Source organism: Lissotriton vulgaris, chromosome 9 (assembly GCF_964263255.1).
Source record: "Lissotriton vulgaris chromosome 9, aLisVul1.2, whole genome shotgun sequence".
Taxonomy (NCBI): domain Eukaryota; kingdom Metazoa; phylum Chordata; class Amphibia; order Caudata; family Salamandridae; genus Lissotriton; species Lissotriton vulgaris.
The window spans coordinates 950386988-950675345 of record NC_141697.1 but is presented as its reverse complement, the minus strand read 5'-3'; positions in this window follow the sequence as shown (position 1 = coordinate 950675345).

Genomic DNA, 288358 nt, shown 5'->3' with positions numbered 1-288358 from the left:
CAAGGGGCCCAAAAGGACTATAGGAAAGGAGAGCTGAAAGTCGGTATTAAAGATTAAAATAAGATGTTTATTTATAAGATCCCAGAAGGGCTGTAAGAGAGAACATGTAAAAAACATGTGTAAATAATCGCCAGTAGCCAGACCACAGCTCCAACAGAGATCATCATCCTTCAACTTTAATGAATGGAGACGCACCGGCGTCCAGTGAAGAAGATTAATAGAGAAAAATTTAGATTGGGCTAGAGAAGGAGCGATCTTATTTCGTAGAGAGAGTTTCCCAATCAACTGCCATGTTTCTGGCGAAATATGCTCAGTAAGATCTTTATCAAAATGATGTAACCACTTTTGTTGAGTAACAGTGGGTAAGGTAAACGAAGTAGAAGACAAAAATGTATAAATTTTGGAAGCCACATGACCAGATCTTAACCACAAGGAAAATAGCCTAATAGTGGGAGAATCGGGCTCCAGACGCACTTTAGAAAGAGCTACTTTAAGTTTTAGAAAAGTGTAGAAATCTAAAATGGAGACCGAGAACTGTTGGGCTAAGGAGGAGAAGGGTAAAGGGTCATTGTTGGAATCATATAAATGACGAACTAATGACACTCCTTTAGAAGTCCAGTAAGGGATCAACGCAGGATCAATCACAAATTTTATTCTAGGATTACACCACAAAGAAAACCACCTTGATTTATGAATGGGAGTTGTAACTTTTCTATCTACCGCCCTAACTGCTGCAATAGTATCCAAGAAAATCGAGCGGGAGAAAGGGATAGATAAAGTAGACGTTGATAAGAAGGAAGAAGTTGGTAGGGGAGATGAAAGATACTGCTCAATGAACACCCAGGAAGGCGTGTGATCCGGGATAGAGGAAAACCATAAAGCACCTTGAGAAGCCAAAAAAGCTACCTGGTATTTCTCCCAATCAGGAAAATTACAGCCACCCATCTCATAAGGGTTCCTCAAGGACTTATATGTAATTCAAGCCCTCTTGTCACTCCAGAGAAACGTAGAAGTAACAGAGTTAATCTCACAAAAAAAGGAAGGGGACAATTTCACCGGAAGCATAGAAGAAACAAAATTAATAATAGGAGTAATCATCATTTTTAAAGTTTGGATACGACCCCACCAAGAAATATATTTAGGGGACCAGGTATCTAGAAATTGACGAACTTTGGGCAGAGTTTGCACCTCATTATACGCAACCGTGTCATAGAGAGTACTACAAAACCATATCCCAAGATACTTGAGACGTTTAGATTGCCATTTAAAGCCAGCGGAGCCCATATGTGCTGGGAAACAATAAGCATTTAGGGGGAACATCTCGGTTTTATCTTTGTTAGGAGTATAACCAGAAACCTTAGAGAAACTAGCAATAATATTCTGAAGTGCGGGAATCGCTGAGACAATATCATCAGAAAAAATAAGAACATCATCCGCATAAGCAGCCGTTTTTATGCAGTGCTGACCAAACGCAAAACCTTTGATGTCCGGATATAGATTAATGAGTCTAAGAAGGGGATCAATAGCTAATAAAAATAAAAGTGGGGATAAGGGACATCCTTGGCGGGTACCTTGACTAAGATTGAAAAAATCAGAGGTAGCCCCATTAACACGGATGTTCGCTCTTGGCTGAGCATATAAGGACATAATCATATTAACAAAAGCATCACCAAAATTATGTGCACAAAGAACAGCATGGAGAAAAGGCCAAGAAACCTTGTCAAATGCCTTCTCGGCATCTAAGGCAAGCGCAGCAGCTGGAAGCGTAGAACGCTTAGCTGTACCTAGAATATGACAGAAAGTACGGATATTGTCCCTAGCAAGTCTACCCTTCACGAAACCCATTTGGGATGGATGAACCAAAGAAGGAATATGGGATTCTAGCCGTTTAGCAAAAATCTTGGCAAAGATTTTGGCCTCCATATTAAGAAGGGAAATAGGGCGAAAGTTTTTGGGATCTGAGGCATCTTTCCCTTCTTTTGGAATGACTACAATAGTAGCATCTGCCGCAGTGCCCGAAACCACGCCGTTGTGTATAAATACATCAAAAACAGCTTTAAGACGAGGAACCATAGACGAGAGAAAAGTTTTGTAAAACATAATGGGAAAATCATCCGGTCCAGGAGCTTTACCAGACCGAGTAGATTTGATAGCCTGGATGATTTCATCAGAAGTAATTGGACCTCCTAATTTCTCACCATCTGCATTAGATACAGTTTGAAGAGGAATAGTTTTTAGAAACTCTTGGCAAGCTTCAAAGGACGACTGGTTCGTGGGGGTATAAAGGGAACTATAAAAATCCCGAAACACATCAAGAATCTCCGCAGTCTGAATTTTTTTGATATCAGATCTATCAGTAATAGAAGAAATTTGAGAGGATTTAAAACTCGACTCCTGAAATTTGAAAGTCGTAGCTAGAATCTTACCAGCCCGATTCTTCAAGAGTAATCGTTTAGATTTCTGGGCTTGAACTCCAATATGCGCTGGTTTGGTGACAATAGTGTTGTAGGAATATTTCAAAGTTTTAATGGATTGCAACAAATGTTTATCATTCGTACTTCGGAAAGAAGACTCCTGGTGTTTAACACTTTCTGCTAACTCCGCAAGTTCCCTTTTGATAGCAGCATTCTTTTTGGCCATGACTTTAATAATGTGACCCCGGAGTGTAGCTTTAAAAGCATCCCACAAAACCACCGGAGAACTAACTGATCCCTCATTATCAGAAAAGAAATGTGCAATTTCATCATGTATATCCTGAACTTGAGCATCATCATGAAGAACTTCAGTATTTAATCTCCAAGAGGAAGGCTTTCTCTTGGGAGCTAAACTTAGGAGAGTAAAAGAAACAGCGCGTGATCCGAGATAAGGATAGGGTGAATGTACGGAGAGGAAGAATGTTGCACTAGAGATGAATGAACGAGGAGATAATCAATACGAGAGAAGCTAGAGTGAGGAGAGGAGAAGAAGGAAAAGTCACTGCCGGTAGGGTTATGGAGACGCCAAATATCTTGAAGATTAACTGAGGAACACATGTTTAGCAGTTGTTTATAAGCTCTAGGAGGGCGGAAAGAAGAAGCCGAACTTCTATCCAGCACTGGATCAAGTGGTAGGTTAAAATCCCCGCCAACAATTAAATTACCATTATGCGGAGTAAGAGTTAATTTTCTTATAATCTGTTTCCAGAAACAAGGATCATCAGCATTTGGAGCATAGATATTTAAGACATAAAGATCAGTAGAACCATTAGACAATCTAGACAGCAACCAACGTCCCTCAGAATCATGTTCAGCAGAAATGACTAACAAACCAGATTTTTTAGAAATGAGTGTTATGACCCCATTCTTTTTACCATGGGCATCCGAACACATCAAATCAAGAACCCATTCTTTCCGTAATGACAACGCTTCTTTATAGGAGATTTTCGTTTCCTATAAGAACACTAAGTCAGAGGACAGGGACTTACAATAATCAAGAACCTTAGCCCTCTTAACCGGGTGGTTTAATCCTTTAACATTAAGGGATACGACATTCAAACCAGACATATGCTATTATGGAAATAAAAATCGGACAAGAAACATGATAAGAGAAATAAACTTCCTAATAACATACTCACAAAGAACACCCACACATAAGACCAACCACTCTCTACGCAAAAAGAAAGCACAACTCGAGGATCCAAGAGGAAAGAGAAAAAGACAGGGAAGGAGGAGAAGAGGAAAAGAAAAACAGAAAGAGAAGCTACAGAAAAAAGTAGAAATAGTAGAGATAGAAAACCCACCAGGGGAGGTCTATAAAGGACCAAGCTCATACTCGAGAAGACATGGACGCGGGAAGCAAGAGAACTGTCGGGGAGTGAACAAAATTATAAATAACAAACCTATTGAAGACAAGAAGAAGTATATGATAGGCAGAAGAAACAATAGTAGAGGTAGAGTAATGTCAGTATAGAGCATAGTAAAGAGAGAAAAATAGAAAAAGGCCTCTAAGCGAAAGGAAGACGGGAACATGAAGGCGCAATAAATAACAAAATGAAGACATCGCGAATATATATGAACAAGCAATAATAATAGAAGTAATGGAAACTAAATAAAAACAAACAATTAATTGTGAAGAATAAGCGAATATACTATATATGGAGCATACTTAGTAAATATGAAAGGCAGAGTGCAGAAAGTACGATAAGAACAGCATCATAAATATCTAAGAGCTATAAGCTATAAACTAACAGGGTAATGCATGACAATAGAAGGAAAATAACGAACTATATACATAAGATATAAGCACTCAAAAATTAATTAAACATAGCAAATATGCAAACTTAGTAGGCATCCAATATTGCTATTACCGAAAACATCATGAAGAAATATACAATGAAACATGTGAATAAAATGCATAGTTAAGGCATACCGCAATGAAACACAAGAAATGGGTTTAAGGAAATTGAGTAAGCGTTGTAATATTAAAAAGCCAATATACTATACCTATAATTATACAATCAACATAACAATAAAGATAATATGGTGTATAAAATAGCCCTAAAATGATGAGACAGAAGAAAATAAAATGTGATGAAAATGCGTAGGCATACAAATAAACAAAAGATCACCGGTAAAAACGAAAAGAATGCAGATCTGGCATGGAACTACAATAACAAGAAAAAACAATACAAGAAGAGGCAAAAACCAACACGATAACACAAAGCGGGGTAAAACTACGCAGGGGGAAGGAGGAAACACTAAGTAAGTCTTGTCAAGACTATGAGAAGACAATTGTGCCAGGAAAATAATTAAAGTCACGAAAGAACAAGCCACGTAAACGGAGAGGTACAAAAAGCAGAATGAAGCGGAACGAAAAAGAGAACAAAGGAATTAATAGGGATCTTAAAAACTACATGGAACAAAAAAGATGGAAATACAAGAAACTAGGCCCTAATCAGGTGGAATGAGACACAAACAATCTATGACACCGAAAAACAGTGACCGATTACAGCAAAAAGAAGAAACACGTCCCAGAAAGACAAAAATCAAGAGAAGACACCATCTATTATGTTAGAGCTACAAAAAGCACAACAGCTGCACGACAACTGAAAGAGAGGGACAAGTCCCAAACAACATGAACACTGAAACAGTGACATCTTGTAGACAAGAACATGTAAGAAACCACAGAAGAAGAGAAACATAAAGGAATCATGTTCCAGAAGAACCAGGAGCTGAAGAAGAATCCATCTGTGATTCAGATTGGTTATCTAGAAAAGAAGAAAGCTCTGAGGGTTCATCAAAAACTCTAGAACGACCATGGAGTGTGATACGAACTTTGGAAGGACCAGCAAAAGAAAAGGGGATGTGCATGTCTATAAGACGTTTCCCTAGATTAAGAAACCCCTTTCTACGAATGACAGTGTCTCTGGCAAAATCTTGTGAGATAGAAATTCGATGACCCTCCCAAGTCACAAACTTGACCTTTCTCATGTGGGCCAAGATCTGCTCAGAATGCTGATGACGCAGTGGTTTGAGGATGACAGCCCTAGGAGTTGTTGAGGACTTAGACCTGAACGAAGGAACACGGTGAGCTCTCTCAATCTCAAAGTCTTACAAAAATGAAATTTGTAGAGTCGAAGGAAGCCATTGAGATAGAAAGTCAATCATGGATGAGGCAGACTTCTCTGTCTCCTCCGGCAAACCAAAAATTTGTAGGTTGCTTCTTCGATTGCGATCCTCCTGCTCCGTGAGGTCTCTCCTCAAAGCCGCCATTGAGCGTTCCAATTGTTGAAGATTCCTTGAATGTTGATATGTCAAATCTTCCACACTACTAATGCGGGACTCTGTGGCATCAACCCTGACAGATAACGCTTTAAAGTCATTTCTGATAGCTGCTACCTCAACCTGCAATAAATCAGTATTAGTCTTTGTAGATTGCGCGATATCATGTACTGCATTTAGACGCAATAAGATAGTATCCAGAGTGGCACTGGAGTCTTTCTGAGAAGATTCTGGACTGGGAGAAGTATGCTTAGATCTTTTTAGAGCTCCCTTTGAATCTTTAGTGGTGGAAGGAGGAACCATATTGTCGGCCATGAGACTAGCCCGCAACAAAGGACCAAAGAGTGGCAACACCCCAAGATCCGTTGACAGGAGAAAGCGTGAGGAGAGCATGCAGAGAATATGAGCACAGAATCACCGCAGTAAATGGCGAACAGGAGTAACTAGAAATGACAGAACAGTCTCCACCACAGGGTAAAAAAGCAGAGCCTTTAAGCTGACGGCAAACCTCTAAATCAGGTTGGGAAACACAGCATGTGAAAGTGGTCAGAAAAGTGCAAAAAGCCTCAGCTGAGGGGCAAAGAAAAAAAAACACCTCTGTTTACATAGTAAATCATGTAAATAGCTGCAAGCAAAGTAATATCACAGTGGGAGCACCATGGGCTAAATGGTAAGAGAAAGTCACCTCATTTTGGCAGTTGAAATGTCCACAAATCGCCACAACACTTGAGGGAAAAAGATACGAGCGAGGCCACCACTGAAAGAAAATGGCGGCCGCTCGCAAAATTAGAGTGACGGAGCTTCTCACTTGAAAATAGCAAGTTACTGCCCACTTCAGGAGAAGTAGTGCCCCTCAGAACAGTCACAGCATCTTCCGAAGCAAGATGTCAGGAGCGGAGGCTGCCGCGTCTTCAAAAGGGATCTTAAACTCGTCCCGACAGCGCTGGCGTCCCGGAGCTCAAGCGCGATCCGCCATCTCAGTGCGGCGCGCAAGCCACGCCCCCCAACTCTATTTAAAGTTTAAAGGTTTTATTACAACGCCAAAAATAACTGAACATACAAGCACCTCATTACGAGGTTGAAAAAATGCATAGGCACTAATACAAAGTTCATTCTCCTGATTAACCTAATTCGGTGCAAAGTAAAAAGAATAAGCAATTCTAAAAAGATCAAACAAGCGATAATTGATCCTTTATCAATAATGGTCTTCATCAGATTACAGAAGAGAAAATGATTTGGTTAATTCTGTCCCTACTCTAACACTAAGGTGACATCCCTACATAACATACTTCTAGCAAAATTTGAAAAAGGTTTCAGCTCGTGAAGACTTCCTAAGAAGTGTATTCACATTGGATCTGAGGCAACTTGTCTAAGTCTTAATTCCTAGAATCAATCCCTTCTCTTACCCCTCTAATGACTCTCATCAGACCACTCTGCCTCGTCTGCCTCTACTACCCTCATCTGCCTCTCTTCACTCGGGGCACTGTCCCTAATACAAAATGCACAACTCCTAAAACACGCCCAACACACCTCCTCTGGACGCAAATCTTCGGCAGGTGATTTTCCACAACTTGTGCTTTATCCAAGAACGGTTGAGTTGTACTTGGGTCTCAGGCGTCTCCAGCATGGAAGCTTCATTATCAGATTCCAATGCAACTATTTATCAGGTCTCCTCCATACCTAAAACAAAGAGCATCAGTCTAGCTAACGAGGAAAATGTCCTTGCACCTGCAACAGAAAGCATGTGAACAGAACAACATTGCACGTAAAATATTTGCTGACTATATTGAGAGCCTTCCCAAGGAAATATACATTTCAGGTCTTCTCGACTCTGCTAAGATAAAAAAAACACGAACAGGCCTTTCATAGTAAAACGTGAATCTTCACTTAATACAGGGCTTTACACATTCGAGCCTACATGATGTTAATAATATTACATTTCTAAGCATTACATTTCGCATATTTAAGGCACTATGGTCATTCCTACACGTGCAGACGTTTATTTTGCACTTTTAAATCTACTAACTACTTACACAAATTAATTCATGAAGCACTAACAATAAACAGTCACATTTTAAATGTCAATTACGTTTCCAATTAACACGAGCTAATTTTCCTAGCAATACGAGTACACAATTCATTATTACAGTTACATTTTCTAATGATTAAGTGTTAAATTCAATCCTGATTACATATGGGTGCGAACTAACGGTGATTATGATGCACCCCTCCAAATTTCAGAATAACATGATGCTCTATCAGACTTGCCAAATAGGGTTAGCGACTCGCTATTAGGAAGAGGCGTTCCAAGGGCGTCCCTTCCTAATAGCGACTTTAAAACCAATGTATGAATGTTTTGCGACCGCAATTGCAGTCGACATACACTCGCAGTTTACCACCCTTCTCAGAAGGGTCGTAAGGCACTCGCAAACAGGAAGGGGTCTCGAGAGGACCCCTTCCCCTTTGGGAATGCATGTACAATTATTTTTTAAGGGCATGATTCCTTTCATTTTTTATTTTTTTATTCCCATATCACAGTCACAAGCTTAGAATGAAGTGCTTTTGCATACAAATAAGAGTAATTCCCTATATCGCATGCTAGAAAGGGTTAAGCCTCGTCGAAACACTGACTCACCATTCTGGGTTTTGCATAGGCAGGTCGGGGATGCCTAGACATCAATGCCATAGACACAGCCCATGTAAAAATGTACCTTCTCTGCTCTCTTCTCACTTGTAACTGCAAAGTTTCCCGCTAAATCCGCTATGAATACACTCAGTGGAGACTTGTCTATGGGGGTGGAGCGGGTGCTACCTCTACAGGGATGGGAGCACCACTTGGTCTTTGTGTTCAAATATGCTGCATGGAAACGACATACTTTAAGTGCCTCCATTCCGGCATGTGGTTTACCTGACCCCACCGTGCTTCCATTCTGGCATGGGGTTTAGCTGACCACATTGTACTTCTCCCAAATGAAACATACTCACAGTCTGGCTGGATGTCACAAGATGAAATATATATTTGCAGCCAGATTGCGTCGGATGTAATATTTACGACCCATCCCTGATGCAGTAGGGCAACAGATAAAGCAAAACAACAAAGGTTCTCCAGAAAGCCAAGTAAAAGCATACACTCAGGTGCATTTACAAAATCATGCTGCTCCTCTCTCTTGCAGAATTAAGTGGTTTTCTCTCACTAATAAGATAATATCTCCCATCCTCTCCATCCTTTTCGGGGTCCCCTGAACTCTCCATGACTGGTGATACTCTTCACTGCATGTGTTCTGTTCTGTGCTGTGAATTGTGAGTCACAACTTTTCATGCAGACAGTTGTGGGGATGATTCTCCAAATATCTCTCCCGGCTGCATCTAAGCGATAGGATGTGCCACTGACACCTAGATGGGAAATGCACAGTTATGCAGTAGTGACTGTGGGCCAATGTTGGTTGGTAGAATCCTATAAGCAATGTCATTTCCACTGATGCTCACTAATCAAGGAGTTGGTAGCCCTTAGAGGTGACGTGTGTTTCCAGTAGGTTGCATGTACACACTGACTCCCCATTGTGTCCAGAGTCTTTCCAAGACAGTGCATACCTCTCCTACTTCAGCAGCTGCTTCCATCGTGAAAAGATGAGCTGCACAAAATGGTACATTTTTGGATACATTATGCTAAATATAGGAGCAGGAAACGTGGCACCGAGTGTTGAGCATGTAATGGAATGGTGGTGGGACCACTCAGGCAGTCTGTGGGGGCTGGTGCAGCTGTCTCTACCTAGCACCATGATTCTTAATTTGCTTAAGTAGGAGTACTTATGGGGCCTTATAAGAGCTTGAAGAAGGCATCTCCTGCTTTGCAATTTAACTTGGGTTCACTTCAAGTGGCATTGTGAGGTAGCATTAGGTGGCCCCTCCCAACGCTGTGTATCCACAATATAGAATGGGAGCACTCAGGGAGCTTGTGAGGGATGAAGCAGAAGACGCTCGCTAAATTAACAAGCTCAAGAATTTACCTGGACAGTAGTCTTCACTCGAAGGAAGAGGCTTAGGAGGGCTGAAAGAAGCAGTTCCTATAACACCTCCTGCGCCAAAACCTGCCTTAGGAGCCACTAAGTGGAAATTTGAGGATGGAAGACCGCAGTTCTATGATATGCTTCCTGCTCCTGCTTATATCGGCATAGAATCAGCTAATGGGGCATGTGAGGGTAATAGCAGATGGACCTCAAGAGCTCAACATTGAAGTCATTTCTGGCTCCAGGTGGTACTGTAGGGAGATACCTCAGGAGTGACCCTGCAAACACAATCCAGGTTAATAGACTGATAATTTCTAAAGTTGTTATACATGTGTGTATTTCTTTCCATCTGTAGTATGTGGCAGTCATACTGCCATGTGGAGGCCATCAATGAGATGATGCCTCCTTTGGCAAAATGCTAGTCTTGCTATAGCAGTGGTGATTCTTGTCATATGGGGGGATTCCATAGCATGACGCCCACCCCTTGTATAATACTGTCCCTGCCATAACAGTGGTTATTCTTGGTCTATTGTGGACATACGTAGCATGGCGATGCCTACTCCTGAAATGCTGTTGACCCTAGCGTCATATTTTATTTAAGGTTATTGCATTTTATTTTTAAATAAAGCAGGGCATAGAACCATGCTACAGCCTCATAGTGCTAAGCATTAAAATATTCGTAATTCAAGCCACATTGTGCACAGCCTTGAAAGGGTAAAACATCAATTACATTATGTTAAACAGAAATGTGAGAGGACCCCCCACCCCATCTTTACAATCCGAGGGTAGGGGGACAAGCAGCATTTATACGGCCATGGAACAAATGTGTAGGATGAGGCAGACAGATACAACTCCTGACATGTTCGTTGACTAGCATAAAATAGTTTACCTGGAAGCATAAGCGCCATGAAGCATGACTGTTTTCTCTTTACATAATATTCCACCATCCCCCCACAGCAGAAAGCGGCCTGTTGAAAAGAACTTGGGGACATGCTAAAAAAAAGTCTGTCTTCAACAATATTATCGATTTTTCCCTTTCCCTTTTGTGAGACTTGCATTTGAACTTGAATCCTTTTAAGAAGGATTTTCTCTTCTTCCTGCCGGAATCCCTGTCAGAACCATCCGCCCACTTATCTTCAACCAGGATGCCATGAAGGGGGTCAGTCTGTCTGCTGCCTTGATTAACAGCCAGCCCTTTTCCATGACATGCCCACGCAGCCAAATGGCAGACTAGACGGTGTGAGGTCAAGCCTCGGAGAGAGAGCACTGTTTTTCTTTCTTTTGCTTTGAATGACAGGGAAGTTAAATAACCAAACAGTTACTCCGAGGTGTGAGTGGGTAATTCGGATAGACGATGACTGTGCCACTTCATGTGAACTCTGTAAGGGGACCTGTGTTTGTTATTTCTTGTTATTTCTCTTTTTTTAAGTGTCATCACTGTGGTATTCTACAAAAAAATGAATCTTTTGTGCTGTGTAGTAGGTAGAGGTGGGCAAGCTAGATGATTCGTGGGAATAGCTGAGCCACAGCCGAGCCAGCGGTGTGGGTTGGTTTTAAGAACCAAAACACGTGCCCAGACAAAAATGATCTCGTTCTCTCCTTTTCTTCTCGTTATCTGCCTCGTTTTTCCCCTTTTCCGTCTCTCTCTCTCTCTCTCTCTCTCTGTTTCTCCCTCTGCCTATCTTTCTCCTTTTCTCTCACTCCGCCCTGTTCTTTTCTGGCTCCCGTTTCTCTCTCTCTTCACTCTCCTGCATATTCCTTCTCGTCTCTTCCTTTATCTCTCTTTCCTTTCTGCCTCTCTTACCTTTCCTCCCTACTCCCACTATGTCAGTCTCAACCTCTCCCTTTCCCTCGGGGCGTAGCTTCCATTGCTGCGGTGGGTGCACTGTCACCAGAACCCAGAGGCCTGGGGGGCCCTGATTATTGCTTTATTTTATAATTCAAACAGCAGCAGAGGGCCCATTTCCATCCTTGCACTAGGTCCCATGACACACTGGTTATTCTACTGCCTTTCCCTCCTCCTCACTTTGTTTCTCCTTCAGTCTTTCTTGCTCTCACTTTCTCCATCCTTTTCACAAAATTGACAATCAGCCTCTTGCACACAGTAACTGGATGTATGAATTGATTGTGCGGAGTCCATGAAGCACTTCTGTTGACTCTGTCCACACCAAAGTAGGCTCACACAATGCTCTTCCCTACTGTTCCCATCCAGATATGTGTCTGGTTTCTCTAAATGCCACCAGGATCTGTGTTCAATGTTCACACCAAAACAATCTTCAACCAACACCAGCCCAGCACTTCCAGAGCCTCTTTCGGCCTGTGCACTTTCTGGTCCAATGAACATGCCACGTCCAGAGTGTGCCACACATGCCAGTTGTATTCCCCCTACACTGCGCTTCCACTTAACTGGGAAATCCTCCATCAAGGGCCCTCTGCCAACACCGGTGCTTAAATCATCCTGCAAGCTCCCTGCTGTGCAGTAGAGGAGCGGCTGGCCAATGCCACTGCTTTTGCGCTTAGAATGTGAAAATGAAAGTAGCGGGCCTTGTTGGTCAATCCCTTCTTTGGTACACAGGGCTGGCTTTAGTGCTGGTGGCACCCATTGTGACAATGTTTGTTGGCACTCCCATGACCACCTCTGCCACGTATTCCCTCACTACCACCCTTTAATATTGCCCCTCAAGTCTCCATAACCACTCTCTCTCAGATGCATTTAATTAGTTTTATAGTGCCACTTGTATTAGAGTAGGATGTCAGGGATCTTTAAATCACACACAATTGCACAGAGACAATCAATCATAGGTGTGTAAATTGGTGTATAGGAAATGTTACATAAGACGGATGACTATAAGGTGTAGAAGTCACGTTATCCATACTGGTAGGCAGGATAGTTTAAGAGTGCTTGGTCTGGAGAAGCACAAAATAAGAATTTAAAATGTTACACCATGGTTGGGGGTTCTATTTTAATAGTGAGAATTGATTTCTACCAAAATGACCCTTTTTAGGTCTCGCGTCGCGTACTGCGAACATGCGCAGTCCAGCTCGCAAGATTTTATGTTTTAGAGTGTACTTCACAAGCGAAGGTTAAGCCCCGCCCCTCTTCTCCATTGGCTGGCCTCCTAAAATATGGCCAGCCATTGGAGAAGAGGTTCTAGTGACGTTCTTCTTTCTCTTTGAGCCCTGTCCTTTTCAGACTGGGCTCCTTGGCTTCTTTATGGGGCAACAGATGGCCCCATAAAGAAGATAAGAAAACTTTTACGCCAGCAGCAAGTCAACCTGAGGCCGTCCAAGTGGGACGGGGCTAAAATAGAAAATGACACGTCACGGCCAGCGCTTGTTGGGGAAGGTCGCGGGAATACCGAGGGCGGTAAGTTTACTACACAGATGCTGCCGAGAGAAAGTTGTGTGTCATTACCCGGTGCTTGCTTCGACCTGAGAGAGATGACGCCTCGCACCCGGTGGCAGGAGAGGCGGCGGAAGTACAGTCCACTTCCTCGCTACTCGGACTTGGTGATTCCTGCCCCCAAGAGGTTATGCATCCAATAAATTTCTCTCTCCTTTACCCTTCCTTCCCCGGTAGATCCAGTTCCCCAGATCCTGTACTGATCTATTTTTCGCTGCTATATCTCCCTTCCCCGGGTGGCTCTCCCTTCCCGGAGGAATCTTCGTCTCTCCGGTTAAAGACTCGCTCTCACACTGCTTGATATTTTAGCTGTGTCCTTTCTTGGAGGATCTCTTTAACGAAATCCCTTCTTCCCCGGTGGAGCCCACCTCCCAGTGGATGTCTCCCTCCCGGAGCGCAGATCTCGTCCTCCCTCGGTCCCGCGATGCTGCATCGCCAGAAGGAGGCAGCGACGGGCAGAGCCGCCGGACCCTGAGCCTACCCCATGCCCCGCCCACTGCTCCCCGGAGGCGGCTGCACTGCGGACGGCAGCGGTGCTGGATGAGGCCGGAGCCCGGTGCTGCAGCCGCAGCGGAGACCAACCCTGCCACCTCTCCTCGCGTCTGCCATGAAGCACAACCCGCCCTGCACCGATGGCCCCGTTCATGGAGATAAGGGCCCGGCTATAGCACTGCGCGCAGAGAGCACTCGGACGGGGCTCCCTGTTCCTGCTGTGTGAGTGGTGGGGGGCAGTAAAAAAGTGCCCCGGGGTGACTGGCACACCATTTCTAAGCCCAATATACTTTTATCTGTATTGAAAGTGGCCTTGTTTTTGCCATGTTCCCAGGGAATGTGCCCAGCCTGGGGTGTGGCGCGGCCATTCACCTGCGCACCAGTGGGGCAGACGTGGGCAAGGATAGTCAGTCAAGTCAAGTCAGGAGATTTATATAGCGCGCTACATACCCATAGGGTCTCAAGGCGCTTGAGGAAGGGTGGGGAATTACTTGTTGAATATCCAAGTTTTAAGTTGCTTTCTGAATGCTAGGTGGTTCTGAGTAAGGCGAAGGTGAGTGGGAAGTGAGTTCCAGGTTTTAGCTGCCAGGTAGGAGAAGGATCTACCTCCCATGGTGGTTTTGTTGATGCGAGGTACAGTGGCCAGGGCTTGGTTGGAGGATCGTAGCTGACGGGAGGGGGTGTAGAAGGACAATCGTGTGTTGAGGCATTCGGGTCCAAGTTCGTAAAGTGCTTTGTGTGCGTGGGTTAGGAGGCGGAAAGTAATCCTCTTATTTACGGGGAGCCAGTGGAGGTTTTTCAGGTGACCAGAGATGTGTTCTTTACGCGGGATGTCTAGTATGAGCCTGGCTGAAGCGTTCTGGATGCGTTGGAGTTTTTTCCGGAGTTTAGCGGTGGTACCGGCGTATAGGGTGTTTCCGTAGTCCAGGCGGCTCGTGACCAGTGCGTGGGTGACCGTTTTTCTAGTTTCGGTGGGGATCCAGCGAAATGTTTTTTTGAGCATGCGAAGAATGTTGAAGCAAGATGATGAAACGGCGTTGACTTGTCTGGTCATCGAGAGTGAGGAGTCCAGGATGACGCCCAGGTTCCGTGCGTGGTCCGTCGGGATGGGTGCTTTTCCAAGGGCCTCTGGCCACCAAGAGTCATCCCAGGCGGAGGGGGAGGTGCCTAAGATGAGGACTTCTGTTTTGTCTGAGTTCAGTTTCAGACGGCTGTGCATCATCCACTCTGCTACTTCTTTCATTCCTTCGTGTAAGTTGGTTTTGGCGGTGTTAGGGTCTTTGGTGAGTGAGAGGATCAGTTGAGTGTCGTCAGCGTAGGAGATGATGTTGAGATTGTGTTGGCGAGCGATGGCCGCAAGGGGGCTCATGTATACGTTGAAGAGGGTGGGGCTGAGTGACGATCCTTGTGGCACGCCGCAGATGACTTCAGAGGCCTCTGACTTGAATGGTGGGAGGCGGACTCTCTGGGTTCTTCCGGTGAGGAACGAGGTGATCCATTCCAGTGCTTTTCCTTGGATTCCGACGTTTCTGAGGCGCTGTAGAATGGTGCTATGACAGACTGTGTCGAAGGCAGCGGAGAGGTCAAGGAGGATGAGGGCGACTGTGTCTCCATTGTCCAGTAGAGTTCGAATGTCGTCTGTTGCTGCGATGAGTGCGGTCTCGGTGCTGTGTTTGGCTCGGAAGCCGGACTGTGAGGAGTCGAGGGATGTGTTGGCTTCGAGGAAGGTGGCGAGCTGGTTGTTGACAGTTTTCTCGATGACTTTGGCCGGGAATGGAAGAAGCGAGATGGGGCGGTAGTTTTTGAGTTCGGTGGGGTCAGCTGTGGGTTTTTTCAGAAGGGCGCTGAGTTCTGCGTGTTTCCAGCTTTCCGGGAAGGTGGCGGAGTTGAGGGAGCAGTTGATGACATCTCGGAGGTGTGGTGCTATGATGGAGTCTGCTTTGTTGAAGATGTGGTGAGGGCATGGGTCAGTTGGGGATCCTGAGTGGATGGAGTTCATCAGGCGGATGGTGTCCTCAGTGGAGATTGGGTTCCAGTCGTTAAGGATGTTCAAGGGGGGTGAAGGTCCTGCAGAAGGTTGGGTGGGTTGGTCTCCGGGTCGGTTGTCGAAGCTGTTGTGGATGTCTGCGATTTTGTTGTGGAAGAAGGAAGCTAGGGAGTCGCAGAGGGCTTGGGAGGGGGTGATGTCGTTGGAGTTGGCTGATGGGTTGGTAAATTCTTTGACGATGTTGAATAATTCCTTGCTGTTGTGGGCGTTGTTATCTAGTCGGTCTTTGAATGCGGCGTTCTTGGCAGACCGGATTAGTTGGTGGTGTATGCGGGTGGCGTTTTTGAAGGCGTCCCTGGTGCTGGTGTTTGGATCTTTTTTCCAGGCCTTCTCAAGGGAGCGACAGAGTTTCTTGGATTTCTTAAGATCGTCGTTGAACCAGGAGGCGTTTTTGCTGCCTAGTTTGATTTGACGTTTTTTCAACGGTGCTAGGATGTCGGCGCTGTTGGATAGCCATTGGGTGAGGTTAATGGCTGCTTGGTCGGGGTTTGAGGAGTGGGCAGGGGGGTTTTGAAGAAGCGATGAGGAGATCTGATCGATGGTGATTTTGTTCCAGTTTCTTCGCATAGTAGGTTGAGGATGGTTGTGGGTTGTGGTCTTCTTGTAGATAAAGTGAACGCAGCTGTGGTCCGTCCAATGGAGAGCTGTGGTGTGACAGAAGGAGACATGTTTGCTGGAGGTGAAGATAGGGTCGAGTGTGTGACCTGCATTGTGGGTGGGGGTGGTGACAAGTTGTTTGAGTCCGAGGTTGGCGAGATTGTCCAGAAGGGTGGTGGTGCTGCTGTCATTGCTCTTTTCCAGGTGAAAATTGAGGTCTCCCAATAGAATGTAGTCCTCGGAGGGGAGGGCGTGTGGGGTGATAAAGTCAGTGATGTCTTCCCTGAATTGTGCACGGGGTCCTGGAGGCCGGTAGAGGAGGGTGCCTCTGAGTGTGGTCTTGGGGTCGGTGTGGATCTGGAAGTGGAGGTGTTCGGCGCTGGCAAGGTTGGCGTCAGAGCTGGTTGAGATGCGGATGGAATTCTTATGGACGATAGCGATGCCTCCTCCTGTCTGCTTGATTCGGTCCTTACGGATGATCTTGTATCCTTCCGGGATGGCAATGGTGATGTCTGGGGCTGAAGAGGCATTCATCCATGTTTCTGTTAGGAAGGCGACGTCCGGTGAGATGGTGTCTAGTAGATTCCAGAGGTCGATGGCGTGTCTGTGGACCGAGCGGGTGTTGAGCAGGATGCAATTTAGGTGGTTGGTGTCAGGTCTCTGTATGGTGTTGGTGGATGAGGGGAGACATATTCAGACATCAGCAGACATATTCGTCAAAGGTTCGCCTTATTACATCCTGACTAAAAATAATATGACTCACGCCTATGACGTCACTGCCAGGTGCAGTAATGAGCGGGTTCCGCGATTGGATAATGTCCCCGTTTGTTTAATTTTAAATCGTCACACCACCCTATTAATGGCCCTTCTCCGTGGCTAAAATAACGCAATTTTTAGGCTTTAGAAATCGGAAGTCTTAAGCCTCACTCAGGTAATGTATAAATGTTGGCCTTTGATGAAGTCCCTAACTGCATTTGACCTTCGTGAGGTGCAAGGCTTGAGGTCCCTCGATGCTGTGAAAGCAAAGAATTGGGACAACAAAACAGAGGCTGGTGGGTGGCCGTGATCTGAAGTGTCGTGTCCCAGCAAAGGATGCGGGGAATAGAAATCAAAAGAAAAACAGCATGACAGACAAAGGTGGCCTGCGGCAGTGACAACTCCCGGAGAGACCTCTAGCCAGATCAGAAGCAAGGTAAGGGCATGGGGTTTTGGGGTACAGGGCACCCCCTCTCACACTCTGAGGCCACCGGAACAAAAGAGCAGCTTTTCTTCTCCCTCGCAGCGGTCGGCCATCACTATGGCAGTAACAGAGCCTTTACTACCCACCTGCTTTAACAACAGAACTTCACTTTCCAAAACCAATCCACCAGTCATCGATCCTCCCTTACCTCAGCTTGCTAAGACCACCCCACCAACTAAGCATCACTGCTTCACCTGTACCCAGGAAACAAGCAATCACCCCCTATCTGCCTGAAGCATTGCTCGTCCACTTATTCCAGCAACAGGTTATTCCAGCTTTCTGGTGCTTCCAAGTAGCAAAGCATCATTCACTCCCACCTATTCCAGCAACAGGTTACCATCATTTCTTGCAAACTCGGCGATGGATTTACCCCTCGCGCCCATAGCAGAGTGCCAGCAATCCAACCACATGACATCAGTCCTCCACGTGTGCCAGCTGCAAGCAGCATTCCTCACGCTCTGTGTGTGTGGCTGTGTGTGTGTAGCTCTGTGTGTGTGTGTGTGGCTCTGTGTGTGTGTGTGTGGCTCGGTGCGTGTGTAGCTCGGTGTGTGTGTGTGGCTCTGAGTGTGTGTGTGGCTCTGTGTGTGCGAGGCTCTGTGTGTGTGTGTGTGGCTGTGTGTGTGGCTCTCTGTCTCTGTGTGTGTGTGGCTCTGTGTGGCTCTGTGTGGCTCTCTGTGTGTGGCTCTGTGTGTGGGGCTCTCTGTGTGTGGGGGGCTCTTGGTGTGTGTGGGGCTTTTTGTGTGTGTGGGGCTCTGTGTCTGGGGGGGTCTGTGTGTGTGTGGGACTCTGTGTGTGTGGCTCTGTGTGTATGTATGTAAAAAGGTAGGAAGCAACCAATGAACAAAGATCCTCAAGTATTGCCCGGCGGTGTCGCCTCTTTAACCCACAAAATATTAATCAATGAAGAGGCAGGCGCTGGAGACTGGAAGGCAGGAAACAAGGGTTTATTCTCTCCGGAGGAGAACACATCAGTTCGGACAGCAAGTATCGTCACGAGGTGCTCTAACCGCATCTCTGAGGCCTGGCCTCTTATATACGAGTTTATTACTTTATTGCATAAAACACATCTCTGTCAACCCTTTGATGTACGGAAAGACATCCTCGGAATCCCCGCTTCAGGCCCGTTCCCACACACATTTACAGTTGAAGTCCCCACCCTGGTCACAACAGGTGATGATTATCGCACAGCTGGACATTCCGCCGATTCACGGAATGTGTGAGGTTGATCGGAACTCATGGGGTGGGGGCTTTGATCAACTTGTGGATCCTTTGATGAGGGAAGCTTCCTACTGTACAGGGGGGGGGATAACAGTATCCGCAGGGTCAGGTGGCAGCCTGGGAACGAGTAAGACAAACGGGCACAAAGGGAAGGGGGTTTTTTATCAAAGGATCCGGGACCATGAAAGGAATGAAGGGAGGTGTCGCGCTGGGAACAGGATGGGGTTCCGAGGCAGAGCTGCGCGGCAGAGGGGTGTGATTCTCATGGGAGAGCAGCGCAGATGGAGAGGTTTTATGGTCTATGCATGAGAGAGCGGGGGTGACCAGTGCGTGGGGGGTGCTTGTGAGGGCGAGGAGCCATGCTGAAGGTCAGCGGCGTGCAGAGGGTGGTTCTGACCAAGGCACCTAAAATGGCAGATGTGCACGACAAAAAGTGTGGCATCGGGGGAAAAGGCAAGATGGCGCAGATAATGTTTACCAAACCGTATTAATTTTCCACAGTCCTCCCTTTAACATTCCCAAGACATCTTGCTGGCCTATTTCCTATCCATGTCTACTGTGGCAATCATAAGTAAAGAAGTAGGAACCCAGTCGAAGGAGCTGTGCATAAACATTACATTTAAAATCTTTCATCTTAGGAAGCGGACCCATCGTTAAGCTCGTTGCAGGAAAGTCATAGTAAAGCAATGTCGGACAAAAATGATTCTGTAGCGAGAGCGTTGGGTACATTTCATAGATGCTTATAGTCATTCGGAATATGAACTGATAGGTTATTACATATGTAAGTTCATTTCGTTCTCGGTTGGAGCATAATCAATACAATGGTGGCTGGGAGAGAAATGAGACGTAGTAAAAACGATAATCAGGGGTGTCACTGTTCGAAGAGGAGGGGTGTTGCCTTTTCCAGTGTCTAATTGTCGTGGACCATTATTAGTGAGTTCTCAACATTCTTTGTTGTTTTCTGTTGGCACTGTTGAGCACCGGCGGTGGAGCTATGCGTTCAGCTCTATTCCAGGTCCTGCGTTGCAGGGCATGACCTTTTCCTCGTTTTTCTGGTCAAAAAGGTCCTTTTTCGCCCTTTGTTCAAACTATTCTTTCGTGGGTACCTTAGACAGGGCACCCAAGTTTCAGTTTAATTTGCAACGAAACCCTATTCAATCTGACTGCAGTTTTTCTTTTTCGAGTCAATTGTCAAAGAGTTCAGGTGGAAGAAGGGGTGTGTGAGTAGTCCTTATGGTAGGTCGGGGGAAGAGGGGATGGAGCAGGGCCAGATCGGGAACAGACCAGGGGGACGGAAAATTTCAGGTAGGTGGGCCCATGACCGGGCTCAGATGGCGGGGACCTTTCGGCACATGTTGATCATCGAGCAGGGGCATCAGGTCAGCCCTTTCCTTTCATTTTGTCGGAAACAGTGCCTCGTCCTGCGACTCCTTACTGTTGCGGTCCCGCCTTGGTCAATGTCGCAGATGTTCCACGATCTGCAGTCAGGCCGCGTGCTCCCACATCCGGTCTCTCTCTCCTCCGACAGTGGTACCCTTAAATGAGTTTGAAAAGACAGTCTTTAGAGAACTGGCAGAGGAAGATAATCACATAAGTCTATTTCTCTCCCAACTCCAAGCAACTGGGGAAACAACCGTTACATTGGGGTTCACAACCAACGTATAAATAATTGATGATAGGTTTGCTGGATTCCCTACAACTTTCCATCGTAACTATTTCTTTGGCGTTTGTTGGTATTACATTCATTGTCGTGGTACAAGGTCTGATACCTATTCATTGCATTTGTTTATTACAGTCACGTCAGTTCTTCTGGCAGAGACCCACTTTTCTAGTACGAGTCTTACAAAGCTATACCGTTCTTCAGGGCTTTGTATTTTACGAAAAAGTGCAACGTGCTATCATCATGGCCCAATAGGTATCTTTCTGAGGAATGAACATAGGCTAAACAATTTTCCATTATATCAATGCATCCTATCTTTCAGCTAAACATTTTACTTTCAACAGGGTTTACTGCAACAATTTCTTCATTCTGATCTAATCTTAACTTCGCAAACATCATTCTAACTTCTACATAGTCTCTTACAACCTAGCTACTTCATTAAAAACGGGGGGGGGGGGGTGCTTGCGATAACTATAGAACTCATCCTCGGGGTGACCGGGGTCTTATGGAAAACAACTAGGAACATAGCAGACTGGGGTGAGGGACTATCGTCTTGCTTTGTATCATAAGGGCGTTATCTAACGGAGGGCTACAGTTCAGTTGGTATGCGTTCAGGGACATTTCTCGAATTTCTAAACTTTGTAGCTTGTTCATCAACAAATCATTTCTAGGAACAATGGCTGGTCCGTGTCAGTTGTAGGTTGACCCATCTCTTACAACCGGGGGTGAGCCACATTTTTCAAACTCTCGTCCGGGACAGCTGATACAAAACTGGGGGCGTTCTGGGAAGACGGGGAGGCTTCGATCACTTTTACTGTTTGGGCATTGAGACAATTCGGGACGGGGAAGGTCGCGTTACCTGAGGCATTCTTATCATAGAAGCCACTGACATGTAGTTCCCTTATTACGGGTCAGATTAGGGAACCTCAGTCGTCTTACCTGTCCTTTCCTTTTTGGCCAATCTAGGTTTCATCAATATTTAGCAGAAAGGAGAGGTAGTAACATGGCATCAATGTGATTTTATTTAAGACAAATTTGTGCAAATACTTGCGGTATTTGGAGCCAATTGGGTGGTGCACCAGGGATGGTTGTTCGCCAATTAGGTGCAAGTCGTTAGGAAGAGTGAGAGTGTGGAGGAGAGAGAGTGAGAGAGAGAGAGAGAGAGAGAGAGAGAGAGAGAGATGTGCAACAATAGGCTAAACAGTACACGTGAGACATGGAGAGTGGCTGTGTACTAGGATAGGCTATTCAGTGCATTACACAACATGAGACATCTGTGTTAGAATTTAGAAAGCATGCAGTTTGGGACGGACGAGCATTAGGCCGGGTACAAAGGGACATGCATAGAGTAAAAGGCGCCATTGTGTCGCACTTCTCGCACTCTCGGTCCTTTGCCTAGTTAAGTCAATGCATCAGTCGCATAGAAAGCATTTTCTCATAGTTTCAGACATACGTGACATGTGCTCATTCACGCAACACGGGTTAGGGGTGATCGCGTCCCATCATATCATACAACTATTGGCTCTTTCGTTACAAGAGTAGTTCGTGGGTGTCCTTAAGTGCCACCTTGCAGCGTTAGTCCGCTTCATGTATCAGACATGGCGTGGCTTCAGATCTTCACTATACCCCAGTCGTGATTCCAATGTAACCTGTAGGGGGAGAAAAAGAGGGGAAGGGGGGGACAGCATTCGAGCATATCGAATGTACGGGCACGAAAGTCCTTTACTTACCACATACTTGTCTTATCTCCTTGGGATGTAATCCCTGGGGTCTTGGTTTCTGAAGCCAGGGGGGCGGGCAGTATGGTAAGGATGGCGAGCGATAGGTTGTTCATGAGGGAGACGGTCCGAGTGTGGCATTATAGGCCGTGTGTAGGGAAACGTTTAGAGATTAGAGGCGCTTAGTGCGAGGTATCTAGTTTGGAAATGTATCTAGCTATCGGGATCCTTAAATCATTTCCAATGCTGTGATGTCCCAAGGCATACCAGCTCTTCGGCCAACCCTGTTCCCTAGTACCTTTGAGTACCATACCCTTATAACATTTTATCATTCATACCGCTTCACTTTACCCGTTCTCAGAAGTCGAGGTCCTACTTCATGCGTTTGTTCCTGAGCCAGCCGCACATTTGGAGGCAGCATATCGTGCCTTAGATTCGATCATCAATCCGGGGCTGAGCAACCATTTTCTAATAATCTTAAAAAAAGAGAGAGAGAGAGAACAAAACAGAGCGCACAGAAAAACCCTCCCGCTGATCCCACATTTACAAAAGTATGCGGCACCTGTTCATAGTTTGGAAAACCTTTATTTGCACAATTGTTCAGCACGTAAATATGAGAGTGCAATCGTATTTGGCCGGACACGGCGTTGGCTAAAGTGCGTACAGTAGGGGGCGGGGGGCTATTTTGCAGTATTAAAAACATTTAAAAAAAGGGTTTATTTAATTATGTGCAGGAAACTAAAAACGTCTATCAATAGTTGAGGGATCAGGGGGCATTCATTTCATAATTGGAAGTATAGTCAGACTAGTTGCAATCGAATTTCCTAGATGTATACCGTGGGCGTGTGTCATAGACGACGTTATGTATCAGTTACAATAATATCATAATAAATCGTACATTGAAACCAACATTTTAACGGGATCCTTTTACGTGTTCGCCAAGCGAGCCCTCCCCCTTTTTCGTCAAGTGTACAAAGGATCATATACATATCTCAGAACATCAAGTCTTATTAGCTAAAAAACACCACGAGGTGTTCGTGAGTTCCTATTGATACCGGCGCCATTTTGGGCGAGGCCGGGTTAGTCCGGAAGTAGCATCAGGGAAAAAATGTTTCCAACAACCGGCGGTTGGACCAGAGTCCCTTTCGGCAGTTCAAAAAGACTTGTGCTAACAGAAGGGGCAGGCAATGTGGGTTGTCAATCAAAAGGGGAGGGAGGCAAAATCTCCCCTACCGGGTCACGTTGAGGTTCAGCCGGAACTTGTTCGAGTTCGTTAGCCCACAAGGTTTCTGGATGGTTCAGACTGTAGCTGGCGCTGACACGAGAGCACCACCATTTTGTGGCTACGTCATGGTCATTTCGTTAGTGATCAAGGCAGTTGTTCCCTACCGGAAGTCTGTAGAGGCCGAGGGCTCCTGGGACTTTTGTAGAATCTTCAAGGTCGTGGGGATGCTGTCGGAGGTGGGAACTCGTGCCCAGGTGGGCAAGCGTCCTAGTTACGTTACTGGTCAAAGTTACTCCAGCGGTCTAGATCCGGCTTCCAGGGGGCCCAGACGCCATTTTGAGATCCTGCAGCAGCCGCCCTTCGTCGTGTCTGCAAGAGTGGATGAGACTTCTTGGGGCGAAAAATGGAACACCGTGCCGTAGGAGCAGGACATTCGGTTCAGGGCGCTAGGGTGCAGCTGTGGAGCCTCCACCTGGGGAGATGAGGGAGGCTCGTTCGCGCCGCCTCCCTCTCCCAGTGCACCCCACGCCGTCCCTTTGCACGGGTATACGTGATGGCCACCCCATATCCCGTGCTCCATAAGTACTCTTGAGGGCCATCATATGTCTCGTGCTGCGCAAGTATGGTGGCTGGCCATTCCATGTCCTGTGCTGCGCAAGTATGTGCGTCGCCGTTGTATGTCCTGTGCTGCGCAAGTATGTGCATCGCCCGGCTGGAGGATTTCGGCGCCGGGCCGGGGCTGGGAAACCTCCACCTGGGGAGGCGAGGGAGGCTCGTTCGCGCCTCCTCCCTCTCCCAGCCCCCCTGCACCATTTCTTCAGCGGAGGTATTTGTGATGGCCGGACCAGGAGATACGAGGGAGGAGGTCATCTGCATCCGCCCCCTCCCTACTCGTGGTCCGTGGGTCGCTGCCCCAGGAAGAAGAGGATGGGACATGCCGGGCCCGTGGTGCCTCCTGGACTTCCCACCGGCAACCTCTTCGATCGACGGCTGTCAGCAGGACCCCGCCCCACACGTGCTGCGTGTTCCACCTTCCGGATGGGCGTGACCGGTGACCTGCTGCATTTCGGGAACTTCCGGAGTGGGGGGTAGGTATTTTATTATTTTTTTTTGTTCATGTTTTCTTTTTGTCTATTGGGCGTGGTAGGAGGCGGGACAGGCATGCCTGGGTAATGGGGGGTGGGGTGTCCACAAGAACAGTTTTCCTGAACGGGAGTGTTGTCTATGCAGGCCTGTAATTGCTTTTGTCCACAGAGTGGGGGGGGGCAACAGAGAGTAATCAGTCCCATTGCACTCGAAGTTTGAGTTCATTAATGGAATGTATACTAATCTGTCCAAAACTACTCTGTGTGTTGTTCCTGTATGTCATCCGAAAGGGTGGCTTTTGTGTTCGGGGACAGTAGCGGTAGTACGGGGTTCGTCACCGGGTAACCTAGAGCTTGACTGGGTTTCCCGTCTTAGCGTTGTTCAACCTATGAGAACTCAAACATATCGTTGAAATCTGTCTGGCGAAATCTGTGCCATCGGGCGTAATCAAATGAGGTGGTTCTATCCGGCCTGTCCGTGTCAGTCTGATTCGTCTTTATCTCGCGCCTTTTCCCTTTCTGCCGGCCTGTTATTTCTGTCGGCCCTCTGCTCTTACCCGTGTTCAGTAGAGTCGGGCATTGGGCTTTCCAGTGCCCGGAATATTTACAAAAAGCACATTGGTTTTTCCCTAAGTCTGTTCGTCCTTTGCGTAGTGTCGGGGGATTACTTTCGGGTCATTGTGTCTTGGGGTTGTCCTGTCGGTATATCCCTTTACACTGTTCCCTTCCTGTGTTCACTCCTTGGAACCGTGTCGCCGCTATCCCTTCCTTTGGCCTACCAGATGCTTGGAAGGTTGTCTGTCGCGTTTCTTTACCTACTCTGACTTCGTCTCTTTTCTTTTGTTGCATTGCTTCTTTGCGCCACATACCGAGACTGTCGAGCATAATAGGCGTTGTCTTACTATTACAAAGGGCTATTTCCAACGTTTCTATTTTATCAAGGTCGAAGGATCCTATCAGTGGCCACTGTTTCTCTTGGTTTTCTTTGGTATACTTATGCCACAGCTTACTATAGGCTATGGTAACTAATCCATACTTTGTGAACATGTCTTTATTAGGGGTGCCTTCCTGCGGAGCTAGATGGTCCACCTCCAATAAACGGTCCGGGTTGAACCAGCTACCAATCAGTGAGGAGAAGATAGGCATGACAGTGTTACCTATCCTTCACTACCTGCAAAGACTAGACAGAATATTGATTTTCTACGTTGTTTGCAAATAGTGAATATCTAAAAAGCAAAATCTATTCTGACAATAAAACAGGGAGCTACCCTTACAATCAATCAACCAGTCGATCAGTCAATCAATCAGTGGGGAGAATAAGTAGGCCCGCAAAGGTCTGCGTCACCTACCCTTTCACCATCTGCAAAGAGGAAATCTGTTCTTTCCTGTTTGTAGACAGAGAATCTCCAGAAAATAATCCGCGAACGGTAGTTCGGGTTCAATCAATTAATCAGTGGGGGAGAAGGAAATCTCCAGAGAACAATCCACGAACCGTAGTTCGGGTTCAATCAATCAATCAGTGGGGGAGAAAGATAGGCACGATGGATTACAATGGGGACGAAAGTCTGCGTTACCTATCCTTCACTGCTTGCAAAGGGAGAGCTTGTTGTTTCTCCGTTTACAGACAGCGAATCTCCAAACGAATCAACAAAGAGTAATACTAGTATTTTCCAAACAATCAACAATCATTTCGCAATTCGTCGTGTTTACACGACCTTACCCGGACCACATGGGCTGTTTCTCGTCTTCCGTGTCCAGAGCCCGATCGTCCTCCAATCTCCGATATTGCCACGGCACTCCTGATGGTTCCCAGTCAGGACCGTAGATCACTCGAGAGAGGTCGATTCAGAACCAGTGAAGTTCGGATGATCGGCTGCCAGACGAGGGTCTATTGGGCAGGAGCTTTCCCGATCGTTGCAGTCGTTCACTCTGTCGTCAGGACCTCTCCCACTGGATCCACGTGTCGCTGATGGGCCCCACGTTTGGGACGCCAATTGTAAAAAGGTAGGAAGCAACCAATGAACAAAGATCCTCAAGTATTGCCCGGCGGTGTCGCCTCTTTAACCCACAAAATATTAATCAATGAAGAGGCAGGCGCTGGAGACTGGAAGGCGGGAAACAAGGGTTTATTCTCTCCGGAGGAGAACACATCAGTTCGGACAGCAAGTATCGTCACGAGGTGCTCTAACCGCATCTCTGAGGCCTGGCCTCTTATATACGAGTTTATTACTTTATTGCATAAAACACATCTCTGTCAACCCTTTGATGTACGGAAAGACATCCTCGGAATCCCCGCTTCAGGCCCGTTCCCACACACATTTACAGTTGAAGTCCCCACCCTGGTCACAACAGGTGATGATTATCGCACAGCTGGACATTCCGCCGATTCACGGAATGTGTGAGGTTGATCGGAACTCATGGGGTGGGGGCTTTGATCAACTCGTGGATCCTTTGATGAGGGAAGCTTCCTACTGTACAGGGGGGGGGGATAACAGTATCCGCAGGGTCAGGTGGCGGCCTGGGAACGAGTAAGACAAACGGGCACAAAGGGAAGGGGGTTTTTTATCAAAGGATCCGGGACCATGAAAGGAATGGAGGGAGGTGTTGCGCTGGGAACAGGATGGGGTTCCGAGGCAGAGCTGCGCGGCAGAGGGGTGTGATTCTCATGGGAGAGCAGCGCAGATGGAGAGGTTTTATGGTCTATGCATGAGAGAGCGGGGGTGACCAGTGCGTGGGGGGTGCTTGTGAGGGCGAGGAGCCATGCTGAGGGTCAGCGGCGTGCAGAGGGTGGTTCTGACCAAGGCACCTAAAATGGCGGATGTGCACGACAAAAAGTGTGGCATCGGGGGAAAAGGCAAGATGGCGCAGATAATGTTTACCAAACCGTATTAATTTTCCACATGTAGAGCTCTCTGTGTCTGTGTGTGCGGGTCTGTGTGTGTGGGGCTCTGTGTGTGTGTGTGGGTCTGTGTGTTTGTGTGTGGCATTTGCGAGAGATTAAGCTATTGGCATTGTAAATGACAATGCCATTTATTTATCTGTGTTCAAAATCAACACGTAAATAAAAATGTTGTCATTTACAAAGCCAATAGCTCTAACTTTTGCAAAGGCGAGAGCGTTGCATTGTAAATGCTTGTTCCAACATTAGGATAAGGAAAGATTGGGGAAAAAAATCATAGCAGTCTAATCTATACTTTGCAGTTTGCATGCAGCTCTTTGATGACAGTTAATAGCTCACTGTTAGTTGTTAGGATTATGATTTATAAACTGAAAGTAACAATAGGATCTCTCAAACAAAAGCAGTAACCCACTGACCTATTTATAGTATATGCACTTTGTGATCTGCATGGGACACGTTCTTTGCAGCAGGCATACTAACCATCTGGGTTACCTTATAATGTGTAAAAACTTCCACTAGACAAACCTCCGATCTCTCTAGGAAGAACATTAATCATTGGAGCTATCTTGGCATTTTTATTTTTGCCTGAAATTGCGGAAGGTAAGGAAGGAGGCAGCAGGTGCTTTTAAAACCATAAAATACTCTAACCCGAAGTCAGCACCTGTTGCGGTAGCCTGCCATTGGTACACCCAGATATGCTTAGAGCATGACTTCGAAAATTAACTTTATACATGACTTTGGGCCAACCTTCAGTGACTTGATTTTGCATTGAGAGAGATGTACAGTTCTGAAGTATTACTTTGAATTCTAGGGCTGCATATTCTCTGTGGTTGGGATGAGCTGATTCCAAAAGCCGAGGAGCCTCGGTCATGTTGGATGGAGCTCTCTTGCTTCCTTGGGGTGGCCATATGCTGGGACTGCTTCATACCCAATCTGGAAAGCCAGACAGACATTCACTGCGAGAACTGGCAAGGCCACAGAACAAGGGGATTTAAGTTGATTGACAACACTTTCAGGACACCTTCTCTTTGAAACTAACATAACCTATTTCAATCCCTGCAAGGAGAGAAACCACTTAGAGACACCAACTCCTGTGGATTGGGTGCGGTGCTGTGCCAGAGGCAGGAAAAACACATTTGCCATTCCCAGGACTGTCCCCATTTTCACATCAACTTCTATGTCACCCAATTACTGGAAACATGGGCCACCAATCACAGAAGCCTTTATTTACGAATTTTCCTCAACATCCACCTCCACTCATCGAAAAATCCATCCTGCACCTTCAAGAACACTAATTCACTGTGGTGCAGAACCCTGGAGAAGACAACCTTGACATTTCTCCCTCTCTTCTTCATTGCCTTGCCACACCCACGAAGCAGGTGGAAGTGGACTACACTCAGGCACACATACAGACCATTACCACTGCTACAGCAAAGATGAGAGCACTTGTGCCGTAATTCCGATACACACCAATGGAAGGTAAAAGAATATTAAAGTAATCATACTACAGAGGACTTGTTAGGCACTAACAGTGTTATCTCGATGATTTTGGGGGCACCGGGCAAGAAATTTTTGGGGGCCCCTGTTCGAACAACTCTGAATAATATTACCAATCTTCTGCTAATTCAAGCTGTTGATGCCTGCTAAAAGAATTTTCAGAAACTGGGTCAGACAAATACAGTTGAAGAATGTATTTTTGGGGGTGGTGGGGGGGGGGGGGGCAACCATTCTAACAATAACACTGGCCAAAGAGATGCAGAATCAGAGAAATAGACTGAGGATAGAGAGACAATTCACTTTCCCAGCGGCCCCGGGAAGAAGGAGGCCCTGGGCAAGTGCCCACTTTGTCCATGCCTTAAAACATCTCTGGTTAGTTGCTATCAGAAATATCTGCATGGCCTAGCTGTAGTTGATGAATGTCTCGCATTGGGATGGTCATGCTTGCAGACAGTACAGGTCCCTGCTATGGACGACCTGGTGGAGTGAAAGGTGACAGATAATCTCTTATGACAAGCATCTCGGCATGCAAAGGGATGTCTACCTGTACTGGCAGAAAAGATGTACACAGTCATTTGAGGAACTTTAGTTTTGAATACTGCCGGACTCCATATGGCCTAAAAGCCTGCCTCATCATGGACCAGTGCACTGGTCCATGCAAGTTGCGACCAGCAGTTCTAGAAGTCTAACTGCTGGTCACAACCTCTCCAGAGATGTGACACCCAGATAGAGACCACTCAGACAATGCCTGAAACCCAAAGGAGATCAAGACAGACATCTGTCCCTCGTTTTATGAAGGAGATTATTCGATGCACCTCAACTGTAGTGCTATGTTGCCTGGCAGAATGACTCCACCGTGGCTCGTAGACAATGCTGAAGTGGAAATGTTCCTTCGCGCACTCAAGAAAGCAAAGCGGATTGAAGCAGAGTAAGATGCTGACCTTAACTGACACTTCACCAGTTCATTTGTGAGCACCTTTCCAATTCGCACTCATTGATCAAGGGTGCTGCAGCAGCCGCCATTGTGATGCACGAGTAACTGCCACTGTCCTCAATTATCCCATGTGGGCTCCAACCTCCCTCGAGGAATATAAGCAAATTTAGGCCACTAGGAAGTGGAGCAATGAGAGTATTCAAGAAGGAGACAGATGGCTAGCTAGACACCATCATTTAGATCCCCCTTTAACATTAACAGAAGCAAAAGAGGAAGTGAGACCTGCCATTCACAGAGTCACAATTAGCACGACACTGGTTCAAGAGGGAAGGTGCTGGGGGGCATATTATCAAGATAGGCAATTATCGCCGCTTTAGCGGCAGAAAACTGCAGCTAAAACGGCGATAATGGGCTTGATAATATGCTCTATGGAATTCCAATTGAAGCCCATGTTAGATGTCCTTCACATCTTACATGGGCTTCAATTGGAATGCCATAGAGCATATTATCAAGGCCATTATCGCCGTTTTAGCGGCAGTTTTCTGTGACTAAAGCGGCGATAATTTTATCGCCTGTCTTGATAATATGCCCCAGCATCACTTAACACATACCTGCACTAGTGCGTGCTGAATGTGGGTTGAACGTGGAGTTTGGGTATTAAAGACGCCCGATGCTGGGAGTGCAACACGCTTTACATATTACTAGGCCTGCGTAGAATTTCAATTACGCCGGAGTATTGCATTATTCTTTGATGCGGAATTACTGATGTAATGTGATTACACCTGCTCGTGTAATTAAGAGTCATTTGGGGGGAAATCGTACTACTAGAGCACATTTTGAGAGCTTGAGCGGCTGCTTGCTACACTGTTTATGAAGTGTTGCGTTTAGTTCTATTTTCTTAGTGCGACATGCATCCTTGCATCCATTTTGAAAGCAAGGGTGTATTTTGCGCTAAGAAGCTAACGCTACATACAGGGAGTACGTCTGGGGGAAATCCTACCCCAAGTGCACATTTAGCCAACACAAGCACTCCCTATCTATGTTCTATTGCATACAATACTATTTCATAACACAAAATGCATTCTCAAGACCATTATGGGCGCAAGGGCGCATTTTTGAACTAAGATAATAGCTTTAAATGCAGAATTACTTTTCTCGCATGATTCAGTGTAATCTCACAAATATTTAGGTTATTCCACATGATTATACATACAAATTACTCAAGTTCTGCCCACCCTAACATATTAATAGAGGTGGAAAAGCCACTGAAGGCTGAAGCCCAGCCTGATCCAGATATCCCGCTCTGGCTCGCACTCCTCTGGAACTGTGGTCCCGTAAGCAAGCCAAGCCCTCAAACTGTAACTCTACCTCCCATGCACCTTTCTCATGCACTATCACATCCATCACACGCTCTATTGTTTCAGTTTCCTATGAGCCATGTACAAATCATCTTTCTTAGGGAGAAGTTGACCACCTCAGAGTGCAACTATGAGAATTTTTGACAGTGCAGCATGGTCATGGGTCATGGAGGTAGGATGTTGTACTGATGAGGGGCTATCACATTGTCAATGAGAACTTCTTTCACTTGTACTTTATCTAGGGATGACCAAAATTCACATAAATTGCTTATGTGAAATGATGCGAAATACAAAACTAAATTACATCTATATTTTAGTGTGAATTGCGTCTTTGCATCCATTTTAAACCTAAGGACATATTTTGTGCTCAGAAAGTACTGCAAACACTCAAGTACTGCGAACAACAGCTGCTCGTGTTCTAGTTGTTTGTATTTTTCCAGTGCCTCCAAGTTACAATGGTGCCACAGACGTGGCATAATAATGCCATGAGGCATAATGGTGTAATTTCGGGAACTTTTCATAACAAGCACAATGCAAAATTTGCAACATTATGACATGTAATGCAAAATTTGTGGGATCTAATTTTAACATGACACATCTTCTGACCCTTTGTTTTCCTCTCCTTCACATCTCACACAACATGGTATTCATCAGAACAATTTCTATCCTCTCACCAGGTTCTCTACATCTTTGGCCCAGTTGTTCTGTGACAACTTATCCAATGGCCACCTATTTCCAAAACACATTACAAATGGTTTACAATGAGTCTTCTTAAGAAAAGGATTAGCACTACCCAGACTAACACAGCTGTGGCAGGAATAACATTAACTTTGCCATCAACTGATATCTTTTAATTTCCAGAAGCCCCTACTCCTCATTTTGAGATGCCTTTCAGAGACTAATCTCAAATAGTGTGTGTCCAGTTATTTCATGGCAATTCTCACCCAATGCTACTGAAGGATATCATGGTCACACTCTGACATGTTTACACCTTTCATAGGCCCAGCCCTCAACTGCTTTCTGTAACAGTGCAAAAAAGTACCTAAACTTCTATACCATGTGCTGGTGATGGTTCTACTAAAAAACAGAGTCTGGACCCAAAGGATTTGATATCTAAGCAGTGCTATAGCAGATGATCGCTGAATTCACATCAGTTTGAATTTTCCTGTTTCCTGTCTCATTTTAATGTTTCACCTTGTTTCAATTTACTACTTCCATACAAGGTGATGGTCTACAGCAGTTTGCAACAATACCTACTCAAGGAGTCTGCGGTTGTTTAATAAATAAAATATTAATAGAGCAAAAAAGTATATGTACAGAGAAAAAGCTAAATTTGAAATTGAAAGTTTAAAAATTATCTGCAAATGTGAAGGAATTTGAAATTGAATTCAAAAAATAAAGTTGCTTTCTTTATCTTGATTTGTGGTAGCAAGGTAAGTTCAGAAAACATGAATCTAATGTAGATGATTCTTGGCCTCAACGGAGGCAGCACTGGAAAGCACCAACAGAAAGAGGGCACGCATTGAAGCAACAAGCATTTACAATGCAATCGGTCTCGCCTTTGGGACTTTATATGTATTTAGCTATGCAGCACATTAGCCTGGGAGCTGAAACATCTACTGTTCTTTAACATGCAGGTAAAGTAAGCATCAAACTGCGGCACACCCCAGGTATGGGAACACATGGAGAGAAATACTGTCTATCAGCGAGAAATTGTATTGTCCAAAGCTCTGTTTTTAACCCCTTCCATGCGGCCACGATTCCCCTGGTGTGCTGTAAACAGCACGAACAGGGGCGGGCCGTGACGAACCCCAGCCGTCATCAGCACACGAGCACCGTAGTGCATGACGGCTGGGGTTCGTCATCAGCATGGAAGGGGTTAATATAAAATCAGCCCATTCTGTGGTCATATCATTGAAAGTACAAGATTTAAAACAAATATTATTGTATACGGGTGTTCTGTGAATACAAGTTTCTATGGCCTGGAATCTAGGGAATGCTAAAGTGATTCATGTATTTTACTGACCTCTGCTGGTCGTTTTCTATCAAGAAAGTTAAATAGAGGCAGTTGCCAGAATAATTTTTTTAAGTCCCTAAGCAAAAAGCAATTCTGGTATTTACTGACCCCTGCATGTCGTTTTCTATCAAGACAGTTAGAGGCAGATGAACAAGCTGAAAGCAATTCTGGTATTTTACTGACCTCTTCTGGTCGTTTTCTATCAAGACAGTTAAATAGAGGCAGTTGAACAGAAAAAAAAGTCCCTAAGCAAAGGCGAAAGCAGACAAGTCCTAGGGCTGATCTCCAGATCCCACAAAGTACATACAACAGAATTTCCAGACAGCGTAAGCACTGTCTAGGCTCGACCTAAAAAACAAAGCAATATGCTATACTCTAGCCTATTTGAAGGGGAAACATGGCGGCAGTCGGCTGACTGCAGCGGTGCTCCGCTCCGCTCCTACCTCTGATTTTGTAACTCGATCGGCTCGCTAAGTAAAACATTGGATTTGTTGCGAGCAGTTTAAGGATGGCAGTTTAGAAAGAAGTATTTCTTGGCCACATCAGCGTTTTCCCGCAGTTATTTCGCTAACGGATAGCACACGCCCCGATGTGCTTCAGCGAAGGCGGAGAAGGCGTGCACCGTGGGTCCGGTGAGAGGAGCTCCGAGACCGGCGTTCTCAGCTATGGCAGCGGCCAACACCCTTTGGCTCCGGCCGAAGAGCAGCACTCACCTGGGCTACTTCGTTGGAGGCAGGCCGCCCTGGAGCTGCCTAGGAACAGGCGGGTGCGGAGCCTTCGAGGCAGCTCATTAACAAGCCTTGCGAAACAAAGCCGTAAAGACGCCCCAGCCTCCAATACTCCACAGTGTTTCTCCACGGTTGATACCTGCACCTGGTCCCACGCAAGTATTACACATGAGGAGGAGAAAGCAGGGGTTGTAGTTTGTGAAGAAAACAAACGTGAGATAAAAGGGGGGTGTGAACTGAATGAGGCAAGTTTACCTTCCGAATGTATGTGTGATACAGTAGCTGATAAGACTATTAAGGTTAACAAGAATCCCCAAAGTAATAGCATAGCGAGGGGCTCGGAGAGGGCTGGCGCCTCTCGTAAAAGAAAGGACAAAGGGGGGCTACTGAAATCAGAAGGGGGGCTGGTTAGGGAGCTGACAGAGGAACCTGATAACGTTCTAAGCACTGCTAAATTTTCCAATCTGAAAACTTTAAGAACGTCTTCATACCTCTCGACAGAAGTCAAAGCAAAGAGAGGAAGAAAGCGAAATAAGATTAAGCCCCTCGCAGACCCAATCACCAAAATCACCCTTTCTCTGTGATCCTATTTCAAGGTCATTCCACAAGTTTTGGAAATAGGACAAGATCATCTACAGAGGGACAGCACCCCTAAGGACAACAACTCGGGCTCTAGGGCTATGGCGTCATGTGAGCAGGACCTTGCCTCAGCCTCAGCCTCAGTCTCAGTCTTAGCTCCTATTAACCCTACTAATCCTATAGATGCCATTGCATTACAGGAAGAACTACAGGAAGAACTTGATTCTTACTTCGCATTGCAAACAGCAGTACACCACTGCTTGGGAGAGAGCGAAGATGCACACAGCGATCAGTCTGGGCCAGGAGATTCTATTGGGGTTCCTTTTCAGCGCAGCCGGCTTGATTACAGCATTTAACACCCTAAAGGAGTCGCGCCAGAAATCCAAAAAAGGCCCGTTAGTCGGGGTAAGAGCGTTACACCACAATTTACTGATTTCAGCCTCCGTCACATCCTCCCCTTCTAACATTGCCGAATACCAAAACGATATTTGGCTTTTCCACTTACCCCTTCTAGCTACCGCATCAAATTTAGTGTTAGGGGGGTTATTATCATTGGGTATCCCAGATCTCGTTGTCCACCAGCCTGACAATTGGTAGTATTTAAACCGCGTCAGGGCCCCCCTAGTTAGATTGGACAATGTGTCCCAGCTTAAGAGTTGGCCATCTCCCTGCAGATCTCCCCACCTCTCCAGCCCTGCCTGCTTCAAAGGTAGTGACAGTTGATCATTAAGGCAGGCTGGGAGGCCTGGTGAGTCCCATATTGGGGTTCCCTCATCTCTGGCGAGTAGACGGGAAGACCCTCCTAACAACTTAACCTCAGAAGCCTTTGAAGCTAGAGAAATTTCTCAGCCTCTTTCCGCTTCAGATCCACCCCCCAATCTTTTGGATGGCAATCTTCTACCCTGTCAGAGAGAAGAGGGAGTCCTAGTCTCTACTTTAGTACCTATTTCAATTGCCTCGTTGCAACAGATGTTTGCGCCACTATCTGCCGAGATTAAGGAAGGCTTTGCAGAGTCAGCATCAAACCAAAGGGACATAAGGAATTTTTGTGAAACACTTGACGAAAAGATTGGTAACTTGTCGGTAAGAACACAAGCCCTGGAAGAAACTGTGGGTCAAATATCCATGCGGGCTGAAGGCACTCAGGAAGACATACTAAAGTTAAAGAGGGAAGATCTGGCCATCTCAGAAAGAATGGAGATTTTGGAAAATAATGCCAGGCGCAGCAACTTACGTATTTTGAATGTTCCTGAAGGTAGCGAAGGAACAGATATCAAGAGCTACATAATTTCGTTATTAAAAGATTCTCGAAGCCTCCCCCAGACTCCCGAGGAATTAGCTTTGGATATTCAACGAATCCATAGGGATCCTTTTAGGCGTAATCCACAAAGGGCCAAGCCGAGAAAAATCCTTGTTAACTTTCATACTTATTCTGTTAAGGAGCACATTCTGAACCTAGCCCTAAAACAAAAATCGCTAGCAGGCAAAGGTTTTAACTTTCAAATACGCTCTGACTTGTCAAGATACACGCTAGATTAACAGTGGGAGCTAGGAAGAAGAATGGATGCCTTTCGTAAATTGGGTGCAACAGTGCAGATGGGCTTCCCTGCATCTCTCAAGATTATGATGGATAATAAAATGCACAATATTCGCTCGGTACAGGCAGCTGACGAACTTCTAATGTCTTTAGGTAGCAGGAAGGAGTAATAAAGGGTGCTAGCAGTGGGTCAACGGGAAAAAAAAATATATACAAATTAAAAAAAAAAAAAAAAACGCTACTCATTAATTGATAAAACACTCCCTCTACCAGAAGTCGTTTTCAGATAAAATGATGGAAGAAAAAAAAAAAAAGGTATGAAGATGAAGGGATATGATGGAAAAAAAGGAAGAAAAAGGAAAATAAAGATTAGTACCACTTAATCTACGCTCGTAACATATATAAGGCGAGCTATCACATCATATTAAATAGAGAGACACATGAGGTGGGGACGGGGAAGAGCTAGGAGCACTTACTTCCGGAATTTTCCGGGTAGTGAGTTCAGGGGTTTCCCATGGGAGGGGGAGTCACGGGGGGGTGAGGGGTGGTAGCAAAAATGGGAAAACATCCACTATCGATAAAGCTCCAATCATCACACTTTGTAGTTATTTTCTTCCAATTGTTCTCTTTTATTGTTGGCAGTTAAAAATAAGCATGAGAATCTATAGGCAGGTATGCTTGATATATAGTTCTTACTCCAAGAAACATGAGTAGGCCTAGGATTTTGTCCTGGAATGTTAATGGTCTCCGCACCAGACCTCGGGCTAATAAAATCATGCAGTACCTTCGAGACGTGGATGCCGAGATCATTATACTCCAGGAGACGCACTTAACTGAAAGCGAGATACTTGGGTTAGTGAAGAGAAATAGGTGGATACATTCCTCTATCTCCACATCTCAATCACTAAACACGCGGGGGTCACAATTTTATTTAAAAAATCTTCGAACTTAAATCTGAAAATTTTTCAACAAAAAGTAGATCCTGAAGGGAGATGGGCTATCACAGCTGTAGAGATGGGTGGGGCATCTATAACATTGGCTGGTTATTATGGGCCAAAATGCGATGATCCTTCTGCATTAGAATCCTTATTCCAACACCTCTTGAGTTATCCTGAGCCGGTGATTATAACTGGCGATTTTAATATCACTATCAACCCTTCACTGGACAAATCTACAAATAGCAGGCAACAAGTTCCCTCCAAATCTAGAAATTGCCTACTGGGTTTAATGAAACAATATGGATATGTCGATATTTGGAGGCTGAGAGAAGGCCAAAGACAGAGTTTCTCCTTCAGAAATCTCAAATATAGACATAGCTCAAGAATAGACTTCATCCTAATTAGTAGATCTTTGGTTGATTCTATTATCTCAGTAGACTATATTCCATCTCATTTATCTGACCACTCAGCGATGAAGCTGGAAATGGAGTGGGGCACTAAGTCTTCTTCCTCTAAACTTTGGTCCTTTGACAGGTCATTTCTTACATCAACAGAGGATATAGAATTCCTCCAGTCTGAGACTCACAATTTTTTTATTTTTAATACGGATACAGCCCCTGCTAGTATAGTATGGGATGCCTTTAAGTGTACACTAAGAGGAACAGTCAAGAATAGGGTAGTTCACAGAAGAAGGCAGTACAGGGAAGAAATATATTCTATTGAGAATAGTATGTCTGTCATTCAGTCCTGTATAGACACTGACAGAGCCTTAGATAGTCACAACTTATCCCTGAAACTTGCAGAGCTAAATGAGCTTAAAAATAACCTATCCTCGATAATAGAGAAGCGAGTCTTGCAGAAATGGGAGGCAAGCAAACTCTCTCATTTCCAGTACGGGGAGGGTGCAGGTAGGCTGCTGGCCTGGAAAATTAAATCAGACCGGGTTCGTAATAATATCGCCTCAATTACATCGTATAAGGGTACCCTCACCAGTGACGCAGAAATTAGAGAGACCTTTAAAACATTCTTCCAGTCAATTTATCAGGAAGATCTCAATATCAATACTAATGATGTTGGTAACTGGTTAGAGGGCATCTCCCTTCCTTCTCTGTCACCCGAGCAGAGCAAGCTTTTGGAAGAGGAAATAAGCGTTGCCGAAGTATAGCAGGGGATCCAAAGGGGGTAAGGCGGCAGGAACCGACGGTCTTCCGAGTGAGGTATATAAACATTTGATTTCAGAGATATCTCCAATCTTAACGGTTCTGTTTAATCAAATATTGAGGGAAGGAGTAGTACCGCCTGCCTCATGGGATAACGCCTCAATAACGCTTATCTTAAAACCAGGGAAGCCCCCTTCTGATTGTGGCTCATATCGGCCTATTTCAATCTTGAATGCTGATTATAAAATTTTTGCTACCATATTAGCCAAACGGCTTGGCCAGGTAGCCCCTGATATACTTCACTCCAATCAAAAAGGATTCATAAGAGGGAGACAATTATATGAGCTCACTTACGAACTAATAGGATCTATTGATGTGGCCATAAAAGAGGTTCTCCCCTTATCTATTCTGACGTTGGATGCTACCAAGGCCTTCAACAGGGTAAATTGGCTGTACCTGTCGGAGGCCTTGAAAAAGTTTAACGTTGGAGATAGATTTCGCAGGGCAATAGATTTGTTATATCGCAGCCCTTCAGCTTCAATTCTGATTAATGGGGGCCTTACAGCGTCGTTTAGTGTAACCAGAGGAACCCGACAGGGTTGCCCCTTGTCTCCCCTCCTCTTCGATTTGTATATAGAACCCTTTGCACAAACATTAAGAGATAGCGCACTTATTAAACCCTTTATTTTTGGTGATTGGGAAAAAAATGTGGCACTTTATGCGGACGATATAATGATTTTCACGTCAGATATCAATGCAGCATATCCAGAGGTGATAGACCTAGCTCTTAAATTTGGCGAAGTTTCCGGATATGAAGTTAACGCTTCCAAAACAGAGTCAATGACTTGGAACACCGACTTAACTACCTTTAATGAGACATCAAGACCTCAATTACGATACTTGGGGGTAAATATAGTTAAAGACATTGACCTGATCGCTTCCTTAAATTTTTCTATAATAGCAACACAGTGTCGTAAAAATATGAGGGATTGGTCACATCTTCCACTCACTATCCTAGGTAAGGTTAATTTGGTAAAAATGTGTCTTCTGCCTAAGATTTCCTTTTTATTTAATTCAATCCCACTTTTTTTTGATCCCAAATTAATTTCTAAACTACAAAGCGCGATTTCAACTTTCATTTGGAATAGTAAAAGTCCAAGAATTTCTTGGAAGAAAATAAGACGCCGCAGAGACAAGGGAGGGTTAGCGGGACCAGATCTTCAGATTTATGCGTGGGCTTTTCAGCTTTCGCACGCACGCATGTTGCTAAAAATACCAGCAGCAACAGGGGTAGGCCATATGTTCTCCATGTTATTGAACTGGGAGGGAGTCGGACAGGGCAGCTTCTTGTTTAAATTCGGAGACCCAAAATTAAAAAAAATAAATAAAACTAAAGACTTTAAAGGGGATAGCTTCCACATGGTACAGAATGAGGCACGCAATTAAACTGGGGTATTATTTAGAGAGAGCTCCAGTATGGGACCTACCCTCTCCCCCAGTTTGGGCAGAAGACACATTAACCCAACCATTAAGAGCGGCCGGCATTAATACCTGGGGTGACCTGTTTATGGACGGAACACTACTTCCTTGGGACTACTTAACAAATAAGGTCGGGCCAAGTTTGTCCAGATTCAAATTTATACAAATCTCAAGTTGGTCCCAGGCATATAATACACAGACATCCCGGAGTAGCAATCTACCTATAGGCGCCACTAGCTAATTAGTTACGTGTCTGTTAGATAGTCCCCCTGCAAAGAAGGAAATATCTCTTTGGTATAAGAAGATCATGAAGGAAATAGATGGCAAATTTTGCCTCCCTGCAACATTATGGGCCAACGTATTGCCAGAATAGATCTGGAGGAGCTTTGGTCAGCTTCCTGTGTGGCACTGTGGGACTTGGTTAAGCCAGCTTGGCTACGTCGGAACCATCTCTTCACAATTCACAGGGCTTACTACTCCCCGCTGAGACTGTCAAAATTCTCTTCGACAGGTCCGGTCTCGTGCCCAAGATGCCGACTTGTTGCCGCATCTGACATCCATATGTTTTATGAATGTCCAGAATTAACAACATACTGGGATTCTATAGGAAACGATCTATCTTTGGCATTGGGCTCTCACATTTCCATTGATCTTGCCCTCGTTATTTTCGGCCTGAAGAACAAAGTTCGTAATGCAGCTTCTAACCTCATATTCTACTCCATTTTGCCAGCTCGCAGAGAGATCTGTAGACACTGGAAGGACGCCCAGCCTCCTTCTATTCACGAATGGCGGACCTCTGTCCTCCAGATTTCCAAACTTGATCTAGATAGAGGTGGAAGTCCAAGTAGGAGAGCTTTTTGGACACAGTTGGCACAGTCACATTGAGCCTGGGGTTTTTTTTTTGTTTTTTTTTTCCCCAGGGTCCTATGATTAATGCGAGCATTGCCAACCATTGTTTTTAATGGCGTAGAGTCATGGAACAAATGGGGCGACGGTGTCACGGGCACTATCTTCCAATGAACAGCCCTAAGCAAGAACTTTCAGGCTTGTGTGAATGTGCTGCTGGGATTTGGCTTCTTCCCCCTCCAATTAAGATCTCCCTCCCAGCTAACGCTGAGACGGTACAGAAGCACAGCCGGTTTTCTTAGCTCTGTGGCATATTCCTGGTTTGATAGATTGGAGCCATGCACGCAAATGAGGATAAAAAAAAAACCAAAAAAAAAACATGCAGGTAAAGTAAGCATCAAACTGCGGCACACCCCAGGTATGGGAACACATGGAGAGAAATACTGTCTATCAGCGAGAAATTGTATTGTCCAAAGCTCTGTTTTTAACCCCTTCCATGCGGCCACGATTCCCCTGGTGTGCTGTAAACAGCACAAACAGGGGCGGGCCGTGACGAACCCCAGCCGTCATCAGCACACGAGCACCGTAGTGCATGACGGCTGGGGTTCGTCATCAGCATGGAAGGGGTTAATATAAAATCAGCCCATTCTGTGGTCATATCATTGAAAGTACAAGATTTAAAACAAATATTATTGTATACGGGTGTTCTGTGAATACAAGTTTCTATGGCCTGGAATCTAGGGAATGCTAAAGTGATTCATGTATTTTACTGACCTCTGCTGGTCGTTTTCTATCAAGAAAGTTAAATAGAGGCAGTTGCCAGAATAATTTTTTTAAGTCCCTAAGCAAAAAGCAATTCTGGTATTTACTGACCCCTACATGTTGTTTTCTATCAAGACAGTTTGAGGCAGATGAACAAGCTGAAAGCAATTCTGGTATTTTACTGACCTCTTCTGGTCGTTTTCTATCAAGACAGTTAAATAGAGGCAGTTGAACAGAAAAAAAAGTCCCTAAGCAAAGGTGAAAGCAGACAAGTCCTAGGGCTGATCTCCAGATCCCACAAAGTACATACAACAGAATTTCCAGACAGCGTAAGCACTGTCTAGGCTCGACCTAAAAAACAAAGCAATATGCTATACTCTAGCCTATTAGTTTGTGTTTTAGAAATAGATCTAAATTTTGTAAAGCTCAAACTTTCCCATTAAAATGTCAATTTTTTGCATATTTGTTTTGTTTGTGAAGAAAATAAAATATTTCAAAATGTGCATATTTGATGAATAATTTTCTGTATTTTTGTATACTGTTTTGAGGATCAATTCATAGAAATTGCTTAGGCAGGAGTACTCTGCTTTCAGTACTGATTCACTTGCGAGGCCACAGAAGTAAAATATTTAAGAATCACTAGTCTATAATGACAGGATTAATAAACATTGATATTTTCAACCAGCAGTTACTGTATTTGTAACTTAATGGGCATAAGTAAGTTCTTGCATTTTTTATTTTCCGGATTTACAGAGTGCTATTTGAAGTTCTAGATTTGATAATAAGGGGCGCATTTACTTAAAATTCAGCTGTCAAGTGCTACTCAAAGACAGATAATTCTTACTTGAATGACAGCGCTGGGATGCCTCCGGGTAGTCATGCGCTTTATAAAGCTAAACCATAATTGATAGCAGCAAGTCATGTTCAGTCATCTCCAAGGTAAATCCAGAGAAATATATTGCCAAATATTCATATTCAGTTTCTATAGTGGCATATTCCACGGATGTAATTAATAAAATGCAGACAGTTATTGATGTACTAATGTTCCTACAGCTTGATGGCATACTGCTTCTATACTGAGAGAAGGTTACAGACGTCTGGTGGAAATTTCATAATTCTCTGGTCTCCTTTGGGGCCTCCACCAAGGAACAGCCTGATTAGAGCTAAACTTTGTTTCTGACACAGAGGCCTCTAGTAACTACCTAAGGTACTGCAGCCTGGTACAGACAAGGATTTGTTTCTGACACGAGCAAGATTGATGGCCATTAGTGTGCATGCATCTTGACACATAAATCTGCATATGATTGGCAAAAGAATTTGCAAAGTCTAGACCGACTTAGCTTAACCATAACTTTGCCCTCTGCTATTAACTTGCCCTTTGTTTAATCCAGTTCGGAAGGTTTATTCTTTTAACTGTACTCCTAACCATTTTGAGTGTATTCAGTGCACTTTCAATATAACTAATCAATGCATAATACAAACCGTCTTATAATCTTTTTGGCATAATGATCCCACTCTTATATCTATCATTTGAAACTGCAGTTTTGGGTGTCAGATATATCCAGTTCACCACTGTCATGGTTATTTCACCTTTTGATCACAATAATATTGCTACACTTGAGGTCATATGTACAAAGGCATTTTTGCATTAGTAAGGGTCAGAATCACAAAATCTGACTGTTTGTGACCATAAAATGACCTTTTGGTATGTATTAAACTGAAATTGCGATTTAATAACATGCTATTGAATCACAATTACATTTTTCGACTACATCTGAATAGTATTTGGAAGAGGCATGTTTAAGACCTCTCTTCCAGCCCTTCAGGGCTATTGCTATGTTTTCCCCCAAAGGAATTTTCTGGTGACTTGGGAGGAGCAGTGTTTCTTCCGGGTTGCTGTCTGGAGTCATTACGCTTGTGCGGGGCTTTGGGGGTTAGCTCGCATGCGCATTCGAGAGCCTGACAAGATTCTTCTGCCTAGCTTTATGGCCAAGCTCTATGCCATTACTGATATGAAGCATGTCTTGCCTGATTCCATCCCCATTGACTCTTTTGTTGTCTGTTTGGTGGATCGTACTTCACTGACAATGGATTCTACTATTCGTTGACAGGCAGATAAAAAGATTGATTCCGCCCTGAAGAAGCTGTATTCAGGGGCCCATTTGGCTTTTAGGGCTAGCATTTATGGTACTTATATGCCACAATCCTTGATTTCTAAACTCAAGCAGCTCTTTAAAGCAGTGGAGGAGGGGACATAATTTTCCACTTTGCTAGAGGGTATCGAGCGGCAGATCAAGTATATGTTGAACATTTATTTTGATGTAGTTTGTGTTACTGCCCTGTCTGGTGGGGCTTCAAAAGTGGCTTGTTGCAACTTAGTTCTCAAGGACTGACGAACAGATTTGACCCAGAAATACTCTGCACTCCGCCTGCCATTTGAGGGTACTCACTAGTTTGGAGTAGAGCTGAAAGACAAGCTGCATAAGTTATTTAAGGAGAAATAGCACAACTCTTCTCTTACGCATTCATCTTTTCCTACACCTGCCAAAGATTTTTAGGTGTTCGGCAGCCTGCTCGTCACCAACATCAAGGTCAGCACAGGAAGTTTCAACCTCTGAGTGAGCCGGAGAAGAACATCTAAGTCCCCCAAGAAGCAGCAGTCCTGACTATCAAGGGGTTGGCCAGCCCTGCCTGGACTAAGGCAGGCTGAGTGCTTTTTTCTGTGAGCCTGGCTCAAATCCACTTCTGATTCTCGGATTCTTCAGGTGATTCAATAAGGATACAAGATAGAGTTTGTGTCTCTGCCTGCAGATTCATCAGTGAGGTCGACATTATGGCCATATCACAAGGACCGAGTCCATGTTGTGGGTAGAAGAATCTAACCAACAGAATGTGCTAGACTACGTGCGACGAATGCAGCGCCAACCTGATCAAAATACAAGCATAATTATAATCTATCCGTGAACCCCCGAGTGCACTGGGATTACACAGCTACTCATATCACAAGGACAAAAGGCTTGAAATCCAGCAGGGATAGTCTCTTTTGCAGAAGTAGGCAATCTTGGAGGTCCCAATGGATTCCAGGTGTCAAGGCTGCTACTCCATAATTTTTCTGGTTCAGGAGGTCACAGGAGGTTTTCAAATGGTTCCCAACCTCGAATATCTGAACAAGTTTGTTCACACCATACCATTCAAAATGGTATGGTCAATTGTTGTTTTTGCATTTGTCACCCTGAGTGGGACGGGTATGCTCAGGCGTGAGTCCCGTGCTCTCCATGCCACTGGAATCAAGCTATCCTGGCTGATGACGGCTGATAGCCAGAAACCGGTCCTAGGATGCTTGATTCTGGTCCAGGGAAGACATGACTTGGCAGTTCGGGCTGGACTGTTCCCATGAGACACAGGGTCTAGACTGATTTGCATATGGCCATGTCTGAACTGGGGTGGTGTGGTGAGCAAAATAATGATGGATTAAATCCAGATCTGTGACTGGAGGTGAATTTTTTGCCATTGTGCAACATTCCGTCCATCAATTGTTGTTTTTGCAAAGAATATTTTATGCCACCACACTACATATTTTGGCGACTATTGTGACTTTTGTTTTTAATCCTCCTCCTGCCTTACTGTGATCTATTTGCTGTCGGACTTCCTGAAATTTGGATCGCTGGAAATACGGATTTGCTATTTGCTACACTTGTGAGTCATTTTCAAGATTTATTCGGATTGTACGGATGTCGGGCGGTGTATTGGGGTCTTGTTTATCTTCAACAACTCCCCACATTCCATCTTACCTGCCAACAGACTCTGCACTATTTTCATATGAACTGTATCTTCATTCCGTGGCTCCAGCATCATTCGTTCTCCGTTCTCTACTGCTGATGCTGTTTCGAGTTGCCGTGTCATCTCGCCAAACGTTTGATATTCAAGTTTCAAAAAAGTCATTACATGGAGCACGTTTCGGCGGCCATCTTTAAGCTTTGGGATATCCCGTATTACATACTATTGCTTCTTCATCGCATTGTCGCATCGGATATTACATTTCTCTGCTTGTTTCCGTGACAGGCACACATTGTTTACTTCATTACTGATCAAGCATGCCACCACACTACACTGGTACACCCTCTCATTGGGATTCAGGGTGGCACTATTATAGAAGTCTTTCCACCTCTTGGGCTGAGGCAAGGGAGGGTTCCATTGCTGAGATATGCTGTGCGTTACATGTTCAGGTCTGAGTACATTTGTATAGCATTATCAATGTCAGAATGTTTTATTTGCGCATAAGAATTTTTGGCGTGGTGTTTTGGATTCAGCTTTGCCCTAGATTTAAGTTACTTCATTTTCATTAAAACCTTTGTGGATGTTGGCAGCATTTCGGGTTTGTGTTTCCTTTATAGTTATGATCTAAAGGTCTTTCATGGGCCGCTCTGGTATTCCTCATTAGTAATGAATGGGACAGGGACATAGAGGTAATGCTCAATTCCCTACCAGTAATCTTCATTATTCCTAGTCGTGTTTGTCCCCTTCCCATTCATTACGGACCTTCCTTCCTACCGGAATGCAAAACCTTCAGTAGTTTTGGAGGGTGGTTGGTATACCAGGAGGAATGCTGGGTAACGTGTACCCTTTTAGGATATTTCCTATCAGGGAGGGTCACTTTTACAAGCATTTCCTGTTCTTTTTTCTGTCTCATGAGGTGGATTCACCTCATTTGTAATGAATGGGACAGGAACAAACAGAACTAGGTGTAATGAAAATTAACTGTATGTTACTTACACATTAATATATTACTGACTACACAACAGTAGTGGTAACCCATTAGCAAATGGTAAGGGATCTCTAAGTGAACCTTTTTCATTATGAATGTTGACAAAAACATTTTTGAAGAGTAAGCTGTGCTCCCATGGTTTACTGCCCACTCTTAAAAAATTCGAAACTTGTATTCTTTTTCTTTAAAATACATCCTATTTTCCTCTAAGGAAAATGGACTACATTAAAAAAAAGATTACTTTATTTAAAAACACGCACAGATATGGTGGTCTGCTGACTCCATTAGGCCCCCATCCCTATGATGGCTGTGAAAAGTAGTGGGTTGCAATTTACTACCTACCTCATTATTATTCATGAGGTAGGTCAAATTGCTACCCACTATGATTCAATATTTTGCCCGCTGATCTATTAGTACACAGATTAGTTCACAAATTAGCACACTAATCGCAAAATTACTGGTTGCAAATTGAGACCAGTATTTTGCAACCAGTGTTTAGTACATCTGGCCCAGCGTTCTTTGCTGTCCTCCACCGGTTCACTGAGTACTCCTTGCTAAAGTAATGAATTAAAATCATGTCTGTGGATAGTTATATTGTACCAGCAATATAATCTTAAGGATTTTAGAGACCTTGGGCACCAGTTCAGAACAATTTTCAATATTATTTCCAATTTCCCGATAATTTAAGCCCCCATGATGTCGATTAGTACGGGTGAGTCAAAAGCAGTTGAAAGAAACCTTGCCCAGGGACCCAAAACATCCTTATACTGGGTAAATAGATTGATTGAGTGTCAGAGGTAAAGGTAGGAAGAGAGAGGGAGACAAGTTTAGATAGACAGATAAAGGTCAATTAGAACAGATAAAGATTAAAGTTCACTTTTATTAGAGTTTCATATAGCACAAACTAGACCCGAGACATCGGGTATCAGAGCACTTTACATGAGCACCAGTTTCGTTACAGATGAATACATTCATTTTTGTTAGGCACAGGTTGATTAAGTGATTTGCGCAGAATCACAGGATGTTGAGCGTCGTTGCCGTGGCTCAAACCCAATTCCCCAGGTCCGAGGTCGACTGCTCTAGCCGTAAGGCTACATCCTCTCCTCCACTTTCTCAGGGTGCTGTGGAATGCGGGGGTCCTGGGAAAATGCCACACCTTATAATATCTATGGGTCCCATCCAGGGGTCATATTATGGAAACTTTGCACAAGTTTGCACTGGTTTGCACTTGAGTAATACAAACTAGAGCTAACAAATTCAGAACCATTTCATTTTAAAGAAATTAATTTGCTCTAGGCCAACATTTGAGAAAATGCATTGTGTGATAATTGTTTTCTATGTAGGCTCTAAATCATTGTATGTGTGCAAAACGGTATTAACAAAGATATTCTTGCCTAGAGGTATCTCTTTAAAGCAGAGGGAGAGAAATTATTTCAGCAAATGTGCGATTTATCCAAATATATACTAAGCTGCAAAATGCTGGTCCTAGAATATATTGATCCCTCTTACAGTCTTTGGGCCAGGTTCTCTGTACTGGTGCTCAAGCAAGGGTCCAAGCACCTCCAGTTCTGTGTGGACAGCCTGGGTCTCAACACCATTACCAGACTGACACCAATTCTATCCCCCCATGCTGATGAATTGGCCGAAACGTTCAGCATAGCCATGTACCTTAGTACATTTGATATGACCAGTAGCTACTGGCAGATTGCCTTGACCACTGGAGCCAAGAAGATGACCACATTCTTCACCCCAAAGAGCTCTATCAATTTAATGGTGTACACTTTGGCCAGTTTCCAGATGTTGGACAATCATATGTTGCCCAACCAGGTTAAAGTCCATGTGGTCTACCTGGATGAAATTGCTGTGTTTAGCAACATCTCTTTTCCACCTCCTTGATTAAGCTTTGGCTGCTTGAACTTTCTACCTTACGGGTGCCAAGTGCTAAGGTAGATTGTTTGGTCATCCAGTTGCAGTGCATTGGTATTGTGGCCTCGGGGCACCAGTGATCAACAACCTCATTTGTTAAAACTGTTATCATCTGTCCCGGAACCCTCAGGAAAATACTTCACAGTTACCGATAGTGTAAGTCAGAGGTCTTCAATCTGTGGGGTGCGACCCCCAGGGGGGTCGTGGAGTCCTTGGAAGGGGGTCACAGATTCTGTCAGAGTGCAGTTTCTGGCTTGGGCTGATCACGGTGGAGGCCTAATTCACACCGAGGTGTGAACAACATCAGTGCCTCATTAACAAGTAAAAGGTCTTTTAAAGTCCTGTCAAATACTCGAGTGTGGCTGTGTGTGTGTGTGTGTACCTGAAGCCGTTTCGAGCTGGGGGAGGAGGGGGGGGCAGAGGGGGGCTGGGGGAGCAGGCTGTAGTGTAGCCCTTTGAGGTCAATGGATATTGCGCGCCTGGAGCTGTGGGTCCCGTGACACGTCTCCCGCCCCCATCAGGGAGGCACAGATATGCCTTCCCATGATCGGAAAAGAAGGAAGAAGACGCAGAGAGATACTGACCCCCCCCCCCAACCCCCCCATGAGAGAGGCACAGAAAAGGTGGGTGGATGAATGATGGGTGGATGGATGGTGTAAGGATGAAGGATGGGTGGATGTGTGAAAAGGTGGGCGGATGAATGATGAATGGATGGATGAAAGGGTGGATGGATGGATGAAAGGATGGATGGATGGATGAAAGGGTGGATGGATGGAAGGATGAAAGGGTAGATGGATGAAGGATGTATGGATGGATAAAAGGTTGCATGGATGAATGATGGATGGATGTGTGAAAAGATGGGTGGATGAATGATGGGTGAATGGATGGATGAAAGGGTGGATGGATGAAGGATGGATGTATGGATGGAAGGATGAAAGGGTGGATGGGTGAAGGATGGATGTATGGATGTAAGGATGAAAGGGTGGATGGGTGAAGGATAGATGGATGAAGGATAGATGTATGGATGTAAGGATGAAAGGGTGGACAATTGAAGGATGGATGGATGAAAGGGTGGATGGATGGAAGGATGAAAGGGTGGACGGATGAAGGATGTATGGATGGATAAAAGGTTGCATGTATGAATGATGCATGGATGGATGTGTGAAAAGGTGGGGGGATGAATGATGGGTGGATGGATGGATGGATGAAAGGGTGGGTGGATGGATGTATGGATGAAAGGGTGGATGGATGAAGGATGGATGTATGGATGGGAGGATGAAAGGGTGGATGGAGTTATGGATGGATAAAAGGTTGCATGGATGAATGATGGATGGATGTGTGAAAAGGTGGGTGGATGAATGATGGGTGGATGGGTAAAGGATGGATGTATGGATGAAAAGATGAAAGAGTGGATGATGAAGGATGGATGGAAGGATGATAGGATGGATGGATGTGTGAAAGTGTGGGTGGATGAATGATGGATGGATGTGATGAGGCCTAACCCCTAAAAAGGTTTTCCAAGGGGGTCTCAGTATCAAAAAGTTTGAAGACCTCTGGTGTAAGTGCTTGGCTGAACGAGTTACTTACCTTTCGTAACACTCTTTTTGGTGGATACTGTATGTAAGTGCAGATTCCTCCAATTTAGAATATTTCACAGGTGTCAGACTGGATCTCGAAATTTTCATGCCCATGCTCCCATGTGACGCTAGGTGGCTTTGTGCGGCTCTGTGTTGGCCTTGGTCTGCTTCAGCAGTTATGGAGTGGAGCCACATAAAAGCGTTACCCCTGCGCGCCAACATAATTTTTCTGCTTGATTCATTCTGCACTTTAGGACATCGAGCACTAAAAAACAATCAGAGATGCCAGTGAGCAGATCTCTAATTTGAGACCTTTTTAGATGCAAAAGGAAAACACTCATAGAACAGATAGGTGGGGGAAAGTGAGGAATCTCTGGTTAGCAAGAGTATCCACCAGAAAGAGCATTATTGAAAGTAAGAAATTGTTCTTCTGATTGACACTCCTAATACTGATTCTTCACCTTTGGAATAGCTACCAAAGTGGTACCTCCCAGAGGTAGAAGGTCTGTGGTGTGGACTCATACCAAAAACTCCTGCAGGATCGAATAGGCAAAACGTTTCACAAGCCAGACTTGGCTTTCAAGGCAGTAGTGCCTCATGAATGTGTGAACTCATGCCCATGTTGCAGTCTGACAAATGTGCTAGACAGGCACTCTGCATGGCAGTGAAATGGTAGCAGCCTTGGCTCCAGTGATATGCGAGTTCAAACCAGAAAACATCTAACTATCAAAGTTCAATCTCCATGCATGGTGGTTTAGGTTGCGTGGTGCCAGATGAATAACTCTGCCTTATGCTGCAACAGAAGATCCCCCCAAGGGCAGCCAAATCAGAGGACAGGTGCTCAAGGCCAAACGTTTTGCGTATCACACTCTCCTGGCCAAATCTTGGGCCACTAGGAAGACTTAGGCCCAGGTGTTCCTGATCTTTGTCAGAACTTTGAGCAGGAGAGGTGGAGGTTGGAAACTGTCCAGGAGTCTAAGCTCTATTCCAGAATAAAGGTTTCTCCAAGAAAAAACTGCCTGGGAGACTCCAATGTGCAAACAACTTGGACACTGAACATCCTCAGTGGTGGCAAAAAGATTGAGACAGAGTTCTCTCCACTGTTGGAAGTAGTCTTGCGCCACCTCTGAGTAGAATCGCCATTCATAATCCTCGAGGCAATGCCAAATGAGTTTGTCCACCCTGATGTTCAAAGATTCAGCCAGATGGTGCGACTCAGACAGCTCCTGAGGTATAGTGCCACCTGGCATAGGACCCAAAATATCATGCCACCCTGCTTGTTGCAATTCCACATAGTAGTAATGTTGTTTGTGAGTCCTGGATTCGTTCCCCCTTGATAGGCGGAAGGAAGACTTTTGGTGCCAAGCAAATCCCTGTAACTCCAACAACAGGATGTGGAGCTATGTCTCTTCCAGAAACCAGGGTCCTTTGATCTCCACCTCTCCCAGGTGGACTCCCCAACCCAGCAACGTTACAGCTGTCATGACCGTCAGCTCTGGTTGAGGTGGGGAGAGGGATCTGCCACTGTTCCATTTGCAATCTAGCAACCACCATTGAAGATCTTTTGCAGTCTCCTCAGACATCTGAATGGAATCTGATACATTTCCTTGGTGCTGAGCCATTTAGGACTTGAGATCCCACTGAAGAGCTTGTTGCTGCCACTTGGCAAGGACCACCAGCAGGATGCAGTAAGCAAAGAAGCCAAGAAGTCTCAGAGTTGCTCTCACTTAAACCCAGGTCAAAGGCTAGGATATCAGGATCAAAGTTAAAATGTCCTGGACTCGTAGAGGTGTAGGGAAGGCTCAAAACTGCACAATATCCAGAATGGCTTTGATGAAGGGGAATCTTTGAGAATGATTCAGGTATGACTTTGGCATGGTAATTAAAACCCCCAAAGATGTAATGAGGTTAGACGTCATCTGGAGGTGGTCCACGACTTACTGAGGCAAGCTCACCTTGATCACCAGTTGTAGAGGAATGGGAAGACTGATATTTCCAACTTCCAAAGATGTGCTGCAAGTACAACCATCATATTCTTGAACACCCAAGGGGCACTGGTGAGGCCGACTGGGAGCACAGAGAACTGAAAATGCACTTGGACCACTTTAAACCGCAGGTAGTTTTGTGGGATTGCAGGGAGATGTAGAAATAGGTATCCTGCTAATCCAACGGTACCATCCAGTCTCCTGGATCTATGCAGACAGACCTTGAGCCAGTGTGAGTATCTTGAACTTATCCTTTTTGAGGGAGAAGTTCAGACAGCAAAGGTTTAGAATAGGAAAAATTGCAGGAAGTCCTACCTTTGTTCTGATGCTGGCACCTGCTTGATGGCTCTCTTGTCCAAGAGAGGCTGATCTTCTCTTTTGAAGATGGACAAGTGGTCCTCTGAGAGTCGCTGTGGTGTAGGTGACATGTGCGGAGGAGCTGAGAGGAAGGATAGGGTGCAACCTTCCCGAACAATTTGCAGCACGGATCTGACTGATGTAATGCTTTGCCAACATTGGAAGTAGTAACTTATCCTGCCTTCCGACAGGGTGACAGTGTGTTGTAGAGGGCAAACTAAGGAATTTTTAAGTGGCTGCAGGGAGGCTGGGGACTGGGAAGTGGGTTGACTCTGTGAGCATGGAAACTGTTGGCTAGATTCATGCCTTCTATCTTAAAAGGTCTCAGAGGTCTGCTGCTGCAAGCCTCAGTGTTTCCTCTGCTGGATGCCCCTTCTGAAGCCTTGAAAGGGGTGGTAATATTAGGGACCCTGCTGCACAGTGTGTGAGAGGCCAAGGGAGAACAGTGTGGCTCTGTTTTTCTTGAAGAACTCCAGGGCGAGTGTACCTTGTCCCCAAACAGACAGGTGCTGTCGATAGGCATGTCCATCAGTGACACTTGTATGCCACTAGAGAAGCCTGTGGATGTTAAAGCCCCACACTGGTACCAACTACCTACCCAGAGTATTGTATCTGTGATGTCCAGCTCTAACCTGATGATGTGCTGTACCGTGTCTTGACTAATTTATGCCAATTTGGCATGAAGGTCATCTGGGATCCCTGGCAAAATTTCGCTCATCATGTCCCATAACATATATGAGAAGCATCCCAAAAGGCAACTATAGTTGATTGACCGGAGGGCTAAACTAGTTGATCAGAACAACCATTTTCTAAAAGACTTCCTGCCCTTTAGGCATCTGTCCAGAGACGTGGTGGGGAAAGACTTAAAGTTCAACCTGCTGGGAAAAAGCCACATTTTGCTCACGTGCTCAGTAAGGTATCCTGAGGGCTTCATTGAATGGTAACAGAGACTCTGAAGAAGTCTGTCCCAGCAGCAAAATTTCTCTTAGTACATTTGTTTTCAACTCCACTGAGGACAGATGGAGGTTGATGAATTCCGCAGTCCTCCTAATAACCATGGCAAATTATGCCAACTCTTCTGTGAATAAACGAGGCAGAGAGTTCAAGCTGGTGTCAGAGGACATACTGAGGCCACAAGTGTTAAGATCCAAAAATAAATTCTCCTCTACATAAAATTGAGACTGATCATCCCCATCATCATCATCATCATCATCATGGTGTTCAGGGTTAGAGAACCACTGTGGAACTATCTCTTCTGAGTTTGAATGAGGCTGGAAGGGTTGTGTTTGAGACTGAGGTGGGTGGTTCTTCAGGGGGTCAGTGGCATTGAAGTATGGGGATCCGGCAAGAATCTCTGGGAGGGGCGACTAGTCAGAACAGGTTTCGACCCCAGATTCGGGGCAGACCCAGGAACAGGATCAAGAGGTATCCGTGATGGATGCACTGGTGGTAGCCCAACAGGAGCCCTCTTCAGATTCTTGGGGCCCAAAGGCATAGCCTTTTTGAAGGACTCGACTGTTGCGCAGTCACTGATGGATCCAAGAATTCGGGCTGAATCGGCATGAGTTGAGTAACATTTTCCAATGTGGGGGACTGAGCTCGGAAAAACACCCCGATCTCTCTTCGACTTTCCTTGATGAGAGTGGTGGGAAAAAGGGGAATCACGTTTTGACTTCTTTTGCTTCTTTGACTGACTTACCTGACAACTTGGAGTAGGAAGACTACATCTCTCAGAAGCAACCTCGATAATGCCTTCACGACTTTGAGAGAGACAGGCCTTGTCTCTCTTTCTGGTGGTTTTGGCGATGTAAAGCTAGCCCCCACAGTCCTGGGTGGCCTTCAGGTTCATCCGTGCACAGCTGTCGCACAACTTTGAGCCATGTGATGAGCCTAGACACCAGAGACAGACCTTGTTTAGGTCTGCCACCGATATCTACACATGGCAGTCTTTATAGAGATTTAAGACTGTCAGTTTTGGGGAGGCTTGTCCGTACCACACTGTGAAAATATTTTGGAAAATAACCTTCTGCCTAACAGAAAAAGGTGACAGAGAGCTCCAGATCAGTGTGGGAAGGCATGGAAGGAAAGGAACTGATGTTAGTGTGGAGGATTTGTGGCTATATGTGACTCAGGTGTCTTTGTCGCTGCAGGACAGACTCGACATGGAGCTGCACAATGCCACCTACCAACGTGTGAGGGAATTGCTATGAAAAATCTCTGGATCCAGTCTGGAACCAGATGGCACCTGGTGGTATTCACAAGGTAAGGAATCTGCAATTAGAAACAAATCCTCAGAATAAGCACTGTGCATCAGTTTCTATAGAAATATGAATGTCAAATTTGGAGTGTGTGTATGTTTGTGAGGGGCAGTGTATCTGGCTCAGGGTGTTTGATTGTGTGGCTCTATACAAGTGTCAGAGGCTGGATAGGAATCTCTGACAGTGTTTGTAGCTGTTGGTCGGTTTGCATCTCGGTGCTTTCTGTTCATAGCACAGATGTGATGTGATGTGGTGTACTTACTTGGGAATGTTACCCAGGACACCAAAAGCTCTAGGGCAGACTGTCTAACATCTAAATGTGTCCAGCGGTGCTTGGATATTGATTTACCAAAATGCAAACAGTAGCAAAAGCAACATTACACATTTCAAATCAAGATGACATCAAAATTGTAGACCCTCATCAGCCTCCTATTCACCACAGAGAGGCGTAAGGAACAGCAAGAAAAGATTTTCAGAGTCTGTTTCCTTTCCCTTCTGTAACTCCTGTCTCACATCTCCATCAACCCTGCGACCAGGGGTAGCAGATGCATTGCCATGGGTACCAAAGGGCCAATTCAGGAGTAGCAGCAGCAACCTCTTGCTGCTTCTGATTAGCATGCAAGCTTCATTGTGGAATACAAATTACATGTTTAGGACCCTGGAACCATCAAGAGCAAGATGATTTTCATAGTGTAAGGCATGATTACATTTTGCTTTTGTGGGCTCCCATTCCCCAAGCAATAGGGCCATTTTAGCGACCACCTGCAACCCGGCAGCCCCTTCTAGTGGTACTCAAAGGCATCTACATAGCCTCACCTAATTGTGGTACCAGTCCTGCTTTCAGAAATGGAATTCTTTTACTTCTCCTTCTTTTGTCACTGCAACTAGGGAGGATACATTTCATTGAGGGACAAGAAGTTGTGAAATTAAAATTACATGTACTTGATCTTTGTTTATATAAAACGAGACTGTACAACGAATCTTAACTATATTGGTACTATGCTTCATAAAATAAAATGAGGAGGAAAAATAGTTCCATGTCATATCAACAAGAGGTGTCACCAGCTCTATCTTGTGCTAGCTCAGAAATGTGCTCGTCCTCTTTCCTTTCCTCTTAATTTTGGTCTCATCGTGCAAATCATACAATGCTGACACTTGTTCATGGGGTCTGTGGTCTGCCAAGCCCTGAAAGAGAACAGTGAGACAACAAAGGATGATGGTGACTTATACCTCCTAGCAAGCTAAACTCTGGGAAGATAGGGATATGGACAGCAACAAGCCACAGTACGGTAGAAAAGAATAGCAAGCAGTAACAGGGCACACTATGGGAGAAAGGAATGGCAAAAAAGGAAATGGAGAAATGCATAACATCGAGGAGAAGGGGAAACTATAGGATAAATAAAAAAAACACATCTAGAGACAGAAGTTATGATACATCCACGATGGAGTCTTGGCAGAATGATATGAAAGAAAGGAAGAGGTGAACATTATAAATCCTGGCAAAAAGTAGAGTGGAATTTAGGTACTCTTGGTAAGAGGAAACAAGCATGGTAAATACTTGGCGAGATAGCAAACATAAACGGCACAAAGAAGAGAAAGAAAAACAACTGAGAGCGGAACAAGAGTGAAAGAGGAACATGATACATCTTGATACAGTAAAGATGTGGAAAACCAAGCAAAAATGTGGAAGAGAAAGGAGTTCTAGGTGCCATGCCCAAAATACGGAGAAAAAAGATGAATGACATTAGATGGGAAGTGAGGTAAGAGTATAGCAAACTAACAGGGCACACTATTTGTACAGAGACACAGGGCGATATAATATGTGTGCACCAAGACAAGACTAGGGACATAACACAAAACTGTGCAAAAGCGAGATGATTTGTCAATGACATGTACAATAACCACAAGTGCAAAAGCAAAGCAAATAAGTTGAAAGATGGGCAGGTATAAAGGAGCATACTTAACTCTGGTAGAATCATATTATGCTCAAAGCCAGTGTAACCCCTGCCATGTTCTTTGGTCTATCACATTTTATTTAGCATTAGTTCCTTCCGGTTAAACACTAGAATCACACCGTATGCTTAGAGTCCACACAAAAAAGGTTGTTCATACCATTATGAATACCATGAACACACTACATACAAACCAACACCAGGCAAACAAGCAAGACAAGACTTTTCTCAGGCAGCTTTACATGTTTAATCTGTAAGGAGTAGTTGGGGCATTTGTTTTGTAATTGTATTTGCATTTATGCTTGGAACCCAAGATAAGTGGTGAAGCAGGTTATTGTTGGTTATTGGGATTAGTCTTGTGTGCTCATACAAACCATTCCATGCATTCAGTCCAGTATATTTGTAGTAGATTAAAGTAATAGGAATTAGGTGCGATCTTTAGAGGGGGAACTGGGGATACAGGAGTTCCTGCAGATGTTTGGTGGGATTACTGGATGATAAACTAGAGGAGATTAGGTGTTGTTAGGTGTAAAGAAGGAGGAATCTGGTAATCGTGTCTAATAACGAGTTTATTAGAAGGCAAGCAGGTACGTCCTTCCCAGTCGGGTACTGAGCACCAACAGATGTTTCCCTTACATTCTGGAGTGTGGATGTGGTGCATCATCTGATACTATGACAACCAGAGAATGCACCACGAGCACAACACCACATCTTCCCCCTTTGCATTGATAGAAAAACACAAGAACATAAACTTAATAATAAATAACTATACAAATTAACATTGCAATAGGCAACCTAATTGCAAACGAATTGCAATATAACATTGCAGAATAACCATGCAAAATGACATAGCAAAATAACATAGCGATGGATCATGCAAAATAACATAGCAATGAAGTGAGAATAACCAACATAACCCACACCCCCCCTTCCTCCAAAATAAAATCAGAAGGAAGATCAAACACTACAAGGCTAAAAATGAGTTATATCACGTAGCTCCTAAAACGAGCAGGAACCTTAATTTGCCTACCAGTACGTGTGGTATTCTGGATGCTAGCAGATGAAGAATGCATCAGTGTGGGCAAATTAGGAGAAGGCAACTGAGAAGGGGACGAACCAGACAACTACGGAGACGACTCCGAAATACCATTAGTAGAAGCTCTAACCACATCCTTCTCCGCAATACCACCCTGCATAACTTCATCCCACATCCATTCAAAAGAGGGGTCAGGATCGGTGTTAGCCTTGGGACAAGAGAAGTTCCCTTTACATTTAGCCAACCTATTATGATGCCAAACTTGGTTATCACTCAACTTAGCAGACTTAGAGTATAACTCCATACCCTGCAAAGGATTAGAAAATTTACTTTGACCTTTCTTAACTTTGGTGTCAAGTTTAATTCTGACCCAATCCCCAACTTTGAGCTCAGCCTCTTTAGTGGCATTCTTCCTTCCAAAATCACTAATGTGTGAATCTTGAATCTTCCTTAATCTAGAACGGACTAAAGCGGGAGACCATTTCCCACACATTTTCTTTGAATCCCAAGCAACATTATCCTTAGTAAATGGTTCCCTACCTCTAAGGATCCTGAAAGTGCTGTAATTGGTACTACTGGGGGTGATTCTATAAGCCCAAATGGTCTCTAGTAACTCCTTTTCCCAATCCTTATCAGCAAGAATAGAGGCTTGGATGCTCCCCATGATTACCCTGTTGAATCTCTCAACAATGCCGTTGCCGGCAGGATGGTAGACAGGTATTTTTTTTAGGGTTAATACCGTTCCTATCCAAGAACTTTAAAAAAAAAACTCAGATCTGAATTGTGGACCATTATCAGTTAAAATGTTCCTAGGAACACCTTCTTGAAGAAACAACTTACGAAGAAAATTAACAACAACTTTAACATCAAACTTCTCAGTTATCTCAATCTCTAACTTCTCAGTTGTCTCAACCTCAGGCCACCTGGAATAATTGTCGATCACAACTAGGATATGTTTAATACTGCCTTCACAATTCTCAACTGGACCCAACCAATCCATACTTAAGTCTTCCCACGGATAAATAGGAATATGTCTGAATCCAAGAGTAGGTTTAAAAACACGCAAGGACTTATCAGCATTGGCACAAGTATCACACTCTTGGATAAATCTTTCAACCTCCTTATCCAATCCAGGCCACCAATATGATAATTTTACTCTTGATTTCAATTTCATGACACCCAGGTGACCTTCATGATTGATGGATAGAATGTTACCTCTCAAAGAACCAGGAACAACAACTCTCTCACCTCTACATAGGTGGTCGGCATCATCTATACAAAGCTCATCCCTGATTTCCCAAAATGGTTTCAGCTCCTCCTTCAAATTTGATTTATGTGGCCATCCACTAATGACAAAGTCACGGACAGAGTTTAAGACCTCATCATTATTACAGCACACTTCCCAGTCTTTCTTAGAAATAGCTACTAGTCTCTGATCATTGTCCTCATGGATAACAGCCACCTCATTAGACTCAAAAGAATCATAAGAATCATCACAACCAGGTAAAGGAGAATGACTTAAATAATCTGCAACTACGTTCTTTCTGCCAGGAAGATATTCGACATCATATGTATAGCCCATTAACTTAAGACTCATTCGTGCAAGTCTCGGAGTAGCCTTCAACATACCTTCTGAGGTAAGAATTTTTAGTAGGGGCTTGTGATCTGTCTGCAAGGTGAATCTAGTACCCCAGACAAACTGTCTAAATTTCCCAATGCCCCATACAACAGCCAGCATCTCTCTCTCAATAACTGAGAACTTCTCCTCAAGAATGGTTAATGACCTGGATGCAAAAGCAATTGTGGCTTTGAATTCATCCCTGCCAGACTGTGAAAAAACAGCACAGCTTCTGTAGATAACGTCATAACACTCGCAGAGGAAGAACGGAGCACATCACAGCAGGAACATGTCTCACGCTCCAGAACGTTCCGTCAATTCAAAGAATGCGCACAGGTACACCGTTACTCTAATGATGAAGTGCCGTTGTTTTTGATAAAAACAAAGTATCAATTTGACTTAGAGAATTTAAAATATAAATATTCCCATTAAAGTAGTTGAAGGTACCATCCATTCAACTTGTGCGCTTGCGAAATTTTGACTCAAATAAAGCAATCAGCGTAATTTCTTCAAGACAAGTTTAAATGTCATTCAGCATAGAGGAGTCATAACAAAGGTACTCACGGTACGCAAATGTTCATAGAAGACAAAGTTCCTCTTTTTTTCCGGTATTTCGGTGTTTAAATTCAGGGAAGGAGTAAAAGATGATATTTTAAAATTTCTGCGTAGGTTCTTGATCTTCCTGCTTGCTAATAGAAAGTGAATCCCATCTTCAGTCGCCAATTTGTAAAGAAGGAGGAATCTGGTAATCGTGTCTAATAACGAGTTTATTAGAAGGCAAGCAGGTACGTCCTTCCCAGTCAGGTACCGAGCACCAACAGATGTTTCCCTTACATTCTGGAGTGTGGATGTGGTGCATCATCTGATACTATGACAACCAGAGAATTCACCACGAGCACAACACCACATTAGGTTGCAGGGGCATTACTTACCAAACAAGCATTTGCAATGCAATAGGTCTCGCAATTATTAGAGTTTGAGCCATTGGCATTGTAAATGGCACTGCCTTTTATGTATTTTTTGGTTTTTAAAAGTAAATAAAAGGCATTGTCAATTACAATGCCAATAGGCTAAACTCTCGCAAATGCGAGACATTGCAAATAACAACGCCTTTTATTTATGTTTTCATTTTTAAAACATAAATAAAAGGCATTGTCATTTACAATGCCAATAGCTTAAACTTGCGTAAATGCGAGACCTATTGCATAGCAAATGCTTGTTTGTTGTTCTTTTTAAGTTATGTATGCTTGCAATAAAAATAAACGATTACAAAAAAAATCACACGAGTTTCCAGGGCTAGACCGATTGGCGTTGCCAATGCTTGATTTAAAATGTAATTGGTCTTTAAATCACCTTGAATTTTAAGAAGATTGTTTGAAATGTAAAAGGAGAAAAGAATATTTAACTAAATAATGGAAACATAATACATAACATGAAGATATTAAGCGCTAACAGAATCAACTGCCTGATCTCCTAAGGAAAAAATAACTTTTGCGAAGATTATGTTCAGTGTATTTTATTGTGACAAAAATCCAAGAACAGAAGTGAAATATTAACAACTTTTTGTGACATTTGTAATAAAGCTTGAAACATTGAGAGAACATATTTGAACCAGTTGTTGAATGGTTGCACAGATTGATGCTGTGGTGGCACTGAGTGATGTGGTGGCGACGAGTGATGCTGTGGCGTTCAGTGATGCTGTGGTAACGCATAGTGATGTTGTGGTGCCCCTTAGTGATGCTGTGGTGGTGCTGAGTGATGCAGTGGTGATGCGATAGATAGAGTGAGTGCGATAGATAGATAGATAGATAGAGGGAGGGCGATAGATAGAGGGAGGACGATAGATAGAGGGAGGGCGATAGATAGAGTGAGGGCGATAGATAGATAGATAGATAGATAGATAGATAGATAGATAGATAGATAGATAGATAGATAGATAGATAGATAGATAGATAGATAGATAGATAGATAGATAGATAGATAGATAGATAGATAGAGTGAGGGCGATAGATAGAGTGAGGGCGATAGATAGATAGAGTGAGGGGGACAGATAGATAGAGTGAGGGCGACAAATAGATAGATAGATAGATAGAATGAGGGCGATAGATAGAGTTAGGGGCGATAGATAGATAGAGTGAGGGCGATAGATAGATAGATAGATAGATAGATAGATAGATAGATAGATAGATAGATAGATAGATAGATAGATAGATAGATAGATAGGTAGATAGATAGAGTGAGGGTGACAGATAGAGTGATGGTGACAGATAGATTGAGGGTGACAGATAGATTGAGGGTGACAGATAGAGTGAGGGCAACAGATAGATAATGAGGGTGATAGATAGATAGAGTGAGGTGGCCTCATGTGGACGTGGTGGTGGACGTGGTGGTGGTGGACGTGGTGGTGGTGGATGTGGTGGTGGTGGATGTGGTGGTGGTGGAGGTAGGTGTGGTGGTGGACGTGGTGGTGGTGGAGGATGTGGTGGTGGTGGACATGGTGGTGGTGGACGTAGTGGTAGTGGATGTGGTGGACGTGGTGGTGGAGGTGGTGGTGGTGGAGGTGGTGGTGGAGGTGGTGATGGGTGTGGTGGTGGATGTGGTGGTGGTGGTGGAGGTGATGGTGGACGTGGACATGGTGGTGGTGGAGCTGGTGGTGGACGTGGTGGTGGTGGAGGACGTGGTGGTGGTGGACATGGTGGTGGTGGATGTGGTGGACGTGGTGGTGGAGGTGGTGGTTATGGATGTGGTGGTGGAGGTGGTGATGGGTGTGGTGGTGGATGTGGTGGTGGTGGACGTGGTGGATGTGGTGGTGGTGATGGACGTGGTGGTAGTGGACGTGGTGGTGGTGGACGTGGTGGTAGTGGACGTGGTGGTGGTGGACGTGATGGTGGTGGTGAACGTGGTGGTAGTGGACGTGGTGGTGGTGGACTTGGTGGTGGACTTGGTGGTGGTAATGGATGTGGTGGTGGTGGTGGACGTGGTAGTGGCCTCGTGGTGGATGTGGTGGTGGCCGTGGTGGTGGTGGTGGATGTGGTGGACCTGGTGGTGGTGGATGTGGTGGATGTGGTGGACGTGGTGGTGGATGTGATGGACATGGTGGTGGTGGTGGTAGTATTGGTGGTGTTGGAAGTGGTGGATGTGGTGGTGGTGGAAGTGGTGGTGGTGGTGGGTGTGGTGGTGGTGGACGTGGTGGTGGAAGAGGTGGGTGTGGTGGTGGTGGTGGTGGTGGACATGGTGGTGGTGGACGTAGTGGTGGTGAACATGGTGGTGGTGGTGGATGTGGTGGTGGTAGTAGATGTGTTGGTGGTGGTAGTGGACATGAGGGTGGTGATGGTGGACGTGGTGGTGGTGGTGGTGGTGGTGGAGGTGGGTGTGGTGGTGGACATGGTGGTGGTGGATGTAGTGGTGGGGGATGTAGTGGAGGTGGATGTGGTGGATGTTGTGGTGTTGGAGGTGGTGATTGTGGACGTGGTGGTGTTGGACGTGGTGGTGTTGGACGTGGTGGTGTTGGACGTGGTGGTGTTAGACACAGTGGTGTGAAACATTGGAAATAGCTAGAGGCATAGAGAGATCTGTTCTAGCATCCAAGGAGTTTGGTAAATCCAAAGTGTATTTAGCAGAAAGTGTGAATGCAATCTCATAAAACCAAACCTTCTTCAAATACTAAGGTAGAGTTTAAAAAATAGGACAAAAATTTTACATGTTTCCAATGAGGATCTAAATCTCACGTTGCCAGTTCCAATAATTGTCCGGCAGTTGGTAAGGCCTGCGTAAGTGCAGAAGAGTTGGCAAGTTTGCATGTGTGTGTCAAAACTTACAGAAAGTTATGTTGGCAGATACACAGGATAATTTTGATTCAGGCTACAGTCGAGATGAAGCTGATTTTAGAAAAAGATTAGTACTGTCTATTAACATGTTATCAGCTTGTACTCAATCCTTATCTGGAGGGACGGAAGAAAAAGGTGGCGATCCTGTTTGAAATGTTTGAAAAGTTAAAAAATTGGAGAAGTTTAAACCAGGATCCCTGGAGAATCAGTGTCCACTATCACAATCATATTTTTATTTTATTTATTTATTTGAGATTTGTAAAGCGCCTGGTGACCCGAAGGCATCCCCGCGCTATAATACTGTAAAATCCAGGACAGGCGAAAACCAGGAACTATTTGGGGAAGAGGAGGGTTTTGAGTTTTTTGCGGAAAAGTGTGTGGCTGGGTTCCAGACGCAGCAGACGAGGAAGTGCGTTCCATGTGGACATATCAGACACACTATTTAAAAAAGCTGCTGAACTTGCTGACTTTAAGTAGGACTCCATGAAATTTAAAATCACAGAGGTGTAATTCAGGCAATTTTGTGAATTTCACATTATGTCTGAAATTACACTGTGCTTAATTCCGCATCATTCATGGTAAAAATTTGCTGCAAATGCGCCCTTCGTGGTAAATGTTTATTGTGGTAGCCAAGGATCAACAGAATGCGATCAGCTGTTGCTCGGGTGTTTTTTTGCACTTCATCCTAAAATATAAAAATGTACTCAAGTACGCATTTTGTGCTACAACTTGGTATACAATTATAGATTTGCTTAATTACTCTTATTTTTGCAATCATTTGCTGCAATTTCACTTAATTGCGCAAAAGCAAATTACACAAATTTCGCTTACACGTAATTTTAAACATTCTATATGTGTGCAACCCGAGTTCGTAGAGGACAAAATGTCTTGAGTTAAAAGCTGACGGAATCTCTGGGGACATGCAGTTCTCAAGTCTGAATCTTGCCGAGGCCAACTCAGCCTTCCGCGCTTTCAAGGTTGATAAAGTGAGTACCAGTAAGTTAGGTAGCACTAAGCCTAATATTTATAGCAATTACAAATGACTGCAGTTTAGAAAAAAATCATAACTGTGGTTTTAAAGTACAAAGCAACAGACTGATCATCAGACACATAAACCGTAATTCACCCCAGCCTAGGGAAACTGCAGTTGTCCCGAAAGCTTATAAATTGTTCTAAAGAGACGAATGAACTTAGGAGTTGTTTTTGCCAGGGCACAACATTGAACCTTCCTATAATTCGACAGTGAAATAATTTCTGACCTGACCTGTAAAAGCTTCAAATAATGATGTGATTTGTTAACTTCCGACACAGGGCAGCATTTGAGAGAGGAAAAGTGGTTAAGGGATCTCCTAACTGTCAGAGGTGAGGAAGTTCTCTTTAGCCTGAGGCCTGGGAGGAGGTAGGGGAGCGATGGCATCCCCATTTCATTTGATTGAAGCAATTAAGACCCCTTCCTCGCTGCTCCTCGGTGCTCTCACATGCAAATTGACCCTAGCTTGCAGGGGTGCTGTGCTTTGTAACTCTCCTGCCTGCCGAATCCATGCCTTAGAATGGCACAGGAGTGCGGTGTCTTCTGAAATCAAATTGTCTGCACAGAAACCTGCTCGCAATTAACTTTGGATTGGCCTGTTGAAGCCTTAAAGAGAGGCAAAAAATGTTCTGATGTGGTGCAGAGAATGCTGGATTAGGACCCAAATGAAGTAAAACGAGCATTGGCCGCACGACGCAGGAAGCTTGGAGCAGAGATGAAGAAAGGGGGGTAAGGAAGATAGAGGGAAGAGAGAGAGAATTTCTCGATGAATCTACGTCTTGAAAAAACACAAATAAAAAATGTAACAAACTCATTACAACAGTTAGTTTCTGTGTTTTTCCCGCTAAGTCATCTTTACTAACCACAAAGTGCTTTCCTAGCGTCCTGTTGTGGCGTGAACAGAGAAGAATGACATTTTATGCGAACTCCTTAATTTCGATGTCTGTGTTCTGGTCTTTTTAACTTGACTCAAAAGTAAAGAAATAGAAAATACAACTATTTATGTTATTTTGCTATGATCGCGGCACACGCCTTTACGGCGCCGCTAAAGTGAAAAGAAACGTGGCACAAAGTAAAGAAATAGAAAATAAATAAATAAAGGCTTATTAGGGGTGTTTGTAGTGAAAAACAATGACACGACTGAACGAGAGGAGCGAGTAAGCATACCGTTGCGCGCCCTTGGGTTTCACTGGAGATGAGGAGTGTTTAAAATCGCTCGTTCATAGGTGCGACTTCACGGAGCTCAAAACAATAATGAAAATAACAGGCGGGGGGAGGAGAGGAAGTAGAAATAGATGGAAATAGTGGCGGTAGAGAAAAAACAAGAGGAATGAAAGAATCAAATGGATAGAGCAAAGAAGGACAGCAAGAGAAAGACAAGGGAGGCCGCGAGAAGGAGACGAGAGAGGGGAGAAGTGAATAGGGAGGAAACGAAAGAGCGAGAGAACCATGAGGAAGAGATATAAAAAGCGACAGAGGAAATTATGAAGATAACAAGTGATCACGATCACCAAAGAAGCAATGTCCTGAGCAAATGGTGGGGGCCTGAAGCAGTGGAGTGGGAGAGGTGAGGGGGGAGTCACGGGGAGATTACGGCGACAGGGGCACGGCCTGGCGGCCGTGAAGTGCAGGCGGGGGCGGGGAGCAGAACCTTTGAAGAGCCAGAGTCACGGCCTGCGGCCGTGAATAAGTGAAGTGAATAATTAGGGGTGGAGAACTGGCAGGCTGATAGGCAGAAGGCTCAGGCAAGCTCGTGCACGAGGCGTGCACTTCCCAAAATCCGCTTTTGGGGAGAGCCCTTGGCTGGGGAGAGCCCTTGGCCTTAAGTAGTGGTTTAGCTGCATTAGGGCTCTTTTTCCTATTCCTGCAGAACAGGAAAGGGGCGAGTCCTAAAAAGGAGAGGTTGTGATCTTTGAAATTAGTTTTGGGCAATTTGCAGAAATACAATAATAGAGGTTAAAGCAAACATTAATCTGATTTAGGGAAGGTTGTTCTCAGAAGGAACTGGCTTGCATAAAATGGAAAGGAAGGAGAGAGCCATTTAAATACAATAAGGAAAGAATTGCATTGAGCTAAGCAACTTAACATAACTTCTGTATTCTTAACTACCCGTAGACACCGCATGACTTCTTGATTGTCTGGAATCTTAATGGTGATTATACTACGCATAAGCACAGAAATGATGATGAATGTAGGATAAACACATCCTTAAAATACCAAGATTTTGTTTAAGAATACTTATCACAGTTTGTGATCATCAGGTAGCTTGAGCTTACAATGCTCGAGTGGCTGCATGAACTGCTGCTGATGTTACCACTCATGGCACGGATGCAGTGGCAATGTCTCTAGCACCACCAACAGTCGAAATGCCAAAATGCAACCCCTCGGCGCTGCCAAGTGGCCTTCAGGAAAGCAGCACCACATTTTCCGCTCAGGATCCACCAGAGGTTTTGCCAAAGAAGAATCAGCAAAGAGGATGGCCATCATGGAACAGCAGCCAAGAATAAGACTGTGGGCTACAGGAACGAAAACAGCCACAACTTGCTGCCACATGTCGTAGAAGAAACATGGAGGCAGGATGCTGAGGAAAGGAAGGGACCTCTCAAGGTTAAGAGCACAGCATGAATAGATATGCATATAACCAGTGTAACTAACTCAAGCAGACATCTAACAGTTTTTGGCTACAACTGACTACTGTAATTGGTGTGAGCCAGGATTTTTAGTATAAGTATTGTTCAGTTACAAGTTAGATAGTAGAGTTGGTGTTCTACTGTATAATGTGTTTAGTAGACTAGTATCTTCTTGAAACAGAATTTTCCTTATGGGGAAAACTACATAATTATAGCAATTGTAGCCCTACGCCGAGATCGGAGGCGGCGGACTTGAGATGAGTGCGCGAGCTGCCCGGAGGGGGTGAGGCGTACAGACCCGTGGTGGAATGCAGTCGGAGCTGCGGTTCTGGGGACGAGGTTAACAGGCGAGATATCCTGAACATTGCGGCGCTGTGTTGCACCAAGAAAATGGCATATGTGGGCCGCGGTGACGAGCCCTGAGAGCAGCGGAGGTGCGTGGCAGACCAGGGAGGTGTGGTGAATGGACACCAGACGATCGGGAACCTAGTATGTGTGGACCATGTGAGGAGCGCTAGAGCGTGCGCTCTGCAGCCTGAATTACAGTGCTGAGATGTGAGAAAGCACTGGGCCAACCCCACAGCGTAGGGAGAATTGAGCAGCAACTCTGCGGGGTGAAAAGTGGCTGCCAGACTGGGAGTGCCTGTTGAATTACACTGAGGTCTGGATAGGAGGACCACGGCAGATGAGGAGCACGGCGCAGACACATGGCTGTACTGGGGAACCCTGTCACTGGCTAGTAGGGACATATCATTACACCCCTGAGCCCCACTGCTGCAGGAAATCGCGGGTGGGAACACAGAGATATTTCATTAAGCAGAGGGCTGGTCCAGAGAGCGTGGAAAAGTGGAGGCAATCCCGCTGCCTGTGCCGCGGCCCTGAATCCTCCCCTGGGTGTGTATAGCAAGCACAGGGAAGCTGAGGAGACGACAGGCGGAGCGAATATCAACCCTAGAGTAAGTCTTAGTTCCCCAGTAACTCCAGGATGGGTGCTGCCAATTGATCTGTGACGATGCCCCCGGACTAAAACCATGAACATTATGCATAGCATGAAGCCGGATCCCATGGCCCATGCCCGGTGGAACTTTGATGGAACTTTCGATGGACCTTTAACGATGCCCCCTGGGCGGATACAAAAACTGTTTGCTGTTTGTACTTACCTCGGTGCACGAGCAACCTTGGCCGATTCCCGGTGGAGCTGTCATTTGCAGCTGTAGAGGAGTCTAGCCCTGGTTTCACCCCCTCTGCCATCACCTACCCAGCCGGTCATCTGACATTGTTTTCCTCATTTCCCCTTTGTGTTTCCCTCCCTCCCCCTCCCTCCGTGATTCTTTGATTTAATTGATGCAACTATGTAACCTGTAACTATGGGCGAATACCAACACTGTTTGTACTGACCTCGATGCACGAACAAACTTGGGCGATGCCCGGTGGAGCTGTCTTATGCAGCTATAGAGGAGTCTGTCCTTGGTCTCACCCCCTCGGCCGTCACCTACCCAGCCGGTCATCTGACACTGTTTTCCTCGTTTCCCCTTGGTGTTTCCCTCCCTCCCTCCCCCTCCCTCCATGATTCTTTGATTTAATTGATGCAACTATGTAACCTGAAACTCTGGGCGGATACCAAGACTATTTGTACTTACCTCAGTGCACGAGCAACCTTGGCCGATGCCCGGTGGAGCTGTTGTATGCAGCTATAGAGGAGTCTGTCCTTGGTCTCACCCCCTCGGCCGTCACCTACCCAGCCGGTCATCTGACACTGTTTTCCTCATTTCCCCGTTGTGTTTCCTTCCCTCCCCCTCCCCTCCCTTTGTGATTTTTTGATTTAATTGATGTTACTATGTAACCTGTAACTCGCTGATCCTCATGTAAAGCGCTCTGATACCTCCGGGTCTAGCCAGCGCTATATAAAACTTTTCAAATACAAATAAAAATAATGTAAAATGAACAAGTTACTTACCTTCAGTAACACTCTTTCTGGTGGATACTTTATCTAACTGCAGCTTCCTCACCTTGTGTATACACTCGGGTGCCAGGCTGGATCCAGAGATGTTTCAGCAATTCCCTCCTGCCAAGGTAAGTGGTATTATGCGGATTTATGTATACTCCTTCCGGTGCCGGAAGTGAATCTGAATCCACATACACTCACCACCCCTGCACAATGAAATCAGTTTCTTTCGGAACTCTGTCCACGCCGTAAGACGCAGAGCCACTGGATAATTCGATTTGACAGCATGCACATTCCTAAGTTGGTACCTTGTTAAGATGTTAGAAAGAGTCTATTGTTCTGTGGAAGGGTCAGTGAGGAATCTGCAGTTAGATAGAGTGTCCACCAGAAAAAAACACATTATCAAAGGTAAATAACATGTTCTTCTGTTGAATATTTCTAACTGCAGATTTCTCACCTTGTGATTAGATACCAAAGTAATATCCATGGAAAAACTCAGACTAGAAAATCTGGGAGGATCGAAGAGGAAAGGTGTTTCTCTGACAAACCTGAATATCAAGGCAGAAGTGTTTTTGAGAATGTGTAAAATTGTGCCTACTTTGCAGCATGATAGATTTCTAAAATGGGCATGCTACATTCCAATGTGTGGTGGTGGTGGCTTTGGTCCTGGTAGAATGCCTTCTGGAGACCTCTGGGAGCAGTCTCTAGGTGAATGTATACCAGATCTTGATGCAGACAACTATCCACCTTGCAATTGTTATCTTCTACAATGTCTTACCCTTCTATGAGCCTATTAACCACAATGCAAAAGTTCAAAGCTCTTTTGTGGTTGAAACAATGGAGCCTTTCTTCCTCTTTCAAGGGATAGGGTGGCCCAAAGATGGAACCAGAAAGGCTCAAATTGCTGTAATCACACTAAACAAGCATTGGCATAGCCAATAGGTCTCGCTTTTGGGACCTTATAAGTATTTAGTTATGCAGCACAATATCCTTGGTGCAACAACATCAGCTGTTGCATGGCTAACCCTTGTACCTTATAAGTGTTTAGCCATGCAACAGTTGATGTTGTTGCACCAAGGATATTGTGCTGCACAACTAAATACTTATAAGGTCCCAAAAGCGAGACCTATTGGCAATGCCAATGCTTGTTTAACCTGTGATATGTTATCTTTTCCATACCACACATTTGCATGCCATCTGTTAGCGTTGAATCAGACAGTAACATCGAAAAGGTTAAAACTGGAATATAGTTCAATGTCTTTGCTACGTTAAAACAATACTCTCTGTGGGTCTTTGGAATATGTTGCTGTGTGGCTGATTTATGCTGCTGTTTCTTTAAAGAAAGAAAAAAAGCTTGCCAGAAGCTGAGCTTGCACAAACAGGTTGTCCCCTTTCACCTTTGCTTTTCAACTTATATATTGAACCGCTAGCGAACAAGTTAAGAAACAGCAAAGAAATTACTCCATTCAAACACCATACATGGGAGAAGAAAATCGCACTATATGCAGACGACTTAATGATCTTCACGGACGACTACCTAAGAGCCAAGGATACAATCGAAGAAACTATAGGAGCATTTTGGAAAGTTTCAGGGTACCTGGTAAATCAAACGAAAACAGAGATCATGACGTGGAATACTTGCTTTCAAAGTCACAATATAAAAAATGAAATCAGATACCTAGGAATCCTAGTGAATCACGACATAGGAAAGATTCCACAACGCAACCTGACCAAGGTAGCCGGAGAAGTAAGGAAACTGTTCAAGGCGTGGGCCTCCTTACCACTCAGTTTGATTGGGAGATCAAACATAGTCAAAATGACAATCATACCAAAGTTCACTTTCCTATTTAACGCAATACCATTGGAGTTTGGAAAAACGGTGCTAACACAGGTACAGAGAGATATCACAAGTTTCATATGGACAGCAAAAAGCACGAGGATTGCCTGGAAAAAAATAAGGAGGGGGAAGAAAGACGGAGGACTAGCTAGCCCGGACCTGGTGGAATACTACAGAGCTTTCCAACTTAAGAACATTAGAGTGCTGCTAAAAAGTCACGAAAATTACCCAAACTACTTACAAGCAATCACAAAATCTGATGACCATGTATTGTTTAAGTTTGGACATCCCAAATACTTCAAAAAAATAAAACTTAAGATACTAAGGGACGCAGCAAGGATGTGGGCACAAATCAGAGGAATCCTGAAAATATCATATTACAGCAAATGGGCTCCCATTTGGGACTAGCCAGGAACCCCAGAATGTTTCAAAGACATACTTGCTCTCCCGTTAAAAAGAGCTAATGTAAAGTATTGGGGGCAAATACTAAACGGATCGAACCTGAAAGCATGGTCAGAGCTTCAAGAGTTGACAAACAATACATTATCTAAATTTAAATACTACCAAATCCTAAACTGGTCTAAGACTTTACCCAGTACAAACAACGGAAACGAAAAAGTGGAAAAAGAAATGGTTAAAACAACACCAATCCCAAAGAAGTAGCTAAATGGTATTGGGCCCTGATAAAGGCCAACGACACGAACCTCAAAATAGAAACACAAATTTGGGGAAAAGACATACTAACAGCGGACCTAGACCTAATTTGGGAAAAATCCGTGGGGAAATGCTGGTCTACTCTGAAATCTGCGGCCCTGAAAAGGAACCATCTGTACACCATTCACCGTGCATATTGGACACCAAGAAAGCTCTCCAAATTTAAAAACGCAGGAATAAAGAAATGCCCAAAATGTGGAGAAGAAAGAGCAGACGACATCCATATGTTCAAAAACTGCCCCAGTTGAAAGAATTTTGGGACGAAGTTGGTAAGACCCTGAGCATTATCCTGACCAAGCAACTAACTGTAAGTACAACCCTTACCCTTTTTGGGATCGAAAACTCAGGAAACGAAGGGGGGCTCACTAAAGGGCAAAAAAAATTCCTTTTTGTATTGATAGTCCTTGCAAGAAGAGAAATTTGTATTAAATGGATAGGGTCTTCTAGCCCAACCCATGCAGACTGGTTGAACTCGGCCATAAGAATTAACAAACTTGACAGGAAAGGAAATGCAAGTAAGAGATATAAGTTCTGGGAAAGTTTAGAAAGTTTCTTAAACCCCAAATAAGATCTAAATACAAGTCCTATGATTAACGCGATATATCTTCTGGTGGACAAGTATGGTACTTGTTGAGTAGTCAAGTTGACTAGCTCCCCTCGCTCCGATATCAGAGGTAATGGTATGTAACGGGCAAAGGACACTCCTCTAAAATCATCAAGAGGATGATAAAATCTCCCCAGACAAGAGAGATCGAGGGGCAGTGTCGGAAAGAAACTAGAGGCAGATACCTGATACTCCGTAATCATACAGATATCGCAATATGAGGACAAAAAAAAAAAAAAATTGTGCCTACTTTGCAGCATGATAGATTTCTAAAATGGGCATGCTACATTCCAATGTGTGGTGGTGGTGGCTTTGGTCCTGGTAGAAGGCCTTCTGGAGACCTCTGGGAGCAGTCTCTAGGTGAATGTATACCAGATCTTGATGCGGACAACTATCCACCTTGCAATTGTTGTCTTCTACAATGTCTTACCCTTCTATGAGCCTATTAACCACAATGCAAAAGTTCAAAGCTCTTTTGTGGTTGAAACAATGGAGCCTTTCTTCCTCTTTCAAGGGATAGGGTGGCCCAAAGATGGAACCAGAAAGGCTCAAATTGCTGTAATCACACTAAACAAGCATTGGCATAGCCAATAGGTCTCGCTTTTGGGACCTTATAAATATTTAGTTATGCAGCACAATATCCTTGGTGCAACAACATCAGCTGTTGCATGGCTAACCCTTGTACCTTATAAGTGTTTAGCCATGCAACAGTTGATGTTGTTGCACCAAGGATATTGTGCTGCATAACTAAATACTTATAAGGTCCCAAAAGCGAGACCTATTGGCAATGCCAATGCTTGTTTAATCTGTGATATGTTATCTTTTCCATACCACACATTTGCATGCCATCTGTTAGCGTTGAATCAGACAGTAACATCGAAAAGGTTAAAACTGGAATATAGTTCAATGTCTTTGCTACGTTAAAACAATACTCTCTGTGGGTCATTGGAATATGTTGCTGTGTGGCTGATTTATGCTGCTGTTTCTTTAAAGAAAGAAAAAAAGCTTGCCAGAAGCTGAGCTTGCACAAACAGCTGACGTGGTTGTTCCTTTGCCAGCTAGTAAGATATCCGAGAGAAGGAAGGGTCACAAATGATAGGGCTGTTCTGTTTTAAGATTTAATAGTGTACTGAAAGAGAGTAGCATGACCTGCATGTAGAGAAAAATAGACAATGCATTTTCAACAAGGTAAAAGCACAGCTGGTCGTTGCAGAATACACAGTGTTATGTTAACAATGTATGTGAATGCTGCCTCTGTTTTTTTGTGAGAAATACAGAATTGGTGATGCTTATATTAGCATGGTGTAAGTTGCTGGTGGTGTCGCAGGGATTGCGTGCTCAGACAGAACTGTGCATAGAGGCTTGGAACCTCAGTGAATAAGGGTGTACCAAAACTCACCTCAGTAACCAAAAATCCCCTACCAGACTAGCAATCAGTGTCTCATTAGTCATCATAAACTCCCAATGCTTAGACAAACCAGAACATGGACTTAGTACACATCAGGTAACGTGGAACACATGAACACTCTTTCGTTATACAATCATTTCAATCCAGAACAAGGAGTAAAAGAGGACACGTGCATATTTGAAATGTTTATTCACTAATGCAGTGTTCTCAAACGCAGTATCTTAGCTAATACAAGCAAACATATCATAAGAAACAAAGTAATCAGCATAGACACTAGTCCAATGAACACAAACGGTGAAAGCATAGTATTATGCTAAAATGAATAGGGTTTAACAAAACTTAATTCTCACCCTCCCTAGCTAGTATATTATATTATATCTAAGAAGGTCTCTTTTGGGTTTTAGCAGAGCGGCCCCATACCTCAAGATCCTAGTGGTAAGGAATCACATCATCAGCAACCAGCTCTTCTGCATGCGAAGCACCATCAAGTGTGTTTGTATGCTCTTGTGCAAAGCAATATAAAACGCGCCTAAAGCCAGAACTTGGCAGCAGCTGCATGTATGTTATGTCTAGGAACGTGCGAAGATCAGTGCTCACAACAACCACTGTGTTGAGATATCCTTGAAGGTTTCAGCATTCACTGTACAGACACAGCTCGCCAAGCAAGGCTGATATCAGTGTAACAACATATTATTCTTATATGAATCAAAATCATTCCACTAGGCTCAAAGCTAAAGCAACAACTATGTGTCGTGTGCAAAAGCAGCAGAAAGGGAAAATGGCGTTTAAACTCCTAAAAAGCTCATGCTAACTTAACACAGCATACAGGCTATTTATATCTATACTAGCAGCCCGTCCCGACGTTGTCCGGGTATGAATTGCTGCCGGCCAGTAGTATATTGTTTTGTAGGATTTCGTTTTGATAGCATTTCTTATCTGTGACAGGCCTTTGAAACGCTCCGATTCACAGTGCACTGCTGATGCACTTAAGAGTGCGCGTTCAGTAGTGTGTGAACTCGAGTTTCTTTACTTTAATTTTCCTTGCAATATTATATAGCGCGAACTCGACAACATGGCATGAGCACAATTTACATTACAGAAGAACACATTCATTTGTGGTAGGAACAGGGAGACAAAGCGATTGGCTGGAATCACAGGATGTTGAGCTGATGCCCAGATTCGAACGTAGCTCCCCAGCTCTAAAGTTCGCAATTCTAGAACTTATGGCGGGAGGTGTGTCTAAAAGTGTATGTCGGTGCTGGCCATCAATGAGAGAGACCTGTGCATTTTTCAAATCGGTGGTGAAAAAATATGAGTATGTTGCTGGAAATGTGGGCCGCCGTGACACCAATGTACTTACCGGGGGAGGGTAAACACCCATTATTCCGCAACTTTCTTTCCGCATACCATCACTCCGCATACTTTCATTACGAAAGTACCATGACTCCGCATTGCCATTACAACGCATGGCATTACATTTTATATGCTTTTACCACGCATACATTTACAACGAAATTCGTTGTAAATGCATGAATGGTAAAGGCATGTTTTTTTATGTTTGGATAAGGTAAGTATGGGTATAGGGGTATATGTTTTGGGGTAGTGAGGTATATGTTTTGGGGTGTTTGGGTATTTTAAGGGTTCAGATATAGTTTTGGGTTATGGGGTACAGGGGTAGTTTTAGGGTTTAGGGATAGGTATGGGTTTTGGGGTTCAGGGGTATTTTTAGGGTTCAGGGCTAGGTTTGAGTTTTGGGGTATAGGGGTATTTTTAGGGTTCAGGGGTAGGTTTGGGGTTTGGGGTACAGGGGTATTTTAGGGTTCATGGGTAGGTTTGGGCTTTGGGGTACAGGGTTATTTTTATGGTTCAGGGCTAGGTTTGGGTTTTGGGGTACAGGGTTATTTTTAGGGTTCAGGGGTAGGTTTGGGTTTTGGGGTACAGGGGAATTTTAAGGGTTCAGGGCTAGGTTTGGGTTTTGGGGTACAGGGGTATTTTAGGGTTCAGGGGTAGGTTTGGGTTTTGGGGTACAGGGGTATTTTTAGGGTTCAGGGCTAGGTTTGGGTTTTGGGGTACAGGGGTATTTTTAGGGTTCAGGGGTAGGTTTGGGTTTTGAGGTACAGGGGTATTTATAGGATTCAGGGCTAGGTTTGGGTTTTGGGGTACAGGGGTATTTTTAGGGTTTAGGGATAGGTTTGGGTTTTGAGGTACAGGGTATATTTATAGGGTTAAGATGGGTTAGTGTTTAAGGGTGTTGGGGTATTTTAAGGAGTAAGGGTGGGTTATGATTATGGGGTGCAGGGGTATCTAAAGGGAGCAGGGTGGACACCCGGAGCTGGAATGTACAGAACCTGGAAAGAAAAAACAATGAAATATTGGGCACAACGCTCACTTTTCCCGTAATCCCGCGCCCGCACACGCCCACGCCCCCAGCACACGCCCACAGCACATGATATGAGACATGGCATAAAGGGCGGAACGTACCACATGCCCCCAGCGTTTGTCACGCCCCCCAGCACACGCCCACAGCACAACGCAGACACGCCCACAAGGGACTACTTTGCTGGCACGGTTCTTTTACCTTTTAAATGTATATGGTGGGCGTCTGCATAGCCTATGTCCTTCTGCTGCAACTGCCCTTTCCAACGCTGTATTGGGTGTTGTGATTGGTGCTGTGGTTCCTGAGATTACCCGCCTCAAAGGTTTGGGCTCTCTCTTTATTATATTAGTATAGATATCACCCTCCCTTGATCCGAGCACGTATCAGATAAGATAAGATAAGATAAGAAAAGGGACTCAATTGTTGAAAGCAGAGTTCAATAAAACGTTCAGTTCAAAATCGAGTAGGTGAGGAAAAAAATAATTTAGTCCGCCCAAAAATCCAAAATCTCACCAGCATGACATCGTAATCTCCACTGTTAGTAAAGCCAATAGGTCTGATCAAAAAATAATATCCATCATAATTCGAAAAAAACATTTTTTGGAGAGAAAGGAAAAATCACGACATCAAAGGCCTCAATAGGAGTCAGCCTAAAACTGAGTATGCGAAATAAGCAGCAACAGCTTCCAAAAGGAAATCACTGTTATGATCCGAAAATAACTCAGCCATCCAATTTAATAGTGAGAAAGAACATACATGCTCATCAATTACCGGAGCCTCTAGTACCATCAGAGGACAACTCGGTGGGTTCTCAATGAAGCTGTGTGCCAAGAAATCTTGCGCCGCTGTGAATATATTCCAACGACCCAGAACTCCATGCATCGCTGCAAAGGCCATAATCCCTCCGTCAAAACAAAGCAATTCATGAGTAACTAAGGGACTCATGAGATGATCATAATCCACTTCAGGAGACACCAAATTGCAGAGACACAAATCCAGGGTCCAATCGAAATCACAGCTCAGGCAATGAAACACAGGCTGGACACAGGTGAAATAGGAAAATTGAAACGATAATCCATATGATGCACTTAAGGTGGCAAGTGGCAGCACACCATAGTATTCAAGCATCCTGCTGCGAAACAGCGCTAACTGCTCCCGCTCGTTTGCGAACACAGGACGGGCATCCATTTTGAATTAAACAAAATAGCAACAAAAAGCCAGCAGCCAGCACCAGTAAAACCGGAAATCCACCAAATAGGCTGGAAAAGATCGAATGGAAGAAAGCAGGAATGATTCCAAATATCTTTTGGAAAGAAGTCACTAGACCACTGCTCACTACTTTAAAAAAATGAGCCAGCCCCGAAGTGGAGGACGCGTTAAAGGTTGTATGAATCAGCTCACCAAAATGTAAAGGAAGGTCAGTATTTAATAAGGCATGCACTTCTGTGCGGGTGTTAGCTACGTGAAGGACAAATGTTTCACGAGCAGATGTCAGGGCAACTTCTTTTTGTGAGAATAAGGCTCTTATTCTGCTCATCTTATTGAACTCTAACTTCAAGGTCGGAATTCTCAGCCAGATGGAAACATCCAGGTTCCCATGTGGGGATGGATACAGCACATTTTACAGCAAACCACACGCTCACTGACTGTTACAAAATAAGCTATGCCTTTCAATAACCAAACAACAATCCTCATTATTTAAAAGTAAATAACTCCAGTTTGCTAATAAAGTAAAAGTCGGGACAATAGCAGGCACCGGTGTACCTTTCAAAACACACGCCAAATTAGCAGGCACCGGTGTACCTTTCAAAACACACACTAAATTTAGGGCGGTCCTGGTTACAGGAGCCATGCAATTGGATGTGTCTACACATCAATGAGTGATCTGGTGTTTCTGTACACTCTTCCCCTTTCGGATAAACCTCTTTCCCGTCCCTAAGGCATCTGTAAGTGAAAAGGAGAGACCAGGCTTCATGTAAATAGGAGGTACCAAGCGGCTCGTACCTACCATTGACAAAATATTTCATGCAATTTGTAAACTGGAAAAGCGCAAAAGGTAAAGTTATTAACCATTGGATAAGCCACGTTGCAGCTGTGGCCTCTGCCACTGAAAAGGGTAAAGACTCTAAGCATTCAATGTGTAACATGGAAAAAGAAGCATCTCTCATTGAAAGCAAACATTGTTTTTCAGTTAAATTAAAAGGAGCAAACAGAGATGTAACATTAATGTAATTCCAAGCCACTTTCCGTTTTTCAGTGTCTGCAGGGTCCATGCAAACTGCATAATAGAATGCAATTGATTTTGACCATGGTACAAAACAGATACTTCATTCTGTACAATTTCAACAACAGATGACACAATATTATCCAATGTGTAAATTCGGGAGGAAAGGGTGTTAATGCTGTTATCTACAACTGCAAGTACTTTTTCAAAATTAGCTTGATCAATAGCCCTAAGGCGAGTAGCCGCTTCAATCTGTGATGTCTTCCAGAGTTCATTATAAACGGCATAGATCCATCTTTTAGATCTACCCTTAGCCGGGCCCTTTATGAAATCATTTAAGTCAACCTCATCAGTCAGTTTAGACAAATGCAATTTTACTGACGCTAATGTAGAGTGTTTGAGCCAATTCTGACACAATTTGCCTACTGAATAAGTGGTTACAGAATGGTCACTCTCAAAACGGGGATCTACTCTGACCTGTGTAAAACCCTCAGCCAGGCCCAAAAAACAATGCTGGCACGAATCTGCACTTCTGTGCCACATCAACCAACCCTTAGGATCCAAACTGGATATGTTAAAGGATGCATTTAGCAAAAGGGTCTGCAACTTTCTAATTGAAAATTTAGTAGAATTTTCCTAACCCAAATATTCTTCCAAATCTGGGAAGGAAGGAGAATTTAATTTTTTAGAAGTAGCCACTCCAAAGCATGTTGTCTGTGAGATAGTAGAATTCAAAAACAACATATGATTTGGGATGAGACATGCACGGTGCAAAGCCTCAGTGCCTTGTACCTGCCAACTTTTAGAACCCCAAATTGATTTAAGGTCAATACTTTCCTTCCACAACTCGTAGCCACCAACAGCCAGCTGGTCTAGAAAGGACTTCGAATACAATAACTTAGTATTGGTAAGTCTAACTTTGGACATGGATTTATGTCATTTTAAAATGTTCCCACTGGGTATAATTCACATTACCTCTCCTAAAATTAGTTTTATGAAGGAAGTGATTGCCAAAATGTTGAAAGCAAAACAAATCACCATAATTAGCAGATTCTAAATTTAAATCTTCAGCATCAAAGGCAGCATAATACTTTAAATCAGCAAACAAAGCCTCTACGGCCTGAACATCCCAATCATCAGAACGTATGTTTTGTTGAACCACATCCCCCATGTTAACTCTAAGCACATTAGGAACATTAATAACTTCAGTCGGGCCATGGATTTGAAATTTAACTGCATCCCATACTATTCCATCCAGGACAGGCCACAAGGTGATGTTAACAAAGGCCAAGTCTCTTTTCAATCTGTGGGCCGAATGTGACGAGGAGTGGGGAGCCAATGTTCCATTCAGATGTCTAATGCATGTTCTCTCCTCGACATAATGTCCATTTATAAATCGAAAAAATAAAACACAAAACCAATTGACATAAAAAGATAGAGAGCAAAAAGCCCCAGCCAAATGTAAGTCCAAGGGGGAATCAAAAAATGTTTTTTAAACAATGTCGTGAAGGCTCTCAGCCTTGTGGGCTTCCCCGACGTGTGTGAAACAGTGTCAAATGAAAATCTGGATTCTGTGGCTAAACGAGTTTACAAATCAGGCATCGATAAGTCAGTTGGGTAGGTGTAGTCTGTATCATCAATGCAAGTACCAGGCAAAGCTCAAAATAAAGGACTTGAAACTGCAGGCATCTCGAGGGCCACCTCCGGTGCACGTTCCGAAGCAGTGGCCAAAACAGAATTTCTCACTATCGAAGGACATGAGACTGCCGGTGTCATGCAAAGAAGAATCAGCCACTCTGTGTATTTTGACATTGTCAATGGAGATATACCTGTTCTCTTTACGACCTGGAAGTGGTGGTAAAATTACTGTTCTTGTGCCCTTCACTCCAAGCACGGGAACTGGAGCACGGTATGAGGGACCAAATTCCTTTTTGTTATCGATCTTCTCCCAAACCAGTTCTCCAACTTGGGGTAGCTAGCCAACTACCGGGATCTGCAACGCATCATCCGAGGTGGAGGGCAAATGTTCCTTTTTCAAGACTGTCTCTGGTCTCTTGTAGAGTCTGTAAAACATTGCAATGTTCATCTACGTCAAAGGAGGCAGCCAAACCGACCGTGTCTAGACGGTCAAGGTCCGGGACATACATCTTGATACCAAAGAGCATTTCGTATGGGGTCCGTCCACCCAGAGACCTTCTAGGGAGATTATTAAGAGCACGCTGCACGCCATTAAGATGGGCCAGCCAGTTTCTGCCAGTGCCTATAACTCGAGCTGTCAGTGATTGCTTTAACCCCTTCCATGCTCATGACGAGCTCAGCTCATCATGAGGTAGCCTGGAGCTGTGCTCATGACGAGCTGAGCTCGTCATGAATAAAGCCACATTGCAATTTCCAGCACAGGAAGGGAATTGCCTTAGCAGCCATAGTGTTAAGTCACGGTTCATTCGTTCCACAACACTATTACCCTCAGGTCAGTTTGGAGACGAAAACTTGACTTGGCCCCCCATCGAAGTCATGTCATCCCTATACGCCTTGGAGGTGAAAGCAGGACCCTGATCCGAATGGAAGGTACCACAGGCAAAAATCCCTACAAAGGCACGCAAATCCCTGATGACAGTCCGTGAATCAGCGCTTCGATGAGGCCAGAACCATACAAAGCGTGTGCATGAATCAACTGCTACTAAGATGTACTTATACGCAGTATCAGAAGAAAAAGGACCGCAGTGATCTAAATAAACACAACCAAATGATTTATTAGAAATGAACAACTGTGTTTGGGGCGGACGCGTAGCAGGTGAAGGCTTAATCTGCTGGCAAATGTCACATTGAAGGACATAGTCACGCGTCTGTTTGTACAGTCCCCGCCACCAAAAACGAGACACAGTAACTGAAATGCCCGCATGCGCAGACGCAACTCCTTCATGGGCCGCTGTGATCAGTGAATGTCTGCGATCTGAGTTGGGAATCAACCTCTCCCCAACTTCAGGTATTTTCACATAAGGAACCTTATCGGGACTTAAGTGGTATGTGTACTTCGAAGGGAACCCCGTATGATATTTATCTCCCTTCTCAGTGGCAGCAACAGCCGCCAAGATATCATTATCAATCTTACTTTTGGACCGTGTGACTGCTGCAACTAAATATGTCGATACCACTGATTTCGCTGCTTCATCAGCAAGCGAGTTGCCGACAGCGTGGACTCCAACGCGCTGGTGACCGAGAGTATGAATTACAAACACGAGTGGCAACTGCTTTTTAAGCTCAGCCACTCGGACCCAGATCATTTTATGTTTTATTGTGCTACCCTTGGAATCACGAAAATCATTCTGAATCCAAAAGAACAAGTTCTCATTGTAAGACTGGACACAGTAGTAAGAATCACTTACGATAAGTGTTGTCACACTAGGATCAGCGTACTCCAATGCAAGCATCAGAGCACAAAGCTCTGCCAATTGTGCGGTGCAGTCCCCTAGAGTCTGCGTGTGCACGACCCTGGACTTGAACTCATCGTTCACCATGGCACCTACCACAATGGCGCAAGCGGAAACGTAGGCGTGTTTAGAGCCATGCGTCATGCTTATCTCACTACACATACATGGGGTAAACATACACATGGAAAATATGTCCCACATGGATAAAGAAAAGGACATAGTAAAAGGGATCTGACAGACACTTTAAACAGGGGAGGCCATCAATCAACTTGCCCAGTGCTGGAAATAAGCCAAGAGGCCTACCCTGCAGATAACTCTTTCACTGCTACCACTGTAAGTCCAAGTGAGCTGACGATAGACACACTCAGAAAAATGGGGCTGCATGTGGTGTGCCCACCCAGGCTGCAGAGCCCAGCTGTGGGTTGCACAGTATGGGCCTCATTACAATGTCGGGCGGAAGGCCTCCTCCTGACAGTCGGATTCCCATAGACCATGTCAGAATCCTTTCAACCTATTCGGTTGGGTTACATTTCCCCCAACCGATTAAGATGTTGGTGGTCAGATTATAACCCGCAATACCAATACGGATGCTATACTCCTCAATGAATGGATAGGAAAGATGGTTTCCTCCATTGCTCCAGCCTCTCGGGCTCTATCAAAAAGAGACTCCCCTTCAGCTCCCTGGTTCTCGCAGGAACTTAGGGATGAGAAAGCGGCCTGTAAAAAATTGGAGAGACTCTGGAGAGTAAACTACGGTTTAGAAGAAAAAACTAGATATAAGGAAGCCTCCAAAAAATTCCGGAAAGCCATTAGAAAAAATAAAAAGCGTTTCTACGCGGACTCGATTCTCCAGGCAGAACAGTCTAGCAAACAAGTCTTCAAAGTGGTACAGTCATTCTTCAAACCAAAATGCATTGAAAGAGAGGTTGTACCCACAGCTACGCTATGCGAGCAAATTTCAGAGTACTTTGATTACAAAATTAAAAAGTGTACGACTCTTTTGGTCCAGTAATAAAAACAGTGAAGCAGGACATAGCGAACAATGGCGAGCTAGGAGAGACCCTCACCCAGTTCATGCATATCCCCCTGAATGAGGTAAGGCATGAACTCAGCCGCTGCAAATCCGGCTCCCCTGACGACCCCTGTCCAGCTAAACTATGGAGTGCCATAGCGGACTCAGTAGCTCCCACACTTCAATGTATTTGGAACTCTTCCATCACGTCGGGCACTTTCCCAGACGTCTGGAAGCACGCTACTCTCCTTCCCCTAAAGAAAAAACCTAATGGGGACCCAGATGACCTCACGAATCTCCGCCCAATATCCCTCCTAGCTGCCCCGGGAAAAATGCTGGAAAAAGCTATACAACGCCAACTGAGTAAATTTGTGGAAACCAACAACATTCTACATGAAACTCAATCTGGCTTTCGGCCCGGCTTTAGCACAGAAACAGCGCTCATAGAGGTAGCCGAGTCAGTGAGGTGGTCGATGGATGCAGGAAATTCAGCAATGCTGGTACTCCTGGATCTGTCGGCCGCCTTCGATACGGTGGACCACGCCAGACTACTCAGCCGGCTGGCAGAGATAGGCATTCAAGACAGAGCGCTGGGGTGGATAAACTCCTACCTATCTCGGAGAACGCAGAAGGTGGCACTTGGGACGATTTCTTCCACACCCAAAACCCTCAGCTGTGGAGTCCCGCAGGGATCGGCCCTCAGCCCCCTCTTGTTCAACATCTACCTGGCTCCTCTCTTTACGCTAATTGCCAACTGGGGTGTCAAGGCAATCTCATATGCCGACGACACCCAGTTGGTATTTCCATACTCCGAGATGACGCAGGATTCTTTCTCAAATTTCAAAGGCTGTCTCCAGGACATTGCACACTGGATGAACACTAATAAATTAAAACTAAATGCCAATAAAACCGAAGTCATTTTCTTCGGCAAGGGTCCCACCCCCGCCCCAGATCTCTGGTGGCCTTCGGAGATGGGCCCCCCCCCTTCACCCAGTCACTCGGCAAAAAACCTCGGAGTGAGATGGGATGATAACATGTCCTTTACATCCCATATCCAACAAGTGGCCGGATGCTGCCTGAGCAAGCTAAGAAACCTCCGAAAAATCCTTAGACTTCTACCGGAGAGCTGCAGGAAAACGGTCGTCCATGCAACTGTCACCTCACGGCTGGACTATGCCAATGGTTTATACCTTGGCCTCCCAAAATACCTGACTCACAAACTTCAGGTAGTTCAAAATGCGGCTGCGAGACTGCTACTGCGAATCCCTTTCAAGCAGTCAGTCTCTCCGCATCTTCGAACCCTGCATTGGCTGCCAGTTGCCAACCGAATAAAATTCAAAGCTCTGACGCTTGCGTTCAGATCTTTGCATGGCTCCTGCCCACATTACCTAAAAAAACGCCTTCCAAGATACTCCCAAAGCCGCGCACTACGGTCCAATGACCGTGTTTATCTGGTCGTCCCGCGCGCAAAAAAGGCTCGACTTGGCGGTCGAACCTTTTCAGCAAACGTCTCCGCTCTGTGGAACTCCCTGCCACAAGCAATCCAACAGGCCCCCTCCGAGCCCTGCTTTAAGAAGATGCTAAAGACCTGGCTCTTCACCCAGCCACGCTAGATTCCCTATCTTTGGCCCAGGTTATCTGTGTTCTACTAGCGCCGGGACACCTCCTCGTGAGGTAGCTGTTCGCGCTGTATAAAATCCAGAATTATTATTAAAAATCCAGTATTATGATCTTTCCGAATCAGTTCCGACCTGCTCTCGAAGAATTTGTGTCGGTCGGAACCGCATCTTACAGCTCTATGGACTGCATTTCCGATCGAGTGATTACGATGCCGGTTACCTACAGCCTTTCCGAGTCAGCCTGTCGAAAAGGCTGTCGTAAAATGACTTTTGGGGCCCCTGGCAGAGCCCCCTTCATCCTGCGGCCTCCGGTTAGGGGCTCAGGAGGTACCTGAGGGACCCCACTATAAATCCCTGAACTGTGTGGCAGGCACAATGGGGTGCCTGCGACAGGGTGCAGGGTTTTTCACACGCACCCCAGTTCCCCATAGGAGCATGTTTTGTTGAGCCAAACACGGGCTCCCATAGAAATCAATGGGAATCCGACCAAACTGTGTTCGCTCGCATCGTAATCGGTCAGGCAGGACTGCAGACCACAAGTTGGTCGGTTCTGATTCTCATACGGAGTCGGGCGGAAAGTTTCTGCCAACATCGTAATGAGGGCCTTAGTTGCAGTGGCACTAAGATCTTACACGGATGATTCTCAAATTGTCCTGTCTATCTGTAAAAATACCTTGCTGCCAGTTAAAAGTTTTAGGGATTGTATGATAGCACCCTCTCTCTCATTTCTCCATTTCGGTTGAGCAAAAATACACCATGTGCAGACTCCATAGAGGTACCAATCAAGTGACTTGTACTACAGTATAAGAGAGGCAAACAGAGACGCCTAGCAGAGGAGCTTACGATTGGAGTGTTTTCTCCCCTGTAACCATTCATTAACTGATTGTCCTTATGCCTACTGTCAAAATGGTCACCCCAGCCCCTTTTTTGAGCTTCAATGTCAATGTCCGGGAGTGTAAAATCTTCCCCTTGCAGTGACTTTTCACATAGATTTGCCTTCTCCACCATAGGAGCGCCAAGGCAAGCATCCGATTCGCCGACCCCACCTGATCCCTTATGGAGCTTTGCTTGGGATAGAGAAACAACCAGTATAATCTCGATCATGCTGTCATTCCTTGACTGCTTTGTCCTGTTTGATAAAATGACTGACTGACTCTGCTGGCTAGTAATTAGCTGATTCTGCTGACTAGCAAGAAGGTCAGAGTCCGAAAGAGCACTGGGGGTACGACAAACGGTTGCTCACTGGAGCCATCCTCCACTCTCTCGGTAATCTGGTCCAGAGGCCAGGGCCTTCCGCTAGACTGCAACTGACACCACACATAGCTCCCTTGGAGTTCTAGCGAGTCCGCGAGAGGCAATGAAGAGGAGGTTGAAGAAGTTGAAGGCTTTACAGAATGAAAATTAAAAGTCTGTCCTTCTTGGACTACAGCTGCACGTCAGGGTGAATCTGGGGCAATTTACGGAAGAAGTCAGTTATAACAGGGTAGGATTTATAGCAGAGATGCTGTAGTTGTCTAGTGTTGCTAAACGATCTTTTTAGTTTGTGACTTGGTGAGGATGTGAGCACACGCCCTGAGCGCAACTTCCTAGAAGCCATCATGCTCTGTGTTTCAAGTTTGCCTGGTTTATTACTGCCACCACACAGTTAAACAGTTGAACAGTTGAGCACTTGATAACTTAATCAGGGAGGAAGGAAGGAAGAGTACACATTTCTGGCAACAGTGCCTATAGATCGCTTGTCTTCAGTATATCAGTGTTCTAGGCTCACCACCCACCAGCCTTTTCCCTCGCTGCCTCGCTGTTTCACCACTCCGGGCCCGCTCTTGACCCAAAATTCCACTCAACAGCTTTTTGGCAGTGTATCAATCAATCAATCAATCAATCAGGACACTTGTAAAGCGCACTACTTACCCGTGAGGGTCTCAAGGCGCTGAAGGGGGGGGGGGGTGCTGCTACTGCTCGAAGAGCCAGGTCTTGAGGAGTTTTCTGAAGGTGAGCAGGTCTTGGGTCTGTTGTAGCTGAGTCGGGACATTCCCGACCCAGAGGGTTGAACAAAGTTCAAACCGTGGGGCAGTTACGGTGGTTGGCCAGTAGATGACCAGGTCCTTGCAATCGGTTCTCCGAGTGACCAGAAGGGAGACAAGCGGGAGCTGAACTGGGGGCCACGACCAAACTGAATGGGTAGCCCCGCTCTCACTTCCACTCCCCCCTTGCCTCGCCTCAACTCCGTCACCATTGATGATTCAAGTTCTTGCACCGTGACTCAGGCTTGCGACTCAGGTCCTGCAGTCCTGCTGCTGAAGCCTCTGTAAAGGGGGGAGGGCGGGTTGTAGGACAAGAGCAGGTCTCGCCTGACCTCTGCGTCTTGTCCCTAGTCCAATGCGTCCTCTGCAACCCTCCGTGCTGCTCAAAACTGTAAGCTGGCGAGGTCTAACCGATGTTCTTGAGCAGGCAAGTACCTCTGCTCATTTGCTCACTGAAAAACACGTGGGCCCTATACAGGGGAAAGAGCAAGAGGGACCTCTCTCACCGCCGCCCACTAAAGGGCGCCTACCGCACTGGTCTCCCTCGACCTTGGGGCGGTGGTCGGGCTGGCAGGCGATGAATGAAGCAGATGAAAAACTGATAAATGCCGCAGCTGAGAGCCGCTAAGTGCCTCCGCCGCACTAATGAGGCATGAGACACTAACGAGACGGGGCAGGTGGGGCTGCGGACTCCTAATCAAGCTTAGGATCAGACTCGCCTCTCGCCGCCGCTCACACTGCTGCTCATGCTCACCAGCGCCACAGGTCTGTACTCATTTCAGGCTCACAATGGGTGGTTCCCGCTTGTAATGGTTTTTGAAGAGACTGATCATATTTTACGTGATGTTTGTTGTATGATTTACATAGTAAACATCAGGACTCGGCTCGTTGACAGGCTCTAAGAGCCAAGCCATTCCCGTGGCTCGGTTCTGGTTTAACTCTCCATGTTAATTTGTTGGCTCGCCAACCCCTATTTGGCACTATTGAAATTCCTTGTACATCTGGCCTTAGATGAGGAGTTAATTATAGTAAATCTATATTGTCCTCTGTATACTTACCTTGATGGTATTTTTCTAGCGAAAATCATGGATACAATATTTTAGCAGGTTAATATTAAAATCAGAATATTGTGACAAACCACTGAGGATTACATCATGTAATTTCTTTGTAGCCATATTTTTTGTATTGGCCCCACCCCACTCTCTGACAGATGGCCACTACGGTCTTAAAGAGTTTGGTGGGAGTTTCAACTCAACCCAGGGATTGTCTGGGGCGTTTGCATGTTTAGCTGCTCTCTGGCCTCCTTGGTTCTACTCGTTGGTGCCAACTGGCATGAGGAAGCGTAGCCAACTAGACATACATCCAATGTGGGTTTACAACCCACACACCGGGTGAGGAAAGGTTTCCTGATGCTAATAACTTGCAGGCAGACTATTTGATATTTTCGCTGGAAGAGAAAGACTCCAGCTCTGAGACAAACATTAAGCAATTTATTATTGCACCGTTTCCCAGACAGACTGTTTTTAACCCTCCTCCTCCTTCCTTTCTCCTTCCTCTTTTCAATCCCAAGGGACACGCACTTTAAGAAGTGGCAAGTCCCAGCCTCGTCTCGTCTGCCGTGAGAGAGGAGGATTCTCCTCAGAGAGGAGAGGACTCTGAAAGGCAACGCTCCTCCTGGCACGCCACGAGCCGGCAGCCCGGGAAACGCTGACAGCCGAAATTACAGGTAAACGCTGTACAATTACCAGCAATCAGCGCGAGTGGGAATTCAAAAGGGGAGCCATTTCACTCAGCAAATTATGATAAACCCCCTTCTCAGTCTTGTGTATCGCTTTATGGGCCTTGGCGTAATGTACAGTCGAGACATCGCGCGCTAACCGCGCAGACCTCGTGACCACGCCTGTCACTCACGATTTAACCGCGTGACGTACCATCTTACAGTTCAACAGCTTGGCTCGTTGGCGCACGTGAGATTGTGAAAAATTGTAACGTCGGCCAATGAAAATAAATCACGATATTGCAGATCTTCCAAGAGTAATTTGGCCGTGTGGCAGAGCAATGAGAAATACCTTTACGCTTTCCAAAAACCTGAACCTCTACAATTATTTTCTATGGGTTGATGTGACCCAGTTTTTTTATTGACTTTGAGCCTTATTTAAAGGTGTGGATGGTGAGTACCCTTCTACCCAGCTCCTGGTTCACGGGTCGCATTTCAAGGTGTTTCAAAGGTGGAGCACCGGCCAGCTTTGCTGTCAGCTATAACCTTACCAGCATCATTGGCTTCCAGGGCATGGAAGTCCTGCGATTGTTAGGGAACTATTTCGACTCACCCACCTCATCTATAGGTGGAGTAAGCACTGTGTTTATGATGGTGTGGCCACAGCCAGCTTTGCCTTCAGGGATACTGTGTGGATGGAGGAGATTGGTGACATGGCTGCATTGTCCATGAATGAACGAATTATGTGATGTGGGAGGAGTAGGTGAATGGATTAAAACAAGAATAGATGACAATGAATAAAGACTTTCAGCTTTAAGGAGAAAACATTCTCAATGCGCTGCTCAAGGGTGTGTAAAATCACCCTCCCCAAACACTACGACCATCAATCCTTGTGAAACATGCATAGCCCGGGAGTTTGTAACACTGTGCACTGATTTAGTGCCACAAATAGTTAAACACGAAGCATTAAGTTTTGATCTAAAATGGAAGAGAAAAAGAGAGAACCATGAAGCAGGTTAATTGCACAATGTGGAACCAGGAAACCAATGCCTTGACTTTGGCTTCCGCTTGAACATAATATGTGATCTTAGCCAACTATTTTTTATTCACAGTGCCAGCTTTTCATTTATTGCCAGATGAGAGCGCCCTCAAATCCACCATTCGGGGCACGCACTGCATAACAACTAAAGAGTATAATGTTTCTCAGTTGAGAGTAACACACTATGCCATGTTTAAGGGGCAAAAGAAAACGGACCTTCAGTTTTGCTGTCAGAGCAGTAGTGGTGGGGCATGAATGTTCTTAAGTTCATCATTAGAAACAATTATAACAACGCTATTTAATGATCTGGTATAATTTAAATCTACTAAACTGAAATGTGTTGGGACAGTCGCATTATAAAGAAATACTCTGTTTAGAGTTTTGAATAGTCTTTATCATATTTGTACTGGTCTCCCTGCGCCAAGCAACAGCCTACGCCTCGCCACTTTGCCCTTAAATCGCGAAGGTCAGTATTGTTCGTGGATGTCACTGCAGGAGGCAGCAACCCATCACATGTAAAAATAAATGGTTTTGAAACAAGTGTGGCCTGACTGGGTATACTTTAATACCGTTTGTTTTGCATTATTTGTTTATAAAGCATCTAAGCACTGCAGGCAGGAAACTTGAACAGTCCGGCCGCAACTCCCTTTTTAGGTCTAAGTCTACCAGACAGCACAGCTGTCTGGTTTGCTGCAGACATCTTGGGGACATTCAGAGAGCTTCCCTGGAAATGCACTCCAAACGGTCCCCCTTAAGTTGTCAGGGAACCCTGATGAAGAGACAGCAAGCTTAAATAGCTGGGTTGTCAATGCCCTTAACAAAGTTGCCCCCCCTAGATTAGTCACCTCCTCCAGGAAGAGACCATCAGACTCCTGATTTTCCTCAGAGCACTGAGCTGAGAAAAGTCTATGTAAAAAATTGTAGTGCACCTGGAGACAATCATACGACCCTGCAGCCAAGCTCTCCTACCGAAAGGCCCTAAAAAACCTTCGCAAATTTAAGCATATTACTATGCAGGACTAGTTCATACACAGGATTAAATTAGCTGAAAACTCAGCAAAAGCATTATTCATAATTGTTCAATGCTTTACCAAATCGGCAGCTCTTGATAGTACCGTCATTCCCTCCCCCTCCCTCTGTGCTGGATTGTCGAACTTTTTCCAGGACAAAATTCAATTTATCCACGTCATTTTCCCGTCCAACTTGTCTCTGCTCGCGCATTATGCTATTCCGTACAGTATTGAGTCATGGACCTGTCGTGTAGTTCCTATATATCCTACACAGGTTCTGAACATTCGTATAACATAAACTGTGGGTTTGTGGCAGACAGGTTCCGATCACCACCACCGGATATGTTAGCCTGTTTTGCCTAAGCTAGTACACAGTGCCACTGGAGTCTCCTCTTATCGGGAAGAGAATAGTTTCTGGCAACCTCAGAACATGACAACCCTGATCCCTCAGGATCGTGGAAACAATATACTACTTTTCGCTCAGTCACTTGTGCTTACTTAGTTTGTCTCAGAGATACACAGACTAAACAGTCTGGGCGTTTCAATAAGAATTTATTGAACAGTTGTTATTCTTACGTAGAATAGATTTGCTGTAACAACCATTAGACAGTAGCAGAGATATATGATGATCAGCAGTACTACGAAAGTAAATGGATGATACGGTTCTACCATCTTGCAGTAATCATGAATATATACAAGTACATAATCATGAATATATACAAGTACATAAAAAACTATTAGACAGTGGCAGAGATATATGATCAGCAGTACTACGAAAATAAAGGGATGATACAGTTCTACCATCTTGCAGTAATCATGAATATATACAAGTACATAAAATACATGATAAGAAAGTGCGTACTCCTACGATGTCTCCCTACCTAGATATACCTAAATGTATCTAGCATCGGTGTAGGTGTTATGCATTATGCCAAGAATCCCTCTAAGGTCTAGTCAGCCGCATTACCGGAGAAAGGAAAGAATATGGTACCCCGTCCTGTTCTCGAGTTGGACATCCCGCAAGGGATGTTAGACCACTGCTAGCTGGAGCATCTGCATGCAGGAACCTCAGTGTCTCACGTCAGTGTGTCAGCGGGAAGTCACGGTCTCCTCTGTCTGTCTATGAAAGACATGATGTATATATACCCACAGGTCTCCCTAGAGGTCCAACCTGGCTGTGTTTCTGTGTCGGCCTAAAGGATGACGTCGGGCTTGAACTTTAACATAGATATTATACAGGAGATGTTCATCCTGCTGTGGGTACTACTATGCTGACAAGATGCCTCATGCATAATATATTGAACCAGGGAAAAACCTGTGTTCTGAATGTAGTGTCGTATCTAGGTAAAAGGTCAGACCCTATGAACCATTACGTATGAAATGTAGGGAAGGATATAGGTGAAAGGTTGCAGTGTTACCTGCCCCTATATAAGGTACCTATATGGAATATAACAGACCAAATTCTGTCCACTTTCTCTTGATGCTTTCTTAAAAAAACTATTGGAAGGTAATCTGGCTCGCTGGGGGATCCCTGCCCAGTCCAGTTCTTTAAACTTCCGGTCCCCTGTTTTAATGCCCCCCGAACCAGATCTGGAACTCTTCTTTGAGTTTAGGCATTTTTCCAGCAGCATGGAAACAGGCATTCCTACTGCCAATCCTTAACCCGTTCGATGCTGATGACGGCTGGGAGCACAGCCCTGTCTTGGATCTGGTCCTTTCTTGAGAACCGGTCACAACAAGTTTTTCTACCCCCCTTCGCCTCTTCCCAGAAGCCCCTTGTTTGTGGGTTTCCCAAGGATCAGCATTGAGTCCTCTTCTTTTCAATGTATACCTTTCTCTTCTTGCAGCCTTGTTCGAATCCTTCGGGGTGAAGGTGAGGAGGCTGCTTTTGTCAACTTCAGAAGGTGTCTAAGTAACACCTCGGCTTGGATGACCCAAAATTGCCTAAAGCTGAACTCAGAAAAAACCAAGGTGCTCTTCTTCAACCAACGGACCTCTACACCCTCTAAGCTCTGGTGGCCACAAGAACTGAATCCCCCACCTGAGCCAGTCGACTCGGTGAGAAATTTGACGTTTAGATTTGATAATGACCTTTCTTGTAAGTCCCAGATTCGGCAGGTCTCCTCCTCTTGCTTCTGGAAACTGCGAAACCTGAGGAAGTTCCTCCACTTCCTCCAGTTGGACTGCAGGAGGATGGTAGTTCATGCCTTAATTACATCTCATCTGGACTACGCCAATGGTCTCTACTTAGGACTTCCTGCATATCTGATCCGCAGACTGCAAATGATTCAGAATGCTGCAGCCAGACTGATCTGTAAGGTGCCTTACCTTCACTCCATCACTACCCACCTGAGAAGCCTTTACTGGCTGCCCGTCATCAGGAGAAAATAATTTTAGACGCTCATCCTGGCTTACAGAGCCACAAGGGTCCGAGGCCCGGCATACCTGAGAGTCAGACTCCAACACTACCAACATGACCGGGCCTTGAGATCGAACCACTTGAAGTTCCTCACCATTCCCTGCTTTCGTAAGTCGAGGTGAGGCGGCAGAGCATTTGCGGTAAGGACCGCAAAACTCTGGAATGCCATGCCGCTCCCTCTCCGATTGACGGAACGAGAATCAGCCTTCAGGCTAGCTCTAAAACCCTGGCTCTTCAAGCGTTCCTAATCCTTGTGTGTGCCCTGTGTGGTTCGACTGCCTTAGCACCGGGACACCTCCGTGGGAGGTATGGGAGGTAGCTGTGCACTCTATAAGTTTCTAAATAAATGATACAAATAATAATGCATTCTTCCCACTGCTTACCACTGGCTTTGTGGTTTGTAACTCCCATTTTCTGGCTTTCTGTTTGCTGGCTTTATATTTTTTAGGCTCTCCAGTGTGTGTTTGTCCCTCCCATTGTGTAAAGCCTCCTCACACTACCTTGCCTTGTATTCTTCCAGGAGTGCTCCTTTCTGTTAACAGGTCTGTAAATCTTATTCTTATCTTGTCACAATTTGCTGTGAATTCAAAGGAGGCCAAATGTCAGACTCTGTCTTAGGAGAGATGTGGGTGTTTACTTTTCTTTCTCTGACTTCAAAGTGAAAGATTTTTTTAATATAAATCTTTTTATTACATTTTAGGAGGCAATTAAATACAAATAAGCAGTCCAGCATACTCATGGGGCACGAAGGTATTGGATATCATTTAAGTCGTATATGAGGCAAATGTAAATTGGAAGTCAACAATGCAATGGTTTATGCAGAAATAACACGTTGAAAAACACATTGGATGTGGGCTGCCCTGTGTTCACACAGGGGCTACTCTCCCATCCCTCGAAATGAACATTATGGGGACCACATTTTTTCCAATTTGCGTGGGCAACCTCTGCCCAGGTATGTCGATTTTTCTGCCAACATGCACCAGTCCATGTCATTAAAGTGAAAGGATTTAAGTGACAATCTTGGTGGATACTGGGGGCAGGAGAGAGTTTTTTTCTAGCACACAACATCTAAATGAACTGCACAAGTATTTCTTAAAATATCAGAATTTGAAATGCACAAATGAAGCAAATATTTTGTTAATTCTGGAGTGTTTTCCAAACAAAACTTAATATGATAAAAAAACAAATCAGTACGCTAGGTGATGCCATTTCCACACATTATTGTTTGTGCGCTACAGAGTTTTATTATTAAAACTGTATGCATGTGCAAATGTAATGGTCATTTCAACTGAAAATGTGTTGACTGTAATGGCAATGTGCCACTACACCAAGCATACGCCACTCTATGTCACTCCACTCTACTCTCCACCACTCCACTCCACGCCACTGCACTCTACTCTGCACCACTCAACGCCAATGCACTCTGTGCCACTGCACTGCACTCCACTCTGCACCACTCCACTCTACACCACTTCACTCTACGCCACATCACTCTATTCGTCTCTACTCTACGCTGCACAACTGCACTCCATGCCAATGCACTCTACGCCACTCTACTCTACACCAGTGCAGTCTTTGCCACTGCACTCTACACCACTCCAGTCTAGGCCACTCAACTCTATGCTACACAATTCCACTCTCCAACACTGCACTCTATGCCACTGCACGTTACACCACTTCACATTACCCCACTGCACTCTATGCCCATGCACTCTACTCTGCACCACTCAACTCTATGCCCCTGCACTCTACGGCAATCCACTGTACATCACTCTAATCTACTCTGTACCACTGTACTCCATGCCACTGTACTCTACACCATTACACTCTATGCCACTCTATTCTATGCCACTGCACTCTACCCTGCACCACTCCTCTTCACTGAACTCTGAAACAATGTACTGTATACCACTGCACTCTATTCAACTCTGCACCGCTCCACTCTTTGCCACTCTACTCTATGCCAATGCACTGTACTTTGCTCACCTCTTTCTATGCCACTTTATGCCAATGCATTCTACACCAATGCACTTTACGCCATTCTACACCACTGCACTGTATGACACTCTACTCTGCAACACTGTACTCTCCACCACAAAACTCTCTGTCACTCTAGTCTGCATTACTGTACTCTAAGCTAATACACTCTATGTCACTCTGCTCTGCATCTCTGCAGTACTCTACACCACTGCAGTCTATGCCACTCGACTCTAGGCCACTATACTCTACTCTGCACACTGTACTCTATGCCACTGTACCCTAAGCCACTGCACTCTACGACACTCTACTCTGTTCCACTCCACGCTGAACCACTGCACTCCACGCCACTGCTCTTTACTATTCATCACTACATGTACAACACTGCATTCTACGATGCTGCATTGTATGCTGCTGAGTTCTATGCTGCTGCACTCTATGCCACCATAGTCAGCAACACTCCATGCCAATGCACTGTACACCATTCCACTCTACTCTACGCCACTCCATGCCACTTTACTCCACTACACTCTACTCTGCTCTACACCACTGCACTCTACGCCACTACACTGTATGCCACTGCACTCTGGGCCACTGCACTATACTCTGCACCAATGTACTAAATGCCACTGCACTCTAAGCAACTCTACTCTGCAACACTGTACCCTACGCTACTGAACTCTATGCCGCTCTACTCTGCAGTTATGCATTCTATGACAATACACTCTACGTCTCTGCAATCTATGCCTCTCTGCTCTACATCACTTCATGCCACTGCGCTCTGCAGCATTCCACTGTATGCCACAGCACTCTAAAGAATTATACACTAGGCCACTGCACTCTACAGAATTATACATACACTCTACTCTGCACCACTATATTGCCACTGCACTCTTGCCACTCCACTCTGCACCACTGCACTCTACGCCACTTTACTGTACTTTGCACCCATGAACTCTTACATGCAACACTTAATGCCAATGTACTATACACTAGTCCACTCTACTCTATGCCACTCCACTCTGTACCACTCCAATACACAACACTCTATGCCACTCCACTCTATGACACTCTACTCCACTCTTTGCCATTCCACTCTAAGACACCACCGGCTCTCCTCTATCCCACTAACGTTTAGCCAAGTTGAACAGCATCCACTCTAGTGTGCAATATGGCAAAAACACTATGGCCCAAGCCAATAGCTCTTGCATAGGCAAAACCTATTGGCTTTGCCAATGCTTTTTTTCTCATGGTGGTTGCCTTTCTCATGCCATTGGCAGGCCCCAGCCAGCTCCTTCACCACCCTCCTGTGCTCAGTGCTGCCTACTCTTTCCTCCAGGCCCCAGACAGACAGGTTCATAGTTCCATACATAAGGTATCTTCATGTGATATGTTGCCACTATTGCACTGTAACCCTACCTTTTAACAACTCATCACAGGGTGGGGTGGGATTTACTGATGTTTGCTGATCCCTTGCCACCCTTAGATGACTTGAGAAAAGGTGGGGTAGTGAGGCTGGGATCAGATAAATGACATGCAGCCTCATGGAGTACAAGGCTGATGACCTACGTACCTGGGGCTGCATTAAAAAAATGATGCTGCTGCATGGCATATGGAGGTAGTCCTGCAAAACCATCGAGAAAAGAAGGCTAGAGCTAGCGTAAAGTAAGCCCTTAAGCCCTATTCAAGTTATAAACTTTGGCAGGCCCATGCGCACTGACGCATGTGCCTGGGAAAGTGCCAGTGTACTTGATTCTCACATAATCAAGGGTCAGATAGTCAGAAAAAATGTTGTGACTGTCTGGAAATACAAGTATGATGTTCTGCCAGTGTCTGGCTGTCACAGACCGGCCCTAGGAATAGTATGTACTTCCTTGTATTGCCATTACAGCATAGGATATGTTGAAACCCTTGTACAGGTTACAATTGCGAGCAATTAAATCATTTTATTGCGTTTTAATAAGTGCATGCACAAATGTCTTCACAGCTGTTGGATGATTTACTAACATTGTGATAGATAGATAGATAAATAGATAGATAGATAGATAGATAGATAGATAGATAGATAGATAGATAGATAGATAGATAGATAGATAGATAGATAGATAGATAGATAGATAGATAGATAGATAGTGTTAGAAACGGGATCCCTGGCTGGCCAGGGCTTTCGCCAAAGTCAGTCAGAGACCACCACTCCTAAGTCAGGGCAAGGGAGTTACACGCCAAGATAACCCCTACTCGCCCTCTAGGTAACGTGGCGCGAGCAGCAAGGCTAAACTTGAGGCGATATGAGTTAAGTATTTGCGCACGCACCCCAGCAACAACACCCAAGGCCCACCACAAAGGAAACTCCACACAAGGTTATATATAAAAATAGCCTTTGTATTACACCAAAACACATTAGATAAAACACACACTTTACATTGTGCCAGGGGCACGGGCAGAATTTACAGGGGATATGTACAAGACAGAGCCACCTGGACCACTGTCAGGAATCAGCACTTTTAGAACTTAGAATACAATACTTGTAGGCCTAGAACTTAAACATAGAGCCTAACGGACAGTATCTCCCGACCTGGTTGCAGGGATAATGTGAGTGACCTCCTTAGTAAACTTGAGCGGGCGGCCCAGCGAAGCGGCACGACTCAGGGGAGAGTGGTGCGGCTCGAGGCTTGAGCGGGCCACCGGCAAGGTACAAGCGTTTCTCTGGGGCGACCAATGTGTGCGGCTCAGAAGAGGAGGGGAAGGCAGGATGCAGGCGGCCCAGCGAAGCGGCGCGGCTCAGGGGAGAGCGGTGCTGCTCGAGGCTTGGACGGGCTGCCGAGGGGAATGAGCGAGGCACATTTTAGCGAGGCCCCAGGGGCCCAAGAGAGATCAGACAAGTCCCAGCAATTTGTCAGGGCAGGCACAATAGAGTCCACTGGTCCTGGGACTCTGGTCAGGGGGCAAGCTCAGTATCAAGCCCTTGAAATATCACTTAGCACATAACAGAAAATCACTGTAGCATAACACAAGTAACTACTGGTAATCAGGTAAGTACTCCCTACGCAATCCTAACCACCTTAGGAACAGGTCACGCAGGGAACCAGGACCTCACTAGCACCACCTGTACTAGCAAGAACAACCAACTAAATATCACCATACATTTAGGGGTATAGACCTGGGGACAAAACACATGATGCATAACATACATTCAGCGGTGTAAGGAGGGAAAACACATGATGCATCAACAATACATTCAGAGGTGCAGGGAACACATGACGCATCAACACACGTTCAGCGGTGTAAGGAGCAAGGCACATGATGCATCAACAACACATTCAGCGGTGCAGGACAACACAATAGCGCAAAAATCACATTAGCCACCACCTGTGGCAGTCCCTAGGCCAACTGGCCTCTCTAGGGCTAGGACGCCCTGTGTCCAAAGTCAGGGTCCTAAACGAAGCAGTTGCCCACAAAGTGCTGGGCAACCGGTGCAAGCAAGGATGGGCCAACGTAGGAACCTCGCAGGCTCTGAATAAACAAATGGCCCCTGAGCCTCTCAGGGCTCAAAACGAAGCAATGCAGCCCCTCTGGGCTCTGAATACAACTGTGGGCAGGGGAGCCTCGCAGGGCTCAAAGAAGTGCCCCCTAGAGCCTCGCTAGGCTCTGAACACAAAAATGCGATCGTCTCTGGAGCCTCTCCGGGCTCTGAAACAAATGTGGGGCAATCGGCGGAGTCCCCCTCCTGGGGACTCAAAATGATTATGGCCCACGGAGCCCTCTCAGGGCTTCACCAACCCTTCCCCTCACTCGGGGAGAGCACTGAGGGGGGGGGGGCGGGCACCGGCAATGTGCCCCGACGCCTCCCCCTTCACCAGAACAATACTGCGGGCCGTCACTCACCCGGTCCGGCGGCGGGGATCGTCCCTGGTGCTCCGGCTGCTGCTCAGGTGCCGCGGGCGGGACTCCCCTCCTCCGGGCCTCGCTGGTGGCCGCGCCTCTGCTCTTTTGCCCCGGGGCTCTCCCTCTCACTCGGGAGCCTCGGCAGGCAGGACATGCAGGCTCCTTCCTGCTTCTCTTGCCTGGCCCCGTCACACCACAATCCGCCTGACTTCCTCTGGGGCCGCCAATGGCAGCGCGGCCCTGGGGGTATGGAGGCGGGACTTCTGGGTCGCACTTGGCAGCGGCCCGACAACGTTTTCAAAACACCCTGGGCTGCGGCAGTGATTTCCACACGGGGTGAGCTCCCGATAATTTAAATAAGGCGAGGTGGGCTCTCGCTATGGCCACAAAAATAGCGGCACGGTCCCTGGCGAGGTGGGCACTCGCCAGGGGCTTCAAAATCGGCAATTACAGCGGGCAAATGCCGGGTGGGCACCGGCTTTAAAATAACAATAAAGCGAGGTGGGCACTCGTAAAATAAATACCGAGTGCAGCAGAACTCCACAAATGCCAGGTGGGCACCGGCTTGGCAAACAAAGCGCTCTCAGCGCGCTGTGGCAGAAAGGAAACGCTCCCAAGCGCTTAGTAGACAATCCAGCGCTCCCAGGCGCTATAAGGGCAAGACACAGCGCTCCACAGCGCTAGGGCAAAGAACAAGCGCTCCCAGGCGCTTTAGGACATTCCACAGTCCAGCAAAAGTCCAGGGGCTGGGCAGGGCCCAGGGAGGCAAGCCTTCCCCCGGGCCCCAGCAGCAGCATGCCCCTGGTCAGATTCAAGTTGGGAACAAGAACATTTTCATGGGGTCACAGCCCCTCTTTTATACACCTTTTCCTTTGTCTGTAGGTGCAGGGTGGGGGCAGAACCAGTCGCAGCTGGTCTGTGAGCACTGTTGATGGCTCAACCACCCCTTTCATTCATCAGGTAGGCTAGGGTCATCAGTCACACCACAGGGGGGCGGAGCCAGCATTGTGTGGGGAAAACCCAGCCCATCCAGGACACAGGTACACTCCTCCCACACATCACTCATGCTAATCTCTCCATTCACCACCGGGGCAGACCCACACAGACTTCCTGGAGCCTGGCATCCCAGCCATCTCCAGCCAATCACACGCCAGCACCTTCACAGCACACACACAGCCATGTCTAGAAGTGGCGCTTCCGCACAAGACACATACACGCCGCACATACCATTGCGCAGCATTCACTCTCACGAGTTCGCACATACCAAATTTGACCATGCACGCCTCACGCATCAGGAACTACCAGGGACACAGACATTCCCCATGCATTCCTATGGGAGAGCAGGCCAATCTCACACACGCACTCAGGGAGAGCACGCACTTTACACTGCGCCACAGTGTCAAAGTGCGCAAAGACCAGAAATCACTAGGCAAAAAGTTCAGGGTGAACCTGCCAGAAGGGCCAAGTCCAACACAACCCCCTTCCAGCCAAAACGCAGGGGAGAACAATCACCACCGTGATGGACTTCCCTGCTTGGGGCGATAGAACACGGACGCGGGCCCGCACTGCAGGGACACCCTCCGGTTCTACGCCACGTTGATCCATAAGACAAGCACACACTTTAAAAAAAAAACAGGCCCAACTAGGCTACCCCACTGGTACTCCTTAGTTGTCCACGGCTAGGACCAGGCCCTAGGCCACCCAGATACCACTGGTCCCTACCAATCCACAGAGTGGGGGGTGGTAACCCCTGGCCTACATAGTCATTCTCCACTCCCTTTCTCAGTGTAGTTCCAAACTACCACTGGTCCTTCAACCTACGGTCCGCACCCTCAGGCTGACCAGAGGTCACGGGCCAGAATGCCCCACCCTACCTCTACTTCTGAAGCACCCTCCAGAACACAACTCTCCCACCAGTTCGGGACCTTACTTCCTCAGCAGCAGTGACCACGGTCAGACCAGCACAAGATCGGTGTAGTGAGGCGTTGCACTTTGCGGGATGCCAGGTGCGGCGCAGGCGGCGGCTCGCGGACCGCGTCGAGACGGGGACAGCGAGCGGCATAGGCTGCGCGGCCGAAGGCAGACGCGGCTCAGTGCGGTGCCTACAGGACACCAGGCTGGTCATGACAAAGTCACAGCTCCCCTAACTGGTCTACCACCTGGGATTCAAATTCACTCCTCCTTCAGCAGCAAGGCAACCACTGCAGGTCAATCCCCCATACAGCTTACCCGGTTCCTTCTCTTCAGGCAGGAGTTCCTTCTTGTAACTTCAGGACACTACGTACAGCTGCCCTTACGTCCAGATCCGGACACACCGGCTACTGGCTCCCCAACCGAGGGACGTACCCCTTTGGTCAGATGCCTGGCGCACCAGGACTTCCTTGAGGGTGACACAGAACTAATGTGTTGTGTACAAGTCTGCCTGACACTCAGGACAGAAGTGGCATCACCCTGGTCACTCCTTGGCGACACAACCCTTCTGGTTGGCCCCTGACCCACTGGTTACTCCACTGGGGAACCTATCCCCCTCGCACCCCTCCATCTGGACTTCTGCACCCTCCCAACTGGAGCGGTACTGCCAGATAACAGAACTACTAGAGCCCTGCTTACAGGCGCTCCACGTTCTCTCCACACTGGGAGATCTCCCTAGAAGGACGCTCCATACGGACATGCTAGGCTCCCTCACCTGGTGTTCCTAAGAAAAAACCACTCAGACTACGAAGACCAGGCTTGTGCTCCTCTGAGCCACTTCCACCACACTGGGCTGGAAGACCAGAACCTTCCTTAGGGTCACTCCCCAACAATTAACACAATAGCACAGGGACAGGGGAAACTCCCATGAGCTTCAGGCCCACCCATGAAATCATGTTCACTGTTGTTCTACATTCTTCAAATACTATGGGAGATCTTCCTCAAATGACCTATTGGTACAGCCTAGGCCCCCGACCTGACGTTCCCTGCAGAAACATTCCAGGCCCTGACACTGGGTTTCGGGCACCTGGAGACATGCAGTCCCACCCACTCCTTCTCCTCTTGAGACAGGACGTGAGCCCCTACACCGAGACCTAGCTGGGCTACACTTAACCTCTTCCACCACACTGGGCTGGAAGACACCTCAGCCACTCCTTTTGGAATCACTCCATCCCCTATGCCTCTCTCCGCCCAGAACATTACCAACTCCAACATCTGTCTCTAAATAGACCACAGAAATCAAAAGCAGGCTCCACTGTCTGCAGACGTTCTTGGGAAAAGTTTAACACACGGAACTTTAGGTATCTGAGCAAAACAAGAGTACACAAGCATTCAGCAAGCTCCCCATCCAGAGAACTCACACACATGTCCAGTGCCACACACCATTCATCCACACACACCCCTCCCCAGACTGGTAAGGCAGTTTCTACCACCCCTGATTTCTCAACCTGACCACACGTGACACAGGTACCATAACTCCAGGGCAGGGACGGGGGACACATGCACTGAACACACTTATGCTGCCACCACTGGATCCCACCCTTCTGGTGAATCCAGAAAACACACTGCACTTAGGGGGATGATCTACCCTCCCGAGCTAGGGACACCTAACTCAAAGTGCACAAGAAACACATTTCCACAGAAATTACATTTTTAGCAAACTCCATACAATAATCCCCAAAATGTGATTTATCTAAAATGCAGAATTTTGTAGTGTGGCCTGTCGCCACTGTGGTACAGCGCAAACACAAATCCTTATCCTCACCGCTGCGTCCAATGTTAGAAACGGGATCCCTGGCTGGCCAGGGCTTTCGCCAAAGTCAGTCAGAGACCACCACTCCTAAGTCAGGGCAAGGGAGTTACACGCCAAGATAACCCCTACTCGCCCTCTAGGTAACGTGGCGCGAGCAGCAAGGCTAAACTTGGAGGCGATATGAGTTAAGTATTTGGGCACGCACCCCAGCAACAACACCCAAGGCCCACCACAAAGGAAACTCCACACAAGGTTATATATAAAAATAGCCTTTGTATTACACCAAAACACATTAGATAAAACACACACTTTACATTGTGCCAGGGGCACGGGCAGAATTTACAGGGGATATGTACAAGACAGGGCCACCTGGACCACTGTCAGGAATCAGCACTTTTAGAACTTAGAATACAATACTTGTAGGCCTAGAACTTAAACATAGAGCCTAACGGACAGTATCTCCCGACCTGGTTGCAGGGATAATGCGAGTGACCTCCTTAGTAAACTTGAGCGGGCGGCCCAGCGAAGCGGCACGACTCAGGGGAGAGTGGTGCGGCTCGAGGCTTGAGCGGGCCACCGGCAAGGTACAAGCGTTTCTCTGGGGCGACGAATGTGTGCGGCTCAGAAGAGGAGGGGAAGGCAGGATGCAGGCGGCCCAGCGAAGCGGCACGGCTCAGGGGAGAGCGGTGCTGCTCGAGGCTTGGACGGGCTGCCGAGGGGAATGAGCGAGGCACATTTTAGAGAGGCCCCAGGGGCCCAAGAGAGATCAGACAAGTCCCAGCAATTTGTCAGGGCAGGCACAATAGAGTCCACTGGTCCTGGGACTCTGGTCAGGGGGCAAGCTCAGTATCAAGCCCTTGAAATATCACTTAGCACATAACAGAAAATCACTGTAGCATAACACAAGTAACTACTGGTAATCAGGTAAGTACTCCCTACGCAATCCTAACCACCTTAGGAACAGGTCACGCAGGGAACCAGGACCTCACTAGCACCACCTGTACTAGCAAGAACAACCAACTAAATATCACCATACATTTAGGGGTATAGACCTGGGGACAAAACACATGATGCATAACATACATTCAGCGGTGTAAGGAGGGAAAACACATGATGCATCAACAATACATTCAGAGGTGCAGGGAACACATGACGCATCAACACACGTTCAGCGGTGTAAGGAGCAAGGCACATGATGCATCAACAACACATTCAGCGGTGCAGGACAACACAATAGCGCAAAAATCACATTAGCCACCACCTGTGGCAGTCCCTAGGCCAACTGGCCTCTCTAGGGCTAGGACGCCCTGTGTCCAAAGTCAGGGTCCTAAACGAAGCAGTTGCCCACAAAGTGCTGGGCAACCGGTGCAAGCAAGGATGGGCCAACGTGGGAGCCTCGCAGGCTCTGAATAAACAAATGGCCCCTGAGCCTCTCAGGGCTCAAAACGAAGCAATGCAGCCCCTCTGGGCTCTGAATACAACTGTGGGCAGGGGAGCCTCACGGGGCTCAAAGAAGTGCCCCCTAGAGCCTCGCTAGGCTCTGAACACAAAAATGCGATCGTCTCTGGAGCCTCTCCGGGCTCTGAAACAAATGTGGGGCAATCGGTGGAGTCCCCCACCTGGGGACTCAAAATGATTATGGCCCACGGAGCCCTCTCAGGGCTTCACCAACCCTTCCCCTCACTCGGGGAGAGCACTGAGGCGGGGGGGGCGGGCACCGGCAAATGTGCCCCGACGCCTCCCCCTTCACCAGAACAACACTGCGGGCCGTCACTCACCCGGTCCGGCGGCGGGGATCGTCCCTGGTGCTCCGGCTGCTGCTCAGGTGCCGCGGGTGGGGCTCCCCTCCTCCGGGCCTCGCTGGTGGCCGCGCCTCTGCTCTTTTGCCCCGGGGCTCTCCCTCTCACTCGGGAGCCTCGGCAGGCAGGACGTGCAGGCTGCTTCCTGCTTCTCTTGCCTGGCCCCGTCACACCACAATCCGCCTGACTTCCTCTGGGGCCGCCAATGGCAGCGCGGCCCTGGGGGTATGGAGGCAGGACTTCCGGGTCGCACTTGGCAGCGGCCCGGCAACGTTTTCAAAACACCCTGGGCTGCGGCGGTGATTTCCACACGGGGTGAGCTCCCGATAATTTAAATAAGGCGAGGTGGGCTCTCGCTATGGCCACAAAAATAGCGGCACGGTCCCTGGCGAGGTGGGCACTCGCCAGGGGCTTCAAAATCGGCAATTACAGCGGGCAAATGCCGGGTGGGCACCGGCTTTAAAATAACAATAAAGCGAGGTGGGCACTCGTAAAATAAATACCGAGCGCAGCAGAACTCCACAAATGCCGGGTGGGCACCGGCTTGGCAAACAAAGCGCTCTCAGCGCGCTGTGGCAGAAAGGAAGCGCTCCCAAGCGCTTAGTAGACAATCCAGCGCTCCCAGGCGCTATAAGGGCAAGACACAGCGCTCCACAGCGCTAGGGCAAAGAACAAGCGCTCCCAGGCGCTTTAGGGCATTCCACAGTCCAGCAAAAGTCCAGGGGCTGGGCAGGGCCCAGGGAGGCAAGCCTTCCCCCGGGCCCCAGCAGCAGCATGCCCCTGGTCAGATTCAAGTTGGGAACAAGAACATTTTCATGGGGTCACAGCCCCTCTTTTATACACCTTTTCCTTTGTCTGTAGGTGCAGGGTGGGGGCAGAACCAGTCGCAGCTGGTCTGTGAGCACTGTTGATGGCTCAACCACCCCTTTCATTCATCAGGTAGGCTAGGGTCATCAGTCACACCACAGGGGGGGGCGGAGCCAGCATTGTGTGGGGAAAACCCAGCCCATCCAGGACACAGGTACACTCCTCCCACACATCACTCATGCTAATCTCTCCATTCACCACCGGGGCAGACCCACACAGACTTCCTGGAGCCTGGCATCCCAGCCAGCTCCAGCCAATCACACGCCAGCACCTTCACAGCACATACACAGCCATGTCTAGAAGTGGCGCTTCCGCACAAGACACATACACGCCGCACATACCATTGCGCAGCATTCACTCTCACGAGTTCGCACATACCAAATTTGACCATGCACGCCTCACGCATCAGGAACTACCAGGGACACAGTCATTCGCCATGCATTCCTATGGGAGAGCAGGCCAATCTCACACACGCACTCAGGGAGAGCACGCACTTTACACTGCGCCACAGTGTCAAAGTGCGCAAAGACCAGAAATCACTAGGCAAAAAGTTCAGGGGTGAACCTGCCAGAAGGGCCAAGTCCAACAGATAGATAGATAGATAGATAGATAGATAGATAGATAGATAGTTAGATAGATAGATAGATAGATAGATAGATAGATAGATAGATAGATAGATAGATAGATAGATAGATAGATAGATAGATAGATAGATAGATAGATAGATAGATAGATAGATAGATAGATAGATGGATAGATAGTCATACCCTTTGTACAAAGTGCTTGATTACTAAACATCTGCAGTTACGTATAGCATTGGCACAGTGACACCCTGCCAACAGTGTTTTCTGTATCATTCATTTGTATATTATTGAAGTGAAGTGCAGTGACTGGTGTATATTGGAATATCATTAGCAAAACTATTTTTTAGAAGATGCATCACATACCAAATATTGCTTACAATTATTCAATCCCTTTCGATTTAGATTTTCTTTCATTAACTCAACTTAACGAGCCACGTTGTTATAAATTATATTTAGTGCACATTATTTTTGTCAGACCATATGTTAGGTAAGATATTGTGGTACCCTACCATTATAAATCTTAAATATGGGAGAACCTTGGTAGGGGCCCCAGATCCTTGAATCTCCAATAATAGCTAGTTGCTAGCAGTATCCAATTTATTGGGCTGGTGCATTATTGCATTCAGGTAACCTTGGATAGGACACCCTATCCCAGACAATTGTGCATAAGAATAAAAAGAATGCGAACACCACAGGTTAACTCACAGATTCAATACCCACTGTAGAAGAATAGATAGGTGGCCCTGTCTTGGATCTGGTCCTTCCATGAATCAGGCTGTTCATAATCTCATTTAATTATCTTTTTTTGGTTAATTTATTTAGTTTTTAGTGTTCTTTACACGCTTGCATGTCGTATTTCTAGGTGAAATTAAGAAGAGAACAACCAACATATGTTTCGTCCCTTCCTTTACTTACAGGTCTAGAGCTTTTTCAGAACTTGGTAGTTCCATTGCGAGAATTAGTCAACAAAGGGTCATAGCAGTAGGTGTGTGTAGCCCGTTCACGAACAGAAGGGAACCACGGTATCCGGAGATGACGTTTCAGATCAGGGAGCCTGCAACACAGTCAGTCTATTATCAGCCAAGGAGACCTGTCTTCTATGTGGTCCTTAATCTACTCTGTGGTATTCTTTATATTCTTATGCAATCTAAGATGTGAATGATGTAACACTGTCCTAACATTTTCCATTTATGACGAGATATGTCTTGTTTGTGGTATGCTGATAAATATTTAGTGGTTGTACATGAGGAACTTTCTTTCATTATGTGTGATGTCTGGTTTAATTCTAGTTGTTCATATCAGTACATGAGGGAAGAACTTCTAAGCCCTCCATGTGTGATCTAGACTGAGTGTGATGTTGAATGCTATGTATGAATGTGTTGGACTTCTTGAAGTCTGGTCCAGTGGCCCGTTACCTCCTTTTCCACGGTGGAGGAATTTGGTAGGTTGCCAACTTCCCTTGACATTGTCAAACTCACAATTTGTATTATTGTATCCTGCTGTTCATTTATGGCTCACCTCCTTCATTAGGGGTTAATTTTGTTCTTGTGTTATTCGAACCTGCAAAACAGGCCCCGGTGCCAGTGCTTTTTCCCTAAAATACGCTAGAATGTACTAATTGTAAACCAAATGGTACACACTTTGGCACCCCTGTAAGTCTCTAGTATGTGGTACCCCTGGTACCTAGGGCATGGGTACGAAAGAGGGTCCCTAAGGGCTGCAGAATGTATTATCCCGCCCTAAGGTATCCCACATACAAATGGGATGCAGCCTGCCATTGCAGACTGCGTGACATGGTGCAAACCATGAGTGAAAACATGACATGGCAATCTCACTGTGTACCATGCCAAAGTCACTGCATGTAATATATGTAATTCACCCCTACAGCAGGGCTTTTAGCCCTAAGGCAGGGTGCATTATATTACATGTGAGGGCATATCTGCACGAGCAGACATGCCTCTGTGCTGTCTAGATCAATTGCTAGATAGTACAAGTGAACAGTGCATGTACTAGGCACAGGTCATTACGAGTTCCCCAGCTACATGATGGCTTCATTAAAACCTATTGTGTTTGGTATCAAACACCTTGTCTTAATATATCGGTACTGATTCCAGTACAAAATTTATTATGACATGCACCCCAAGGGCATCTTGGAGGTGCCCCTTAAAACCTACTAGTCCTCCAGTGTGCTGGCTGACTAGTATCGGGCAGCCTGCCACCACAGGCAAGTGTCTGATGCCTTAGAGGTGAGAGCCCAAGCTCTATGAGGCCAGAAACAATGCCTGCTCTGGAGGACGGTGTTTAAACCTCCTCCAGCAGGATGGCTAGTAAATCTGCCCACCAAAGCCAGGGACTTCAAAGCCCCTACTGTCTTTGATATGCGACCCCGGCTTCCCCAGACCTGGGAGATGCCACCCCTTGCCCTGAGGCTCATTTGGCAACAGGACATGTGGAAAATTAGCTATGCAAGTAGACGTGTTGCACTACCAGGCTAGTCACACCCCTAAGGTGGGCTGCCTGAATTTCTCCACGGAGGAAGGGTTCCACCATTTTGTTTTTGGTAGAATTAAGAAGTCTGGGACAGGGTTATGCCCACTCTCCACTGGAAGTGGTCATATATGTGATGTAGTAACCCCACGAGTAAGTAGCCCAGTGGCTACTACCCTTCAATACCCTGAACACCCCTACATTCAGTATTTAGGTGGCCCCCTGACACCATGAACTCAGATTCACCTGACCCAAGAAGGAGAAGGACAAAGAAGAGCCGAAGAACTCAAGAACTGAAGACTAGCTGTGGACTTGACGCCAAAGCCTGCCTGTTTGTTCCTGTCTCGACAATAGCAAGGACTCAACTCGTCCTGCAGCTGTGCAGCCTCCAAAAGCCTCTGAGCGCTGCCAGCACTTCACCAACCCATCAGCCTCTCTCTTGAAGTGGAGAAGCCACTTCCCTGCAGCCTGCTGGCATGACCACAGCATCCACCAATCTGCTGACCACCAGGTCCACCAACACATCAGTCACCCAGGAGGAGTATCGCCCCCCCTGCCAGCAGTTTAAAAAAATGTAAAAAGAAAATGAGTTTAAAAGCCGCTTTTATATCGTTTTATTTTTCTTGTGCCAGGGCTTGCGGTGGACCAGTGTTATGATAGGTTAGAGGGGCAGTGGTGGGCTCTACCTACACTGCACATGTGGTTTTTGGCTGGCTTTCTCAAGCCGGCCAAAAATCACATGCATAGTGACCCCTCACTAACCCAAGCTGCATTGCTGGGGCTGGAGAGAGAAGACACAGACTCCCAATCTGTCCTAAGGTGCACATTTACAGCCCTCCGGCCAATCCTGAAGCTGCTCTCATGTGAGAGCAGCTTCAGGATTGGGCGCAGAGCAGGCTGGTAGCCTCTGCCTGCCTGCAGCGGCGGAAACGAGTGGAAGAGCACAATGAGATGTGCCAGAGGGGAAGTTTAATTTTGTATTTTGTTTTATTTACTTTGTCCCCCCTTTCCCCCACCTCCCAGCCTTTTTTGTAAATGCTTAACAAAATCTGTGTTGTTCTCCGTCTGTAACCCTCCCCAGGCCCTTTCCCGCCCGCCTGTTTTACCAAATACAAGTCGCTCCTGCCCAGGAGGAGGTCACTGTGCTTCAGGAGGTAAGATCCATCTCCTCAACCTGGAGTACCAGACCCCTTGCAGCAACCAAAGCTTGTTTCGTGTCCATTCCGGACACCAACACCACCAAGACCAACCTACCAACATGGGACTTCAGCACCAAAGAGGCCATCCCTGAGAGAGGCCCTGCTGTCCTGTTTTGTCCCCTGCTCCAGGTCGACCCCAAAAGTGAGAGCCTTCAACTTCATACTCCAGAGTAAATCAACAAAGCTACAGAAAGATTTGAAAATATTTTCCCATGAGCGTTCATATCCATACACTAAATAAGGGTACAATAAGAAAGATGAGTCAGATATTGACCAATCGGAGAGAAGCAATAGCAGATCAACTCACTCAGATACGGATGACTGGTCCAGCGATAATTCAGCCTCTAACAGAGGAAAAAGAGGCCGCAGACGATTCCAGAGGGGTAAGTTTGTGAACCCACAGTTCCAGAACCATCAGATAATGTCCTGTGAAGGAGGCTACATCCCCCCACCATATCAGGGACCTCCAATACCACAGAATATACCACTGAATATGCCGTATTACCAGCCAAACCTCCTGAACCAGCATTTTTTAGGGTTTGGTGGATGACGGGGAAGAAGAGGACGGAGGTCGCAAAGAGTACAATGGCAAGACGAGCCACCGAATGGAACCAATACAAGAAGTAGGACCAGAGATCAGGGACAAGCGGGTCCGAGCCACCAGTAGACCTGGTGGTCAACTTATCGAAAGAACAACTAACCAAAGGCAAACTTGATGTCCTCAACAAGGGTTTGGGTTTTGTCCCTACTACAGCTATGGACAAATTCTTTTTGAGATGCGAACTGGCTGAGTTTTTAGAAAAATTAGTATAAAAATCTTCTTTATAAATCAAGAAGAACATCCTAAGGAAGAAGGCTATACCAGCCTAAAGAAGATATCTACTTTCAACCCACCCCTATCTGCTATACCAACGGAAATTGTAGCATTTGAAGAAGCAGTCATAAAATACATCGAGAACTTTCAACCAAAACAGAATGGGTTCAACAACTTAACAAGACAAGAATCATCTGCCCTGAGAACACTTGCCATGAAAGAAAACATAGTGGTGAAACCTGCCGATAAGGGGGGCGCCATCGTTAGCCAGGATAAAGAGGATTACAGAGCAGCAGATCCAACGGGCAAGATCCAGAGAAGATCGGCCCTTTAATAGACACAGCAATGGAAAGAGGGTGGATAAATAAAAAAGCGAAGGAGTTTCTGACAGCCAAAGATCCAAGAGTCCGGCGGTTTTACACCATACATAAAAACAGTGGCGGCTCGCCCATTGGGGCATGGGGGCATCGCCCCACTGCTTTCTCACCGTGCGAGAAGCAGAAACATAAATAGTAATAACTATCATTTATGTTTATGCCTTCTCGCAAGGCGAGAAAGCAGAATTGCCTGGTTGGGGGTGGGCGGTCCTGCTCGAGGGCAGGGGGAGTGGCTTGCTCACTGTTGTGCCTACTGACTGTTTGGTCGGCCCTGGGGCCGACCAACCAGTCAGTATGCACAACAGTGGGCAAGCCACTCCCCCTGCCCTCGAGCAGGACCACCCACTCTCCCTTTTTCTCTGTGTAGGCTCGGCTGCATGTAGCCTACATAGAGAAAATGGCCTGGGTGGGACCCGCTCTGCTGCGCCTCACTAATCACAACGCTGCCATTGTAGCATTGTGATTGGCGGAGGGGAGGGAGGCCTTTCCTTGATGACGAGAGCTGCAGTATTGGAATAATGGAGGACGGCGGGAGCGGGAGTCGGGACCCATACAGAAGCTGAGGTGGCTGACGGTAAGTTTTATTTTATAGACTACTGCATTAGGTTTTCTGGAACTCTTTAACCTTTCACAAATGTTCGCCACTAGCGCGTGACACCTTAATATATTTACTTCTTCAAGCAAACATGGTGGTGCAACATTATTTAACACTCGGAGTCCAGGGCCATCTCACATAAACATAACAAGTTTATTTATGGCAAAGAAGCATGCATTATGAGCCCAATACAAATACTGGTGGTGCCCGGAAAAATGTCAACCGCAGACAAGGGTCAAAACCAGAGCGCTAAGGATTGCATAGGATGCCTTGGGGTCGCAGTGCTGGCAGTAACAGAGCACAATTATTCAGCAGCAAAAGCATTCACACCTCCTAGGTATCCTTTTGAGGCTACTTCACCCAAAACTGCTTTGTGACGTATGTAGCGCGCACTGTGACAGTTTGACATGTGAGAGTATTGCTGTGGTATACTAATAACAAAAGCTGAGTTATGCTGATTTTATTTTATAACCTGTTATTGTTGACATAGCTTTCCAACATGTGACATAAAAGTTTGTGCTATATTTACTTCTACTAGGGTGCATTCAGCATTAAAAAAGAAGCAGCAATATTAATGTAGGCAGTTTTGGTCTTGTTTACACCTGCTTAAACTTAGCCATTGAGCGTCTTCGATAATCCAGCCCAGGCTGCTGCTTTACACCTCATTAGGAAAGCAAAAGCTCTGTTTGTGGTGCTGTTGCGTGACCACAGACATTATGAAAACAGTGTGGTTCTGTTCTGCACTCACTGATCTTAGTATCTGCGCAGGGAGGCAATGCGCATTGAGGGGATCCTGAATGAGCCTAGAAGCTAGGATGCTGACAGGAAGTACACTCATTTTTAGGAGACTTTTGAGTCCTCCCCCCATATGGGCCGGGATGCCCGCCACCCCCTCCCAACACCAATTCCCCATGGGAGGAGACAGACACAAGTTTGAGCTTTTGGAAGGCGGGGGGGAGTTACCACCCCGGCCGTATTTATAAAAATATGAAACAAAATGTAAAACTTTAAATAAACGTTTCATGAATTATGTACAATTTTATTTCCATTACATTTTGATGAAGACAAGTTCTTTGGCTAACCTTAACAGATCTCTAATACAAAGGTTTCCTAGCCGAGTCTAACATCCTGAAAATGCATAACAATCTAAAATAAAATTGTACATCCTAGCATTAAGGGCCAACGGCAAGGTCTTAACCGGTGTCAGATCCCTACTACCAAATTCCCGCCCTCACAGTGTGAGTGGCGCATGCGCAGAGGACTTTACCCTCGTTGCCAACTGTAACTTCCCTTGTCGTGGGGGCCCCCTTTCACTCGACGCCATCTTAAGGTCGTCCGAGTTCTCGTGCGAGGTATCCGTAAGAAGGACAGCGTGGACTCCCCCCCTTCCCCACACTCTCTTCCGCCGGAGCGGATATCCGGCCCCGGGAAATTCGTAGGAGGGGCATATAGCCATTTCCCCCCCGGGAGGGGCCTATGGCCGTCTCCCCCTAGGCGACCCATTCGTAGTGGGTGCCGCCTCCCCGTGGGAGGGGCCAATGGCCGTCTCCCCCTAGGCGACCCATTCGTAGTGGGTGCCACCTCCCCCTGGGCGCTCCCATCCATCCTGGGTGGCGCCCCCCTAGGGACCTTGAAATCACTGCTCACCGATCATGACCTTACCGCCACAGGCCGGATAGTTGACCGACTATCCGGCCCCCCCACACCTCCTAAAGGTCATGTCTCCTTAATCCCACTAGCCATGCTATGAAGTCTCCTATGAGTAAATCATTCCCAGCCCTGGACAGGTGAACCCCAGCATTCAAGTAACAGTGATCGCCCTGAATACACCCATGGAGAATGCTTTGCAAATGCGCGGAGCGAAACAATTTCCCAATTTTGTTGTTGACCCTCTTTACCGAGTGGTTCAACGCCGTTACAGAGAAACCCCCCCGCCAGACTCTCCTGGGGATCATGTGGGACCAGGCGATCGTGCACCCCGGGAGCCTCCTAGCCAACCAGCTGACTGCCGACAATATGTGTTCAACTAACACCCGTCTTCCCAGTCTTACCAAGTCATTGCCCCCCAGGTGCACTATGATTACAGATGGCGGTGACCTTTGCCGCCCTAAGAGTCCCTCCACAAACGTTTGAAATTGGTCAAAACAGAGGCCTCCCTTCCCATGGAAGGTTACTCTGAACCCGTATTCCCCAGATGCGTGAGTCGCGTCACCTGCCATGAATACGTCCCCGGCGTGCCTCACGTATGAGTGGCCCACGACCCATACCACTCGATCTCTAATCGGTGATCCTTGACCGTTGGTCCTCTGGTGTTGGGTCGATCCCCAATTCCGCCCCGCGTCACAGGCTTGCGAAACTGTAATCCAAACAAAAGACAACAAGCGTGAGTGCATTTCAACAGTTTTTTACAACATGTGCAGTCGCACATACCTCTTGAAACAGTTCGAGGACCAACGGCCTAGCTGTTTCACTTCTTCCGCACCCAGACCCCAAGCCGTAGCCTCAGTAGCGGCCCCTATTCTGAATGAGTGGGTCCCAAAATCGCACGGGTTCAAGCCCGCCGCAGCAATCGTGAGTGCCAGCACCCTCTGAAACTGAAATTTCGTCAACGGGATGCCATCCTCGTGTCTAAGCAGGCCCCCCCCCCCCCAAGTCGCCGGCCTCTGTGCCAGGTAGTCCTCTAAATACCTTATGGGACAACTGGGGCTCCCTCGGGCGCGCAGCAAAACCACACTACTCCCCAAGCCTTCCTGGTCTGTCTTGGACCTGGCTATCGAGATTAACACAGAATCACCCCGTATTTGGACATGATCCCTGCACAGACCTCCCTCCACATCCTTCTTGTTTCTTGCTACGAGTTCACTTACCCGCATGGCCCCATGGAATGCCAATGCGAAAGCCGCTCGGAACAGAACTACCTCGGAAGGGGATGAGCATGTCTCATCAAGTTTTGCTAGTAGCAAAGACAATCTTTCTAAACCAATCGGGTGCCTTGTATCTTGTCTGCGACCTTCCATGCGCTGCCAACCGCGGAGAGCCTTTCTGACTAGGAAGGAACCCGTCGGGTCCCGCATGCCGTGGAGCTGTGCCATGAATGATATGGCCGCCCTATGTCTGTTGGCAGTTGCGGCTGATCGGCCTTCCTTATGAAGCGCCACCAAGAACCCCAGGAAGGATTCCTCCTGCCCCCAGCTATCTCTCCCTACCGGCCCTAAAAAGGCACAGTAAGAACGAAACGCTCCCTCATAGGCTTTCCTCGTCCTGGGCGCTAAGCTGGCTGCCACGAGGTCCTGTAATCCGTGGCACCGATCTGCCATAGTGCTTCGGGGAACGGTGCCGCCGCTAGATCCGCTGTGGGTAGATAACCCCTGAAAGCCTGCATGTGTGAACGAGAGAGTGCATCAGCTGCATTATTCAGTACACCCGGCACATGTTTTGCCCTGAATTGTACATTCAATCTCATGCATCGCAATACAATTTCTTTCAACAGCCTCAAGATCCACTTGCAGCGTGCTGCCTGGTGATTAATGCACTCGACCACCGTCATGTTGTCTGACCAAAATACTACTGAGCGGTCCCTAAAGTCTTCCGGCCATGCCAACAGAGCCACCCAAATGGGAAATAGCTCCAAGAACCCAATGTTACCTGTTAGGCCGCTGGAGTGCCACCACGTTGGCCATACTTGCGCCGACCATTGATTACCAAAGATCGCGCCAAACCCCACACTCCCAGCTGAGTCGGTCCACAAACCCAGTTCGTCAGACGATGCTGGGGGTTTGTTCCACGCCACCCGACCGTTGAAGTCTGACAGGAATGCCAACCAAATGCGCATGTCCTGGCGAACCTCTGCCGACAGTCTCGTGCGGTGGTGTCCCTCCTTGAGGCCCACCATAGCTTGTGCAATGGAACGTGAGAAGGGGCGAGCCATCGGTATCACTTTTAAGGCAAAGTTAAGCTGGCCCACTGTTTGTTGTAACTGGTGCAGGGTCACCTTCTCCTTACCAAGGCATAGTATTAAGGAGGCCCTGAACTTGGCCACCTTCTCCATTGGCAGACGGAAGCATCCCTCCACGGAATCGAGCTCAATTCCCAGAAACTCTGAGCTGAACATTTCAAAATATGCGCATGAAATTGAGCAACCCATGGGCATGCATTTATCCATGTAATACTTTCCTTGGAACGTGAATCCCAGCAAGCGCTGGTCCCGAGGGTGTACCGGGAGCAACCTGAATGCTGATTCAATGTCTGATTTCGCCATCAAAGCACCGGGACCCAGGCGATTCAGTAGCTCGACGGCATCGTCGAACGATGCGTATCGAACTGAACATACCTCCGGGTCAATAGCTTCATTCACCTCGGGCGACAGATTGTGGATGAGTCTATACTCCCCTGGGTCCTTCTTCGGAACCACTCCTAGAGGTGAACACACAAAATCCGCTACTGGCGGGCAGGCAAAAGGCCCTGCTACCCGCCCCAAGCTGACCTCTTTGGTAAATTTTCTTAGCGGCCACCGCCGGGTTGTGTTGAACAGATAGTTGAGTCTTACAGAAGGGGCTCCCCCTAAAATTCCCCGCCGGGATGTTGAAGCCATACAGAAAGCCATTCCTCAAAATCCCGGCGGATACATGATCAGGGTATTTGTTCAGCCAGGGAGTCAAAGCCAAGATGTCGATGGGTGAAGACGATTGCTTCCCAGGCACCACGTCAATCCTGCTTGGATCCCCCCTTTCCTCCCGAACTACCGGACTTGGATCTACAGCTACTTTCTGGGTGTGAGGAGTTCCCACAGCCCGAACAAGCATGCCGGAACCTACATGTTCCCTGAGGCCTGTTACAGTTCCCTTTGTTGAAACCCCAACAAACCCCACGCTTGCCCCCATTCCCGCCTGTCTTGGGATGTGACTCCCCCCTGGCGCTCGCCCGAAAGGGCTGTGCCGGTCTCAGCTGGAATGTCCCAGACCCGCTCGTGCTTGGCGCCGACGTACCCGCCGCTCCAGGCAAGAGCTGTTTATGCCATGACACAGTGTCAAGACAATCCCACGTTAAAGCCTCGTCAAACTCTTTAGATTTTCGAAAATTAACGTCATAACCCCTCCATTCATTCCCCCCATACATTGTATAAAAATCCATGATCCTGTTCTGGTAACATGATAATTCGGGCAATACTTCGGGTTTACGTTCCCCCATTACTGCTGTAAATATAGAAAAGGCCTTGACCCAGTTCGCCATGGTCTCATCGACCCTAAATTCCGCCATCTTGGCCCGCCATACGCTGGGATGCCATAAATCTTTCTGGGTCTTTGCGTATTCTATCTCACGATGGTCGGTCAACAGTGAAAACATGTTAATATATTTGTCCCCCCATATCATTTCCTTCGTGGCCACCGGGATGTGCTGAGACAACCTTTCCCGCCTTGAAGGCACTGAACTCTCCCCAACCAATGGCAATGGGTTCTTACCGGGTTCAACCGCTGTGTCCGCTGTCTTCGCTCGGCCATCCGTTGTAACCCCCGTTGCTACCTGTGGGGGAACAGAAGGAACATTCGCCGTCCCGGCTGCCCTTGACTGCCGTAACTGCTCAATTATAATTCTGGCTTCCTCGGCCGGATCCCCCGCAGCCACTGCCCCCCCCTGCTTTCTTCTTTAGCCAGGGTAACACTGCCGCTAACTGAAGGGCCAATTCTGGGGGCATCTGATCATCCTCGACTGGCGTTATCACTACGGGGATTGGTAAACCCACGTCCGGACCTGGTACCGGGCTATCCACCAATGCGACTGGGTCAATTGCCCCCGGGCTCGCTGGGGGCACCTCTGGGGCTGGGCCCTCCCTGGAACCCGCCCTCCTCTTATTCCTTTTCCCCTTACCCTCTGGGGCGACGCCCGGCAAGGCCGGCCCTATAACTTTCTTAGGCCGCCCCGAGAGGCTGTTCTGCGCTGCTATCTGCTTCTTAACATCTGCTAAGCCCCGACCGATCGCATCCACTTTACCCATTTTCCGGTCCATCACCGCTACTTGGTTCACGAGGGTGCGTAGCATCTTCTCCATCTCGGAGCTCTTTCCCGCTTTCTTGCCAGACATATCTTCGTTACTCCGCCCAACTCGATCCGTAAGGTACTAGAGCTTCAACACGCCTGGCACTGAAAAAGAAACAACAAAGATTACAAGTTCTCAAAATTGCCGCTTGTTCCTTCGAGGGCTCACGTGCGACGAGTGGTGCAGCCTTCAGAGCACTGGAACAAGAGGAAGCCTTGTTGGATTCCCGCTCTATTTATCCTTCTGCGGGAGGGCGGGGGCCCGCCTCAGGTACGCCCATCCGTGCGCGGACTTCTGGGCAGGTGTCTAGGACAACCCCATCTGGGCGGGAAGGGCGTGCTCCGGCTACGCCGCTTTGGGCATACCAGCCGAAAACACGCCCCCCGCCCACAACGGTTTCCCGGGGGGATCGGGGCACCCATCCATACGTTCGGGGGGACCGAGTGGTCTTCCCTTTCCAAACTGCTGTTTTCTTGCTGCAAAATTTAGTCCACCCTGCCTGCCTAATTTGTTCATTCTCTGCCGCATAATTACAGTAGCCCTGCTTATAGCTGAAGGATGGGCAGCTGTGAAGGCACACAAGTGTGTTTTTATGAAAACTGTATTGGTTAAAGTTCGTGCTGACATTTGCACTGCTTGACATGTGCCAAAACGCCCTTCATACCAATTGATAAGTGGAAAACCTACAATGTGTTTAACAATACGTAATCAATACGGTTATTGTCTCTTCCATCGACAGTTACCATAATCTGTTATGCCTCTCCATGATGGATGTATGGCCTAGTAAGATATGCTGCTCCAATATTGGCCCTAAGATGTCCACAAAAGAGGTGTTACCATCTAATTGTAAGAGGATTGTCAAATGGCCAAAAACTGTTGTTAATGAACAAAAAATGCAAGCCCTTAGGGAAATTCTGAGCGTTCAGACCATTAAACTGTCCGGAGCATGCATGGAAAAGGATGGGCTCCCTACTGTTGGGAACATTTATGTTGACACTGTCGACCAGATAGGCTCCCTCTTCCTAAAATCTTTCGCCCCTAACAAGCGACCCACTGCTCGCAAATTACCGGAACTATGGTATAACAGGGAGTGCAGACAGAAAAAGACCTCCTTGATATCTGCTATCAAAAGTCACAATACTATTGAGGTTTGATTGGCCAGAAAGGATTATAGACGGGCCATAGTCGAGGCTAAGAGGGCTGGGGAGGAATCCCATTGGATATATTTGAAGGCCGCTAGCCTGTCTAAAAATGGTGACCTGTTCTGGAATCTGGTTAGGAAATCCAATGGACGGGATCCCGACCAGATTCCAAACCATATTACTAATCAGGAGTGGCATGACCATTTTGAAAAAATGTATGCGGGAGAAGAGGATCCCGATTCAAGAGGGCTCTCTTGCTGCCTCCTGATTTCTTTATCCTTCGAACCCTATGACCCCATTGAGGAATATGAGGTAGAGGCCGCTATAAATAAGATTGTCCCGGCGAAGGCCCCTGGTCAAGATGGTCTACTGGGCGATCTATTTCGTGCGGATCCCAAAAAATAGACTACGTACTTTTCCCTTTTGACCAATGCTCTTCTTGAAGGGGCCCCCGTCCCTGTTTCATGGAAGGGGGCGGAAGTAATTCCAATCTATAAGAGGGGCTCCAGGGGGGACCCTGCCAACTATCGTCCCATCAGCCTCATAGATGCTGGTCAGAAGGTGGTTGGCAGGGTCCTACTGGAGAGAATCCTCTCTTGGGCTGGGGAGAATAACACCTTGAATGAAAAAGGGAAAAAGAACGGTTGCACTCCGTGGTAAATCCTGGGGTAATTATGTGTATCTAGGGTATGTTGGTGCTATTTGGGAGCTCGCTTCTGAGCAGAGGAAGTAGAAATAGATCGTTGTTGCGTTATTCCGAATGGGAATACCGTCCCCAAATGCACACAGAAAAAGTTTCCTTAGACGATTGTTGTTTTTACAATAAAGTTTTATTGAAAGTTTCTTTCCGTGATTATTGGTATTCTTTAGATGTTGTTATCACATCTGTTTTATACATCGTTATTCTACTACTTTTGGCATAGCCCAATGCATTTCGGGCAGTTTGCCCTTCATCTGGGGCATTTTCTCACTGTTGAGGAAAATATACACAACTTTAAAGCATTCTGACCGTTGTCTTATATCACACAAGCAATTGGATACAGAAAGCCTTATATCCCTGTGAAAACGTACAAGTTTGTCCCAGTGGTGGGCAGGTCTGAAGCGCCCCACTGCTATATCTCTCTTAGCCACCATGATGCCTAATGTGCCCCACAGTTGACCATATCTGGATAAGTCATTTGGGTCCCATAAGTTCAGAATGCATTTACGTGGCTCTGGTACTAGCGAGACTTCAAGCGTTTGTGAAATAGTACGCATCACCTGCCTCCAGTATTCAGTTACCAGAGAGCACTCCCAGGGTGTATGCATTAGTGTTTCCTCCTCTCCGCAGCCACGAAGACAGTAGAGGTGTGGTGCTCTTCGTAGCTTGTGTAGCATGATTCGAGTATAGTATATCCCATGTAGGATCTTGAGTTGAACCAGTCTGAACTTTGCCGAAATACCCACTTCTTTTGGGGACGCTAGCGCCTCATTCCACTCGTTATCGTCCATGTCGCCCACCTCCTCTATCCATTTCTCTCCTAATTTTAGTGTAGGGTTTGGTAGGTTATTAATTAATTTATGGTAGGTGAGGGAAGTCGCCCTATGCTGCATAAAGTCAGTAAGTAGTCTGTCTTCCAGTGGAGAGGACTCCGGGATTTCAGTGTCTGGTGGTATGGCCTGTAGCAATGCGTGTCTGATCTGCACATATCGGTAAGTTTCGTTCGGTCCTAAGGCATACTGTTGCTGGAGTAGGGAGAACGGGATCACAGTCCCCCTGTCCCACAGATCCCCTATCGTGGATATACCAATGCTGTCCCATTGCGCGAACCCCTTGCTTCGCCTCAATCGTCCCAACGCCTTGGTATCCCAGAGCGGGGTAAGCTTAGTGATCGTGTCCTTCCAACCCAGTTTCGCCTGGGCGATATGCCATAGGGTGGCTGTGTGTTTCGTGGGTCCCGTCAATTTTGCCACCTTGCTTCTGTCATAGAGGGCTGCGAGCATGCTATCTGTGCCTAATTGTGCCCTGTCAGCCCTGTAGGCTGGGTCGTCCTGGGGCGCGTGAAGCCACTGGTTAATAATTTTAAGATGCGCTGCCCAGTAATACGTTTGCAGGTTGGGCAGTGCAATCCCACCCTCGTACCAGCTTTTGTTGAGCTTGACGTGCGCAATGCGTGCTGGGCGGTTGTCCCATAATAGGTTGGAGACTAACGCCGTTACTTGTTGAAAGTACCTTTGCGATACCGGGTAGGGAGTGTTTTCTAATGCGTATAAAAAGCGTGGAAGCGCCATCATTTTGTAGAGCGCTGCTCTTCCGAGGAGCGTTAGTGGCAGTCATGCCCAATGTTTCACGTCTCTGCACAGACGCTCCAGGGGCGGTTTCAGATTTTTGTCAAAAAGGCTCTAACTTTTTGACACAAACAATCAACAAACATTGGCACATTCTTACGTCAAATACACTGGATTTTGAGAAACCTATGTTCTCTTTTAAAACAAATCAGAGAATGTGGGACAGAGTGGTTCATAGTGACACAAGGAATAAAATCACTACAGGACAGAACACACTGCGGAACCTCCCCCCGGTTCTGGGGCATTTCCCATGTAGTAAATGTTCCGTGTGCCCATTTACTTCCCAAACAAATACGCTGGACCTTGGAACGAGAACTCCATGGGAGCAGCGAGCTCACACAAACTGCTACAGTGCCAATGTTGTTTATGTAATTATATGCCCCTGCAGGCTTAAATACATTGGAATGACAACCCGCAAGGTTAAGATCCACATAAATGAACACAGGAGTACCATAAGATGCAGCACACTTCCTTGAAAAGAAACATACAGACACAGACCTACAATGGAGCATCATTGAGAAAGTTATTCCTACAAGTAGCACTCACAAAACACTGCTATTATCGCTACACCGCCTCTAGACCCATGTCCGGGGCCTGAATGATGACATACTGTGGAACCAATTGATTGCCCTTAGTAAATAAAAATGCACGAGAGAGGCCTCCTGTACGGGGACAATCAGCCGGCCCGGTCCACATGAACATTACAGAATTCGGAGCCACTGTATGAGTCAGGCATAATGATAATATACTCATGAAAAAAAACTATATATATATTTGTTTTTAGAAACAGAGTGGGCACTCACATAAGAAATTTCAACAACACATCGGCTGTATACCAATGTAGACAATAAGAGGTCTTCCTCGATGACTGGACACTTTCTCTCTTAAAAAACCACGCTTTATATATGGGGGAAACCCCATATTTCCAAATAACACCTTGAACCTGGCCCACTGGGCAGGTCCTTCTGAGCCAGAAGCAATAACTAATAACAAGTACATGTGTGTATATAGAAATTATCTATAGACGACTTGAAGGTTTTACAAGAATCTAGCCATAAAAATTATTGGTAGTGCGTAAGACTGTAACTGTGCACTGTTTGCAATCCTTCACCTTTTGTTTGTGTTTTTTTTAATCTTATACTGTACGAGGGTAATGTGGTGGGCCGCTGTAGGGCCTCGCACGTAATCTCCCGGACACCAGAAGAAGGGACACAGACACAGCAAGTATGGGTTAGCCGGAAAGACGCCGAGCAGTCTTCCGCCTTGTTTATTTATACCCGGCGCGAGCCTGCCCCGGGGTGTGCATGGATGCATGTAAAAGTGGCGACATTGTTTAGGAGAGCTCGACTGGCTCTCTACATCCCTCCTTCAATATAGTCTGTTCTTTCAAGTCTGCCTCCTCCTTAAGGTGATGTCCATGCAAAGTCTCTCAACCTCTGGCTGGGCCCTGGGTTAGGACGCAGACTGTACCTCTGGCTTCGTGCAGAGGTGTGCTTCCACACTCTCACTACTGGAGATCAGGCCCGGGCTGCTGGAATCGACCCTGGTATTTTGACTCACCCACCGGGGTGAGTTTTCTCCATCCTGCCTGGCCAGAGGTGATCTGGAGAATGATGCCCCAAGGTCCGGACCAAACTCCTCGACAGCCTCCTGGTCCTCAGCCGTCCTTCGGTCCGCCGCTGGTCCTTTCGCCTTTTTGAAACATGACAATTTGCGGGTAACCACCTGTCCGTCTCGCCGGGTGGTGACCATGGTCCCTTGAACTTTGTCTACAATCCACAATTCGGGTTTGAACGGAGTTCAGAACTTCCACCCCGGGTGTCGATCCCGAACCACCACGGTGTCACCTACTTGCAGCGTAGGCTCTTTAGCGTGTCTTGCCTCACTCGCTTTTCGATTTGTGTCTCGCCTCCGAGCTTGAATGGCTTTGTCGTTCCTATCTTCTGGCATCCACGTGTGGTCAGTCGGGATGCTGTCTCGGGGCGCTCTCTTGAATAGTATGTGTGCTGGGGCACATTTCGTGGTGCTATGTGGCGTCTGCCGATATGCCCCTAGGAACTGATCGAGTGCAGCTTCAGGATCCTCCCCACTGTCTACGGCAATCCTCAGGGCTCGATTGAGGGTCCTCATCAGTCTTTCTACCTCCCCATTTGCCTGGGGCCATAAAGGGGGTATATTCCGGTGTGCGATCTGGAGGTTCTGGAGGTAGTTCTGAAATTCTCTGCCTTGGAAGGGTGGTCCATTGTCTGACTTGATTTCCTCAGGGAGCCCCATGGTGGCGAATATGCGATTCAGGGCCTTTTTGACCTGAGGAAAATCTATGGAGGATATTACTTCCACTACCGGGAACTTGGAGAACGAGTCGACCAGGACAAGCGTGTGCCGGCCGTCTGGGAAACTCCCGAAGTCAATGCTGAGGTGGGTCCACGGCATCTGGGGGGCCTCTTCTGTTATCACCGGCGCTGGTGCTGGTTCACTGCCGGTGATGGTGCAGGCATGGCAGGAACGCACCATCTCGTCCACCATGCTGTCCATGGCTGGGAACCAGACTTTACTTCTCAGGCGTGCTTTTGTTTTGGCCATCCCCTGATGACCTACGTGTGCTAGCGCTAGTATCCAAGGCTAGAGGTTTTCGGGTATTACGATTAGGTGTCCCCTTAGGATGACCCCCTCGTCACCCACACTCAGCTCACACCTGACCTGCCACAATTGCTGGCGCGTGTGGCTGACTTCAGATCGAAGGCTTTGTGCTCCGTCCAGGAAGTGGGCCCATCGGTTTCCTTCAAGAGCGTGGCGGACTCTGGACAACGTTTCGTCCTTCGCAGTTGCTTCTCCTATCTCTTTCAGCGTCATTGTTTCTGGGCAAGCTGCTTGCGAGATCATATGGACGAACGCTTTGGCTCCCGTTCCATCTTCCAGTGGGTGGATCGGAAGGATGTTGTCCGGATGTCGGGACAGGTAATCAGCCGGGTTGTGTGCCCGGGGCCTGAAGACGATCTTGAAGTTGTACCCTTGCAGCTGGACAGCCCAGCGTTCTATCCGTGGGGGTGCAAGCCTGGAAGATCCTGCAAACAAAGGTAACAGGGGCTTGTGGTCCGTCACCAAGCTGAATTCTTGACCACACAGGTACAGGTGGAAGTGGTGGCACGCTCACTTTATTGCAAGTGCTTCACATTCGATTTTGGCGTATCTGGTTTCCGTGTCGGTCAGGGCTTTGCTGGCGTACGCCACTGGCTTCCACACCACCGGTCCATGCTCTTGCAGGAGCACCGCTCCTAGTCCCACCGGGCTGGCGTCGACTATTAGCTCTGTTTTACGACGGGGTTGGAAGTACGCCATTACTGTCGTGTCCAGGAGATTTGCTTTTATGTCCTGAAAAGCTTTGTTGGCCGCTACCGTCCACTCCCATTTGTGGTCTTGCCGCGTGACTGCTCTTAGTGGTTCATGCAAAAACAACAAGTGATGGACCGAATGTGGATCAATGTCACAAATTTGCTCTTAGTGGTTCAGCCAGAGCTGCCAGGTTGGGGATGAAGCGGCCGCAGTAGGTGACCATGCCCAGGAAGCTCCGCACTGGTGCTGGCGGCCTTGATCGCTTCTGCTTTCTTGGGGTCTACTTTCAGACCCTCTCATGTGAAGGTGTATCCGAAGAAATCGATGGACTCTTGGTAGAAAGAGCATTTCGACCTGTGTAGGGTCAGTCCACTATCCACCAGTCTCTGTAGCGTTGCTCTCAGGTGTGCCTGGTGTTCTTCGAGGGTCGCAGAGTACACCAAGATATCATCGCTTAGGTTGATTACTCCACTCAGCCCTGACAGCACTTTGCGTATTGCATTTTGGAATACCTCAGCGGCTGAGGACACGCCAGAGCTTAGCCGCCGGTACCGACGTAGTCCTACGTGGGTTGAGACGGTGGTTATGTACCGGCTCGCTGGTTCCAGTTCAAGTTGATGGTATCCCGAGTTGAGGTCCAGCTTCGAGAACCATTTGGCCCCGTTTAGGTCGGCCACTATGTCGTCCATGGTCGGGGTGATGTGTTGCTCCCTTTTGACAGCCACGTTGAGCAACCTCATGTCTACACATAGTCTGATTGCCCCTGGCTGTTTTGGCTTGGGCGCTACTACTAGTGGGGACACCCAGGGGGTCGGACCCGACACCTTCTCTATCACCCTGAGGTCTTCCAGCTTCTGGAGTTCAGCCTCAGGGGTCTCAGATTGAACGGCACCCGCCTATGTCTCAGGGCGACGGGCCGTACCGATGTGTCGATATGGAGCTTGAACTTCTTCCCTTTCAGTTTCCCCAGGCCGTGGAATAGTTCGGGGAACTCCCTCAGCAGAGTGTCTGCATGGGCCTGATGCACCTGGTACGCAAAGAATACGAGACCTAGGTCTTCGGCGGTGTAACAGCTCAACAGGGTGCCCTTCTTCCCTTCTGTGATGTGAAAACGTGCCTCCGTGGAGTACTCTCCATTCACGATGGTTGTCTCAATGACGCCTCTCAATGGTAGCGGGTCCGTTCCACCGTAAGTATATATCCTGGCGTTGAAAGATGCGAGAGGGGGCTTGGGTGACATCTTGTCATACTGATCTGAGTCCATCATGTTCACTGACGCTCCTGTGTCAATGAGAGCGCTTACTTCGGTGCCTTCTATAGAGACGGAGCACATGGGTGGTGGTCTTTTCTTTGTTGACATTCTACTGACATATGAGACGACGTATACCTCGTCATCGTCGTCATCTTCGTACTGCGGTCGTCTCTCTTGGGCCTGGTTATCGGGGGGAAATGGCTCTTGGTCTATCAACAACTGCCGAACGCGCTGCGTTATATTTGTTTGCCTCAGGCCTGCTGGCCGGTATTGTCCCCCTCGGCATACGGCTGCGAAGTGGTTCAGCCGGCCACACTTCAAGCACGTTTTACCTTTTGCCCCACAGGTCGGGGTCGCCGGGTGGTCTTCACCGCAGTAACCGCACTGATTTCCTCGGGAGTTCGCGGTACGTTGGCGTTTTACCGGGGTCTCCTCTGGATCGCCTCGATCTTTTCCTCTTTGATCGGCGCTGTTCTGGTTGGGGCGGGCACCGCCACCGGCGTTCGCAGGGCGACCTCCATTTCCTCTGCTCTTGCGTCAGGGAGTTCATGTGAGCGGGCTAAAACCAGTATTTCATCCAACGAGATACTGGGTTGACGGAGTATGAGTTTTCTCAGTAGTTTGGATCGACATCCCACTATGATCTGGTCTCTGATCTCTTCCCTCGGGTTGGTGAAAGGGCAGGAGCGGGCCAGCCGGCACAGCCGCGCGTAGAACATGTCCACCGATTCCGATTCTGTCTGCCACGCCCTTTTGAATTTGAACTTTTCAAAATCGTGGTTGAGTTGGGGGTCGAAGTGGGTGTCAAGCGCAGCGACCGCTGCGTCGTAGTCGTCCTCCCGCCCGATGTTAGGGAGTGTTTTGAAAAGATCATAGATTTCAGGCCCTCCATAGAGGATGAGGAGTGACATTTTGACCGTCCCATCAGTCTCTCGTGTGCCCTTGAAGTGGAGGTTAAGCCTTCCTACCCAGGCCTTCCACATCAACGCTGCCGTTGCTGGATCCGCTGCCTCTCTGAATGGGGGAACTGGCGCCGCACCCATGTGCGGGTGGCTGGGTGGCGGTGGTGCAACCGCCGCGGCTTGATTCTGTGCTGGTGGCGGTGGCGTGGCGGCCACGGCTTTATTCTGGCTGCCTCCAGCTGGGCCAGGTCCCGGCGCGGGAACAGACATGTTTGCCGCTCTCTTCCCGGGTGAGCCTCTCGGGGCTGCCTGAGCGATTGCTGGGTTGCGTTTGGCCTGCCCCTCTCCACGTGGCTCTGAGCAACACTCTGCTCGACTATGCCGTGAGCTATGCAAGCCAGTACCCAACGGTGTGTGGCTACCTGCCCCTTGTTTGTGACTTGGAGGTATGGGGGTCATAAAGGCAGTCTGCAGTGACCCCTCGCCTTGCGGGACAGTGATGGAACCGGGCCGTGTGTCTGCCCGAAAGTGTCCGTGCTACCTCCTGGGTTTGCCAGTGCTTGTTGTTTTGCAGCTCTTTGTTCGGGAGGGTGAGCAGAGTAGACTTCCCCGCCTGCTGGGTCACGCTGGAGCACGTGTGGTTGTGGGATGATACGGACCGTTTCTGCCGGCTGAGGGCTCCGACGCACCACGCTCCACTTCACCCCTCCCACTGGGGCCTCGAGCGTGCCGCCGGCTCTTGTTGTTGGCGTGCACGGGTCTTCGCGCCACTGTGAGGCGCACGCCTGGTCAGGGAGGGCGCGGAGTGCGGCGCGGGCAGGGGGCAGAGACGACAACTCACCCACCGATGGACTGCGCCCGGCGAGTCCCGCCAGCCGAAGGCGCTCCCGACGGGGAGGCACGTGGGCGGGCCTCGAGCCTGGGCGCGGGCAGGAACACAATCTCCGCTGACTGCAGGAGCCATGCAGGCGGGCTCCCAGGGTCCAGCGACGCGCTGCTGCACGGCAGGCATCGGTGGTGATCAGGCACACGTGTGTACAGACCGGCCTCATCGCCAATGTGGTGGGCCGCGGTAGGGCCTCGCACGTGGTCTCCCGGACACCAGAAGAAGGGACACAGACACAGCAAGTATGGGTTAGCCGGAAAGACCCCGAGCGGTCTTCTGCCTTGTTTATTTATACCCCGGCGCGAGCCCGCCCCGGGGTGTGCATGGATGCATGTAAAAGTGGTAACATTGTTTAGGAGAGCCCGAGTGGCTCTCTACAGGTAATTTACCTACAGCAAAATCGGTATTACAGCACTGGGTGAGCGATCCAGATAGCAAGTATATTATTCTACAGGCATGGTAACCCGGAAAACATCGGGTTACGTAGCATATACGTGAGTACCTCTCTCATGTTTACGGAGTGGCGCAGACATTAACTTGAAAACGGACAACTCGGAACAGATCGCTGAGCAGTAACCAGGGTAAAAAAGAGTCCGTAGCAACCACCAATCAGATTAGAGTATCAGACAGAGTAGGCATGGCACTATGGACAACGTAGAATTCCCATGCACGCACGTGAGGATTATTTGCAGGAGTCACAGTCCTGTTGCTACGACACGAGCAGAGTCCGTAGCGACAGCCAATCGGCAGTAAGTCCTGCACTAAGCAGGCGTGACCTGTTGAGCAACGAGTGGCTACGAAGGCGCGAAAACAAGAGTATTTAACAATCAGCTTAGCAGAGAACAAACTTCACAAACCGGGGAGCATGAGCAAACGTAGGTTCCAGCAGGGAAGGACCTTTGATGAAGAAAGTGTTGATAATTTATCTAAACGAGCTGCAAGATAATGACCTAGAGGTTGCAATGCACTTTGGCTATATATATCTTTCTAACTATTATCACCACCATTACTTTGTCACCCACAGTGTGTGACTACAAGGCCTTCCTCCTGCGCTCCCTGGAGAATTAATAACCCCGAGTTGTTGAGGTGAGTTTTTTTGAAAATTGTAAAGATGGGAATGAATGTGGTGAGACACACTACAGGGATGTATGGAAGTATATTGTGGATGAAATAATGCATGCATGCACTACCCATAGCACTTGTGATAGCCACTGAAATGTACATGGTGTGGTGGGAATTCCAAACATTTTGTGTGATGTAACCACATTAATATGATGTTGATATGGACTGTAAAAACATGGGTGGCACCCGACACCATCACATCTTTTTGGGTACAGGGGGTACCGTGTGCAAATGATGACCCAATGGTAATCGCATTGAATATAATAATGAGTACAAAGTTTGTTTTCTCTCAATTCTGCATAGTTAATTCCTCATCCAGACCGGTGGCAATTGTTAGGCTTGTTCAATTTTTAATTTATAGTGCACGTGGCAAATGGTACATTCCCAGCAGTGCTATAAATGGAAAAAGAGAAGTGCCGGTACTCACCAAATTTAATGGGAGGGGCGTGTCTGGGGGCGTGGCTTCTAGGCAGCCTTGTAACTATCATTATTTTCTTCTTCAATGTAAAGTGAACCAGTGTTCTTGGTTATGTTCTGCTCATAGCTGCATGGTGTAATTGGTGTTTGTTGTAATTACATAAGCGTGAACTTAGCCCGAGGGCATTAACGAAGCAGAAGTTTTAGGCGAAAGCAGACTTTTTTTATGGCACAAGAAGATTTAAGTAATTTGCCCATGATCACACGATGTTGAGCCCACGCTGGGATTTCACCTCTGCCATTAAAACAAAAAGTATGCGTTCATGTGGAACGTGTGCTTCTCATGTAAAGCACTGTTATGCCCTCCTGCCAAAAATTAACCAATGTGCCCTGCACACACGAGCCGAACTTGGCTGAAGGGTGTTAGGAACTCTGACAGACAATGGCAAGTGTATTCCAATTTCCAGTGCTGCAACCTTTCCCTATAACTGACAACTAGACAGTTCTAAAGTCGAGAGCTCTAGCTGTCATATCTTCCTGTCCTGTTGCGCTGTCAGGGTGAGAGCAAGGCCGGCCTGTAACGTGGGCGGGCTGGGCACAGGCCCAGGCCGCCAGTATTCCGAGGGGCACAGGGAGCTGTGCACATTAAGGCAATTCCAGCAGCAGAACCCCTATCAGCTTGCAAACGCCTTGTTCATGTTCCTGCCTTTGTCTGACTTGCCAGATTAGAGTAGTGTTAATCCTTTTTTAATCAGGCTTTTGGGCAATGCTTTAACACCTCATTGCCACTTTCTTCTCGCTCCTTTCACCGTCCCACCCCTGCTGACACACACACCAACAGACCCATCACCGTGAGGCAGCTAAGCTATCGGTGATTTAGGTGAGCTGGGGGAGGTCCCGAGGCGTTTGGGTTCAGGGGGCAGTCCCTGCTCATCCAGTGACTGGCCATTCAACTCAACAAAAAGGACCCCCTGACCCTGCTGCCTCATTTCAGTCTCTAGCATCAGCAAGGGCGTCAAATTTCTCTCCGCCCAAGGCGCTAGCTTAACAAATGCCGGCTCTGAGTGCAGGGCTGCAACCTCAACCTAGCGCCGGAATACACTCGGCATTAACTGTCACGCGCCCCCATAACCCAGAGACTGGGAGTACCGGTACTCTCTTAACACAACGGAGAAGTCCCGGTACTCAATGGGGGAGCACGGAGAAGTGCTGGTACTCAGTACCGGGGAGTACCGGCCCATTTAAAGCACTGATTCCCACTCACATCTTTGGGGGAAGTAACCTCATTTCGTCCCACCCTGGCGAAAGCCCAGGACTTATTTAGGCCGGTTCCGAAGGGCTAAAACATGTTGGTGCTTATTTTAGGGTCATAGGACCATCACATCCTTTATACCCCTTTATTTGTATTTTAATCTTCCCTCCCACTCCGTTATTAAAGATTTCTTGAAGAGTAGGTGAGGAATTTTATCTTTAATGGTAGACCCTCTTACAAAATATCTCCAAGTGCTCCCTGAAAAATGGTTGAGCCTAGCCCGACCTGTAGGAGTTGGGATGGCCCTATGATGAAGCGTGTCACTATTAGAGTGAATGAGGGTAATTAAAAGAAAAAGGGTTTTTTTTCCCTTCCCACCCGCAGAGGATGGTTGGCTTTACATATATATAGATATATATATATATATATATTATTTTTGATTCTCTCAGTAACTCTCTACTAGAGAGAGTCACCATTCTACACATAGGAATCGCACAACCGTTTTGTCTGTTCCCTTTTTTGGAGGTCCCCCCATTTCTGGTAGGGCATATTAAAGGAACTACTGGAAGGACACTCTGTTTGGTTAAAGTACACTAAGAAGGGATACCTGGACTCTCTGCACAGTGCACCTCATTTCAATATACTATATAGAGAGCCAGCTTCCTACAATCATTGGGAGGCTTTAAGAGAGAAAGAAAGAGGGTGTGGGAGGAGGAAGATAGAGGGAAAGAGGGACCAGCAACTAGAAGGTGAGAAGGAGAAAGAGAGAATGGTTGTATGGAGAGAGATAGCACGAGAACAGAGGGGACAGGGCTGGCATGATCCTTTTTGCCTCAGCTTCTTTTGGTTCCAGTCCAGCCCTGGCATCCTTCCTCAGGATAGGGTGTACTATACCTTTGGCCACCACTGTCCCTTCTTCCCTCCGACACAGGTTGAGCGCCGCCTAATGGATCAGTCACACCCAATGAGTGAGATAACTGGAATTTTGTACCACTTTTCGGCAAGTGATAAAACATCTAGGGCCAGATATAGGAAGCCTATTACCGGTCGGGAACGATCGAAATTAACGAATTTCGGCCGGTACCGACTGGTAATAGACTTTTCATATGTAAGGGCCTAAATTAAGGATTCAGTAAATTACTGAATTCTTAAATACCGATTCTGTAAATTACCGAATTCTGAATGTAGGGAGCACTTAAATGAGTGCTTATCCCATGTTAGGATTTGTTATTTACCACCAACTACAAGTTGGTGGTAAATAACGAAACCCCCCAAAAAAGCAATTACATGCAAATTATTTCAGTACCATGTTGCATACACACATGCCCTTACACAATTGAGGGGTGCAACAGGGTGTCAAAGTGACACCCTGCCACCCTTCAATGTTTTCCCCCTTTTACCGAATCGGTATTTACCGATTCGATAATTGACATTCATTCAGGAATGAATGCCAATTACCGAATCTGTAATTACCGATTTGGTAAATACCGAATCTTAACGATTCAGTAATTTTTACCGATTATTTTGCTACATAGCATTTATCGATTCGAAAATACCGAATCGGTAAAATTCGGTATTTTTGATTCGGTAAATACTATTTACCTACATCTGGCCCTTAATCTTTCTTCTCTTTCTTTCTCCTTTTCTGTATTTTGCGGGCGTCGAGTGCGGCACTGGCGAGGAAGTGGTGACTCGGTATATCCCTCTAGCAGGTTAGCACAATAACTGGTGTCACTATATGCAGGTGAAGGTAAAAACGGTGGGGCCGGAAGGGGGAGATTCTGACAGACGACAATGAGGTAAAATGAATTATTTATTTAATTTGCCCTCGTGGTCGTCTGTTGAATCCCCCCCCACACACAACCTGGCTTCACCACCCCACTACTCTTACCTGCACGGGCCTCGACTGACCTTATCAATGCATACCATCTGGGACATGCAGCTGGAAACCATGGAACATCTGTACAAGGAAGAACGGGGCTTTGGTATAATCAGCCAGTTGTGAGGCTGAATCATAAGCAATGCTTTATTTTAATGTATTCACTTCTAAGTTTATACTTTCCATCCTGATTAGTGCTCCCCCTATTTATTATTCTAGAACTCCTGCTCTGTGGACCACCAGTGGTTCTAATGAGCTTCCCCTGAGGGCCAGATTTCTCTCTCCATTAGCAGTGAGTTTTGTAGAGTTTAGCACGACCATGGCAACAGCAGGTACCGCTGTCAAAGCACGGGTTGATTAAATACAGAGCAACGCGTGCTATTGACTCTAATGAAATACCAGGATATTGCCCTTTTTCCAGCGAATGTACTAAAAGTCTACGCAGTCACAGCAGTAAAGTGGGCGCTTGAATTTCGTCTGTAAGACCCTGCACCGCTCTACTGATTACACTAAGGAAAGTTTTGTTAGTATATATGCTTAATGGGAATGCAATGTTTCAAACCCCACTTTGCTACAATGTCAACAATTATTAACCCGCTGCTTAGCAATATATCATAGTACATACAGAAATGATTATGTTTCCATTGCATCACTTTCCAGGGGGCTTTGTCCCCCGACGGAGGTGCTGGAACAGGGCAGATCACCTGGAACAGACAATGACAATGAATACAATTACAGATTGGGGTGGAGAAGCAAATCTTCATCTGTGTGTGTTTGCTTCTGAGTGTTTTTCTCACACTATATCTTTATATTTAGGAGCATGTGGTACGTGTGTCCGCGTGTGTAAGGTGTGTCTCTTTGTGTGTGAGAGCAAATCTTTATTAATCCTGGGATTTTTTATGCAAGTGTAATCTTCCATATTCCCAATTATTGGGTTTTGGTTATTTTGTTTAATATTTGGTATTTCCTATTTTTGTTTTTCGCCTAATTTTTGACTACAGGAGACAGGTTCGAGCAGAAAATGCTACAGGTGTACCTATCTGCATGTCCTGCTCTGGCAGCTTTCAATGTGCGCCTTTACAAACTGTGATGAAAATACATTGAGCACGCGCCTTGCGTAACTTCAGCTGGTCTTCCATGTGAAGCTGGAGCTTGTCAACATTGAAGAAAATGCTGGTTGAATGAAATTTAGGATGGGCTGAACATCCATAAATGGATGATGTCTAGATAGTAACTTTGGAATGCATGCCCTTGGATGGAAACGTGTTGAGGTACAGTTATACGCCATTTATCTACTGACATAGTACAATTTTTTTCTCGGTGACGAATACATCCAGGGTTCCATATAAACATTGAATCGTCATGTCATTCACTGGTCTACAGGGGAATGTGTTGGGCATGTCACCACATTTTACAGCACACAGGGAAAATCGGGGGCACATCCTGACATTGATTGTTATTTGGTGATAGCTGGGGCAAATCATGACATTGACTGACAATAGAGCATTAGTCATAGAGCATTCACCAGTAAGTTGGGAGAACCTGGGAGCACAGTATGACATCATATGTGGAATACCTGACAGACATGAAATCTATTAGCTGGCATATGGAGTATACCAGGTGCAACTCATTGCATTGACTGGGTACCTGGGTACAAGGTGGCACTGACTACCATGTGATGAGGATTCCCTGCACAAGATAGAGATTCCAAAGCAACAACCTGATGTCCTCTCCGGTTCCTGTATCGCTAGGCGTCCCTCAAGGATCCTCCCTCTCCCCAACACTGTTCAACCTAGTTATGGAACCTCTCACTACTTTGCTAAAAGCATCCAATGTTCACTTTCACATGTATGCCGACGACACCCAACTTTACCTCAAAACCCAATCTCCCAAGGACATCATGCTTCTGAACACCACGATCAGAAACACCCAATCCTGGCTTGCCGAGAATCACCTCAAACTCAATACGCTGAAGACTGAGTTCCTCCTGATCTCACCTCCCGCAAAAATCTCTACCGCTCAAACATGACTTAAGCACCTAACGGCTCTAAATGTACAACCTACCATCGTAGACTCAGCAAAATCTTTAGGCATAACACTTGACGCCAATCTCAACATGCAGCAGCACATCAGCAAGGCAACGAAAGGAGCGAACTTCCAAATCAATACCTTGAGAAAACTTAAACCCTTCCTTCCAGCCAAAGACTTCCATACTGCAGTACAATCTATAGTCATCCCGCACATAGAATACGGTAGCACCGCCCTCTGCGGGCTTCCCCTAACTACAACGGCACCCCTAAGAGCGTCCCTTAACGCTGCAGCGAGACTCATCACTGGCTCAAAAAAACACTCGCATATCTCCCCTGACTTTAAATCCCTGAACTGGCTACCTTTTGAAGCCAGAATACATCTGAAAATCGCCTGCATGACACACAAGGCTGTACACATGAACTCACCCGCCTACCTCACTCAAAAGCTGACAATTTCTGGTGGCTCTAGAACTACTAGAAGCACAAACAATCTTCTGCTGAAGCCTCGAAGGTTTCGGAAGGAAAAAACCTATAAACGTTCCTTCTCAGGAATGGCGCCCAGGATCTGGAACTCACTCCCTCCTGAAACCAGGCTCATCTCCTCCAACAAACTTTTTAAGAAAGAAGTAAAAGCGATCCTCATGGCTAAATACACATAATCTATTATTCTGTATTTCTCAAGAATCCGCTCTGTACTACCTGCCTGACCCCTTGGACTATTTGTATTACTTGTATTATCGACTTATTTGATTGTATACGTTCCCTCTTTGTATATTTTTATATTGTTGACGCACCTGTTTGACTTTGCATACTGTACCCTACACCACCTCAACTATTCCTAATCTTGTACTACTGATGCACCTGTGTGACTATGCACCCTGTACTCACCTACCTCAACTATGCCTACCTTTATGCTATCTCCAAAAGCATTTTAAGCACGCTCAAACAAGTATATGCTCCTTCTTCTTGTATCTTTATACTATTGGCGCATCTGTTTGACTATGCACCTTGTACCTACACTACCTCAACTTTGACCTACCTCTTGTATTTTGACCTACCTATGTAACTATGCACCTTGTACCTAACTACCTCAACTATTACATACTATTATCCTATCACCCCCTTGTCCTTGTAAAGCGCTCTGATATCTGCAAAGATCTTGTTCGCGCTATATAAAACTTTCAAAATAAATAAGATACCGCTGACTTGCATTTGGGAAAAACCTGTGAACAGCATGTAATTGAGTGAAATATTGTGGGAGATATTGATCCTATAGCAATATTTTACAGGGTTGTGATTGGTGTTCCCTGCCATAAGGTGGTAATTACACTCATTTGATGGAAACATTGGAGAACATTACTGCAAAGGTAAAACTCTGGATTCACATTGGCCTTGAGGAGAAACAACTCTGAGACCTTAGCATTGCACCTCTTTGGGACTGGCTTAACATAGTCACAGCAGGTTGGAATAGACTCTTGATTTCTATTCTCGATATGGTGGCATTTTATAAAATGGTCCTGCTTTTCAAGATCCTCCATGTCTTCCAAAATTACATCTATCTATCTATCTATCTATCTATCTATCTATCTATCTATCTATCTATCTATCTATCTATCTATCTATCTATCTATCTATCTATCTATCTATCTATCTATCTATCTATCTATCTATCTATCTATCTATCTATCTACCTACCTACCTACCTACCTACCTATCTATCTATCTATCTATCTATCTATCTATCTATCTATCTATCTATCTAGCTAAAATTTCCTTTTAAAATGCATATTTTGATTTGCCTGTTGCTTATGGCCCAGTGGATAAACCTGAGCAATATTTAGCAGATTGATATGTATGGGCTGATTGGATGGGTGGATGGGGGTTTGGCAGTGAGGACAACACAGTAATTTACTGCATCGCCTTGAAAGCACCTTCGCCTGCCGAATTATGAAATGACTGCCAACCTGGCGGTCATTTCTTATTGTCATGACACACTGTCACTGCGATTCCTGTCAATGCTTTTTTTGCAGTTTGAAGCACGGCTCTGTCAAGCATGATGGAGTAGTATGCCAAACAGTTTTATTTTCTCGTGGATTTTCTCTTTGAGAATAAAAAAGACAGTGCCCCCCTAATCATGGGGGCCCTCTCCCATGGTGAGGAAAGCTTTGTGCAGTTTTCATTGCCTCTTGCCGCCAGAGTTCATGGTGGTAAGGGGCAGTGAAATGTGACTTCTTTTAATTCTGTCCATCTAAATTAGTTGGACAAAACTAGAGGTCAACCACTGAGGGCCTTACTCTGCTGGTCCGTCAGAGGGATTTATTCACAACGGAGACGATATAGTCTCTGCTGTGATTAAACCAAAGGTCCACCCACATTTAAATTGGACTGAGGGCCCACAGTCTTGGCGGTATAGATACTCCGTTGCGACAGAGTATCCATTCTGCCAAGATCTATATCAGGCCCTTAGTCAGTTGACATGTTAGGATTTTAAAAATGTGCTGAGCGGGCTGTAAAAGGATAACACTGTCTTAACTCAAGAGTCATGACTCGTGATTTCTGTCAGTCACATTTTAAATAATTTAAGAAATTTCGTTGGCTGAGTAATGGGTTAGAATTGGTTTTTTTTGCCCATCTTCAAAATCTCGAGTTGGCAGTGACTCAAGAGTTTAAAAAGCTGTGAGAGGCCATGCTGGTAGGTGGCAGACACCAGGAGAGTGCTAACAGTTACCCAGAGGCATGGGAAACTCAGGTCCCATAGCAGGAAAATACACCAATATTGGTAAGTGACCCTCTATTCACAAAAGATTCAAGGGTCACGCGGGCAGCCATTTTAGGTGCCAGAATTAACAGCCATTTTGGGGTTCAGTCTCGAATCACTTCTAATTCGAGGGTTTTATGCAGTTAAAAAAAACTTGAAGGCAAAAGCTAATATTTTAGCAAGTGTCTTACCATAAGCAACTAGCTAGACCTTGTTTTAAACTCCTCCTGCAAACGCCTGAAGGCTGTGCACTGTGGGAGTAGACACTAGGCTGGGAGGACAGTGCAGGGCCTGGCCACAGGCAAACCCTGCACCCAACGTCCACCATACAGGACCACAGCCATGGACACAGGGGTTAACTGATGGCAAGAGGAAAACCACAGGGCCTGTGGCCAATCCTAGAGCCAAACCTCCATTACCTGCAAAGGCTGTGTGCAGCAGGGGCTGGCTGATGCCAGAGAGTTGGATGGAGGGTCTGGTTGCAGGTCAAACGTGCTGCAGGGTCAGGCTGATAGCAGTGGGTAGGGTGCAGAGACTATTTGCAGACCACATCCTATGCCAATTCCCCACTGCGCGCAGACTTTATGTGCAGCAAAGGATAACTGATGGCAGGGGGCAGTGCATAGGGCCTGGATGCATGCCAGACCCTGCACCAGACCTCTACTGCACACGCCTAAAAGCTGTGCACAGCAGGGGTTGTATGATGGTTGGACGTCGAGAAGAGGGTAAGGCTCATCTCTATCACCTATGCTGTTCAATGTCTACAAATCTAAGATTTGAATCAGACTTCAGTAGATTCAGAAAACTGCTAAAAACACATCTCTTCAATCAACTGGTTAAGCTCCTCTGTTGCCTTCTGCTGCTCCTGTCTCAGACTGGTTAAACACCTAAAACGAGTCCTTTCATCTTATTGGGTCAACCACTGACTTTCTTCTTTAAGGTTTTACGATCCGCTTACCATTATGAGATCGTCACACCCACAAGACAATGAAATATTGTACGGACAGCACTATTCCATGGTAAGTGTACTGTGGCGTCAATAGACACATGTAACACGCCACACAAGTGCATTCATGCGCACATCCAGACACACACACACACACACACAGAGAAACCATACCCACACAAAGGTAAAAACCACAGATGTAGGGGCTGAACACATTTAACAGGAGAGGGTCTCTAGGCATCCTTCCCTTCAGAAGTAATGGAACACAAGATGTTCACAGAAGCATTTACTGACTGACACTATCTGCCAGTCTCCACAAAAGCTAGTGTCAGTGAGAAACAGCCATCCTTGACAAGGGGCGGGGTCAGTGGTACAACCCTTAGGAGCACCCTTTAACCAGAAGAAGCTTGTGCTCCGTGTTATTTGGCTGGGGCATTGCCCGCCGCCTTTCGATGTGTGTGAATTGACAGCATTGTGTACTGCTGCAGAGCCCTAATATCCAGTCACTTGCAAAAAGAGACATTGTTGGGAAGATGGTTTGTAAGTAATATCCAGGTTCAAGTGGTATTACAGATCCATCAGTGAATCTAAGGTACCAGACGTTTGAGTGTTCCCTGTGTGACAATAATAGTCTGGGTGTCCCTTGGAGTCATAGATGAGTGAGGGAGGTCTATGTCCTTCCATGTAATATCAGTAATCTACTTTCACTGTGGGGCGTCTTATTAAAGCCAAATAAAAAATACAGGATTGCTGACCCTGCATTCAGAACCCTGCAATCTATACTGCAATCTATAATACACTTTACATGGAGTTGCTAAGGGTCTCACTGGAGTTGTTATGGCCCTCATTCAACAAATCCTTGAAAGCATTTTGTTTTCTAGACATGCAATCTCTTATTTCGATGCATTTGCAGAATGGCTGACAGACTGGAAAGCAGAGATGTTAAAAAGCGTTGACCTTTTACCTTCAAACAGAGATATTGTTGTGCCTGCAGAGCCGAATTGTTCTCTGCCTGGCACCTTTCCAAGACGTTTCCCTCTGCCTGTCTTCCCTCAGGCGAGGGTTGTTTTAGTGACGCAGCTTTAGTAAGGGGTGATGAGAGATATCCAGGCAGCAGCAGTTACTGCTTCATAGCTGGAAACTGCTGGGCCGCATCCCGCGTGCTTGTGTTCAGAGAGGGAGAGGTTCGCGCTGAGCGCCTTGCAAGTCACAGAACATAAACTGCTCAAAACCGCGTAAGGGGGGTACGCGTAAGCGTAAGCAGTTATTTAGTTAAGCTTTCCAAATACGTCACTGCTGCATTTCCCCTGGGGTGTGATATACTAAAATACTGGTCACACAATGTAGTCCCAAATTGGACACTCACGTTTGCGACCACACTTTGGTTTTGCAATGTGACCCATGCACTGTTAGGTCGAGTTGCCAAATTTCCAGTCACATGAGTTTGCAGAACGACCTGTCTAGTGAATATCATTTAGGCAAGTCACCGTTTGCAGCTCCCAGTGATTGGCTGCAAACACAGGGGCCTTGGTCTGCAGGGATCAGCACACCACCAACCCCCTGGACGCATTTCCAAGTGGGATTTTTATTCTACAAAAGCGGCTTATGTGCTTTTTAAAGTACGGGTGCTGTTTTAACAAAATATATCCCATTTGGGAGCACACTGTGGGGAGAAAGCAATCTTACTGGGCACCCAATACAATCCCCAAAGCACAATTCAGCAGTACAATTGATGCCTGCTGAGAATTTCAAGCCATTGAGGGGTCTCTGATAGTCAATGGTAGCAAATGCTTCAGAGGGGTCCAGATGTATTAAGGGACAAGATATGCCTTAGTCTAGCAAATTGAGGAGTTGTTCACTGATTTTTAGTAGTGTTGAATCTGTGACCCTCCAAGGTCTGGAGTTGATTGAATGTCACTGAGGAAGCCATGCGCTTCCAGATGACAGAATGGATGGTGCATGACGATTGTTTTGGGGTCCTTGGCAATAAAGGGTAGATCAGAGATCCCTTTGTAGTTGGAGAGATTATCAGAGCTCTGTCGGATCATGATCGGTGTGCCACAGGGCAATCAGTGGCCACTATGCCCCAACCATGGTGTCTAAGGTCATTTGTCACTGCTGTCCTAGGTTTTGTCATTCTACTGCTCTGAAAACTGGCCTAAGTACGCCCTTTCTGCACTTGACTTTCAAAGTACAAGGGCGAGCAGTCAAAGGCTTCTCACGGAGGCAGTGTGAAGGGCACGAATTCAATCTCCCAGAAAAATGAAATACTTAACATTTAAGTAAAATTCTCAGTTACAGGCTTAGATTCTCACTTATGAGATCCATTGCGGAGCTACAGCCCTTTTGTTCCCTATCCCCGCTGTCACAATTTTTCTCATGTCTACAGTCCCCAGGGAATACCATGGATTTAACTACTGAATATCGAGGTTATGAATATCGTGGTACAAGAATATCGTGGACAATATATCAAAGACCAAAATATAGAAAGGTAAATGCATAGATTTACTGTTCCTAACTCAACATCTACGTACCTTGAAGATATGTATATGTCATCAAGGTACATATATGCTGTGCTAGGAATAGAAAATCTATATTTACTTACCTTTCACAAATTTTGATCAGACATGTTTTCCTCAATATTTGCATCCCTTGATATTCTGGCTATAATATTCAAGGTGCACAGCTATAGCATGGGCATAAGGATTGATTAGGCAGAGGTCCAGTTCATCAAAAAGCACAATACTGGCTAGATGTTCAATTCAGTTTAAATAGTTTTCACCAAATTGACTTCACTACAACAAAAGTCTTCATTTCGTAAGGCAGAGCTTTTCCGTGCTTCCAGCCTTACATTTCACTCATAGTGAGTCGTCACTTTAATCTGTCCTCTAAAGAGGCAGTTCTGGTAGTGCAAGTTAAGTATGGGCGGAAAATCCGTTCCGCTCGCGGATTTTGCGGATTTTCGGTAAATTCGCAATCCGCGAGATTTGCGAATTTCCCGCAAAATCCGCAATTCCGCGCGCAGCGGATTTTATGGCTTGCTCGCACTGTTCACGTGAGTTCGCGGCTTCCCAGTTCAACTTCGCGCCCCGCGAATAAGCGCTAAATTGCAGAAATACGATCTTAGCAAAACTGAAACAACTTACCAGGTTCAAAAGTTCAAGCTCATCATTAGTAGCCATTTCCTGTAGTGCTTCCTGAGGGGCCCCTCCAGAGTTCAGTTGCCTACTTGCAACTATTATGTGACCCTGCTCTGACCCTCAGAATAGTTACACATATGCCACAAAGGCCCTGAATTACAGCTAAGGGAGGCAAGCAGGAGCCAGGCTGGAAGTTCAAATCCAGTGACACATTAATCAGCCCATAATTCATTATTGTCAGTTGGGGCAGGGCAGGTGTTGTAACTAATTTTGCAACAATGAAAGCACTTAGCAAGTGCAAAAGATCACTAATCAGGAAGCACTAAGGAAGCAGGTGCCAGCTAAAAAAATATTCTGTGACACATTAATCAGCCCCGAATTAATTCAGGTCACTTGAGGCAGGGAAGGTGTGCTTTGCTTTGCCACAATAATGTACACTGGACAACCAGAGGGTGCTGTGATGAAACAGAGGGTGGCATGGGTGGGCCAGAGGGTGGCATGAGTAGTCAGAGAGTGGCAGTGGTGACAGAGGGTGGCAGTGATGAAGAAGAGTGTCCCAAACAGGCTGGACACGTAGAAACAACCAGTTCGCAAAACTTGCGACCCGACAGGTAAGTTCGCGTTTGCGAAATTGTACAAAACCCTTGCGAACTGGCAGAAACCCGCGCGAACACAAAAAAAACAAATTCCGCAAATTCGCGAGAATTCGCGGATTTTGCGGATTGCGAGTTCGCAAATCCGCAAAATCCGCGAACGCGAAATTCTCAAAATTCGCCCATGCTTAGTGCAAGTGGGCATTGACAGAGCTGTTGCTCCCTTAACGGTGGCTCTGTAACTTCGGGGGCATGGCAGCAACCTCACTCATTACGAGCTGCTGGTCAGAATCAGCATGGCAGACTCACTGGGCACCACTCTTTTTCCGCAGTATTGGCCTTCCAGGCAGGGCGGAGATGTACATTAGAATATATCCTGTGCCGCCTTAAGGGCATTCATCAGCTGTTGTGCAGCTGTGCCCTTGGGCCGATCTAGGCTTCGTATCAGCAGCAATGAGGATCTTCGGCTGAGACATTGGTAGCGGCTGTATCAGTCTCTTAGGCACATAGCAGGATGCCAGACAAGATGATGATGCTTGGAGTTTAGAGAGCTTGGCACAGTTCAAATCAGGAACTGCTCTGTGAAACTGTGAGACTCCTTCAGAACATAGGTCACTTATGACTTTACTCTATTTTGGCAGTCAGGTATCTCAAGGTGTTTCTCCAGCTCAGTATGCTTCTTTTCCTGGATAGTCTCTATAACTATACAACCAGGCAATCTCTCTCCCTCTCTCATTATGCAGGCAGCAGGCTCCTGGACTCTGGGACGCTCCAGCATAAAGTGAAGACTTCAGGTGATATTTCCTCACGTCTGTGGAGCACTCCCTTCCTTGGTTAAGAAGAACTTGGAACTGGTATAAAATGGGTGGACTGGGACCCATGTTTCCACCCACTTCCAGACCGGGATTGTGGATCCAGTGTCTAAAGTTCCAGAAACGGTTTGAGTTGGTTCTCTGTAGAATGTCATTTTCAGGCAGTTTCTCAGACACAGCCTTTGTGCAAGGTGATGTCTCTGTCAGTAGGTAATAATGATGCTGACTCTAAGCAGAAGTATACAAAACAAGGGCACATTCAAGCGTGAGATATCTGTACGCGACTGTCAAAAGCGTTCCTGAAGCAGTAGTCAGGAACAGACAGAAAGACAGGCCCTGATTAGAGTTTTCCTCACAGAAACTTTTAATGCACCCCTCAACTCTACCCTCTACCAAAATGCATTGCCCAAGAAGAACTTATCATCTACCTTCTGCTAACAAGGAACTCATTGAATTTCTATGGGTAGTCATACATCATATCTTTATTTGGGTCTCCACCCTCAAGTTACAAGAACAGGCAATACACTTCTACCGCATGGGAAAGCTCTATACACATATTGAGTGCCAGGCGAAATCAGGGACCATCCAAAAAGAGATACCCATGGTCTAGGCCTGGTAAAATGTAAATGACGCCAGTGTAATCTGCATACCTTTGGGAATTTTTTTTATATCCCAAAATTATGCCATTACGCCTTTACACTGTGTTGCATAATTACATCAACTTCCAAGGCAAAATTACAGCACTGGAGCACAGGAACAACACATACAATCAGAGTGCAAGTAGGTGCTGTTTGTGGGAATTCTGTCTCACTAATTTTTAGCACAAAATGCGGCATTGTGTAAAACATTGATGAGCGGTTCCATTTTCTACTACAAAATATTGCTAAATTACAGATTTCCATTTCACATAATTATGCCTAATTTCACCTAATTCTCCTGAAATTTAGTTTAATTACATTAAAAGTATATTTCTTGTATTTCACGGATCCATACACTGGTCCCAGTACTCAGAGGCTCACTACATAAAGAGTCCTAGTACCAAACACTTGCTACACACCTAACACACATGCAAGCACACAGAATGTCAGAGCAAGGGTCTCCCATGAAAGAGGAACTTTACACACAAGGGGTTCACAGACTGTGCTCTTTCTTTACATAGCAAAAAAGGTCTGGTCAGACTAAAAAGTCCCAAAAGCCTGGTGAGGTTTCCACTACCACTTCATGCGACTACCCCAAGACATGGTTTGTAGGCTTATATAAGCTATAAGGACAAGCTTGATGCACCTCACCTGCTCACCGAACAGGTTCTGGACATAATGTTACCAGGGAGAGGCCCAGGTCTCAATGTACACATTCGATTAGCATGTTTACATGGCCAAATTAAAAGTCAGAATATCAGTTTCACAAGCAGTCAGGCACTCTGGCCAAGGGTACGTGCCTGTTTACTATGCAGGATACAAATTCGGTTACTTCAGGGGGTGTATGTCCATGGCATGCTTTAGTTTTTGAGGAATGCGACCCTTAGAGAAGGAAGACATCTTTGGTATTGAAGGTGTTCCTAGGCAAGGAAGATTTCTTGAAGACTTTAGGGGTTTTACGATTTCATCCAAGGTAATAAAGATATGCTCAGAAAAAGAGAAAAAGTGGTAGCGGTTCTGGGAGGTCCAGAGAGAAGGTACCTCCCTGCAGGTAGAGGAAAAGTACCCCCGAAGAGTATGCATTTGGTCGATGGAAAATGATAGAAGGTTAATGCACAGTCCTTGTAAGTGTTTGGATCCACAGTCCCTGCTCACCCTGCTCACCTGGAGTTCTGGGGCAAGTCTCGAGTGTAATCCCCTGATCTTTGGGACATGGGTTTATGTTTAGCCATTTGTAAAACACAACTGCCAAGCAACAACAGTGGATATTGTGTTGCTAACGCGCCAACAGTAAACAACAAAAAACTCTAAACTAAGACAGACTGAAGTGGCTCATGGTCGAGGAAAGAGCTTGGTCTTCAGATTCTTCATGAATATTAAAAGGATTGATTCCTCACTAATTTTCAGCAGGAGTCGCTTCTAACTTTGTGCTGCAGCTATCAAAAATGCTTGAGCCCTATGGAAAGAGCGAAAGAAGTGTGGTACCTGCAAAAGAGCATAGTCCTAAGATCTCAATAAGTGAGGAGAATGCTACCAATTAAATTGGTCTGATTGGAAGAAACTACCATGCTAGTACATTACATTGTGCAGCAAACACAGTGAGTTAAAACCAAGCCATTCCTTCAAGGTTAGTCAGTGAGGAAAGTCAGTGTATGGGAAACATCATTGCTGGCTTTCAGACCCAATCCAATCTAGTCGTGAACTTCTGGACACGTTGGAGCTTATTTAATGTACTTTTGGGTAATTCCAGGCAAATGGTGCTACAATAATCTAACCTGGCTGATATCAATGCATTTCAAATCATCAATTTGGGTGGAAATGAAAAAAGATTAAGAATTAATGTCAGTGTATGGAGCTGGAACCAGCTTGCGTTTGTTATTGAATTTAACTGGTCCTTACCTCCATACCACCTTCGCCGTTATGGACCACCTTGACTCCCAGGTCCCCACTGTAGGGGCTCTACTTGTCGCTACTAAAGCGTTTGGCTCTCGGGAATGGGAATATCTCTTTCCTCTCTTGATGCGGCTATCCCTTACCTCATGTTTAATTAAACAGATATACCTCCTGTATGTGCTTCCCACTGCCTGAGTGCACCTTAATGGACTCATAGCTGACTCCTTCACTGTAACACAGGGCACAAGCCAGGGATGCCAGCTATCCCTGTTACTCTTCGCTGTTGCGATGGAACCTCTGGCAGCGAATGACGGACAATGTCATTCAAATAGGGGTACTGACCTACTAGAGATCTGTGGTCTCAATGTTTGCGGATGACATCACTTTATATGCTTCCAACCCTTGTAACAACCTAGCCCTGCTGACACGCGAAGTGGTGAAGTTTGAAGGCTATTCCGGTATACAAGTGAACTGGGCCAAATCCATACTCTTTCCCCTTATGGGTGCCATACATCCATTTCCTACGAGTACCCTCTGAAGTGGGCAGATGAACCGGTGTGATACCTGGGTATATGATTGTACCGCAACCCTGAAGAACTATGGCAAGTCTATTATGGCTGCGCTACGGCCTGGCTGGAGGACAGAATTCCCACGTGGTCCAAACTCCTGCTCTCTCTCGCTGGCAGTATTGTGATTGCATAGATGATTATCTTTCCTCAGTTCCTCTACCTCTTCCTTAATCGCCCACTCCCCCTTATGGCACAGTTCATCAAGTGCATACAATCCAACTTGGTGACTTTGACGTGGGTGGGTAGGCAACCGCTGGTTACCTGGGAACTCCTCACTTTACCGCTATGACAGGACAGTTTGGGGGCACTGGACATGTCCCTTTATGTTCTATGTGCCCAAGCTCAGTTACTCCATTACTGGCCTTATCCCACCCCGTTCCTGCTACACACGGCAGTGGAGACAGACAGTGCAGCTCCATGGCCACTATTGACTGTGCTATACCTACTATACATAAACCCGAAGGCTGAAATGAATACTGCTGAATGTGTACGCTGGGCTTGGGAGGGTTTGAAGAAGAGACGAAGGCTGACGATTCTATACGCTCCCTCCATTCCGCTCGCAAATAATCCTGTGATACCACCGCTCTCAGACAAGGGAGCCATTGATTGCACACAGAAACACAACATCAGACTGTTCTTCAACCTCTACCCTGATGATCAGTTCCTCCCACTGTTTGATGCTGCGGCATCTCCGCCCCAACTCTTCTTGACATACTGCTATATTATCAACTACGCAGCACCTGCGGCACACTACATGACACCTTCCCTTCCCCGCACCATCCCTCCTAGTCCTAACTTCACCATCTCCCCACTGACTGATTACTCGTCTTTATAACACTATGCAGTGTTCCTCTCCAGCTGTATCTCTGAGGGTACGTGGGGCTTGAGTTGAGGACATCTCTAGGACCCTTTCGGATGCACAGTGGGTCTTCTCTCCCCAACTATAAACTTCACCTCATCCACTTTAAATGTTCACCCCGCCTATATCGCACCTCAAAGCAGCTCTTCAAAATGGGACTGGCCCCAGACCCTTGCTGCCTGCACTGACATTTTTACCTCTGCTTCCTTTCCTCACCTTGTTTGGGTGTGCCCAAAAGGCGGCATCCATCTGGACGGATCTCAGACGTTCCGGGCATGTGCCCATATTGATGCCTGTATTGGACACTTTGTGTAGCTTCTTGTGTATTTCTTAATAATTAGATTTGTGTAACTGTGGTATGCCCCTGATTGTTTTCCCTGACGTTCCCCCCATCCTGATTTATTTCCTCTCCCTCCTGACTTTTTACCCTCTTCTTCAATGCTGTCGTTGTATTTCTGTTTTGACAAATACTAATAGTAACATTTAAAAAATAAAAAAAAACTGGTCCTTTAGGGTTAAGGCTGGTTCTTTTATCACTCCTAAGTTTCAAACATGAGTGCCAGTGTATGCACAAACGAGGAAAGGAAGGTTCTAGAAAAGAGAATTACTTTGAGAACCCAATATCTCTGTTTTGCTACCATTTAACTTCAAATGGTAACTTTTCATCCATAATTCAACCTGCGACAAACAGGAGAAAAACTAGGATGAAGGGTTATCCAGATTCTCTGAGATCTTTATTAGGATGTAGTTATCATCAGCATACAGAACAAGGTTTAAATATTGTTGTTTTATAAGTACTCCTGATGGGGTCATAAAGATTAAACAAAAGAGGGGACAGTATTCAACCCTGCGGGACCCCACAGCTGACCGCACCAGCGGATTAAGCGAAAGAATCTATTTTCACCTGGAAGCATCGTTCCAACAGAAAATAGCGAACCCACTCCAAAATACTGCCCTCAATACCAAGATTTCTTAAAGGATTAAAGAAAATAAGGTGGTTTGCTGTATCAATGCCGCTGAGAGATTCAGTAGTATCATAGCCGTTGGTAGGTTAGAGTCTGTTCACTTCCTAAGGCCATTTGAAACAATAACCACCACCACTTCAGTACAGCATCCAGGGTGGAAGCCTATTTGAAAATAATGCAGTAAGTTGTGGGACTCCACAAAAGGCAAAGGGGTATATTTACAAGGACTTATCTCTGATTTATCTCCACCTTAACGCATCAAAAGTGGAGATAGATGTAACACCTCATTCACAAGCTGGTGCAAACTGCAGACAACGCCAGTATTCCTGCGATAACTGCCCCAAAATGTATCTCCACTGTGGACACCACCATCTAACCCTAATGAGATGCAGAGTAGGCGTTCCCGTGCAAAAACACACGAAAAAACCAGAACACCACTTTCACAACGAACTGCCAGATCTGCAAAGCGAACGAAAAACAGCTGATAAGCCGCTGTGGCACCAGGGATTTAACATGTGCTTTTTGCTGGTGCTAAGCAGGACGACTACCCACAGCATGAAAGGGAGCCCAGCCGAGAGCAACACCTGAAGACCCACAGATGCCATGGAGTCAATGATCATGCAGCTCTGTAAAAACATAGCTTGTTCCAGTATTTTGGCTGATAGGATAAGTGCAATATTGGGCAACATCTAGGAAAATCATCAGGGGCCAGTGAATGTTTTTCTATAAAAGCTGAGTTACAGACGCAAATTAAAATTTTGAAGATCAGTTCCTGAGATGAGAGAGACATTACCTAAAGCCATTAGTGCAGTAATATTCTGCAGGGGAGGAACATGTAAATGGATAAGATAAGAGGGGACATTTGCTGCACAAGTTAAAGAAAATCTTCACTGGTTAGGTGGGCAAACGTTTGCAAATGACAGCTATCTTTGCTTGGGGGTTTGTTCTGGGCTGTACTAAAACAGAACATATTGAGGCATGCTAACCGAGATGTTGCTAATCTTGTGTATAAAATAAGACACAATTTTCTTACACTTAGCATAAGACATTTTAGACATAATACTCGCAGGGGTGTCTCAAATGTCTGCATTGGTTTTAAAAAAAGCTGCTGCCATATTGGGACTGAAAAAAATGTGCGTTCGTGTTTTTTAACTGTATGCTTATATATGTAATTCTCTTTTTTCCAAATCACTTTAGATCGTAATTTAAACATCACTGGTTTTGTATTTTTCATACTTTTTGATGAAAATCTCTTCATTCTTTAACATACCTGTTTGATTGTCTATGAGAAAGGTCTCCTCTACATGCTGAAAGCCTGAGGACGGAGTCCAAAATTGAACCCAACTGCTCAGGCTTTTTAATCAGATGCACCTCAGGATCTTCACTGGAGGCCACAGGTATTTCATCCAAATGAGGGGCAATAGTTTGACACCAATTTCCAATTCTAGGCTGTAATCGCCAGAGACTGGTAATTCTGACCTCTTTTTTTAAAGCTCATATGAAAAAGGGATTAGAAAGTAATCAGAGCAACGCATTGGGCAAGGAAAAAGGTTAAAAGGGGGAGTTGGAGCCAAAAACATCAGGAGTATGCCCTTTCTCATGTAATGGGTATGGAGTACTCAAGAGTAACTTAAACAATAAAAAATTTCTAGAAAGCTAGAGACCAGAGGATGGTTTGCTTTATCAAAGTGTGTCTAAAAATCGTCAAGAACGTCAGTCTACTCAATCAGAACTGACCTCTAATTCGAGGAAAGCATAATCTAGATGTTCTATGTTTTTTTGCCAGAAAAGAGGTAGACCAGAGGCGCTTGTAGGTCCATCATACATATCACTAAACAGATAAGAAGTTTATCAAAACTAATATGCAGTTCCTTTAGAGTAATATGAAGGGAGAGAAAGAAATGAGTCTGAAAGGTCGGCCAATGTCCAAATGGATGGACACAGGATCCATTCCTTTTGGAACTGAAGCCCTCACATACCCAAATGGGTGGCATGCTTCATCATAGGGCACTGCTCCTCTTTGGGCCGCACTGCATTGCCTGATGGGCACCCGTAAAGGGGCTCTTTATCGGAGATCTTTTTGTCCCATTGCCGTATATGAAGTGAGGCGTAGGGTCAGTAAGTGTAGATTGATGAAGTGCTTGAGTGTAGAGGTGAGTCGCTGAGTGGTGAAAATTATCTCACAATGCAGAGAAAACCTTTGGACTGTTGAAAGTAAACCGGCAATCTTTGCAACTTTCAGAAGTGCGAAAAGCAAGAACTAACGTGGAATTCATAAAAAGAGCATTGATAAAGAATAATTCCAAGGAGAACATACTAGATGCAATGGTGCAGAGCTGACCACTCCTAACTCCACAGGAGAGGAGTCTTAGCATCCTGTATTGGACACTGTGCTAGAGACAGGAAACCTAATAAAGCTGCTGGAGTTTTTAGGTACTGGAGATCTTGATAAGTAGGAACTTTGTTGGACACAAGCAGAAGTGTGCCTCAAAAGAGGATTACACAAGATGTTGGAAATCTAGGACAATCGTGGAGCCTCTAGGCACCTGATGGTCGCATGAAACGTTATACTGATAAATAGAAAGCCTTTTGAATCTGAACTTGGTGTCAGCTTCAAACTGATTGTTCTCTAGATCCACACATACTTCAGACCAAAATTGACTCATGAGACACCCTTGGTAGGACACCTCACGGTTAATAAAAGATGGGACCAAATTTAACCACTGCTATAGTGGTCTGTGACATCACAAGGGTGCTTTGGGCCCACTCGCAAGGAGTGAAAATTGACCCCCCCAGCCCACTGCTTGGGTATTAATCTACAACCATAATTGGGGTTAAGTGGGCCAACATGGGCCTTGGAGCCACTGCACCTTCTACACTACTTCTAGCTATGTCCCTGTTACTGGTGTAGAAGTAGATGGGGCGAAGTTTTGCTAGGTCTGCCACTGAGGGTTAACTAAGGAGAGCAGGCAAGGGTTGCACCTGCACCATTCAATTAATCAAAAGCATTTGTAAAGCACTTGGCTGCTTCAACAGAAGTGTCCGGGCGTGCAAAAGCAGAGACTGAAAGCACAGCCAGGGCAAAACATCGAGTTTTGAACAAAGAGACATGTTTTTAATTTTTTCCTGAATCCTTGCTTGGACGTAGCCAAGTGAAGATTGATTGCAAGGGAATTTTAAAGTTTTGCTGTTGGTACTGAAAATGACCTACCTCCGCGAAGGCATGCATAAATCGGAGATGGTTGGATCTCAAGGATCTCTCTTGCTGGTATCTGATAAGTTTGTTTTTCAGGTAGGAACTTTGACCTCCATGGCTGTAAAAGTCAAGATGAGGACCTGAAATTCAATAGTTTATTCCACTGGGAGCCAATGAAGCTGCTTTAGATGTGGCGAAATGCATTGACAGGGAGGGACCCGCCGGATTAGCCTAGCAGCTGTATTCTGTATGATCTGTAGTCTATGGATCAAGTATGCAGGGTGAGCCAGATAGAAGATGTGGGCATAATCCAGGTGGGATGTCACCGGAGCATGAATCACCATTTTGCGGGTCTCTTCCGGAAGCAGGTGTAATAGTTTCCTGATTGATTTAAGCTTCAGAAAGCAGACTGAAGAGATTTGCTTAATCTGGGATGTGACGGAAAGGTCAGAATCGAACAGAATGCTTAGGTTCCTTGTGGTAAGTGCCAGCACTGGAGGAGAATTCCGTTTATCCGTCCACCATAGATTGGGTGAAAGGGACTTCTAGCTAAGAAAGAGGACTATAGTTTTCTCCATATTTATTTTCCAAAAGTTATCTTCCATCCAGTTGGTAATGCCTTTAAGGCATTCTTTCCACATAAGAGACTACCTTCACTTCCCAGGTTTCAATAAGCGTGGCCAATAGGGCCAGATAGAGGCTAAAAAGAAACTGACTGAGTGCCGAGCCCTGAGGTACCCTGCACACTAGTGGTTTATGGTTGGAAGAGAAAGGATGGAGGAGGACCCGCTGTGAGCGCCCTTCCAAGAAAGATCTTATCCAGGTTAAAACTGTTCCTTGGAACGCAAAGAGACTTAATCTGCTCAAAAAATATTGTGAGTCACCATTTTGAACGCTGCTGACAAGTCTAGCAACCAGGCCCGGACTGGCCGTTGCAGGCACCGGGCAATCCCCCGGTGGGCCGCAGGGGTGGGGGCCGGTTTGGGGCCCCTGGGGGCCGTTTTTGTTACAGGGCCGTTTTTGCAGCATAGCTGAAAAACGGCCCTGTAACAAAATCGGCCGAAAACCGGCCCTGGCAGAGAGCGCGGCCGCCCCCCCCTTCCCCCAGGAAGTGGGGAGGGGGGGCCGGCCGAGCACTTTGCCAGGGCCGGTTTTTGCTCCTAGTCCGGCCCTGCTAGCAACGCAACCATAGCAGAGGCCCCACCATCCAGAGATTCTCTTATGGACTCTGACACTTCCAATAAGCCCATTTCCATACTGTAACTGGCCCAAAAGTCAGATTGGGGGTCATTTATTATTTATTTGTTTATTTATTTGAGAGTTTTATATAGCGCTAGTTAGACCCAAAGGTATCAGAGTGCTTTACAATAGCAAATGTTCACAACATACGTAACAAGTACATACAGAGCAGCTAAATCACATCAGATCAAATCAATTAATCTAGGACATTACATATACAAACAGAAGGATGGAGCAAGCCATTTGCCTCCACGAACGATGAAGTTGACCCTTTACTAACTTCTGCAAGATTTTAGCTGGAGCAGGCAGAAGTGAAATCGCCCTAAAATTGCTGAGCACACTGGGGTCTGTGTAGGGTTTCTTCAAGAGTGGAAGTAAGAAAGTCTGTTTATAGATAGTGGGAAAAAAACTGGATTTCAGGAAAGTATTCCAAATCTTGTTAAACAATGAATTTACCGGCCACCATCCCTGGGATTCTGATCATGCAGACTGAGTCGCAATTTGTGATATACCTAATGCATTTTTAAGTATATAGATAAAACTGCAAGTCAATCCAAATCCTTATTTTGCAAGCCAATGGTTAATACCTAGATCAGTTAGCAAAATATGTTTCTGGTCTCTAATTGCGACCATTTTATGTTTGGTATGGTGCTGATGATGACTAACCATTTTTTAGCTTTTGTGATGCAATAAATGTTTTAAGGTTGAAAAAATAAAAACCAATGAATTTACAGGCTGCACAACTAGTCTAAGAATATTGGGTGGACAGGGTCAGCCGGAGAGCCTGATTTACATTTCAGAAGTTCCTCAAGCGAGCTATACTCTGATAAACGACAGAACTCAGAAGGACCAGGTAGGAGACTGTCCAGGGGCTTGATAGGGTCTCCTATACTGACATCTTCTGGGAAGGTGCAGTGGAGGTTTTGAATTTTCTTGTCGAAGAAAGCGGGGAGTTTGGTACAGAGATCTGGTGAGGGAACTGAGATGCTTTTTGCTGAATCAGTTGAGATGGAGGACTTAACGATATTAAAAACTTCTCTCAAGGAATTGGTGGCCATCTCGATTCGCCTCGAGAAGTGCTCTCTAACGGTATTGCGTTTGAATTTTTAAAAATGTATGAGAGCTGCCTTATATGACTGTTTTGAGTTGGGTAACTCTTAATTGTGTTACGTCTGGCACTCTGTTTAATCTGTTCGCCAATATTTCACCATTCATTTGTGTGCTACTCCCTCCTTATAGTGCTTTGTCTAAGGGCACTGTTTCTTCAATGTATAACAATGGAGTAAATGGGAGTCCCATTCGCAAATGGAGGTGTGCACAAAGTTAACAAGACCTCTGTGGTCTATTGCTGATCCTTTCACCATTTAAATCATAAAGACTCTTGATTACTTCCAATTTTGATTATCATTATTTGTTTATTTTCTTCAGTTTCAAAAAATCCGTTTGAATTAATTCATTCATTTACAACAGTTCGCTGCTCAAACATTTAACTCCTACCCAATGCATTTCGGGTCAAGGATGACCCTTCTTCGGGGGTCTTTTGCCGATCCCAAGGCTGGGATCCCCGGATAACCGAGTCCTTAGGGCACCGCGAGTCCAGGCTTCTAATCACGCACTTACAGCAGATTGCGCCTCTGGGAGACTTCAATGTGAAATGAGCAGGCAGCAGTCAATAAAATAACCTGATGCACTGAAAACTGGAACTGTCTTGCAGAGTGCACTAACAAGATGGCTCAGAGACTTAACACTGGCCGCTGACATCTGCTGTGATTTACAGATTTGCATGAGTCTCACCAGCTCCTCCTTCCAGCGTCTGTAGTAGATAACAAGTAAACTAAATGTGGGGTGTCCAGCGTCAGGCCATGATGTCTGGATCCATGCAAGATGTTCAGGATATCCATCCAAGATGTATTTGTTTACATTGAAGGAACATATTTACATAGTCGGTGGTTATCCTGAAAATCTGACATAGATCTGGTCGCCCTGACCTATCTCGAAAAGAGCTGAATAAAGGTAAGTTCAAGTCTATTATTTATAGCACTTAGAAAAAGGCGCAAGGGTAGTATAGTTACTATGTAAAAAAAAAAATCTATGTCTGCACTACACCGAGGCTCTGTCTAATGTATTAAACATTTAGGCTCAGTTCACGACAATTCCTAATCTCTTTTGGATTCAAACGTCTGTGTACATCGAAAACGGGATTACAAGTAATTGTAATCACATTTATATAGTGCTTACTACCCCTGACGAGGCATCAAAGCACTTTTTGGGGGAGTAGCACACTACTCCGGAACCCGAAAAAGGATTATTGGTGAATTAGTATAGAGAGATATGAAATTAATTTGAGCAGTGGACATGTGAGTTTCTTATTTGGATTGAAAACGGATAGTGGAAGGATAGATGAGGGAACGGTTTACATTTATATAGCGCTTGCTACCCCTGATAAAGTGTTGAAGCGCTTTTCGGCGGGTAGCACGCTACTCCGCAACCCAAACAGGATTAGGTGCAGTGCAAGATGTAGGTGCTTTCTTTGGCGATATGCAAGCAAGCAGTTCACAAGAGCTATATTCACACCTTGAAATGGACAAAATGCGTCATTTTATTCTACATTCCAAGGTATCAATCTTGGAATCGTGGCCAATTTGCCCATCCCCTTATTTGTGGACCATGGGAAAACAAAATCAGCGAGCGCCCGCATTGCCCCTGACTTTTGCGGGTCCGCTCCTACCCATTTACGTCTTGATTGCCCAAAAAAGCGAGCACTGGCTAACCATGCCACATATCACACAGAGCCACTTGGCAGCATAGTTTTAAAAAAATACATATTTCATTAAGTTTGTACAGTACCACTGGGCTAACTGCCCAATATATTCCAATTCGTGGCAAGATATTGATAAATTACCAAACATGGTAATAACATCTGGTACGGTTTGTATATATAAAAAAAGTAAGCCAGAACTTTGCGCAGACTTCCCCACCCGCATTGGCAAGCACATTTGGATACAGATGCCCATTCAAAAGTAGAACACAATATATCATACATTATGACCCATGAAAGCCCAAGGATATTCAGCCTTATTCATGAAGGGGCCGTTTTGCGAGCCCCTAATAGCGAATCATAGCGATTCGCTATTAAGGACTCGCAAAACGGTAATCATGTAGGAATCGCATAATAAAATGCGATTCCTACTGATTCCTTATTTGCGATTAGCAAATTGCTAATCGCAAATAAGGAATAACTCGCCATTCATTCCTATGGGCCAAAAGGCCCATAGGAATGAATGGGGAGTATTCCTTATTTGCGATTAGCAATTAGCTAATCGCAAATAAGATTGCGATTTGAAGGGTGCCAGGGGTGTCCACAGGACACCCTGTAGCACCCCTCAAATGACATTTCACACAGGTGTTGCACACACACATGTCCAAAGGACATGTGTGTGTGTAACATGCAACTCAGAAAAATGCATTTAAATGCATTTTTCTGAGTTTTCGCAATTTACCGCGAGGTCTGACCTCGCGGTAAATTGCGGCAAGAAATTGCGAATTCGCAAATTTAAATTGGATGTTGAATTGCATTTAAGGAATCTCTAATAGAGATTCCTTAAATGTAATTCCTCGCACATTTGCGACATCGCAATTAGCGATTTTTGCATTTGGGATGCTGAATCCCAAATGCAAAAATCGCACTCGCAAAGGGCCGGATTCTCAGAATCCGGCCCTTTGCGAGCCGATTTAGCCTTCATGAATAAGGCTGTATGGCCCACATGCATCAATGTAGGATTTTGCATTTCTTAAATAGCGAAAATTAAGGAATCGCTATTTAGGAAATGCAAAATGCTATGCATCATTTTTTTCGGTATTTCTTTGTGATTCGGTAAAAATCGCATTTTTTACCGAATCCCAAAGAAATACCGAATTCTTAAGTTAATTTTCGCAATTTCCATTGATTCCTATGGGCCAAAAGGCCCATAGGAGTCAATGCAAATTGCGAGTGGCACTTAGAAAATTTCATGGGTGCAGGGGGGGGTCCAAAGGACCCCCCCATGCACCCCTGAAATGTATTTTTCGCATCATGTTGCACACACACATGTCCTAAGGACATGTGTGTCCGTAACATGAATGTTGAAAAAATAACATTTTAAGCATTTTTAACACTTTTTCCAAATTTACCGAGTGGTTCAACCACTCGGTAAATTTGGAACCCTAAGTGCGAATTTTCACTTGTCTAAAGTGATGATGCATTGCTTTTAAGAAGTCGCACATCTGCGACTTCTTAAAAGCACCCGCAATTTTAGAACTCGCAACAATGTTGCAAATTCTAAAATTGCTTCATGCATCCCAAAAAGCACTTTTGCATTCGCAAACGGCCGATTTTAAGGAATCGCACCGTTTGCGAATGAAAGAGTGCTTGATGCATGTGGGCCAAAGTCCCTCATGGGCATTGCGAGGGAAGAGGGGGAAGGTCTTCCATGCCCCTGTATGCAGCCCAGTGGCACCATATTTTCCTGTCTATTTGGGGGCAACCCCGCGCTAGAAACACTGCAATGGCAGCATGGTTTTGAGTCGTTTTTTTTTTACTGATGCATGGTAAGTAGGGTAGAAGAAGAACGCGTCGTCCATAGCACTGTGCGCGGACATGCCCCAGTCCCCAGACCTCCTCACAGAAACCCTCGGATTTTGGTGGTGTTTGTGAATTAAGGAGAGCTGAACAGGCGAATATACGACACGTTCGGGCACCCGGGGCCGCCAGCACCTGTTTTTCAGGGGAGTCTAGCAAAGCAAATCATTTTTATAAGCATTTCCTCTCCATATGGTTAATTTGAACGTGCTAATGGCAGAGGCGTATGTGAAATTCTTGGAAGGAAAAGCATTAATATATTAGAAGAACCAGGGGAAGGGGGAGTGCGGGGAACGAGAAAGAGAGACGGTGCATAGCAAAAAATAAATAAATAAATAAACCCAGAGAGATGTAGGGAGGAAGAAGAGAAGAATTATTTTCTTAGGCTGCTGTGTGGTCCAACGCCCAACAAGCGCTTAGAGGTCTTACATAAGACAGCTTTGCAGCGCCTCAGACAGAAATAGTGAAAATATTAAAGAGCGGACGGAAGATATGAAAGGACAGGATATACCCTCTCTCTTCTACTGACCCGCGATTCTACCAACATGAAGGGGCGCGGGGAAGGGCTGTGAGAAGAGAAAGCAGGGAGTGAGACTGTAAGAGGGTCTCGGAAAGGGTGGATAGAAGGGTAAGTTATGCAGGGTCGGACTGGGAAAGAATAGGCCTGGGTAGCAAAATAAATAAAAGTGACTAGAAAGCCAAAAAAGGGGTGTGTTGTTGCAAATCGAGGAAGTTATGATTTTTGTGTTTTGCGAGGTAAGATTGCAAGGATATGAACGTGCTAAAGGCAATGGTTGTTTTAATATCAGGGACATTAGCAGTAAACACGGGCCCAACAGACCCACAAACAACGCCACAAACACTGACCTATCAGAGTAGCCTTTCAAGCCCTGCCTGGTCGCCCTAACGGCCACTCCGACCCTGAAAGTAAATCCATTTTTTTTAGGTCGGCAGTTCCTGGAATTTACCCGTTTTTATTATAGAAGTGGCCATGAACACAACATAGAGACTGCGTGAGTAGTTGTTGGGATTTCTGGCACTACATATAATAATCTGGCCACTGTATCTCGTATTCACCGGTTAGACGGTAAAGGCGAGTTTAAAATCAGACGTGAGGGTGAGACAGCGTTAAATAAGGATCTGAGAGGAGGTAAAGGAAATATGGAGGCGGAAGGAGGGTGAAATACAAACGCCGAGGGAGAGATGGTGAATGTACGGAGCGGGCAAAGAGAGGGAGATAGAAAAACAGCAAGAGCGGGCGCGCGCGTGCGCGCGCTAGAGAGAAGCAATTAACGAGCCTCCCAAAAGTCAGAGGAAACACCTGCTCCCGCCTCCAATTCAGCTGAGAGCAGTCGTAAAAAATATTATTATTGTTTTATGGGAAAGTAAGCCGGCGGAGGAACAGTTCCTATCATTTTTATGATTTTTGTAATAACGCTTTGGTTCCATATTAGCTTGGAAATTAATATTTCATGTGCCAGTAGAGGTGTTTATATAGGTTCCGAGTGTATATGACTGAGCGGGGTTTACAAGGGGGTCATCCACCTGCTTTAACTGGCTTTGCTGGGAGCCAGGTGGCCGGCCGGCCTCCCTGCTGACGCGACTCCAGCATCATGTGGAAATATAGAGTGTAGCTGCACATAGGCCTGACCCCAAGACCTGTAGGAACTCAATTTGTGGAGAGTGCTCACGCCCTAGATTGCTATTTATTGTGTTTTCCACATAAAACCATAAGCAACTTGTGAACTCTTCATGACGGAGGACTTAGGCCCCAATGATGACTTTTTTGGCGTAGGGGTGGCGTGGCAGTGCAAACCGCGGTGCCAACGCTCTGCAGAAGGTCGCCGCCACCCAGCCGCCAGATTATGACTTTTAAGCCGTCTGGCAGGCGGGCGACGTGGCAGTCCCATCACAATGCCTCCTTTAAAGGCCGCGGTGCCTTTGAAAGAGGCACTGCAAGAGGACTGTACTGCAAGGGGACTGCACGGCATGAACTTGAAAGTCCATGCCGTGCAGGAACCTTTGTGCATGCACGCAGGGGGGCACATGTTATGCCCAGGCCCGGACTGGCCGTTGAGGGCACCGGGCAATTCCCCGGTGGGCCGCATGGTTGGGGGCCGGTTTTGGGCCCCTGGGGCTGTTTTTGTTACAGGGCCGTTATGCTGCAAAAACGGCCCTGTAACAAAAACGGCCGAAAACCGGCCCTGTCACAGAGCGCGGTCGCACCTCTCCCCCCTCCCCTCTCCTCCCGGAGGTGGGGAGGGGGGCCGGCCGAGCACTTTGCCAGGGCCGGTTCTGGGCATCCACTTACGGTTGAGGCACAAGGGGCCCTGAATACCTTGAAGGAGAGGAAACTTGCAATATGCTTGGCGGGACCATGGCGGTGGAGCGCGGGGTGAAAGAGGGAGACTCCCGCGCTCCCCGCCCTTTTAAACCCTCGCTGGCCAGGCCGGTTCTAACCGGCCTGGCCTTTGCTCCCTAGTGACCCGGAAGTGATTGAATCACTTCCCGGCCACCGACGAGCCCAGGGTCCAATCCACGATGAGGCGCGCCAGCCACGTCATTGTGACGAGGCGGGCGCGCCCAACCACAGAGAGCGGGTGGGGGCTGGGGCACCCGCCAAACTTGCGGCGGGGCCGATGCCGGCCCGCCTTTCTCTAATTGTAAGAATACAGGGGAATAACACTACAAGAAGGGGAGGGGGATAAATGTAGGAACACAAAAACATGAGGTTGACATTGCTTGAGTGAGTTAAGTCATCCCATAAGTAAAGATGACATTCCTTCATGTAGATCTGTGATACAGAATTCTGCAAAGGTGGTAAGTACAATGTGCCACAGCTGCAACTTTGTGGTCTAGATTGTTATAGCGCTTTGCACAGTGCAAATCTCTGGTGCAAACTCAATTACAGGCTTTACTCAAGTGGATGGACCTTTAGTTCCAGACTGATGCTTGACACAACAAATCAATACATTCAATAAACGGAAAGCATATTTGGCCCCACAAAAATGGCGGAGAGTGTTAGATTTGCAAACCATGATGGTTTATTATCAGATTAGCAAAGTTGCAAATTCAAATCATTCTAATTAGTCTTATGCAGTAGTCAATATAGTAATGCATTAGTCAATATGATTCAAAACAATTAAAAATAATAAAGGCAAAGATAAAGAATTTAGTTATGATAAAGAAAAACAAAGCAGGCTCAACTTCCCATGAAGGCACCTCCTCTATTTATTTAACATGGGAAATCTAGTAGGTTGAGTAGAAGTCACGCAGAAGGTGTCAGCATCCAAAAGCCTCTAAAGGCAGATTCAAATAAATCAAATATAGATTTAGCCAGGCAGCCTTACCCATGTGCGTGAGCTCCACAGCAGGCGACTCGACCACGGCAACTCTGCATACGCTGCTCCTCTCCATTGCTCCGACGCTCCTCTTCCCGCGCTCCGCCGGCAAAAAACCCTGACGCTCTTCTGATGACCGAGAAACAGGTACTGTTCACACATTACAACTCATCCGCCTGCCATCGTTTAACAGCTCCCTGCCGATGATCGTCTCCTGAGGGGACAGTCCCGTCCTCCCGGCCACAAAACCTGCAGGGAAACAAAACAGAAAAAGAGTTACAGCCTCCTAGAGGCTGGAGGGGGCAGGCCATGGAGCGCGGGGTCAAAGAGGGAGACTCCCGCGCTTACCGGCCTTTTAAACGCTCGCTGGCCAGGCCGGTTCTAACCGGCCTGGCCTTTGCTCCCTAGTGTCACTGTGAAAGAATTGTTCCAACAATGGCCATAATCTTCAAATATTGGTATACATCCTATTAATTTAAACTTGGCGACAGAGATATTCTAGACATGTTTTATTTTATCACTTATTTTATTTTCATTTTATATAATTCCTTATTGTTAAATTTATAAAAAACATTTCATCACAAATACACTTTTTATGAATATTTTTTCAAAATACATGATTCTTAACAAATACAGACAAATATCACAAAATAATTATGAATATGTACAAAATAATATAACACAATAATATAACATAAATTGGATCTTGAGACCCAAGAATTGGCGCTTAGATCTTGCCAACTTAGACTCAGTTCTTCCTTTTTCCCTTGATGGTGTGGTTTGAATGAAGTATGGGTGTGAGAGTGTTAGTATCTTGAGTTTGTGTGTATGATATCAGTTGGTGTTTTCTTAAGTATCTTGTGTTATATTATTTTGTACATATTCATAATTATTTTGTGATATTTGTCTGTATTTGTTAAGAATCATGTATACTAAAACTGATGCATCAAAATATTTAAAATGCATTTAATTATCTTTAATGTAAATTAATATTACATTAACTTTAAAAACACCAGTAAAATATTTAAAAATAAAATATAAATGTCTGTTATTTATGGATTTTTTAACATTAAATTACAGTTATTTATATTATTAAATAACTTACATAAATTGCTACCTCAATTATTTTCTATGAGTGGATTTTACAAGGCCATGTGTGGAGCTAGGCTTAGCTCTACTCTTGTGCACATTTATGACTGTTGTTGGTACTTTTTTGGCTGTAGTAACCGAAGACACAACAAAGGGGGTTGAAGACTTTGGCAACACATGCCTAAAGGAGACTTGGAATGGGTTCCTGCTGCCCGGATTCAACAATCAAGAGTTGTGTCCAAGGAATCATTGAGGCGAGGCCTAAAGCCACCCCTTAACACGTGACCAGACTCCCACAGCATCCGGTCCTGCAGCTGTATTTCCTGTCACCCCTCTTTCTCCTAAGAGTGCCCACCAGTAAGACCAGTGTCGCCCACTGAGACTCACCCTGGACTCCTCTGAGTCATTTGGTCTGACTCCACCTCTTCTGTACGTCACCATGACTGATTACCAGGCGGCCGTAAATAGGCCTGACCAAAATGTAAATGATACTGATGTAATCTGTCTAATTTTATTAATGTGGCTGTATGATTGTTACACGAAATCCCCAAAATTAATCAATTATGCACAGTTGCATACGTGTTGCGTAATTATGCACAGTTCGTAGCAACATTTTACAATTAGCGCTTGAGAACTATACACATGGCCAGAAAGTGAGCAGCTGTTGCTTGTAGCACTTGTATTTTTCAGACTATTTTCTTTTAATGCAAAATGCGCCCTAGAGTCAAAACTTGATCCATTTCAAGCTAAAATATAGTGCTAAATGATGGATTTATCTTTTTGACTAATTACTTGTGATTTAGTGTCATTTCCCTGAAATTTTACATAATACATGAAAGCAAATAACACAACTTTGGCACACCCTTAGACACGAGGCTGTTGTTTTCTGGTCAGCAGGTCTAATTGGGCAGTTCAGAAGTGGAGGCAGCAGTCAGGGCCTGCCAAAAGGCACAGGCTAACCAGCATCAGAACATCTGTTGACTTTTGACTTCCCGGACATCTATAAGCTGTTTCTGCTCAAGTTTAAAACCATCCCAACAGCTATCTTTGGTACTGGTAGATTCTGTGTATCTTTCCCCTCTGACCCAAAACACTACCCCAATATGCAATACACCGTAGGCGGGTTTTTGGTCTTGCCCTTCACGTTGCGATGCCTCCATTACAGGTGCGCTACTAGGGGTCCAAATGTTGGATGGCCATGTTACTGCTATCTTCCAGCCGAAGATAGCAGTAACAAGGCATTGTTTGGATTGTAAGAAGTGACACTTCATTTATTTTGGATAGTTTGACGTGTTGGATTTTTATTAGTACTGGAACTTTTGAATTTTTGGGGGGACTTTTCTTTTAGACATGTCCTTGCTTTGCTCCCTTTTCCAAGTGTGGATGATGTAATTTTATGTTACGTTACAAAATCTTATAAAGCACAGCTGCTTCTCAAAAAGTTCTTTCTGACGTTATAGCTAATGAACATGACAACTCAGCACTTCTATCCAAAATTATTCAGAGAACAAGATCCTCAGCGCTTTCTCAAATAGAAGGTGAAGGGAAATCTATTTTTTGACACAGGGAAGCGCATTCCAGTATTTAGCCACCCAATAACTAAACACCCTGCCTTCACCGTGAGTTTTGTTGATTCTAGGGAGCATAACATTGTACTCATGGGCCACCCAAAGTGGATGATTTGGATTAGGGTGGGTGGAATTTGTGTAGTTGCGTTACCCAAAGCTCCGCGAAACAGTAAAAAATCTCAGCGAGCACGCAGAGTTCCGCGAACATGCGGAATTGCTTGTTCTGCCCATCCGCAATGCTTTTTCCCTGTTCGCGAACGTTGTTTGCTTGTTCGGGGGGAAATATCTTGCGAACACGCATTTTGAACGTGCGAACAAGCAAAAAATTCTGCGAAGCCGCAGATCGTGGAATTTTTGGCAATTCCACATTCTCCGCGGAACGCGCAATTACTCAAATTCCACAAATTCCGCGAGCGGAACGGAATTTACTGCCCAGGCCTAATTTGGATGGTACCACCAACATTTCTCCTACAAATATAGAGGACTTCTCTTGCTCAGGGCTGATAGACAACACATAAGGATTTTAACATAATCCTCTCCTCTACAAGCAAACAATGCAATTTCTTCCTGTATCTGGATTCTTGTGATTGTCTCTTAAGTCCAAAATCAAGCCTACTGCAGAATTTTGCAATACCTGTACATTTGACAAAGGCTTTTGAAATGCCTAGATACAGGCTAAGTAGTCAATTCCTAATAGAATTAATGCCTGAGCAACCAGCGTATGACCTTCCTCATCAGAAATTAACACATTAAACTCAAAATGTTATGGTAAAATACACAGTTGACAATGACTTGTTCACAAGAGAATATTGAAGGGCAGCCTATTATTCAGATACACAGCCTCAGGTTCTTCACAGCTTTACAGGACAAAGGCGAGGTGCCAAATTCACTGGGTGACTAAATAATTGACCAATTTGCTTACTTTGGCTAAAGACAGTTAACTTAGTCTTATCTGAGTTTAATTTTAACGTGTTGTTATGCATCCATCAGCTGTTTGTGAAAGGCTTTCTTTAAATAGGATATCACTCTGCTTCTGGTCCTCATCCAGCCTCAGGATGAATCCAAAGGATCGACTTAGCTGGGCCAAAGGAGTCACGTAGATGTTAAAAAGCATGGTCTAAGCGACAATTCCTGTGCCATGGAATATTCAGAGTTGATCTTTACTCTTTGAGTATGATCCTGAAGGTCAGAGGGTAGCCAACTTAAAGCATGCCCTTCATCACGATCTCTGCAACCCTAGAGTGTAAGATCTTATGCGAGATAGAATCGAAGGTAGCCGATAGATCCAACACTAGAAGGGCAACACTTCCTCCTTGATCTAAATCTGACCCATTTCCTGTACACCCAAAGGACCTTGAAATACACATTCATTTCTCAATACTGTAGTCCCTGTGCCACTTTCTTCCCACTTGTTTGCAATCTTTCTTTACTTGAAGTAGCTCATCCAAAAACCAAAGAGGCCTTGTGATTCGGTAAACTGATTTTCTTTATAGGTGCAATATTGTCATGAGCCATAGTGATCCATTCGTTCACAGAATTGTTGTATACATCAACATATGCCTCATTGAATTAAAAAATTGGGGTTACTTTTTTCTGTGTAGCTAGAAATGTGTCTGACCTAATTTCATGCCAGACTCATGTCTCAGTGGTTTTATCTGGTCCATGGCTACATCCTGTGGTCTTCTCGTCCCCGAAGAATATAACTAAACGATAGGGGAATATATTGAGATGGGTGAATATTTCTCTAAGTAGAAAAAATTAAATGAAGAGTGTTGCCCTTTATATGGGTGTGTTCTGTAAAAATGAATTAGGCTAGAGTGAAAGATAGTAATCCAGCAAGTTGCTTGCGCCTTCTTGAGTTGGGCACTCTACTCAAAGATTGGAATAAACTAGCTCTAAGGATTTTGTGAATGTAATGGATAGTCATTATAAAAATTCAGTAAACTGATTTGTGAAGAGATGGTCGGTCCCCTCTATAAACATTTTGCAAGACATTCCTGAAGTCTTTTGTTTCTGCTGCCCATTCCTCCTCAAAGATGACCCTCACTCATTGGACTCAAGCTTTATTTTGTTTTGTTCTCCCTCACCAAAGATAGCTGACGTCTTCAGACCATCCCTGGAACACAAACTATATAATCATTTTATTTTCTAAAAAAATTTCAGTTAAGTTGATAAAAATAAAATAAAAACTTTAGTGAGTTGTGCCTTTGTTAAGACTAGGTGGGCTTGCCTGTAGAGGAATATGTGTTTTGTGAGTGAAAGGTGAATGGACCATAATTAAGACTCTCTAATACATTCCATCTCATTACTTGCATTCACTCACCTTCAGGCCCAGGCACACATGAGATGACATATAAGAAAGAATTTTGTTAGGTGCAAATGGTTTTTATTCACAATTGTTAGCAAAATACATTTTCCTTTTTATCATACGTATTCTGTGGTGGAATAGTGAACACAAAAGAACGGGTTGTGTGACGATGGACAATGACTGGTGAGTGAAGTCTTAGTGGTGTGGTGGTTGTTATTCGTGGGGCGAAGGTTGTCCATGATTTCAGCTAAGCACTACTGGGTCCACATTGGGTTGAGGATCTGATCGTAAACTGGGTGCAGTTGCGTTGGTGGGTCCTGCATTTGGTTTTTGACCGACCCTAAATTGGCACCTGCAGCTTGAGATGGGCCCAGGGTACGAGGGACTGTATGAGCTGCAGACCATGGCACGGCAATGTGCACTCTCCTCCTTCAATGAGCGGATATGTTCTTTGTGCAACTTAAGAAAGCCCTAAAGGCTTTTGCATTTGTTGCCCAGGCTCAGGTCCACCAGTTCATCAATCTTTGGAGGCCTTCTAGGAGGGTGGAGATGTCACAAATATCTAGCCCTCCCATTTAATGACTGGCATTCCACATAGTATACTTTTATTCAAAGACCTTATCCTCCTACTAGGCAACAGTCGCCCATGGTAGCCTTCACCACATCTGAGATAGCCGGCTTGTTGTCCTGCATGTCGAGGGTTGAAGATGGAGAGAAGACCATAGTTGCACCTGTGTTGGAAGGTGGAGTAGGAGAGGCAAATGAGGTACTAGCAAGGAGAGGGGTGTTTGGAGGTGAGTTCTGCTCAGCCTGGATGAGCACACATGGCTTTTTCAAAGGTACCACTGAACTTAAATTCTGGAAGAGAGCCTAAGGGGGGAGACTGCTGTCTTGTAATGAGGCCGTCTTTGAGGTGTCATTCAGTGTGGAACTCACAATCTCCTCTTCATCTCCATTGTTGGATGCCACATAGGTGGCAGCTTTCAGGAGCAGCTGGATGTCTCCTTGTCTTTCACATTGACATCTGCTCGTGGGTGGAAATACATCATCTTCAGGCTGTTTGTCCCCAGGCGATGAATGGAAAGTGAATGACTGTTGAAACTTTGACATTTTAGAGGGTGTAAAGGCAACAACAAGATATGCTGTACTGTAACTATGAGGTGCAGTAGACAATTCAGCAAAGACAGGTGAGATATAACATTGGCATATATGGGTAGCTGTTGCTTGGCATGTGCCATACGACTCAAGATTGGATAGTGCCTTATCTGGCAATGTTACAGATGTTTGCTGTCTCGAGGCATTCCTTGATATCAGCTGATCCCCAGTAATTACTGAAGATGGCTGTGGACATATGGCCCTTCATTTAGCCGCTGTATAAAACAGTGATCCAAAACTCTAGAATTTTGTGACTGAGGACAACTGTGAAAGGTGTGACAACTTATGCTGCTGAAGATAAGAGGGATATGGCATATCCCTTTCAGAAGGATAAACTGGTTGATAGACAGACATTTGTTAGAAATTTGAAAGGGGTGAATGAGATAAAGATGGGCATATTATTTTTATTTTTATTTATTTTCTTATATAGCGCCGGATTCGATCCCCAAGGGGATATCTCCGCGCTTGCGCCTGGGTGCAAAGGCTAGAATGATAGTAGAGATGTAGAGCTGCCAGTGAACTTATTGGGTCGAATAGAGGTAGGTTTTAAGGCCCTTCCTAAAGGATTGAAAATTTAAATTAGTTTTTAGGGAAAGTGGAAGTGAATTCCAAAGAATGGGGCCTTTGTAGGAAAGGGCACGTCCTCCCTGTCTCACTCTCTTAATCCTTGGGACCTGAAGCAGTTGCAGATTGCTAGAGCGGAGAGAGCGTCCAGGACTATATGGGATGAACTTGTCTATTAAATATTTGGGGCCTATACCAAAGAGGCATTTATGGATGGTGCGGCAGATTTTATGTTTAACCCGCTGCCGAACCGGCAGCCAGTGAAGGCTATCCAGAAGCGGACGGGAAGAGGTTCTGGGCTGGGCATTGAGTACCAGTCTTGCTGCGGTGTTTTGGACCACTTGCAAATGATTAAGTTGTTCCTCGTTGGCCGAGATGAGCAGGCCATTGCAGTAGTCCAATCTACTGATCACCAACGTCTGGACCAAGGTCTTACGATGGTGGTCAGGCAAGAGTGGAAAAACACGACGCAGAAGTCCGATGGTGTGGAAGCATAGACCGGCAACTTGATTGACATGCTCTTTGAGCACCAGTGCCTGATCCAAACGCACTCCAAGATTTTTAGCGGTAAGTTTTGGGCTTGGCACTGGCCCGAGATCTAGAGGCCAACATTCTGGGGACCACAGAAGCGGTTTTATATATATTAAATAGTATCATATGTATTAGGGGCACATGCTTACCATACAAGTATCATGTGTATTAGGTTCACATGCTTACCATCCCAGCAGATGGCCGAGGGCCATACGGCTGCATGCAGAATGTCCCGGATGTGATCTGACAGGTAAAGCGTAGCATTGACACCAGAGGCCATATCAGTGCAGCTGTGGAGACACGTATAGAATATTTATATTTCAGATCATAGTATGAGGGTATGGGAAGTTTTTATTGTTGTACCGTGATTAAACATCTACAGAGTCTTGTCCTGGGAGACAGTCACTAAGGGAATGGCATCAGAGGCAGACATTGATGCGACATGAGTGAGTTTTTGGTATTGTGACAAATTACATATAAATCTAAGATTAGCTGCAATTGGGACGTGGGTGGACTTCGGGGGTAATAGGAGACATGTACTAAATAATGAAGTAGCACAAGTTAAGGATGTATTTTGTGACATGCAGACACAGACTTGAGACCTGTAACTTCACCCATTAGATCTGTTGGTGAGACATGCTAATCAGGGAGTCCTTATCGTGTTATAGAATCTAATTTTGTATTACCCTCACACTTATGCAGAAAAAGAGATGCAGAGACGATTATAATTAAGATCGACATTGATTTACTAGGCTTTGCAAGACTGATGTCTGAGACCAGTCCACATGGCGAAGTAAACAGTGCAGCCTCAGTAGAAGTGGTGACAGGTGGCCAGTGGCTGGGAACAGATGAACTACAATGGAGAACATGTAATTTCTTTTTGTCAATGAGGCACAACATCTGCAAAGTTTTCGACAAAGTCCAAAGGCCAGGTACAGCCTGTGAAAGGAAGGATCAGTTGTCTTTGCCAGTGCTTGTTTTTACCTGGGTTCTTTGGTTCCAAATTTGTTTCTGACCTGCACGGTTGAATTCCTGTTCTTGTTTCTGGTGATCAACTGTAAACCAAATCAGTTGCAGAATTTTCCACAACATCCATGGAGTTCAACTTTGTTCCCCTTGCCAACATCTTTTCGCCTATCAACATTTATCCTCAGCAAGGGACACCAACAGGAACCTTAGACAATCTCGTTACAATTTATATGAACTCTATTGTTCCAAAGCACGTAGCTCCCCTTCATGATGTGTGTCATAAACTAGCTCATTAGGCGTACCTTAAGACACTTGACCTCCATCTGTCCTGCATGATTCCGGACTCCATGCCCTCTGTGTCTCATAACAGGTAGGGCCTGGGGTCTCATTAGCATATCATCTGGACTTTCTGCTGCCCATCTTACTTGTTGTTCAGAACGTAAATCATTTATTATGCAATCGCCTGTTTTTCAGCCATTGATTTTTGCTCTTTGTAAAGGAAAAAAGAAAATAGGATTCTTTGTCGAAAAAGAAAGCTTTCACAAGAATTGACATCTGTTTAAACATGGTTTGATTTGTTTCCACATTTTGCCTGCAATTAATTAGAGTTTCGCTGTAATGACAAAAATGTGCTGTATAGATTGCCTAGATTTCTGCCATTTTGAAATTTTGACACAGGTTACCAACAGCAAACAATTGTTGGTAAAACAGCAAAGAATTTGGTAATATGGAATTATTGATTACAGTAATAATGCATTACAAGACAGAAAATGCATACCTGTTACCATTGATAAGATCCAGATGTAGGTAATCTCAATTTACCTATTCTTAAATACCGAATCATACCGATTTGGTATTTAAGAATAGGTGAATGGGATGTAGGTAATTTTTCATTAAAAATTACAGAATCGGTAAGTTTTGGTAATTACTGAATCAGTAAATACCGATTCAGTAAAAGGGGGAAAACATTGAAGGGTGTCACTTTGACACCCTGTTGCACCCCTCAATTGTGTATGGGTGCACATGTGGCACACATACATGCCCTAAGGGCTTGTATGTCTGCCACATCGCACTGTTGGAAAAGCAAAAAAAATGCTTTTTCAAAGTTTTTCATTATTTACCACCAACTTGTAGTTGGTGGTAAATAACGAATCCTTAACTGAGGAATGTACCAACTTGAGTGCTCCCTACATCCTGTATTCGGTAATTTACCGAATCGGTATGCTAAGAATTCGGTATGTTACCGAATCCTTAAATTACCGATTCGGTAAAATACTGAATCCTAAAAAATGCCACCTACATCTTAAAAGCCCAATACCGGTCGGTAACGGCCGAAATTCGGTAATTTCGGCCGTTACCGACCGGTATTGGGCGACCTACATCTGGCCCTTAGTGAGGAAAGTACACTAGTGCTGTAAAATTAGCCAAAAGTGATAGGATTTCAAAACCATGTTGCAGACTTGTGGGTGGCTCAGTCTTGATTCGTTTATAGAAAGGCAGAGAATATTGGTTAACATCTAATGCACATCCATAGAAAGCACAAAACCACAGCAGAAAAAATGTTTCATAAATCAAAAGTCGACATCCCATTAAACCACCTCCTATAAAACACTGCTACAAGTGACGCGACAACCAGCCTTCCATTTTATTCTTATGTTAGCTCAAGAAGACGTTATCTTTACAATATTGTGTGGCTAAACTTGCATAAAAAATTGAAAAGTAGGAATAGTAAGGAAGTTTGGGACTGCACAGATTTTCTGGGGTCGTGCCCACTGTAAGCTGTGTAGACTTGGGGGGTTTGATTACGATTTTTTTGTCTATTCATGTATGGGGGAACGGGTCGTTTCTGTTTTATGAGGTCATGGTACAGGTAGGTATTAAAATAGGACCTTCCCTATTCTTGTCTTCCCCAGAGTTTTCTATGACACCCAGTGGCAGCTCCTCCTTAATGGCGCAGGAGCGTCGCCCCACTGCCTGGCTCAGAGCCAGTGAATGAAAAAGAAAACAATGTCATTGTTTTATTTTTCATTTTCTCGCTCTGAGCTAGCTTGTGAAGGGAGGGGCGGGGCACTGAGAGTAAGAGCACGTATGTGTTTGGCAGGGCGTGCCGGCCGTCCAAAACAAATATGCGCACTTAGGTTTCTCCAGCCGGGCGGCATTGAGCAACCGGGCTGGAGAAACCCCACAGACTCTCTGGTTTGAGCAGGGCGTCTTTCCTGCCCGCTCAGACCAAACCCCATTCTGCTCTCACGTGAGAGCAGTGCGGGGGTTGCAGGGAGTACGTGACGTGGCCCCAGTGCTTGCTTGGACCAGAAAGGACTACGCTGATTGCAACGCGGGAGGCAGCTCCAGGTAACTTTTTCTTTTACATTTATTTTTATCGTAACCCCTCCCACACTCCCCCTCCCATGCCCCCCCACCGGGCCCACCACCTCTTTATTGTGGCGGCCGCGACTAAAGACACCTACATTAATGGCCCCAGCAACATATAAAAGGCGTTCCTGTGCTTGCTCACCAGTTTAAACTACAGACAACCCCCATAGGATGCATCCTATCCATTGGTTTATGATGAATTGTGGGAGCATGTATTGAGAATACTGGGACCTGGGTATCATAGTGCGAAAAATGTCAGACCCAAGTTAAACTATTTTTTTATAACAAAATGAAATTACATAAAGTGATTTGTTTTACATACTATGGAGACCATTAGGTCCGCCCGCCATCCTCGCGGTGCTAGGACCGGCTGCCAGACGTGGCGGTCCCGCACCGCTAATTAGGATGCGACCGCCACCCTGGCCAATATCAACAATCTGTTATCTCAGCCAGTTACTCAAAATTCTGTGCAAATAAAGAATAGGAGTATATGTAATTTGTCAAACCGGTTTTCCATTATGGGATCCTCAAACAGGATGCTGCCAATATTGGAAATGATGTTAGCCATGGTGGGGTTCTTGCATCACATGGATAGTCATATGCTGGAGAATTACCACCTCACCTGAGTGACTGTAAATGATGCTCAGGTGACTCTCGATAGATTGTTGTGTTGAAATTGGTATTCCACTTTTAGATATTGAAATGTGAGGTTAAAATTCAGTATGAGTATGCTTAGACTGGAGGAACATTTTGTGGATCACAGACACAGCCCCCAGTTATTCTTTCACAGTTGATGTGGATAATCGTAAAGCTTGATTTGAGAGTGTTGGAAATGTCCCATTCTAGAGTGCTTTCCATCGGCTTTTCTCCTTCTCAGTTTTCCGCTGCTCTGGAGGCTAGCCATAGGACTTGAGTGAGTTTGGCACTGCCCTGAGGTGTTACAGCACTGTGCTTGTCATTTACATGCTTTGGATCGGTGTAGATTTATGGTTGGCTAATTTGAGTTAGCTGTAAGTTCCTTATCATGAGGTAGGACCTATACTAGGGGCATGTATCTTGAATGGGACTCCGTGGGTCTGCCACACTTGTTGTCTCATCCACAGAGGTTTTTTTAAAACGTATTTTTATTTTGTTTCACAAAAAAACGAATATTTTATCCGTCAAGGCTTATCATTGACATTACATTCTTATTTGAACAAAAAATCAAAATATCTTCCCCCATCCCACCCCTCGACACAGGCTCAAGCTACCATTTGTGTACATGATCTGTCTTCATCACTCATGCGAACTCAGTGATACCTATCTATGCAGATACAGTTTGTATATAAGCAACACATACATGAATTATATTGTCCTACCTAGTACAGTGCCTACACCATTCGACAACACTTACAGTCCTGGATTTTACATTCTGTCATTATTCTTTTAAGTCTTTGTTTGTAAACTCTTCCATCATTGCATTGCAGTCCAGTATGATTGGTATCTTCCGCAACCCTTTCTGTTCTTCTCTTTGTGGTTCTGCTCCCTCTGCCCTCCCCCATCGCACCACCTCATTATACCAGTCTAACAATCTGGGCGGCCTGTTAGCTTTCCATCTCATGGTTACATTCCTTTTTGCCAAGATCAGTGCAAGATTAACAAATCTGCGAGTGGGATCTCCTTTTTTTCCCTTGGGACGTAGACCTAATATACACCAGTCCAGTGACCGAATATTCCCAGTCGGTGCCACACTATTCACCATTTCCTGCACAGTTGACCAACAATGTAGTAATCTCGGGCAGGTCCACAACATATGTAATAAACCGGCATTTGGGAAATGGCAATGGGGACAGTCACCTGATGTCTTCGGGAACATTCTGCTGAGCTTGTGAGGGGTCAAATACGCGCGGTGCACAATCATGAGCTGGATACATTTAAACTTCGGGTTCCTAGAAATCTTACATGGGTGTTCTAACACTAGTTCCCATTCCTTATCGGTTAGTGTGCGGCCTATATCCGCATTCCATCTATCACAAGACAGCTGCAATGAAACAGACGTGTGCGTGCGGATACGTCTCATCCACAGAGGTAGCTCATCAATTCTGCCACAGGTTTGCCCTGGTGAGGCCTGTGTGCATGGGTTACTATTACTAGGATTGACATTTATAAAGCTCTGTGCCAAGGCTCTGCATGTCTCCTGCTTTATTGGAGCTCTCCCCTGTGGCAAGGTGCAGTATTGGGAAGAGGTTGGGCAGGTGTGTGTATGTGTTACCTACAAGAGTCATGATCGGCACCGGAGGGGGCGTGGCTTGGATGCCGAGGAGGTAGGCAGCGTGAGCTCGGAGCTCCGTGCCCGATCCCGGAAAATATCCTGAAAATCTGATCGGACCCCGAGGTAACCGATACCATCCGGTACTGGACGTTACTGCGGCGGGTCCGAGGCCCACGGAGGACGACACCGAGCCATCCCACAGCAGTATTTCGACTTTGAAAGTTGAACCCAGGCGAGAAGTCGCGGACCCCAAAATGGCGGCGAGGGCATGAGAGCAGACACGACGGAGACATCTGCCCGGAGACCCACTGAGGACTGCTCCCTGACGAATCAAGGGTGTTGGCGGCCACATCGCGCCTCTCCCCGGGTGCCGAGTGGACTTTGGGAGCACTCTTGGGCGGTGGCTGAGGACCGCCCCCCTAGTAGGGGCGACGGCAGTGCGGCAGTGGCCCAGTGACGAGAGCCCCGGGCCCCTGGCACGTCTGGCGCAGGCCGGGCTGCGATCGCTCAGTGTTTCCTACTACTTGGTGACAAAACTGGGCCCGGGAACCCGGCCGAAGAACGAAACCCGACGGCACTCGGAGGGTGACCAGGAATATACTCGGAGACCACCGCCCAAGCCGGCCCAGATGGGGAAGCCAAAGGGGAAGGGAGATGGCGCGACCGACACTGAGGCTGCGGAGGGAGCGGAGCGAGACCAAGCGGCATTGCAGCGGATGCAGGATCGTATCCTGGAGGCCATCGCCACCACTAAGGATGCCCTGCAGCAAGATATCGCTCAGGTGGCGACGGGCTTGGGCCTCCTGAAGGCCGACCACGACAAACTTAAAGACAGGGTGAAATCCGTGGAGATCACGGTTAAGGAATTAGCCCCGGGCCAAGAAACGATGAAGGCCCAGATGGTAGACGTGATGGACCGCCTGAAGGTGCTGGAAAGGAGGGCCGAGGATGCCGAAAACAGAAACAGGCGCAACAACGTACGCCTAGTGGGCCTGCCGGAAAAAATTGAAGGCGACGACATGGTGGGATACCTTGATAACTGGCTGCGGACGGAGGTGGCACCGGAAGGTCTGTCCCCCTTCTTCTCCCTGGAACGGGCACATAGAGTTCCAGCGCGCCCGCCAGCCTTGGGCCTTCCTCCTCGCCCGGTGGTGTTCAAGTTGCTCCATTATCGGGACAGAGATTGGCTCTTACAGAGGGCGAGAGAAGCAGGGCCCTTTCAAGTGGAGAACAATAGAGTCACCATGTTCCCGGACTACACGTTTGAGACGCAGCGGCTCCGGGCGAACTTCCTGTCCCTCAAGCGGGAGCTCCGCCAGGAAGGCATCAAGTACTCCCTGTTGTTCCCTGCCAAGCTAAGAGTGGTGGTGGATGAGAAAACACTATTCTTCACAACCTCTGCGGACGCTTGGGACTGGTGGGACACTTATAAAGCGGGAACGGACGGTGCCAAGGCCAGGGAGGAGGAGGCCAAGGTGGCGAAGCCGGTCAGGCAGTCCCAACGGATCAGGAGGAACCGCAAGAGAACCGGGAAACCATCGGTGTCGCAGACGGAGGCGGAAAGGCAGGCGGCACTACAGGCGGTAGTGGACTTATCTAGGACCGCCAGGACTCGGTCCGGGAAGGGCACGGAATCGGAGGACCCGGGCACGGGCTCGGAGACAGGACAATCGGAATTTGGTGGAGCCCGGGGCCCTATTGTGACGCCGCAGACTTCGGAGGAGATATTGGAGGCGTGTTGAACTGAACTGGTGGGGTGAGCTCGTTGGTTGGACACCGGGGCACTGGGCCCGCAGCAGTGGAACATTATTGATTGAGGTTTTGGGGAGCTGTAATGAGGGGATTGCGGGGTGGAGCTCGCGGGGCTGATTTGTTTTGAGGTTCTATCGCATTGAGCCGCGCCTTACTGGCCCCTAAGGTCATCGCAGTGGGGACTGCGAGCATTACCACCTCTCCTTGAGGGGTGGTCGGGAGTGTTGGTTTGGATGGGGGTACTTCCAGTTGCGGGGGGGCCTGTCCTGGGGGGGTGGGAGTTGCGAGCAGTTGGGGTTGCTCGGGGGGCAGTTGTTGTTGGTGGGGTTCAGCTTCCTGTTTGGAGAGGGTGGGTGGGTGGGCCCGTGGTCGCGGGACTTGTGCGGACATTGTTCTTTGCTGTATGGTCCGGTTGTGTAGGGGGGGATGGCTAGCACTGGGGCTTTGAAATGTGTGACCTGGAATGTGCGGGGTATGCAGTCCATGGCGCGCAGACATAAAGTCCAGGCGTACCTCAAGCGTAGGGGGGTTCATATAGCGTTCCTGCAGGAGACACATCTTAATAAGCAGGAAGGGGCGGCTCTGCAAAGGCGCTGGAGGGGGCAGCTATTCTACACAACATTTTCGGCTTTTGCAAGGGGGGCACTAATTTGGATACGGGCGGGGGTCCCCTTCCAGGTCTCAAAGTCATTGGTGGACCCTGAGGGCAGATATGTGGCGGTGGAGGGGAAGCTAAGAGGCAGGGTGATATCTCTCTGTAATGTGTATGCTCCTAATGTAGACCTGCCCGCCTTCTTGTCTACCATCTCGGGCAAATTGGCGGGTTACCTGGCAGGGCCGGTCCTCTTGGGGGGGGACTTCAACTCGGTTGAGGATGTGATACTAGATAGGTCCCATCCCCCGCTGCGCGCGTCCCCAGTACATAGGGTCGCTAAGCGTAGGTTGGAATGGCAGGAGAGCTGGGCCCTCACGGATGCATGGAGGGCGTTGCACCCCACCGCTAGGGATTATTCCTTTCACTCACACCTGCATGATTTGCATGTGCGGCTGGATGCGTTTCTTTGTTCGGCATGTGTGCTCCCCGCGGTGGGAGGGGCGGAATACTTGGCCAGGACGATATCGGACCACAACCCCTTGTTGATGACTCTGGAATGGATGGTGACTGTTAACTGCGTGCCAACATGGCGCCTGCAACCTGATACCCTGGACGATTTGTTGTTCAGGGAGGCCCTGAGTGAGCGCATTGAGAGGTATTTTGAGGAGAACAGTGGCTCGGCCTCCACGAGGGCGGTTGAATGGGATGCGTTCAAGGTGGTGGTGCGGGGACACTGTATTGGACACACGGCAGGGGCTCGGAAGACTCTGTTGGATGACTTAGATAAGGCTGAGACACGGCTGAGGGAACTAGAGAAGAGGCGCCCGAATCACCCTGAACTGCAGGAGGGGCTTAGCGGGGCACGGGAGGGGCTGGCGGTAGAGCTGGAGCGGCTGCGTAGTTTCGACCACAAGGCGTACATGACAAGGGCGCATGCGGAAGGTGATAAGGCGGGGTCAATGTTGGCTTGGCTTGCTAACCCAATCCGGGGGGGAGTGCCGATCATGGGGATCCAGGAGCCAGGGGAGGAGCCCTGCCACACTCAACCCGGGATCCTGAACAAGTTTCGTGCTTATTATGAAGGGCTCTACGAGAGTGGTGGAACAGAAGGGGCAGAGGAGCTTGAGGAGTTCTTGGACGGATTACAGTTGACGCGAGTGGAGGACTCGGAGGCAGAAGAGCTAGGTCGGCCCATCTCTCTTGGAGAAATAGGTTGTGCTATAAAACAGATGGCTAGAAATAAGACCCCGGGCCTTGACGGACTGCCGATCGAATTTTATGGCAAATACCTAGAGTACCTGGCACCACGGCTGCGCGAGGTATACAACGAGGCGCAGGAGAGGGGCCGACTCCCGGGCTCCATGTGCGAGGCCCTCATGATCCCGCTCTTGAAGCCGGGCAGAGAGAGTGCGGCGCTGTCCTCGTATCGTCCGTTGTCTATGTTGACGACGGACTACAAGATCCTCAGTAAAATTCTGGCCAACAGACTGCTGGTACACATGACAGGCCTGGTTCACGGTGACCAGTGCGGTTTCATACCGACACGCAACACCACCCATAACATTCGTAGACTCACGAGACTGATGGGTGCGGACTGGCCGGACGCCGTCTCCCCATTTGTCCTTTCCATTGATATTGAGAAGGCATTTGACAGTCTTGAATGGGGATACTTGTATGAGGTGATGCGTCGCTTCGGGCTGGGGGACGGATATATAAAATGGACCAAGGTCCTCTACACTGAGGCGGTAGCGAGGGTCCGAGTGGGCACACTGATCTCGAGTCAATACCCGATTAGGCGTGGCACTAGACAGGGCTGTTCCCTATCCCCGCTCCTATTCGCGTTGGCGATGGAACCCTTCGCTGCGGAAGCCAGACTGGGCCGCCACTACGCAGGTTTGTCATTTAGGGGGAGACCGCACTTCATCTCCCTGTACGCGGATGACTTGCTGATGTTTTTGGCCGACGCGGGCCCCGAGCTTCAGGGGGCGCGGCAGCTACTGGGACAGTTCGGTAGGTTGTCGGGCCTGAGGGTCAACTGGCCTAAATCCTGTCTGTTTCCCCTGAGGCCGGGAGAACCGTGCCCACTCACTGCTCAGGGACTCCGATGGGAGCCGCGCTGTCTGCATTATTTGGGGGTCTATGTTTACCACGCCCCGTCCGACCTGCTGGATGGTAACATCACTCGCTGTATTAACGCCCTGCGGGGGTCCATGGACTTCTGGGCAACCCTGCCGCTCTCCCTGGCTGGTAGAATTTCCCTGCTTAAAATGATAGCCCTGCCCAGGCTTTTGTATTATTTTAGGACACTACCGGTGTGGGTACCGAGCTCGGTTTTCAAACGCCTGAGGTCACTGGTCATAGCGTTCTTGTGGGGCACGGGTAGGAGGCGCATAGCGCTCGACACGCTGTTGCGCCCCAAAGATGAAGGAGGTATGGCAGTGCCAGATTTTGAAGGGTATTACCTAGCTGTGCAGCTGCAGACCTTTACTCAGGAGGTGGCGAGAGTGTATAGAGGCCCCGAGGACGCGAGAGTAGAAGGCACCCCGCGACACGTTCTGGCATATATTACGCTGCACCAGAAACTCCGGGTGGGAGATCTGACGGTCGAGGAGCAGACGTTCCGGCTTTCCTGGGACCGGGCCCGTAAGCGGGCGGGTGTCCGCCTTATGTATGCCCCCGAAATTCCGCTGGGGATGGTCACCGCTCTCCCACATGGGGGTGACTGGTCGCGCTTGCTGGGATGGGAGGAGGCGGGAATACTAATGCTGGGTGACCTCTACGAAGATGGGGTGTTGCTGCCGTTTCAGGACCTGCAGGAGCGATTTGACCTTCCGAGGGGCGATTACTTGCTGCACGCAGCAGTCACGGGCGCTATGCGAGCCCACTGGGGGGAAGGGCTGCAGGAACCGGGCACCTCGATGGCCTGCCAGTACGCCATGATGGCGGCGGGAACCTTTAAGGCTGTCACGTGCCTCTACTCCAGGATGCAGCGGGAGGTCTTGCAACCTTTGGCAGCCCTGAAGGCCAAGTGGGAGCTGGACCTCCAAGTGGAGATACCAGACACGACCTGGGGCCAGTTGCTAAGACGGGCAAGGAAGAGCTCGAGGAACGCTAGGTTCCAATTGATTCACTTTTATGTAATTCACAGGGCATACCTCACCCCTGGGAAAATCCAACAGTATTTTGGGGCGACTGACGCTGCTTGCCCCAGATGTAACACAGCTGGGGCGGATTTGTGCCATATGCTGTGGGATTGCCCCTCCTTGGGAGATTATTGGCAGGAAGTTGGGCGGGCCCTTAACGCAGCGACAGACAGGGATATCCAGTTTACTAAAGCGGTTGGCGTCCTACATTGGTTCCCGCATACACCTAGGACTAAGATGACTAGTAAATTTATAGATTTGGGGCTCATCCTGGCCAAGCGGGAGATCACGAGAAACTGGAAGTCCAGAGTGGGGCCCACGTATAAAAGATGGTATGGAGAATGTCTGAGATGGGCCGCGTGTGAAAGTACCCTACGATACCAGTTGGCCTGGAGGTTGAATGATGAGAAGACGCTGGAGAGGGCGACGGCATGGGAGGTGATGGTGCAGGCACTCCGGGATGTGGACGATGAGGGGCAGGATGGCGAGAGTGAACCAGATGGGGCAGACCCTAACACTACACAGGAGAACACACCTTAGCGAAAGTTTACTTCCTCCTGCAACACACCAGACACTTTTACACTGTTAACCCAGCGCAGAGCGACCACGGGGGGTGGGTGGGTAGGAGGCTGTTTTGGAGGGGAATTGGGGTACCGAAATTTGGGGAGGGGGAGGGGAGAAAAACACAAAAGCGTCCCAGGGTTATTTGCTTGATGAAGCGGTCGGACACTGTAAGGAGGCACAAGAAATGGGCAGGGTTGAGGTCACCCGCGCCAAGCTCGAGGTGAAACCCCCTGCCGGCGATCGACTGGATCTAACTAAGCCTTGTACATGATGTGTTGTTAATGCTAAGTATATTGTCTGTACATTTATATTGGTGATGCAATAAAAATTAAATTAAAAAAAAAAAAAAATGATCGGCACCGGAAGGTTGTTTGGTACGATGGGGCCTGCTTCTTGCATTGGATGAGCATGAGGGGTTGTAGGGAAAGGCTGTTGAGCATTATTTCCTACGGGCAGAATAGTAACAGTATATTTATTTATTTATTTATTTATTTTGAAAGTTTTATATAGCGCGGACAAGATCCTTGCGGATATCAGAGCGCTTTACATGAGAAGTACATGGGGGAGCATAGTCAGAACAGGTGGAACAATAGGTCACATAGTATAAATGGTACAAATAAGTGGCTACAAAGCCAACCTGTGTATGAAATAGCGCAGGTAAGGCTACAATGTCCAACATGTGAATAATCAGGCAATTAATAGCAGTAATGAAAGGTTGAGTGAGAGAGTTCGGGCGGGGAGGTGTAGTTGAGTAAGGTGTTGCAAGGGCGACAAGTGGGGCATATGCTGCGTCTAAGAGTGGGGATTGGCGCTAGGCTTGTGACGTGTTAAGAGAGTGAGCCAACCAGATGGGTAGGGGATAGGTTTGGAGGGGAGGTGGGTGAGGGGTGAATGGGGTGTGCGGCGAGTAGTTCCTTGGTGTTGCGTAAGTCATCTATGATCAGAACGAGGGTGTCCATGGTGTTGCCCATCGTGGGGTAGATGGAGATGGTGGGGGTGGGTCAGGGTGTGTGCTGGGAACTGATAGTAGAGATGGGGGTGCCGGAAGGATAGTGGGGGCTGAGAGTAGGATGGGAAATGGGATTGGGAGTGGCCACTTGTGGGGAGGGGGGATTATACCTGTGCATTACGAATGTTCAGAGTAAAGCTAGGGGTGAATTGCAATAGTAGGGAGACATTCATATATGAGGTAGTATTCTGTGCATCACACATGTGCAGAATATAGTTAAAAGTAGAATGATACAGAAAATAGGCAGGCATTCTATCACAAGAAGGTGTAGATACGTAACTGAGCCAAGTGCTCAGCAGTTGTGATTATTCTAGAATGTAAAATTCTTAGCGAGTGTTCAGATAAGGCAGAGAGTGACTAATCCAGGAAGTCCGTCCCTGAGAGGGACTAGTCAAACATGTCCGCCAAATAGGTGGGATAGAGACATCAGTCCTTTGTTTGTTGCAGTTTCCCCTTTTCCTTCATGCATGTAGGGGAGGGGGAAATATTAGTCCTCTGTCTGTATAGTGTTTGGTATCAATGAACTTGTAATGGCGAATGCTCTCTGGTAGTAGGAGGAGAATCGACATTACAGTGCTAGAAATGCCAATTTGGGAAAGTGATCATTTTGTTGCTCTGGGCTATGTGTGCCTGGCGGGCTGTCTCCTAATTCACAACTGGGCACTAGGGGGGTAGCCACATCTGTGCCTTCCTGATAGAGGGCCCTAAATGAGGGGTTCACTCGAAACTGCGGCCCCCTGACTCTAAGGGATCTTTCCGTGACAGCTAGGTGAGGTGGGGGCTTGGAGCTTGTTGTGTTCCAAAAGTGGGACTGTCACTTGGTGGATTTTACTAGTACATTGCTGGCCGCAGCGAAGTGCCAACTGTCGTAGCTTAGGTCTCGAAGTACTCTCCAAGGGCAAGTGAGCTGGCCTCCTGTTCACGAGATACCTGGGACACAAAGGATCTCACTGTCTCCATCATATCATAGGGACTACACTGGGTGCGGCAGAGACAGGTGGAAGTGATTGTGGTAGGGACAAGGACCATCCCGACATACACCATTATCTCGCTGCGCAAGAGGAGTGTGTGAGCAAGATCAGCAGCCATCTGAGGTGCCAGAACGTGGAGTTCAAGGAGTGAAGGGGAAGCTTGCAGAGTCCAAAGGACTTGTGCTTCCAGCCATTAGACTTCTGCTCACTTGCGCTCCAGAGCGTGTGGTGTCCGCGGGCTGTTGGGGGAACCTTAGCCGGAAGCTGAGACTGTCTACAGCCTCCAGATCAGGAGGATGACAGGGCCTGTCATCCCAGCCTCTCTCTGAGGTCGTTGGATCCCTATACATAGACGCACGCCACAGGGTGCTTTGTTTCGGAAAACACTATGACGCGACCCGAAGAGTGTTGTGTGCCTTGTGGGCATCTGCAGCCACCTGTCGGAAGTCTATGGCAGGTCACCCCTCAACTTGAGAGGAAAGTATTTCTCCAGATTTGGGAGCACACCAGCTTCCTGAGTCGCAACCTTTTGTCTGCGGGTGTGGGGGATATCGATTCTGCACTTGCGCAAGTGCTGCCGGACACCTGGAGTTCTAATCTGGATGGAGGAAACTAAGTAACTGTTCCTTTCTGTGTTAGGTGGTTCCAACTTTCTGGTCAACAAGGCACTAGCCGGGCAATGTGTATTATTAGCTGGTGTACTGGAAGACTGAAGGGCTGGGTTACGAAGTATAGTCAAAATAATTTGACTGTTTAACCTATCTGCAAATGGGAAAGTTTGACAGTTGCATATAACTGTAAAGTGTATATACAATGTGTGTTTTGTTTTGATTTCATAAGAGAAGTTTGACAGTTGTGTATAACGGTAAAGTATATATACATGAATCTCATTTTGAATTTAGTGTGTGTAATAGTAAGACAAATGTTTTTATACATACGGTGTGGTTCTTTTTGTAGCATACGCAGTGTTTTGTGATTGGGTGTGTTGTACCAATACTTTACACTCGAGCCTTGAGGATAAGCCTCACTGCTCAGTGCGAAGCTACCAGACGGTGATCACAGGTTATCGTACTTGTAATATTTGGACTGGTGGATTCTGACTGGCTTAGTTTTGTCTTAGCCAGCCCGAAACTGCTGGGTCTATCAGAGGACAAGGCCAATAATAGTATGTGAGGCTTCATTGGACAAGATTCATTCACAACTAATAGGTCAAGGTTGTGAAAGACTATCATATCAGCAACCTCTAATTTATGTTCAATAGCAGATTTGCGTTTGTGTAAGAGGCTGTACAGGTAGGAAGGAGTGCTTGATATTGGAACGGTGTTAGGGATAGACTCCAATACAATTTGAAAAAATTATATTGAGATCCATTGTCCTCTCAGTTCCAAGTGAATAAAGCTATCTGTTACTAGAGATGATGAGAACATGACAGCAGAATGTGGTAGACAGTGGGAAATGTGGATTAGGATCTAGGTAATATGTGGATGTTGTAACACTCTTGCAAGTTGGCCTCTCTTCCTGAGATAGGGCTTGAAGGCAACTCCCTGTTTGATTTTTAAGCTAGTATGGCTGTAGCCACACAACTAAATTCCAATCATGTATTTCAGGTTGTGTTTTTTTCTTTTACAAATAGTTTGTGGTCTTGGTGAATTCACAGCCACAGTGAGAATGACATCTGGGATGGGGTTTGTTTACCCCTGTAACATCATATACTCAATCATATTTGTCTTGTTTCTTTGTGTTTTCAGGAAGGAGCTGTCCAGCCAAATTATTTATGCCTCTGCCTTCCTTTACCCCCAGGAGACTCTTTTTGAATGTAGCTTCAACTTATTCTAAGCCACCTGATCACGGATCGGGGGTATGCTCCTTCCTCAGTTAGTCGGATGCCCCTACCTTTGAGGCACTCTTTAGTTGTGCTTAAGTCTGGTTGTTCACTTTACTTTACCACCTCTTTATCTTTCATGCTCTAAACCCTTTTTTTCAGGCTTTGCTAGCTTCTCTATATGAGACCATAGCATCTCACTCCATTAAATAAATCGTAAACAATTCTTGAAAGAAGCATATGCAGAAGGAGCAGTTCAAACTTCACTTATTCCTTGGTATATTCTGTTTTCCGCACAAGCGTCCACTTGAAAAGTGTTATAGAACTTCAGAGGCTAACCAACATCAATAGTGTGTGCCATCATCTGCACATTAGAGGGTCAAAAGGAAGAGTGCGAAGTGGGGTTAAAGCATGTCTGCTATCCTTAATCTGCTAATAATCACTGGTATTTAAACCAACAAATTAAATCACAAGGTTTTGAAAGTGTAAATCATAAATTTAAAATAGGGGGCATCTTTAGCAGTTGTTGTGGTGGTGGGAAACTATTCTTGCTGAGGGTCACTCATGACAATGGGTACGCTGCTGCCGCTGGGCTGCAGGCCTCCCCCCCTACTCGAATATCAAAAACATCTGAATTCTGTATTGTTCCTTGCAAGCAGTCCTCCAACTCTCACATCTTAAATTTTATGCTGAACTTGCCACCCACCCCATAGATCCCACTCTTCTTACAGCCAGTGCCCCTACATCCTTGACAGCCTCCCAAAACACAGATTATTTGTGAGTAGTGGAATGTTTAGAACCATGATTTCCTGAGAGAGCATGTACCTCCCATTGGATGTCATGTGGCAGAATATCGTCACTGTTCAGCAGCTGGTCAGGTAAACAGACAGCTGAAATTGGTGAGCTTAAGAGGTCACCACTGAACATACAGTACCTCCTAGGACTCCAAGTATTGTGAGACTAAGAATGAGATATGCAAGGTTAGGGATGGGGTGGCTTTATGGAGAATGGAGGGTCACATTTCACAATGGAAGACAGTATCAATCAATCAATCATAGCATTTGTAAAGCGCACTACTTACCCGTGAGTGTCTCAACGCTCTGGGGGGGTGGGAGGTTTGGGGGGGAATTCTGCCACTGCTCGAAAAACCAGGTCTTGAGGAGTCTTCTGATGGTCAGCAGGTCTTGGGTCTGCCGTAGGTGGATGGGGATGGTGTTCCATGTCTTGGCAGCGAGGTGGGAGAGCGATCTGCCGCTGGAGGTCGTTATTCGGATGTGGGGGACTGTGACGAGGTCGGCAGAGCTGCGCTGGCGGGTGGGGGTGTAGAAGCTGAGTTGTCTGTTGAGGTATGTTGGTCCGGTGTTGTGGAGTGCCAGGAGCTTGAAGGCTATCCTTTTGTTGACGGGGAGCCAGTGCAGGTCTCTCAGGTGGGGTGTGATGTGGCTGCGGTGGGGGATGTCGAGAATCAGGTGTGCAGAGATGTTCTGGATGCGTTGAAGCCGTTTCAGGAGTTTGGCCGAGGCTCCTGCGTAGAGGGCGTTTCCGTAGTCCAGTCAGCTGCTGACGAGGGCCTGGGTGACTGTTTTTCTTGTTTCGGTGGGGATTCACTTGTAGATCTTGCGGAGAATGCAGAGGGTGTTGAAGCAGGAGGAAGAGACGGCGTTGACCTACTTAGTCATGGAGAGGGTGGAGTCGAGGATGACCCCTAGGTTGCGTGTGTGGTCAGTGGGTGTTGGAGCTGTTCTCAGTGCAGTCGGCCACCAGGTGTCGTCCCAGGCTGAGGGGGTGGATCCAAGGATGAGGACTTCTGTCTTGTCCAAGTTCAGCTTTAGTCGGCTGTTCCTCATCCATTCGGCGACGGCCTTCATTCCTTCGTGGAGGTTGATTTTGGTGGTGTGGTGGTCCTTGTTGAGGGAGAGGATCAGCTGGGTGTAAGAGATGATGTTGAGGTCGTGCTTTCGGGCGACGTGGGCGAGCGGTGCCATGTAGATGTTGAACAGCGTTGGGCTGAGGGATGAGCCCTGGGGTACGCCGCAGATGATCTCGGTGGCTTCGGAGCAGAAGTAGGGGAGGCGGACGCTCTGTGTTCTGCCGGAGAGGAAGTAGGTGGTCCAGTCCAGGGCCTTCTCTTGGATCTCGGCGTTGTGGAGGCGTGTTCGTAGTGTGCGGTGGCAGACCGTGTCAAAGGCAGCTGACAGGTCTAGGAGGATGAGGGCCGCCGTTTCTCCGTTGTCTAGCACCGTCCTGATATCATCGGTGGCGGCGATGAGGGCGGTCTCGGTGCTGTGGTTGCTGCACAACCCGGACTGGGACGGGTCCAGGATGCTGTGCTCCTCGAGGTAGCGGGTCAGTTGTTTGTTGACAGCCTTCTCGATGACCTTCGCTGGGAACGGGAGTAGGGAGATGGGCCGAAGTTCTTGAGGTCCTTGGGGTCCGACTTGGGTTTCTTAAGTAAGGCGTTGATCTCAGCGTGTTTCCAGCTCTCCAGGAAGGTTGCTGTCTCGAAGGAGATGTTGATGGCTTTCACAAGATGGGGTGCGATGGCGGTGCCGTCTTTGTTGAAGATGTGGTGTGGGCAAGGGTCAGACAGAGATCTGAAGTGGATGGTGTTCATGATCTTGACGGTGTCGTTGTCGTTGATGTTGGTCCAGGAGAGCCGGCAGTTGGTGTGGGTGGTGGTCGTGAGGGTGGAGGCCTCAGTGGTTGTCGGGCGGTTGTGGTGTTGAAGCTGTCGTGGATGTCTACGATCCTGCGATGGAAGAAGGTGGCCAGCGAGTCACACAGGTCTTGTGAGGGTTGGATGCCATTGGTGTTGGAGCTGGGGTTGGAGAGTTCCTTCACGATGTTGAAGAGCTCTTTGCTGTTGTGTGCGTTGTTGTCTAGAAGGTCTTTGACGGAGGCCCTTTTGGCGGATCTGATGAGGTGATGGTGGCGTTCTTGTGGGCTGCGTCTCTGTCCGGTGTTCGTTCGTGGAGCCAGTTCTTCCCCAGCTTCCGGCAAGTTTGTTTGGAGGCCTGGAGGTCTTTAGTGAACCAGCTGGCTTTCTTACTGGTGTGACTGTTGGAGGGTTTCTTAAGCGGGGTGATGGTGTTGATGCTGTCTTCAATCCGCTGTCTGAGGTTGCGGGCGGCGGTGTCGGAGTCGGTGGGGTCGGCGGGTGGGCTCTGGGCGAGGGTGGTGGTTAGCTGGTCTTCAGTGACTTTGCTCCAGCAGCGGCGAGGCATCTGTTGGGTGTGGTAGTGCGGGGTGGGTTTCTGGAAGGTGAAGTGGATACAGCAAAGGTCATTACAGGTGAGTGCGGTGGTGTGGTTGAAGGAGATGTGGGGGCTTGCGGAGAAGATAGGGTCAAGCGTGTGGCCGGCGAGTGGGTCGGTATTGTGACGAGTTGTCTGAGACCGAGGTTGGCGAGGTTGTCGATCAGGGTGGTGGAGTTGGTGTCATTGTTGTTCTCGAGGTGGAAGTTCAGGTCCCCGAGAAGGATGAAGTCTGTGGAGGCAAGGGCGTGTGTGCTGACAAAGTCAGCTATGGAGCCGCTGAACTGTGGTTGAGGTCCGGGGGGTCTGTAGATGAGGGTTCCTCTGAGGGTGGTGTTGGGGTGAGTGTGGATCTGGAAGTTCAGGTGTTCTGCGGTGCTGAGGGTGTCATCGGCGTTGTTCGAGACTCTGAGAGTGTTCCTGTGGATGATAGCGATTCCTCCTCCTGCTCCGTTGGTGCGGTCCCTGCAGGTTTGGTAAAGGCAAGGGACTATGGTTGTCTAGGATTGGAGTGACTTCTTGGTAGGGGTATTGGTTTTCTCACTAAGAGTGTCTACAAAATGTGATACGCTGAATGAAAATCAACCGTTGAACGATGTACGGGCCCTCAATAAGTATGTTGCTTAATGATGTCCACTTGGAAGTCAGAGACATTCACTTTGTAATAAATGTGTGTATTAACTGTCAGGGTGAACAACAAAAGTCACTAAATGAACCTGTGCTTAACCCACTGGCAGCATGGCACAAAATTGTCAGGCTTAACCTAGAGTTAATGTGTAATGCTATGCAGTACCCAAACAGTAATACCGTGAAAACACAACACATGAAAAATCCCAAACCATTTTTAACAAGCATTGGAAATGCAATAGGTCTCGGATTTATTTGAGTTAGAGCTAATGGCATTGTAAATGGCAATGTCTTTTAGCCATGTGTTATGGAGTGTATGCATGTGGTGTGTAGTGGCATCATGTGGGTTGGATTGGAATTGTAGCAATGGTGGCATGCTGCGCTTTAGATGAATATGTTTAAAAGTAAAGTGCACCATACTGCGATTACTACAATAGTTAATTGGGGATGCGTTAACAATTGATGTGTGCCCTGATGGCTGGTGGTGTGTGTGCCTGTAGAAATTGTAGAAATTGTGCACTGATGGCTGGTGGTGTGGGTGCCTGGTGGAAGCGTGCACTGCCGGCTGGAGGTGCGTGTGCCTGGTAAAAGCGTGCACAGATGTCTGGTGTTGTGTGTGCCTGGTGAAAGCGTGCACTGACGGCTGGTGGTGTGTGCCTGGTGAAAGTGCGTACTGAAGGCTGGTGTTGTGTGTACCTGGTGAAAGTGTGCTCTGATGGCTGGTGGTGTGTGTGTGTTTGGTAAAAGCGTGCACTGAAGTCTGGTGGTGTGTGCCTGGTGGAAACCTGCACTGACGGCTGGTGGTGTTTGTGCCCGGTGAAAGCGTGCACTGGCGGCTGGTGGTGTTTGTGCCCGGTGAAAGCATGCACTGACTATGTGGTTGTGTGTGTGTGTGGTTGTGTGTGTGGTTGTGTGTGTGGTGGTAAGTGTGTGGTGGTAAGTGTGTGGTGGTGAGTGTGTGGTGGTGAGTGTGTGGTGGTGAGGGTGTGGTGTTGTGTGTGTGGTGTGTGTGTGTGGTGCTGTGTGTGTGTGGTGTTGTGTGTGTGGTGTTGTGTGGTGTGTGTGTGGTCTTATTCGTGTGGTGTTATGTGTGTGGTGTTATGTGTGTGTGGTGGGCTTAGTTCAAGTTTTCGTACCCTGCACACTCACACACTGCCCCTACACACTCACACACTGCTCACCCTGCACACTCACACACTGCTCACCCTGCACACTCACACACTGCTCACCCTACACACTCACACACTGTTCACTCTGCACACTCACACAATGTTCACCCTGCACACACACACACTGCTCACCCTACACACACACACACACTGCTCACCCTACACACTCTCACCCTGCTCACCCTGCACACTCACCCACTGCTCACCCTACACACTGCTCATCCTACACACTCACACACTGCTCACCCTACAACCTCACACAATGTTCACCGTGCACACTCACACACTGCTCACCCTGCACACTCACACAATGTTCACCCTGCACACTAACACACTGTTAACCCTGCATACTCACACACTGCTCACCCTGCATGCTCACACACTGCTCACCCTGCACATTCCTCACCCTACACACTCACACACTGCTCACCCTACGTAATGAAAAAAGACCTAGCTCTGCCCTTTGGCCTGTGTTTTAATCGTACAGTAGGTTGTGAGTAGTTGCGCTTGATTTGTTGGGGTGTCCCCACCTTGCTGCTCCCCTCACAGAGGGTTGGCTGCCTCCATGAAGCTCCCATGACACATGTTCAGCTGTTCTTTGTTTTAGCTCCTGTGTGTCAGTGCACTGTGTAAGCACACAAGCATACCCTGCTCTCTCTGGAACACTCACACTGCTGAGTCTCTCTCACTCTGCTGTCCCTCTCACTCTGCTGTCTCTCTCACTCTGCTGTCTTTCACACTCTGCTGTCTCTCTCACTCTGCTGTCTCTCACTCTGCTGTCACTCTCACTCTGCTGTCATTCTCACTCTGCTGTCTCCTCCACTCTGCTGTCACTCTCACTCTGCTGTGTCACTCACTCTGCTGTCACTCACTCTGCTGTCACTTACACTCTGCTGTCTCTCTGCTGTCACTCACTCTGCTTTCACTCACTCTGCTGTCACTCTCACTCTGCTGTCACTCTCACTCTGCTGTCACTCACTCTGTCACTCACTCTGCTGTCACTCACACTCTGCTGTGTCTCTGCTGTCACTCACTCTGCTGGCACTCTCACTCTGATGTCACTCTCACTCTGCTGTCACTCTCACTCTGCTGTCACTCACACTCTGCTGTCTCTCTGCTGTCACTCACTATGCTTTCACTCACTCTGCTGTCACTCTCACTCTGCTGTCACTCACTCTGTCACTCACTCTGCTGTCACTCACACTCTGCTGTCTCTCTGCTGTCACTCACTCTGCTGGCACTCTCACTCTACTGTCACTCTCACTCTGCTGTCTCACTCACTCTGCTGTCTCACTCACTCTGCTGTCACTCACTCTGCTGCCACTAACTCTGCTGTCACTCTCACTCTGCTGTCCCTGGCGCTCCCAGCCCCGTTCAGAGGCATTTTCTTGGCTGTGATGAACCGCCAGAGGGGGGGGGGGGGTGCGCTGGACCAGCAGCAGCAGATGAGGTGAGCAATTTCACTGAAGCCCGGTGAGCCTAATGGGTGCTGCGCGCCTGCGTGGAGCTAAGATTCACCAACGTGGCGATAAGCAGCGGCGAGGTTCTGCTGTGCAGCAGTATGGGCACAGGGGTGGCGCTGATGGCATCTCTGTGGGAGAGGCAGGGTGCTGCTGAGCTGAGAGCCATCAAAAGTGAGCCATAGGCAGGGATCTGCTGAGGAGATATCACAGAAGGGAGACGGAGGTAGGGAGAATGCTGCTGTGCTGTTCAACATTAGCAGTGTACTGTAAATAATACAAATGCACGAACCACCCTGACCCCCCAATCCCCAACCCCGCCTCACACCTCCTACCCAAGCCCCAGCTCTCAGTGAACGGGGCTGGGAGCGCCAGGGACCCTGCCCGGCCCTCTTAAAGGACCAGCTACAAGTGAAGATTGCAAAGTTTCTTCTCTCATCTTCTCCAGAGGGGTCCCAAAGAGATGCTTTGTGCTCTTAAAATCTCATCGAGTTTTACGAGGCACGGATGTTTATATTAATTTTAATACACGTTCATGTCTGCTCCTATAGACTAGAAACCGGAGCTCACTGAATTGGGGAGGGGGGTGGGGGGTTGCCGTGGGAAGGGGGGTCGGGGTGTGTACTCACATCTCATCGAAACTGGAAAATGAGTTTAGGGAATGTCCCCTTCTACAGCGCATCGAAACATGCATGCATAGCTGGCGTCTCTCTAGCATTTTCAGAGAGTTTTTTTTCTCTTATCTATTTCAGTGACATTTGGGGTGACATCTGTGAGTTTCAGGGAGATCCGGCTAACTACATCCGTTTCAGTGAGAAGTCGAGACCCCGGGGGCGTGGGTGTGCTCTGGAAGCAGATGTCAACCCCTCACCCACCGAACACCCCCCACAGAAAAGAGAAACCTTACTCCTTCACGGACAGCTAATGATGGCTGTAAGTGTTTACGTTAAATATAGAAGGGTTAGCACTGCAGACCCCATTAGGAAAAGAAACCGTAAAACTCTCCATTTAATGGAAAAGCAAAACGTGAGGAAAGAGGGAGTATTATCTTTCTAAACAAGACGTCAGCGTTTACTTGCTTCGCCCTGAAATGGATGCAAAAAAAAAAAAGAAGCTCACGAGTGGTGCGCGCGCCACTGCGAGCATATGTCTTAAATTATCGCGGTCATCATATATTGAAGATATATGGCCTCTGGTGCGCGTAACAGATATAAATAGGCCATAGGCCATAGGCGGAGCTACGCGACCGCCTATGGCCTATTGCATGTTATGTTAAAAAACAGCAGGCACGCAAAGGCCAATGAAGATGGACCATGGAAATAATACGCACAAGCTACGTGGAATTTCCAGGTCCATTTTCAAATCCCCGAGAAAAGGACTCTCGCTGCACGACACTGCATGCGCAGTGTACGCTAGGCCTGAGCCCTAAAAATAGAGTGGATTTAAATAAATAAAATGGCACCAAAAAAACAAAACTCCAATAAGTAGAACAGAAACCATTAAGTTTTAGAGATTGAACTAAAGATAGCTCACAGCCGCAGTTATCTGGTCGCTCTAGACCTTAATTTTGAAATCTTATGGAAGCTAATTATTACTTATTACATAAATATGAGATGTTCCTGAGAGTCACCCTAGGAGTTAACATTGGATTGTTATTCATTAGACAATGAGTTATGACATGAGTGTGAGACTGCTCATCCCATGAAAATTCAGAAAAGGATATGGCTGAATTGAGGCTGAGCTGAAATGCAGATTCTGTGTCAGCCATGAGTTATATATTTTAATTGGAAGGAAGGACATACCTAGGTTTGTCTCTGCCAATACAAAACTTCAGTGAGTGAACTGAGCAGAAATAAAGTGCATACAAAATAAGGAGTGATAAGGTGAAGATGTGACAAATAAGGAGCTCTCTTAACATTAAGTAGGGAGTATCATGGAGAGTGCTCATTTCGGCAGGCTTGAATTATGATGGATAGAGGTGAGGCGTTCACAAATTATTATGAAGGGCAATGGTGGATCAACATCATGATGAGTACCTAGGAAACGATTTTACATCAACAGTGTGAGTGAATATTAAATGTATTGTAGACAATATAGAACAAGTATTAGATGATCAAAGCAAGCACAGGGATATATCAAAGTTCACTGTCCACCATAAAAAGTATCATCCAATAGCTAAAATTGCCTAAAGTCTCGAGACCAAAAGGGAAGTTCTGACGTACATGCTTTGCTTTGATGCCAGGCAGATCACCAACCTCCCAACATTAGGGAACCATACCTTAGGTCAATGTAACTTGGAGCCCTGTAAGTTTCCACCCCTATCTATCAATCAAGTGATAAAACTGATAGGTTGCACTAAATCAGGAGCCCCGTCTGACCCATGCCTGCCTACTGTCCTCCAAGATGTAGCAGGTGCAGTAGCCATTCCGCTCACCACTCTACTGAACAGTAATAGTAATGGGAGATCTTTCCCACAGAATGGAAAAAAGCTTCCATTCTCCCCTTGCTTAAAAAACCTCCCTCAATCCAGGCGAGGAAAATAACTATTCTCATATCTCGCGTCTCCCTATGTCAGCAAACATTTTCAAGAGGCATTTAAATATTGAACTCTCAGAGTATTTAGATCAAAATTAGATTTTAGATGGAGCTCAGTTTGGGTTTAGGAAAGGCCATAACACTGAGTCAGCACTGGTAGTGCCACAGAAGAAATTCGACATATCATGGACAACAGAGAAAAGGCTGGGGTGGTCCTTTTGGACTTATCCGCAGCTTTCTACATGGTCAGCCATGTGGTCCTGAAGGAATGCCTTGTGGAGATTGGGATCATCAGCTCAGCCTACGATCTCCTCTGTTCATTTCTCACTGACAGAGAACAATCAGTCACGTTTGGGGAGCTTACCTCTGGTTCTTTCTCCGGTTCATCATTGAGCCCTACGCTTTTTAATATTTATGTGGCTCACCTAGCTAAGCTGATTAGGTCCTTCTGTTTCTTGACCATCTCTTATGCTGACAACACACACATCATAGTATCAATCACAGTTAATGTGGAAGAGGTGGCATACTTCTTCAACAACTGCATAAGATCAATAGTCAGTTGGATGAGCAGTCATTGTTTGAAGCGGAATTCAGAGAAAACGAAGATGCTCATTTTTGGTAAGGACACCTCTTTTTGGAACACGGCTTGGTGGCCACAACCATTGGACCCTCTCCCCATACCAGTACCCAAAGTAAGGAATTTGGGGGTAACCTTTGATTCTCAACTCTCCTACGCAGAGCAGATCTACACACTTACCTCATCCTGTTTCTTCCTGCTAAAAGACCTAAAGAAAATGTTACCTTTCATCCCAATCAATCTACAGAAGACAGTCATAATCGCTACAATTATGTCAAGGCTTGATTATTGTAACATCCTTTATTTGGGCCTTCAACAGGCCACTTAAATAAACTGCAGAGGCTGCTAAATGCAGCGGTATGGCTACTAAAGAAAATACCAAAATTCCATTTGGTTTCCAAGACATTGGAGAGGCTTCAATTGCTACAAGTAAAAAAGAGAGTGGCCTTTAAAACACTATGCACAGTGCATCAAGCTCTCTACCGCACTGGTCCAGAGTATCTAAAGGTAATTTTTTTTATGGTATACCCAAAGTAGATTTCTGAGTTTCACAACAACCAAAAAAGTGAGTGTCTCCAAAAACTAATATGTTTCCTGAGGTGGAAGAGTTTAGTTCATTCCTCCTACCTACTTTGGAATCAACTGCCTTGGCATCTAAGATGTCAGCCAAATGTGAGCATTTTTGGGACACATCTACAATCCTGGCTCTTTTCCTCCCTTCTCTAGTTTCCTTGAGTTTCATTCCATCACTTTACAGTTTCTTCCAGACATCAGCGCCAAGACGCCAGCGGGCATTCGTTGCACTTTAGAAATGTTTAGAAATATCAATATCCGTGTATGTTGGTTTCTTTCTGACGCATTGAAGTTCACAATATAAACATTTACTCCAAGAAAAGTGTGCTGGTTGCTTTTCTGCAAAGGGTAAATTCAAAAGATATCAATATGCAGCTTCCTCATTTATCCTTGATCCATTCTTAGTTTGAAAGAAGACTCTAGAGGCTTAGAGATCATTTATATTATTCAGTCTGAAGCCAAGGATTTCAATGACAATAACTGTCTCCTTGTATCATCCCTCCCTACCCATATGCTGGGTAAATACATCTTTGTGTGGGAAAGGTATAGGATATAGCAGGATTGTATATAGAATGAATGCAGGCAGAGATGGTGAATCATACCATATTTGAGAGATGGAGAAATTGGGAGGTGGAAGTACACTGGTTTCTTTACAATACCAGTGTTCTGGGACACAGCTAGTTATTTCCCCTTGAAGATAGTCTTTTTGGATTCTAAGCATCAGAAATTCAAACCAGTGAAAAATATCCTAAGTCAAATCACGTGCCAGTTGAGAATTTACAAAGTCTTAGGCAAGTGCTCTTCAAACTGTGGGGCGTTTACCCTGCAGAGAGGGGCAACTCGCCGTCCCTCAGGTAAACTGCCTTTATAAAAGTGTCTCCAAAAAACATAGCTAACGTTCTTCACAAAATGATCTTTGATCATTAAAATGAATACCAAGGCCCATACTATGTAACGGATGCACTGTCACTATTGATGCCACCGCCACCTTTAAACAGGTGCTCAAGGCGCAAACAGAGACAGTGAGTCCTACTACATTTAATGAACTGCTCCCAGGGCAGCCACAAACCCATGCCTCATGCCTGGGGACAGTGCATTATTGAAAGACAGAACAGCTGCTTGAAGTTTCTGCTCTAGCTTTCACTGTGCAGCCATCACATGCCATCGGTTCAAAAGGGGAGACCGAGATGCCCCTGCAGGCAAGTGCAGTGAGTGACTGCACCCACAGGGGAATGTCTGGGTGGCTGGAGGTGCCGCCGAGCGCTTTGCTAGGGCCGGTTTTCGGCCGATTTTGTTGCACGGCTATGCTTCAAAAACGGCCCTGTAACAAAATCGGCCCCCAGGGGCTCAAAACCGGCCCCCACCCTTGCGGTCCACCGGGGGATTGCCCGGTGCCCGCTATGGCCAGTCCGGGCCTGACGCACACTGACAGTGCATCACCTGTTTGTGATGTACAGTCAGCGCGCCTCCTGAAGGCTTCTTTGTCTCTGCACCCTCATCTATAATTCCGCATGTCATAGAGGCAAAATGCTTCCCTCATTTGCTTGTGGCTGCGCCCCCATGTAAATGAAATAATGCCACTTGATAGCATTTGTGCTATATGTGCGTCTGTATTATAAAAGGGGAGCACAAGCATCTGCGGCCCATTCTGTACTACCCCAGTGGCCAGGAGTGCCCATTGTGCCTATTGTGCCTTAAGGGCACTGTATCTAATTCTTCCCAAAATGGTATTTGAAACGTTAAATACGGTAATGTGCTAAAATAACAGAGAACATTGTCTTCGGTTTTTTTTGGTCAAATTATCTTGGATTATATCAACTTCCTGCTCAGTAACGTTCCTATAATGATTCTGTATCCTCAATTATTATTATTTTTTTCATTTCATGTATCGGTTTTTTATTATGGTAAAAATCAACACAAAACCAGGGGGCATATTAGCAAGAACCTTGTTAAAATTATTGCCATTTTAGCGGCAGGAAACTGCAGCTAAAACGGCGATACTGGGCTTGCTTATATGCGGTATAGAATTCCAATAGAAGCCCAGGTTAGATGTCCTGCACATCTAACCTGGGCTTCTATTGGAATTCTATAACGCATATTAGCAAGCCCATTGTCGTAGTTTTCGGCGATAATTTTAACGAGGTTGTTGCTAATATGCCCCTTAGTTTTTCAAACTATATAGACCCACTCTATCCTTCCTTCAAATATTTGCCTCACTTGCAGTGCTTTGCCAGGCATGTATTCAATTGCAATTTTAAATGGCTACTTGTTGGGGTGAAAAGAATCATTGCTTGGCTTTGGGGAGCATGTACCCCTTCAACAACTTCTCCAGAGGGAGTTTCTCTTAGTTTTGGATTTTTGCCTCAGCACATATGACTATCATGTATGTGCACTGAGGATTGCCCATGACATGGAATGCAACCTTGAGCTGTGATCCGTGGAGCAAATGGGTACACCATGTGCATTCTCCTTTACCGAATTTGCCTACCATCAGCTCACTGGGCTGTAGAAGGCTGAGAGTGGCAGCAGCAACAGAGCTGTAGGAGAAGCCTTTTGCCTGTTACCTATCAGGGAGAGTTGCCTATTGATTTCTCCTCTGTTTTTTAGGTTGATCTGCAGGTGTCATATAGCCAGGCCCTACGTTTCATACCGGTGGAACATGGATGAGCCGTGTGTGTGTAACTTAGGTGTGTGGAAAGATGTGAATGGAGTGAGTATGCTACAAGTGGCTGTAATCACCTACCAATCCATTTTTAAGTCCTGCACTTGAGTGGTATCTGAAATGAGTGCTTAATTTGTAAAAATATAAGTGCCAATGCCCAAACTTTTTCTAAGGTTGCCGCCACCCTCTTCGACCGCTCGCAGGACCTGGTGCTTCAGGATGCGTTTAAAAAAAATGTAATGTTTACGTTTCATTTTTTAGGAGCAGCCAGTAGTCAGTTGGACCACTGGCTGCTCCTAAAAAATATTCATTTCAGCATTCAGAAAGGGGAAGGGGTCCCCTGGGGACAGATTGCAAATGGTACCATCATCTTTGAGCTGTTGGTAAAAAATAAATATTTTGCAACCATAATTTAGTCGCAAAACATTCATACATAGAATTGCAATTCTGTATTTGGAAGGGACACACTAAACACACCCCTTCCAAATATCAAATCACGAAACAAATTGCAATTTGGCACATGTTACCGAAACACAATTTGTGCTTTGCACATATGAAATAGCTCTTTTGCGGTCAGAAAGGGCCCTTTCCGACCACCAAAATGCTTTGTACATATGGCCTCTTACTTCTATGGCTTCCCCAAACTGAAAGTAAAAAGTTAAAACTGTTTTATTTTTGAAAGTGCTAAGGTATGGCCCAATGAAGAGGCTCCTCGGTGTCATTGTGCCTATGCCCAGCCAGGCTGAGAGAGAGAGAGAAGTATGGTAGAGGCGAGAGAATGGTAGACAGGGGATTAGGGCCATTGGGCCTGGCTAGGGAGAAAATAGTGGGGGAAAGAAGAGGACAAGACCGAGAGACAGGGTTGAGGGCGAGCAGAGTAAGAGGTGAAAGAGAAAAAGCAGAGAGGTTTCGAGAAGGAAAGGGAGGGAGAGTAAGACTTAAAAAAGAGATTAAAAGGGAAAGAAAGTGATAGGGAACAGGAAAGAAACCCAGACGTAAGAGACATGCAGAGAGGAGAATATATAAAATAGGGAAGATGAGGAAAGCCTGAGTGGGGGAAATGAGTGATATGCGAGATCGAGCAAGTGCTAGGCAGAGGAGAGACAGTACATGTGTATTTTACACAGTATAAGTGTATTTTTGTAAAGCGCGTGTTTACCCCATTGGGGTCTCTTGGTTCTGAATAACAGATGTTTATTGTTACCCAACGGTACTCATTTTATCGACCTCAGATGGATGAAAGACCCAGCAGGATTTGAACCTGTGACCATGAGGTCAAACACAGACTCCTGCAGTGGATGCATTAGTCCACTGAGCCACCAGACCCGACAGGGAGACAGACACAAGGACCAGAGCAGGGGAGAGAGGCAGATAAAACATTGACAAGGAAGAGCATGGCCAAGAGAAGTGAAACAAGGGTGAGTTAAAGGCGTTTTCTCTTGAAAGATTATTTGAAAAAACTGACAAATGATAACATGCGTGAATATTTCCGCACACTAATGTAATGGAGATAATCGAATGTGACATGCCAGAATAGACATGTATTATGTGGTAAGAGCAATCTACAGGGTTTAACCCAGGCCCACTGCGGTGCAGGGAGAACATAATCTCTCTAGCAAGCCCCAAACCCTTCAAGGAGGGCCCCGTTCAGCTCAAGGTCAATGACTATCTGTGAGATATGAGAGACCCCATCATCTTGCGTCATGCCACTATTTTGGCTGGGCCGGGGAAGAATCAAGGTGACCGTTCCTGGTGGGCCATGGAAGAACGCACCAAAAGGACCTGCGCGGTCACCAGGAGCGGTCGACCCATCACAGACTAAACAATGACGGTACAAGGGCAAGAGTGGCTCTGAGGTGAGGACTGTGAACTTTGGGATGGTTCACATGCTACAAAGAACCCACCAATAATGAACTTTGAGAGGGGTAGATGGGAAACCGGAAGAGTGTCAGGAGATTCGTACCCACTATTTCTCCTTGGGAGGGGGCGGCAATATGTCCTTACTTGTCATGAGTTTATTTTGATGCAATATAGTACTACTATGTAGCAGACTAAGCTATATTTGACACATTGATAGATACCCTTGCAACTGTTTACCATGTTTCTGCCCTGTGACTTAGTACCTCATGTTATTGTCTTGTGTGTCGAAAGTACATTTTTGTGTTCTTAAAAGCACCGGCTGAGCATTGATTTATTGATACTATAATATGTTGCACTGAGGGTCAAGTTTTAAAGGGTCGTAGGTGGTGCTCAGTTATGGGCCCAACTGTAAGGCAAAGCCCCCAGGACATCAGTGACAATTGGAGACTTGTAGTCACACACTACTGTATTTTGGTTTCTGTCTGTATTCTTTAGGGAAAATGTTCCACAACAATGCTTGGCATTGCTCAAAATAGTTAAGAATACACATAATAAATATCAGAAAACATGATGTCATTTTTGTGGGGGCGGAGGTTACGTCTCCACCTGTGGTCACCCGGCCGGAGCTACCTCAATGCCCTCTTTCTGCAGCAAACGACCCCAATCAGTAAATTTTCGCTTCACATCAGGTCGTGAGATTTAGTGGATGAAAGTACTGCTCCGACCGCCAAAGCTGCCTGTTTAGCCATTTGATGGGAGCCTGGAGACCCCATTGTTCTAGAACTTACAGTTCCCCGATGCCTCACCAATAACCGTCACCCCAGTATTTAATTGAGCTGCGAGCAGGCTTCCCGCCCAGGCTGCAGGTGCGCCTCCATCAGGCATGCTGCCTATGTCTACCGGAAGTGGAGTGATGTCATAACCGTGAAAGAGATCCAAGATCATATCCCGGGTGGGCTCGAACATGTTTCAAAGAGAAATTTCAAAACAGCATCCCATAGAAAATATTCTCAGAATTATAGTAGTATCTGGCGCCGAGTGTGCAGGCCGTGGTGTAACCGGGAACTAGCCTTCACATCAGGGCTCGAACCACGCTGTGCTTTGCAGGCACGCCCGTGGAGGGCTTTATACCGGGGCGGTGACGTCAGGAAGGGGAGGGTCAGGGTGGAGGGTTGTAAAGTGCAGGATATGGACCATTACAGGTAAGTACCGAAAAAAAGAAATAAAACGAATTTTGTTGCCCGCGCTGCACCACATTTGCTTTGGTAATGCTATCCGAACCACGAAAGCGTCTTTCCAGCGCATTCCTTTACTGTGAAAGTCGTTTCAATGACTTGCCTTAAGGAAAGTGTTGTTGGACTGATATTGGACTTTAAGCCCAACACTTTCCCTACTATTTCACAGACTGGAGTTGGAATAGTAAAGGCAAGTCATTGTAATGGCTTGCATGGTAAAGGAATGCGTTATAAAGTCTCGTTTGTGATTCGGACCGCATTGTTAAGGCAAGTGTGGTAAATGCCTGCGTGGTTCTGACATACAACCATTGTTACCAAATGTTGAAGATCACACAAAGTTTGAGCACAGGGTGACCGACCAAGGAATGGGGTCCCAGCTCTTCAGAACTGTGAGATTAAAGGTGTGTGTAGTTGTTAAATACATTTTTTTAAAACAGCTGTTGAAAAGTTTTCCTAAAAGTAGGTTAAGGGGAATAGAAATCTCAGGCAAAAAAATGTTTGAGCAGGAAAAGTGCCTTTCAACACAGATCTTGCATGAAAATCCTCTTGACCACCATGAAATACCATCACAGGTGCCATAATTAGGTGTGACAGGTACGCAAAGTCTGATGATACACAAATAGGAAGAAAGACACAATACCAGATAAAAGTATTGGGTTTGTAAATGTTACCAGGGATGCTTAACCTGCTGACCATGAACGCTCAAGAGGAATCAAATAAACTGTGTATGAATGCATAGGAAATGTCAGTGGCAAACAACTATATCGCCTTAGATTGATTGCAAGGACAGGGGACCTAGTTTCTTCATAATAAAACCTGGTAATGTGTTCACCGTTCAAAGGCCCTAATTAGGGAGGTGATGTGTAATCTACAGGTAATACTGCAATTTGCAATGACATTCCTCTATTCGAGACATGCTTTTTTACTACTTTAATTATTTTCTTGGCCCATAAATTAGAGATTACAGGCAGTAACAATGTTACCACAGGTTTTCTGTATTTACCTCGTCCTGTTGGCAAGAAGGGAGATCTGTAAGCTTTGGCGCCAGGTCTTCTGTAAGCTTTGGCGCCAGGTCCTCGCACCAACTTGGAGAGCCTGGTGGAATGCGGTACGATATTTTAGAGACTTGGATCAGAAGGTCAATCAGAATAGGGGTCGGGCAGATCTGGGGTTGTGTGTGTGTAGTTACCCCAAGCTTTTAATGGTATTCCAGTTCAATTAATTGCAGTAATATTATAGCACAGTAGTACAAATTATTAACCACCCAAACTGGCAAAAATACAAACAACTGGAATTTTAATAAAGAGGAAGATGGAGGTGTATTCATAAGGATTAATAATTTGAACATCGCTTTGGCCATGAAGGGCAATCAGGTAAAACTGTGGAAATGCTAATGAGGTAGGAGCTTTAAGCAGTTTAATGTATACCCGCAACGTGGGGGAAAAAATCCAGAATACATTTTGTATATCCTACAACATCCCTTCATACTTGGACAAGCGAAAACCTCATAGATTATTAGCAAGCACATAGAATATTCAGGGCCCTCTTCACAATGGTCAATTTAGTCATAATTACCTGTTTTACACCTGCCAATAATTCACAAAGGGATTCCTGGCAGGCATAAACCCACTTATATGAGGGGAGATCTCTGCCATGAGTGCAGTGTTCTGTGCGCCAATAAATCCTGCTCAAGGAGTGGGTAAATGAGCCTTCAAAGCCGTGGTTAGCCTTGGAAGTTTGTGAACATCCACAGGCTTTCACAGGCAACTCTCATTCCCCCTTCCCAACCTGGAAATGGTAGGATTTTTAGAAGGGAATGTGTAAATCCTTCGCCAGGCTGTGAAGGGGAATGTATCACTGCCAGTTTGGTGAGGCTCTAGAGGACAGGCTTTCTCCATGGGGAAAAGTATTTTGCCCACTGAGAAAACAAAGTGTCTTTTTCAAAAGGAAATCCTGCTTCCCCTGTGTAGAGTTCTCAGCTATGGACAATCTTCTTGACTGTCACATGTGTCAGGGCCTTGACAGAGTTGAGGTGGATCATCTGATCTCATACTCCTGGTCTCCCAGGATCTTTTATGCCCTAGATTTGTTTGGGCCATGTGCCAGTGGTTCTGGGCTTTTTCCAGAGCATGTGTGCCTCTCCACACTCTTCTGCATCACCTTTGCTGACATTTCTCTGTTTTGTGGGTGTAGTGAACTACAGAAGTAGTGGTTGCTTTTCTACTGGCACCTCCTGTTTGCCTTGTCTGCTATTAACCTGATCCAGGGGTTGCTGTCCTAGATGCAGGGGAAGAGGGATGATGTGATCATGTTGGTTCACTTTTGGTCAAGACGGTCATGCTTTCTACTGCTCCTGGATCTGTCCTTGCAGCCAGCTTGAAGACTGTCACCAATCCCTTCTCTTCTGTGCTCTCAGGCATGGCCCTTGCTTGGGAGTCTTTATTTAGCTCTCTAATAGTTGAGAGGTAAATTGTTGAGGAAATGTTTCCCGCAGGTCCCACACTACCGAAGCTATCCAACTATCCTGTCACGCGCTCATACGAAAATCTCATGCTAGAACTGATTTGCATTTGAGAGGTGGTGTGTAGATCATTCTTTGTCCCTTTGGAGCGTGAGTTTCAGAAGGTCCTCTGGTTCTTCTGGGATGGGTCTGAGTGGATCTTTTAGTCTCTATTGTTAGGGCTCTGTGGCTTTGTGGAATTTTATTTATTTAAGTGTTTTATAGAGTGCAAACTTGACCCGTGAAGGTATCAGAGCGCTTTACAAGGGTTACAGAAGAGAACAAACAAAAAGGCATATATGTACAGGAGTATACAACAAAAATAATTGGAGAGGGGCAGTGGTGCAGGACCCATGGGGAGTAAAGAAAACATAATTGGATGGTTACGTTAACAGTTAGAGACCGTCAAAACCCCACCAAATCTTGGTGGAGTGAATAGATGATCTCCGGCAAAGGCGGTAGTCTTAGATTAGTCAGGCACAACTGTAGTGCCTGCAGGTGGGATGATGGAAAGGCTTTTGTAAAGAAACCCCTTAAGCCTTTGTCTCTGTCTCGAATTGAGCTTTTAGAGATGCCTTCAACCCTGGGATTTGCCAATTGTTTAGTAGACACTTCATGTTCACCTGTTTGAACCAGCATTGTTGGATGACCGCAAGTGTTTGATGATTAAAGTGGATCTTTCAGTGATGATCACTTCTGCTCGTTGTTTGAGGAAGTTGTGCCTCAATTCCATTCCTTTTCAGATGTCCAACCATTAGTGTGTCACCTGTGAGTTGGCGGAACAGTGTTATAAGCCACCTTCTTTGTACCTCAGTTAGTAGACCTTTTCTAACATTGCTCTAATATATTCTCAGGCGGACATTGCCCTCCACAGTGCGATTCAGTGATAGCCCACTCAAGGTTAGATGCTTCCAGCGCTGTGGGTCAGGGGATCCATAATTCTGAGATCTGTGAGGTGGCCACATGGTCCTCTTTCCATTTCTTTGTGCAGCAGTGTTGGCTTTAGGATTTTGAAATTGATTTTGATATTGATATTCAAGGAATGAACTTTGTTGTAGGGGTTCTCAATTCAATTCTTTTGTAAAGTCTGTTTGTTCCCAATGAAGCCCCCTGAGTCAGAAGCATTATTGGCTTCTGTTTTGTTTCTTTCAATGGTTCTCCAAAGTTCACTAGTGAGCCTTTCGTATTGCTCACCAAAAATGACTTTGTCAAGGAAAATGATTTAGAGGTAATGCCCACATTACTTCCTGGTACTGTTGATTTTTCCCCGTCCTATTCTTCTTGTCCTAGTCAGAGTAACGGCCTGAAATAGATTTCGGCAGACGGGATACTCCCTCATTACGGTGACGGATATTTGGTCAGCTGAAATATAAATCCCATAGGATATCATGGGATTTATATTTCAACGGACGGGATATCAATGACCGTTGTCACGGAGTAACCCGTCAGCCAAAATCTAAATCAGGCCCTTAATCTTTCTCCATTTCTGACTAATCCAGGGGCATATTATAAAGGGATTTATATCCGCTTTTTTGGCTTTAAAAGCCAAGAAAGCGGAGATAAGATTATCTTCCTATCAGCAACAGGGTGCTAACACGCAAATTCGCATGTTAGCACCCTTTTTCTCTACGCTTCCCCTTGCATCTCTAATGAGATGCAGAGGGGGCGTTCCAGAGAAAAATAATAGGAGAAATGTTGTTAAGCGACATTTCTCCTATTATCAAGGATTTCGCTAACCCTGTTAGTGATAAAAAAAAGCAGCGCTAACCGCGGTTAGCACTGCTTTTTTTACACCTGGTATTTTCCTGACTTAGCCATGATATCCTATGGAAGGTGGATATCATGGCTAAGTTTGTGAGCCCCTATCATCAAGCTAACGCCAAACTTTGAGAGATTATCGTTGGTTTTCCAGCGTTAATCTCTCAATTGGCAGTTAGCGTGAGGATTTTTATCACTTCTGAGATGAACCTTGCTAATAGCAAGTTATCTCTGCGATAATTTCCGGCGATGCTTAGCGTTAAAAAATGTGTTGCTAAGCATCGTTAGCGATAAATATCGCTTAACGTTGGTAATATGCCCCCCAGTCTTTAATGCCAGTGTTGGGATGACACACAATTGGACGCACAGGGCCTAATTTCCACCAGTTTTACTACATCAATGTTGAGTGCACCCCAAAAATAATGCTAGGAATAGTGAGGATTACAAATAGGTTATCAGAGTCTTCGAACAGAAACATACATCTTTTACAACACTGTGACGTTGCTTCTGCCATCTGGGACGTGCTTTCTATAATCTGAAAGGCCACAGAAGTAGGCACAATTTAAAAATAAAAAAAGATCCTAAATAAAGCAACTGTCCTGCAAAAGTTAAATCGTTCTCCAGAGCATTCCTTGTGAGCTATTTATCATAAGGTAGCAGACTAGCGTTCCTGTAGTTTCTTGCAGCCAAGATACCTTCCTACTACATTAATATGCTTGCGAGTCATGAACATCTATTTGTAAAAACCTAATATCACAACAATTTATTACAGTTACTGCATTTTGGTATCAGGTGTCAAGTTTCTGTCCTCTCCTTTTAAGTATTAAAATTAATGGCTTTAATTAATTTAAAAAAATATATTCTTGGCTGTTAAAAATAGGGTCTCTAGTTGGCAGAGGTATGCACCCTGTCCAAGTAGGGACCCGCAATCTTAGTGTGTAAGTATAATACACACTAGAAGTTCACCTGTGCTCACCCTCTGGTAGCTTGGCACTGAGCAGTCAGGCTAAAATAAAGAGGCAATTCATAAAGTATTTGCTCACACACAGTAGCGTAATGAAAACACCACAAAAGTCAGCTCCAATGATAACCTATGAGAGAGATAGGCCTTGCTGTAGTGAAAAACGAATTTAGCCGTTTTTTACTACCAGAACATGTAAACCTGTGCAGTGCATGTCTTACCTTTTAAATGCACTGCACCCTGCCCATGGGGCTACCTAGGGCCTACCTTAGGGGTGCCTTACATGTAATAAAAGGGAAGGTTTGGGCCTGGCAAGTTGGTGAACTTGCCAGGTCAACATGCCAGTTTACACAGCACAGACAGGCTCTGCAGTGGCACGCCTGAGACAGGTTTGAAGGGCTACTCATGTGGGTGGCACAATCAGGGCTGCAGGCCCACTAGTAGCGTTTGATTTTCAGGCCCTGGGTACATGTAGTGCACTGTACTAGGGACTTATCAGTGAATCAAAATGCCAATCATGGAGAAACCACAAATATGTTTTTAGAGGAGAGAGTATATGCACTTTAGCACTGATTAGCAGTGGTAAAGTGCCAAGAGTTCTAAAGCCAACAAAAAAGTCAGAAAAATAGTCAGAGGAAGGCCAGATAAACCTGCAAAAATGGCCAGATCCAACATTGGCTTAAAGCCATGGATTTATTTCTGTGTTTTGAATTGCTGATGCACTCACATACACGCATTGTCAAAGGCTATAGGTCAGTCCCTGTTAAATGCATGCACTGTTACCACATTACAGCTAAATATAAAGGACAGAACCAGGAGTGCACAGAGATGGCTATAATTGTAAAGTAGTACCTGTTGCTGTTCAATTCATCTCTCAAGCCGAGGCAGAAGGATGAGCCCAAATATCCAATAGCATTAGGTAGAGAAGTCATTTGGTTGAATGGGATGAAGCCAAAATTCAATCTTAATCTATACTAATATAATAAAGAGAGAGCCCAAACCTTTGAGGCGGGTAATCTCAGGAACCACAGCACCAATCACAACACCCAATCCAGCGTTGGAAAGGGCAGTTGCAGCAGAAGGACATAGGCTATGCAGACGCCCACCATATACATTTAAAAGGTAAAAGAACCGTGCCAGCAAAGTAGTCCCTTGTGGGCGTGTCTGCGTTGTGCTGTGGGCGTGTGCTGGGGGCGTGACAAACGCTAGGGGCGTGTGGTACATTCCGCCCTTCATGCCATGTCTCATATCGTATGCTGTGGGCGTGTGCGGGGCGCGGGATTACGGGGAAAAAAAGCGAGTGTTGTGCCCAATACTTCATTGTTTTTTCTTCCCAGGTTCTGTACATTCCAGCTCCGGGTGTCCACCCTGCTCCCTTTAAATACCCCTGCACACCATAATCATAACCCACCCTTACTCCTTAAAATAGCCAAACACCCTTCAACACTAACCCATCTTAACCCTATAAATATACCCTGTACCCCAAAACCCAAACCTAGCCCTAAAAATACCCTTGTACCCCAAAACCCAAACCTAGCCCTGAACCCTATAAATACCCCGTACCTCAAAACCCAAGCCTACCCCTGAACCCTAAAAATACCCCTGTACCCCAAAACCCAAACCTAGCCCTGAATCCTAAAAATACCACTGTACCCCAAAACCCAAACCTACCCCTGAACCCTAAAATACACCTGTACCCCAAAACCCAAACCTACCCCTGAACCCTACAAATACCCATGTACCCCAAAACCCAAACCTAGCCCTGAACCATAAAAATAACCCTGTACCCCAAAACCCAAACCTACCCCTGAATCCTAAAATACCCCTGTACCCCAAAACCCAAACCTAGCCCTGACCCCTAAAAATACCACTGTACCCCAAAACCCAAACCTAGCCCTGAACCCTTAAAATACCCCTGTACCCCAAAACGTAAACCTACCCCTGAACCCTAAAAATACTCCTATACCCCAAAACCCAAACCTAGCCCTGAACCCTGAAAATACCCCTGTACCCCAAAACCCATTCCTATCCCTAAACCCTAAAACTACCCCTGTACCCGATAACCCAAAACTATATCTGAACCCTTAAAATACCCAAACACCCGAAAACATATACCTCAGTACCCCAAAACATATACCCCTATACCCATACTTACCTTATCCAAACATTAAAAAAAAAACATACTTTTACCATTCATGCATTTACAATGAATTTCGTTGTAAATGTATGCCGTGGTAAAAGCATATAAAATGTAATGTCATGCGTTATAATGGCATTGCGGAGTGATGGTATGCGGAAAGAAAGTTGCGGAATAATGGGTGTTTACCCTCCCCCGGTAAGTACGTTGGTGGCACGGCGGCCCGCATCTCCAGCAACATACTCATATTTTTTCACCACCGATTTGAAAAATGCACAGGTCTTCCTCATTGATGGCCAGCACCGACATATACTTTTAGACACACCTCCCGCCACAAGTTCTAGAATTGCGAACCTTAGAGCTGGGAAGCTACGTTCGAATCTCGGCATCAGCTCAACATCCTGTGATTCCAGGCAAATCGCTTTGTCTCCCCGTGCCTACCACAAATGAATGTGTTCTTCTGTAATGTAAATTGTGCTCATGCCATGTTGTTGAGTTTGCTCTATATAATATTGCAAGGAAAAATATTGTAGGGAAACTAGAGTTTATACACTACTGAACGCGCATTCTTAAGTGCATCAGCAGTGCACTGTGAATTGGAGCATTTCACAGGCCTGACACAGATAAGAAATGCTATCAAAACGAAATCCTACAAAACAATATACTACTGGCCGGCAGCAATTCATACCCGGACAACGTCGGGACGGGGTGCTATTTACTATATATTGTTATCAATAGGCCCATTTGACAGCTGCTCTGTCAAAAACGCAGACCTAAAAATAAATGACAATGATACTCATAGTACCACTCCTATTAAACAGCACCACCTACAGGAAGGTCATCTATGCTTGTATAAGAATGATTTGTTTAGCCTGAAAGTATAGACATTTCAGTTAGTGTGCCGAGCCTACAAGAGGTATAATGCCACCCTATTCCTGATCTGCTCAACTAGCGCTCTGTAGGAAAGTACCCTTTTTGGATTGTCACCCTGACTTGTTGTGCCAATGCTGATGGTTATGAGTCTGATGGAGCACTAGAGGCTGCTGCCTAGGCCCCAATGCCAGTGCTCTCTCCTTAAAACTGTTATGTGTAAATTGGCAATCCCAATTGACAACAACTTTACCTCCCTTATAAGTCCCTAGTATGTGGTACCAGTGGTACCCAGGGCATGAGTGGTAAAGAGGTGGCACGGGTTGGAAGAAGCACTGTTTACCCCACCCTGAGTGACCCAAGTAATCTACTGCATGAACTCGACTTTGTCCTCACCATGTATGCCAAAGTCAATGCACTATCTCTGACATATGCCAGTCACCCCTAAGGAAGGCTTCCGAAGTCCAGGAGGCAGGGTGTCTTATATCAAAGTGTGGACATGTAAGTGCAAGCTATGACTTTATAGTGTCTTTCATCATTAAAGGACACTATAAGTGCTAGGCGGTCCATAGGATAACATGAGCTGGCACCCGGGCAAATCCGAGGTTGGCAGCTCCATTATGGTGCTGCCTAAATATGTTATGTTAGGTATCAAACAATGTGGCTTCTCACCCTTGATATGAATCTCGTGTCAAGGGTGATGTGACATACACCCAGGTGGCTACCTTAGAGGTTGACCACCTGGTTGCACCAGCTCCTCTCTGCTCTGGCTGGTAAGCCCGCATTTCACGCATTTGCAGCAGCCAAGACAGAATTCTGACCTCCTGCCAGGCAGTGTGAGCACTTCCAGGAGTCAGGAATAAAGGTTTGGACAGGAAGGAGGTCACACCTCCTCCTCCCAAGCAGGCTAATGAAGTGGCACATCAAGGCGGCGAGCTTCAAAGGCAGCACCACTTTCCTATATGCATTGGGGCTGACTCTCAGAGGAGGAAACATCCCTTGCCCTGCCTCAGGCACATTTGCACCCGACAGGCGGCTAATTAGTTAGTCTAGGAGACCTACACCCAGAGAAGACTGGGCACATCTCAAGGGTGAGCAGCCTGGTCTGTATGCTAAAATTAGATTCCTGCCATCTTTAGAAGTGGCAAAATTGAGGGTTCTGGGCAGAAAAGGTGACCTCACCCCCAGAAGTGGTCACATGAGGGTTGGATTTGCTGCAGGGACTAGCAGCCCATTGGCTCCCACACTTTAATTCCCCACAATCTAGGATTTAAGGGACACCCCTGACACCAGAACCTCAGTTCTGAACAACCTGCATCAAAAACGACAGAAGAAGAGAACCGTGTTTGTGACAACAAGACTTGCACCAAGCAAAAGAGTGATACCATGCACCTGAGGCAGTGCTCCTAGAACTGCCTGATTGAGACTCGTCCTAGGCTATCTCTTGGTCCCCCAGACAAAGAGACCCTTGTGGAAGCCTGAAGCACCCTCAGACTCCCCTGGACTAGTGGTACTAGTCCCCCACAAACTGAAGGTAAAACAATGCTCTGTATGCAAAGAATCATTGCCATCGGACCCTATGTGGGATCGCCCAACTTCAGATGGTTTAGTGCATTGTGGGAACTATAGTCCTGCTGTCCACAAAGTTTCAGACAGCTTCTGCGTTCCCTAGTACCACAGGACGTCGAAGATACTTTCTGCTTCACTTACCGCTGTCAAGATTTGTTGGTTGCCAGTCCGGCAACCGCCCCCTGCACTCAATCCTGCACCTAGAGGGGACTCCGCCCGACCGCCATGCGGCATTAGCAGTGGCCCGTTGTTGAAATTTTGCATCTTTTCCCCCAGCCGCACCATTTCAATGGTAAAAGCAACTCTCCCACGGATCCCGTTCAGCACCAGGGAGAGCCAGGACAACTCTGCACCCAGGCTTCATGGGCCAAGTAAAATTTAACTGACTGTCGTGGCTTGGTCCTGGGACCGGCATCACCTTTACCCTGCAAGAGTCCAACGCAACTCGACCTGCAAGTGACTGATTGTCACCGGTGGTTTTTGCTATACACTGCTTTATTTTGCACTGATTTTCAAATGTTCCAAAAATCTATAACTCTGGTAATATGTATGCTATTCATTTTTGTTTTGTTGTCTAAATTAAGATAAAAATGCACTCTATTTTTATAAATTGGTGTCGAATTTCTCTGCAGTCATGTCAATTACTTATCGTCCATGTTGATGCTCTAAAATGCTTAATACATTTTCCTAAAGTAAAGCCTGACTGCTCTTTGCCACACTACCAGGACTGAGCTAAGGAATTATTTGTGTGAATTCAAGGACTATCTTTGGGGTTTCGTGATAGTATTACATGGTGAGGTCAAGCCCCCATACCACATAATACTCCACCTTCTACATTCTCCTCTCTGCTTGTGCATATAACTGGAATACCATCTCTTCAAGCAATATATTGTTGAAGTTAACCGCCTGAATGAGTTTGAGTTTATAATATTTATAAAGCGCGCGTACACCTGGCGGTTTCATGTCGCTATGAAGTACTGAGTCCAGGAGGGCTAGAAGACAGGGGGAAGAAGGAAGAGAGATTTAAGTAAAGAAGGCTTGTGAAAAAAGAAAGGTTTTTAGCGCCTTACGGAAGAGAGTGTATTGGGCGCAGGATCTGAGGTGAGCAGGGAGAGAGTTCCAAAAAGCAGGGGCTAGTGTAGAAAATGTCATGCCTCCCCACTTTTTGCGTTTAAAGCGAGGAACTATGAGCAGTTGTTGGGTGGATGAGCACAGCTCCCTCACCAGGACGTAGGGTTTGATTTCTGAGGAGATAAAGGCAGGGGCTGCGCCGATCCTGGCCTGATAGGTAATGCAGGCCAGCTTGAACTGGGCTCGTTCTCGGATTGGGAGCCAGTGTAGGGACTTGAGGAGGGAAGTGACGTGATGGGATTTGGCCAATTTGAAGACCAGGCGAGCCGCCTGGTTTTAGGCCAGCTGTAGCCGTCGCATGCTATAGTCGGGCATGCCACAGTAAAGTGCATTGCCATAGTCCAGGCGAGAGGTTAAGGGCGGGAAAAGAGAAAAAACGAGAGACTTTACGAATAGTGCGGAGTAAGAGAAAAGAAGAAGGCACAACAGAACTGACTTGGGAGTGAAGGGTGAGTTTGTCATTAAGTTTAAACCCAAGGGTTTTTACAGATGAGGAAGGGGGAGGGGGAGGACCTAAGGAGGGGGGCCAGAAGAGGGAAGTCCAGGGACTGGAGCAACCACCTGTTAACACCAGCTCTGTTTTGTCGGGGTTTAACTTCAGGTGGTTGTAGTTCATCCAGTCCCGGATGAATACCATGACAGACTGGAAGTTGGACATGGACTCAGGGGATGTGGATAAAGAAAAAATAAGCTGGAGGTCATCCGCATAATTGTAGACGGAGACCTCCAGCTGTTGAAGGGCAAAAAAGAGAGGGGCAATATACAAATTAAATAAGAGAGGGGAAAGGGAGGAGCCCTGGGGAACCCGCATTGAACTGCGCGGAAGTCCGCCGAGAAGGCACCCAAGCGAACAGCCTGGGTGCGGTCACTCAGGAAGGAGGACAACCAGACCAAGGCCAAACCTCCAATCCCCGCCGCCCTGACACGGGAAAGTAAGATGGAATGGTCGACCGTGTCAAAGGTGGCGGAGAGATCGAGGAGGACCAGGGCCTGGGGGTGGTTTATGTCCATACCCTCTCTGAGGTTGTCAAGGACCGATAACACTACGGACTCCGTGGAGTGAGCGGGACGAAACCCGGCCTGGCTGGGGGCTAATAACCTATTCTGCTCCACAAAGGTACTAAGCGCTCGGTCAGGTGGCGCTTCAGTACCTTCCCCAGAAAGGGCAATAAAGAGATGGGCGGTAGTTAACAAGCGCAGAAGGGTCAGCACCAGGTTTTTTGAGAATAGGAAGGATGATGGCCGATTTGAGGGGTGGAATAACAATGCCTTGTGACAAAGAGTTATTGAGGAAGTTGAGAGGGGGCTGCACACAGGCTGAGTAGATCTGTTTCAGTATGTGAGCAGGACAAGGGTCCAGAGGGGAGCCTGATTTGACCGTGGACAGGAGGGAGAGGAAGGAATCCTCAGTAAGAAGGGGGATGGAGTCGAGGTGTGCTAGGACTGGCGGGCACTGGGGGTCGACAAAGAGGGATGGGGGGAGGGATGTTTGCTTTGATGTTAGAAATTTTATCTAGGGAAAAGGAATTAAGGGTGTTGGACAGGCCTCGTGAAGGGGCCGCTCCCTCCCCGCATAATAAGAACCCGAACACCGGCTCTCCCGGTGTCACCCGAAGAACCACCCCGGCAACCCACAGAAGCAACCCGCAACCCGTCCCCAACGGGACGCCTGCTCCCGAACACCACGACATCGGCCGGCCCGGGCCCCCTTCCGCAGCATTGCCCCGGCCCAGCCGCCATCTTGGGCACTGCACCACGAGGCCGCGTGGCCTCAGCTCGACCCCAACCCTGGGCCTGGCCAGGCCCCGACATCGAGGCACCACCATTCACCCGGGAGGTGAAGAGACCACTTGGCAGGTCAATGGGAGAAAGGAGGGTCGATGGCTCTCCCCCGCCAGGTGCCGATCGCCCCCAGCCTCCCCGAGCGCTGGCTCCACCCCCCTGCTGGGTTTCTGGACTCCCTCATCCCGGACCTCCCGACCTCCCAGTGCGAGGGTCCGGACATCAAAGGAGACCAGACCTATAACTGGGGCAGCTCCAGAGCAGGAAGGCAGTTGTATCCTGGAGTCGAGAGACACCTTGAAGAACTCATCCTTGACGGACTGCTGGCGCTGCCGCAGCCTTGCCTTGTGAACCTTCGTCCTGCCTGCTGGCGCTGCCGCGGCCCTCTGCAACCTACACCGTCGTCGGGACCTGCTGGCGCTGCCGCGGCCCATCCTTGTGAACCATCGCTCTTGCCTGCTGGCGCTGCCCCGGCCCTCTGCAACCTACACCTTCGTCGGGACCTGCTGGCACTGCCGCGGCCCATCTTTGTGTGAACCATCGCCTTTGCCTGCCGGCGCTGCCGCGGCCCTCCTCAAGTGAGACTGATCATCCTAGCCAGCTGGCGCTGCCGCGGCCCGACCTTCCAGAACTCCGAGCTCGAGGATTGAGAGCTACCCATCTTGCCAACCCGTACCCGACCGGTACCAAGACTGTCCCGCTACCCTTTCCCCTTCAGAGACTAGAATTAAGAGGACCCTTGTGTCCTGATCTCACTGTATCGCTGATAACCTTCCTTCAAGAATCGTATATAAAGAGTGTTGACCTCATCCGTGTGTGGTGTCCATCTGTGGGGGGGAAGTTACTTGTCTGTACGATCGCTGGAGACGGTCCTCACTGGAGGCCTCTCCCCTGTCCTCCGCCGACCCTCCCGGTCTCCGTCTAACATTGGTGGCCAGCGGCGCGATCCGAACCAACGCGTAATCGTACAGAGAGTAACTCACCCCACGACTCAACCACAATGACAACCAAAGAGAGCAGATCCACAGAAAAATTCCAGATGGAGAAATTAGAAGGGTATAACCACAGAGAACTAAAACAGTTCTGCATAGAACTAGGCATTGCTACCACCGGACTGAGCACGAAAGACGACTTCAAAAAAGCCCTAGAATCTTGGGCGGAGACGGGTACGGCCGTACCCCCAGACCAAAACCTCGAGGCGCCAGAAACAAACACCACTCCGACAGAAGGGAGGAGATCGGGTCTCTCCCCGGAGGAGATCCGAGAACGAGAAAAAAGCAGACTCCATGAATTAGAGCTGGCACGACTTCGGTTGGACGGAGAACTGAAATTGGCGGAACAAAAGATAACATTGGAACACTTGCGGCTACGAGAGGAGCAGGAAGAGAAGCAAAAACAGAGAGAGTTAGAAGAGAAAAAACTGGCCTACGAACATGAGCGCAATCTAGCCGAAATAGAGCTTCGGAAACAGAATAAAGACCTCGGGGTGCCCGAGCGCCCAAACACTCCTGGCCCTACAGACCCTAAAGTCCACATCCCCAAGGATGTCGTCAGAGAATATTATCAGAACGACGATATCCAGCAGTGGTTCAAAGCCTACGAGGTAGCCATGACCTCCCACCGGATTTCCCGAAGTGACTGGGGAGCCGGGTTATGGGGGAGGTTCGTCAACGAAGGGCGCGACGCCCTGCTGCAACTCCCGGACCATCAGATGACGTCCTATGACCACATGAAGGCAGCCCTCCTCACTCGATACGGGCTCACGCCCGAGATGTACCGCCAGCGGTTCCATGACTGCAAACGGATCCCGGGTACAACTTGGGTGGAGTACGTGAACTTTTTCAGCAGAGCATTCGAGGGGTGGATCAAGGGCAGCCAGGTAACCACCTACGAACAACTCTTTAACCTCATTGTGTGGGAGCACCTCTCCAACAACTGCTTCGTCGAGCTCAGGCAGCACCTCCTCAACAGTAAACAGACTGAACCTCGGCAGCTCGCCGCCGAAGCTGACCGATGGGAAAGCACTCGAGTTTCCCGAAGCGGGCCCAGCGAGCCGAACCGAACCAACCAAGGTCCCCATCACCCCCGAGGAGGAGGAGGCCAGGGTCGGGGCAGAGACGCCGTCCCGGCGGCTCCCGCCAGCAACACCCCGCCCCCGGCCGGCAGGGGACACCCCCGATGCGTCCGGGGTTCCAAGCCAACGTTACTTGCCACCGGTGCCAGCGGACCGGCCACTATGCCAACGACCCTAATTGCCCAAAGAACCAGAATCCTATACCTCGCCCGGTCGCTGCCGCCGCCCTGGGAGAAGAGCAAGCCCCAGAGGATTATGAAGAATACGAACAGGAACAGCCCGAGTGGGAACCAGCCGCCATGACCCTGGCCTGCCTAGGGGTAAGAGACATGATTCCGCGGGCTCCCCTACCCGCCAATACGAGAAAATACAGCCAGTGGGTGAACATAAATGGGCGCAAGGCTGAAGCCCTACGGGACACCGGGGCTAGTGTGACAGCAGTCCGCTGTCATCTGGTGACCCCGGAGCAGATCTTGCCGAACGTCCTTTGCCCCGTCCGGTCAGCCGACAATTCCGAAAGCCTGTGTCGGATGGCCTGCGTTCCCTTCGAGTGGGGAGGAATGTCCGGAATGCTGAAGGTGACTGTCCGTGATGATGCCCCAGTGGACTGCCCCCTGGGGAACGACCTCGAAAGTTCCCCCTGGGCAGCCGTTGAAAGAAGGGAGCACCTGGGGATGTTGGGCCTCCCTGAATGGGCCTGCATAACGACCCGGTCCATGGCCGCCCGCGCCATCTCCAGTCCTGAGGAACCCGAATGGCCAGAACCTCCTCCCCCGATCGTCTCGGAGGGAGACGCCCTAAGTGCCAATCCCCCAGAACAAGAAGGAGGAGGGCCCGTGCAACTCCACGACCTCCCCGAACTGGCCCAGTGGCGTCAAGAGGGTGGTCCCACCCAGGAACAATTCCGACAAGAACAGAAGACCTGTCCCTCCCTCGAGGGACTCAGGCAGCAAGCCCTCGCCCAGAGCGCAGGAGACACCGCAGGGGCCCACTGGATTTATTGGGACAATGATCTACTCTACAGCGAGCAAAGAATTGCTGAGCTAGGGGCCAGTCGGGTGCTGGTGGTGCCCCTCCGCTTCAGAGACTTCCTTTTGAACTTAGCGCACGATGTCCCCCTTGCTGGACACTTGGGACAAGACAAAACATACAACCGCCTGGTGACACACTTTTACTGGCCCATAATGCGAAATGATGTCTCCAACCACTTCCGGGCCTGCCCCACCTGCCAGGCCAGCGGGAAGAGCGGCCGAAAGACCAAAGCACCCTTGCAACCCTTTCCCGTCGTCACCACCCCGTTCGAATGGGTGGGAATAGACATCGTGGGCCCCTAGATCCCCGAACGGCCCAGGGGCACCGGTTCATCCTAGTCCTGGTGGACCACGCCACCCGGTAACCCGAGGCCATTCCTCTTCGGACCGTGACAACCCCCGTGGTGGGCCGAGCCCTGATGGGGATCTTCTCTCGAGTGGGCTTCCCCCGGGAGTTCGTCAGCGACAGGGGCACAAACTTTATCTCGAAATACATGAGGTCTCTCTGGCAGCAGTGCGGGGTCACCTACCGGTTCACGACCCCTTATCACCCACAAGGAAACGGACTGGTCGAGCGGTTTAACCGTACTCTCAAGGGAATGATCATGGGCCTGGAAGAGCCCCTACGCCGCCAATGGGACGTACTACTCCCGTGCCTCCTCTTTACCTACCGAGAAGTTCCCCAGAAATCCCTCGGCTTCAGCCCCTTCGAACTCCTGTACGGACACCCCGTCCGGGGCCCCCTCAGCCTGGTCAAGGAAGAATGGGAGATGGCCCCCCAGAAGACCCCTCCGGACGTGTATAAGTATCTCCTGACCCTCCGCAATCAGACCCGGCGATTCAGGGAACTCGCCAAAGCCAACCTGGAGGCCAGTCAGGAGGACATGAAGAAATGGTACGATCAACATGCCTCCTCCATCGAGTTCGAACCCGGCCAGCAAGTATGGGAGATGTCTCCAGTCGAACCTTGTGCCCTGCAGGACAAATGGACAGGACCCTTCAAGGTGATAGAGCGCAAGGGCCCTGTCACCTACCTAATAGACATGGAGTCCCCCCGGAACCCCCTCCGAGTCCTCCACGCCAACAGACTCAAACCCCACTTCATGCGCTCGGAGCTCAGCCTACTAATGGCAACAGATAGTGGGATGGAAGAAGACTCCAAGCCCCTCCCTGACCTACTGAGGACCCGTGAAAAAGATGGCTCCGTGGAAGGGGTCAGACTCTCCGAGGCCTTGTCCCCGGAACAACGCCAAGACTGCCGGGCTCTCCTGCTACAGTTTGCCGGCCTCACCATCAAAGCCAGCAAATGTCAGATTAGCCAGGGGTCCGTGACCTATCTCGGACACCAAGTGGAGAGCGGTCTGGTGGCCCCCCTTCAGCTCAAAATCGCTGCCATCCAGTCCTGGCAACCTCCTGTCACCCAAACCGAGGTCCGAGCCTTCCTAGGGCTCACCGGATACTACCGGCGGTTTGTAAAGGACTATGGCAGCATTGTGGGGCCCCTCACAGAACTCACCTCCAAGAAAACCCCCAAAACCATCAACTGGACTCCGGACTGTCAAGCGGCCTTCGAGAAGCTGAAGGCCGCCATGTGCACCGCCCCCGTGCTCCAGGCCCCCGACTACAGCCGGGAATTCATCGTCCAGACGGACGCCTCAGATCATGGCGTTGGGGCAGTCCTCTCTCAACTCAACGCCGAGGGATTCGATCAACCAGTGGCCTTCATCAGCCGACGCCTACTGGCCCGAGAGCAGCGCTGGAGCACCATCGAGCGGGAGGCCTTCGCAGTAGTATGGGCCCTCAAGAAACTCCGGCCCTACCTCTTCGGTACCCATTTCAGGGTACAGACAGACCACCGACCCCTGCAATGGCTGATGCCGATGCGGGGGGAGAACCCAAAACTGTTGCGATGGTCCATCTCCTTGCAGGGGATGGACTTCACTGTGGAGCATCGCCCTGGCCAAGACCACGCCAACGCGGACGGCCTGTCACGCTTTTTCCGCCTCGGCGAGGAGAGCACCCAAGGAGATGGGTGACTCTCCCTGCCTTCAGCTGGAGGGGGCGCATGTTGGACAGGCCTCGTGAAGGGGCCGCTCCCTCCCCGCATAATAAGAACCCGAACACCGGCTCTCCCGGTGTCACCCGAAGAACCACCCCGGCAACCCACAGAAGCAACCCGCAACCCGTCCCCAACGGGACGCCTGCTCCCGAACACCACGACATCGGCCGGCCCGGGCCCCCTTCCGCAGCATTGCCCCGGCCCAGCCGCCATCTTGGGCACTGCACCACGAGGCCGCGTGGCCTCAGCTCGACCCCAACCCTGGGCCTGGCCAGGCCCCGACATCGAGGCACCACCATCCACCCGGGAGGTGAAGAGACCACTTGGCAGGTCAATGGGAGAAAGGAGGGTCGATGGCTCTCCCCCGCCAGGTGCCGATCGCCCCCAGCCTCCCCGAGCGCTGGCTCCACCCCCCTGCTGGGTGTCTGGACTCCCTCATCCCGGACCTCCCGACCTCCCAGTGCGAGGGTCCGGACATCAAAGGAGACCAGACCTATAACTGGGGCAGCTCCAGAGCAGGAAGGCAGTTGTATCCTGGAGTCGAGAGACACCTTGAAGAACTCATCCTTGACGGACTGCTGGCGCTGCCGCAGCCTTGCCTTGTGAACCTTCGTCCTGCCTGCTGGCGCTGCCGCGGCCCTTTGCAACCTACACCGTCGTCGGGACCTGCTGGCGCTGCTGCGGCCCATCCTTGTGAACCATCGCTCTTGCCTGCTGGCGCTGCCGCGGCCCTCTGTAACCTACACCGTCGTCGGGACCTGCTGGCGCTGCCGCGGCCCATCCTTGTGAAGCATCGTTCCTGCCTGCTGGCGCTGCCGCGGCCCTCTGCAACCTACACCTTCGTCGGGACCTGCTGGCACTGCAGCGGCCCATCTTTGTGTGAACCATCGCCTTTGCCTGCCGGCGCTGCCGCGGCCCTCCTCAAGTGAGACTGATCATCCTAGCCAGCTGGCGCTGCCGCGGCCCGACCTTCCAGAACTCCGAGCTCGAGGATTGTGAGCTACCCATCTTGCCAACCCGTACCCGACCGGTACCAAGACTGTCCCGCTACCCTTTCCCCTTCAGAGACTAGAATTAAGAGGACCCTCGTGTCCTGATCTCACTGTATCGCTGATAACCTTCCTTCAAGAATCGTATATAAAGAGTGTTGACCTCATCCGTGTGTGGTGTCCATCTGTGGGGGGGAAGTTACTTGTCTGTACGATCGCTGGAGACGGTCCTCACTGGAGGCCTCGCCCCTGTCCTCGGCCGACCCTCCCGGTCTCCGTATAACAAAGGGAATCACATAAGAGCTGGGAAGGAGAGGGTTTAAGAGTAACACGGTCAGAGTAGGCAAGATCGTGGACGATGGAGAAAATTTCTCTGGGCTGATTTTCGGCAGTTAGAATTTTAGAGGAGAAGTAAGCTTTCCTGGTCGCCAGGATTGATTTTTTATACAATGCCAGGAGGGTGATGTACTGATTTTTAAGAATCGGACAATAATCTCGCCTCCAGGTCCGTTCCGCACGGCGGACACTGAGTTTTTGGGCCTTCAGTTCCTCATTGAACCAGCGGTTCGCATCATTCGTGCGCTTGGAAGACACCCGCCTTAGGGGGGCGACTAAGTCGCAGCCTGATCGAAGCCAAGAGTTGATTGAGTCGGCTTGTGCGGAAGACGACAACCTGTAAAGGTCCGGGCTGGAAGCGGAGAGTATGGCGGACAGAGAGGCTACATCCGCATGGTTCCAGGAGCGTGCCCAGATGTTTTTGGGAGGAGAGGGCTTGGGAACTGAGCTGAGGAGTAGGGAAAATGAGATCAGGAAGTTATCAGACCAAGGGCAAGGGGAGGTAGACAAGGAAGTTACTGGGCAATTAAGGGACCAAATCTGATCAAGGGTGTGGCCCTGGTTATGGGTTGGGGAGTGAACGTGGGAGACGAAATTGAGGGAACGAAGGGTATCCGAGAATTCTTTCGATGTGGAGCATTCAGCCGGATCTGAGGGCCAAACGTTAAAGTCTCCTAACACCAAGATGGAGGAGTTGTTAACTGCTAGAGTGGCCACCAAATCTTGGAAGCTAGGAAGAAAGAGTTGAGAGGGTGGGGGGGCGGTACATAAGAAGACAGGTGAGAGGAGTAGTAAAGGAAAGTGAGCGAGCAACTAGGAAGTCTGAAGAGCCGATAGGGGAGAAGGCTAGAGGTTGAAAGGAGATTTCTCTGCGGGCAATCAGGGCGACACCGCCGCCCAATTTGCCGGAGGGTCGGTCGGCTCTTAAAGCATAATATGAGGCAGGGAGTGCTGCGAGTAGAGAGGGAAGGGAGTTGTCACCAAACCATGTCTCTGTAAGGAATAGGAGATCAGGTTTGTGCAGGTCCAGTAAGATAAAGAGTTCATGGCAGTGCTTGACTGCTGACCTGGTATTGAGGTAATAGGCGGATAGGGTGATGGGGGCAGGGGGAGGCAGTAGATCAGGACGGGGGCCGATGGTTGGAGGAGAAGATGAGGGGAGGCGGTGGGGAACAGGGCAGTCAGTCCCAGCCTGTCGATTTGTGCGGTCACAATGTCGTCCAAAGGCCACAGGCCTTGGAAGTTGACCAGCTGCACGGAGGAGTATTGTATAAGTTGGGCATGATGAGGAGTATTGTATAAGTCAGGCGCGGACGGGCGCGGACGGGCGCAGACGGGCTTACCTTTGGCGCGCCTTCGGCGCACAAACGTCACGCCCGCTGCGCTCGTCCGCTGCGCTTCCGGAAAATACACATGATTTATGGTAGATGGAGTGGCGGCCGGGGGGCGTGGCCTCCGAGGAGGGGGCGTGGCCTGCGGCCTTGCGGGAGTGGCGGCGAGGAGAGTTTGAGCAGAGAGTGAGTTCTTAAAAACACAAAATAGTTAACAGTTGTGGAATGTGGCAGGGCTCGAAGGGCTCGTCTGACAGATCAGCGGGAGGGGTGCTTTATTATCTAGTGGGCCAGCCTTGTTGATTTCTCTAATATTACCATGGGTATTGCCAGCAGCAAGCATGCATGTATGCAATCTCAAACACCTTGCAAACCATCTGTGCAGCGTGAAAATAACAAAATTTGCACTGCTCCGATTTGCCCAGTGTGGGCCACTGTTTATAGCTATCTGATTCGCTAGTGGGGGCCACTATTATTTTGGTAGCAGGGCCTATTTTATATCCCAGTCCGATGCTTCTACCCTTGCAGAGGGGTGGTAGGGTCCTACTCTCACACCTCAAGAGGGGTGGTAGGGGGCCTACTCCCTCCTCATCTCACTGCCATCATGTACAGCGCTTCATTGCTTTGTAAATGGACACCCACAATATGTCAATTAGAGTACCCACAAAAACCTTAAATGTGAAGCTTTGTATTCTTTTCTTCCACAGACTTCACTCTTTCGACAACAATACAAGAATACTGTTCCAGCGGTGCTAAATTACCACAAGTTTAGTCCAACAAGACATAAGCAGTATTTTTCATTCCCTAGTTACGACATTCTATCAATAAAATGGAGGTATATTTTCGAATATGTCTTGTTCTTTTTACATCCTGGAAGTAAAGTACCACAACCTTTTTTAAAGTCTGGCCAAAAAATGAACTTTTTACAAGAATATACATCCCCTACTGTGCTATTCTGTAGTTTAAATAAGATCTTTCTCATCCAGGGAAAGATCTCTGTACACTGCTAAAAGTTTCCTTGTAAAAATGAGATGCCTGAACGCTGCAAATAGGCCTCTAACTCCCAAAATTCGAAGATAATGTCATCTCTCTGCTCTTGTTAAATTGACAATTTTCCCTCTTTTGTGTTACTGGCCTGGGTTAAGACATTATTCAGGTAAATCTGGGTCCCATTGCGTACGATGACCTCACGTGGCAATTATCCAATCATCGTGAAATTTAGTACCACACGGAAATAAAACCTTCCATAATTAATACAAGAACTCTCAGTCTTTTTCAGGAAAACGTCTAAGTAGCCTTCTGTCCCCATATGGCTGAGGAATCCTTTATTTAGATTGAAAACGAAGGAAAACCTGCATTTAGAATCTAGTCATCCAAGGAAGAACGCTCGCAGTCTCACTATTACAGAGATGTTGTTTGTTTCAGAATCACCGAAGCACAAAGGCACAGAGGAAATGTTGATGTCATTCTTTTAGGGAATGTACTGTTTCTCTTTTTGAGTTGTGCAGTTGTAGTAATTGTTTCCAAATCAAAATCGGGTTAGATAAATGTACAGCAGGAAGGCAGCGACAAATGTAGCAGCCCAAAGATGCGTTAGAGTTAATCTTTCAGCTATAGCAGGCAGCCATCTTAAGATGGTCAATATTCACTACTGACTGGTAAGGAAGAGAGGCCACTCCCAGAGGGGCTTTACAGCTGCCGTTTGCTTCAAAAGCAAATCTTGTAGATTCCTCAATTGGAAACTTTTTGGCACTGACCATTGGGTAGGAAATGGGGCTCCGGGTTAATAATGGTTGGTATAAACCTGGAGCTCCAATAGTCCAATGATTGTCTTCATGTTTCACTCTTTTTAATTTAGAACATTCTGCCCCTAGTGGGTGGAATATTCTAATAGACTTATAGACCTTCTGCCTCTGGCCATACTGGATGTTAAAGGCCCTCTCCCTCGTTATAGGGCCTTGCCTGCCGCTCGGGCCTATAACTCGGTTTCCGACCTTTAACAACTAGTGTAACCCTCTGCAGTGGGCTATACGGCCTTAGAAATTCAGTGATAAAGAAAGGTAATTCACATATTTGTGAAACATTCATGTTTTTGATGCTCACACACAAGGACTTGGTAAAGCTTATGATTGATATACCAAGGGAGGGTATTTTTCTCCAGTCCAACGCAACTGTGTGTGCTTTCAAGCTCCTCACCCACACACACAAGGCACTCCACAACACCGGACCAGCATACCTCAACAGCCGACTCAGCTTCTACACGACCACCCGCCAGCTCAGCTCCACCGACCTAGGGGTCATCCTCGACTCAACCCTCTCCATGATGAAGCAAGTCAACGCTGTCTCCTCCTCCTGCTACAACACCCTCCACATGCTCCGCAGGATCTACAAATGGATCCCCACCGAAACGAGAAGGATGGTCACCCAGGCCCTGGTCAGCAGCAGACTGGACTATGGAAATGCCCTCCACACAGGAGCCTCGGCCAAACTCCTGAAGCGACTCCAGCACATCCAGAACGCCTCCACACGCCTGATCCTCTACAGCCCTCGCCGCAACCACATCACTCCCCACCTAAGAGACCTGCACTGGCTCCCTGTCAACAAGAGGATAACTTTCAAGCTTCTCACCCAGGCACACAAGTCACTCCACAACACCGAACCAGCATACCTCAACAGCCGACTCAGCTTCTACACCCCCACCTGCCAGCTCGGCTCCGCTGACCGCGCCCTCGCCGCTGTCCCACGCATCCGAAGAGTGACCGCTGGCGGCCGATCAATCTCCCACTTCGCCGCCAAGACATGGAACACCCTGCCCATCCACCTACGGCAGGCCGAAGACCTACTGACCTTCTGTAGACTCCTCAAGACCTGGCTCTTCGAACAGTAGCAGCTTCCCCCCTCTTTTTTAGCACCTTGAGACCCTCACTGGTATGTAGCATGCTTTTTAAATGCTATTATTGATTGATTGATTGATTTCTGAACACGACGGTGCTCTAAAGTGGCTTGGAAGAGTCATGTAGTGTCTCAAAAAAACTTACAATACACAAATGAAATGCCTTTTAAGTTAAAAGAAGCTATAGAATACTGAAAGTTCTGTTTGGACAATTGGTGGTTTCCTCATGCCCTAATGGGAAGCATGTGATCGTTACCATTGACAGAGTCCCTGGATTTGCATGAACAGTGAAAATATTTCTGTCGCTAACCAATGGGTGTCACGCTTGTGCTTTCATATTGGAAGCTGGTTTTGACTAACTGGCATGGTCTTTAGTTGCACAGATAAAAGGGTGCAGGTAGTTGACGCCAACTTTGCAGACTTTGAATTAGCAAAGAAGAGAGGACACCTATTGACAGATTTACCATGTTGGTGTCTTTCGTCAAGCATAATGACACTGTTTCATTGGTCCATTGTTGTGTACCTTAACTTTGACGGAGCAGCTGTAGGTTGCTTAGCAGGGAAAGACTTCCTATTTACTATCTGTCCTTACTTAACAGTGGTAGCCATTTGTTGCTTTTGAGAGGGTACTGGACCAGCAAAGGGACCCCAAAACGTCATCTAAGCATATTATTGTGTGGTAAAATATCGATACTACAAAAAATTGTTGACAAAACTATTAATTGTAAGTCTATTATTTTGTTAGTCTTTTACAGTAATATTGAAGTTCAACCCCTTTGATGTATGCCTTTTCTTCCCCTGTGCTCGGCCTTTTTTTGGCTATTTGGATTTGACCATGGTTAGGCCCCCATAACGTTTTGTCCACATAAGTTGTCCATGCCAAATTTGTGTCCTTTTTTACAACATCCTGGGAATTCTAAAGGTACCCAGGATTTGTAGATTCCCCTGGAGGGGACTAAGAAATTAGCCAAAATTAAGTTTGGATTTTTGGGGGAAAATGGAAAAAATATGCTGCAGACGAAAGCATCTGTTTTTCTCAGTAAATGACATCAATGAAGGTTTTACAGTGCTAAAATCACCATCTTCCCAGCTTTCAGAAACAGGCAGTCTTGAGTCAGAAAACCAATTTTTTAAACACAGTTTTGACATTTTACTGGGACATAGCGCATTTATCCTATTTTTTTGTACTTTCAACCTCCTTCCAGTTAGTGTTAACAAAGGTAAGAAACCAATGGTGGATCCCAGAAAGCTATACACTTCTGAAAAGTAGAAATAATTCTGAATTCAGCAAGGAATCATTTGTGTAGATCCTTCAAGGTTTTCCTATAGAAAGTAACAGTTGAAATACACAAAATATTGAAATTGAGTTGAAAAAAACCTCCATTTGTGTTTGCATTTTCATCTGTAACTTCTAACTATGGCAACTTTTTAAAATAAATACACTGTTACATTTTCTGGACCCTTATGATTGTGGTGAGATATAGAGCTTCTAGGTTCATTAAGAACCCGGGGTACCCGGAGCCAATAACTGAGCTGCACCTTGCAATGGCTTTTAAATGTGTACCGGGTATACAGTAATTCATTCGGTAAAATATAAAGAGTGAAAAATAGGTATCAAGGAAAACTATGCATAATAAGCAGTGCTTATTTGCACATCTCTGAATTTGAGGGGACCCATACTAGCATGTGAATTAGAGGGAATTTGTCAAATTACTTCTTTTTTTACACACTGTCTTACACTTTAAAGGTGCAAATGCAGAGAAAGATAATTGGTAATAACACGTGTTCTACTATTCTGTGTTCCCCTAAGTCTCTCAATACAAACAGTACCTTACTTGTGTGGGTCGGCCTACTGCCCGCAACATGAAACTGCCCAAAATGCAATGTGGACAAATTACATTTCTCCACTGAAAACTGCCCTTTTTTGCAACGTGCCTAGCTGTTGATTTTGCATAGGGGTAACCTGCGTTTTTGGTCCTGGGCTCAACAAATACGTAGGGAAACCTACCAAACTCAGACATATCTGAAAACTAGATACCCGGGGCAGTCCAGGGAGGCATGCCTTGCGTGGATTGCCAAATATTTTCTTACCCAGAATCCCCTGCAAACCTCAAATTTAGCTAAACAAAAATCTAATTTTCCTCACATCTCTGTGTGGGAAACTTGTGGCATCACCAGGCAGGCGCAAATTTCCTACCACCCAGTGTTCCCCAGGTTTTCCCGATATGAATGCCACCTCACTTGTGTTGGTGGCCAAGTGCCCACGACAAGGAAGGATCCAAAACTTATTGTGGAGACATCAAAATTACCTATCACAATAAAACTTGGTTTTGCAAGAGGGGCATGTGGAGTAGGAATCCACTCTAAACAGGCATGGGGGAAAGGTAAAACACTTTCCTTCCCCCTGTGTTTATTTTTCCCCCACCAAACCTCCCAGGAGAAGTGCTCTGTTAAAATGCATCCTATCTCTGAATACGCTGAACGCAAATTGCTTCCCGCGTGTCCCTGGCAGCACTTTATGGCGTCGGCATGCCATACATGAGCTGATGTCATCAGATCGCGGAGGTGGAAGTGGCAGTGGAAGTACTTCAGCTGCCAGCCCTGGTGGGGGCCAGTAGTTGGGCGGCCCACGGGGGAAGGTCAGCACTTCCCCCGTGGGTGAGGGCTATGGTGGAACGGTTCTAGCCTCAGCACACGAGCACCGTGCTTGAGGGCGGAACCGTTCCGTCCTCAGCACCCAAGGGGTTAAAATAGTCTTTACTATAATATTGTTTTTCATTATATTGTTTAAATGTATTGATTTAGGGATTGGTTTCTTTAACTATTTTTAAGTAAATATTATTTTACTTAATTATTGATAAAATTATAGTAATGGCTAATGTATTTTTTGGTTATTATATTTATTCAACTAAAGGGAGAGTGGTGGTCTTACGAAATATATGAAAATTAATGTTTATTGATTTATATGTCAACTCTGTATTTTTGTATTGGTAATTATATATTTCTAAGTGTAAATGGTTTAAAATATTTTAGTACATTTAACTTCCGAGTGTGTTGTTATTGAGGGATAGCATATGTAGCGTTGGAATTACAATATAGGTTACTTGATTTTATAGCATCTTTACATTAATTATTTTAATTTTTAAATTGATAATTATTCAGATATTTGTTTACATTTTCAAATCATTTAAATATTTGTGGTGACTTGGCAGCTATTGGGCTTTTGATGGTTAAGTAGTTATTGTTTTTAGGACAATAACGTTTTATTGTTTTTTTATATTTTCGTATATTTAATTATTGATTTATTTATACATTTGTTTGTACTTTTCAAATTGGGTTGAGAATTTTATTGGATGAGTGGGTGGAATGTGCACTTGAAATATTAATGACTAATTCAAAAATAATAATGTTTGAAATTATATTTTTTTGGATTGTGCAAGTTGCCTTTTATGTATATGTGTTTTGGGGGATTTGAGGGTATACTTTTTTTTTAGAACAAATATGTGTTTATGAATTTAAAATTAACTTTTAAAATGATATCAAACTGGTAATATTAACATAATTAACTTAATATAATTTTACTGCATGTAATTGAAATATAGCTTTTTTGTTGTTATTTAAGTTTTCAAAAAATATATATATATATTTATTTCTTTTTGATCTTTTATGAGCCTAAACCTTTACAAATTAATATTAAATGGTGTAATATTTTGTGATGTTTTAATATTGATGTTTAAATGTAACTGATTTATGATTTTTTAAATAGCATGTTTAGCTGTTTATGTAATTATGTATAACTTAAATTAAGATTTTAAATTGTTTAAGGATGCTTATTTGAAAACCATTATTAAAATATTAAACTGTTTTAAATATATATACTTTCTTATAATTATGTTTGTTGGGCAGCAATTAGAATATTGAATATGACCCTCCCCAAATGTATGCACTTTCACCAATGTTTGTTTGACTGGAGATAGAATAGTAAACTTTAGGCCTGGGCAAAATTTTAATTACACTGGTGTAATTCACTTAATTTTGAGAGTTTTGTGTTATGCTTGTTAAGTGAAATTCCTATTATTACAGCACACTGCGTAAATATGCACCATTTGCTGTAAAAATGTACTATCAGTGTGCCATTCATGGTAAAAATGTGATCCAAACATACAGGAATAAAAGAACGAGAGTGGCTGCTGTTTGCAGTGCCTTTGTTTTATTTGCAGATTTCTTAGTGCGAAATGTATTATTGTATCAAAAATTGATGCAAAGATGCTTTTCATGCTAAAATATAGTGTGGAGTGACACATTTGCATTTTACATAACTTCATGTAATTCTGTAGGAAATGTCATGTAATTATGCAAAAGTAAACTACACAAATGTTGCACATCTTTTGTAAATATGACAAATATGCTCATTCCTCATAGTTTGTTGTATTGGAGTCCAATAGGAAATATGAACCTGTCCCCTACAAATATAATCATACTTACTGCTTCCCAATATTTGTTAGATTGGAGTTAGAATAGCAATTATGACTCCCCCGAATGTATGCATTTTCCCCAGTGTTTGTTGGACTTGAGTAAGAGTAGTAAATTTACGTACCTCCCAGCCACAAAAGTATGCAACTTAGCCAATGGCTGTTGGACTAGAGCTGTAATAGTAAATATTATTTCTCATCTGCCCAAAAATATATATAATTTTCCAATTATTTTTTGGGCTGGGGTAGGAATAGTACATCTAACTTTTCCAACCTAATTTATGCACTTTTGGCAATTTTTTGGGGACTGGAGTTAGAGTAAACTCCAGTGGCAGGCTTTTTTTCCTTCTTGTCTGGAAGACTACAAATTGAGTAAAAAGAACATTATCCACCAAAACTCTTGAAAGTGTTAGCGGCACTGGGGCATATTTGCAAGTGAATGGTGAACCGTGACGTTAAGCAAAAATTGCTAACGCCACCTTCCGCCATTCCGAAAACGCAGGGATGTGCCATATTTACAATGGTACAGCACATCCGGGCATTTTCCCTAGTGCTGGTGCAAAACTCAGCTGCCTAGCACCAACACAGGCACCCTTACACCATAGTACAAGGGAGCCTGTGTTGAGGGAATGATTATTTGTGTGCAGGAAGGTGTCCCTAATGGTGTCAATATTAGAGATTTGCAACTCCTATGTGTGCTGCATGGTGCAGCACTCATAGTAGTTGCAAATCGTCATTTTTTAACACCTTGCGTGCGGCCCCGATTTCCCTCCGTTGCTGGACATTCCATAACTGGGTGTGGTTGTGACGAAACCATTCCGTCATCAGCACAGCTCAACCGTGAATGATGACGGAATGGTTCCGTCACAAGCATCGAAGGGGTTAATGATTGTTTCTGTGCAGGAAGGGACACCTTCATGCACATAAACAATCATTCATGGCGATTTGCTGTTTCTATGTGTGCAGCACAATGCAGCACATTGAAACAGCAAAAACAAAGAGAAATTAAGCCTTTCTCCCCTTTTAGCCATGTTAAGACCAGGTTTTCCCTGGTCTTAATTTTGGAGCTGCCCAATATTTACACCATCCTTGTAAATAGGGGGCAGCATCCAAATCAATAAGTGTTTCAGCAGAACGCCCACTGCATAACCAATTGCCTTCCCCTTTCACGCTAAGTGTAGCTTGAAAGGGAGCCTATTCAAAAGGCAGCGTTAAGCCACATCAGGTGGCTTAACGCCACCTTGTAAATAAGGTGAAAGGATTATCGCCACAGGAATGTCACAAAAAGTGATGTTCCTGTGACAATAAGCCGAAATAAATATGCTGCATTTTTTTTTGTATTCTGAAAACAAATGCCGCCATATATGAGGGAATAGATTTGGCAAAAGACCACAACTCCTCAGTCTTCTCTAAGGGTCAGGTGTACGAAGTATTTTTGCATGCACCAATGGGTTTGCGAAGGAAATAATACCTTATGCCATGTACAAACCTTAATTAACGAGTCGCAATTTATTTGCGACTCGCAATTAGGAAGGCGTTTCAAGGGCGTCCTTTTCTCGTTGCAACTCTGAGCCCTTTGTATGACTGTTTTGCAACCGCAGTTGGGGTCGCAAAACAGTCGCAATTTACCAACTATTTCAAGTAGGTGGTATACCATTCGCGAAAAGGAATGGGTCCCCAGGGGACCCCTTCCCCTTTGGGAAAGCATGGTAAAATATTTTTTGAGGGCAGGCAGTCGTCCCAGGGACCATTGCCTGCCCTTAAAAAATTAAACGAAAAAGTTTAATTCTTTTTAAAATGCGTCCCATTTTCCTTTAATGATAACAGGCTGCATACAAATATGCTTTATTTAACAGCAGTCCCAGATTTGGAGGTCTGCTGAGTCCAGCAGGCCACGATCCCTGGGAAGGCCAGCAATTCCTAATGGGGTCGCAAATTACGAGTGGCTCATTAATATTCCTGAGCCTCGCATTTTGCGACCCCATTGGGAATCGCTAAGAGTTGTACATTTGCTTTTGTGACTCCCAAATTGCGACTCGGACTTTTTCTCAATTTGCGAGTCGCAAAAGCAAATGGTCATACATCTGGCCCATAATATAATAGGCCAGGAGAGGCGGTTTCTATGATGTCCAAGCAAACTAGCAGCTCTAAATGAGCATCAGCACAGCTGCTTAGTATTTTAGGCTAAGGTCTCATGATCAGTTACCAAAAGATTTGCTGCTGTCTTCGCTCATAAGGACCACCATGTATATTACAGGTGTGTGAAACGCAAAATTTGACATACAAAAAAACACAAACATGTTGCTGCGTGCTTTCAACACAAACTCCCAGGGTTCAAGAGACCCCGGCTATTCCCACCGATGTCAGAGTCGTTCCAAGGCGACTCAAACCCCTCCCAGTTTTAATGATGAATATCGTGTCTGTGGTGTTCTGGAGCCGGACGTTCTGAAACACGCAGGTGTTCCGGCGGCCCCAGGCATCCCCCTTCTCTCCCCTCATCGCTGTTTATTCTCACAAACCTCGTTCTTTTTCTTCTTAAGATTTCTCCCTCTAATGATGTATCCAGGAGCCGCGGCAGCTCTGTGTCGGAGTGCACGAGGTTATGTTTGAGAGGCCTCCCAAGCCTCCGCGGCGATGAATGCTCTCTGAAAAGATCCAGGCCCGGCCGTGTTAGGGTCGGGAAACGGAGCTGCCAGCAAAATGGCGGGGGAGCCGGAGGCGGGAAAGATGATAACAAGATAGAGGGCAGCCCAGGCAGGGCGCGCGGACCGTCGAGTCTATCAAAACATTCCAAGAGCTTTACTTTAATTAGTGGACGCTTGAGGTGAATTTTTGGAAGAGGAGAATCTATTCAGCCACTGGGGGAGTTAATGATTTGGACGTACATCAGACCCAATAGACAATCTAGTCATGCATTCGGGGAATTAAGTCATAAAGCCTTGAAGACACCAGACAGGATAAGGGTAGGTGAACGGTTTAACTGCGATATCAAGGGATAACAAGAAAAAAGCAGCATATACTTGCATTGGCACAGAGGTGTGTTGGTATGCACTCAACAAACAGGAACTTCATCCCTTACGATCGAGGTTAATTGCAAAGCTCTTTGTGTGTGCGTGTGTGGCAGTATGTGCATGTGTGTGTTGAAGGTAGTAGGGATCGATCTAGTTCCAGAACTCAAAGAGCAATCGGTTCTGAAGGCCAGGAGCAAGACTGAGGCACATTCACGCATAGAGCAATAATGGATGTGGTGCTAGAGGTGAAGACAGAGGTGCACAGCAGAAGCCGAATACAAGGGAAAAAATGTTCCTTAAATTGTAAATAAAAAATATAAATAAATACCTGCAGGAGGCCAAAGTTTTTCTTAGGAGGCCACCAGCGTCAATGCACCATAACACTCATTGAGTAGCTGTTGCACTTTATAAATCCCTTAGAATAGTACAGTGTAAGGTTGAATGACAAAATGATACTAAGACCATCTTGTCTCATTCCACCCCATGGCTCATTCTTCCACCACTGTAAACTCTAGTCTAATTTTCTCACGCTCTTTTTAGGTCCGCCGTGAGCCAAAACCTTTTGATTTTACTAAAATTATATATCATACAAGTGGAGTATTGGGTCACCCCACTTCAGCAATTGGCTAACTTCATTGTGAGTGACATCATTATGACCTTTCACAAGGAGGACATCCACACACAAAGTAGTTTCTTTAAGTGCCAGGGATTCCTATTGTAATTTGTGCTTTTTGAGACCAAAGTTATTTTTTTCTTTTAGGCAATGTATCTTTTTAAAATTGTTGAGAGCCTGGCTGCTTCCCCAACTTTGGGGTTTTGCAGAAACCATGACAAAACTAATCAAGAGTTGACAAAGCCAAAACACTGGCTGGCAAGTGCCAGACCTGTTGCATTTGCCAATGCTTATTCATCCACGCTTTCTCTCTTTGCACCTGTTTTCCTATTTTTCTGCCCATAGTACTAGAGGTTAGGGGGTGCTGCATGTTAGGAATGAGGTGCAATGGTAACACAATACGTGGAAAGGACTCCAATTGGATGAGCCCTCCATGCCTTGAATTTGGAAACTTGAAAACTCTGTGCAACATGTCAAGACAGAGGTACTTTCAGCTTGGTACAGTGTAATTGAAACACAAGAGTAGAAGACAGTGCTAAAGTTTGATGCTAATTTAAATCAGAAGACAAGTGTGGTCCCAGTGTTAATAGCAAGGGGCACATCATGTAAACACCAAGGTGCTATGGAAAAGCTTTGTGAGTGAGAGGAGAGCATTGGAAAGTTTTGCAGTTTTGCAACCGGTTCAGGAGACTGAAAACACTGTGCTAGATCTCAGTTCTTTATAGCAGGCTATGTTGAAGCACTGTGCCATCCCAGTAAGGGAGGTGCAGGGGGTGCTCCACATCCTCATTATGATTCATCGAGTGGGATATGCAATTTTCTAAATATTGAAATAAGATTACATTGGTTGAATCTCATTGTGGATGTTGCAGGTCATTTTTCATCAATAATAAGATCAAGAACAAGAGCTATAAGGAAATCTACTTATAGCTGAGAGAGCAATTGCTTAAGAAAGACATGATCAGGCAAAGCCGTGTTCGGGGACATTCAAATGAAACAGGACTGGGTAATTTAGGACAGGAATGAAATGTGCCTTAGATGGATTATTAAAATTCACACTGAGAATCAGAAGGGATAGGCCTAAGCAGAAGCGTACTAGTCTCTTAATTAAAAAAAAAATCACCAAAAAGTACGTCTGGTTAGTTAAAAAATAAAGAAGAAGAAGGAGTGTGTATCAGAACGTGTGAACATGGCACTGCTACTGGAAAAAGAAATCCTTTTTTAGGACGAGAACCCTCACTCACCTGAAGATGACACGCTTCATCATTGGGTCACTACCTCACACCCGGACCGCAAGGTCCATGGTGTGGGCTACGACTCTCCGAGTTGTGAGGAGATGAGGTGTTTTTGATGAGTAGTTGGTATAAGGGTGAGTAAGGGACAGAGTAAAAAACATATAGTGATGGTTAAATTTACCTCCAGGGTACCAAATAAACTTTATTCTGTGGCCCACTGGGGATAGAATTAAAAAGAGGACCAGGGTTATGAGAAAAATATATTAACCCTTTGCAATGGTCAAACGGTCAACATGTTTCTGCCTTCAATAGTCCCAAAAGTGGGATCCTTGGCATTCATCGGGACCAATCTAGTAATTAATGTATAGTCACTCTGTCTGTATGTGAGTAATACATTCTCAAATCCAAATAAAAAATTATACTGGCCAGTCAGGATAGTCTGGTGTTTGGTGGCCCATTTAGATTCGGGGTCCACCGATGTTCTAAACAGGTGATAGCTGGAGTCAACCTTCCTGTCAGTGGTACATCCAAAACGCCAAACTCTGTTTGTCGGTGCTCAGATAGTGGATGTCTCGGCATCACAGAGTTATCACCTGTTCAGAATGTCGGTTGACCCAGAATCTAAGTAGGTTCTTATTTGACGGTGACGTTAAACTTCAAGGTTAGAGCGCTTTACAATACAATAGGGGATGGCTTGGGACAGGGTTAAAAACTTTTTGATGATGGATTACACCCAAATCTGTGACTGGGGGTGAGTGTCTGAAAAGTTTTGGCGCTCCGTCCATTATCTCCTTGTGTTAGCTTTGTTCGCCCTAAGTTGGTAGGGTGTGCCCAGACGTGGGCCCCTTGCTCAGTTTGTCACTGGATTCAAGCTAGCCTGGCTGATATGGGGTGTTATCCGGAAACCGGTCCAAGCATGCTTGTTTCCGGCCCAAGGAAGACCTGGCTTGGGAGTTCGGGCTAGACTGTTCCCATGACGGACAGGGTCAAGACTGATTTGCATATAGCTGGGTCTGAACTGGAGTGGCAAAGTGAGCTAAAGAACGATGATGGATTAAACCCAGATCTGTGAATGGGAGTGAGTGTCTGAAGAGATTCAGCGCTCCGCCCATCATCTCCTTGTGTTTGCTTTATTCGCCCTAAGTTGGCAGGGTATGGCCAGACGTGGATCCCTTGCTCACTTTGCCACTGGATTCAAGTTAGCCTGGCTTGTAAGGGGTGTTACCCGAGGACTGGTCCCAGAGTTCTTGTTCTGGTCGAGGGAAGACCTGGCTTGCAGTTCGGGCTGGACTGTTCCCATGAGGGACATGGTCAAGACTGATTTGCATATAGCTGGGTCTGAACTGAGGTGGTGAAGTAGCTAAAGAACAATGATGGATTAAACCCAGATCTGTGACTGGGGGTGAGTGTCTGAAAAGAAATGTAAGCAAAATAAATACAAAATATTACAAAACAAAACAAATAGACCCTAATTACGAGTACAGCGGTCTATAGGACTGCCTTACCTGTGGTAGAGGTTCAACGACTGCCGCACTGCAAGACTGCCCACAGTATTACGATTGCAGTGGTCAGAATGCCACAAGACCGCCGGCAACGCCGGGATCAAGGTTTCCACTGGGCCAGCAGTCTTTAAATGGCAGGAATATAATGGTGGTGCTGCAGCCGGCACCGCTGAGCATATTCTGATTTGCCATTTCACTACCCTTTCCACATTGATGAACCCACCATGAAAAGGGTGGCAAAATGGCAACAAAGGGGGCCCTTATATTAGCCACGCTGGATTTGAGCCTGGAGGTTCATGTGGGGAGGCACATGTACTGCTCCCATGTATTTGCCCCCCCCCCTTCCTACACGGTGCAGTATGTATAGTAGAAGGTGCAGATGGTGCTCTGAGAGCAGTGGTCTGCCTGTTAGTTTTTTTTTCGAACCTGACAGACCGCTGATCCCAGACCATCGAAGGACCGCCTGCCAGACCATGACAAAACTCCTGATCTGGTGGGCGGTCTCAACACAGGTTTGGCGGTCCCACAGCAGGCGGCGCAGTGCACCATCTGCTGTGGGACAGCCAAACTAATAATTTTGCCCATAGTAATTAGTAAAGAAAAGTCAGAGTTGTGGTATAGAACGTGAGACTGTAAAGGATCAACCTGAACTGTCAGGGTGATATAATTGTTACTTAGCAGTGACCTCATTAACTTGATGTTTAAGAGTTTTAGAAATACACTGAGATCAGGAATGGGTCTAATTGAGAAAGCTGGAGCAGCAGCTGAGAAGGGTCGAGCAGATTAGCCAGTCTGGCCGTACTTTAGCATTGAGAGCCTTACCATTGATGTAGTTCTTGTTAACATTAAGACTCCTGCAAACTAAACTTTGTATTTAATGTATTTTCTTCTTCTGCTGGGTCAAGAATGCTCAGGGTGCCCCGCAAATGGTGGGGGGGGGGGGGGGGGGGGGGGGCAGAGTTTTTGAGGGTTAGTGTTCGCTATCTGCCTTGCAAAAGGCCAAGTACTGCTATTCCTGGCCACATCTTTTCTGAGCACTCATTTACAATTTTTGGGAAATTCAGTGGAGTAGGAAACATGTTTGTTGGAAAGGGTATCTTAGGGCTGACCGAGCGAGGTCGAGAGGCCTCCGGGGGAGGTTCCTCTCCTAGGATCGTACAGACGAGCAATCACCCCCCTACAGATAGATACCACACAAAGATAGGTTTCTTAACGTTTTTATCAATACTCTAAGGCAGGTTATCATAACGATACAGGGATTCGTGGATCTAGGGATCCTTTCCAGTTTAGTCTCTGAGAGAAGGGGGAAGCGGGACAGTCTTGGTACCAGCCTGGTACAGGGATACCCTGCGCTCAGCTCTCAATCCTCGAGCCGGGGGTTTCTCCGATATGGGCCGCGGCAGCGCCAGCAGGGCTCCATAGATGGTTTCACGACGAGGGGCCGCGGCAGCGCCAGCAGGGCTCCAGAGATGGTTTCACGAGGATGGGCCGCGGCAGCGCCAGCAGGGCTCCAGAGATGGTTCCACGAGGATGGGCCGCGGCAGCGCCAGCAGGGCTCCAGAGGTGGTTTCACGAAGATGGGCCGCGGCAGCGCCAGCAGGGCTCCAGAGGTGGTTTTACGAGGATGGGCCGCGGCAGCGCCAGCAGGGCTCCAGGAATGGTTCGGCGAAGATGAGCCGCGGCAGCGCCAGCAGGGCTCCAAGGTGGTTACGGGTTCCACGCAGATGAGTTTGTCTCGGTGTCTCTCGACTCCAGGATACAACTGCCGACCTGCTCTGGGGCTGCCCCAGTTATAGGTCTGGCGTCCTTTGATGTCCGGACCTTTGCACCTGGAGGTCGGAGGGGCCGGGATGTGCGGTTCCAGACACCCAGCAGGAGGGTGGAGCCAGTGCCCCGGGAGGCCGGGGGCGATCGAAACCACGGTTGGAGGGCCATCGAAACTCTTCCCCCATTGATCCGTCAAGTGGTCTTGTTACCCCCTGGTCGGATGGTGATGCCTCTATGTTGGGGCTGCGCTGGATCTGCGGCTGGGGTCGGGCCGAGGCCACGAGGCCTGGTCGTGGAGGGCCCAAGATGGATGCTGGGTCTGAGGTGGTGGCCCGGGATAGGGTTCCGACCAGCCAGGAGTGTTGAGGGGAGGTTGTTGAGTTCCAACGGAGGAGAGCTGGTGGCTGCCCGGAGGGGTGGCTCTCGTGGAGGGTGGATGGTGCTGCTCTCGGCCGGGGAACAGTGGTCGAGGTAGTTCGGGACCCGCCAGGCGGGAGAAGGGGGACCATGCCACGAGGCCGGGTCCAACACACGTCCCCCCCAGCTGAAGGCAGGGAGAGTCTCCCATCTTCTTGGGTATTCTCCTCGCCGAGGCGGAAGAAACGGGACAGGCCATCCGCGTTGGCGTGGTCGTTGCCGGGGCGATGCTCCACCGTGAAGTCCATCCCTTGTAGGGAGATGGACCAACGCAACAACTTCGGATTCTCCCCTCGCATCTGCATCAGCCACCGCAGAGGTCGGTGGTCGGTTTGTACCCGAAAGTGGGTGCCAAAGAGATAGGGCCGGAGTTTCTTGAGGGCCCATACCACGGCGAAGGCCTCCCGCTCAATGGTGCTCCAGCGCTGTTCTCGTGCCAGCAGACGTCGGCTAATGAAGGCCACCGGCTGATCAATTCCCTCTGGGTTGACTTTTGAGAGAACTGCCCCAACACCGTGATCGGAGGCATCTGTTTGCACTATGAATTCCCGGCTGTAATCGGGGGCTTGGAGCACGGGGGGTGCACATCGCTGTCTTGAGGGTCTCAAAGGCGGTCTGACACTTGGGTCTCCAGTGCACCTTCTGTGGTTGTCTCTTGGAAGTGAGTTCCGTGAGGGGGCCCACAATACTGCCATAGTTTTTTATGAAGCGCCGGTAATATCCAGTGAGCCCCAGGAAGGCTCGGACCTCCGTCTGGGTGACCGGGGGCTCCCAGGCCATGATGGCGTCGATCTTGGGTTGGAGGGGGGCCACCTGGCCACTTCCCACTTGGTGTCCCAGGTAGGTCACGGAGCTTTGGCCGATCTGGCACTTGCTGGCTTTTATTGTTAATCCAGCCCGGCGGAGGGCGGCCTGGACCTCCCGGAGGTATTGGAGGTGTTCAGCCCAGTGGAGGCTGTACACACCGCGATATCGTCCAGGTAGGCGGCGCTGAACTCCTCGAGCCCGCCAGCACCTTATTCACCAGTCTCTGGAACGTGGCGGGGGCGTTTTTCATTCCGAAGGGCATTACCCGGAAGTGGTAGTGGCCATTGGGGGTGGAGAACGCGGATCGCTCTTGGGCGCCTGGAGTGAGTCCGATCTGCCAGTAGCCCGTGGTCAGGTCGAAGGTGCTCAGGTAACGGGCCGCCCCCAGGCGGTCGATTAGCTCATCAGCCCGGGGGATGGGGTGAGCATCTGTTCTGGTGACGGCGTTCAGACCCCGGTAGTCCACACAAAACCTGAGTTCGGGGGCAACGCCAGGGGCGGCGGCCTTGGGGACCAGGACGACAGGACTGGCCCATGGACTGTTGTAGGGTTCGACTACCCCCAGAGCTAGCATTTTGGACACTTCTGACTGGATGCAGGCTCGCACTCGATCGGGAACTCGGTAGGCCCGGTGCCGCACAGGCTGGCTATCCCCGGTGTCGACGTCGTGGAGGCACCACGGGGTAACCCCGGGGGTGACAGAGAATAGATCCGCAAATTGACTCAATAGTTCTTGGCAATCTTGGCGTTGTTCTGGGGTCAGGGTGGAAGAGAGGTTGACTCCTTCCACGGAGCCGTCTTTTTCAAGGGTATTCAGGAGGTCTGGTAGGGGCTCGGAGTCATCTTCAGCCCTACTGTCGGTAGCCATCAGGAGGCTAAGTTCTGAGCGGACAAAGTGAGGCTTGAGTCGGTTGGCGTGGAGGACCCGGAGGGGGTCCCTAGGGGACTCCATGTCCCCTAGGTAGGTGACGGAGCTCTTGCGCTCCACCACCTTGAAGGGCCCGGTCCATTTGTCCTGGAGGGTACATGGTTCAACCGGGGACATGACCCAGACCTGCTGTCCCGGCTCGAACTCAATGGACGAGGCGTTTTGATCATACCAACGTTTCATGTCTTCTTGGCTGGCTTCGAGGTTGGTCTTGGTAAGTTCTCGGAACCGCCTAGTCTGGTTCCGGAGGGTCAGGAGGTACCGGTACACATTGGGGGGAGCATCTTGGGCGGTCACCTCCCATCCTTCTTTGACCAAGCTTAGGGGACCCCAGACGGGGTGTCCGTACAATAGGTCGAAGGGGCCGAACCCCAGGGACTTCTGGGGGACCTCCCGATAGGCGAAGAGGAGGCAGGGCAGCAACACGTCCCACTGGGGTCGTAAGGGCTCCTTTAGGCCCATGATCATCCCCTTGAGGGTGCGATTGAAGCGCTCTACCAGTCCGTTCCCTTGGGGGTGGTACGGGGTCGTAAATTTGTACGTGACCCCGCATTGCTGCCATAGAGACTTTATGTATCGGGAGATGAAGTTCGTGCCCCAATCACTGACGACTTCTCGGGGGAAGCCCACCCGGGAGAAGATCCCCATCAAGGCCCAGCCCACCACGGGAGCTGTCACGGTCCGGAGAGGGATGGCTTCGGGATAGCGGGTGGCATGGTCTACCAGGACAAGGATGAACCGGTGACCTTGTGATGTCCGGGGCTCCAGGGGCCCCAAGATGTCGATTCCCACCCACTCGAAGGAAGTGTTGACGACTGGGAAAGGTTGCAGGGGGACTTTTAGTTTTCCGCCGCTCTTTCCGCTGGCTTGGCAGGTGGGGCAAGTCCGGCGGTGGTTGATCACATTGTTCCTCATTCTGGGCCAGTAGAAGTGGGTCACCAGGCAGCTGTAAGTTTTGTCCTGCCCCAGGTGCCCGGCGAGGGGCACATCATGTGCCAGGTTCAAGAGGAAGTCTCTGAATCGGAGGGGAACTACCAGCACACGGCTGGCCCCTAGCTCGGCAATCTTCTGCTCGCTGTAGAGGAGCTCATTGTCCCAATAGACCCAGTGTGCCCTCGAGGCAGCCCCGGTGCTCTGGGCTGCGGCTTGCTGTCGGATCCCCTCGAAGGAGGGACATGTCTTTTGTTCTTGACGGAACTGTTCTCGAGTGGGGCCACCTTCTTGGCGCCACTGGGCCAGTTCCGGGAGGTCGCTGAGCGGGGCATCTTCTTCACAGTTGGGCTCCGGTGAACCGGGTTCAGGGGCGGTGTCTTCGGCGACGACGGGTGGTGGAGGCTCGGTCCACTCTGGTTCTTCGGTGGCGGTGATGGCTCGGGCGGCCATGGATCGGGTTGTCGCACAGACCCATTCAGGAAGGCCAAGCATCCCCAGGTGCTCCCTCCGCTCGACGTCAGCCCAGAGGGAACTCTTGAGGTCGTTCCTGAGGAGGCAGTCAACAGGGGCATCGTCTCGGACAGTCACTTTCAGCATGCCTGACACTCCTCCCCATTCAAAGGGGACGCGGGCCATCTGGTACAGGCTCTCGGAATTGTCTGCGGACCGTACTGGGCACAGCACATAGGACAAAATTTGATCTGGGGTCACCAGGTGGCAACGGACGGACGTCACACTGGCCCCTGTGTCGCGGAGGGCTTCGGCCCGGTGTCTATTAATGGTGACCCACTGGCTGTACTTCTGGGTGTTGGCCGGGATTGGGGCCCGGGGGACCATGTCTCTTTCTCCCAGACATACCAGGGACATGGCTGAGGGCTCCCACTCGGGCTGGTCTTGTTCATAGTCTTCTGCTTCTTCTTCGCCCTGCTCCTCCCCCAGGGAGGTGGCGGCGATCTGGCGGTTTTGCGAACCCATGGGGTTGGATGGCTGGTTTCTGGGACAGTTGGGGTCATTGGCCTAATGACAGGGTCGCTGGCATTTGTGGCAGATGATGTTCGAGCGCGGCCCCGGCCGTGCCGGGGGGCTTCTCTTCTGGCCAGGGGAGGGGAAGTGTTGGTGGGGGCCACTGTGGTAAAGTCCCTGCCCCGGCCCTGGCCTCCTCCTCCTCGCTGATGGTGGGATCGCTGGTGAGCTCGGCCTTGGTCTCCTATCCCGTTCCGGGGGACCCGGGTGCTTTCCCACCGATCAGCTTCAATGGCGAGTTTACGTGGCTCGGTCAGTTTGCTGTCGAGGAGATGCTGCCTGAGTTCGACGAAACTGTTGCTGGAGAGGTGTTCCCATACAATGAGGTTGAACAACTGTTCGTAGGTGGTGACTTGGCTGCCTTTGATCCACCCCTCTAAGGCTCTACTGTAGAAGTTCACATATTCCACACAGGTGGTACCGGGGATCCTCTTGCAGTCTCGGAATCGCTGCCGGTCCACCTCAGGGGTGAGCCAATAGCGAGTGAGGAGGGCGGCTTTCATGTGTTCGTATGAGGTCATCTCGGCGTCGGGGAGCTGTAGCAGGGCGTCCCTCCCCTCATTGACGAACCTCCCCCACAACCCGGCACCCCAGTCTTTTTGTGGTACTCGGTGCGAGGTCATGGCTACCTCGTAGGCTTTAAACCATTGCTGGATGTCGTCGTTTTTATATTACTCTCGGACAACATCTTTGGGGATGTGGACCTTGTTGTCTGTAGTGGGAGGGGGGCTCCGGCTCACAGAGACGACGGTGTCCCCGTTTTGTTTCCTAATCTCCAGTTCTTTTAAACCGCGCTCGTGCTCGTACGCGAGCTTCTTCTCCTCCAACTCTCTCTGCCTTCTTTTCTCTTCACGGTCTCCCTGTAGCCGTAGTTGCTCAAGGGCTATCTTCTTTTCAGCCAGTTGCAGTTCCCCATCTAAGCGGAGTCTAGCAAGGTCCAATTCGTGGAGCCGGCTTCTTTCTCGTTCTCGGGCATCCTCGAGGGAGAGGCCCGTGTTTCTCTCCTCCGCTGGGATTGCGGTGTTCTCGGGGTGCAGATCGGTGACAGTGATGCCTTCGTTTTGGGGTGGCGACGCTCCTGTCTCCACCCAGGTCTGCAGAGCCTGCTTGAGATCGTCCTTGGTGCTTAGTCCTGTGGTAGCGATACCCAAGTCTTTGCAGAATTGCTTCAATTCTTTGTGGCTATAATCTTCTAGTCGTTCCATCTGGAACTCTGCGGTTGGTCCGGTTTCTTTAGTCGTCATGGTTGTCGTGTTTCTGTTCGTAGTGGGGCGAGTTACTCTCTGTACGATCTGCATTGGCTCGGATCCCACCGCTGCCACCAATGTTGGAAAGGGTATTCTAGGGCTGACCGAGCGAGGTCGAGAGGCCTCCGGGGGAGGTTCCTTTCCTACGATCGTACAGACGAGCAATCACCCCCCTACAGATGAATACCACACAAAGATAGGTTTCTTAACGTTTTTATCAATACTTTAAGGCAGGTTATCGTAACGATACAGGGATTCGTGGATCCAGGGATCCTTTCCAGTTTAGTCTCTGAGAGAAGGGGGAAGCGGGACAGTCTTGGTACCAGCCTGGTACAGGGATACCCTGCGCTCAGCTCTCAAACCTCGAGCCGGGGGTTTCTTCGGTATGGGCTGCGGCAGCGCCAGCAGGGCTCCAGAGATGGTTTCACGAGGATGGGCCGCGGCAGCGCCAGCAGGGCTCCAGAGATGGTTTCACGAGGATGGGCCGCGGCAGCGCCAGCAGGGCTCCAGAGGTGGTTTTACGAGGATGGCCGCGGCAGCGCCAGCAGGGCTCCAGGAATGGTTCGGCGAAGATGAGCCGCGGCAGCGCCAGCAGGGCTCCAAGGTGGTTACGGGTTCCACGCAGATGAGTTCGTCTCGATGTCTCTCGACTCCAGGATTCAACTTCCGACCTGCTCTGGGGCTGTCTGGCGTCCTTTGATGTCCGGACCCTCGCACCTGGAGGTCGGAGGGGCCGGGATGTGCGGGTCCAGACACCCAGCAAGAGGGTGGAGCCAGTGCCCCGGGAGGCCGGGGGCGATCGAAACCAGGCGTCGGGGGACGGTTCAAGGTCCATCGAAACTCTTCCCCCATTGATCCGTCAAGTGGTCTCGTTACCCCCTGGTCGGATGGTGGTGCCTCTATGTCGGGGCTGCGCTGGATCTGCGGCTGGGGTCGGGCCGAGGCCACGAGGCCTGGTCATGGAGGGCCCAAGATGGAGGCTGGGTCTGAGGTGGTGGCCCGGGATAGGGTTCGGACCAGCCGGGAGTGTTGAGGGGAGGTTGTCGAGTTCCAACGGAGGAGAGCTGGTGGCTGCCCGCAGGGGCGGCTCTCGTGGAGGGTGGATGGTGCTGCTCTCGGCCGGGGAACAGTGGCCGAGGTAGTTCGGGACCCGCCAGGTGGGAGAAGGGGGACCACGCCACGAGGCCGGGTCCAACAATGTCCTTTATTGAAGTTATTGAACATATCTACCTCTCCTGTCTATTAAAATATTCAGACTAATATTCATGTGTATTATTTTCTACATCAGAGCTTAATTTGCACAAAAAACCAAGGTAAAAGCTAGTGGGTTGGTATGGAATGTTGTAAAGGGGAGTATAGTGTAGTGTTATGGAGTGTAGTGGTGTACTGTAGAGTTGAGTGGCGTGGAGAGGAGTGAAGTGGACTGCAAGGAGTAGCGAACAGTGTTGCGCCATAGAGTGATCAGAGTGTCGAAGAGTGGAAGGGCATAGAGTTGAGTGGCATAGAGTGGAGTAGAGTGTCAGAGTTGAGCAGAGTGTAGTAGAGTGAAGTGGTATAGAGTTTCGCGGAGTGGTGTAGAGCAGAGTGGAGTGGCACAGAGGCAGTTGTGTAGAGTGGAGGAGACTCTTGTAGAGTAGTGTGGCGCAGAGCGGGGTAGGCTGTCATACTGGAGTGGCATAGAGTGGAGTGGCGTAGAGCGAGGTAGAGTGAATTACTTTTGTAGAATGGCATAGAGTGGAGTAGAGTGCTGTACAGTGGAGGAGAGTGGCCTAGAGTGAAGTGACCTACAGTACTGTGGTGCAGAGTAGTTTGGCATAAAGTGCAGTGACGTAGAGTGCATTCGTTTTTCATAAAGTGGTGTAGAGTGCATTGGCATACAGTGTAGTGATGTAGAGTAATGTAAAGTGCAGTGGCCAAGATCAGAACAGTGCGAAGTTGATTGCAGTGGCGTAGAGTGCAATGGTGTACAGTGGGGTGGTGCAGAGTGGATGAGAATTCTGTAGAGTAAAGTGGCATAGATTGGAGTGCTGCAGGGTAGAGTGGAGTACTGTTGGGTTGAGTGCAGAGTCATAGAGTAGGGTGGCATAGGGTACAGTAGCGTAGAGTGCAGTGGTGTAGAGTGGCATTGAGTTGAGTGTTGTAGAGTAGAGTGGTGCAGAGAGCAGTGACGTAGAGTACAATGGTGCAGAGTAGAATAGAGTAGCGTAGAGTGCAGTGCCATAGAGTGCAGTGGCATAGAGTTTAGTAGAGTGGCGTTGAGTGGGTTAGAGTAGCGTGAGGCAGAGAGCAGTGACGTAGAGTACAGTGATGCAAAGTAAAATAGAGTGGTGTAGAGTGCAGTAAAATAGAGTGAAATGGATGTAGGGTGTCAGAGAGTGCAGTGGCAAAGAGTGTAGTGGCATAGAGTCGAATGTTGCACAATAAAGTAGTGTATTGTGCAGGGGTGCAAAGTAGCTGGTGCAGGTGTAGTGGTATGGCGTGCATTTGAGCAAAGTGGAGTTGAGTGCCTTGGTGTAAAGTGCAGTGGTTTAGAGTACAGTGGCATACCGTAGACTGCAGAGTGGAGTAGAGTGACAGAGTGCAGTGGCATAGAGTAGATTGTTTCAGAATAGAGTGAAGTGCTGTAGAGTGAAGTTTTGCAGGGTAGAGTGCAGTAGTGCAGTGTAGAGTGGAGTGGAATAGAGTAGTGGTGTAGAGTACATTGCCATAGAATGCGATGCTGCATAGTGGAGAGGCGTAGAGTTGAGTGGTGCATAGTGGAGTGGCCTAGACTGGAGTGTGGTAGAGTGCAGTGGCAAATAGTGCAGTGGAGTGGGGTAGAGTGCACTGGCATAGTGCAGAGTGATGCAGAACAGAGTTGAGAGGCATAGAGTGAAATGGCACATTGTGCATTTGTTACGTTAATGTTAAAAATATTTCTAAAAGCGGAAACTGCTTCCCGAAGGTGTCCTGGCGCTTTCTATACGCAACCCAAAAATATATAAGTAAAGAGCTCGGAGTTATGCGCCAAAAAGCCAGGTTTTTAAGGCTTTCCTGAATGTGCCAGTAAATCAGGACTGTTCCTAAGATGAAGTGGTAGAGTGTTCCATGCCTTAGCTGCACCACTTTCGAAACTCCTACCTCCCCAGCTGGCTTTTTTAGAGATAGGTACCATTACCAATTTTGCTCCCAGAGACCGAAGTGGTCTGTTGGGGACATACCACAGAAACTGTTGCTTTAAGTGTTCTGGCCCGGTACCATGAATCGCTTTGTAAACTGTACAGAGTGATTTGAACTGCACCTGTTTCTTAACGGGCAGCCAATGAAGTCTTCTGATCTCTCCGGAGATCGCAGCAAATTTAGCTGTTCCTGAGAGCAGTCTGGCCGCCGAGTTTTGTTAAAGTTAGAGTCTATGCATTAGTCGTTCCTGAATATTTAAATAGAGGCTATTGCAATAGTCCAACCGCGATAAAGTTAATGCCGTCACTACTGTACGTTGGTTTTCCTTGGGTAGAAACTGCAAGATTTTCTTGCATGTTCTAAGAGCAAATGTGGTCGCCGAGACCACTGCATTGACCTGGTCCTCTTGATTGAGTTTGTCATCAATCAGGACACCCAAGTTCTTTACTTTCCTCATAGGGATCGGAAGTACCCCCAAAGAGTCTAGCCACCAACTTGGGGTCCAGAACGTGGGTCATTCCCAAACAGAATGACTTCTGTCTTGCCAGAATTGAGTTTCAAACAATTTTGGGTCATCTATTTACCCACTGCTTCCATGCAGTCACAGAATCGGGTAGCAGTCTCTGTCTCTCGCCCAGGCCGCAGAGACACCACAATCTGAGTGTCGTCTGCATACGATGTCAGTGCAAATCCACAGGATCTGATCAGGAGGGCCAGCAGGGAGACATAGACGTTAAAAAGTGTGAGGCTAAGCGAAGACCCCTGCGGCACTCCGCAGGGCAGCAACAAGGGTTTAGAACAGAATGCGCCGAGCGAAACTGTTTATACTCTGTCCGAGAGGAAGGACTTCAGGAGATCCCAAGCTTTACTATGGATTCCACAATCCCACAAATGGTCGAGCAGCAAGTCATGGTGGACCGTGTCGAAAGCCGCCGACAGGTCCAACATAATCATTGCGGCTTTGCCTCCCTGATCCAGCGCGTTTTTGATTTCCTCTGTAGATTTAAAGAGCGGACTCAGTACTATGAACCGCTCTGAACCCGTATTGCGTTGGATCCAAAATTTGTGCCTCTTGTAAGAATGTACTTAGTTGTGCATTCATGCTTTTCTCCATCAATTTAGCTGGCAGGGGAATGTGTGAGATCAGCCGAAAGTCATTAGGATCCTTCGGGTCCAGATTCGACTTCTTAAGTAGAGGAAGTATTGAAGCGGTCTTCCAGGCTTTAGGTAAATATCCTTCCCTAAACATTGAGTTCATCATAGCAGTAAGTGTTATAACAATGGGTTCAGGGGCTAGTTTTAACACTGCCACCGGGCAAGGGTCATAGGGAGAACCCGATTTAGCTGACATCAATGAATTACGAATGTCCTTGATTGAAAGAGGTGTGAACTCATCAAAACTCGGAAGACCCGCCCAAGCTATATATTTCTCCCCGACACCCAGTGAACCATCTGTCCCAGGCCCTTTAAATGTGGTAAAAATAGCTTCCACCTTGCTACAAAAAAAGTTGGCTATTTCCTAACAAAGCCTTGAGGCATTGAGTGCAGTAGAGTGATGCAGAGTAGAGTTCAATAGCATAATATAAAGGGGTGCAGAGTAGAGTGGCATATAGTTCAGTGGAAGAAAATGTCAGAGTGTCGTAGAGTGCAGTGGTGAGAGTAGAGTGGCATAGAGAGGATTTGTGTAGAGCGTAGTAGAGTAAAGTGACAGAGTACAATGGAGTAGAGTGCCATAGAGCACGGTGGCGAAGAGTAGAGTATAGTGGCATATAGTGCAGTGGTGCAGAGTAGCTTGGCGTAGAGTATATTTGTGTAGAGTGTTTGCTTTTTGATTTATGTAGTGTAGAGAGCATTGGTGTAGAGGTGCAGTGGCGTAGAATGCCGTGGCATAGAGTGCAGCAGTGAAGAATAGAATGGCGTAGTGTGAAATGGCACTGAGTGAAAAGGCACAGAGTGGAATAGAGTGGCGTAGACTGCACTGACATAGAGTAAATTGTTTCAGAGTAGAGTGCAATGGCATAAATTGCAGTGGTTTAGAGTGAAGTGTCGAAGACTGCTGTTGTGCAGAGTATATTAGAGAGGCTTAAAGTTGGCGTAGAGTACAGAGGCGTGGAGTGGTGCAATGCAAAGTAGAGTGGCTTAGAGTATAGTGGTGGAGGAAGCAGTGTTGCAGAGAAGAGTTACGTCTACGTCATGCAGTCATGCAGAGTAGGGTGTCAGAGTGCAGGGTCGCAGAGTGCAGCATATAGAGTGTAGTGTTGTAGAGTGGTGCAGAGAGTAGTGACATAGAATAGAGTGGTGCAGAGTAGAATAGAGTGGCATAGGCTGCAATGACATAGAGCACAATGGTGTACAGCGCCATAGTATGCAGTGGCATAGGGTAGAATTTTGAAGAGTATAGTTTTGTAAAGTGCAGTGGTGCAAAGTAATGGTGAGGGTGCACTGGTTTTGAGTAAAATGTAGAGTGAATTGGCATAGAGTGAAGTGGTTTAGAGGAGAGTGGCATAGCGTAAAGTGCAGTGGCATAAAGTCGAGTGGTGTAAAGTGGAGTAGAGTGGCAAAGAGTTCAGTGGCATAGAGTAGATTGTTTCAGTGTAGAGTGAAGTGGAGTTGAGTGGTGCAAGGTAGAGTACAGTGGTGCAGGGTAGAGTGGAGTGATATAGAGTAGTGACATAGAGTGAATTGCCATAGAGTGCGATGTTGCAGAGTGGAGTGGATAAATAGAGAGGGGGATTACCAAAATAAGTCACTGGGGACCTGGGTGCTATATGATATACAGGAAGGGGTCCCAGTGAACCGTTTAAACATTTATGACATTTATTTACAGCAAAAGTAAAGACATTAAAGCAAGACACATTGTAAATTAATCACAATGGGCAAGGTCTACAATACATAAAATACAGATACATTAGCAGTGCCCCAAGAAAAGAAAGGGAAAGAGGGAATTAGCGTGATGCTGTGAGAAAGGGAGGAATAAGTGAGAAAGGATAATAGTTGTGACAAAGGATTATTTCAAAATCATTAATTATTTGAAACTAAGTTGGCTTCAGATCCCTGAGCCAAAACATGGAATCACAGATTTCCAAACATTCATCAAAGATCATGTATTTGACGCTGGTATTCTATATCCAAAAATAGGGGCGGCGTCAACTGAGATGAAAGGGAGTAGCCGTCGACGTTTCGACCCCACGCTACAAATGTAGGCGTATTTAGAACCTTACATTGGGGTCTTCATCAGGACAAGAAATGTGAAACCAAGGGTACACTATGAATTCTATAAAGATTCAAATAAATAATACATTAGTGCAATATTCTCCATCTAATGGGAGAAGTTGTGATGACATCATCCAAACCACAGAAGAATTTGAATATTACCATGGTGCGTGGAGAAATTAGTTTCACACTGTGGTAAATTACTGGAATGATTTCTTTTCTTATCGCAATCGTCAATTTATGAAAAAATAAAAAAGTAAAGTTCCAGACCGGCTATGCTCTTTGCCATTTAATCGTCATCCATGAAATTAGAAAACCTAGCTATAAACAGGGTAAATGAATTACTATTCGACTAATACCAATAAATTACAAGAGGCTGCTTATGTATACCTTAGAGGCTCTTAAAAGACACCACCAAACAGACCAAGGTGGACCAACCCTCTACCAACACGTATTGATCTATATTAGTAAACACATGTCACCCCTGACATAGTAGTATATCAGAAATTCGACTGTAAACAACATCTCACAATTGAACATAGTATTTTAAAACTAATTCTGGAGTCTCATATATATTGTGATACAAGACCCGAGTTCCACGTGCAATCAGTATAGTGTATCATCCTGTAGAAAGCTCTATAATACACTATGTTAGAAGTGAAAGAGTCTTGGAACATCCAAACCCTGAAGTCAGATCATATTATTATAGAATTCCTACCTTGAAATAGGTAGACCGTAAGCGCGTCTATTCATATGTTAGTTAAGGTGCAGTCTATTCATATGGTAATTATGGAGCAGTCTATCGCGACTGTGGGCAAACCCAAGACCTAAGAATCAAAGATGCGGGGTGTTATAAATCTTTTTGGAGTAAAAATATGGGATAGTACCGATCACCACCGTAACTCCGCACCCAGTGTCAAAAAACATACCTAGTCAAGGTGGGCTGCCGCGTCGTGCTCAGTCGTATTCAAAATGGGTCATTTCCTACATCGGGGAAATCACTGTTAGCTAAATGCAATATAGTATAGTATCCTCCCCTGGCCCACAGACGTTTTTGAACGTTGTCATACCTTGGTGAGGTATTCAATCACACTCGGCATCCGCTCTCAATCACGGGAACCAACACTCTGCAGTCGTGCGGACGGAAAACTACGCTATTGATATAGAAAAGGGACTCCCACTAAAGACGTTCCGGGTCATCTCTTGGGGAAACTCTATTGACGATCCTGAAACAATCCCCATAGAAAGCGGACTGACCCGGGTCTAAGGGCTAATACCATATCATTTAGAAACATGAAACGCATGTTTTTCAAATGGGCAATCATTTAAAAAAAAAATCTGAAAACCGCCACGCACCTCTCTCACAGGAGGGTGAAGTGGCGTGCATCCACACACTCGATGGATAAATAAATAAATCATTGGATTAATGTAAGTCTATAAGTTCAGTGAGACAGTGCTGGGCAGTTATTAATGGATAACATCAGTTGACAAATCAATGAGCTACCTTACACAATTGCACCGTTAGAGACATTTCAATGGATACACAATTCGCGTATGGTACTGGAAGGAGATGTACACACATCAGTGTTCATTATCCATAATCTCAAAAGTCAGCAAAATACCTATTATAGAGAGACGATAGCATTCATGAGTTTGTCTCTTCAGATGTAACATGAGTCAAAAATGATTTTGGATATAATTCAGATTCATGCGATCGGAGACATATATAGGCAACACAATGCAATATCTCAACATAACATACAGATAATATGCAAAACTAAGTGAGATGCACCTCTCAAACATGAGGGTGAAGGTCTTCTATTCCAGATTCAACGACCAAACCTGGCCAACTGTGCATAGCTGCTCTCAGCTTCATTCAGCCCATTCCGGATGGTATCTAGAATGGTCATCCATTTGGATTCTCTAAGGGTGAGAATGTGCGTAACGTCACCACCTCTAGGCCCTAGGATAATCTTCTCTAGGACTAGCCATTGTAGAGTATCTGGAGTGTGGCCGTGTCTGGTGCAGTGGTCTACCAAAGGGGCCCCATGTACATTGCATCTAATTCGACTACCATTGCAGAGTGGAGTGGCATTGAGTAGAGTTCAATAGCAGAGAGTGCAGTGCTGTAGAATATAGTGTTGCAGAGTGCAGCGGGGTAGAGTAGAGTGGCATAGAGTGCATTGGTATAGAGTGCAGTGCCGTACACTGGTGCAGAGTAAAGTGACATACAGTGCAATGGTGTAGAGTAGAGTGGTGTAAGTGCAGTGGCATACAGTAGATTATAGTGGCGTGCAGTGCAGTGGTGCAGAGTAGATTGCCATAGAGTGTATTGTTTTGAGAAAAGTGGTGTAGAGTGCATTGGTGTAGAGCGCAGTCGCAGAGAGTGGCATTAAGCAGAGTGGCAGAGAGTGCAGCGTTGCAGAGAGTACTATTGGAGAATGCATAGGTGTATAGTGAAGAGACGAGAAGTGCATTGGCAAAGAGTGCAGTGGCACAGAGTAGAGTGGCAGGAAATGCAGTGGCACAGAGTAGAGTGGCGTTGAGAGCATTGGCACAAAATAGAGTGAAACAGATAGCAGTGGCATAGAGTACAAGTGGTGCAGAGTAGAATGTAGTGGCATAGAATGAAGTGACAGTACAATGGCATAACGTGTAGTTGCATAGAGTACAGTGGTGTAGAGTTCAATGGTGCAGAGTAGATTAGCATAAAGCACTTGGTTTTGAGTAAACTGGCGTAGAGTGCAGTTGCATAGAGTACAGTGGCATTGAGTTCAGTTGTGCAGAGTAGACTGGCGTAAAGCGCTTGGTTATGAGTATAGTGGTGTAGAGTGCAGTGGTGCAGAGTGCAGTGATGTAGAGTAGGTTGTTTCAGAGTAGAGTGCAGTGGTGCAGAGTACATTGGAGGAGTGGAATAGAGGGGATTGGCATAGAGTGCACTGGCATATGGTGGAGTAGAGTGCATTAGCGTAGACTGCAGTGGCACAGAGTGCAGTGTTGCAGAGTAGAGTGGTATGGAGTGGTGTTGGGCGGAGTGGTGTAGAGTGCAGTGGCGAAGAGTGCAGTGGTACATAGTAGAATAGAGTGCATTGACATAGAGTAATGTGGAGTGGTGTAGAGTAGGGAGGCGTAGAGTGGAGTGATGCAGAAAAGAGTGCAGTGACGCAGTGTGGAATGGAGTGGCATAGTGTAAAGTGGTGCATAGTAGAGTGCAGTTGAGTGGAGTGTTGGGGTACAGAGTAGAGTAGAGTGGGGTAACATAGAGTATGCATGGTTTAGTAGTGTACTGCCATTACAGACAGCACATCTTCAATTGAAATGAACATTACATTTGCACTCACATACAGTTTTACTGATAAAAGTATAAAGTGCACATACGATAATGTGTGGAAATGTCATCACCCAATGTATTGATTTGATCATCAGCACAGTTCATTTAAAGAGATTTAAATTTTGTTGTGTGCTAGAAAAATAGAAAAAATAAAATTGTACAGCCTTTCTCGAGCAGAGCCCCAGTAGCCAGCATGACTGTCTTATAAATCCTCTCACTTTGAAGCCAGAGAAATACAATTAAACACCAAGCTCCCAGGAAGGTACAGCCTGGCATTTGACCTTTGTCTTTGAATACACAGTAAATGTGACAACATAAGAACAAGATTTAAAAGTCTGTTTACAAAAACCGAGTTTGTGGAAGAATACAGTAAACAAGGGTTGGGCAACTGGAGGGCTGAACTCGAGCTGGACAGCCTAAAGCAAATAAAGCCAGCAAATAGAAAGCCAGAAAAAGTGAGTTACAAAACACAAAGGCAATGGTAAGCAACACGTGGAATGCATTCCTAGGTCAACTTTCTGAATGTCCCCAAGATCTCGTTAGCAAATCAGACAGCTGCACTATCTGGTAGACTGTGTCAAACTGGTGCCACCTGCTTCTCAACTTGTACTTCCCACTTCCTCTACTGGAAAGCCCAACCCTCTCCACTGCATACATGGACAATGGTCAAAGCCTCAGTGCCATTCAGTGAAACAAGTGAGACTACAGTCTTCAAAAAGCATACACAGGTTTCCATAAGAACATTTTGAAAACATCAGGTTGAAGAGTGAATTTTACAGGCACATTTTAACTTAAATTTGCTATAAAGCCATATGTGCTGAGAGGGCACTTGTGCAGTATTCCAGTATTATCATGGGGTCAAGCATGAGGTATGTGAAGAGGTGCTATAGGGTGCTGGTTCAAATAAAAGATTAGGTTGATAGAGCGCCATGTTATTCTGAAATTTGTAGGGGTGCACCATAATCTCGAGTAGTCAGCACATGCATATTTAGAGGACTGTGTTAATGTATGATTATTAGAAATGTAGTACTAGGCCGAGAATGTTGCAATAAGTAGATGTGTGCTCATATTAATTGAAGACTAATGTAATGCTTTAACCGAGAATATGCCTTAAGTGATGCGAAAATTATTACTTTGTGTGTAAAACATTGCATTAGGATTAACATGCCATATTGAAGTTGCACATGTAGATTGCCTATTAATAAGGAAGCGTAATGTTCTAACGTGAGAAAATGTAATGCTTTAGAAATAATGAAATATGATGCTTAGGAATGATAGATGTAATGTTTATGGTGTAATGTTAGAAATGCATTTAAATGTTAAAGGCCTGAGACATGAGAACGCCAGTAGAGGCCTAACTGTATTTTCTTAGATTAGCTATTCGTTGCATATCTGAAATGTGTTTTCTTGGGAAAGGCTCCTTTCGCAGTTGAATTCGAATTGTAACTTAGAGCGTGTGCAAGGTTGTTTCTCACACGTTTCTGTTGCAGGTTGAAGGACGCCTAGCTGGCTAGGTAGAATAATCCTTTGTTTAGAAGTTAGGAAAGTAGGAGCGAGTATGGAGGGAGTGAATCGGAATGCAGAAATGTTACATTTGGCGGAGAAGGTGCCTGGGACCCAAGGACACAGCAAAGGTTTTTGGACAGAGATGCAGGTCTGCTGGAAAAGTCCAGGAGGAAGCACCTGCCTGGAGGGGCGTGTTTAGGGCGTGTTCAAGGTTTTTGGGATTTTGTATTAGGGACAGCACCCCCGAGGGTGGAGAGCAGACTTGGAGAAGACTTATGGTAGATAGGCAGGAGAAGGGTGTAGGAAGTAGCACCTTAGAACCAGCTCTGTAGCTTAGGCTACTTACCTATTGAAAGTGGGTGTACTTCATAGGAAGTACTGCTGGCACCTTTTTTCTCTTGTCTGGGAGGGATGCTAAGTAGGGATGTCACCTTAGAGTTAGTGTAGGGACAGACTAACTTTTTCTTCCTTTTTCGTAAATGCAATCAAGGCTTCAAGTAGGATCTTTCATTGCGTGCCTGATGCTTCTTGAACTTACGCTGATTTACATCTTGAGTCATCTGAGACTCTTGCGTAGGATTATGTTTGTATTAGTGCCGGTTTATTTTCTGAACCTCTTGCTGAGGTGCTTGTATGTTCAGTTATTTTTGGCTTTATAATAAATCCTTTAATTTTTTTTCTGTAGTCATTGGTCCTTTGAATTTGGATTGAAGTGGTCTTTTATAAAATTGTAATGAGTTATGAAATTGGTGATCTTCCCTTCACACTTCTGACAATAAAGATTCAGTCAACCAAGGATTCTAAAGATTGGTAAGAAAAATCTAGATAAGAATCCAACCGTAACAGGTTATGTGATAACAAATGGTGTAAAAACACACTCAAGAAATACTTTAGCAGTGGCACTTGCCCAGCATAAGAGATGGGAGAAGTGCTGCGCCTCAAACACTGGATGTCCCACCTCTAAATTGCCTATTCAGAGTGATAAAATGCTGGGTCCTAGATTAAAGCCTGATATTCTGCATAGCTGTCAGATAGATCCATGTCAGGAGTTGCAACTTCAGTCAATTGTGGGCTTTCTCATTACCTTTAACACAGTATGGTCTAAAAACTCTCAGCTTGCAAAGTGTAGTCCTCTAAAAAACTTGGATTAGCAGACACTATCATACGTTAACATAGGGGTCCTTAGGAGGTAATTGGCCTGCATTTTTACATATTAGCTCCAGCATACACACACACACACAGCTGATATGACCAGATTCTATTACAGGATGGGAATAGGGGCAGGGGATGTGGCAATAAGGAACTGGAGGGGGTTTGTCTGGAGGAGGCTTCGCCGAGTAGCCCTGTGGAGGAGGGAAAGGGGGTCTCGTGGAGCCCCAGATAATCCCCTTGCAGGCAGGAGCAGTTACTCACAGCACCCGCCTGCAAGAGGATGCCATAAAAAGAGCTTTTATTGCCTTTGATCATAGGTACTTGTAAACATTTTCTCACGTGCCAAAATGTACGGTCTGGGTTTTAATTGAGGGCTACATTGCTGCTGGCAGAGATGAAGGGTTTTTAATCCAGTCTTTCTTTTGTGAAAACATTGTGCCGTTGGACAGTCAATTTTGGAATGTAATCCTAAACTTTTGTTTCTTTCACCGACTTAAAGCACTAACAATCAAAATAAGGGGGGAGGAGCTTAGGGCGCATCCAAGATGGTCGCGTGAGCACAGGGCTCCCGAGGCCCTCGCCGCCTCCCGCATATATCCTGCCACGGATCCTGATATAGACGACGGGTTCTTATGGATATTACCCTGCTGACATAGAAGCTCTTTTCAGAAATCGATTTGGCTGCCGGGAACCGGACTTACTCCACTTCGAAATTTGGCGGCCTACACCGATGAGCAGCCCGGGATTTGAGGCCCCGAGATACCCAGGTGGCAATTGAACAACAACGGCCGGTGGAAGTCGACTGGTGCCCCTGAAGTACTTTCGGTTTCGTTTTTGGTCTTTGTCTGTCGTCACCAGCCGCCATTTGACTCTGTTGGCCCATGGTCTAACACTGGTTGAGCGCTTGCCCTCTGCCCCTCGTCTCAGACCTTACAAGTCAGGCGAGGTTATCGTCTGGTAGCGCACTCGGGATTCACTACTGGGTCGAGGGGGGCTGGCGTTCTTCTCAGGAACTCCCTCCCCCTGGAAATAGACAATACTATACTTGACGATAGGGGACGATATGCTGCGATCATCTATCTCCATACTCTCTGTGTATGTCCCGCCAGGTTTACAAACTACGACGCTTTCCGATTTGGGAAAAGTGGTGTTGGGGCTCCCCGAAGGTATTTTGGCTGTGGGTGGTGATTTTAATTCCGTTGTTTGTGGTAGGGAGGACCGCAGCCCCCCCAGGGATCTTGCGAGGTCACAGTCTTGGCTGGGTAACTTCCTGGAAACACTGGGTCTGGTGGATTGTTGGAGGCTGCTGCACCCCGGACAGGCACAATACACCTTTCACTCGGGTGCACATGGGAGCCTTGCCAGGGTCGATTATGTCCTTGTTCCGGCGGCGCAGGCCGTCTCTGTGAGAGAAGTTAGACACCTAGCCAGGGGTATCTCGTACCACTCCCTACTTTGGCTCTCTATTGATATACAGCTGGGAGCAGAGGGTCGAGTGGCTCCGATTAATCCCTGGCACCTTCGCAATCCCAGAACCAGGGCTGGTGTGGTTAAGTCTGTGGATCATTACTTCGCTGAAAATGTAGGGTCGGTGTCTTCCTCCATTTACTATGGGAGGCTTTCAAGACGGTAATCCGTGGCCAAACTTTGTCGTTGATTGCTTGTGCGAAGAAAAGTAAGAATGAGGAGGTTGTACGACTGGAGACTGAAATCACTGACTTGGAAGAAGAGCTGCAATCTGGAGCCACACAGGATAAATTACACGCTTTATCCCTCAAACAGTTTGATTATAGAGCTCTGGTGACTGATGTGGCCAAGGTTGTGAGTCGTGAGCAACAGGGGCGACTGTATGATGTTGGAGATAAAGCGGGGAAACTGATTGCCTGGTTGGATAAAAGGGAAAGACTGAATCGTGTTGTGCCTGTTAATGAGAGAGCAGATGGAGTGCGAGTTGTAGATCCTGTTGAGATAGTGGAGGATTTTGCACACCATTTTCAAAAGGTATATGCACCAGTCTCAGACAGACCGGAGGAGGACTCGCACTTGTTGCTCAGAGATATCGAATTGCCTAGCTTGTCTGATTCGGACAAAGAGCTTATGGAGGCGGAATTTTCTAACGACGAAATAGCGCTCCCTATCCGCTCCATTTGCTTGGGGAAAGCTACGGGCCCGAATGGCATCCCTATCGAACTGTACAAGTTGTGTCCCGACAAAATGGCGTCGCACCTCCGTCAGATGTTTTTAGAATCGCGAGATGTTGGGTCCCTTCCCCGAGATCAGAGACTAGCGTCATTGTTGTTATTCATAAAGAAGGGACACCCCGGGACCTATGTGCGTCATACAGACCGAAATCAGTCTTGAATGCCGAACCCAAGATCTTAGCAAAACTTCTGGCAAACCGGCTGATAAAGGTGATCGGCGACCTGATACACCCCGATCAGTCCGGGTTTATTCCCCACCGTAACACCGCGCTTAACCTGCGTCGTCTCCATGGCGTCCTGGCGATAGCGGAGTCGTTGCGCGAGCCGGCCATCTGGGTCTCCTTGGATGCCACGATGGCCTTCGATACTGTGGAATGGCCGTACTTGTGGGAGGCCCTCGTGAAATTCAGTTTTGGCCCCAGGTTTATCGGTTGGGTTAAACTCCTGTATGAGGTACCGCTGGCCCAGGTGGTGGTTAACGGCAAAGTCTCGTAATCCTTTGTTCTTGAGAGGGGTACACGACAGGGGTACCCTCTATCTCCATTGCTCTTCGGGCTTGCCTTAGAACCCCTAGCAGTCTGGCTGCGGTGGGAACCGCCGCTTAAAGGCATTAGGTGGTCCCCTGACTTTGAAGACCGCATATCGCTATACGCAGACAACATTCTGCTATATCTCACTTCCCCTCAGAAATCACTGGGGGTACTGTTTGACATACTTAGTTCGTTTGGGAAGAACTCTGGTCTAGTTATCAATTGGGCTAAATCTACTATTTACTCACTCACCGGGGAAAGTACCCTCCTTGCCACGTGTCTGCCCGATACCGATCTAACATGCTGGTTTTACATATCTGGGGATCTTTATATCTCTAGACCCCGAGGCTATGTATGAACGGAACCTGCTTCCCCCGCTTCTCCGGCTTTAATCCGACGTGACGGCTTGGTGCGGCCTGCCGCTGTCCCCACTCGGAAGGGCAGCTCTTTTCAAGATGATGTCCCTACCCCGATTCCTGTATGCCCTCCAAAATACGCTTGATTTTGTACCAGCCAGTTACTTTCGTGTGATTGAGAGCCTATAGAGGAAGTTGATATGGGGCGGGCCTCCCCGCATTGCCCTAGCGAAGTTGACTTTGCCCTGGTACGATGGGGGCATCGCGCTGCCAGACATTAAACGTTACTACTGGGCATCCCAATTAAGTGCAATTAATCACGCAATGTACGGCCCTGTTCCAAATCCTGCATTCGAAATGGACAAAGGGCAGCTGCCGGGAGGGAACTATAACAGGGCGCAATACTCCAAATCGACTGGAAAGAAACTGACTGGGCCCACCGGGGTCGCGGTGCGGGTGTGGCCAGACAGATTGACTAGAGCGACCCTGCTTTACGCTGCAGAGAGATTGGGTAGTCTTTGGACTACGAAGGGCTTTGAGAAGTGGGACCTCATTGGTATTAGTAGGGTCGGGGATCTCTGGGTCAAGAACAGAGTCAAGACTTTTGACGCGGGTGCTTGGACCGGCGATGGACTGGAGTTGGACAATGAAGATTGGCAGGTTGCAATATCTTCTCCTAAAGAGGTCGCGATTCCGGCCCGTCTCCAGCTGGTGCAATTAAAAATCCTACATCGTATCTATATCACAGGTCCCCGGCTGTTGCGTATGGGTTATTCTATAGATGGGTTGTGCAAGCGCAGGTGTGGTTTGATTGCTACCTTCCTTCATATCATATGGGAGTGCCCGGATGTGGTGGTGTTTTGGAATCATGTGCATGCTGTCATGGAGAGGTTACGGGAGTTTCGTTGTTGCCGGAGGCCCGGTGCTGTTTACTGAATGTGTGGAAACCAAAAGATTATAATGTGGCACAGATGCAATGGGCTACCCTTGGAAACATGGTAGCTAAGAGGGACATAGCACAACTATGGGGATCCCAAAGAAAACCCACGATTTCAGCTTGGAAAGAAAACATGGATTGGTGCATGTTTAGGGAAAAAACGTATATGTTGCACGTGGTAGACCTAAGAAGTGGGGGAGACTATGGAACCAATGGAACCTATACCGCGGGGAGTTCTGTACCCCTCCTCTTGTGGAAGTCCCTGAAATACCTCTGTCCCCGTAACCGCACATTCCTTGTTTGGTGCATATTCCTGCTGATGCTGTGATCACTCGCTCCCGGCCCCCCCCTCCCAAGATCTCATCTATCTACATTGCACATATCATTTTCCAATACGGCTTCCCCCCCCCCCGGGACGGACACTCACCATATAGTCTCTTTCTGCCTCGCTAGTTTTTTCAGTTTATTTTTATTGTTTATTTATATATATGTAAAATGTGAAACCTTGAATTTATCCTGCTTACCACCACAGGTCTTTTCAGAATAATATGCGGAATCGCTGCCGGGCCCCCGGGCTGTCGGCTGAAGAGCTGTGTAACGATGCAATTTTGTGTTTCCGTTTCGTTTTAGCAACGCCGGCCCCTGTGGTTGTAGGCCTGCAACTGTATTGCTTTTGTCGAAATAAAGGTTTTAAAAAAAAAACAAAAAAAAAACAAAAAAACAATCAAGATAAGAATTGGTAGTAAATGTATAAAAAGAAGACCTTTGGAAAAGACTGCACTTAGTATCATATTGTTTTCTCTAAAATGGTGCACAGTGGCGAAGTCAAACCATGAAACGAGCAGTTCTGTCTTTTAATCGTGTCTCTCCTATTGAACACATGGTTTGATCTTGGGCATATTATGTGTTCAATAAATTGAGCTAGATTGAATTGGCTAATGGTAACATATGGTATATAAAGCTCTTAGAAACAGCAGAAGTAAAGTATGAAGAGCTATTTACAAATTGCACATCCTTATTGTTGTAATTTACACTGACATTGTGTCTATGTTACTGAAGCACATTATGCTGACAAGAAATGTGTGTGGTGCTACCACCTTCCAAAACAGTTGTGGTGGAAAGTCATACCTGGAAGTCACAAAGTTGTATTTTTTGTTTTTTTACAGGCAGTTAAATTGGATAAACTCATTAGTTTGCTTAGCAAATGTTATGGGGCTTTGCCATTGGTCCCTGGACTGGCCATTAACCCACATCCCCTAATGCAAATACTTCACAGCAGGCCCCTTCTAGTTTAGGGCCTTTTCTATTCTTGTTCTTTTCTATTCCTGTTCTATATCCTTTATTCTAGGTGTTCACATATGTTCCTATTACTGACTCTTAAGAGACGTGTTACTAAACCTGTGTTGGAATACAAGTAACATCACCTGTTGCATCTAGTGCCCAGGCAAACTATACAAAGGGCGTGTTTATTTATCTCACATAAACATTGGCCAACCCAGTAGCATTGACTGTGCAGCATTTGGCTATGTCAGTGCGAGTTTTCTTTTGTTGTGGTTTTTGTATAACGTTAAGGACTCTGCCAGGCCCTCCTCAATGTAAAAAAACACAGTGGGTTAAAGAAAAAAAAAATGTTGGTCTCAAAAAGCAAGCTTTGCCCTATTAGTCCCTGGAACGGAAGGATACTGCTCTGTGTATGGATGTGATTCGTATAAAATGGCAGAATGACGTCAAATCCAAAGAAAGTTCCTTTTCGCAGGTCCCAGCACAAAGGGGCATATGTATCAAGAAAGCGTTTTGTGAGTCCTTAATAGCGAATGTTAGCGATTCGCTATTAAGTCCTCGCAAAATGCAATGCATGTAGGATTCGCAATATTAACTGTAAGTCATACGTATTTCTTCATTGAAAATCGCAAATTGCGATTCGCAATTAAGGAATACCTTCCTAGAGGCCCATAGGAATGAATGGGAAGATATTCGCAATTTGCAAGTACCCATTAGGTACTCGCAAATTGCGAATGCAATTTCAAAGGTGCAAGGTTGTCAAAAGGACACCCTATTTCACCCATGAAATAAGCATGTGTGCACATGTGGCACACATACATGTGCACCACATGGCACTTTGAAAAATACAAAAAAGTGCATTTTTCTAAGAAATCGCAAATTACCACCAACTTGAAGTTGGTGGTAATTTGCAATTTCAAAAGGCAAAATTGCACAACTTTGGTGCTTCCAGAATTGCATGTAAGAAATTGCAATTTGTGATTCCTTAAATGCATTTGCAGAATAGGGAATTGCAAATTACTATTCCCTATTCTGCGAGGGCCTTTTGGGATGATACATCCCAAAAGGCTTTTTCCCATTTGCAAATGGAGGTGGGAGAATATTCCTAGAAATGACCAAGCCCCAAGGCGGCAGGGAAGTGGTAAGTGGGTAGAAAAAGAACGGGAAAAAGGCTTCATACATATGCCCCAAAATGCTCCCAGCCAATGACAAGATCTCTGGCTTAGTCTTTCTCTGATTTCCATTTTTTTTGTCAAACATGCTCCGAATTGTTTAATTTTATTGTACTTCTTACATTTTAGCTCTAATATTTCAGGGATACCCCCAGAAGCAAGGTTGTCCTCATCACCAAGACTCTTCCCTCCTTCAACTGATCAAGAATTTGAGAGGGAGGATTTAGAGGAAGTCTCAAGCAGCGAGGCTCATAGTAAAAAGGACAATAACCACACAACGGACCATCCCGATGTGAAGGATGGACCTGGTAGCCCCCAAGGTATAGGAAGTGAACACTTGGGACCATCTATACACAGTTTGGAGGTTACAGTTACCTCAAGTGCCTTAATGCTTGAAGCAATGGTAATTCTCCCAAAAACATTGCAAGGCCTGCTAGAGGTTTCGATGCTGAATAATGAGATTTTGAAAACACAAAGGGAACAGTTTAAAACCATGATAGGGGAACTGATACAAATAAAAGGGCTAATGCTGAGGTTCCGTGAATTCTGAACCCGTTTTATAAATGTCATGGTTTCGTTACGAATTTGATAGTAGCAAACCGTAACTAGTGAGTTCGGCAAGTACGAGTGATTTCGTCATGTTAGACCGACAGATTCACTATGTATTTGGAGATTTCGTTCCGAACCATGGGTTCCATTTTGTGCATGGCAGCCATCTTGTGGTTGCCCTCACATAGGCCGTCGACTGCGGCCGAACGAGTCCTTGGTACACGTACACGTTAGCTTGAGTTCGTGCTGACTTTTGGATGAACCGAGTGAACTGACCTCGTTGCCTGAAGCTGACCTTGCTAAGCCAGTTCCTTGCCCGATAGCTGATCAAGATTGAGGATCAGAACACAGGACATTGTAACGTTCAATATGCACACACATTCCTTATCCTGCTCTGTACTTGTTTCGGTTTCTTCCTTTATGGCCTCTTTTATGACATGGGTTGTGGTCCTTTTATTATGGATTTGTCCGACTTGTGTAAGAAGGAATGTTGGGCTCTCCTGTATAATTAATGGTGGGCCGGACAACTGAAAAGTGGGTTTGCCGTCATGCGATACCTTTTGTAATAATACCCATGATTGGACAAATTGTAAATAGTGGGTGTTTGTCCGGAATGTGATTTTTGGCATAAAAGAGGATGACTCGCCTTACAAATTCGAGCAGTCTCCTACGAATATACTCTGTGTTGTACTTCGTGGACTTCTGTTTCTGGTTGCAGCCAATAAAATCGATCTTTGACGCCACCGAGAAGTATCCCGTGTCTCTGTATTCTAAGACAGGTGAACCCGAAGGTGAGCCCCTGGCGCCGCTGGGTTCTAAAACCCGGTTATTCAATGCCTTCTATAGTTAGGCTAGTCGGGGACAGTCAGGAAGGGGTAGTCACCAGAGAGGAAGGAGTGACGAAGAATTCCCTGAATCAGAAAAGCAGCCTAGTGTATGCACATATTGTTACCCAATGATCATAAAACAACGGGGTGAAAGGAGGAGTTTAAAGCAGCACATCCCTCGCCCTAGGAGGTGGTAGAATATCCCTAGAAATGACAAGCCCCAAGGTGGCAGGGAAGTGGTAAGGAGGTAGAAAAAGAACCTGTGAGCTTAGTAAAAAACATGGCCCCAGCCCCAGATAAAGAGAAACACACAGGGAAAAGGAATATTTAATAGTAAACCTGAAGAAAAGGCGAGGGGGGTAAAAGGTATAGGAAAAACTAGGAGTAACAAAAATAATATCAAGAAAACCATGGGGGAGAAAGATGGAGGGGGCGATTCAGTAGGGAGGATGGAAAAGATCCTACAAACTGGACCCAGTACCCACTGCAGTTAGAGAGGCCAAAGATCCTCAGGATCCTCAGGATCAAGCAGGACCAAGCAACACGACAGCCTCCTGATTAACTTAAGCTCTCATGTACTAACTGAGGATGAAGAGAGCTTGTTAAATAAGGGTCTGGGTTTTGTAGCGACCCAAAGAGGAGACCCTTTTTGTGGCATAGATCGAATTAGTAAAATTCTTTAGGAAAATTAGACTTCACTACTTTTTTGCCAAACAAAACATTGGAGATATGGAAATTGATAAGAACACTGCTTTAAAAAAAACATCGACATTTAATCCACCAGTGGTTGGCTTACCGACAAAGGTATCAACATTTGAAGAGGCGGTTGAAAATGATGTAAAAAATCTCTACCACACCACAAATAAGCCCTTTATCAATATGAAAGAACAAGAGGCCTTGCGAGGATTAACATCTAAAACTAGCATCACAATCAAGCAGGCCGATAAACGTGGTGCCATTGTTATACTCGATACAGATACATATCGGAACGAATGCTTGCGACAATTGCAGGACCGTAAGTCATATCGTCCTCTTGCAGAAGACCCGACAGAACGACTACAAGTCACCATTGGACATTTGGGGGAGGAGGCGGTTTCAGAAGGGTGGATTACATCAGAGGAGGGTCAATACCTTCGAATTACTCACCCCGTTATTCCATATTTTTACTGCCTCCCAAAAGTCCACAAACCCCAAAGACCTCCACCAGGGCGGCCAGTTATTGCTGGAATTGGTTCGATTCTTGAGCCCCTTTCCACCTTTGTGGACTATTTCCTAAACCCAATGGTAAGGGAAATGCCGACGTTCCTTAAAGACACTAAGGATGTCCTAAGGTTACTTCCTGATATACAGTTTGACAGTACCACGGACATTTTGGTTTCATTTAACGTGGAGTCACTGTATACTTCAATACCTCAAACAGAAACACTCGAAGTAGTTGGAAATTTATTGGAACAACGAGACCTCCAGTCCATCACACCAGTATCGTTAATCATGGGTCTAGCAGAAATAGCGATGAAAGATAACTATTTTAAGTTCGAAGACACTGCCTACCTACAAACATCTGGGACTAGTATGGGTAGTGTCTTCGCGTCGAGTCTCTCTAATCTGTATGTACACAACTTCGAGGTAACTGAGGTCTTCACACCTGCCAACCCCTACCTATTGTCGCTTCAGACCTGGAAGCAATATATATACTATATTTTGGTTATATGGCGTGGGAGTGAGGAAGATCTGCTATCTTTTCACATTTGGCTGAACACCCGCAATGCATTTCTGAAATTTACTGTGGAGTACAGCAAAACGCATATAGCCTTCCTGGACCTAAAAATATCAGCAACTGCAACAGGAGGCTTGGCGTCAGAACTCTACAGAAAGCCAATGGCAAAGAATGCCTTATTGAGCTATGACAGTTGCCACCCCAGGGCCCTGAGGGACAATTTGCCTTTTGGTCAGTTCCTCAGGGTCCAGAGGAATTGCTCAAGTAAAGAAGCATTCGCGACACACTCTAAAAAACTAGAGGAGCAACTTGAAGAAAAGAAATATCCACGAAAAATAATTCGCCAGTCAAAAAAACGGGCATCAAATAATAACCGAGAATCTCTTCTCGAAGTGGCTACGCCCAAAGAAAAGTCAAACAGAATCACGTTTGTCAACACCTTTAATACTAGGTCGAACCAGGTTCAAAAGATTATTCGTAAACATTGGTCTATTTTAAACACGGGTGGTGATAACACCCCTATGGCCCTGTTTGCATTTAAAAGAGGACAGAACCTTAAAGATCAATTGGTCCATACCAGACCAAAAATGAAGGAACCTAGACAAGTTGGCACGCTATGGGATCTGCCGCCAGTACAGGGACATCATCCTTGTGGGACCTGTTCAGTATGCCCACAAACGTGTAAATCGGAATTTGTTGACATAGGTACTTATAGACCCTTGCAACAGCGCTGATTTACAAATTGGAACAGTGATAAACTGATCTACTTGATCACGTGCCCTTGTAAGAAGCGGTACGTTGGCATGACCACTAGGAAAATAAGGACAAGAATCTTGGAGCACAAGAGTACTGTCCGATGTCGCAAGCAGGCGACCCGTCTGACAACTCATTTCCTCGAAGTTGGCCATAGTCCCAACAATTTTGTTTGGACTGTATTAGAACAGCCTCTGATACCCGAACTTTGCCCTGATGTCAGTAGATTTCTGTTCAAGAAAGAACAAAAGTGGGTGTACAAGTTGAACAGCGACAAGGAGGGATTAAATGAACCTATCCCATGGATGTAGCTTTAAAGCCAAATCAGTTGAGATGTTTATGTCTCATTCTAAGGCTAGGGCCAAAGTGGTGTCCTATCCTGGGGTACAGCAATAACAGACTGGCTAATACAGGCACCTAAAACCTGCATCATGTAGACCAAAAGCATGTGCCTCTAACAATCCAGTCGTACATATAACGGTTGTGTGTTTCCCTGTTGACATATGGCCAGAAAAAGTACTTTTTACGTTCCTGGGTCGTCGTGACAATATTTTTGCCAGTACAGGCACCTTCATTCTGTATTGTGCAGATTGTGAAAGGAAATCACTTGAGCAACCAATTTGTGAACATATATGACCCTGGGGTGTAACTACAACATTCTCGTCAGTACAAGCACTTATACATTGTATCATGCAGAGTATGAAAAAATATATCACCCTAGTAGCCTTCTTGTGATCATATATAATGAGATATATGGCTCTTGAATTCTATATGTTGCTTTCAGAGTCTAAACATGAAGGTTGATGTATTACAATGCATTCTTCTATTGCCTCGCAATTGATTTCCTTAATATTGAGTTTATAAGATCTAATTAGAGGCATTCCACACTCTCACTCGATTTTCTCCCTTTGTATCTTTTTATAAAAACCTCTCCTAAATTGGTGAGACAATTATTGTAGACCTCTTAGATCACTCATAAATTATAATGAGGCTTTAGAATTGAATCTACACTATAAAACCCTAAGGGAACATTTGTATCCGTGAGTTTCCCGATCGTAGCAAACTACAATACCCAGAATGCTTGGTGTCACGCGCACGCGGTCACGTGCACGGACACACCAGGATTGAAAATGGCGGCGCTGCGTCCGTTCGGTGCCTCCCCAGACAGCACAGAAGCTGGTCTGGAGACACCGACGGGCAGGTAAGCCGGAATACACATTATTTGTTAAATATCGGGGCTTTAAAATAACGCTGCTGAACGTGTGAACGCGTGAGTGTCCGATTCATACTCCCCAATACCTGCAGAGAAGTATTGTTTGGCATAAGAACTAACTGGCTATATTGTTGTGTGGCAAACGACTATAATGGCGTCACAAGCGTTGACCGACTACAATTGTGCTCGGCTAATCGTGTATTGGGATGGCCTATAATAGCATGACGACGAACATCTACATGCCCAATACAGCTTGCTGTTCATGTTCGCGGGAAGAAACGCTGTTCATTACTGATAATGGCTGTCTACCAATAAATAACCATTTGGGCTAAGGAAATACGATCTACCTGATCATTTCTAAATTTATTTATTTATTTATTTTTTTAAAGCCACAATTGGTCAGTGAGTGATTGTATATACTAAACTTTATTGTCCGTGCTAAGGGACAAATATGGTTATTAGTAAAAGTAATGTATGTAAGTATGTTTATCATCAATCCCCGGGTACACATGATATATCAGCTAGTGTGAGTGTGGGAATTTCTACATCTTGTTCTCAATCATTCTATGGAAGGACAATTTGATTACAGGAATCAAGTTGTAATTTACGATTTGGAAACATCTTCAAGTATGAAATACAATGTTTGATTACAAGCTCAACCTTTCTTTGCTCTTTCGAATGTCTCTTTGTTCTTTTATAGAGCGGTGCTCCTCTATACCTGAGCTGCAGCCAGGTGGGGTGAAGCGCCATCACCACAACAAATGGGTCAGTGGCCGTGGAATCTTATAGTAGCGTAACTGCGTTACTCTAGTGGTAATAAAAATATACCGGCACATGATTTTTTATATATTTTAATAACACAACCGACTTATGATGTTTTACGTATTGACAACATAATGTATGTCACTATTATTAGCCCACAATCATGCTAATATGTTTTTACTTTTATGTTTTCTCCTGTGTGTTCGTCTCCTCAACATGATGTGACAAAAGTCTGTGGTGGATCAATTTGACCTGGATTTTGCAGGTGACACTTTTAACTTCACTTTATAGTAGCAGTAGCTAACATCGGGTCCTGAAGAAAGCATTGGTCCTATACCTACATAATGCTGAAACATGTCGACCATCATTGCTCACAGATATTATGTTAAATCTGTTTTTGCACTTTACCTCTTAGATTTGGAAAACTGAGAAGAAAATTAAAGTTTCATATCTACTCAGTATTATCCAATTTTAATGGTTTTTCACTCACACATATTATTTATTTGCACTGCTTTTTTTCAGTCGCAACTTATATTAGAAATATCATCCACAATATCTAGTACTGACATCACATCACTTTTAGTGTTTTGGAACAGCCTCAATAACATCACCAGGCTGTCTTTTCTTTGTCTCCTGGGCAAGGAGAACCCAAATTATGTCAATAAGGGCGGTACAGAGTGGCTACTGATGGGAAAATGTACCCATGCCCTCCAGCTTTAGCTCACACATTTGTGTCACACTTGGGTGCATACTTGGGTCTGCATTAACACACTTATTGTTTTTCCATGTTGAGGCCTTGGTTTCACAGTTAGTCTCTTTGCTTTTTTGACTTAAAATAGAACATCATAGAAAATAAATAAATGAATTTCTGCTTTGAAAAAATATATATATAAATGTAATTTAATATTAAAAATGCATAAATAAATAATATTGTTTTATTATAAAATATGTTAATATTTTTTTTAAATAACCTTTTTTTTAAACACATTAATTTCAATTAATTATATACATAATTTTTTGTCCTTTTAATATATAACAAATAAATGTAAACATTTTATGTTACGTGGGTATTTAAAAACATATTTTTTGGGAATAATCTAATTTAATATATTGCATTTAATTAATCACATAATACAAAATTAAGCTAAAAGTGCTGCAGCATTTTTTATTTTTCTCCAAATTTAAAATAATATATAAAATTAATTTACATTAATATGTAACATAAAAATGTTTTTGCTGTTTTATTTGTTTAAATAAACGCTTTAAAATGTCCCTATGCTTTAACATAGGGAGATCTCCACCTCGGTGGTTGAGACAGCTGCCTATGTGTGAAAAGTTAGTAGTAGTAGCATTACACTTGTAAACTAGGCTCCACCCACATAATTCAGGGGCTGAATAAATGAAAATCTACACTTTGGATTAACTCTACACTCATAAATATTGACTTGCTAAACCAGTTAAGCTACTACAAAGTGTAAAATTAATTTGCACATGTAAATGTATTCACATGTTAACTTACTTGTGACGAGGCCCCACTAGTTCCAAAATGCAGTCTAACATGCACATGAGACATCTTGTATATGTTCCTCAGCTCAACCTTCTCTAATGGCAGCTTGGACAAAACAGATTTAAGTTGTTGTGTCCAGAATAGGTCAATGACAGTTGGCTATATGCCAGATTCTCTGGATGTTCACAAAGCATAAATGTAATATAAATGGCAATCATTTAAATAATAAGTAGATTAAATAATAAGTGGATATTCGTAAAATGTGACATGTATGCAACCTTCAAGGAGCAATGTTAGACTGCATCGCTTTATAGTCATTAAGGATCACTGGGCAGCCTGTTTGTTTTACATGTGCCAAATTCAATTTGTTCACAGAGCAACATGGAACATACTGGTACTGCTGAGGCTGGGACTGCTGTAGCTCAGAGAGAGACCAGAGACACTATGGCACTGATTTTGATGTCGGTTGGAAAGCCTCCGACGTGCGGACAGAGGCTTTCTGACCAACATTACAAATACGCAGTCGGAACTGAAACCGGCCGGTCATTCTGGCTGGCTTTCGACGGGCTCAAGGAGCTCATCGGCCAGTCCCTTAAGGACGGCGGAAACTGCGTCGGAATTATGATGCCTGTTTTCCACAGGCTTTTCAAGTCTGACTTTCCAACATGAAAAGCCTGTTAGAAAGCTTCTTTGCCTCAGCAGCCTCCAGTTGAGGGCCCGGGGGGCACTTGTTAATCCTTGCACCGCATGGCAGGCACTGTGAGGTGCTTGCCACGCAGTGCAGGGATTTCTAGTCCGGTTACTGACCGCAGCACAAGCTCCCATAAAGAAATGGGAGCTTGCGACCGCACCATACGGTGGTCAGTTCCACGTCCGTGGTGATGTTGGTCGGAGGCAACTCCGACCGACATTGAAATCAGGCTTAATGTCTCTCTCTCTTTCTAGAGTTGAAACCCACACTAAAGTGAAATTTGTGGCTGCAAATGATTGCAGGTGTTTCTTCCTTTCAGTACCTGAGTCCTCAAATGTCAGATTTCAAGCTATCACTGGATATTTGTATAGTGCAGCGTTCACCAATTATTTGGCCTTTAAATTATACAGACTTTGGTCTGTGGTTGTGGGTTTTACAGGACTTTGATTTCTGTGATCTAACTTTGTAATGGTGATTTAGATGCATGGTGTGGATTATTTAAGCAGACATGTTCCTGGGTGTGGGAGTGCCTTGTAAATGAGGCACGTATAGAGGGTTATCTATTGTGATGATTCATTATGGGGTGCAGATATGGCCGCTCTGCAGCTAATGTCAGTCAGCTATGGTTTGCCTGTCACTTGCTGGGCCCTACAAAATATCATAGGAGCTATATTGGAGGTGTTCTACTCTATTGATTATTTGTGGTGGGATTGAAACTAGGTGTGGTATAAAAATCCCTCTCCACCAGCAGAGTTTGCTCAGTTTTGCCCAAGTTCTGATACAAATCTGCCAACCGCTGCGTAGTGGAGATTTTTCTCACGTGCGACTCCCCAACATTAAGTGGACAAGCGAGAGCGAGAATTTGCCTTCCCTGTCACATTCGTGTTGCAAAAGCTGCCACTAGAGTAGAAAATCTACTCAAGCAGAAAAAAGAAGCAGCCCCCTCTAGCACACCTAATGGAGCAGGTTGTGCTGATTTTACAGCACAAAATAAGCTCCTGGCGCTACAAATCAGTGTGACAAGCCAAATCCCGTCCACTCGCGGAACTCTGCAGAATCTCACAGAGTTTTTATGTACCTCTGCGGAATTCTGCAGAGTGAAACTCTGTGCGTTCTGCCCACCCGTAATTGAAAGGCCTTAGTGTGAAGGTCCAAGAATTGCCGAAGATTATGCTAGTGGATTTCTGGAGGTCCAAGAGCTTAGGTTGTGCTTTATTCTAGTGTAGTTGGTGCTATTCTGTACTGGGTGCTATATACCCTTCCTATGCAGTGCTGATCCTGCAGTACCTTTTCTATACCCAGTGTGGCTGTGGAGGCTGTTGTAGGCCTTCTCAGCCCTATGTTCTATTAGAGAGAATGAAATCTTGGCTTGTGTACAATCATGCCGCCAAAGGAATGTAACTGATGCCGCTGTACTCTATATGGGGAAAAAGGTCCCCACTCAGTCTAAAGCTTATCTGTGCGCTTTCAGAGCCTTAGGGGTTCCCCACCACTTTCCACGGGGTGGGGCCCACAATTCTGTGTTATGCCACTATGCCCTCACACTCCCACCCGTGCCACACCCAGAACACGTGGCTGGTCCTAGAGCAACACTTTCCTCCCTTTTCAGGTCGAGCATTCGAGACCTTTTGTATAAACTTTAGTATATACTTTAGTGTATATATACTTTAGTATATTCCTATATGTGTATGTACTTTGTGGCTCTGGCTATCAGTCCTAGGACTTGACTGCTTCCACCTAGGGACTTTTTTTCAGTTCAACCGCCTCTATTTAACTGTCTTAATAGAAAACGACCAGCGGGGGTCAGTAAAATACCAGAATTGCTTTCTGCTGAGGGACTTTCTTTTTTTTATGTTATTGGCAACTGCCTCTATTTAACTTTTTTGTTAGAAAACAACCAGCAGAAGTCAGTAAAATATCAGGATCATTTTAGCATTTTCTAGATTCCAGTCCATAGAAATTGTCTTCCACGAGCACCCGTAGACAATAACATATTTTTCAAATGTTATATTTTCAATGATATGACCACCGATATATTAAAATCCGAGCTTTGGACTATACCATTCCAGCTGAAAGGCAATATTTCTCTCCATGTGTTCCCATACCTGGCATGTCTCGCAGTTTAGTGCTTACTTTCGTCCATGTTAAAGAACAGTAGATGTTTCAGCACCCAGGCTAATGTGCTGCTTAGCTAAATACATATAAGGTCCCAAAGGCTCACGCTAGTTTCGTACGCGGATGACACCCAATTAGTGGTGTCAGTTAAACACAGAGTGGACCTAATGGCAGAACGGTTTCAGAATTGCATAACGGACCTAATGATATGGATGAACTCGAATTTCTTGAAACTTAACAGGAAAAACCGAGGTCATAGAGTTCGGCCAGAAACCATTGGTTTGGTTGCCCCTGTTCCCAAGGCCAGGAACTTGGGCTTTCTGATTGACAAAGACCTAACACTTGTCTCCCAAGTCAACCAGGTGTCATCTGCTTGCTTTCACACCCTGAAGGTGTGTGATCCTTCCTTTTATCTTCTTCACACTGTAATCAAAGCCTTAATCCTGTCAAGGATAGACTACTGCAATGCACTATACTTGGGGGCAAGTGTAAGACAGATTTCTAAACTCCAGTCACTACAAAATGCGGCGGCATGAGTACTGCTCGATTTGTATAAACATCATCCAATGTCCACGAGTATAAAACATCTCCACTGGCTTCCTGTCAGACGGAGAATAGAATTTAAGGCCCTCTGTATAGTCCACAAATCTCTCTAAGGAGGAGTTGCAGATGACATTCAACTACTATTTCCTCGCTATACGCCATCAGGCTGTCTCAGATCAGCCAACACGAGACTGGTCCATGTCCCTAAGACCAGAAGAGTTAGATGGGGAGGAAAAGGATTTTCAGCCAAAGCGGCTAAACTACGGAATTCCCTTCCCACTCATTTGGGATTACAGTCCAGTAGGACCCTCTTCCGAAAATTGATAAAACAGGGCTTTTCTCTACACTCCATATTCGGCAGTACATGGACTACACTTACCCCAGCACCTTGACACCTCAGCATTAGTGCGCTTAATAAATACTCAGTCAGTCAGTCAAAGGCGAGACCAATTGATTTGCAAATGCTTGTTGAGGCTGTTCTCTGCTTTATTTCTGTAAGAATACCTGGTGCAGTCTTGGTTCCCCCACTGTGGTCTCCAAGAGGGAACCATGATGTTGGAATTGGACATTAAGGGGATCGCCTTTTCAAACAGACAAGTTGCCCAACTTTCAGGTTTTTACGAATATTAGAAAAATTGCGACATTGACGAGACCAGAGCACATTTTTCGACAGAGAGTAACGGCCACATGTATCAAAGTAAGGTTTTGCGATTCCTTATTTGCGATTTTTAGGGAATCGCAAATAAGGAATCGCAAAATGGGATGCATGATTTAAATCGCATAATATTTGCGATTCAGTAAAAATCGAAATTTTTACCGAATCGCAAATATTATGCGAATTCTAATTTGCGATTTCGCAATTCCCATTGATTCCTATGGGCCAAAAGGCTCATAGGAATCAATGGGAAGGCATTGACATTTTGCGAATTTCAATTAGCGATTTGCAAAATGTTAATGCATTCCATGGGTGCAGGGGGGGGGTCCAAAGGACCCCCCCCTGCACCCCTGAAATGTATTTTGAAGTGCATGTTTCACACACACATGTCCTAAGGACATGTGTGTCTGTAACATGACAGTGTTTTAAAATGCAATTTTGAGCATTTTAATACATTTTCGCAAATTACCACGAGGTTCACCCTCGTGGTAATTTGCACCCCCTAATTGCGAATTCGCAATTTGAAACACAATCATGCATTGCTTTTAAGGAATCGCAAATTTGCGATTCCTTAAAAGCAATCGCATTTTTGGAAATCGCTAAAAATAGCGAATTTCACAAAAATGCACGATGCATCCCAAAAATTAATTTAGGAATCGCAAACGGACGAATTTACCGATTTGCACCGTTTGCACTTCCTAAATAGGTTGATGCATGTGGCCGCAAGTCCCTGGCAATTTCTCAAAAGTATACATGATTTCTGATAGCTGTTGACAATAATGTTTTTTAACTTGGCTCAGGTTTGTGGTACAAGCTGCTAAATATATAAACTTTTATTTGTAGGGACAGCACATTACCAGCGTGCTTCAGCCTTGTAAGGGATTTCACATCTCGCAAAACATTGCCCCTTCGGCCTCCAGCTGGAGGGTTCAACGCAGATAATTGTTGGTCTCCGGCCTCTCGTTTATCCCATCCATAACGGTCTCGTAAATCCACAAGGCGCCCGGGAAGCCATGTATAACTCCCTAGAACTGCTCTTTCTCCCACTCTTTCTCTGTCTGCCTCTTTCTTTACTTCCTTCACTCTGATGGCTCTTTTTTTATCTCACCATCCCCCATCCTATAACTCTCTTTTGCTTCATTGTTAATTCTTTTTCTCTCCCTCGTCAACCTGTTCTTTTCGTCTCTGTGCGCCTTCGTGCCTATCTTTCGTTCTCATCCTCTAGCTATATCTCTCTCTCTTTCGTCTTCCTCCCACTTTCTATCGCCTTGTACCCTCCCCCCCCCCCTCTTCCTCTCGATTTCATGACCTCATCTCTCTTATTGTCTCTCATGCTCTCGCTCATCGTAGGACTGTTCATCTTTCAGCCAGCAGTTTCGAAGTCAGGCCAGCTTTCTATCATAACTGCAACCTATGTCATTTATTTCCATTTAAGGGAGCCCTGGCTTGGATTGCAGCTGATCAATGCCAGATTTTCAGAAAAGTCAATAGGGGCATATTTACAAGGGAATACTGCCAGCAGAATGTTACTTTTAGTGATGTTCTGGTGGCGATAGCCCCTTATTTACAAGGCGACGTTAAGCCATTTAGTGTGGCTTAACGCTGCCTTGTAAATAAGGCCCATTTTCATGCTTCACTTAGCTTGAAAAAGGCATACAAAGGGTATTGCAGTGGTCATCCCACCTAAACACCCATTCAGAGCTTAATTTGTAGTTAATTAGGTGCCAGGGCTCTCCTCTGTAGGCCTCTGCAGCTTGCACCACAGATTGTCCCTGCCAGCCTTCAAAAGATGATGACAACACAGCCACTAATCCTCACACTCCTACAAGTGTGACAATTTGGACTCTTTCAGGCCCCCAAGGCAATAAGAATGACTTGGGAGGCAGGCAATAGTAATTTTTTATGTATATTGAATTAATTCTTAACTGTTGTTGTGGTCATCTCTAAATTGGCCAAAAAGCACCACCTTGTGCAGACTGTCACAAGCACTGGTGCTGACAATTAAGTGCTGGTGCTAAACACCGGAAGCCACTGGCTCAAATTAAGCACTGCACCCATTGCTTTTTGACACTGCTCCATATTTACAAGGATGGGGACATTGCCAAAAACTAAGGGAAGGTAAACGGTTTTAGGTTGTATGGCGTTACAACACATTCCATTGTAACGCATGCCTTTACCACGCATGCGTCACAACGCGAATGCCATTCCCTCGCATAACCTTTACCACGAACATGCCTTTACCACGAATACCTTTACAACGATTTTTGTTATAAAACCATGCGTGGCAATGGCATATTCATGGTAAATGCTATCGTAGATCCCTGCCTCAATTCCTTTTAACTGTTCCCTTGCTCCCTCCCCCCTCCTGCTCTCTGAATATTTATTTAAAATACCCCTCCCCTGTACCCCTGCGCGACCCCCTGACCCCCAGCCCCCAATCCGACCACACCCTTACCCAATGCAGGGCTGAATATGTATATAATAACTAAAAATATATTTATAAAAAAGCCTAATATAAAAACTTAGTATAATAAAAACAAAATACTCACAGTTTTTTATAGCTTTCTATGGAGGGAATTCTCCTTTTTCTATTTTTTGGAAAATGCAGTACGTAGATGCACGTACGTAATTACGTCATTAAGGAGGCTCATCGCGCGAAGGAGAAGAAGCACAGAAGAGCGTTTTCCGGTTAAGAGCTTTAAAGTTAGTAGAGGTACGGATAAATGTAAAGTGAGAGGAGGGTGGTATGCTGTATTTGTGTATATTATAAAAGGGACATATTTAATAAAGAGAAATGTCAAGTTTAGCCAGTAAGAAAGCATGATGAAGGCTTTGTAAAAGCATGAAAAAAAAATGTTGGCGTTATATTGACATATGTTCATTCGTGTAAATTAAGCAAAGGAGAAGAAGCAAGGATGTGAATATATAGCGAGAATTGACTTTCCGTGAAAAATGTATACATAGCTTTAAAAATATTCATTGGCTTCAGAAATTTACTCGCCCACCCAAAACACCTATTTTCCATGAATCCCGTCCCAGGGGTTAGGTTGCAGTTTCCACATCTTTCCTCAATAAGGGCTAAATGTAGGTAATTTAGATTTACCGATTCGAAAATACCGAATTTTATCGATTCTGTATTTTCGAATCGGTAAATGCAATGTAGGTAATTATTCGGTAAAAAATACTGAATCGTTAAGATTCGGTATTTGCCGAATCGGTAATTACCGATTCGGTATTTGCCATTCATTCCTATGGGCCTGGAGGCCCATAGGAATGAATGTCAATTAGCGATTACCGATTCGGTAAAATTGGAAAAAAGTCAAGGGTGGCAGGGTGTCACTTTGACACCCTGCTGCACCCCTGATTAGTGCTTGTGTGCACATGTGGCACACATGCTTGCCCTAAGGGCATGTATGTCTGTCACATGGCACAGGTGTAAATGCACATATTTGCATTTACATAGGAATTCGTTATTTACCACAAACTAATAGTTGGTGGTAAATAACCAATCCTTAAAGCCCAGAAGCACAGTTTACAGTGCTTCCTACATCTCATTTACTGATTCGGTAAATACCGAATCGGTAAGTGATGATTCGATAAATACCGAATCAGTATTTACCGAATCGGTAAAAAAGCCTCCTACATAGGAAAAGTCTATTACCGGTCGGTAACGGCCGAATTCAGCCGTTACCGACTGGTAATAGCCTACCTACATCTGGCCCTAAATGTCTTATCTGTGAAGCCGACAGAAACAGGTCTGTTTTTTTAATGGAAATTCTTTGTAATGTTTAAGTCTGCATTTTTTGGTCATTAGCTTGTTCCTTTAACACACATGTCTTTACTACGTATCTAGTAGTAAAGGTATGCATGGTAAAGTCTATGCATGGTAACCACGCATGCGTTGTAACCACGCATGCATTGTAATGCATGCGTGGTATGTGTGGAAACGGCCGCATTGTAGTTGATGGTTCCCATGGTCTTAGAATGGCAATACGAGGAGAAATTACCAATTTTTCCTCGTATTTTGCTCTTGGAAGAAACTACCAATTTCTCCTCAAATTTTGCTTTTGCTATGTTCCATTCTGCAGCACACATAGAAACAGCAAATCGCCTTTAAAGATTGTTTAAGTGCAGGAAGGTGTCCCTTCCTACACATAAACAACCCCCCCTCAGCCCAGGCACCTTTGCAACATTGAGTAAGGGTGCCTGCACTGGTGCTAGGTTTCTTTCTTATAGCCAGTGCTATGGGAAACGCTGGGGTACGCCGTATATTTGTAAATACGGTGCATACATGTGTTTAAAAAATGTTGGAGAGCGGCATTACCGATTTTGGAGTAACACAGCGCTCCGACATTTTATTGTGAAAATCCACCTGGGTGTTTAAATTGCCCACATCCAGAAACGTTCTTTCTAAATTTAACTCAGGGTGATTATCTTTAAAAACTAGCACAGCTCCCCTCCATGGGTCAATGTTGGCTACTTCCTATGTGTGTATTTGTGTTCCAGGTTCATGCCAATCCAATTTTAATGCCCGGACCAGAGAAAAATGTAGTCATCTTTGCCAGCCTCACGTAATCAAAGCCAATGATGAATAAAAATGCAAACCTTTATAGATAGAAGACTTTGGGGTAGTTTACATCATACATTGCTCCGCTCGGCTGTAAATCACACTTTACTTCTGCCCAAACAGCATGGGGCATTGGGTCAGCCCACTCCAGTTACTAGCTCTCTTGCACTGTGAGTGGCTACATTGTGCTAATCACATATGGATTTTGCCTAAAAAGAAATGTACATTAATGCGTTTGAGCTTCTATGTGTCTTTGGTGGTGATTTTTTCTTTCTAATCTTTGTCCTTTTTCTTTTTTTTAGTCAACCTTGTATGCTGTACCTATGACTTTTACTTACAGTAATTCACAGCTAATATTATGTACATGTTCCTGTGTAGATTATAACTGTCTAACTACACCTACCAGCTAGTAAATATTCGTATAATTCTAGTAAAATCATATTCAATGATTTTTTTAAACATCTTTAAACAAGCATATGGCCGCCACAATTAGGCAGCAGTTTCGTTTTCTTCTTTTTATCTTTGTGGCACCATTGCTTCAACTTGTGAAAGGCAGACCTAGTCAGTACTGTTAATCTTTTGTGCTCTAGTAACTCAGTGGGAAGAGACATACTCCCTAATAGTGCATGCATTCACAACAAGCATTTGCAATGCAATAGGTCTCGCAGTTACGCAAGTTTAAGCTATTGTCATTGTAAATAACAATGCCTTTTATTTAGGTTTAGAAAAAGAAAACAAAAATAAAAGGCATTGTTATTTGCAATGTCAATAGCTCAAACTCACATAATGCGAGACCTATTGCATTGCAAATGCTTGTTTAGGACTTGTGCCCTGTGTGTATGTGGTGTGTTTCTGTGTGAGTGAACGATAGAGAAGCCTCTCCATGTATTGTCACAGTTCACTTTAGGAACAGTCATGTTTAAGAAATGTGTGAGCCGAGCGTGGTGGATGGTGTTTCTGTGTTAATGAGAGAGAGAAAGCTCTCCTCGTGTATTGAGTAGTCAGGTTAAGGAGAGCTATCCTTGTAAGAGAGGGATGCCTCGTCGTGTAGTTCCCTTGGGGCGAACAGCCTTTTTCAGCAGAACTTTGTGGGTAGATGTCTCCCCCTGTATTGTACAGGTTCCCTAGAGGGACAATTGGGATTCACAGAGCTGTGTGTGGGAGTCCTACCTTGTAATTACAACGGTGCTCTTGGGGTCGGTCAGTCAGGCTGAGACCTCGGTAAACAGAGGGTCTCCCCGCGAGATGCCCCGCTCCCCATAGGGGCAGCGCCCGGTTGAGGAATGTTCGACGTGTTTCTGACAGGGCATGTCTCGCCATGTCCTTCCCCAGTTCCCGAAGGAAGCGATGTCAGAGCCCTGATGAGTTCGGCTGAAGGCTGCAACAGGTGAACGCGGCACACCGCGTTGCCAGCGGATTCCGGCTTTGCACAAAGCCTTACTGCACTCCTGGTATCCTGCCGGAGATACATTATTGGTCTCTTTCTGCACCCGGAGGTTGTTCACATGGCGGAGCATTCTGACAATACTAGTTGTATTGTGATTCTTATCTTTTTTGCTCCTTCTGATGGCCATTCTAGTATGAATATTTTATGAAATAACACCTGTTGATTTAAAGTAAACGGTATGGGCCTTATTTTCTGTACGTTTGCCATGCTTTTCTACCTGTGAATATATTAATTAATGTTTTCTTACCAGTTAAATATGTAATTTTAAGACTGTTTTCTTTTAAAATCTTCCTAAATCATGTTTTGTAAAATGTTTTACTTTTATGAATTGAATAAAGTTTTTGAACCGAACCGACAACTAGCACACAAGTGGTGCGCGTGCGCCACAGCAAGACATCTGTCTGGCACGATAATGCAAAACAGATGTCGGCGGTACAGGTACCAGACACCAAAAGGCCATGGGAGGGGCAAATGCGGGCCATGCGCCCGCATTTGCCCAATTGCGTGCTGTCTTTGTTAGAAAGACGCACGCAACGCCCAATAGCCTGCAACGATAACAAAACCACACAAATGAGCGTGTGGTCAGCTTTCAGAAGCCCCTACATGAAGTTTTGCTGTGCAAGTAGTGCTGCGCACTACAACGCTAGGCGCGAGACCTAAAAATGAAGATCGGACGTAGATTGGTGTTAATTTCAAATACATATTGGGGCATAGTTATGAATGTTTTGCATCCCCCTTGCATCACGCAAGGGGACGCAAGAGCGAAACAAAACCTAGATTGGATGTATTAAGCCACACAAGGCCACCTTGCGTGGCCCTGCATAGCTTGATACACCAGAGAAACGCAATGAAGCGCAAATTGATGCATTGCCTTACTCTGCCCCAGGGAGGCATTTCATGGGTGGAGCACTGGTGTTCCCACGCATCCACCCATGGATTTTGCTTCATTCCCAGATTTACCAACAATGTTAACCTGGGAATGCCACAAGATTTTAGGCCCCCACATGGCAGGCGTAACGAGGAGAAATATATTTATTTCTCCTCGTAGTTTTCTCTTTCTATTTGTGCTGCAGCGATTGTTTTTGTGCAGGAAGGTCCCTTCCAGCACAAAAACAATCCTGCTTACAACGCAGGCACCCTTGCACCATGGTATAAGGGGGCTTGTGTTGGTGCTAGGAAGCACATTGTGTGCCAGTGCTGAGAAATGACAAGAATGAGCTGTATATTGTTAATTATAGTGCATTCTTGTTCTTTCTCTAGCAAGCAGCGCAGCAAGGTGACTTGCTGTACTGATGATGATGAAGAGACTTGTAAGGTGCCCAGCTACTCCGAAGAGTGTCCCAGCGCCCAAGCACAGGTCAGAAAGGAAAGTGAATTTGGTAGTTTCATATCTGTTCTAATAGCCAAGTTTTCAACCTCTTTTTAAACATTGTCAGGTTGCTAACAGCGGGAAGCTTAAGAGGTAGTTTGTTCAAAGCTATGGATCCCAAATCGACGAGAGATCTTCCTCCATCTTTTGGACACCGGATTCTGGGCGTCTCTGCTGAAAATGTATTGGCTGACCTCAGATTTCTTGCTGGAACATGGGAATTAAACCTAATTTTGAAGTAGACTGCACCATTCTGACACAGGGCTCCATGAACTAGCAGCAAGGCTTTAAACAGTACTATTTTCCTGACAGGAAGACATAAAGAGCTTGCAGAAGAGACATGCATTCTAACTGGCAAATTCAAAAGAAGGCGAGCTGACACATTTTGTACCAACTGAAGCCTCTCTATCAGATATTCAGACAGACCAAAGTAGAGGGTATTGCCATAGTCCAACCTTGAGGTTATCAAGACCTGGATGACAGTCTTTTTTGCCGTGAAGGACAGAAAATTAAGACATTTTTCACGGGCCTCAGTACACCAAATCCTATGAACACCACAGACTTGGTTTGTGGCCTGAAAGACAGACAGTCATCGAATTTGACTTCTAAGTTAGTGACTATGCCTCCCGGAGGGCCTGGACGGAGGGGCATTTTCGGTCTAGAAAGCCTGCCAGGTTTCTGGAGAAGCATTGCCAGAAAAAAAATCTCATAATAATCTGCGTGATTATTTGTTAAATATGCCCCTTGACATCAATAGGAGATTCAATGAAATTAGGGGATCTTTTGGAATTGCTCTGGCTAGTTCCTTGCCCACTTCCTCAAGTTTTATAACATGGAGCTAAACATGTGTGATGCAGCCTCTGCCTCCAATTCAACTTTCAGAAAGTGTTGATTATTATAAGACAGTAGCCCAGGTTTACTACTCTATTCGCCATTATTCATACAGACCTTTGCCAGTGATAGAGAAATCCCTCTGCACACTCTAATAGGACATCCTTTATCTATATCGGGAACTTGCAAAGTTATTTACAAGTTTAAGAACCATGGCATCTATATGTAAATGATCACAACTTATGTAGAACCCAATAAAGAATATCAAGCGTAGAGGCGCAGTCAAGGGAATCATTAAAATAAAATAAGAGTAAGGATATGCCTTTGGAACCTGGACATGCTCTTTAGAGATACAACCACCTAAAGACTTGGGGCGTTGCTGCGACTACACCAATTCTTCCCATCATACCCACCCCTCGAAGTGGCTTTTTTATAGTTGTGTGGTCCTGAAGAAGGTAATAGGTGGCATTCCATGCCCACACTGAAACATACTTCGACCTATCTTTAGAAAAAGTTCCAGCCCACAACATCACAGTGGACAATAATTTACTGTGTACCATCTATTGAGGATTATTTTCATGCATTTATAGTAGGCTGGGATGCTAGTATGAGTGTCTAGTATGCTAGTGTTTTTTCCATTCTTTCAATTGTGATATTCAGTTTTCATAGAAAAAATTTATGATCTCTGATACATCAGCAATGTCACAATACATCGAAGGATTTGCTGAAATGTTGTAGATAGTGTAAATATCTATGCTGTTGATAAATCAACTATTATGAAATATGAGATATTTTGAAAAAGACATGAAAAGAACATAAATATGATCTTATGAAAAAACTTCACAATGTAAATATTTCATTATAATTGGAACAGAACCAACAGCTCTTAGTGGCTAAGTTGAAGAAATCCAGGTCAAGTGGGTACACAAACACTTTCTCTTGTTGGGGGATATTCACAAGGACTCAACTCCGATTTAACACCACCTCAACACATCAAAAGTGGAGATAGAATTAACACCCCATTCACAAGCTAGTGCAAACTGCAGACATCGCCTGTATTCCCGCGATAACGGCCCCTAAATTAATCTCCATGGTGGACACCACCAACTAACCCTAATGAGATGCGGAGTAGGTGTTCCCGTGCAAAAACACATGAAAAAAACCACAACACCACTTTACAACGAACTGCCAGATCTGCGATGCGAAACAAAAACAGGCGATAAGCCGCAGTAGCAGCAGGGAATTAACACCTGCCTTTTTACGGTGTTAAGCAGGACGACAACCTGCAGCATAAACGGGAGCCCTGCCAAAAGCCACACCTGAACACCCACAGCTTCCAAGGAGACAATGATCATCCAACGCGGATACCCATGAGGGCCACAACACCCACCACAACCACCCAAGCCTCCACACCCCCCCCCGGACATACACATACCGTGCACAACACAAGAGCCACAACAAACGCATGATGACGCACAGTGCCAAAATAAATACACACAGTACTAGCCAGAAGAACGAGAAACAGTCACACAGCACTGAAGTAAAAACCAAAAACTTTATTGAATCACAACACAAAACAGCAATGCGGAAGACTCCTGTCGGGTCCGACAAGGACAATCTCGACGTCACAGCCTGGAAAAGAAAGCACAAAATCAGGACGTGTGTCATGCGCACATCAAAGGAGCGAGAAACAGAGAAGGAAAGTGAGCCAGAGAGAGAAAGAGAGGGAAGGGAAGGAAAGGAAAGGAAGGAAGAGAGACAGAGAGGGAGAGAGAGGAAAGGGAGAGAGAGTGAGAGATAGAGGGGAGAGAGAGAGAGGGAAGGGAGAGAGAGTAAGAGAGAGAGGGAAAGGAGAGAGAGAGAGGGAAGGGAGAGTGAGAGAGAGAGAGAGAGAGAGGGAAGGGAGAGAGAGAGAGAGGGAAGGGAGACCGAGTGAGAGAGAGAGAGAGAGAGAGAGGGGGAAGGGAGAGAGAGTGAGAGAGAGAGGGGGAAGGGAGAGGGAGTGAAAGAGAGGGAAGGGAGAGAAAGAGATGGAAGGGAGAGAGAGTGAGAGAGAGAAGGAAATGAAGGGAGAGAGAGAGACACTGCCGCCCATGCGCACACATGCCCCACTGCTCATCAGCGGCCACCGGTGTGTCCATCAGTAGGCACACTGCATGCTCGTGTGTGCTCCAGGCCCCGGTCACGCCACCATGGCAGGGTCCACATCATGCGGGCCCATGCCAAGCACACCACACAATATGGGCCCGTGTAGAGCCAGGCAGAGTCCATCCGGGGATGAAAGGTGCTGCGGAAGAGTAAGGGTACAGTTCGCAGTCTGGTCGCTGTGTCATTGGTCATCAAACAGGATATGGCAGTCCATGTCGCGGTCCAAGGTGAGTGCAGCGGAGTGTATTGGGGGACAGTGGAACGTCATGAAGCCATGTGCGGCACCAAGAAAAAACAGGCCAGGTGGCAGAAATGAATGCTACTGCCTCCTTCTGACAACAATCCCATCCACGTCCTCATCCTTGTATACGTGCTCTGCCCCACCTGTGGTTGTTACAGTGCCGCTGCGGCACTGTGTGCCACTGACACATCAGGGGCCAGAGGAGGATTGTCGGCCGCACTGTGTGGCAGTGGCACATAAGCTGCCGGAGTGGATACACCTGCTGCACTGTGAGGCACTGACACACCAGGGGGCAGAGATGTGGACGGTGTGGGGGCAGCAGCATTCATCAGCGCCACGCCTTGTGGCAGCAATGCCATGATGAGGATCTGCAGGGCATGGTAGATCCCAGCTACATTTTGCTGATGTGCAGCGGTGGCTGCCATACTTTCCGCCTCCATCCGCACCATGTCCTCCATGAGCCTCCGCATGTGTGCCAGCGGGAATTGCTGGAGCCAGTCTGAGCGGACAGGTGTTCTTCTCTCCGCGTCATGACTCCTGCGATGTCAGTCAGGGCTCGTTGGAGACCATGGAGCGGGCGGTGGGTGTCCGTTAGGGACTGGAGCTGGTCCCTGATGGGACCTAGACACCCATGGATGGCGTCCAGTTTGGTAGCCAGGAGGCCGAACCCCATCCGCACCTGCTCAGCCGTCTCCCTCTGGCCCTCCAGCACACAGCGTTGGAAGGCCATGGTTTGTTCCTGAGGGTCTTCAGAGAGTGCCAGGGCTGTGAGTGCCTCCTGCTGGGTGGTTTGGGTAGTGAGTTGGGTCTCCTTGATGCAGCTGGGCTGCCCTGATCCTGGAGGTGAGTTGTGGATGATGTCCATGATGTGTTGGAGGGCTTGCGTGTCGATGCTGGTGGTGTCTTCCTCATCATCAGTGAAGAGTGGCTGGGACTGCTGTGCAGGAGGTGTTGCCGGTGACTCTGCAATGTGAAGGGGAGATGGTGTATTACAATGTGTCCACATGTATGTAGCCGCATGGTACATATTGACATTCAGACAGCATGGTATTGTACATTGTGACAGTGTGTTGATCAGGGCCATGACCCAGAGTCATTGTGGTTGTGCACTGTCCCCTGCTTGATTGGCCATGTGTGCCATTGTGGCCCTCTCCACCCGTCCCCCCAGTACCTGGTGGTCACTCACCCTGTTTCGGTTGTGTTGTGTCCTGTCGAGCAGTGTCAGGTCCCCCGACTCCGGCCACAGTCTCCACACTGATGACTGTCAACTCCAGCTCCTCCATGTCATCCAGCACGAGCTGTGGCGCTGGGCTCCCACCTCCAGTCTGCATTGCTGCCTTCTGGTTGGCCGAAATGAAAGAACAAGGGGACCCTACTCACAACGGAACCAAGGTATAGACTTTATATGGGAAACAGTGGTTCCAGTTGAAAAATATTAAATTTATATGGTAATGTTAAAGCATAATAGCAATAAAAAACAAGGGTTATTAGGGATGTCAAAGAGAGAAAAGAGGCTCACAGCGAAGAGATCTAATAATGCAGTTGTATTTATATTGATAAAACAAGGTATATACATTTACGGTTATCTTTCAGTGCAAAAGGTGTCCCCAGTGTATATATCAAGAATCACAGCGCTTCATGATGTAGTGTGGTAAAAAAAACACAGCAGCGTCAATTAACTTTCACGCGCAATAGTTTTTTGCACCGAAAAGGTGAAGCGAGTTCATGGTTCTCCATTGTGCATAACACCGTAAGAGATCCAATGGTAACTCATAAACAGACACATTTGTCTTTAGAATCCCACCGGTTGCCTGTAGGAGTCAACCGGTCGTTGCCTTGCGTTACTCTGTGCTGGGAAAGCATCACACAGGTGGAGAACGGGTGTTACCACACATCCTCCCACAGATTTTGGTGCATTGCCAGATTTACCACAACAAGGAAACCTGGGATTACACGAACATTGTACGTCTTCCCGACAGAGGAGCAATGAGGAGAAATATCTTTATTTCTCTTCATTTTTCTTCTTTCTAAGTGTGCTGAATGCTGCAGCACACTTGAAAAGAGGAAAACGCCTCTTAAGTATAGTTTTTTGTGCAGGAAGGTTTGCCTTCCTGCACAAAAACAATCCTGTCTATAAGCCAGGCACCCTTGCACAGTGGCGCAAGGCTGTCTGCATTGGCACTAGGCAGCAGATTGTGTGCCAGTGCAGGCAGAGAGCAGGAATGCACCTAGTAAATATGGCACGTTAAGGTCCTCTCCATTTGACGCAGCACAGCAAATTTCCCGGCTGCTTTGCACTGCATCAAATAATGATGAATCTGGCCTTGGTACTCAGTGCCCCTCATTGCCTTGTTTGCCTCCAAAGTGAAATGAAATACAACAAACCAATATAAACCCTTGCCGTGCCAGTGCTGTGACTCCTTCCAGAAAAAGGGCTTCCCCCAGCGCGAGTCACCGACATTTTAAGACCCTGGTTCTTCCAGAATAGCATATAGCCTCCTACACCAGCCCGTTATCATTCTTGCTGCTATTGATTTACCTAAACCTTGCCAATTCGACGCCATTTTAAGTCTGTCCTCCAAGAAACAGGTTAAGCTGTCTCGCCAGACCCATGTTTCTAAGCAAATTAATAATACACATATATACATGGATCCGGGGGCTTTCCGCCAGCCCAATTCATCAGTTGGTCTGTTAATTTGTTATTAACATTTTGTTTCTGTCAACCATAGTATACTGTCAGTGGGTCAACCCACTTCATCCATTTGCTGTCTTGCACTGTGAATGATGACATCTTACCTAATTACACGTGTTCAGCCTCCTAAAAAGTGGTGCACTTCAATGACAGTGCATGTGTGCCTGGTGCTGGGCTACTCATTAACCTTTAGATATTTAAAATATATTTTTACCAATTTTATTTTTCGTATAGCTAATGTTTTCAAATGAAAAATAAATAAACAATACACTCATGTCAAGTTCAGGACTATTGTCTTTGCCAATGCTTTTCATAGTATATTGTTTCTACGTAAGGATTGCAACTTGCCCACTCTCTCACTGCGACTTTCTAACTCCCTTATTTGCTCATTTACAGGCTCACTCACTTGGTCCCACATATCCATCCATCCATCCATCATCCATCAATCCATCCACTCACCTATCCGACTAACCCCTCATCTCTCCATTCTCACACACCCTTCGCCATCCATTAAATCATTCACTTGTTTTCTCTTTTATGCATTGATTTACTCGTCTCTCACTATTCAACCATCCATCCATCCATACTCCATTGACCCATCCATCAAGTCAGTTGCCTATCCATTCAGTCACGCATCTATCCATCCTTGCTCACTCACTCATTCACTCACTCACTCACTCGCTCATTTAACCACTCTCTCCCTTATAATAATATAGAAAGTTAGTCTTGATTGTAAATCAGGAGTATTTTATCACTACACTAGCTGCTGTCTCGATGGAGCAAAGCTGCCAGAGCATGAACAGAGTGAAAAACAATTTCAAATTAAAAATAATTACTTACCAACGAGCGCCAGTGTAGCTGCTGTCTCCTAAGGGCAGTAACTGTGTAACAAATGGAGCAGTCGATTAATCTAAATTGCGGCTTATGGCAGTTTTTATATCAGCACTATAAATACAAATAAAGAGCCGAAAGAGGCAGGCACCATCAAGCCAGAGGTAGCACTGATGCAAGGGAAGTAAATGCAGCCTCGTGTAATGTCTCAACAGTGCACAGTGCCCTGCAATTAACACCCCTGTCCCAAGCCTCATGTTCAGATTTCAGTACTGCTTCCTCAATAAGGCAACTGTAGGAGGTCGCCTAGACCCTACGAGCATAAACGCCAGACTGGCCCCGCAAGCTCTAAATGGGGACCCATTGCTAAAGAAAAGGGTGTCAGATTGTCGAGTTGCATCCTTGCAGCCGCCATTTTCAATGTAACTCATCACCTCTTAGAGATCAGGTGCCTAGTGCGAAAGTGAAGGTCAGTGGGCAGGAACCCTCTGTGGAAACTAAAGAATGCAAAGCTGCAAAGCAACTTTCCAGTGGCTTTCTTTATCAGTTTGACCCACAGTTTGACCCGCCAATGCACTGAAAAGGAAACTGTGCTCCTCAGGTTATGTTTCCAAAAACACGTCACAGCCGGGGACAAAAAAATGTCAAAGGAGTATCTCATTTTTGCCAGTTCAGGAACGCAGGGGCATATTATCAAGGGGGTTTATCTCCGCTTTTTTGGCTTTAAAAGCCAAGAAAGCGGAGATAAAATGATCTCCCTATTACCTAGCTGTCGCTAACACCAGTTAGTGACAGCTAGTAGGAGATAGCGACCATCTTGGGCCCCGCTTTGCATGTCAGTGATATTTATCACTAATGACATGCAAAGTGGGCGTGCCAAGATGTTAGCGACTGGAAATAGTCGCTAACATCGCTATCTCCTATTACCAACTTTTGGAGATATTCGCGCTAAGAGCGAATATCTCCAAAAGCTAACACCTGCCCCTGAGCAGTTCTTAGCCATGTTATCCAATGGGAGGTGGATAACATGGCTAAGAGCATTAGCTCGGTAATGCATGAATATCGCTGACTTTTCAGCGATATTCATGCATTGCGGCCGATTTTTATCGCTTAGGAGATAAACCTTGATAATAGCAAGGTTTCTCAGCGATAAAAATCTCCGAGATGCATCACGTTGTAAAGCCATGCGCCATAAGGAGGCGTTCCGGCGTGTTAGGCCAACGCTGCGTCAAAACCCTGCGCCTGCTTGAAGCAGGCATAAGGCTTGACGCAGCATTGGAAGAATAGGCCCCTCAGAGCATTGCTGGAGCTCCAGCAATGTGCCGCCTTTACGGCACAGATGCGTGACGCATCTGTGACGTTTTTGCCCCATGGTGCGCCGCATTGTAAATGCGGCGCATCATGGGTGGCGGAGCTGCAGTGCACAATTACTGGGGCATCCCTGCTAATTTGCAGGGATGCAGCAGTAATTGTAAATCTGCATCTTAGTATTTAGATGTTGCGGCTCGCTCTATACAGGAGACCTACGCTGTGGCGGTCTTGCTCTGAGCCGATTTAGATGTTCCCGATGGGCGGCGATCTCCTGATGGAGTGAAGATATGGGGTACACAGAAAAGTAAGGGGTATTTTTATGGAAAGGTAAATTACATATATGCATGTATGTAATGTGTAGTGACCATATTTTTCACATTCTGTATTGCACAGACACAACATACATACACCATTCATTGTACACCCCCACTCACCACAAACACCTACCTTTGATTCTGTTGAAATGGGGTGTCGGTCTGTCGCAGTCAAGGTGCAGCAGGACAGGGGTGTACCAGTACAATGGATTAGATGATAAAATTGCTGCTGGAACCCTGAAAATAGGTGATTAATCACCCCTCTTCTCCCCATTCTACCATCCCAAAGTAGGAAGGATTCCCCTACAAACAGGCCACATCCAAATGTGGACGACATGAATCATGGCTAGACTCCTGCCACTGTCTGCTGCAGCCCATGCCGTTGTGGAAGCAGTGAGCTCAGAATTGGCAGAGTCGGCGGGACCACTCCAGTCTTGTCGCCCATTGCCAGACAACATCTAAATCAAGTAGCCCGACCGCCGAAAAAGCAGTGGCAGGACCAATCCCACCTAGATCTAAATCAGGCCCTTGGTCATTTTAATTTATATTTAATTGTTGTTGTGCTCATCTCTAATATACACCCTATGTGGGATGCTTGATTCCGGTCCAGAGAAGACATGGCTTGGCAGTTCGGGCTGGACGGTTCCCATGAGGCACAGGGTCAAGACTGATTTGCATATGGCCATATTTTAACTGGGGTGGCTTGGTGAGCAAAATAACGGTGGATTAAACCCAGATCTGTGACTGGGGGTGAATGTTTTGCCATTGTGCAACATTCCGTCCATAATCTTGTGTGTTTTGCTCATCTCTACATTAGACAGACAGTGCCACCATGTGGAAGATTGTCATAATTGAAGGTATTGACAAGTGCCGGTGCCAAGCACGAAAACCACAGGCTCAAATTAAGCACTGTTTCTGTAATGGATGAAGACTTCCTACCCTTCATCGGGTATCTTCAGCGTGATACTAGCATGGTGGTGTTAGTATGCTGGCATCAAATTGCGTTGAATGTATAGCAGGCAGCTGCATCCATCCAGCTTCATAGAGAGGAAATTGCCAAAAAGTACTATGTACAGTTGTTCCACCAGATATCGTAGGATGGCCCTAGTTGGGTCACCTGTACGGTGATCCGATTGCTGCATGTCTACTGGATACAGCATTTCCGGTCCAAGGCTTTCCTTTTACAAAGAAATTGTATCATATGCATGTTGGTTTAATGCTTTGATAAGCGTGGCTCAAATCCATCCGAGTGACTTACCACACTCACCTATAGTTACTCAGTAAGAAGTCAGCCGGACAGTGGAGAAGAATAAACAAGGTAATTTTATTAGGCCACAAACTCCCATATGAGAGGGCCCTGTCCGACCTCACCCCTAAGAGTGCGCCGAGAGGACTAACTCATATCATCACAGCAATACATTATAACATGGTACAGTGGAATAAAAACACGCCCCTTCTGGAAAATTACTGAACCCCAGAGAGAGGAACGATGGCATCATACAAGAGGCATCTGCACCTGCAAGGGCTACATTAGCTATCTTTGCCCAAGGCCGCGGAGCCGAGCCTCAGCGTCTCTGGTGCATGAGAACACTACTGATAAGGAACTTGTTAGTTTCGGCCACAGTTAGCTGAGAAACGAAAACTGCTGCATTAGTGATTTTCTTATTCCTACGGGAGGGGTGGATGAGCGAGTGTGACTCGCAGACACAGAGGAATACACAAAATGGAGGCACACAAGCTAAGCTAAGGAAACCAAATATCACCACACGTATAAATGAATAATCACATAAGCAGTAAAAATAACGTAAGAGCATAAGTGTATACTTCATCAGTTAGACACATGATGCTAACTTGCATATGTAAATGTCAATGGGCGGGGCATCGAAAATGAAACCTATCAGACCCTCCTTTTAGCATCATTTGGCCAACTGGAGCGTAGCCTTTATTAGCTAAAAAGGTAGCGCCTTTACATTCCATTCTAGGGGCGGGGCACACTTTAATCAAAAATATCCTGGTCGATAAGCATCAACCAACGAACATCAGGGAGTTCAATAGCAGTAGAGGCAGGATATTGACCAGTCACTTTTCCTGAGGGCCGCAAATTACTGGCACACATTGAACAGCATGGGGGGAGGCAGTAAACACAAAGGCAGCATGTCAGGAGAACACTCACTACCCCAACTAGTCCCATCAGTATCTTCCAACCCCACGAGGAGAAAACACCCCAGAGCCATCCCTGTAATGGCCATGTCCCATTGTCCTGATGAAGTTCAGTTGCTAATCTGTGGAGTTTCTGTACTGCTAAATTAACTGTCGGGCTGAGTCAGGAATATAAACACAACAGGACGTCCCGATGACGCGGCAGGCTCCGCCCCTATCAGCAAGGATAACGTCTAACACCATCCTATTTTGAATCGTGAATAATCTCATAGCCTGCATCTCAACGGACATATTAGTAGCAATGTCTGCTTCAGTAATAACCACTTTCTCCATCACCCTCGACAACCTACGGATGGCCCTGCTGTTAAATATCGGACCCCAGAAAGGCAAGAGGCCCTTAGAGAAATCTGTCCATTGTTGTAAAGAAGTATCAGTCTGATCTACGTCGTCAACCTGAAGTGCCCTCCTTTTACGCTGCTCTAGCGAGCTGGTAAACCTACGGTGAGTCTTATGATAGTCAGAAGGTGCCACATACACAGGTGGGATCATATAAGCTAGATAACAGACTCCACCCCAACCCTCAGGCAGCCACAAATACCCATTGTCCCCGCACACAAAGTAAATGTTGGGAGGCGTGACTAAAGAAGGACTAAGGGGCAGGCGTATTGATGCTGTCACATTACAGGAACTGTTCCCAACCTTTATAGGACCCCTTCCTACAATACAAAAGAATGTAGATGGTCCTACTACTGCTAAGGGCACCAAAGACTTATTGCTACCATTTCCTTTTGGCGGGTGTCTATAAGACAGGGAGGAATTTAACTGTAGGAAACTCTCTCTAACTTTGTCAGTGTCATTGGGAGTCAAGAATCGTCCTACTTTCTTTTCACATGTCTCCAAAAATGTTTGGTCGAAACGTCCATCAGTATACAACCGTCCAAGGGAAGAAGTGGGCATAGGGCGTACCCGCATTGTCAAAGTAGATCCTCTGTCTTGTAGTCGGGGAGTTAGAAAATCTGGCTGTTGGAAATATTTGACCATACCAATCAAAGTGTACCACCCCACACAACTGTTCACTGGTGTCAAGGGAAGTGCTAAAAATCTATCTTTCTTATAAGCAGCAGAGGGTAACAGTCCACAAACCCAGCAATCTGTCACATTGTACACAGCATGAGCATGATGTAGAGTCTTAATAAAAAACATTATCTTTGTAACCTTTACGTAAACTGCGTTCACCATAATCAACAGTAATCATGTTATGCTCGGGAATGGCAGAAGGTGTGGGGGCAAACACATGTACAGGATAAGCCTTGTCCAGAAAAAACAGTATTCCGAGAGTCACAAGGAAAGCAATGAGCACTATTATGATGACCACTATTTTCCCTTTTCGTGATAAGGCCAACCATGGAGAAGCAGCTTCGGGTCTACGAGGAGCCGCAAAAGGCTGCTCCTCGTCGGGGACGGGACGACCAAAGGGGTACATTTCTTTTATAAAAAAAAAAATCAGAACCAAAAAAAATAAGGAAAAAACTAAACTAAGAAAAATAGTCCCAGGCACTCCTAAAACCGGCCAGAGGGGTTCTTCAACCCTTAAAAGGGATCTTCGTCCCTGTGTCCGTTAAAGCCTCACTTGTAGACTTCTATTGTTCATTCCCTTATCCCTCGTTGGAGTTGCACAGCTGCCGCAACTCAGGAGTAAGCATGGGCGAATTTTGCGGATCTCGCGTTCGCAAATTTTGCGGATTTGCGGATTCGCAATCCGCAAAATCCGCGAATTCCCGCGAATTTGCGGATTTTTTTTTTTTTTGTGTTCGCCCGTGTTTCTGCCAGTTCGCGAGGGTTTTTACAATTTCGCAATTTGCGAACTTACCTGTCGGGTCGCAAGTTTCGCGAACTTGTTGTTTCTACGTGTCCAGCCTGTTTGGGACACTCTTCTTCATCACTGCCACTCTCTGTCACCACTGCCACTCTCTGACTACTCATGCCACCCTCTGGCCCACCCATGCCACCCTCTGTTTCATCACCACACCCTCTGGTTGTCCAGTGTACATTATTTTCGGCAAAGCAAAGCACACCTTCCCTGCCTCAAGTGACCTGAATTAATTTGGGGCTGATTAATGTGTCACAGAATATTTTTTTAGCTGGCACCTGTTTCCTTAGTGCGCCCTGATTAGTGATCTTTTGCACTTGCTAAGTGCTTTCATTGTTGCAAAATTAGTTACAACACCTGCCCTGCCCCAACTGACAATAATGAATTAGGGGCTGATTAATGGATTTTAACTTCCAGCCTGGCTCCTGCTTGTCTCC